General features: G+C 49.9%; 8 protein-coding genes across 18 annotated transcripts; 4 read left to right on the forward strand and 4 right to left on the reverse strand.

Moving 5' to 3' along the window:
- The first annotated feature begins 1,381 nt into the window (after window positions 1-1,381).
- On the forward strand, window positions 1,382-10,406 carry NEFH (neurofilament heavy chain). The gene is made up of 4 exons (XM_089894664.1): window positions 1,382-2,249; window positions 4,145-4,344; window positions 5,323-5,447; window positions 7,069-10,406. Exons 1-4 carry the CDS (start codon window positions 1,382-1,384, stop codon window positions 8,795-8,797), a joined length of 2,922 nt encoding a protein of 973 aa, XP_089750790.1. The 3' UTR covers window positions 8,798-10,406.
- Window positions 10,407-22,460: 12,054 nt separating this feature from the next.
- On the reverse strand, window positions 22,461-53,415 carry THOC5 (THO complex subunit 5). Of its 2 annotated transcripts, XM_089894663.1 has the most exons (21): window positions 53,306-53,415; window positions 51,979-52,110; window positions 49,268-49,411; window positions 48,045-48,158; window positions 47,798-47,895; window positions 45,780-45,926; window positions 44,269-44,383; window positions 40,681-40,813; window positions 39,940-39,972; window positions 38,593-38,670; window positions 37,888-37,928; window positions 37,560-37,659; window positions 36,047-36,155; window positions 32,274-32,375; window positions 31,605-31,701; window positions 30,975-31,089; window positions 28,838-28,941; window positions 28,606-28,693; window positions 26,356-26,471; window positions 25,493-25,683; window positions 22,461-22,692 (listed from the first exon to the last, which is right to left on the reverse strand). In XM_089894663.1, exons 2-21 carry the CDS (start codon window positions 52,072-52,074, stop codon window positions 22,629-22,631), a joined length of 2,085 nt encoding a protein of 694 aa, XP_089750789.1. In that variant the 5' UTR covers window positions 52,075-52,110; window positions 53,306-53,415; the 3' UTR covers window positions 22,461-22,628. The 2 variants fall into 2 exon arrangements, with proteins under 2 accessions (XP_089750789.1, XP_022406444.1); XM_022550736.2 differs by lacking the exon at window positions 39,940-39,972.
- Window positions 53,416-54,289: 874 nt separating this feature from the next.
- On the reverse strand, window positions 54,290-71,796 carry NIPSNAP1 (nipsnap homolog 1). Its single transcript, XM_022550741.2, has 10 exons — window positions 71,666-71,796; window positions 64,056-64,183; window positions 63,810-63,855; window positions 63,464-63,558; window positions 60,249-60,319; window positions 59,963-60,103; window positions 59,628-59,659; window positions 59,182-59,276; window positions 57,789-57,872; window positions 54,290-56,149 (listed from the first exon to the last, which is right to left on the reverse strand). Exons 1-10 carry the CDS (start codon window positions 71,761-71,763, stop codon window positions 56,085-56,087), a joined length of 855 nt encoding a protein of 284 aa, XP_022406449.1. The 5' UTR covers window positions 71,764-71,796; the 3' UTR covers window positions 54,290-56,084.
- Window positions 71,797-81,989: 10,193 nt separating this feature from the next.
- On the forward strand, window positions 81,990-160,236 carry NF2 (NF2, moesin-ezrin-radixin like (MERLIN) tumor suppressor). 5 transcript variants are annotated; one of them, XM_022550748.3, is made up of 17 exons: window positions 81,991-82,573; window positions 107,954-108,079; window positions 110,014-110,136; window positions 112,102-112,185; window positions 121,394-121,462; window positions 122,305-122,387; window positions 128,860-128,935; window positions 131,328-131,462; window positions 136,312-136,386; window positions 138,059-138,172; window positions 140,717-140,839; window positions 141,720-141,937; window positions 143,136-143,241; window positions 143,715-143,842; window positions 145,589-145,754; window positions 147,147-147,191; window positions 157,418-160,236. In XM_022550748.3, exons 1-16 carry the CDS (start codon window positions 82,460-82,462, stop codon window positions 147,180-147,182), a joined length of 1,776 nt encoding a protein of 591 aa, XP_022406456.1. In that variant the 5' UTR covers window positions 81,991-82,459; the 3' UTR covers window positions 147,183-147,191; window positions 157,418-160,236. The 5 variants fall into 5 exon arrangements, with proteins under 5 accessions (XP_022406457.1, XP_022406456.1, XP_089750793.1 ...); XM_089894667.1 differs by lacking the exon at window positions 157,418-160,236 and adding an exon at window positions 149,277-157,406; XM_022550749.3 differs by lacking the exon at window positions 157,418-160,236 and having other exon boundaries at window positions 81,990-82,573; window positions 145,589-145,761; window positions 147,147-157,406.
- Window positions 160,237-179,577: 19,341 nt separating this feature from the next.
- On the forward strand, window positions 179,578-193,021 carry CABP7 (calcium binding protein 7). The gene is made up of 5 exons (XM_022550924.3): window positions 179,578-180,079; window positions 187,218-187,361; window positions 188,161-188,273; window positions 188,588-188,741; window positions 188,965-193,021. The coding sequence occupies exons 1-5, from the start codon at window positions 179,971-179,973 to the stop codon at window positions 189,090-189,092; spliced, it is 648 nt and encodes a 215-aa protein (XP_022406632.1). The 5' UTR covers window positions 179,578-179,970; the 3' UTR covers window positions 189,093-193,021.
- Window positions 190,437-215,890, reverse strand: ZMAT5 (zinc finger matrin-type 5). Of its 2 annotated transcripts, none has more exons than XM_022550925.3 (6): window positions 215,786-215,890; window positions 204,490-204,644; window positions 199,634-199,696; window positions 197,539-197,619; window positions 196,170-196,281; window positions 190,437-190,835 (listed from the first exon to the last, which is right to left on the reverse strand). In XM_022550925.3, exons 2-6 carry the CDS (start codon window positions 204,614-204,616, stop codon window positions 190,706-190,708), a joined length of 513 nt encoding a protein of 170 aa, XP_022406633.1. In that variant the 5' UTR covers window positions 204,617-204,644; window positions 215,786-215,890; the 3' UTR covers window positions 190,437-190,705. The 2 variants fall into 2 exon arrangements, with proteins under 2 accessions (XP_022406633.1, XP_022406635.1); XM_022550927.3 differs by lacking the exon at window positions 190,437-190,835 and adding an exon at window positions 190,853-194,754.
- Window positions 215,891-216,184: 294 nt separating this feature from the next.
- On the forward strand, window positions 216,185-218,176 carry UQCR10 (ubiquinol-cytochrome c reductase, complex III subunit X). The gene is made up of 2 exons (XM_022550987.2): window positions 216,185-216,378; window positions 217,911-218,176. The coding sequence occupies exons 1-2, from the start codon at window positions 216,229-216,231 to the stop codon at window positions 217,953-217,955; spliced, it is 195 nt and encodes a 64-aa protein (XP_022406695.1). The 5' UTR covers window positions 216,185-216,228; the 3' UTR covers window positions 217,956-218,176.
- A 12,210-nt stretch (window positions 218,177-230,386) lies between these two features.
- ASCC2 (activating signal cointegrator 1 complex subunit 2) lies at window positions 230,387-271,964 on the reverse strand. Of its 5 annotated transcripts, XM_022550727.2 has the most exons (21): window positions 271,876-271,964; window positions 269,831-269,868; window positions 267,793-267,891; window positions 261,749-261,907; window positions 261,213-261,383; window positions 260,116-260,245; window positions 255,572-255,639; window positions 254,551-254,661; window positions 253,130-253,242; window positions 249,222-249,296; window positions 248,669-248,776; window positions 248,350-248,418; window positions 248,051-248,125; window positions 246,611-246,791; window positions 245,109-245,323; window positions 243,979-244,098; window positions 236,881-236,974; window positions 236,665-236,795; window positions 235,998-236,097; window positions 234,691-234,770; window positions 230,387-233,365 (listed from the first exon to the last, which is right to left on the reverse strand). In XM_022550727.2, exons 3-21 carry the CDS (start codon window positions 267,871-267,873, stop codon window positions 233,194-233,196), a joined length of 2,253 nt encoding a protein of 750 aa, XP_022406435.1. In that variant the 5' UTR covers window positions 267,874-267,891; window positions 269,831-269,868; window positions 271,876-271,964; the 3' UTR covers window positions 230,387-233,193. The 5 variants fall into 5 exon arrangements, 4 of the variants coding, with proteins under 4 accessions (XP_022406435.1, XP_022406437.1, XP_089750791.1 ...); XM_022550729.2 differs by lacking the exon at window positions 261,749-261,907 and having other exon boundaries at window positions 271,876-271,930; XM_089894665.1 differs by lacking the exon at window positions 249,222-249,296 and having other exon boundaries at window positions 267,793-269,868; window positions 271,876-271,937.
- Window positions 271,965-278,913: the final 6,949 nt, after the last annotated feature.

Raw genomic sequence — 278,913 nt, forward strand, 5'->3', positions numbered from 1 at the left:
AAGGGAAATCTATCATGGCACCCACTTGTCTGTTGTGGGTGTCGGGGAGAGACTACAAGTTGAAGCTGAGGAGATGGGGAGGGGAAAGGAACAAAGATGGACTTCCTAGTTGTGGGAAAGTGGCTGCTATATCCACGGGCAGTAGGAGGTTCTCCTCCCCCAATTCTGCCAGAGATCCCCCAAGTCAGAAGCTGCTGGGGGAGCAGGGGGTCTCAAGTTGCAGCCTGACCCAGGGCAAGGTCCTTTCTCTGTAAAGATGGGAAAACCGAGTGGGGGGGATGGGGGACAACTTGTCCAAGGTCATTTGCCAGCAACTGTGGAGCTGACCTCAGTGTGCAGACCCTGGCCTGAGTGACTCCTAGCCCTCCTGTCACTTCCCCAGCTCCCCACAGGCATCAACTCTCCCAGCTTCATGCCAAGTTCCCCGCAGCACGCCCACTCTTGGTTCTCTGACCCTCACACACCCTGCCTTTACAGGGGACCCTCTGCCACTTTACTGAGGGCCCTCCTTGCTGGGGCCGGTTGTAGGGTCTCCTGCCTCCTATCCTGCGGAGACCACTGTGTCCCCCAATCCAGGCTTCCCTTCTCCATCCTCTGCAGTGTCTCCCACACGCCCAATTCAGGGCAGCCTTGTTGCCCTCCCCAACTCCAGGTCCTCCCCCTCCATTCCGGAGCCGGCTGCAAAGTTCCTTGAGCCCTCTCCTGGTGGCCCCTCTAGCTACTAGGGGAACAGTGTACCTCCACTCAGGGGTTTTCTACCTCTACCCTCTGTAGTGCCCACTATGCTTCCATTCAGGATTACTTTTCTCCCTCCCCTGTTCCGGGCCGGCTGCAGACACTCTGCATCCCCTATCCTGAAGGTCTAACTATGAGGAAAAACCTGTGCTCCCTCTCATTCGGGGGTCCTCTCATCCTACCGAGTTTTCTATCGCTCCATCCCGAAGGCATCCTGCCCCTATTCCCATCAGGTCTCCTTGCTCTCCCCCCATTTCAGGCTCCTTCTTTAATTCCGAACATAGTAGCAGGGTCTCCCGACCCGCACCAGGGGGCTCCCCTTCGGTCCACTCCGGGAGTCCTCTACCGCCTGACTCTGCTTCGGGGGTGCTTCTCTGACGCTGCGTCGTCGATTCCCCTCCACTCCTTGGTTTCCCTGCCCCGCCCCTCTCACTGCGGCGGAGCCAGCCGGCCCCGGGCCGCTGGGGGAGGAGGCGGAGAGGGCGGGGCCCTCCTCCCCTGCTCACCCCCCCAGCAACTGCTGAGGGGCTGGACCCCGCCGGGCTGCTATAAAAGGGCCGGCCGGCCGGGTGCTACCGCAGTGCCGCCCGCCCCGTCCCGGCCTCGGGTTCCCACTCCGCCGGCAGCCGCACCTGCTCCGGCCAAGATGAGCTTCAGCGGCGCTGAGGCGCTGCTGGGCGCCTTCGCGCCGCTCCACGGAGGCGGCAGTCTGCACTACGGGCTGACTCGCAAGGGCGGCGCGCGCTCTGCAGCCGGCTCCTCCAGCGGCTTCCACTCATGGGCGCGGACGTCCGTGAGCTCCGTGTCGGCCTCGCCGAGCCGCTTCCGCGGCGCGGGAGCCGCCTCCAGCACCGACTCGCTAGACACGCTGAGTAACGGACCGGAGGGCTGCGTGGTGGCGGCGGCGGCGGCGCGCAGCGAGAAGGAACAGCTGCAGGCGCTGAACGACCGCTTCGCGGGCTACATCGACAAAGTGCGGCAGCTCGAGGCACATAACCGCAGCCTGGAGGGAGAGGCGGCGGCGCTGCGGCAGCAGCAGGCGGGCCGCGCCGCCATGGGCGAGCTATACGAGCGCGAGGTGCGCGAGATGCGCGGCGCTGTGCTGCGCTTGGGCGCGGCCCGCGGCCAGCTGCGCCTGGAGCAAGAGCACCTGCTGGAGGACATCGCGCACGTGCGCCAGCGCCTAGACGACGAGGCTCGGCAGCGCGAGGAGGCTGAGGCGGCGGCGCGCGCACTTGCGCGCTTTGCGCAGGAGGCCGAAGCGGCGCGCGTCGAGCTGCAGAAGAAGGCTCAGGCCCTGCAGGAAGAGTGCGGCTACCTGCGGCGTCACCACCAGCAGGAGGTGGGCGAGTTGCTCGGCCAGATCCAGGGCAGCAGCGCCGCGCAGACTCAGGCGCAGGCCGAGGCGCGCGACGCCCTCAAGTGCGACGTGACGTCGGCACTGCGCGAGATCCGCGCGCAGCTGGAAGGCCACGCAGTGCAGAGCACGCTACAGTCCGAGGAGTGGTTCCGAGGTTCGCAGGCGAGCGGGGACAGGGAGGATGGGGCGCCCTCTGTTGGTCGGTCAGTGAGGGGAAGGGTGGCGTGACTTAGGGTGCTGGTGGACTCTGTGTAGAGGTGGCTGGACTGGATGGTGCGCTGCTCAGCTTCCTCCTGCAGAGCGCATGCCCCTTAGTTAAAAAACAGTTTTACTCTGGGTCTCTTGTGGAACACCCCCCCTTCCCCCCAACTCTAGGTTCTCCTTTGGCCTTCTCCAGGGTCCTTATATCTGCCCTTCAACTCTGGGTCCTCTCTGCTCCTTCTCCCGAGTTTTGGTAACCCCACTATGAGGCCCCTCTTCATCAGGTTCCCTCTACTGCTCCAGAGCGGTGCCGGCTTCTAGTCGCTGGGGCGCTCTTTGCCCTTCAAAGTAACATGGCTTCCCTGTCCAATGCTGCCCGCCCCCTTTCTTGCACACTGCAGGGAACCCTATTCTGACACCTATCGGGCTCCTCCCCACTACAGTTGGGGAGGGTGGGTCATTCTCACATTCTTTCTCCCCAGGGGGACCACCATTACAACCAATTGGTGCCTGAAGCTGAAGTGGCTTGTGGGCCCTTTAATGTCCTTGCTCCCCTTCAGAAAAGCCGGGAGCCTCCCAAACCCATCTCCCTCCCCCAACTCCGTGCCACCCCGAGTCAGCTAGGTTGCAGCTGCAGCAGCTTTGAAGCTGTGCGCAGCACCTGCAGGGTGACTTTGACCAACACGTGCCCTCTCTGGTTTTCATTTCTTTTGGGGTTGAAAGGGGGGTCGACTAACTGGGCTTCTTACCCTGGGGAGCTCCATGAGCCTTCCTGAAACTGTCTGTAAAACTTCTGCATTGTTCTTGGGAGAGGGTACAGAGGCTTCAGTGATTTTCAGACAGGTCTGTGATCCACAGTGCGTAAGAATCCTCACCCACTTGGATGGTTTCTAAGTCTTTGCCAGTACTAGCAGAGAAAAACCAGAAAAGCTGGGATTTTGATGCATTGCTTTTCCAGTTCCTTCCTCTCCTCTGCAGTGGCAGAACCATCCCCTCCCCCATCTCTGCAGCAAGGCTCCTCCCAAAGCAAACCTCTCTGCTCTCTTGGGCGTTGCCCTTCATCCATCTCAGGACTTCTGGACCACCCAGCTGGCATCCCTTATTCCTCCCCCACTCCCAAGACTCAGGTCCTGAATGTCATTATCTCAGGATTCAGGATGTCCACATTCAGGAGGTTCAGACTAGCCTCCAGACCCCCACTGGTCCCTGAAAAGTCTTCTGGGAACCTGCAGCCCATTGCTCACAGGGGCCAGGGTGTGGCTGCCATTGGCACAGGGGCTCCTGTGCTAGAGAATGCGCAACAAGGGGGAGGAAGGGACAGAGGAGCTGGCACGCAGGCCCCAGGCTCTGCAGTGACCTTGGTCTCTGCAAAGCAGAAACCTGCAAGGAAGGGGCTATGGCTACATCGTGGCTCACGGCGCCCTCATGCCTCTAAAGGTCACAGACTCATTAACTTGTTCAACCACAAGCTCAGAGTTAAGCCCTATGGGTCAGGTTTCACATATGACCCTCAGCACTGCCAGCCTTTGCTGGGGAGCTGAACCAGGAGGACCAGAAATGTGGGCTTCTTTTGCCCTGCAGAGTTTCCAGATCCTGAGTTTGGGGAGACAATGTGATCTTTGGAGCCAGATAGACACTAGATCTGAATCCCAGCTCTGCTGCTCAAACTGGCCTACCGGCCTTGGGCAGTGGTCATTTGCCTATCACAAAGGATACGGTGAGTTAAGCATCCAAGATGGCACCGGCACTCAGTAGGTCCTCAACCCATGTGTGTCACCTTCCAGATCTGGGCAGTAGAATCCAAATCCAGTTGTGTCTAACCCTGTGCCCTACTCCCTTCTCTCCCAGTGAGACTGGACCGATTGTCAGAGGCAGCCAAGGTGAACACAGACGCCATGCGCTTGGCACAGGAGGAAATAACTGAGTACCGGCGGCAGCTGCAGGCCAGGACCACAGAGCTGGAGGCGCTCAAAAGCACCAAGGACTCACTGGAGAGGCAGCGCTCTGAGCTGGAGGACCGTCATCAGGCTGACATCGCATCCTACCAGGTGGGCAGGGGTGGGGCAGAGAGCCAGATTGTCTCACCTGGTTGGGTGACCCTGGACAAGTCATTGCCCCTCTTTGAGTGGGGTCATCGTAGTTAAGACCATGGGCCTTGGAGTCAGACATACCAGGGGTACCAGTATGTCTTTCTAGCCGTGTGACCCCAGGAAAGTGTCTGCCTCTCTGACTCTGAATTCCCTCAATGCAATGGGAAAAAAAAAAAAGCCTCCTTTGCAGAGCTATGAAGCTTAAAGAGAGAGACGACCTTTTCGTGTGAGGAGTGAGTGTGCTCAGCAGGGTCTTGGTCATGTGGGCATTCAGTAAACAATAACCAGTGTCTATGAGTGAGGGTAGCCTGGGGAAGGCCTTGGCAGATACCTCCCGTTAAAGACAACTGCCAAAAGAAAATATCGCTTTTAAAGAGCTTATTATGCAAGTAATATATGGTGATTGTAGAAAAAGGAGGCAATAAAAATCAGCCATACTGATTCACTTCAAGCAGTGGCTAAGTGGCCTTGGGGTCAGGGGAGAAGCTTCAGCTCGTATTGAGCGTGCTTCTGTGTATTGTCTCGGTCAACAGATGCCTCCCAAGCCTGTACTGTGTGGCAGGCACTTTGGAGCACTGGGGAAAGGATAGGGAGCCAAAGCAGACAAGGCCGTGTTCCCACTGAGCTCTTTCTAAGCTTAAGATCTGTAAAAATTCACCCATCATCCCACTGACCTGTGATGACCATTGTTGGTGTCTGGTGTGTTTCGTTCCAGACCACTCCCCAGGCTGAGGTTATACACACAGCAGGAGTTTTGTGCCAGGTGGCTTTCACGTCCATGAATGAGATCCGTAGCTTTCACTGGGTGGGGGTTGGCCCCAGCACGCCCGGCTGAACAGGACTACGTTGGGTTTGCATAGCCCGCCCCAGCTCCTCCGGTGCTGAGGGCCAGAATGCTGACTGGCACGTGACATGTATGTGACTTCTCCTCCCCAGGAAGCCATCCAGCAGCTGGATGCTGAGCTCAGGAACACCAAGTGGGAGATGGCAGCCCAGCTCCGAGAGTACCAGGACCTGCTCAATGTCAAGATGGCTCTGGATATTGAGATTGCTGCTTACAGGTGAGGGGCCAGGGGGCCTTTGGGTGGTGCTTCTTAGAAGGAGAAGCCTTGGATTTTAAGCCCCACAGTGAGGTAGCCTGCCAGTCTTAGAGACAAAAAAAAAAATTTTTTTTTTCGTATTGCGGTGAAATGTATATAACAGAAAGTTTACCATTTAACCATTTTTAAGTATACAGTTCAGGGGCATTAAAAATATTTACATTATTGTGCAATCATCACCATCATCTATGTCCAGACCGTTTTTCATCTTCCCAAACTGAAATTCAGTGCTCATTAAACAGTAACTCTCCACTCCCTTCCCTTCCTTCCCCCCAGCCCTGGCAACCACCATTCTACCTTTTGAGAGACAAATATCTTGAGAGTGACTTAGTTTCATTCTGACAGTGATTCAGAGGGTTAAACCTCCTCACCCTCTTCCCAAATCCAGCCAGCTAGAGGTTGGCTTGGAGGGAAAGGAGGTACTTGAGTTGTCAAGGGCCTTCACAACTCTACCTCTTAGAGATTCCTAGCTCTCTGGGCAGTTGTTTCCTGGGGAAATAAAATAGGGGTGATAATAACAGTACCCACGTCCTGGGATTGTTGGGAGGAGGTGCTAATCCTGTTCCTGAGCTAATCCAGGTAACACAGGTACCACTGGGCTGCCACAGAGAAAGCCCTCAGTAAAAAGTAGCCATGAGAAAGCCAAGAGACCTCCCAGCTTAGCAGTTTACTGCTAAGGAACAGGGCTGACCCTGTGAAGACCTGTCCCAGTTGTTGGCTAATGACCCTTCACTTCCCACGTCTTGGCTCTAATCTGTAGTCTTGCTACTCAAAGTGTTGTCCATGGAGTAGCACAATCAACATTATCTGAAAGCTGGTTAGAAAGGCACCCCAGACCTGTTGAATCAAAATCTGCATTTTAATCAGATCCCTGGGTGATTTGCATGCCGTTAAATTTGCAAAGCACTGGTCTGTGTGGGTAACCCCTACACTTACTCTGAGGTAGGTATTGCCAGGTTTTTTTAATTTATTATTTCACTGAAACAACCCTCTGAGGTTAGGACTCTTAATGACCCTGTTTTTACCAATGAGGAGACTGAGGATGAAAGAGTTTGAGTGGCTTAGCTAAAGTCACACATCTAGTGAGTAGGAAAGAGTGGAAACTGCCCCCACCATGTTCCTAAAACCCAAAGGATGAGACTATAAGGTAACAGGAGACCCTTGAAATTCAAATGGGAACATTCTAAGACCTCTTAAACCCAGGTTTATACATGTGGAATTCCTTGCTCATATTTCCACCTTTCTCTTGAATAACATTTTAGTTGAGGGACAATAAGTATAAATGTTGTTAATATAGGTGTTTTCTCTTGAGGGCCATTTTTTCAGGAGAAAAAGTTTTATAAATTGCAACCTTAGCTGCATTAAACAAGAGCAGTGCCATTGGGGTGTGGATTCTGGGTGGTCCCTGGGATGATCTGCTAAGTGACCTTCTCCAGTCTCAAAGTGCCCACCATTCACACCCCTTCCTCCACCAAAGTGCATATCACTGGATGCGGTGGACCTTCAGAGTAGCTCAGGAAGCCCCCTAACTTATTGATCAGCTCTGAGTTAATAGTAACGTGTTCCATTATCCATTCTGCAGAAAACTCCTGGAGGGTGAAGAGTGTCGGATTGGCTTTGGCCCGAGTCCTTTCTCCCTTCTAGAAGGACTCCCCAAAATCCCTGCCATATCCACTCATATAAAAGTCAAAAGCGAAGAGAAGATCAAGGTGGTAGAAAAGTCAGAGAAGGAAACTGTGATTGTGCAGGAACAGACAGAGGAGGTCCAGCTGACTGAGGAAGTGACTGAAGAAGAAGAGAAAGAGGCCAAAGAGGAGGAGGAAGGGGGAGAAGAAGCAGCAAAATCTCCCCCAGCAGAAGAGGCCACATCTCCAGAGAAAGAGGAGGCCAAGTCCCCAGTGAAGGAAGAAGGCAAGTCCCCAGAAAAGGCTGAGTCCCCTATGAAAGAAGAAGCAAAATCACCAGCTGAGGCCAAGTCTCCTGAGAAGGCCAAGTCCCCAGAAGGAGTGAAGTCTCCAGAGAAGGCCAAGTCCCCAGAGAAGGAAGAGGCCAAATCCCCAGAGAAGGCCAAATCCCCAGAGAAGGAAGAGGCCAAATCCCCAGAGAAGGCCAAATCCCCTGTGAAGGAAGAGGCCAAATCCCCAGAGAAGGCCAAGTCCCCTGTGAAGGAAGAGGCCAAATCCCCAGAGAAGGCCAAATCCCCAGAGAAGGAAGAGGCCAAATCCCCAGAGAAGGCCAAATCCCCTGTGAAGGAAGAGGCCAAATCCCCAGAGAAGGCCAAGTCCCCTGTGAAGGAAGAGGCCAAATCCCCAGAGAAGGCCAAGTCCCCAGAGAAGGAAGAGGCCAAATCCCCAGAGAAGGCCAAGTCCCCAGTGGAGGTGAAGTCCCCAGAGAAGGCCAAATCCCCAGAGAAGGAAGAGGCCAAATCCCCAGAGAAGGCCAAGTCCCCAGTGGAGGTGAAGTCCCCAGAGAAGGCCAAGTCCCCAGTGAAGGAAGAGACCAAATCCCCAGAGAAGGCCAAGTCCCCAGTGGAGGTGAAGTCCCCAGAGAAGGCCAAGTCTCCCGTGAAGGAAGAAGCAAAGTCCCCGGAGAAGGCAAAAAGCCCTGTCAAGGAGGAGGCCAAATCCCCAGGGAAGGTCAAGTCTCCTGTGAAGGAGGTCCCAAAGAAGGAGGAGGCAAAGTCCCCCATGAAGGAGGAAGAGAAAGCCCAGGAGGTGAAAGCCAAAGAGCCCCCAAAGAAGACAGAGGAAGAGAAAGCTCCAGCCACACTGAAAACTGAGGAGAAGAAGGACAGCAAGAAAGATGAGGTGCCCAAGAAGGAGGCTCCAAAGCCCGAGGTCCAGGAGAAGAAGGACCCTGCTGTGGAAAAGCCCAAAGAACCCAAAGCTGAAGCCAAGAAGGAAGAGGCTGAAGATAAGAAAAAAGCAACCACCCCAGAGAAGGAGGCTGCTGCCAAGGGGAAGGAAGAAGCCAAACCCAAAGAGAAGACTGAGGTGGCCAAGAAGGAACCAGATGATGCCAAGGCCAAAGAACCCAGCAAAGCAGCAGAGAAAGAGCCGGAAAAGCCAAAGAAGGAAGAGACGCCAGCGGCACCTGAGAAAAAAGATGCCAAGGAGGGGAAGGCCACAGAGGCCAAGAAGCCTGAGGAGAAACCCAAAGCAGAGGCCCAAGCCAAGGAGCCCAGCAAGGAGGCCTCCACACCAGGCAAAGCCAAGGCAGAAAAGGCTGAGAAATCCTCTAGCACAGACCAGAAAGACAGCAGGCCTCCAGAGAAGGCCACAGAAGACAAGGCCACCAAGGGAGAGAAGTAAGGCAGGGAGAGAGGAACATCCAGAGCAGCCAAAGAAACTCAGGAGGGTCTGGGAGCTCAAGGGTCGGTGTAACCAATTTTCATTTTTTCTCCCTTTTCTTTAAGAAGAAACTCTGCTTAGACTATGGGCCCTCCTTCACCAAACAGGAATTTCTTTTAGCAATGTGTTAGCAAGAGAGGGTCCTTCCAAACCCCGGCCCCATGCCCCAAACGCTCCCTAGGCAATGGACAATTATGTTATGATAGCTTATGTAGCCGAATGTGATATATGCAGAATGCCACATGTAAACACTTGACTATAAAAACTGCCCCCTCCTCTCCAAATAAGTGCATTTATTTCCTGTATGTGCAACTGACAGATGACCGCAATAATGAATGAGCAGTTAGAAACACATTATGCTTGAGATGTCTTAACCTATTCCTGAATGCCTTCTGTTTTCCAAAGGAGTGGTCGAGCCCTTGCCCAAAGCTCTCTGTCCTGGAAGAGCTGGAGCAGGTGGGGCTGGGCGCTGGCCACTGAACCATGCCAGGGCGCACTTTTCCACTGGAGTCCACTTTCAATTGCTTCTGTGCAATAAAACCAAGTGCTTATAAAATGAAAATGCTGCTGTTGTTATTTACTCTTTTCCCGCGGGCAGGCTGGGGGATGGGCGAGGGAGGTCTTGATCTCACTCTTAAGAATGCACAGGACTGAATGGGAATCAGAGGTCGTGTGCGGGTCTGGGACCAGTTACAAGGCCTCTCGTGGGCTATTTCCCGGGCACAAACCATGTGCCAGGCAATGTGCTCAGTGCTTTATCTTTAAAATCTTGTAGACAGGTGGACTGGTGTGTGGTTTCTCAGTGAGGTCCATGGACCACCTACATAAGCATCATCTGGGAGCCTTATAAATATGCACACTCCTTGATTCCACCCTAGACCACTGAATCAGAATCTGAGGGGTAGGCCTGGGACAGTGAATGCTTCACCAAGTCCCACTTGATTCTAATGCACGCTGAAGTCTGGGAACAGGTGAGGTCCTGAGGACACTGAGCCATCTATTTAAGAGTTCTGCATGTGTCCTTTTTTGTAAGGAGGGATGAGCTTTCTGAATGAGGGGCCATAGGTAGCTAATTCATCTGTAGTGAAGACTACAGTCACCACTATTGGGAACAATTTGTCAATAGTCACTTAACTGGACTCCAACATGCTTCTCCAGACACAAGTTTGAAAGCTGTGGTGCTCTTGTGGATTTATGTGGGGTCTTTACTGTAAAATTTTGACCTCATGACTTACTTGTAATGACTAGAATATGGCAAAGTGATGGGATGTCATTTCTGAGAGTAGATTACAAAAAGATTCTGGCTTCTGTTTTGCTTATTCTCTCTTGCTCATTCTACTTGCTCATTCCAATTAAAAGAAGGAGAAGCCTACATGGCCAGGAACTGAAAGAGGCCCCTGGCCAACAGCCAGTGAGGAACTGTGGTCCTCAGTACAACAAGAAACCAAATCCTGCCAACAACCACACTGTTGAGCATAGATGCAGATTCTCCCCTGCTGAGCCTTCAGCCCCAGACAACACACTGGCTGCAGCCTTCTGAGAGACCTTAAGGAAGAAGCACCCAGCTAAACGGCACCTGGATGATAGATGTTTGTTGTTTTAAGCCACTAAGTTTTGGGGTAATATGTCACATAGAAATAGATGACTGGACTTCCCTGGTGGCACAGTGGTTAAGAATCTGCCTGCCAATGCAGGGGACACGGGTTCGAGTCCTGGTTCAGGAAGATCCCACATGCCACGGAGCAACTAAGCCCGTGTGCCACAACTACTGAGCCTGTGCTCTAGAGCCTGTGAACCGCAACTACTGAGCCCGTGTGCTGCAACTACTGAAGCCCACGTGCCTAGAGCCTGTGCTCCGCAACAAGAGAGGCCACCACAATTAGAAGCCCGTGCACTGCGAGAAAGAGTAGCCCCCACTCGCCACAACTAGAAAAGCCCGCTTGCAGCAACGAAGACCCAGCGCAGCCAAAAAATAAAAATAAAATAAAATAGTTAACTAATACAGCTTCTCTCTCAGGAAGGCCTTCTTTTCATGGAGATCCTAAGTAGCTATGGGCTTGCACCCTTCCAGGTACAAATCAGGGAGAGAGAGATAGTGTCCCCACCAGTTCAACCAAAGTCTGAGAACTGAGTCTCATTACATGGTCAGGTTATGTGCCCATCCTGAAATTAATGGAACATACTAATTGGACCTGCTGGGTCACATGTCAAACTCTAGATCCAGGGTGGAGTCAGCCATCTGAATTATATAGACTGGACCTGACATTTCAGAACCCAGGGATAGAGAGGATTCTAAAATTTTCTAGAGAGAGAGAGAGAGAGGAGGAAAAAAAAAAAAAAGGATCAAGAACAAGAATGGTCCCAAACTTCTCAATGATGGGAAATGCCTAGAAGTCTATACTGATAAATCAAGTGTGAGGATAGATAAAGGGCAATTTAAAGCATACAAGGTCCCCCAAAAGTTACTTCCCATAAACCCTTTCTCTGAAATCACTAGGGGGACATGCTCAACAACAGGAGACTATAAACCAAGAAACAGAAAATCTAAGAATACAGAAAACAGGGACTATAACAAAGAAGAGACAAGAAGGGAATCCCCAGGATGATGACAGAGAAGAGTTGATGGACAAGAGCTGTGCAGCCCTATCTAGACTAGAGTGGGTCTGGGGAGAGAAGGGGGGGTTCCAAGAAAAAAATTAAACTGATAAATTATTTGACATGATCCACCATGTATAAAATTGAATTGAAAGCCCTTTACTGAACTATTGGAGAGTGTGGGAAAATTTAGTCAATTTCAAAGAAAACAAAGTAACTCCAAGACAAACAAAAAAATTATGTATAAGAGGAAGTGTAATTATAACACATTAGTCAAATCAACAGGTAACAATATTTACATAAAAATAACAAAAGCAATGAATATGGATTATACCAAAAAGCAAGATAAAAAATGGGAAAGGGAAAATGGAGTGTGTAATTGACAAAAATACTCATCTCTTATACTCCTCTGGAGAAAATGCTTAATATTGATAAATGAAAAGAAAGACTGAGAAACTATCACAGACTAGAGGAGACTAAGATGACATAATGACACAGGGCAATGTGGAACCCTGGACTGGATACTGCAACATTCATGGAAAACACGGTGACCTCCAAATAAAGCTTGTAATTCAGTTAATAGTAATGTACCAACATTAATTTTTAGTTTTGACAAATGTACCATGATCATGTAAGATGTCAACATGAGATGGAGCTGGGTGAGAACATTCAGGAGCTCTCTATGCTGTCTTTGCAACTTTTCAGTAAATTTAAAATTACTTCAAAATAAAAAGTTTAAGAAAAAAGTTTAAGATATATCAATAAATTGTATATGATTAAAAACATGGAGGTAAATACCAAAACCTAAGAGCTATGGTTGAAAATAAGAATAGGGACTTCCTTGGCAGCCCAGTGGTTAAGACTTCAACTTCCAATGCAGGGGGTGTGGGTTCGATCCCTGGTCAGGGAGCTAAGATCCCACATGTCTCCCTGCCAATAAACCGAGACATAAAACAGAAGCAATATTGTAACAAATTCAATAAAGACTTAAACAAAAAGAAAGAAAATAAGAATAGATGGGGGTTGGGAAGAGAAGGCAAAGGCCCCTGTATATTACTATAAGTAAACCATAACCAGTCAAAGCAAATAGGGACCCAAATAGCATCTAGTCCAATCCCATTATACAGATGAGGAAATTGAGGCCAGAGAGACAGGATCCTGCCTAAGGCCCAACAGCCAGTTGGTAGCAGAGCTACATTTTCCTATTTGTTCTATAGAGAAAACATGAATTACATGGATATTAATTTTGTTAAGAATCTGATTTTTTAATAAATTATCCTCAGTGACCCTTACTTAGAAAATCTACATTTTCTTAGTTTTGAAACCACAGGGAAGACATGAAAGGTATTAGAGCTACAAGGGCTCTCTCTCATGAATCATTGTCTCAGCTGATGTCCACAGAAGAAAAGACGGGACTTGTCCAGACTAGAATCCATAGTCACCACTTACTGAGCATCCCCAAGGACTGGGCCCTGGACTATACACTTTATGTCCACAGTCTAAAACAGCCAGCCCAATGAAGTGAGCACTATGGAACCTGCATTTCTCAGTTGAGGAAACTGAGGCTCAGAGAAGCAGACCTTGCCCAAAGTCCAGAGCCAGGAAGAAGTGGAGCGTGGATTTAAATTCAGGCCTGTCTGACCACAGAACCCAGGCTCGTCCTTACTCTGCCATCCTGCCTCCATCCTCTCCAGGGACATATTACGTGGCCACCCCTAAACCAGATGCTGAAGGTATTTAGAATGCCAAAAGCTCCAGCCCTCCTTGATGATATCATTCTCATGGTGGCCCTAAGTGGCACAGGCAGGGCAGAAGGATCTGACCAGGATGCCCCTCCTTTTTTGCCCTAACTGGACGTGTACCCAATGCAGGATTCACTGGCCAGATACCAGCCAGACTGACTTTAACCATCTGCCAAACAAAATCATCCTCCCTCTGGGAGGATAACAAACCTTAGGAAAAACCAATACAGTCAATTTGCTATGGAATTGCTTGTCAGATGTTAGAGGCTTGGGGGACAGAGACGAAATGTGGAAGGAGCTGACTGCTTTAGGATGTGCCCTTCCTGCTGGTTAGCTGTTGGCTCTGCAGCTACAGCTGAGCTGATGAAAACCATCCTTCATTTTTATCCCAGGGGGATTGTTTCAGAAAGAAGAGGTTAGGTTCTGTCTATAATAATGAACAACTACATCTCGGTGGCTTAACACAAAGAAAGCATCTTTCTCACTTATGCTATACACTCTGGGTAGGTCAGCAGGGGTCTCTGTTCATAATGGTCATTCAAAGGCCAAGCTAATAGGGGATCCATCTAGACCCAGGCTTCCAAGTTCACTAAGGCAGAGGTGAGAGGATGTGGCAAACCAGGCACAGGCTCTTAAAACTTCTACCTAGAAGTGATACAGGTCTCTTCTGACAACATTTCATCAGCCAAAGCAATCCACACAGTTATATCTAACATCAGAGGGGATGGGCAGAGCAGTCCTACCAAGTGCCTGGAGGGAGGAGAGTAGGGACTCTTTTAGGGGGAATCAAACAGAATCAAACTAGTTTAAGCAAAATACTTGCTACTGGTAATAATGATTGATATAACATATTAGCTTACATAACCAAGGAGTTTAAGAAGGTTGACTTGCTTCAGATACAGCTAGAGCCAGGAGAATTCTCAAGTAATATTCCCCAAGATCCTGCCACGCGTTTCTTCATCTCTCAGCCGTTTCCTTTTGTGTAGGCTTCATTCTCAGGCAGGACCTCTCCATGTGGTCTCCAGAAGCTTCAGGCTTACATCCCACCTGTTTAGGAAACTTGGGGGGAAAAAAGACCTCTTTTTCAATATTCCAGGAAAAGTCCAGGGGTTGATTCTCGTTGGGGCCCTCAAACTGAAACTGAGAGTTTGTGAGGTGTGGTTCCAAAAGAAAATTAGAGGATGGTTAGCAGAAGAAAAAGGAGTGGTTGCTGGGCAGCAACAATAACTGTCCACAGTGGCTTGAGTGCTTGTAGCAGAAGATCCAAATAGGCAGTAATACCCAGTGTTTGTGGGTGTGCAGAGAAACTTGAACTTTCTGACACTAATGATTGGAATGAAAATTGACAAAACCTTCCTGGAAGGCAACATAATGAGACCTCAAAAGCCTTAAAAGCTTAGACACTCTAACCAAAGTATGCCACTTTTAGGAATGTATCCTAAATAATCAGGTCTGTACAGAAATATTCAAATACAAAATATATTCACTTCGCTTTATGTTTTGGAAAAATGGAAAATACTCTGAATATACAATAGGAGATTGGTTAAATAAATTAAATTACCTCTATTTTGTAAAATATTTATTTATTTACTGTTTATTTTTATTTATTTTGGCTGTGCCGGGTCTTAGTTGCAGCATGCAGGTTCTTTCAGTTGCGGCATGTGGACTTCTTAGTTGTAGCATGCATGTGGGATCTAGTTCCCCAACCAGGGATCAAACCCTGGCCCCCTGCATTGGGAGCATGGAGTCTTACCCACTGGACCACCAGGGAAGTCCCTAAATTACCTCTATATTAGTAAACATGTTGCTGCAAAAAAGAAACAAGTTTTTAATTTTAAAAGTAATTTATATCAATGAGACCTAACAGATATCTATAGAACACTGCATGCAACAACAGTAGAATACACATTTCTTCTCCAGTGCACATGGAACATTCTCCAGGACAGATCATATATCTTAGGCCATAAACAAGCCTCAATAAATTTAAAAGGATTGAAAATGGAGGGACTTCCCTGGTGGTCCAGTGGTTAAGACTCTGAGCTCCCAATGCAGGGGATCCAGGTTCTATCCCTGGTCAGGGACCTAGATCCCACATGCCGCAGCTAAAGAGCCCGCATGCCGCAATGAAGATCCTGCATGCGGCCACTAAGGCCTGACACAGCAAAATAAATAAATAAATATTTTAAAAAATAATAATACAATAAAAATGGGAGATAACAAGTGTTGGTGAGAATGTGGAGAAAATGGAAACCTTGTATCATACATTGCTGGTAGGAACGTGAAATGGTGTAGCTGCTGTGGAAAGCAGTTTGGTGGGTCCTCAAAAAGATAAACATAGAATTAGTATGTAACCGAGCAATTTCACTCCTAGATATATACTCAAAAGAATTGAAAACAGATACTCAAACAAAAATATACACACATGTTCATAGCAGAACTATTCACAACAGCCAAAAGGTAGAAACAGCCTAAATTCCCATCAATGGCTAAATAAATAGAAAGCAGACTGGTGGTTGCCAGGAACTGGAGATAGGGAGAAATAGGGACCGACTGCCTATTGGGTACAGGGTTGCCTCTTTGGGTGATGAAAATGTTTTGGGATAGGTAGAGGTGATGGTTGCACACCATTGTGAATGTACTAAATGCCACTGGATAGTTCACTTTAAAATGGTTAATTTATGTTATGTGAATTTCACCTCAGTAGATTTTAAAAAAAATTTATTGTAGGAAAATACACATAAAATTCACCATTAGTAACATTTAGTATATTCACAATGTTGTACAATTATTACTACTATCTAGTTCCAGAACTTTTCAATATTCCAAAAGGATACCTCTTACCCATTAAGCAGTCTTTCCCATTTTCCCCTCCCCACAGTCCCTGGAAACCACTAATCTGCTTTCTGTCTCTATGGATTTATATATTCTGAACATTTCCTATAAATAGAATCATACAATATGTGACCTCTGGTGTCTGGCTTCTTTCTGAGAAGTCTATCCTGCAGGTTGTAATACCCAGATGAGGGAGATACAGGGACAGAGGGATTTTTGTTGCTGCTATGGTTTTTGCTAATGCCTGAAGATTCTTTAACAGTTATATATATATATGAATGTCAGCCTTAAATAGTACATTAATGATTATAAAAATAATTTCCTGCCTTTCTTGCTATCCCAAATCTGAGTTAACTCATTAAACTTAACACCATTTTGCCTTAATCTTCTCCTTACAGACTATAAGCTTTATGTGTTAATTCATTCAAGAGATATATTTTTTAAATTAATTTATTTATTTTTGGCTGCGTTGGGTCTTCGTTGTGCGCACAGGCTTTCTTTAGTTGCGGCTAGCGGGGGCTACTCTTCGTTGCGGTGCGCAGGCTTCTCGTTGCAGTGGCTTCTCTTATTGCAGAGCACAGGCTCTAGGCACACGAACTTCAGTAGTTGTGGCTCGTGGGCTCTAGAGAGCAGGCTCAGTAGTTGTGGCTCGTGGGCTCTAGAGAGCAGGCTCAGTAGTTGTGGCGCATGGGCTTAGTTGCTCCGTGGCATGTGGGATCTTCCTGGACCAGGGCTCGAACCCGTGTCCCCTGCATTGGCAGGCAGATTCTTAACCACTGTGCCACCAGGGAAGCCCCTCAAGAGATATTTATTGACCTCCTACTGTACCCACCTTGTGCAAGATCCTGGAGATATAGAGGTGAGCAAGATAGAGGTGTGTTCTGCCTTTTCTGGAGCCTGCAGTCTAGTAGGAGAACAAATATAGAAGAGTAAACACAAAGGGTTATGTAATAAAATCGGTTGTATGTTACATTCTTGTGGGTCTCTGTTGGCTTTTGCCACTCTAGCTTCCATTTTCTCTTTTACTGATAAAAAGAGAAACCACATGTCCCCACTCTCAGGCCATGTAGTAGGGTGAATAATGATCCCCCAAAGATGTCTAAGCCCTAATCCCTGGACTTTGCATATGTGATTAAGTCAAGGATTCTGAGATGGGAGATTACCCTGGATTACTTGGATGGGCCCAATGTCATCATAAGGCTCCTTATTAGAGGGAGCAGGAGTCAGAGGAGAAAGTGATGTGATGATGGAAGCAGAGATTGGAGTGATGCACTTTGAAGATGGAGGAAGGGACCACAAGCCAAGTAAAACAGGAAGCTTGCTCTAGAAGCTGGAAAAAGCAAGGAAATAGATTCCCTCCTGGAGCCCCCAGCCCTGCCAAAATCTTGACTTTAGCCCAGTAAAATTGATTTTGCACTTCTGGCTCCCAAAATAGTAAGAGAATAAATTGGCATTGTTTTTAGGCCACCAAGTTAGTGGTAATTTGTTACAGCAGCCACAGAAACCTAATATAGGCCACATGGTTTGGGTGACCCCATGTACCCAGAACTCAGAGATGAACATGTTCCAGGCATTGCGGATCATGCACTATCCCCTGGCCTCTGTGATTAGTTCACAGATTCACATGTGATGCAAGTTTATCCAATGAGAGCCAATTCCAATGATACTGTGGGAGCTGTTGGTGCAGAGAAGCCTTACCAAAGGCTACCCAGAGAACAAATAGCAGCAGAGAAGACAGCACCTTGGAATTACTGCCAGTGTTCAGGTGACAATGACACGGTTTGAACAGCTGAATCGAGCCATGCCTGAAGTCTTCCTCTGCGGGACTTCTTAGTTACCTGGGTCAATTAATTCTCTCTTTTGCTTAAAAATAAAAAAACAAAAAAACAACTATAATGAATGCAATTTTTTAGTTATTGTATCAACAAAAATCCAAAAGTTTAATAATATTTTGGTGAGGCTGTGGAGAAACTAGTCCTCTCATAGGTTGCTGGTGGGAAATAAGCTGGTATATCTCTCATGGAGGAGAATTGGGAAATATCCTTCCAAATTATGAAAACATAGACCCTCTACTCTGGTATTTCTACTTTTGAAAGTTTAACCTACAGATGTACTAGCATATGGGTGAAATGGCTCTGTGCACAGGTTATTTACTAAAGCAAAGGTTAGTAACCAAATATCCATTAATAAGACTAAATAAATTATAATACATCCATTCAATAGAATATTATGCAGCTCTAAAAAAGAACAAGGAAACTTTGTATCTCTGTACTGATAAGGAAAGATATCCAAGATATGAAAAAAAATCAGGATGCATATAGTATGATATTTGTGTGCAAAAATAATTGTGTTTGCTTAAAGAATTTGAAAGGATACAAAAGAAACTAAGCAACTTGGTTGCCTATTTGTGAGGGAGATGGGAACTAGGCAGGTGGGGGATAAGATTGGTAGTGAAACCTTTCACTGTATTTCACTTCTTATGCTTTCTGGTTTTTGAAGCTTGTGAATGTATTACACTTATTCTAAAAATTAAATTAAAAAAACCAATTTGTACACTGTGATCCAAGTTTAGTAAGAAAATAAATGTGCATGAAATCAGAAAATAGAAAACATCTAGCCTATAAGTGGTTATTCTGGATACAGTGGGAAGTAAATATTGTACTGGTTCTGTGGAATCAGGGAAGGAATGGCATAATTTCAGGGTCTACCAACGCTCTGCATTGCCAGAACAGGTGCCCCATCAGGCATTTTAAACCAGTTGCTCACCCAAACTGTCACATATTTTAACTCAAGCTGTTGTTACATCCCAGCACATGGGTGAGTGATTGGGTTTTAGGTCTTTTTGTAGGACTTTACATTTCAACTTGTTAGACTGGGTTCATCTTCGAAATATTTTGGGACCCCCATCCATTCACTCATTTCACAAATACTCTGAGGGTCCTTCTCCACCAGCCCCACTGGGGAGTGCTGGGGTTTCCTTTCCCACCTTAGGTCATCTACAGAGGTGGGGGAAAGCCAAGTTAGAACAGAGAGCCCAGGAAGTTGAGGTGATCCTCTGGTGGGGACCAGGACACAGGCCCACGGACAGCAGGGAACAGATGTGTGGCTAACAGGCTGTGGTTGGCCTAGTGTGACGGGTAATGAGAGCCTGACTCCAGATGAGGACAGAGCCCAGCTTGGCCACTGACTGGTGGACATGAGGCCGAAAAGGAGGGACAGGGCCAGAGAGAGCGAGGCTTCCAGAGCCTGGGAACACTCCAGCAGGGGAAAGGGCATCAGGAAGGTAAGGCCTTCCTCACTCAGGCGGCCTCTTCTCCAGGCGGAAACCTGGAGGCAGAGACAAGAATCGCTCCCCTTTACTGAGTGGTGCTTGGTGTTGGACACGGTCCTGAGTTGATTCTTAATTCCCACAACCACCCTGGGGGGAAGGTTGACTGTCACCTCTAGTTGCAGATGAGGACCCCCTGAGGCTTCGAGTGATTCATGCAATCTGCCCAGGGTACACAGCTGCTCAGGGGTGGGACAGGATCCAGCTGGTAGGTCTGACACCAGGCTGTAACTCTTGACCACCACAGTACTCTTGGTGTACTTGTGTTGCTGAAATGAATAAATGGCCCAGAAGGAGCGCCAGCCTGAAGCTACGTTGAGCCTGAAGCTACTCTTGTGGAAAGGAAAGCCTTGGAGGCAGACAGACCTCCCTGGGCTTGCATCCTGGGTGGGCAGCTCAAGAACCCTGTGAGCAACAGAAAAGTCATTTAACCCTCTGAGTCTCAGTTTCCTCATCTGTAAACATGAAGGGAATGTGTACCCTTTGCAGCCTGCAGTAATTAAATAGGACAGTGAATGTAAAATCATGACTAGCACAGGGCCTGACCCAAAGTCGATGCTTGACATCTGAGCTCAACAGAGAGGCTGCTGAACACCATGGAAAGGCCAGAGTTGGGGCTACAGAGACAGGGAGAAAGTTCCTTTGGAAGCCTGGCAGCTCTGCTCCATTCCATGGATAGGGCTTTTAGCTTTGTTTCCCCAGAGTGATCATCAGGAATGCCCTTAAAATAAAAGGGGTCTTTGGATTTATTTGCAGAGAGAACAATTAGGGGAGGGCAAGCTTGGAAAAAGGGAGAGACTAGGAGACACAGAGAAATCAAAAATATGGGTAGTAGCTTTAAAAAGGCAAGGAACCTGGGCTGAGTCCCAGGTGTGGGAGGATGACAGAAGGGGGCTGCCATCTGGGATGTGCCCCAGTCAAGGCCAAGGCCAAGGCTGAAGAGGAAGCTTTGAGGTCCTCCCAAGCCAGGCCCCTTCCCCCTAATCTGCCCACTGGTGACACAAAAGGCTCAGTTCAGTAGCTCAAAGGGGCTGGATTGTCTTGGGCTTCTCACTAGTTTTAAAACCTTACTCCTTAAGGCCAAAGGATTCTTTTGTTCAGCTTGTTCCTTTCAAGAGGGAAAATCTCTTCTGGAGGGTGACAGGCCCTGATATCCTCTGCCCAGGAAGCAGAGCCTCCTCCCAGCCCTCACAAGCTGTCTTTGCAACCTTGTCCCAGCTCTCGGAGACGGGCTTGTGTGCTGAGTCAGTTTGGCCGCCTTCCAGCCAAGAAGACAGTGAAGGCTGCAATGCAGGGGCCATTAAAGGAACTATTTTTAGGCTCCATTTCAATCTTATTCAGCACAGGCTGTGAGATGCTAGGCTTGAAAGTGGCCAGACCAAGGAGATGCTGGCGGAGACAGAGTCCCAGGCAAGTAGGTCAGGGAAAAGACAAAGAAATCTCACTATGGGAGAGAAAGAAGCTCCCAGAGGTTCATGTTGCTGTCCAAGGTGCAGGAGACAGGCGAGGGGAGCTTTTCAGAGAATCAGCCCTCCTGCATTACCTGAGGAGTCACCAAGAAAAATGAGGAAAGTACAGCGACTTCCAAAAAGAGACTAGGGCAACATGCACCTGGGGAGCTCATTAAAAATATACCTCCCTGGCGCATCTTAGGTTATCTGAGTCCAAATATTACAGTGGGGATGTGTGTTTCCAACCTACTCCCAGGGTAGGTGACTCTCACACACAATGAAGTTCAAGGACCTGAGGGCTGGAGAGTATCTAGGTCTAGAATTCAAAGGAATGATCCAGACTGAGGGGAAGGAAAGGCACAGGTGGTGGCGGTTATTTAACAACCCCCAGAGGTGCCATTCTCCTTTCCTCACTGGTCTCAGGCTTCCACCTATAAAGTGCAGGGTCCTGGCAGGACTAGGAGTCTCTTAGTTCATTGTCAGATGTTTGTAACAGCCACCAATCAGGAGAATTTGGCCATCAGAGACAGTAACAAGGTCTAGTGGAAAGAGTGAGGGGAAGGGGGAAAAAGAGCTTTTGCTTTTTGTGCTATGCGACTTTGGCTTCCCCGGCCACCTGCTAACAGCAGGGACTTAGCATAACAAATACCAAGATAATGAGGACCTGCCAAAGCAAGGTGAATTGTTCTCACTCTGCTTTTCTTGGCCACCTAGGGAAAGCCTATCCACACATGCTCTTTCACATTGTGCCTCGGCTCCCACCTGCCCATGCAGACTGCAAAGCCACCCCTTCTTCCCTAAGGAGACACAAACAAAGGCCACATGGTCAGGTGACACTTTAATAGGCTAGAAATAGAAAACCTGTCTTTGGAGACTATCAAGAGCCACATGCTTTACATGTACCTCTCCAGTTTTGTCAGCACCACTTATTGAAGAGGCTGTCCTTTCTCCACTGTACATTCTTGCCCCTTTATCAAAGATAAGGTGACCATATGTGTGTGGGTTTATCTCTGGGCTTTCTATCCTGTTCCATTGATCTTTTTGTGCCAGTACCATACTGTCTTGATTACTGTAGCTTTGTAGTATAGTCTGAAGTCAGGAAGCCTGATTCCTCCAGCTCCGTTTTTCTTTCTCAAGATTGCTTTGGCTATTTGGGGTCTTTTGTGTTTCCATACAAATTGTGAAATTTTTTGTTCTAGTTCTGTGAAAAATGCCAGTGGTAGTTTGATAGGGATTGCATTGAATCTGTAGATTGCTTTGGGTAGTACAGTCATTTTCACAATGTTGGTTCTTCCAATCCAAGAACATGGTATATCTCTCCATCTATTTGTATCACCTCTAATTTCTTTCATTAGTATCTTATAATTTTCTGCATACAGGTCTTTTGTCTCCTTAGGGAGGTTTATTCCTAGATATTTTATTCTTTTTGTTGCAATGGTAAATGGGAGTGTTTTCTTGATTTCACTTTCAGATTTTTCATCATTAGTGTATAGGAATGCAGGAGATTTCTGTGCATTAATTTTGTATCCTACCAAACATAAGGTAGATAGCTAGTGGGAAGCAGCCGCATAATAGCACAGGGAGATCGGCTTGGTGCTTTGTGACCGCCTGGAGGGGTGGGATAGGGAGGGTGGGAGGGAGGGAGATGCAAGAGGGAAGAGATATGGGAACATATGTATATTTATAACTGATTCACTTTATTATAAAGCAGAACCTAATACACCATTGTAAAGCAATTATACTCCAATAAAGATGTAAAAAAAAAAAGAGCCACATGTGCGCCAGAGCAGAAAGCAGAGGCACAGCAGTTGGGTCTGGGGGGAAACAACAGGCTGAGTGGGAGGTCAGCGATGGCTGAAGAATCCTTGAGGATGGTTATATTTAAATGGCTTCATCCTGCTGGGGCCTCTAGAGAAACAGGAGAAGGGAGAATAGTGTTAATACCATACCCTTTGGGCTGATAAAATAAATTACAATTCATCCACACTAATAGGGACTACTATTAGCTGTTAAGGAAAAAAAAAAGGAATGTTGTAAGAAAAGCAGACTGCAGAACAATATGAAAGGTGTGATGCACTTCTGAAAAAAATGTCTTTATGTGCCAGCAAAGGCATGAACACAAACCTGGAAGGGCCCTCACTGACGATGTGCACTTTGGGGGACAGGGCCTGGGCACCCTCACTTTTTAGTGTTTTTACCAAACTGCTCACTGTTGTTTGTTATATTTAACAACAAACATGTTTTATTTCTATGATTAAAGAAAAACCATAAAATCCTCCTTTGCAGGGAGATTCCCATGCAGGTAGGAGTCTGGGTGTGAAAAGAATCTGTACAAAGTTCCTGCCAAGAGCCATGTGCTTTATACTCACTACCTCTTAGACGCTATTTCTATCATTTTATAGATTTTAAAGGTGAAGAAACAGGCTTAGGGACGTAAACTGTCTGCCCAACATTATATGGTCAGAAAGCAGCACAGCACAAATTCAAAACCAGGTTTGATGCCAAAGCCTGCTGGCCACAGGCAGGCTGACAATCACAGCCAAAGCCTGGACCCTGAGAAGCTTAGGTGCTTCAGCTCCAATCCTGAGCCCCCCAAGCAAAACCTCACACAGGGTTCTTTTCCATACAACTCCACAATGAATGGCATCCAGCTAAAGGGCCTCTCGTTTATCTGCCTATGACTGACATTCAATGGTAACCAGGAGGTGACACCTTGGATCTTGGTCTGAGGGAGGGTGAGAGGCAGTGTGTGTTGTGTTTGTGTGTAGGGGTGTGCAATCACTTACTTAGGGAGGGCTTACTCTGCCTGCACTGTGCTTGACACTTTACATGCACTGCCTGGTTTAATTTCATCCTCCCAACAACACCTGAAGTGGATGCCATTTTAGGGATGAGGAATCTGAATCTCAGAGGGGTTAAGTACAGACCCCAATCACATAGGCTGGAGCTGCAATTTGAACCTAGGCCTTTCTGGCCCCAAAGGCTTTGCTCTTTTTTTTCCGACCGTGCCGCACTGCATGTGGGATCTTAGTTCCCTGACCAGGGATCGAACCCGAGCCCCCTGTGTTGGAAGCACGGACTCTTAACCACTGGACCACCAGGGCAAGTCCCCCAAAGCCTCTGCTCCTAGCCATGACGTCATGTACCTCCCCAACATCAGAAGGGTGCAGTCATCCAGGTAAGTCTAGGCATACAGCTGATGGAGACCCCATAGCCTGAAGGTACCCAGCCATGGGCAGAGCCAGACCTTGCGTTTCCTGCGGCCCAGGCCAGCCCTTTGCAGCCCAGCCCCTTGGCCTGATCCCAGTGGTCAGCTGAATTCCAGGCCAAGAACCTCACATCCCACATCTCATCAGTCATGGAATTAACTGGATCTGAGTAGCCAAAGGAGCACCTTCCCAGAATGTCCTGCCAGAGAAGCTCAGCCTGGGAGACATACCAACCACTTCAGAAAATGGGTCCTTCAGGAACCATTAGATAACAGAATATAAACACTAGCTGTGTGAGAACTCCCACCCTGGAAATGTGCTACAGCAGGCTGGGAGCGGGGGTAAGAGCTGAGTTCTCACGCAGACACACCAAGGAAAGCAAGTCCTAGAAGGCACCAACATCTAGCCGCCAGCTCTGCCTGTCACCAGCCACTCCAGGGCTGCAGCTGGTTATTATCAGCTAGCATGACAAACCAGGCCAGGTGCAGGTGCCAGACGGAGGTGGGAGGATGCTGGGGCAGCTTCCAGGAGCTGAAGCTGGCTGTGTGAGAAGAAGGTAAGGGGCAGGTAAGGCACCTTTTAGACTGACAGAGAACAAAGGGATGTCCTGATTAGATACAGATGCTAGCCCTTCACAGACACCATTCCTCCCCAACCCCTTGCCCAAAAGGGAAGGGATGCCTGAGCAGTGTGGACTCTGTAGAGTTCTGAAACTGGCTCTAAGAACGCTAGTTAAGGGATGAAAGGGAAAGAAAGGACCCAACATCAAGGAGAAAGGAAAAGCAGCTAGCAGTGCTGTGCATGTAGACACGCTAAATACCAAGCTGTCAGGACCTGCTGGCATTTTCTGAGCCTCTGCCTGTGCCAGGATCCATTCTGGAAGCTTTACATGAGCTCTCTCTACTTCATCATGAGTTAGAAGGTAACACCTTTGGGAAAGGTTCAGAGCTGAGCTGAAGTGACTCTTCCAAAGTCACATAGCTGGTGAGCAGGAAAGCAGAGATCTGCACTTGTGTTTGTGTTACTTCAAAGCTGGTTCCTTCTGTGATGCCTGACTGCCTATAGCTGCGATCCCCCGAGATGTTTGAGTACCTTAGGAAGTACAACAGACTCTGGGGACTGGTGGGATGCAAAGAGTTTAAAAAGTTCATTTGGACCATGAAAAGCAAACCTACTGTTTGCCACAGAAAGTAGAGAAAGGAAAGTTCAGTCAAATCCTCTTGCTCACTTGGCGTGTGACCCACCTCTGGGGGGTGTGCATGATGAACAACTGGACCAGGCTGGTAGGATGGGGGCCACAGGGAAAGTTTTAGGAATAAGGGAGCAAGCTCTCCCCAGGAAATCTGGCAGCAGGATTTTAATTTCCACAGTGAATGGAGACTAGTGCCCCGGGAAACGTGCGTGCCTTCCATGCCAGGCTCACCTCTGCCCCAGGTCCCTGTGAGAGGCAGGGCTGGAGGTCCCTGGACCCGGCACCCCCGCCCCTCCCCTCACCTCACCTGAGAAGCCGCAGACACATTTTCTCCTGGGGAAATTCCTTGGGCCCCTCCACACTGTCGTCGTGGCTCTCCGTCTCCAGGTAGACATCCAGCAGCACGCACAGGCGCTGCAGCTGGTTCGTCAAGAGCTGGTGGCCGGGCCAGTGGCCACACAGCTCCTTATAGCACACATTGACCTCACTCTCCATGGCCTATGGGTGGGAAAACCAGAAACTTAGCACCACTTTCAGGCCAGCTGGGTCTGATGGTTTCACAAGAACTGCACCCGGGCCTCCGCAGGAGCTCGGCCTCTGCAGATCAAGCCGGACTGACTTGTCCTGAGGCTCCCTCTCCTCAAGACAATGGGGTCTTCCTGATCCTGACTCAGAACTTTCCCTGCCTTGCACATCCACAGACAGAGACGAAGATGTGTAGAAGATGAATCTCAAGATGAGATCCAAATCAGGTGTTAGGGTTAAAAACGTGCTCCATGACTATTGAATCAAATCCACAGGTATAACAATAATTAACAGGTGTAATGATCTCGGACATCATCTCATTCCAGCACTTTCTGTGCATCTGAGTTTATTCTCATTTCCACAGAAGCCCAAACAACAACCTTTCACAGCAGGTATTTATATTACCCCTATTTCATAAATAGGGTGAACCTGTGGACCCCAAGCTAGATAAGGGGTTGGGATGGGTCTGAGCTCTTTCTGCTACTATGTCATGCACCCTCCAGCAAACTCTACAAATCCCGGCAGGCCCCTCTGCCCAGTGAATTGTGCCAGTGCCCAAGCCCTCAGCTGCGGCAGGTTCTGCCCCTGCCCACCTCCCCAAGAAGGCTCTCCCTGCTCCTCCCACCACCCCCAGCAGGTCCTTACCCGAATATTGTCGTCGTTGTTGTTGGTTTTCTCCCCTTTCCAGTTCAGACAGAGCTGGAAAATGGGTGGGATGGAGGAGTAGCCGGGGTTCAGCACCACGGCAGCCTGGAGCTTAGCTGGGAAGGGATGGGAAAGGAGGAAAACTCAGTTCTGAGACCTGGCTTGTTAGCTGAGGCACGCTCCCCGCTGGACCCGAGGCTAGCTCTGTGTCTCACACTAATCCAAGTGCTCAAAGCACATTCTGGTACTGACTTTTACTTTTGTTCTAGAATCTCCCAAGTGGAACTGCCAGGTTGCAGAAAGTGAGGTCCTGTGACTCTGGTCCCTCCAAGGACACAGAGCTGTGTGGACTCCCCAGAGTCTGGTCCACAATGAGTTTGCCCAAGAGTTCTATTTACTCCTTTGACAGAAGTTTGTTTTCATTGGCATTTATTTGCCAGCAAGTTAAGGATTTTCCCATGTGAAGGTTTCCTGTTTTTTCCAACAATATTGGGTATTAGCTGTTACATTAGTCAAATATATTTTTTCTATTCTGTTCTTTATCTATTTTGTTATGTGCAGCTTTTTCATAGCTAACATTTAATGACTACCTACTGTTTTCCAAGCACTGTGCTAAGCCCTTTGCACACATTTTATTTCATCCTAATAACGATTCTGAGGTAGGTACCATTATTATCATCCCATTTTACATATAAAAAAACTGAGGCTCTGACAGAAACTTCCTTAAGATCATCAAGCAGTTGCAAAGCAGCAATGCTGAGTTTAATCAGAACTACCTGATGCCAAAGCTGTGTTCATAATCATTATATGAAATATTTGCATTTTTTAACTTTTTCATTTTTTCTCTGGTGATAGCCTTTGCCTTTTTCAATAGGATGACATTTATCCTCTCCATCAATGGGCTAGGCATTTAGCCACTCCTTTTCATTATTTATGGAGGAAAAAAGGAACTCTCTGACCCACCAGTAATTCAAATAAATAAGAGAACAAGAGAGTTTAGGTTAAAACAATTCTTCCCTGACAGTCGCAACAACATTTATTAAAAGGTGACACTTTCCTGTTGTTTCTGCCGTAACAGTTTGCACATATTTCGGGGTTTATCTCTGTTCACTAATTTTTTGTTTTTAACCCATACCATGTAACTGTTGTCCACTTATCCATTTAAATTTCACTCTTAATTTTTCAAATTCTATAATGCATCTAATGAAAATTTAAATGATCACATTCATTCCATGTACGAATCTAGAATACTTATCATCTTTCCAAGCTTTCTTCCGCTCAACCAGGAAGCAGAAATGATGTCCTCCAATGACCTCCCACCCTTGGGGCTTTGTAAATTTACTGGATGCATATTTTGTGCCCTTTCAAAATAGCACTCTGTTGTTTAGGGATGAGGTTAAAGTATTTTTTAAAAGGGGAGAGGATGGAAAGCAAATGCAAAATTCCAAATAGCAGTCACCTATTGTCAGGGTGAGAATGAAGTGGGATCAAGGAGCCTCAACTGTATCTGAAATTATTTAATTTCCTCAGAATATTTCTAAAAACATGCAAAGAAAAGAAAGAGAGAAGGGAAGAAATAGACACACTTGAACATCAAAGAGTGCAAGCTTTCCTGACATGTCTCGTACTGTCTTGGAACTACAGACAACTTCCTCCGCCCGGTGGCCTCAGCACTGAGCCCCTGGGGTGGGATCCTGCAGGCTGTGCCAGACCTGCCAAGGCTGGGGCCGGATGACAGCACCACAGGCAGCATCAGGGTGGCTCCAGCAGGAAACCCTGGCCGATCAGATGCCAGGACAGCTGTGAGGAATCACAGCGCTCGATGCCTCCCAAGTGAGTGCAGGGACTGCAGAGAGGGAGAAGGGTCCTGCACTTCACATCCTGAGAGTAACAGCCCTTCCCTGAAGAGGGGGACGAGCAAGCATCTGATTCTAAAATGCAATGAAACAAAGGGGCTAAGAGCTCAGGCTCAGAGGTCAGACTGGGTTTGTGACTAAGCCCTACTTTCCTCATCTACAAAGCAGGAATATCACCAGCCCCAGGACTGTCCTAAGGATTAGCTGATAAACCACGGACATGACTGTTGCAGAACAAGTCCTGGCTGAATGCTGCCTCTCACAACTATGACTGTTTGCTAAGTCCCCACTGCAGGATTCCAGGATCTTTCGCTTCCTTTGGGCAACTCCCAGGAGTGTTTTATTCTCAGCGGCTCCCCTTGCCTAGAGCAACTGTGATCAGCAGAGCAATTACCTGTGCCCCTTTCCACGAGTGCCATATAGTAGAGATTGGTGTCCCCAGCCAGTCCCGCCTCCATGATGTCTTTGGTAAAATGCAGCTCCTAGAAGTCACCAAGGACAAGGGGTGAACTGCTGGCTCCTCTAGTCAAATCCCCTGCTCTTCTGGTGGAGGAGCAGGAGCTGAAAGGTGACGTGGGCCTGCAGTCCCCAGGACAGCAACAGTGGCCTGTCACCCTTCTACCTACCGTATAATCCTCATGGGCAATCGTCACCCACTTCACCAGGCGAGAGACAACCTTTGCAGGGAAGAGGTACTGGCAGTCACTGGTAACTGGCACAATGCCGTGTTCTAAAAGAGAGCAGGACAGGTGGTGTCACAGGTAGAAATCAGCTGTCACAGCTGGGTAACTAGCATCTTCTGTAGGGCTCAGATGGCCCTGCCAGCTGTCCAGGTACACTCGGTACTCAGGTGCCCAGGTCAACACGTGCCAGAAACGAAGGCACACCAACCTGACCTTTACCCAGTGCTTGTGCTTGAGGCCGGACCCAGCACCAGCATTCACAGCACTTTATCCTTAATGCAAATGATGGCCTGCCAAACAAAAAAACCCCTGCAGCCAGAAACAGAGATGTACGGTGTCTCTGCAGCAGTGACTGTTAATTAGACCAAATAGCCAAGAGGGCTGTTCTCAGAGCTGACCTTGATGGAGAAAGGACTGAAGTGTTCTGTGTTGGTTCCTCCAAGGGAAAAGAGCAGGAGGACTGCTCCAGGGTGAATTCCTGCTGGCGTTTCAATAAGCAAACGTGCCAACATGGTAAACGCTGTCCAGGATGACAATCACCCAACCCTGGGACAAAACAAACTAAGCAATGCTGATGGGGAGCAAGTAGTGCTGCCCTGGAGAAAATAGAGTCCACGTGAGGCCTCCAGACGGGTCCTAGGAACTCAAAGCCTTTCCTGACAGTGGCTCTTTTAGATCAGAAAGATCTTAACCCTCACTCCTTACAAGTCCCTTGTACATGGTAGGCTCTTACAAGTATTTACAGAATGAACAAATGAAAAGCCCCACATGGCCACCATCTTGGTCAAGGGCTCATCAGAATAACCTGGGACCTTATGGAAAACACAGGGGCTCAGCCCCACCATGGAGGATGTCAGCTCAGGTGTCAGGGGAGGGATGAGGCGTGGATCCCTGGACAGCTGTATTCAAGTAAGCTGAGTGTAAGCTCCACAAAAGCAGGGCTCTGTCTTGTGCTCATGGCTCTTCTCCCAGCACTATTCTGGCTGCCTGGAATGAATTAGGCTCCTATTAAAACGCACATCAGGACTTCCCTGGTGGCACGGTGTTTAAGAATCTGCCTGCTGGGGCTTCCCTGGTGGTGCAGTGGTTGAGAATCCGCCTACCAGTGCAGGGGACACGGGTTCGAGCCCTGGTCTGGGAAGATCTCACATGCCGCGGAGCAACTAAGCTTGTGCACCACAACTACTGAGCCTGTGATCTAGAGCCCACGAGCCACAACTACTGAGCTCGTGTGCCACAACTACTGAAGCCCGCATGCCTAGAGCCCGTGCTCCACAAGAGAAGGTACCACAATGAGAAGCCTGCACACCGCAACAAAAGAGTAGCCCCTGCTCGCTACAACTAGAGAAAGCCCGCGCGTGGCAACAAAGACCCAATGCAGCAAAAAATAACAAATAAATAAAATAAAATAAATTTATATATATAAAAAAAAGAATCTGCCTGCCAATGCAGAGGACACGGGTTTGAACCCTAGTCTAGGAAGATCCCACATGCCACAGAGGAACGAAGCCCGTGTGCCACAACTATTAAGCCTGTGCTCTAGAGTCCGCGAGCCACAACTACTGAAGCCTGCGAGCCACAACTACTGAAGCCTGCGTGCCCAGAGCCCGTGCTCTGCAGCAAGAGAAGCCACTGCAATGAGAAGTCCGTGCACCCCAACGAAGAGTAGCTTCCGCTTGCCACAACTAGAGAAAGCCTGCACGTAGCAACGAAGACCCAACACAGACCAAAATAAATAAATAATTAAAAAAAATTTTTTTTTAAATAAATAAAACGCACATCAAAGTCTGACGTGCACTGACCTAGCATGATGCTCCTGACCAATCTGCTAACCTGGGCCCCCAAAAGGCTTTGGGCTGAGACAGCCCTGGTGGCCCTGAGGAGAGCTCAGACCTCTGCTTGGCAGCCTACAGCTCTCCCCAGTGGCCCAGCTAACACCTCTGCTCAACAAGAGCCAGAAAGCCAGCCCGTTTTGATTTGTCATCAGGATTCAAGAAATCTGAGTGCAGGGCTCCGTTGTCTTTGTCCCTGTGTTGTCTGAGTGGCTCTCAGGCCACAGCCCTAACTAGCACCAGCTTACCCAGGGAGGCAAACTGCTTGTGGAGGGCCAAGCGGGACTGCACCCTGGTCTTCAGCAGTTTCATGGTGGTCTCCATGTGGCTGGCGCTCAGAGAGTGGTCAGCGATCACAGTGTGCTGTGGAGGACAGCGAGTGGCACACATGTTAGTAGCTCCCCATCCCTTCCTCCAGGCACCCCTCTCTCCTAGCACCTGCCTGCCTGTGGCAACCTGGACTACTCACGTCCTGAGATGCCTTCTGGGGACAGCAGGGTTTCCCTACTGTGACAGGCCAGAGGCTGAGTCCCAACAGGAACGATACAAGGTGCTGAGATCTTAAGAGGTCCCCTAGGGTTCATTTCTGGCACCTTCGTACATAAGACCAAGGGGTAGCAGCGCCTGGAGCTGCACTGCACGCAGGGCAAGGATCCAAGTTACTTTGACCTAGAGGGCTAACAGGCTCATGGCAAAGGCAAAAGGTACCTAAACACTTGTAGGCCTTGGACATTTTAGTATCCTGAGTGGAGGGAAGATAGATCATAGCCCAGAGGGATAGCATTCTGCTAGTTCAAAGTCCCAAAGCCCTTCTGGAGTCTGTATGGGAGAAGAGGAATAGAGGTCCTCAGCTGAGGGGACCAGATCAGTAGACACACCTGGGGCTGCTCTTTGGGGAAGTGGAGGCCACCCAGCTTCTGCACCCACAAATAGGGATGCCCTAAGTCAAGTACGTAGTCCCTCAAAGTCAGGATGCTGCAGAAAAGAACACAGAATGAAATGATTCTATAAGTCATTTCTGCAGTGGTCCCAGGATATATCCCTCCTCCCACCTTCTCATCTCCCCAAAACAGAACGGTCCCACAGGCTCAGCTGCACCCACGGGCAGGCTGCCAACAAAGCCTCTTAACTTCATCAGTTCCCTACTGTGAATTTCATCTCTCCTAGTCACTTTTCTCTTTTTCCCTTGGCAGCCTTCAACTCATTAGCAAATATCAATAAAAAGGCAGTATACTTGATCTCTTCATCAGTCCACCAATTTATAAAATATTTAAAAAATTTTAATCCTCAGAGAATTAAAATGTTAAATACATCTATTATCACATTCCCAGAGTTTTGATCCTTCCACCCTTTCCCACCCTCCATGGCCTCATAAGCAGGAAAAGGCATGTGTTCCCTTCTCTGGACAGAGCACTCCCTCCTGCCCAGCCGCCTCCCCTGTCCCCTGGGAGGCCTCTGGCCCTAACAGGTCTCCAGCTTTGGGTTTGAGCCACAGGAGAAACTCAGAAGCAGAGAGGCTGGGAGAGGAGGAAATGCTGCTGACTCACCCAACTTTATCAAACTGATACTGATTGGCTGGATTTGGAGTTTTCTTTCCATGATCCCCAGGATACAAACAGCTCAGTACTGAGTCAGGAGACAGCAAGTCACTGGAAGAGGAAAAAGACTGCAGTGAGAACGCCGGCCAACCCATTGCTTCCACGCAGACGTGGGCATTTGGCGGTGGTAACACCCCCTCTCACTGATGATCAAAGCCAGACCCTTTATATGCCTGAGGTCATCAGATACTCATAACCCTATGAGGTAGGGAGTATCATCATTTCCATTCTACAGAGGAGAAGATCAAGGCTTTAAAAGATATGGCTTGTCCAAGATCACACTGCTATTAAGTGCTGGAGCCAGGATTTACTCTATTCCATCAAAGACAGTAATACTCTTAACCATCAATTTTTTAAGAAACCTATCCCTTCAAGAGTTACATGGTGACCAGAGCCTTTTCCTCAGGGGAGCAAAGCCCTGTGACACAATAGGAATAATCAGAATTTTCATAGGAGCAAAACAGATCCCTTCTACCCCAGAGAGATCCAGTGTGAAGCTTTGATATTGTGCTTATCTCACTTTTTACCAAATCTCATGCTATCACAGAAATAGGTCCCCTTTAAAATTCCCAGAAAAAGATGTATCACATAGACTGGAGACAAGGTGACCTAGTGCTGTAAGCAGAGAGACACGGTGATGCCACAGCCACCTACTCAAAATGGTTAAACATGTAATTAAACGTGACAATCAGGGAAGAGATGGGGAGAGAATGGAGTAATTTGATCACAAAGGTCAACGAGGCCCATTCTTTCCCTTCACCAAAGGGAGTTCCCCTTCGCCTTCCAGGGACAGCGTCAGGAGTGACTCAGGCGGAAACTGCTGCTCTGAGCCAGCAGGCCTCCAGGAACTTAGCACCGGGAGGGTGGCAGCTTCTGGCTCTGCCCTGCTCTCTCTCCTGACAGTGTCTCCCTGCACCACCACGACCCCCAAGGGTCTCTGTCCCCTTCGCTGCTTCACACAGAGAACCGGCTAGAAAATGAATAATTGTCAGTCTTTTAGCCAATGTTTAGTGACTGTTACTAATATACAGAATCAGCCAAAATGAAACAGAACAGCTAAAAATGCACAAGATTAGGATTTTAAATTGATGAAACCTGATGGAAGAATCAAATCTTCTCGACAAAATTTCCATCTGCAATATGGAAATTGGCAGAATATAGCTGCAAAATTGGCTGCAATATGGAAAATGGCTCAGGACAACTGAATTTGGTAAAAATAATGGCCATTAAAGAGAAGGCTATATACTCATAATATGACTATTCAAAACACTATTCAGTTACTCAAGTCTTTGTTATAAAGTTTTAAGAGATTTTTAAAATCTTCGTAAAGTGGAAATGGAAAATAATTTAAAATAATTCAATGCCTTAATGAAAAACTGATTAATGAATTAAAGTGGCCTAATGGAGATCATTCTGGAAAACAATTTCTTGAGGAAAATTCAGCAAGGTTCATATAATTCTGAATAAAATGTTTATAATAAAAACATGAATTTCCTAATGAATTAAGAGATCCTGGCATCAGTCGTCAATGTTGCTAACATCTCAAAAATAGAGACAGCCTGTGCCTCCTGATAAAATCATGCAACATCTCTGACACAGTGCTGCACACCCACCTCCCCCGCTAAAAATGGAATCTGATCAGGTCTCTAACTCTACCTACAATTTACAGGAAATACAGGGGGAGGGAGTAACACGTTCAATTGTACCGCAGGGATGCAATCATCAAAATGCAGCCTGGGGGAAACCTACAGAGCAAACAACCTACTTTCCTCAACAAATAAAAGATGGCAGGACATTCAGATGGAAAGACACCTGAAAGAAGCTTCATCCAACTGCAACACATGGATCTTAAAAAGATCCAGATTCAAAACCCAAACTGTAAGAACAAAACTAACAAAGAACACTTACAGGGAAATCTGAACTCTGACTAGATAATTGATATTAAGGAATTAGTGTCATACTGTGATTAAATTGAAATTTTTAAAAAGTATCCCTGTTTTAGTTGATAAATAAATAAAACCACACACCATGGTGTCTCCATGGGGCGAAAGCAGCCTTGAGCAAAGGCCTCTAGGCTGCGAGTCTGAAGTCTAGGCCCAGCACTTCCATAATTGGACATATGCCCCTGAACTCAGTTTCTCCATCTGTAAAATAGGGGGATGAGCCAGACAACACCTGAAGGCCCTTAAAGAGCTAATCCTGGCTTCAGGGTGGTGTTTCCTTTTGGGTTTCCTCCCTCTTTGGGGACCAGGGCAATGACAGTAGTGTAGTACCATGGTACACAGGCCCGGCTGGCTTTGAATCATCACTCTCCATGCACTACCTGTGACCCTGGGGCAGCCTCTTAACTCTGCAGAGCCTCAGTTTCTTCACCTTGTAGAGCTACTGTGAGAATTAAATCTGATGATGACAAACAGCTGTCATTTACCAAGCATTTCACCTATGCTAAGCATTTTACCTGACTCACACAGGCACCCTGGGAGGGGATCTAATTAATGACCGGAATGAGGAAACAGACTCAGAGGCCAGGTAATCTGGCTAAAGGTGCACACACAGCTGTGAGGGGAGACCTGGCACTCGCAGAGCTCGTAGCCAGTCTGCAGTCCCGCCCCTATCACTGTATGTGCAGCGCCCCGCAGGGGAGTGGGCTTCAGTGCACACTGGGGCCAGCCTGCAGCCCCGTGACTTAGCAGATAGGACATCTGAGAAGTGAGCAGGCAGAACAATCACGACAAAGAGCTCCACTGTGGCCAGGGCCATCATGGGGCCCTCGAGCTGCTCACTGGACCAGCGCTGCAACTGGGTTCTCTGAAGAAGCCAGCCCTGGGCTCCCTCTGCTGGGGTGAGGTGGGAACAAGGTCAACTCCATCCAGAGTGCTCGGGGTGGTCCAGCAACACTCTCAAGCACAGGGACCAAGGATGCAGCCTGAAGGGGGTGTGGACTCTAAGTGCAGGGTCGAAAACCCAGGGGAAACGCCACCATCAGGCAGGCCTGGGAAGAGTCCCATCCCACCAGGCACCAGACCCACGTCTCCCTCACTGATCTTTCTACACCTGACTTGAGGACTCACTGGAAGCAGGTGGGGCAGGGTCGGGAGGCGTGCCAGGCCAGGTGAGCCTACTTCACCCCCAGGCCCTCTCGGTCCTCCTCCCTTCCTCCCACGCTGGCTGTGGAACAAGCAGCCACAGTCAGGGCCTTACTGGGGATGCTCCACCTGTGGCTGCCACTACGTGCCTCTGCTCACCCTCCTCAAAACCCCCACAGGGACCCGCCAGTCTTCCTCCCACTGCCCAGGTAAGGACAACGTGGGATTGAGCTGAGCTGCAAAGTGAAATCCCAGCACCTTGGGACAGAAAGAGACAAGAAAAAGAGAGGCCTAAATTTGTCAACCTGGTAAGGTCTGCCAAATCTCACTTTCACATTCACACTCTTTCCACTGGTGTAAAAGGTGGTGCCCTGCCCACTCAATTTACAACAGGCTGTAGTCACTTCTAGCATCTGCTGTGTAGTGAGAGGACTTCACCAATTCAAGTCAGTGAGTGCTTTCCAAATACCTGTGATGTACCAGGACTTCGGGGCTGTGTGGACGTGACAACAGAAGCCAGTGTGGCCGTGAACTCCACTAAGAGCCAGATGAGGGAGGATCCGAGAGGAGCCCAGCACCAAGGCTCCCACCACACCCCCCTCCCACGCCCCACCCCCCGCAGCACCTGTCCAATACCCTGCACTGATGGGGGTGATCAGTTCTGTGGCAGTTGTCACTTTGGCTTTTACCGTCATAATGTTGAGGTTCATGAGGTAGTAGAAAGTCAGGTGCAGTACACTGTCATCTGGAGGGGAGGAGGAAAAGAAGACATCATTTATGGGTTAAACACTAGAAGAGCGTCAACAGTATTATAGAAAGGAAAGTCAACAAGACTTTTAAGATCTTTCACTATAAAAACAACTTGATGGCAACTTAACATTGAGTAAAAAAAGTCTCTACAAATTCTTTGCTACTACTCCCTCCAAGAGGTGGAGCTTCATTTCCCTCCCTTGAGTGTGGACTGGACTTAGAGACTCTGCTTCTAACTAACACAACATGGAAAGGAAGCGATCAAGGGATCACCAAGTGATCTGGGTTAACATCACTATTAACAAGACGAATTGATACCTCCGACCCCTGATAAGACGTGACGGTGAACACTGCCATCTGTGGTATTCCTTCCCCAAAACCCACAACCTCAGTCTAATCAGGAGAAAACAACAGACAAGCCCAAATTGAGAGCCTTTCTACATAATACATAAACCTCATCTTCCAAAGTGTCAAGGTCATGAAAGACAAGCAAAGACTGGAGGAGACTAAGAGGCATGACGACTAAATGCAATGTGAGATCCTGGATTGGATCCTGGAGGAGAAAAAGGACACTGGTGGAAAAACCAGGGGAATGTGAATAAGTTTGGTAGTTAATAGTGTTGTACCAATGAAATTGACACTGATTTTGATTACTGTGGTTAAGAAAGATGTTGATATTGGGGTGAAGAGCAGGTGAGAAATCTTTGTATCATCACTGAAACTCTTCTGAGTCTAAAATTATCTCAAAATTTTTTTTATAAAAAGGCAAAGAGAAGACAAGTGTGTAGAGTGTTTCCATTTATGTAAAAAATAAAAGGTGAAGGGGATAAGTATAAACTTGTGTAAAAGCTTCTAAATGCATAGTTTATTTCTTGAAAATACACAGGAAACTGTCACAATGTGCCCTTGAAGGTAATGACCAGGACCAGGGTCTGGAAGTCTGGGGTGAGAAGGAAACTTACATCTGACTGCTAACTCTTATCCTGCTGGGATGCTTTACCATGTGCTCCTTTACCCATATGAAGCCAGTTTCAAAACCCACTGTCTCTGCAAAATACGAAGTTCTACTTATATTTATTAAATTAAGCAGGTTGGTCATATTACTCAAAGCCTGCATACTCTTGGCAACTTGTTCTGTGTATCTAACCTGTCAAGTTCAAAAAGAGGTGTAGTTCCATCAAGCATCCCTAATGTGTCTGATGTTTTTGCTATGTTTTCAAAGTTATGGCTTAGGAGGGGGAAAAAAATCAAACTCCATGAAGAACAACAAAGGAAAACAGAAATATGAAACCAGAATCTTTTCCTGGGCAAGGAGGCATCAGCTTGCTGGACCCTGCAGAGCGGCAGCTGGCTGCACTCCTAGGCGCTACGAGATCCCCCAGACCAAGGGGAGCCAGACCTTTGCACCTCAGGTCCAGCATGAGGGACAGCGGGTGCCTCTTCAGCATCTCCTTGCGCTTGTCGTCCAGCTGAACTCCCAGTGTGGGTCGCCGGCGTTTCTGGACAAAGGAAAGGGTCGAGCCGGTAAGCACTGCTCACAGGAATCTCCCCCTTCCCCCTCTCCCTGCTGGCCAGGGCCTCACCACTGGGACCCGTGCTTCAGCTCTCCAGCTGCCAGGATCCCAGCTCCCTTTCTTTCAAACCTCTTTCTTCTGCTTCTAGGGAGGATGGCACCCGCCAACTAGTGGGCCCCTAGGGCAGCCGCTCGGCACTCCCCACACTCTCACCGTGGTCTGCTCCTCCTCAGCATCCGAGTCACTCTCGTCATCTGCAGCGACAGAGAGAAGGCAGCTCGAGGTGAGGGCTCCCAATTCTCCTGAGAGCACCTCAACCCAGGGCGCATAATAGGGCCCAGGCTTTTGTAAATGGGTTTCTTTAGAATAAATATTTGCTGCTTCTTATTCAGTATAGAAAACAGAGTGATGCAAGGAAAAGAAAAATGACTTATAATCCCATCACCCTGTTTTTTTTCAGTGATTTTTAATGTCATCCTATGGACCACAAGCTCCTCCACTGGTGGTGGTGGTGGCAGTAATAACAGTATATAAACAACAATAACAGAAGCTCATATAATTTGAGGGGTTACTGTGTGCTGAGGATGATGCTAAGGGCTCTGCATGCATGACCTCATTTAATCCACATAATAATTCTACATGAGGTATTACTATCTTGTTTTGACAGGAGAGTAAACTGAGGCTCCGAAACGTTAAAGAACTTCCCTAGGATCAGTGAGCTGGTGAGAGGCAGGCTGAAATCCAAAGGCAGTGCTTTTCCCTGTCTACCCCGAGCACTAAGACATTAAAGCTAAGCTCCCTGCCACACAGAACCAGTACGGCTAATTACCAAAGGACCAGCACTGGCCCTGGGTGGTGACCTGGCATTCCTGGAACCAGCTACAGTAGACGTGGGGGAGGATCCTGACCACCACTTACCTTGGGAGTCCTCGGGAGGCTTGAACAGAGCCTTGGCCTCATCCACGCTGCCTTCAATCGCCACAGACAACGTCTTATCTAGGAGCAAGAAACAGCTGTGAAAGTTGCTGAGAGATGGAGCTAAGCTACACGACCAGGCCCGCCCTGGGGCTGCACTTCCTCTGCTTCTGTCACAGCTTCTCAGTGACCAGGGCTGGAGGGCAAAAGTCCTTTCTCCAGATGAAGAGGAGCAAGGTGGGAAACCTAAGTCTTTTTCCCATCATTTACTGAAAACAAGGAACCCAAAATGCAGATTCCTGGCCAAGCATCACCTGAGACTAGGGGTGAATGCCTCTTTTCAGGCTTACACCAAGGCACAGAAATCCAAATCGATGGCCTAAAGCCACACGGCACAATTCTACCAACTGTCTTAAAGGTTCTCATCCAGAACCTGTAACTGTCCACATTCTGGAAACGACAGCTCTCCCCTCAGTTCTTATTCTCTGTTCTGCACTACACCTAGCACCTGGCACCTGTCTGATACCACAACATTTAACTGGGAGGCAGCAGGACAGTGGGTAGGAACCTGGAACCTGCAGTCCAGTCCCGGCCTGAGTCTCTGCTCAACCAACTCCCAAACTTACAACCTGGAAAGTTATGTCACTGCTCTGAGCCTCAGTTTCTGCACCTATGAAACAGGGACTTGACAAATGGTGGCTGCCCAGTTGGGTTAGGAGGACTGAATTTTAATTATAAAATTACTTTTAAAAATTAATTTTCAATCCTCACAGCAATCCTATAGGAGCAATACTATTACTCTAGCCATTTACAGATGAGAAAATTAAGGCTCAAGGAAGTTAGATACAACAGCCAAGAGGTAAATAAGCTAGGATTCAAGACCAAGTCTATTCAACTTGAGCTTGGTATCTCAAACACAAAGCTCAGTGGCCTGCTCCCTGCACCAGGCCTGACACCTCAATGAGCAATGCCTGGGCCTGCCTCTGTGCAACTCCGTGGGTCTAGCGCTGAGAGATCAGATAGGCCATCACCCTTCCTTCTCCATTCAAAAGGGTATACAGAGAAACAGATAGTCACAGGAGCCTGAAAGCGTTTGTTCAAGTGCACAAAGAGGGATGACAAACTTCCCCCAGGTGGCGGGCCCTTGGGATATTCCTCAGTGGCTGACCACTGCTTATCTCTGACAACCCTCATGAACCATCACACCTCATCCCAAACAAGCTGGCTGCCCCCATTAACACTGGCAAATGCTAGACTGTTCTTTTGACTAGTTTATTCCTGGAATTCTACAGTAAAATGGGAATGGAAACAGGCTGGGTTTTAAACACAAAAGAAAAGAAAATTACTCACCCTGTCTAGGGGGCTGGGAGGATTTCATATGAGCTGATGATGAAAACAGGAGGGAGAAGAAAGGGGAGGGAGAGATCAAAAGGACCAGGAAGACACAAGAAGAGAGACAGTAATGTGTTGATGCCCATGGCTGGGAGGAGAGGCATGCACTGGTGCAATGTGTGTCTGTCTGATGCAGTGGGGTGGGCGTAGGGAAGAAAACTTTAGGTGCTGGGTGAAAGCTTGCAGTAGGGCAAAAGGGAGGATCTCTAAAAGCTTCTCAAAATCCTAGTGGAGTCATGGGCTGCCTTCAAGCTTAATGAGGACACCTCCTCTCCTTCCGTAATTCACTGTTATGACATGCAGCCTGTTCCAGGGCTTGGTGAAAGCCTAAGACAGCTGGCTGGGACCTGTGTTCACCAAACCCTCTCTGTGAAGAGAGCAGGAGGCACTGATCCACCTGCCAAGTGTGCCTTGATGGGGTGAGTGCTTGGGAGGCCAGATAGGCTGCCTGGGCACTGAACACAACAGCCGACCAGTCAGGCTCATCCAAGATTCAAAGCCATCCATTCTGAAATGCCCATCAGGTTAGTCCAGCCTCAGGCAAGCTGGTCAAAACAGCCATGCCGGGCAGTGCAGAGGTCACCTGAGGGCTTCTGAGTAGGGCCAGGGAGCTTTCCTCAGCAGGAGGTGCTTCCAAATGACTCAACTGGCCACAGCTGCTGCTCCCACAGCCCCTCCCTGCCCAGCCCCCATACTCACCACAGGCTTGCCCATACGCAGTGGCCTGGACAAAGAGGACATAGAGGGGAGGTGGTAGGTGTCGGGCTGTCTCATACTGCTTGTGAGCTTGGTCGAAGGGCATAAACAGATACTCCTGAACCGGTAGGGAAGCCTGGGAGCAAGGAAGGAGGGATTTTGTTTTTCTTTTACAGGCACACACAGGAACATGTGGCTTCTTAGTTACTTAATATACAGTTTTTTATTTATGAAAGTGATAGCAGCAATAAACAGTAAAAAAATGAACTTTAAAAAAAGATACCATTTCGCCTAGCATCAAGAAAACATCAAATACCTAAATGTCAAAAGTGTGTCAACCTCTACACAAACACCTGAGAAATGAAAGATCTAAATGAATGGAGATATATGCCATGTTAATGGCCTCCAAGGCTTAATACCACCCAGATGTCAATTCTCCCCAAAGTATCTATGGATTCAATGCAATCCAATCTAAATCCCAGCAGATGAAAATAGACTAGCTGATTCTAAAACTTATGTGTAAATAAAAGAGGCCAAGAATAACAGAGATAATCCTGAAAAATTAAATTGGAGGACTTACATTATTGAGCATCAAGACTTCTGATACAGCTAGAGTAATAAGTCAGTGTGATATTGGTGCAGAGACAACTAGATCACGCACACACAAACCCAAACATATACAGATATCTGATTTATGACAAAAATGGCACTGCAGAACAGTGGGGGAAAGAATGGTCTTTTCAGTAAATGAATCAGCTGAATGCCTATGTGGGGAAAGAATCTGACCTTCACCTCACACTATATACAAAATTCACTTCCAGGAAGACTATAGATTTCAATGTGGAAGGTTAAACAATAGGGCTCTATAAGAAAATACGAGAATATTTCCATGACCTTGGGACAGAGAAAGGAAAAGACTGATAACTGGATCGTATTAAAATTAAGAACATCTGCTCATTAAAGGATACTATTATGAAAGTGAAAAGGAAAGATATCTGCAGAAGACTCATCTCCAGAAAATATAAAGAATTCCGGGCAAGCCAACAGAAAAATGAGCAAAAGACTTTAACAGGCCCTTCACAAATGAGGTACTCCAAAAGCCAGTTAGTATATAAAATGTGCTGTGCTCAACGTCACTGGTCCCCAGGGAAACGGAAATTTAAACCATAAAAGATACCCTCCAGAATGGCTATAATCAAGAAAAATGACAACATCAAGAGTTGACAAGGATGTGGAAAATTAGAACTTTCAGATGGTGATGGTGGGAATTTCAAAAATCAGTACAATCACTTTAGAAAATTGTTTCACTGAATACCAAAGCTAAATATACGCATAGCATACTATGATCCAACAATTTCATTCCTGGGTATATATTCAAAAGAAATGTGTACACATGTACACCAAAGGACACGTGTAAGAAGGCTCCTAGTGGCATTATTCGCAACAGCCCCAAACTGGAAACACCCCAAATCAAACACTAAACATCAATGAGAATAAATGAACTCCTGGTACTCACAACAACCTAGATAAATCTCACAAACTGTTGAATCAAAGAAGCCAGACACAGGGCTTCCCTGGTGGTGCAGTGGTTGAGAGTCAGCCTGCCGATGCAGGGGACACGGGTTCATGCCCTGGTCCGGGAAGATCCCACATGCCGCGGAGCGGCTGGGCCCGTGAGCCATGGCTGCTGAGCCTGCGCGTCCGGAGCCTGTGCTCGGCAACGGGAGTGGCCACAACAGTGAGAGACCAACGTACCGCAAAAAGAAAAAAAAAAAAAAAACAAAGAAGCCAGACACAAAAGAATATGTATTATATCATTCCATCTATGTAAGTTAAAATACAGGCCAGGACTTCCCTGGTGGCACAGTGGTTAAGAATCCGCCTGCCAATGCAGGGGACATGGGTTCAAGCGCTGGTCTGGGAAGATCCCACATGCCGCGGAGAAACTAAGCCCATAGGCCACAACTACTGAGCCTGCACTCTAGAGCCCGTGAGCCACAACTACTGAGCCTGCATGCCACAACTACTGAAGCCCGTGTGCCTAGAGCCTGTGCTCCGCAACAAGCCACCACAACGAGAAGCCCGCACACCACAACAGAGTAGCCCCTGCTCGCTGCAACTAGAGAAAGCCCGCGCGCAGCAACGAAGACCCGTAGCAGTCAAAAAAACAAAACAAACAAACCAACAAAAACAGGCCAAGCTAACCTGTGATGTTAGAAGTCAAGATTAAAGGTTATGGGGTGGGGGGACAGTGACTGGGAGGGGAATAAAGTATCTTCTGGAAAATTGCTAATGTTGATTTGGGTGATTACACAGATGTGTTCACAAATGTGTACACAGGGAATATATCCACTGAACTGTGAGTATGCTTACGAGTTGTATGCTTTTCTTTATATAAAATTATTTTTTTAAAGTAGTATATGTACTTTTTTTTTAAAGCTGTATTCGAGTTTATAAGGCAAAAATTCCCAGTTCCCAACCACCAAAGGTAACTGTTAATGGTTTGGTGTGAAAACATACTTTTCTAAGCACATACATGACTTACACATATATACAGCCATTTGAATACTTTGTAAATGAAGGTATACAAATGGGATTATACATGTTCTACAACTTGCAGTTTTTGATTTCATAATTTAATAGATCTTTCTGTCCAGTTATTCTGTCAGTAACAGGATGCTCCATACTTCCATTATGGGTGTAAGACTGAACCACACAAGAATTTATTTAACCTGTACCCTATTTATTTAACCTGTACCCTATTTAGGAGCATTCAGTGTTTCTAGTTAACAGGAAAAATTTAAGTACAACCAAAATTTTTAGTTTCTGATTTTTGTCCCATATGAAGTGTTACTGAGCATATTTGTTAACTCTAATTCTATGCCTAGAGTTGAAGAGAAGAAATGTAGATCTTGCCAAATCCTACAAAAGTGAATTTTCAATTTCACTAGGGTCCTTTTACAAAGTTCCTCCATATTAGCCATTTACCCTGCTTTATAAAACTATGAAGATTTAGATCAAATTTGGCTTCACAAAGCAAACAAAAATCAGGTCACCCGTATAGAAAGAAATTACATTTTACAGGTAAAGTGGGGACTTTTCCTCCTAAGGTACCTAACGGTTTTCAAATATGAGTAAAGTTCTTTTCAGAGCAAGTAGATTTGCTGAGCAGCTGGCCCCTGTGGTGCAGTCAGGGGGATCTAATAGACATTTGTGGAAGCATGCTTAGATACCTGGGGACTGTGGGCTGGTGGAGATCATGCAAGGTGTAAACTAAACTTACAGTTTGTGAAAGCGTTTTACCCGGAATAGGCGCTGGGTGAAAAGAAAACGCCAAGGTACGTGTGTGTATACGTTCCAGAGCCAATCCTGCTAGCAATTCCTCCACACAGGACACAACCTTATCACACCTGCTGTGGGCATGCAGACGGGACCATCCTTGCACTGTGCTCTAACACTGATTACGGTAACAGACCCGACAAAACCCACAGGGTGATGTGGCTGCTGGTGGCCTCAGGTCAGCAATGTGCCACTGAGTGGTGAAGGCAAAGCAAAAGCCGAGGAGGTGGCACGGTGTGGGGAGACCCTCACCTGCATGATGCTGTTGAGACGAGGCTGGAGGCTACTCAGGTACTCCTTCTTTACTTCAATCTCCTTAAGGATCTTCTCCTTGTTGGACAGGCACTCTCGGTACTTCTCCGCCAGCCTGTTGGGGGAAGACAGAGCACTGTCGCCTGATGCTCTCCAGGGACACCCCAACACACCTGTTCACTATCAGACTCTACCTAATGACAGCAGTCACAATTATCTGCTAATGTTTACCTAGCACTTACTATGTGCCAGGCACTTTGGAAAATGGTGTACAAGCATTATGGCATTTAATCCTTATAAAAACCCGGGAAGACAGGAACGTTTTTTTATCCCCGAAGGAGGAAACAAAGGCTCAGGGAGGTAGATAACTTGCCCAAGGTCATCCAGTAAGAGCAAGCACAGAGCTACGCTCTGAACCCATGCCTGTCTGCTCCAGAGGCTGTGCCCATGACCACTGGTATCACCTACTGCTCCGTTTCTTGCCTCAGAGGCTAGACCCAGAACTTTCACAAATATATGGACTCAGCAGCTATAGGACACAAATGAGGCCCATGGACCTGAGTGGGGCAGAGTGGGGATAGATTCCAGACCAGAGCCACAGGAATGGAACACTTATGGCTTAGCCAAGGGCAAGTGATGTACTTGACAGGGGTGTGACAGGCCAGCCCCATCTGCTAAAAAACTGACACCAAGTCCCTAAGATCCAGACTCAGTACTTATTAAATTCATTATGTAGACCAAAGGCACAAAATATACTCAACAACAGAAAAAGGCAAGGAATTAAAAACAGCAGCTTCTCTGACAGAAAACAGAACAAATGTGCCAACCAAAAGCCCTGGAACTCGTGTACAAACATGAAAGGGAAAAAGGTCACCATGACGGAAGGGATGCAACCATAAAAAGTTCAGGATGAAAAAAATATACATACCATATTCTAAGGAAGATCTAGATTAAATTACACAGTATAGACATTCTACTTACGGTTAATAAATAAAAGCTCTTTATTAGTACAAAAAGTTTTATATGTAAAGGGGTGCCTCAAAGCATTATTTATAATACCAAAACAATGCAAACAACTTAAAGTCCAATTCAATATGGGAACAATTATGTGATTTACAATTTACCCTGGAATGTTGTACAACCTTCTAAAATAATGTTTGCACAGCTTTGCAATACCACACAAATATGCTTACAGGTGGGGGAAAAGGCAAAAAAAAAAAATCAGATTAATAATACAAAAGGTATTTAGGTCTTAGGCACTAAATTTTAAAGAAAAGGTTACTCTTTCGCATAACGGTGTTAAGCAATTCCGACCCCACTTATGATGCAGTTGGTCAAGTGTGAACTGCTAAGTGTGAATTAATCACAAAACGGGATTTGGTCTTAGAGACTATTCTGCTGGTTCCACAGTGCTTTGCTATCTGATCCTGGGTCAGGACAAAGCACTGTCCCTCATGGATAAAGGTCCATGTCTGCACAGGTGAACAAGGTCAGGAAGGAGGAAACGCTACCTTTTCCGCTGCTCCAGCTCCCAGTCCAGACGTGCAAGGGTTTGCTGGTGAGGGTCTCCCATGGTGACTTCCACCTTGCTGATATCTGGAGGAGCCTCCTTATAAAACTCCTCTAAGCTGACCAGATCGATTTCTTCGTGCTTTGACCTGCAGTCAAAAACTCAATGTCAGGGCTTCCCTGGTGGCGCAGTGGTTCAGAGTCCGCCTGCCGATGCAGGGGACATGGTTCGTGCCCTGGTCCAGGAAGATCCCGCATGCCGCGGAGTGGCTAGGCCCGTGAGCCATGGCCGCTGAGCCTGTACTTCCGGAGCCTGTGCTCCGCAACGGGAGAGGCCACAACAGTGAGAGGCCCGCGTACCGCAGAAAAAAAAACCCAAAAAACTCAATGTCAAGCTGCTGCCCTCAGAAACCCAAACTGTGGCTTAAACAGGCCCAGAATTCCACCCCGTGTACGTCAACTCAGCCCTGGTCTACAGCTACCCAGGAACCTAGAATCCAGTCTTCTCAGCAAATGCTCATTAGCAGGTGTTTTAATGTGAAGAGAGGTAGTTGGTGACATGCCACAGGATCCTTATCCATGTTGCCCAAGCTTTATATCCATGATTTAGCTGAAAACCTGAAAATACACTTATGAAATTTACAGCCCTCTCCAAGCTGTGCAAGAGAGCTAAGAGCTTAAAGAATCAAATAAAAACACCATGGTCTAGGTCTAGACTGTCAGGTTGAAACCAAGAAATGCCATTTAACAGGGATAAACATGAGTCTACACTTAAGTTCAAATTATTAACTGCCTAAATATAGCATGGGGAAGATCCAACATAATATGACCAGATGTGAAAAGATCTAGAGGCTCTAACTGTTGATGTACAGTGACACACAATAACTGAGATGGGGATTTTTATCTCCATTTTTCAAATGAGATAGAGGCTTCCATCAGTAAGCAGCTTGCCCAAGGTCACATAGCTAGGGAGAGGGAGAGCTGGGATTTGAACCCAGACTGTCTGATTCCAGGGCCCCTGATCCTTCCACATGGCCACCTGCCTCGCTACAGGCTTTGCTGGCTTTCATCTGAACAACGGTTACAGGTGGAGCATCCTATCTTTCTTCTTTTTAAATAGTACTATTTTTGAAACTTCTTGTAAGTCTTAAACTGAGAGTTTATTTCCTCCATGAACCCTTCTCCCAGGTTCCCCCAATGATAATATCTTATCTAAGCATAATACATTGTCAAAACTAGGAAACTGACAATTGTACAATACTATTAACTCAGGTACCTGATGTGGATTTCACTTCTATTAGTATTTAAATATTATTATGTGGATGGACTCGTGAAGCAGATAAAGAAACCTCTCAAAAATCAGCATACACCAGACCCAATGCCTAATGTGGTCCCCCTCATCCCAAGTTTATTACAAATAAAACCTGACTCCTTACAGTTTACACAAATAGATCTGACAAGGCAAGAACACGTTCCCTTTTCTTATTTTGTCTATTCCTTCCTCTTTCACATCTCTCAGCTTGGATTTGCCAAGGGGCATCACAGTTTAAGGACACTGACAAACTGTAGTTTGTTCACCTAAAGGCAGCTAGGCAGCAAGAAGTTCAGGTTCCAAATAATGAAATCCAGTTGCAAAAATGAATTGCTGGAACTTTAGAGAGGAAAGCTGGGCCAAAAGGTTAAAAAGATGTAATTGGAAGTGAGCTGCTCCCATACAACGTGCTCAGGAATCAAACTGGTAACGCAAAGGCTCTGCCTGCTGGGGAGAGACAACTGTTTTTCACCAGGTTCAGAGCGCAAAACTCAAAAGGGTCAGACAGGCTTCTGAGGTTCTTTGTGCAGCCTGGAACTACTGCTTCCAATTCTCCCACTCAAAGTGATCTATTCACCCTTCCCCCAGATCCTGTAGTCTCCAAGTGCATCTGACTTCTTTTTAAAATAAATGGCTCACACTGAGCTATGTAGGAAAAAGCAGTTACCAACAGACCATCTTGCCAAAGCCCTGTGCTCCAACACTCACTTAAACTCCAGACATTTGGTGATCTCCTTCTGCAGGTGCATCACCTCATACAACAGGTTCTGGAGCTGCAGATGATAGGCGTCCACTTTCTGCTTGGCCTGAAAGGAGGACAAGGTCAGAGGTGAGTGGGGCAAGTCGGGGTGGGGTGGGGCAAAGCAGAGCAGCAGCAAACTCAGAAAAGGGGTAAAGGAGATTAAAGATGGGGATGAGAAGGAGGAAGAGGAGGGTTAAATCTCTCAGCTCCTACCTCATGAGTCTGATCTCTTCCTTTCTTCAACCTGATGTGGGCTAATCGGTTAAGCTTTTTTAGAGTCATGAAATGCACACAGCTCTGGATCTTCCGATCTTCGATCTCAACTGCCTACAGGCCAAAAAAACTGGTAAAGACCTTGACAACAGGAGCTGGCTCAGCTTCCTGCAGCCCCTCACTGCTCATCCTCATCCAGAGTCAAAAACAGACACTGGGGCTTCCCTGGTGGCGCAGTGGTTGAGAGTCCGCCTGTCGATGCAGGGGACATGGGTTCGTGCCCTGGTCTGGGAGGATCCCACATGCCGCGGAGCGGCTGGGCCCGTGAGCCATGGCCACTGAGCCTGCACGTCCGGAGCAACGGGAGGGGCCACAACAGTGAGAGGCCCGCATACCAGAAAAAAAAAAAAAAAAGACACTGGAAGGAGCTCAGAACCATAAGAAGTGTCAGGGGAAATGGAATAATGACTGTATAAGGGAATGCTTAAGGTTCCCAGGCATAAAAAACTAATTTCTACTTGGACCAAAGTAACAGGAATCAAAGATGGAGCAAAGGCAGCCAATGCAAACAACAGCTGTCTCTACACAATGTACACAGAGATCCTAACAACGACAACATCATGCCATACAACTTGACCTCTGTAAACAACATTACAGAATAATTTAAATGAAAATAGCAGAATTACAGCTGTAAAACTTGACTACAGTAAAATAGATAGAATGTAATAATCTTAACAATATTGGCCAGTATAAGCACAAATAAGTGAGATTCCTGGAAAAATACGGATTGTTTTATTTTGAACTTACCCATTTAGTTTTCAGTCACACTGTTTTGCTTCTCTGCCCTGAAACCTTTTTTTTCATTTAATATTAATACTTTAATTTTTGGTCTCTGATTTATTTGTACATATCTAGCCTTACAATAGCAATGGTGATTGACATGTACCATTTCTCCACACCCAGCACTTAATAAATATCATTTGGATGAGTTATCAAATTACAGTTATGGAAAAAATTAATTATCCTGTACTTTCAGGACTGTAATTGATGACTGGGTGGTGATGTTACAATAAATTAATAGGCAGGTCTCTGGAGCCCTCAGGCTCTAACCCCATGATGATGGCAGGACATAAGATCAATATAAAGAAGGGCTCTCATAGGTGCGAAACAGGTCCATCCATGCAGACCCACCAGGTCCGTGTCTTCCCAGCCCCACTCCTTACCACATCCTTGCCTCCCCTGCTCTTCAGGTCCTGGATCTCCGCCATGAGCCTCTGCAACTCCTGGCATGTGTACTTGTACAGCTCATAGTCTCTGCCAGGGTCCCGCAGGTCCACCTCAGCCTCCTCGCTGTAGTATTTACCTTCCTGTGGAGGTAAGGATACAGGCCTTGGGTGGAGAGTAAAAGTCTCTCTGTTGGAACAGGGACACTTGGCTAAGATGAGTAACAATGAAGCCCCAAATCAGGTCTCTAAAGGATCTGGTCTGCAAATCAAATGTTTTTCTTTTTTTCAAAATGGAAAAGAATTCCTCTTTTCCTCTTTCTGATTATAAAGTAATGCATGCTTGGTGTCAGAGATTCAGAACAGAGAGAGGAGTATCAAAAACAAAACGAAAACTTGCCTATAATCTCACCTCCCAGCCTGAAGTAACTCCATTGTTAGTATTGTGGATAAATACATTAAAAAAATAAATAAGGGCTTCCCTGGTGGCGCAGTGGTTGAGAGTCCGCCTGCCGATGCAGGGGACACGGGTTTGTGCCCCGGTCTGGGAGGATCCCACGTGCCGCGGAGCGGCTGGGCCCGTGAGCCATTGCCGCTGAGCCTGCGCGTCCAGAGCCTGTGCTCCGCAACGGGAGAGGCCACAACAGTGAGAGGCCCACATACCGCAAAAAATATAAATAAATAAATAAATAAAGTAAAATGGGATCATATTGTTCATGCTATTTAGTGCAATTTCCCATCACAATAAATATAAATCTCCATCAAAATGGCTATATATAGATGAACCAGAATTCATTTAACCAAATTTCTACTGATGGGTGTTTAGACGGTCAAATCAAGCTTTAGCAGAAACTAAAATATCCTAATTGGTCTCCCAGACTTTGGAATAAACAAACACATCTCTTTAAGAGAGAGTCAGTTACAATTAAATATATTGCATTGCATATTTGAAAGTTGCTAAAAGAGTGGATCTTAAAAGTTCTCATCACAAGAAAAAAATTTTTGTAACAACTATTAACACATTGGATGTTAACTAGACTTATTTCAGTGATCTTTTCACAAATAAATATCAATCATTATGTTGTACACCTGAAATTAATATAATGTTATATACCAATTATACCTCAATTTAATTTTTTTAAAAAAGAGTCAGAATCAATACCTCCCAAAGGATAAGGTTCTTCGTTAATTTTAATTTCCTAAATCTGAGGAAAGCATCATCTTCCATTTAAGTTGAAGCTGGTATGTTTCTCTATTCTAGTTAAAAAACAAACAAAAACCACAACCAACCAAAAAATCAAGTTAAGTCATACAATCTATGGACTGGGAGAAAATATTTGCAAGCGATGCGACCAACAAGGGCTTAATTTCCAAAATACACAAACAGCTCATACAACTCAATAACAAGAAACCAAACAACCCAATCAAAAAGTGGGCAGAAGAGTAAACAGACATTTCTCCAAAGAAGACATACAGATGGCCAAGAAGCACATGAAAAGATGCTCCACATCGCTAATTATTAGAGAAATGCAAATCAAAACTACAGTGAGGTTCCACCTCACGCCAGTCAGAATGGCCATCATTAAAGTCTACAAATAAATGCTGGAGAGGGAGTAAAGAAAAGGGAACCTTCCTACACTGTTGGTGGGAACGTAAACTGGTGCACACTATGTAAAACAGTATGGAGGTTCCTCAAAAAACTAAAAATAGAGTTGCCATATGATCCAGCAATCCCATTCCTGGGCACATCCGGACAAAACTCTAATTAGAAATGATACATGCACCTCAACATTCACAGCAGCACTGTTCACAATAGCCAAGACATAGAAGCAACCTAACTGTCCATCGACAGATGAATGGATAAAGAAGATGTTGTGTATATACAGACAATGGAATACTACTCAGCCATAAGAAAGAATGAAATAATAGCATTTGCAGCAACATGGATGGACCTAGAGATTAGGTACAAAGTGAAGTCAGTCATAAAGAGAAAGACAAATATCATATGATACCACTTACATGTGGAACCTAAAATATGACACAAATGAACTTACTTACAAAACAGGTTCACAGACACAGAGAACAGATTTGTGGTTGCCAAGGGGAAGGATGGATTGGGAGTTTGGGATTAGCAGATGCAAACTATTATATATAGAATGGATAAACAACAAGGTTCTACTGCATTGCACAAGGAACTATATTCAAGATTCTGTAATAAACCATAATGGAGAAGAAAAAAATTGTTAAGTCATAAATTAGCTTGACAGATTCAAGGACAGAGAAACAGCAAAAGAAGAACCTGCTGACTACGACAGCACTCAGGCCTCAGAAGACGTTCTTTAGCTACATGGTTCTGGTACCGTCTCGGTAGCAGACCAGGGATGTCACATCTCCAAAGCCTTAGTGGCCGCTGCGGATGGACTGCCTTCTTCTGACCATCAGGAAAGCTGGAGACACACACCATACTAGAATGCATTCTCTGTTCAGGCACTAATCGTGTCTAGTACAGGCTTGCTGGTTCTTGGGATGCTGCAGCTAAATCTGATATGGATTCTCAGGTCTTGAAGAGCCAAGGGAATTCCAGGCACCTGGTCAGACAGAGGCCACCTGGGAGGTTATGCCTATGACCCTCGGCTGCTGCAAACCCACAGCCAGGTGCTTGGCCACGAGCTGCAATTTCTCAGCAGCACAGCAGCCCTGGCTGATCTCACCTGTTCAGTGTCAGAACGATTACGCTTCCCTTCAGCTGGAGCTCCATCACTTCGGATCACTTTGGGCTTTCGTTTTTTGCTCGATTCCGATGACATGGTTGTTTGGTGAAGTCAGGAGGAAACAGCAGAGACCTGTTAAGAGGAGAAAGCTTCTGAGCTTTTCCAGAGTTGAAACTGGAGATTTTCCTAGAGTCAGAATACTGAAGTCTAACTAGCAGTTGTGCCCGCTTACACTCTTGGTAACTCAAGAAAAGTCATCAACCCTCCAAAGCCTCAATTTAATCCTCTGTAAAAAGCAGAATCATCCCTCAGCCTGTTCAAAATGAACTCATCTTCCCCAACTCCACCTCCTTTAAAGGCACCACCACAACCCCACTGACCAAACTCCTCAGCCAGGCACCTAAGCCCATTCTCAACACTACTGATTGATCATTGTGTGCTGGACCTTGATCTAAGCACTTCAAAGATATGTTCTCATTTGGTTCTTATAACAAGGATCCTCTCAGATATGAACAAGCACCATTTTCCAGGTGAGAACACTGAGGGTCAGGAAGGTGAATGACTTGCCCAAGGTCACACAGCTAGTGTGCTAAAGCTAGGGTCCAACCCATGCCACAGCAGTGCTCCTGACAACTACATTACTGTATCTTGTAGTGTTGCCACCATGTCATCTGGCGATGCCATCAACTCCCTGGTTGATGCGAAAATTTAAAAGAATAGGGACTTCCCTGGTGGCGCAGTGGTTAAGAATCTGCCTGCCAGTGCAGGGGACACGGGTTTGAGCCCTGGTCCGGGAAGATCCCACATGCCGCGCAGCAACTAAGCCCATGCACCACAGCTACTGAGCCTGAGCTCTAGAGCCCGTGAGCCACAACTACTGAGCCCACGTGCCTAGAGCCCATACTCCACAACAAGAGAAGCCACGAAGAGTAGCCCCTGCTCACCGCAACTAGAGAAAGTCCGTGCACAGCAACGAAGACCCAACGCAGCCAAGAAAATAATAAAAATAAAATAAAATAGAAAATAAAAAATTTAAAAGAACAGAACATACATTCATGGGCCTCTAGCGTCACAAAGTATCCTCTCTCTGCTACCTCTACTGACTGTCACCAGCAGCCCCTGAGGTGGGCAGCACTAACCCCCCTACCCCAGTGAATCTGTCACCAACACTTATTGAGGGAGCCAATGCCTCAACAGAGTCAAGTCAGAGAAACCCTGGGCTGGAGTCTCCAGTCCTCTATTTCATGGCTATGACTCCTGCGACAAGTCACTTCACTTTTCTCTGCACCTACTTCCTCCCATATCAAATGAAAATAGCCATCCCTACCTCAGAGGTGGCTGTGGACATTAATGCAGGAGGCGCTCCACTGGGGCAGGTGATGAAGATGATCTGAGAACAGGGCTTTAGATGGTACACAAGTGGTTAATAATGTTAAACACCTACGGAGAAAGTTAATTCCTTTCAATTCTTTTTAGAAACTTCTGATCGCTTCAAGAAGAACGTGTCATTTCCCTAGTTAGTCTTTAACACCTATGAATGACAACGTCCTTTTGTTAACAAAAGGACTCTATCTCAGATCCTTAGACAATGAAATCTAGCCACAATTATTAACGATAACCTTTACATATTAAATACATTAATTTTTATCACTACCTTCTGCATAGGACAAGTGAGAAAAGTTTTCTATTTATGGTAAAGATTTAAATTTTTCTTTTAAAGTAAATTTAAATTTTAAAAGTGACTCAATTAAAAGCCTTTAGTAAACAATCGTACAAGATAAGTTGATTTTTCACAGAGGGACCCGAAAAGCGTTAAGTGTGCGAAATCCTGACTTTGGCAAGACAGCAGACAGTGCCTGGCACACACAAGCGCATAATAAATGTGAGCTGATATCACCACCACCGTGGTGGCCGTTATCTACAAGCTGCCCCATAAGGCCTGACGATGCTGCAGCCACCATTTTCCACAGGAGGAAAGTGAGAGTGCGGCGCCGAGCGGCCGGGGTCCCCGGAGAATGAGGACGGAGAACCGGGTCAGACCCCAGGCCGGGGACGCCCTCGGGAGGTCCGCACACCAGTCCCAGCGCCCCCAGCCCCACCCCGGTCCTCTCCTCACCACACCGCGCCCCGACCTGTCCCGGCCAGCGAGCCACTTCCCGCGGCTCCCGCACCACAGAGAAGCGGAAGGAAGGAGCGGCCGACCGGAAGTGAGGCGTGGAGGCCGGAAGCGGAGCGCGAAGGGTCCCGACGCAGCCACCAAGCGGTGCGGGCGGCTGCTGGGCTGCGAGGGGTCTAGGAGATGGTGGCACCTGGGTTGTCTGGGCGGGTCCCAGCCGGCCAACAGCCTCACGCTGCCCTCTGAAACCAGGAAATCGAAGTTGCAAGGGCAAAGACTATGTGCCTCGTTCATTCTTTCCCCAGCGCCTAAAGCTATGCCCAGCAACTAGTAGGTGCTCGGCCAAGTATTTGTTGAATGAATTTGTCGAGAGCCCAAGATAACGCAAGAATGTAGTAGTGCCATGATTGGACACTTGTGAATTTGCTTCCATAACCTGGATTCTTAACCACTGTCATACTCACCCGAACATCCCACACTAGCGAGAGCAGCAAGTCAAGGTGGGCATTAATCCCATCTTACCCCGCCTCTTTTCCCCCACAAGTTCATCCCCATTTTAGGCCCGATTTGCCCTAGGGCAGAGTCACAAATCTAATGCAGCATTTGACAGCTTCAAGTATTTTCTACCCCTGGTATGAATTGTACTGATGAGGTTCAGTAAATCCTACTCATCTGAAGATAGAAACACTGATGTCCTGAATCCCTGGTTATGCAGTGTATTTCCTTCTGCCGTAGAAGGAGGCCCTCCCCAAAAGTAGCTCAGGGAACACAATAACCTCCAGTGGGGTAGATCAGCCAGGTGGACCTGTGAAGCTGGCCCTGCCTGGGGCACTTGGCAAATTTCCTTGCAGATGAAGAAAAGACACCATGGTTATAGTAAATATTTAACTGGTTCCATCAGTGACTCCACCACAAGTTTTCCTGAAACGGAGGCAGAATCAAGATACTCAGAAGTTCATGAGGTGTGGGGGTCACTGAGGAGGTCCCCAAAGTCACTGACCCCACTAAACACACCTGATGGCCCAGTGGAATGAGGGTTGGGCTGAGAGAATGTGAAGAGGGAGAAAAGGAACACGGGGTGAGGGAAATACGGGACCTAGTCCGTAGTTCTGCCTGCAGGAAGACAATAGGGAGGGCAGAAGACACTCCCTGCACAGAAGGGCTGGAACAACTTGTTCAAGTTCTCAACCTCATTATGTGGGAAGAAAGAGATGCACCTCTCTCCAACTGTCTTGTATTAGGAACCCCTCCCCAAGTGGTCTTCTGTCATCTCTGTTCTATCTTCCCAATTCTGTATTCCAAATTCTTCAGTGCAAACCCAAGTTCTGAGTTCTAAGTTCTACCTTCTGGGTTCCTGTTCCATTCTGCTTCCCTCCCCCAGCTCCTTCCCAGCTCCCATCCCTTTTCCCAGCCTTTCTGGGTGGAATATGTGGATGTCCTGCTGACTTAGCTAACTTGAGGGTTTTCCCTTTTGCTTCTTGAGGCAGTTCTAGGCTTTTCTCCAGCAGAAGGGACTTGGCTCAGACTGTCCACCAAGTGGGTGGCCCAGTAGAGACCAGGGAATTCCTGAGAGCCTGGCCTGGTCTGACCTCCTCCCTTCCCACCCCACCTCTAACCAATGGACACACTACCTTTTGTACAACTTAAGCAAAGCTGAGGATTTCCATGGTGATGATTATGGACTGGTGGCCTTGAGAAGAGGAATCTTAGGGGAAAATGTGAAAAGACACAAAAGGTTGCTGTTCTTCATTCAGAGAAATTAACAACTGCTTCCAGCAAGGGGAACAGGTGTGCGGGGAAGGTGGGAAGGGTCTGGACAGGGCTGCGAGTCCTCAGAACCCCATCATCCTTCAGCTCCCCCTTCTCTGAGCTGAGCACTACTCCCAGAGTCCACAGAGTCTGAGAGAAAACCAAGACATCAGGGCTGGGATCTCCTCTGTCCATGGCTACCCTGAGGGAGAGCTGGGAGGAGGTGGAGGCAGCGGCAGCATCACTGGAGAGGTGAGATCTTCAAAGGGATCATGATCCGAGACTCCATGTGTCGAACCAGGGGGACTGCAGAGAGAGAGGCAGAGGTCACGAGGGGGCTGAGGTGAGCCAACCGCCCAAAACTAGCCCCTGAAGGAGGAGGAGGCCTGGGATGCTGAGACAGGGAAACCCCACTGCTCTCCTGGAATGGCCCATGGAGAGCGCCACATCTCCCAAACTGTGGGATATGAGGGGACTTAGGCTGTGATGAAAGGCAGCTTTTAAAATTTTTCATAATTGGGACTTCCCTGGTGGTGCAGTAGTTAAGAATCCGCCTGCCAGTGCAGGGGACACGGGTTCGAGCCCTGGTCCGGGAAGATCCCACATGCCGTGGAGCAACTAAGCCCGTGTGCCACAACTACTGAGCCTGCGTGCTGCAACTACTGAAGCCCACATGCCTAGAGCCTGTCCTCCACAAGAGAAGCCACCGCAATAAGAAGCCCGCGCACCGCAACAAAGAGTAGCCCGCGCTCGCCGCAACTAGAGAAAGCCTGCACGCAGCAACAAAGACCCAACACAGCCATAAATAAATAAATAAATAAATAAATAAATTTATTAAAATTTTTTTTTCATAATTATGTATTTACTTCCTATGTATGTGAAAAAACAACCAGCATAGCTTAAAAGTGATTTCACAGATATTATTGCTTAGGACAAAGCTAGGTGAAGAACAAAGCAGGGGGATTTAAAGGATGAGATCAAGAAAATAATTGTAGCAGAAGAAAATTGGCAGGACAAAAGCTGTGAGGGTGTCCTCAAGGGGCTAAAGTTTGAAAAACACTGATTTAGTTCAACTGACTCATTTTACAGGTGGGGACACTGCAGCTCAGAGTGGGTCACCCCAAGGTCACCAGAAGGTCAGACTCTTTCCTCCTGCTCAGTGCAGTTAAACTTTACCATGCTTACAAATTACCTACAGTTCTCGTTCAAGTGCAGATCTTGATTCAGTGCGGGGAGGTAGGGGGTTGAGATTGGGCATTTCTAACAAGCTTCCAGGGGATGCTGACACTGTCATTTGGGACCACACTTGGAAGAGCGAGGCTCCCGCTAACTCCTTCAGGAGATGCATTCTCCCACACACCAGCTGGTAAGTGTGGAAGCTCAGCTGTAAGTTCCTTAGGGGCAGGGCATTCTCTGCCTCCCAACTCCCACCCACCACAGTCCCTGGTACACAGTGAGTGCTCACCCAGCACCTACTGACTCCAGGTGGTTCCCAGGGGTCCCTGCAAAGTGGCAAATGCTGTAGGCAAAAAACTTGCTCGAAAAAATTGACTGTGCGCCTCCTCTGCGCCATAGTCTAGGCCAAGCACTTTTCATAAATTAGCTTCTCCAGCCCTCTGAGGGAGGCTTTCTCACCATTGCCACCTTACAGATTGAAAACAGCATCAGTGAGGTGAAGAACCAGGCCCAAGGTCACACTGTGTGCTCAACTACAACACTTCTCTGAGGCAGGGACCACCTGGCTGTGTTATTGCCCCTTAGGGCACTCACCCAGGACAGCCTGCATCCCGGGGAGCATGGCACCAGGACAGGAACCTACTAACTCATTGTCCTGAAAGTGAGTTCTCCATCACGAGAGGTAATCAAACGAGGTCAGATCTACTTGCAGAGGGGATTCCATCCTCAGATAGGGCTCTTGGCAGATGACCTCAGAGGAGGTGCTCACCTGTGTAGTAGACATTTTCGTCCCAGCCCCTCTTCCTCCAGGCAGCATTTCTGGTCTCCTCCCGAGACTGCAGGTCTTTATAGGCTGTGGCGGGAAGGCATAGGCTCATTCCTGAGGCACAGAGGATCTGAACCTGTACCCAGCACAAGGCCCTCCTTCCGGTGCCCCAAACCCTGCCCTGCTGTCTCTTCCTCCCCAGATGCCTCCAACTGTTAGCAAACACTGTCTGCTTTGACAATCTCATCCAATCAGTACAATTCTTGTGTATTTCCAGCCCAGAACTCTCCCTTGAGCTCTAGACTCGACTATCCAGTGTCCACTTGACATTTCCACTCAGATGTGTCAGTGTCTCAAATGTAACACTTCTAAGGACCAAAAGTACACTCCTGACTCTCCAACCTGCTCCTCCAAGGGTCTCAGTAAGCAATACAGAGCTGCTCAAACAGGAGTCTTGGTGTCCTAGGGTCCTCTCTCCCTCCCCCACCCCAGACAGACAATTCATCCACCAGTCCGATTGGTTCCACCTCCAGATCAAAGAATCTGTGGACTTCTCAGCATCCTCACTGTCACCACCTTAGGCCAGGCCACCATCCTCTCCCCCCTGAGCTACTGTAACCATCTCCTGATGCCCCACATCCTCTCTTGCTCCCCTACAAAGTGCTCCCAACAAAGCACATGGCAGCCAGAGGAACCATTAGAACACAAATCAGGTCATTTCATGCTGCTTGAAACGCTGCAGCAGTCGCCCGCTGAAGTTAGAATAAATCCCAGGAATTCCCTGATGGTCCAGTGGTTAGGACTCTACACTTCCAGTGCAGGGGGATCAGGTTCGATCTCTGGTTGGGGAACTAAGATCCCTCAAGCCTCGCGGTGCAGCCAAAAAAAGAAAAAAAAGAGAAAAAGAAAAAGAATAAATCCCAACTCATCTCATCCCCATGGCCTGCAAGACCTAGTCTAACCTGGTCGATCCACATCTTCCCACTCTCTTCCCCACTCCCTCCACACAGGCCTCCTTTGCACTCCTCAAAACCCTGAAGGCCTTTCCCCGCCACAGGGCCTTTGCACGTGTTGTTCCTCTACTTGGAATACCCTTCCCTGGCAATTCACAGCTGACTCCTCATCCTTTAGCTGAGCTTACATTTCACCTCCTTAGAGAGGCGTTCTAGTCTATCTAAGCCAATGAAACTTCCCATATTTTTCTTCATTATTTCTCCCTCTCTCTTTATGATTTGTAATAATCTGAAATTATCTTTTTTGTTACTTTATGTCTGAGGTGGTATCTCCCTCTGCTGGAATGTAAGCTCCACAAGGGCCCTAATGTATTCGCATTGTTGACATGGACTGAGAGTAGAGAAAGGGGGCCACAGAGGGTCCTGGAGGGTCCCCAGCCTACCCCAGAGATGGTGCACAACGTAGAGCTCTCCTATCTGCGAGAAGAAGCCGCCCACTGCCTCCTGGTTCTCCTGCCGGTACTTGATGGCCCGAGCCCTGGGAATGGCAGAAAAGTGTGGGGCAGAGGCCAGGGTCGGTGCAAAGGGCCCTCCGGGGTGTTCCCAGGCTGGTTTCTCAGTTACACATCAAGGGAGGAACCTGAGGTAGGGCCCTCGGCTCTCAGAAATGATCAGGGACCAGGGTGACGGAGGTGCAGCCGCTGGCTGGGTGTTCTACCACAGTGGTCTAGAGAATCCTCACCCCCCTGGTTGGATCATCACCATCTCCTGGAGATGGCATGGAGGATGACGGGTTCCCTGCTACAGGGCCCTGGGAAAGGTGGTCCACCAGGGGCCTTGATGGGGCAGGTGGGCAGGGTACCCCCAACTCCCCAGAACCACCACTCACCAGTTGTTCCCCCATTCGATCATGGTTCCCGGCTGAAAGAGAACCAGAGCAGAGGAGGCGAATGAGCCCCCTTCTGGTATTTCAAGCATCACTGTCGGGTGGGGATGGGAAACTGTCATGTCTCTGCAGCTCCTGGGGCTGCTTCACCTTATTCATGGGGCCCTGACTCACGCCTGGGTGTGCACGTGTGCACACATGCACACACACCTCTGTTCTGGAGCCAGAAGCCCCAATCTAGGTGCTGGGGCACCAGGCCCACCCACCTCAGGGTACCAGGAAAGCAGCACTGCTGCAGGAAGGGTGGGAGACAGGCGGGGAGCTGGCGGGGGAGGCACCTTGAGCTTGTACGTCCTCAGCTCGTAGATGTTGGGGCCGTCTCTAGGCTGTGGCTCGTTCCAGAAGCTGAACTCGAGGAGCAGCTGGTTCCTCCTGGACAGCAGCATCTGGCTCCGCTCCTTTCGGAACTCTAGGTACTCCTGCGGGCATGGTGGTTTGGGCACGGCATCCAGAAAGTGCCCCGGCCCCATCAGTGTGTCCCACAGGGTGACGGAGGCAGCCCCCAGCACAGGGCTGAGCCAGAACCAGCATCTGGAGAGGTTTGCCGAGTGTATGCCAACATACCTTGTTGTTTTTGAGCTTGTTCATGCAGTCCATGAGGGCTGGGTAGCCACCTGAGAATCGCCACAGGTGCACTGTTGGGAGGCAGGGAGGACGGTACAGGTCAGGGGGCTGCGGGGACCCTGCCCTGCTTACCCTGAGGCTGGTTAGGTGTGTATGTAAAAGGGGAGGCTCCAGTCTGGTTCCCTATAGCACCAGGACTCTCTGAGTTCCCTCTGCCTTGGTGGGGGCAGCTCTAGGCAGGGGGAAAAGCCAGACACAAGACCCGGAGACCTAGGTTTGAGGTGCAGCTTTGCCAGGTGGCCTTTGACCCCTCTAGGACTCAATGTCCTCATCTTGAAAATGAGAATAACGCTCCCACCCAAACTTCTTTAAGTAGCAACAAGAGGATCAGACATGAACTTGTACCCTAGGAGCTGCGCATGCATAAAGCAGACCACCAGGCCTGTGAGGGACAGGCTGGGCCAAAGGAAGGGGTAGGTCTGATGGGCAGAGATGGATGACTCCAAAACACTGAATTAAAGGAAAAAAGCTAAGGAACAGAACAGCATGTGAGGTATGGTACCACGTGTGTTTAGAGGGGGAAGAACATATCCAGAGATGCTGGTCTATGTACCACCTCTTGATGGCGAGCCATCGAGATTGTGACAGGAGATGCCCTTGGGGCAAAGAACTGAGGTCTTGGGTTCACAGGCAGGAGGGAGGCTTACTTTTCATTGCAAACTCTTTGTACCGTTTGCACATTTTATCACAGTCTCTGTACTGGGTTAAATAGTGTCCTCCACCCCCACCCCCGAATTCATGCCAACCCAGAACCTCAGAATGTGACCTTATTTGAAATAGGGTCTTTCTAGTGGTACTCAAGCTAAGGTGAGGTCATATTGGGTTGGCCCTAACTTCAATGACTGATGTCCTTATAAGAAGAGGGAGACTTGGACACAGAGGGCAACACCACGTGAAGACAGACACCCAGGGAGAACACCACGTGACTAAGGAGGCAGAGATTGGCGCAATGCATCTGTGAGCCAAGGAGTGCCAAGGATTTCCGGCCACCACTAGAAGCTGGAAAAGGCAAGAAAAGATTCTCCCCTAGAGCCTTTGGAGGGAGCATGCCCCTACCGACACCTTGATTTCAGACTTCTGGGCTCCAGAACTTGAGAGAATAGATTTCTGTTGTTTTAAGCCCACCAGTAGTTGGTACTTTTTACAGCAGCCCCAGGAAAACCCTGATACACCTTCCAGTAATAAAGAAACCTAGTCTGTGTGCAAGAGAAGGAACAGTCTTGTCATGCTTGGGAGCATGGCTGGGGCCAAGGGAGCAAGGTCCCTGAAAGGTCAATCGGACAGGCTAAGGCTGAGAGCATTTGGCTGGCCAGTGGCTTGGCATTTCAGACTCTTGTTACTTATCCCCAGCTGGTCGCTCACCTGCCTTTTGACTCCATCTCTGCCTTGATTTTCCCACTTGCAAAATGGTCTGACCCTATGGTTTAAAGGCCTCTTTCCCAAGGGAAACAGCAAAAGTACTGTATGGATGGCAGTCGATTAAGACCAGTAATGCTGACCTGTGGAAGAGGCATTAGCCTAATTCTAGGGGCCAAGAGGTAAAAGTTACAAGCAGGGCATCCAAGGCCCATGAGAAGAAAGAATTTTCTAACAATGACAGTGGTCCATCTAGACGATGGACTGGAGGTTTTTTACAAAAAACCCGAATCTACAAATTCATTAAAATGTAGATTCCTGAGCCCTACTCCCAGGGGGTGGCTCAGTGGATCTGCTCCCCAGATGATTCTACATAGGGGACAACCCCTCGAGATGCACAAAATAGAGGACATGCTTTAAAATTCACGCTCCCTTCCTCAAAGTTCATTTCTCTATTAGCAGATACTTAGAAGAATCCAAGAAGTACTGCTGCAACTGATTAGGTTGTACCTAAAATGGGGAAACTGTAGGGGCTGGAATGGAAGACAGCTTTTCTCCTACCCCACTATTAATGTGTCAGTGATTGTTACTGAAACAGAATAAATGATTATGAGAATCTACCTAACTGCAGATCACAGATTTAAAAAACAAACAAACAAAAAAAACACATACAATTATCAGGGTAGTTGAAGGATGAGATAAGTTGGCTTGTGTGGTAGTGAGCTCCCCATAGCTGTGAGTGTTCAAGGGAAGCATAGAGGACCCTCTATCAAGGCTGCACCAGAGGAGCTCCCTGTGCTGTATGCAGTCTAATCAGCACTGTCCAAAAGGACTTCCTCCTATGATGGAAAAGTTCTACTGCTGTGCCATCCAAGACAGTAGCCACGAGCCACATATTTCTATCAATGGGCACTTGAAATGTGGCTAGTATGATTGAGGAACTGAATTTTTCATTTTATTTAACTTTACCCAATTAAAATTTAAGTAGCTACATGTGGTTAGTGGTTACTTTCCTGGACAGTGCAGATCTAAATGCCAAGGCCCCTGTAAGTGGCTGGGATGCTGTGAGTGAACCAAATTCATGTGTGGGTCCTCAAAGCTGGTGCCAACTGAGGTGGGCATGTTGGGGTGGGATGGGGCATGCTTGGGGTACCGCTGGGAAGCTGTAAGGAACCAGCTCAGACAAGAGTCCCTTTTATTCCACAAATATGTACGGCATACCGGGGGTTCAGTGGTGAAGAAAGGCAGGGCCCCCGCCCTCCCGGAACTCACCACCTCCACGGGGAGACAGACAGAACAAGGTACATGATCAGGGCTGTGGAGAGGCAAGTCCTGGGGGCTGGGGAGCCAGGAGAGGTGCCTCACCCAGCTGGGGTGGAGGGAATCAGGGGAGGCTTCCAGGAGGAGGTGATGTCTACACCAAAATAAAAGGTGAGTAGAGGAGTGAGCCAAGTAGAGGCGGCAAAGGAGAAAGAATGCTTCAGGCTGACAAAACAGCATGAACAAGAGCATGGAACTAGAGGGAGAAACTATCCATCTGAAGAACAGAAAGGAGTCCTGGGTGGGATGGTGCAGCGAGCAGGAGGACGTGGCGAGACAAGGCTTGACGCTGGGCAGGGAAGGGCTCAAGAGCCTCGTGGGGCACCCCAAGGGCAGAGGGAGCCGCCACAGATGTTTGGGCAGGAGAGTGAGCTGACGGGGGCTGCACTTAGAAAGACCCCTCTGGGTGCCGCTGCAGAGGGAGTGGAGGGCAGCCACCTGGGCTGGGCAGCAGTGGCGCTGGGGGGTGGACAGCTCACCTGCCTGGTCCTGCTCCCCGTACCATGTGTTCCAGTTGCCCACGAGTGAGCAGGGGTAATCCTCATCCAGGTGCAGCTTGGGCAGCACAGCCTCCCTGTGGGAGGGGCACAGAGAAGGGGGAGGGCTCACACCAGCCACCAGAGCCCTTGAGATGAGGCTTCCAACTCAGGCCCGCAGAGTTGGGCCTCAGTCTCCCCATCTCTAAGATACAGAGGCTGCACGAGAGGACGTGTGGCTCTGAAATCTACACCCCCCTGGATTTCTGCATGGAGAACAGGGCTTGGATAGAGGTCCCCACCCAAGCAGGGACTGGGACATGAGGGTTAGGGGTTAGGGTCAGCTCACGTCAGGCTGTTGTAGGCATCCAGATACTCGGGCTTCACATTGTGAACTGCAACAGAGGATAGAGAGCAGGAGGTGAAGCGAGGGGGAGCAGGGTGTCTGTGGGGAGCTGTGCTGGGGGTAGGCCCCACAGGGCGTGGGCTTCCAGGACAGCTCGGGATGTCCCAGACCCTCTCAAGTCCCAGCCAGAGCCTTGCAGGCCCCCAGAGGCCCTGGGAGGGCGGGCTGGCCAACTCAGCAGCCACTCACACTGGATCTTGTAGAGGTTGCTGGTCTCCTTCTTGGACAGCAGGGTGGAGTGGGCGTCCTTCCGGGGATCCACCTTGTGTACGAACAGAGAACGGAACCAGCTGCCTTCATTGTCCTTGGAATAGAAGCTGCGGGACAGAGTTTGGGGGGGCCTGCTTACATCTGCTCAGATGCCTTGCTCCCCAATGCTAGTGACACACATTTCTGGGAATGAAGCCATGGAATCCCATGGCAGCTCCAGAAGATGTCATATCATTGGAGCCAGCTGAGCACAGCTGGTCCTTTCTACAGAGATCCTGGCTCCCCAGTTCACTTCTTGAAGCTCTGCAGAGCCTCAGGAGGCCAGGAGAGGCAGCCCCACCTCCCGCCTCTCTCTCCAGCCTCCCTGCCTCCAATTCACCCCTTTCCAAGAGGTCCTCCACTTGGACCACACAACTGCATCCCTTGCCAAGAGGATCAACCCCGCACCCATCTTGCCTGATGTCCAAAGCCCATGACAGCCCAACCTACCTTGGCAGCCTCCCATCCTGTCCATCCCTAACCTGTGTGTCCCACTCTCCAGCTATGCTTCTCCCTGAACCCACCAGGCTCTTTCACTCTGTGCTTTCTTTGCAATTTCTGTCCCCTCTGACGAGAGGGCTGCACTCACCGTCCTCCCTGGTGCTCACACTACACCTGGCCTGTGCCCAATCCCAGCCCCACAAATGGAGAGCCCAAGACAAGCACACTTTGTCCTTGAGGAGGTCACAGTCTGCTGGGAGAAGTGGACCTTGGAACACAGTTACAGCCAGAGGTCTCTGGGAGAGCCCAGATGTGTGAGCCTGAACTTGGCCTCTGGAAGTCTGGGTTGGCTCTCCAGAGGAGGTGATCTGGCCAGTCTCCAAATCTCCAGGGCTGATTTGGCAGATAAAGGCAGGTAGAGGGGGTCAAAGGCATCACAAGGCAAGATTCATTCACTCATCCAGCCAACACTTAACTGACAAATATCTGCCCTGTGCACATGGCTATGTTGCTGTGAGAATGAATGAATGAATGACGTGCCTTGTTCAGAGCAGCAGGGGGACCAACCACCAGGTCCTGCCAGATCATAACTGCACTCCCCACACAAGGTCCCAGCAGGGGTGGGGATTACTTTTAGGCTGCCAAATGTGGTAAATCATCTTACTTAACAGCAGTGGTGCAGCTTGTAGCCAGGCCTGAAACACTAGCCTCCCGCTGGATGATTTCTAGCCAAGCAGCCTGGCAGTGGGGGCCCCATCAGCAAGTCCTCTCCTTTTGCAAGCCTTTTCTGTGGCTAGGATAAACGTTTTGTAAATCAAAGTATTGCTTTTTTCCAAAATATGGAGCAAGTACTGGGACTGATAAAATTTAAAAAGCATCTTAAAGTGGTGAAATATTTGTATAAGCATAGAGAAAGATAAGTAACAATCTGTCCCAGACTGCTTTTTGTTGGTTGGTTGGTTGGTTAGTTTTTGGCCACGTCAAGCAGCCTGCGGGATCCTAGTTCCCTGACCAGGGACTGAACCCTGGCCACAGCGGTGAAAGTGCCGAGTCCCAACCACTGAACTGCCCAGGAACTCCCAGTCCCAAACTGTTAATACTGCTTACCTGGGAGAGGGAAGAGGAAGATGGTTAAACTTTTCGTTATTCATTATAACTTTTTGTAAAGGTAAGAAAAACTGTTTAAAGTATTTCCAAATTCATAGGCTTTCTATCATTTTGTGTGGTTTTGCTTCATTAACAAAAAACAGACAGTTATCATCAGATGGTCAATGTAGTCTGTGAAAAATTTGGGACCAGAATAAGGGAGCCTCACTATGGCTAACGTTGGCTGAGGATATCCTCTGTGCCAGGGACCTGTGATCAGCTTAACATGATCCTGCTGAATCTATGTAAGGATATCATAATGTTGATATTATTAATTTCAAGATGAGAAAATAGAAGGTCGGAGGTGGGAGGGTTAAGAAACTTGTCCCCAGGTCACATAGCAAATCAGGGACAGAGAGCTCAGGAAAGAACCCAGATCTCTTTCCTCTATAGTCAGCCCCACCTCAGATCTGGCACCAACCTGGGGAACTAGCATCAGGTAGATACTGTGAAGAACCAGGTGTTTTTAACAAAGCCACGGCAGAGGGACCTGACCTTTGGTCTGAATGTAGAGAGGCTGCTTCCGCTGGAAAGGGTGGTGACAGGGAGGGCAGCCACTCCTACTATTTGTCAACCAAGACCTTTGCTCCAAGGACTGGGCTTTGAGTAATTTATTAACATCAGCACTGACCAAGATAAACAGCCAAGTGGCCAGCCCTGAAGAGAGAGCCTGGGACCCTGGGGGCTGGGGAGTGAGGGGGTCCAGGAGCTCTGATGGGCTCCCATCTCCTCCCACCACTGTCTAATCTTTCCTGCCTCTGGGTCTCCGTTTCCCCACGTGCAAAAAGAGCAGGGTAGAGCAGCCTATCTCTAAAGATCTTTTCTACAAGTCCCAAGAATATCCCAGGGCAGGGTCTGAACTTGAAGCTAGCATCCGAGGGTTCACATTTTCAAGAGTTCAAATTTCACTCCCTCAATGAAATCACAACATTCTCCTGTCCCTGAACTCCCCAACTCTTCTCACCCTGCTCTCTATTTTTCTGTAGCTCCTTCTAACACGTTATAGAATTTTTTTGTTTATTATGTGCCTTGTTTATTGTCTCCCACTAGAAGCAGAGCCCCAGGAGGATAGGGATCTTGTCTGTCTCGTGTATCCCTGCTGTATCCCCAGTGCCTGGAAAAGTGTTGGGGACGTGGCACATGCTCAGACCACATTTGGGGAATGAGTGCAGGCGTGTGGGGGGACACGGGTGCATGAAAATGATGAAATCTGAGAGGTAAGAAAGGAGAGAAAGTGTGGACCTTGGCTCAGAGTGTGGACTCAGGACTCAGGGGCCCTTTCCATCCCCACCACCACCAGCAGAATTAGTGCTTAAGAACACAGGCTCTGGACAAATCCAGGACTAATCCCAGCCCAGCATCATCTCTCTGAACCTCATTTACCTCATCCATAAAATAAGAGCAATAGGATTGCCTTGTAGAGAATGGGGCAGACACGGCAGTGCAGCTAATATCACTCTTCCTACCTAACTTCCTAACTGAGCTCCTGCCTCCCATTCTTTCCCTTTTTTCCTAACCTGCCCATCAATTTTGTAATGCACCATGGTTGTGATGCTATTCGTCCACTTGAAAATCTTCTATGGATCCCTACTGCCCATAAAACAAGGCTGGATGTCTCCACTTGGGATTCTAGCTCTAATCTATTTTGCCAAGCTTTCCAGAGTCAGTTCCCCATTTTTTTTTTATTTTTAATTTTTATTTATTTATTTTTTTGGCCGCCCCACGCAGCATGTGGGATCTTAGCTCCCCGACTGACCGGGGACTGAACCCATGGCCCCAGCAGTGGAAGTGCAGAGTCTTAACCACTGGACTGCCGGGGAAGTCCCCAATTCCCTCTTAAATTTGGTGACCACAGAGCCAAGATTCCCTATTGTTAGCAACACCTGAGAACGTGTTAGAAGTTTTCAGGCCCCATCCCAGACCTACTGCGACAGAAACTCTGGGGGTGGGCCTAGCAATCTGGGTTTTAACAAGCCTGCCAAGGGATTCTGATGCACAATCAGGCCCGCAAATCACTGCTCTAAGGCAGTCCCAACTTTCTTTCTTTCCTTCTTTTCTTCATGTAATCTCAGTAAATCATCCCAGAAACACCAAAGAGTCTGGTATCTAAACTATATTAAGAATATATTAAGCCCCAAGGGTGGGGCTTCCCTGGTGGTGCCGTATTAAGAACCCGCCTGCCAATGCAGAGGACATGGGTCCGAGCCCTGGTCCAGGAAGATTCCACATGCTGCGGAGCAACTAAGCCCGTGCGCCACAACTACTGAGCCTGTGCTCTAGAGCCTGCGAGCCACAACTACTGAGCCCTCATGCCACAACTACTGAAGTCTGCGCGCCTAGAGCCCAAGCTCTGCAACAAAGAGAAGCCACTGCAATAAGCCCGCGCACCACAATGGAGAGCAGCCCCCGCTCGCTGCGGCTTTCGCCGGTGCGCAGCAATGAAGACCCAATGCAGCCAAAAAATAAAATAAATTAAATAAATTTAAAAAAGAAAAAGAAGAATGCCCCTTAGGACTAGAAAAACCAGTTCAACCCTTTCCATAAACACATCTCTCCTGGGACTTCCCTGGAGGTCCAGTGGTTAAGACTCTGTGCTTCAGGGAGCTCAGCTGGGTGCTCTGTGATGACCTAGGTGGGTGGGATGGCTGGGGGGCTGGAGGGGAGGCAGGGAGGGAGGTCCAAGAGGGAGGGGATATATGTATACATATAGCTGATTCACTTCATTGTACAGTAGAAACTAGCACAATATTGTAAAGCAATTATACTCCAATTAAAAAAAAAAAAAGACTCTGTGCTTCCACTGCAGGGGGCACAGGTTAGATCCCTGGTCAGGGGAACTAAAATCCCACATGTGGGGCTCGGCCAAAAAAAAACCTCTCCTATTTCGCCCTCAGCCCCTCCATCATTTTCATGTGAATATGTCTCGTCTCCCCAGCCACACCGGAAGCCCAGAGCTGATGTTCTCCACCCCTCAAGGTAGCAGCACAATGCTTTTAGCATGGGAGTTGCTCAGTAAATATCTGTCCCAGATGAGAACTTCTGAGACACATTTGCACTCTCAATAGGGATCAACGATCTGGTGCCTCACCACATGAAAATGCTCTGGAATGTTCTAGATTGATATGCTAGGAAGTTTGGCTCTGTGCACATTCCTGAAACACTCTTCTGTTTTGAGTTGGCTGAAAGGGGCCACAGGACTCTCCTGGTGGCGCACTGGTTAAGAATCTGCCTGCCAATGCAGGGGACACTGGTTTGATCCCTGGTCTAGGAAGATCCCACATGCCGCGGAGCAATTAAGCCTGTGCGCCACAACTACTAAGCCTGCGAGCCACAACTACTGAGCTCACGTGCCACAACTACTGAGGCCCACGTGCCTAGAGCTCGTGCTCCACAACAAGAGAAGCCACGGCAATAAGAAGCCCATGCACCACAATGAGGAGTAGCCCCTGCTTGCCACAACTAGAGAGGGCCCACACGCAGCAATGAAGACCCAACACAGCCAAAAATAAATAAATAAATAATTAAAAAAAAAAAAAGAATCCGCCTTCCAGTGCAGGGGACATGGGTTTGAGCCCTGGTCCGGGAAGATTCCACATGCGGAGCAACTAAGTCTGTGTACCACAGCTACTGAGCCCGCGTGCCACAACTACTGAAGCCCATGTGCCCTAGAGCCTGTGTGCCGCAACTACTGAGCCCACACGCTGCAACTACCGAAGCCCGCGCGCCTAGAGCCTGTGCTCCACAACAAGAGAAGCCATGGCAATGAGAAGTCCGTGCACTGCAACGAAGAGCAGCCCCCGCTCGCCACAACTAGAGAAAGCCCGTGCGTAGCAACGAAGACCCAATGCAGCCAAAAATAATAAATTAAAAAAAAAAAGGGGCCACATTTCTGCTTATCGTTCCTGAAGTGTGTCTTTAGAAGACAAACTGGAAGAACTAAAGTTCTGTTAATGAGAGCATTACTGATGCAGCGGTAGCAACTGCTGTGTACTGAGCACTTTCTATGTGCTGAGAACTGATCCTCACAATATGTTCTTGAGAAAAATGAGGCTCAAAAACAAAATAGAGAAAAATGCGGCTCAGAGATGTACCAGGCCTTATTCGAGAACAATTAATCAATGGCCAAGAGGATTCCAATCCAGGTCTATCCGATTTCAAAGCCCACACTCTGTCTATACCCCAGTGGCCCCCAAAGCTCACAGGCCAGAGGGCCCCTCTAGTGACTCCAGAGAGATACGGGGCAGATGGAGGGTCGGCAGGATTCCCAGGTATCCAAGGTGGGACCAGGGAGTAAGTAACTTTGAAGTAGTCCTTTAGGGACTTGATAAGTATTAATCCAAGTACCTGCACAGCAATCCTACGAAAAACACCAGGCAGGGATCTCCATCCCCACTTTACAGAGAAGGAAACCAAGGAACCCAGAGGTTCAGTGCCCCATCCAAGGTTAAGGAGTGGATTAAGTGAGGAGCAGCAGGCTGCCTTAATGTCCCACGCTCCTTTTGTGGCCTCTGGCTATTCGCCACACAAATGGCTTTGCCACCAACAAAATTTGTAGCCCTGGGGCAGTGTGGTCCCGCCCCCAGCTTCCATTTCCTTATCTGGAAAACAAGGGGCTCACAGGAGGTGATCTCCCCAAAGCCCCTTCAGCCCTGACATCTCCGGGGCTCATGAAGAAATTGCTTGAGACACAGGTTTGGGCGAGGGGCAACATTTGCAGCAAATTCATCAGGGGCTGGGTACGTCGCACACATGGCCTTGTTAATCCTCAACAACTCTATGAAATACATCCTACTTTATCACCCCCATTTTACAGATTAGGAATCTGAGACTTCAAGAGGCCAGATGACTCATGCAAGGTCACCCCACTGAAAAAGGCTGAGTTAGATGTGCTGGTGCCGGGCAAACTCTAGGCTCTCTCCATGTTATCAGCTTTCTCCCCAATTACTGGGCAGTCAGGTTGGGGGCACATGCCTGGCTCCTCTTTCCCAGCCTCCCCTAACCCCCACTGCACAGCACTCTAGATCATCTCACAGCAAAGCCTAACAGAACTCTGCAGCTTCATGCCTGCACTGCTGGGCAGCACAGACCCCTCCTTTCCACAGGTGGGGGGACAGGTGTCCTCACTTCTTTGGCCAATGTTCTTGAGCATACACTGTTGTGAGCCCTGTGCCAGGGGCTGGGGAAACAGAAATGTGAGGTGATGCTCTAGTGGCAGGGACAGGCAAGTGTGTACAGGGTAGAAAGAGCAGAGATGGGGGAAGTACAGGGTACTAGAGACGGAGTCAGGGAGGCCCAGCCCTGCCTCAGCCCAGAGCAGGGACCAAACAAAAGCCCAGGCCCAGCCCATGGCCCAGCCAGCCTCCCTCTCCCAGGAGGCCACCAGTTGTGGTGCAAAGAGCACAGGGGTGTCAGGAGGCCTGGGTCCAGACCCAGTGTCGCCACAGGATGGCAGGGGGAGTGACCTTGGGCAACACCCATCCTTTCTCAGGCCTCCTTTGCCCCATTTCTACTGTTCAGGGTTGGAGAGCAAAGGATCTGTGCAGCCACGGCCTTTAGGGATCTCCCATTGCTCCCCATATCTCTTACCCCCAGAACTTCCGGAAGGAGGTGCTGCCTCTCCTAGAAGCCCCCAGGGGGACTATCTCACAATCACCGCAAAGGCCTGGGAAGGGGCCACTCCTCCTGCCCTCTGACAGCTCCCACTCCCCAGGGCCCAGGACCCGCCCCTCTCATTCACCCTACCCTTCATTCTTAGCCCAGAGCCAGGCACCCAATAGGACAAAGACCCTGCGCATACCTTTCCCACCTCCCCCGTTCTTTGACCAGACCTCCTCCCCATGGCTCCGCTTCTAACCACTAGATTACAAGCCCGAGTCTCTGCCCATCCCCCAAGCCCAGACCCTGGCCCCCACGCGTGCACCCCCCACGCGCGCCGCCCCCGCCTGGCCCGGCCCGGCTCATACCGCGCTGCAGCCACAGCCGCAACGTCCCGGCCCCCGGGCCCCGGGCGCCCCAGCAGCCGCCGAGCCGCCGCAGAGATGCTGCACAGACGCGGAGCCATGTTGGAGCGCTGCTGATTGGAGGAAGGCCCCGCCCCCGAACCCGGCGGCGGAGGCGGAACGTGAGTAAGCCCCGCCCCACCTGGTAGCCCGCCCCCTCTCCACCCAGACAGGTGGGTGTAGTCCCTGTGCATTCAGCAACTTAGATGCTGGGCAGAAGTCCGGATTCCTGTCCTCTGAGGCTCCTCTGCAACCCTGCTACAGACTTGCTCTGTGACCTGGAGCAAACCCTTTGCCCACTCTGGGCCTCGGTGTCCACCCCGGTAAAATGGGAGCATTGAACAATAATACCAGGGGTTCTTAACGGGGCACTCAAGGATGAGCGGCAGAGGGCGAGTAAGCCCCCTGAAATCATATACAGTTACGTGCGCCTGTGCGTTCCTGGGCGGGGGTGGGGTGGGGTGGGGGCGGCACAGGTAGCGTTTATCACATTATGAAAGGAAAACCCCCTAACGATTTAAGACAGATGGACAAGGCTCTGGGTTGCAGGGACACTTTCTCTCTATCATCTCCTTTTCCCTTTCCATCCGCCCCTACTATCGCTGCCTGGGCCTCCTGGGGCCCCATGCCCTTCTCCTGCTCTGCCCAGGTCTTGTGCCTAACTTCCAAACTACTCTCCTCTCGGCCCACAATCCCCCAGGTCACAGACCTTAGCAGGAGCAGAGGGCCTGCAGACCCCACAGGGGGGCCCAGGAGCCTAATAACTTCCAGAGAGACTGTATGTGTAAAAGAATGTCCACCCGCTGAGGCTGACGCTGACGGTCAGCGTGGTGTGCCTGGGGTGGAGGAGTGAGGACAGGCTTTGATTTTGTGATTCCTTCAGCAAATATTGAGTCCACGTGGCTAGGCCATGTGGTTAACTCTGAGACACCAAAGGCGGCCAGAACAACAATCCCCCAGCCCTCTTGGAACTTAAGGCCTGGCCAGGGAGACAAAAATCAAACTGGTACTAACCTCCTGGGCAGAGGCCTTAGGCCTACCCCTCCCCTCCCCTCTCCTGCCTGACATACTAAATATTTACTGAATAAGTGAAAAATATACACAAAAATATTTTTTGCCAACTGTGATAGAGGCTATGAAGAAGTATGTGGAGCTATGAGGACTTATAATGGGGAGCGGGAAAGAGAAAATTCGAGGTCCTATATAGACTTTGAGGGTCAATGATAACTTCTATAAGGAAGTGAGGCTTGAACTATGATTTTTTTTCTTGTGTTTTCTAAAGTTGCTACAATGAACATGTATTCTTTGCATGATTTATTTTAAAAGGATACTGTATATCATCATGATAAATAAAAAACCGAAATCAACTGTTATACACAGGCAGAACCATCAAAATAAGTGCAAAAGTATTTGCAACAGATACTGCAACAGATAACAGTATCGCCGGTACCTTGTAGCTAAGGCAGAGGGCCATGAGCCTGGGGCCTGCTCTCTGTGTTAACAAAGAAGACACAGCTGGGCCCAGTTGCTCCTTGGGTTTATCAGAGGGACAAAAAGAGTGAGCTCCTCATTCTGGAAGTCAGCATGATTGGAGGGTTCCCAGACACAGCCACTCAGGAAAAGCCCTGATGGGTAGATGGAGGTGTAGCAAGTAACGTGTCACTGGTGTCATGCTGTGGAGGAACCAGGTGTGGCAGGCGTGTAGAGGTGGGTGTGACCATCTTGATCGGGCCTCACAGGTGGCCTGATTTTAGACCTAAGCTTTAAAGGCTAAGCAGGGAGCGTCAGCCAGAAGGGAGCAGGGCAAGGAGAGCCTCAGGCAGAGGAGGCAATATGTGCACAGTACGCGAAAGGGCCCCCAGGAAGGAATAGGTTTGGATTGTTCAGCACCATCGAATGTCATCAGAGGGTGGAGATGATGTGAAGGCATCTCTCTCAGTACAAGGAATACTTTCCTAACAATGGAGTGGGCAGCCTTGGTGACCTGTCACTGGATTGTGCCAACAGAGGCTGCACAGCAACTTATTGGCCATGTGGTGGAGGGCGTTTGGCAATCGAGCCACAGGAAGCCAGGACCCCTGGCTTCCAAGCCAGGACAGGGAAGGGCTGGCCCTCCTGGTCTAGGGTGAGAGTCCTCACCAAATTCTTGGTGTTTCTGGCCACCTCTGCTGGAGAAAACAAGGGAGGGCTGACCTGCAGCCTCCTCACACTGGTCTAGGCATTTCTAAGATGGTCTTCCCATCTCCCCCTATTCGAGTGGGATAGGAGGCTCAAACTAGGTCCTCCGGGAGCATGGTCTCACCCCTGACCAGGAGAGATGGGAGATGAGTCTCCATACCCAGGCCATGTGAACCAGTGCGGCTGGATCACTGGAAATTCAGCTTCGAGATCTCCACCCCCACCCCAGCTAGGGTGATCAGCTCATTCCAGTTTACCCCAGACTTTCCCAGTTTGGGCACTAGATGTCCCCTATCCCAGGAAACCCCTCTATCCTGGGCAAACTGGGATGTATGGTTATCCTAATTGTGGCCCTTTCCCTCTCCCCGGGACACACATCCACTCCACCCCAGAATCTTCCTTGCTTAACTAACCCCATTTACCCTGCTTGAAGTGGCAGGGCAGGGGGGCTGTCTTTATGGCACTCAGTGACATGCAATGCTCGTTAACTGAGCACCTGGTATGAATAGGTCCCTGCCCCATGGACCGTGCATTCTGGGCAGTAACCAGATGGATGTTGGATGACAATTCTGCAAATAAGGAGTTATATAATTAGACCATTTCCAATTACTGCAGAATAAATTACCCCCAAATTTAGCAGCTTGAAACAATAAACATTTATGATCTCACACGGTTCCAAATCGGTCAGGAATTCAGGAATGAGTGATTAGCTGGGCTGTTTCTGGCTCAGGGTCTCCCACAATTTTGCAGTCAAGATATTGTCTTGGGCTGTGGTCATCTGAAGGCCTGACGGAGGCTGTGGGATCTGCTTCCAAGGTGGGCCGCTCACTCACCTGGCAAGTCAGTACTGGTTGTTGGCCAGGTGCCTCAGTTCGTTGCCACGTGTGCTTCTCCAGATGCTGCTTGGGTGTCTTCACCCCACGGCAGGTGGCTTCCCCGAGCGCGAGTGATCCAAGAGAGAGTAAGGTGGAACCTTCAAGGACTTTTTTTTTTTTTTTAAATTCGGCCAGGCCGTGCAGCATGTGGGATCTTAGTTCCACTGAACAGGGATCAAACCCGTGCCCCCTGCAGTGGAAGCGTGGAGTCGTAACCACTGGACCGCCAGGGAAGTCCCCCAAGGACTTTTATGAATTGGCCTTGGAAATCACACTCTGTCATTTCTGAATATCCCATTGGTTACACCTGTCAGCCCTGCTCAGTGTGGGAGGGGACATTACAAGGGTGTGAATATCTACACACAAGACTCCTGGAGGCTGGCTACCACAATTATGTTCTGCACTAGGCCCAACTTAATTATTGGGATTGGACTCAGCACTTCAAGCCATCTTCTACGAGCAGGCCTCCCCAGCATCATTGTCTTCCGTTCTAGGATCTCCCCTTCCCCTTCCTCTCTGAGGTCCCTTCCTGCTCACTACTGAGTCTGTGACATCTCTTTCTCCTGAACCTGTTCATCCTCCCCTCTCTGCAGGGAGCTGACCCATTTCTTCTTCTCCCTCCCTTGTTTCCCAAAGATGCCCTCATGGAATCTACCTTCATAACTCATTGCCAAGACCTACTGCCCAATCTGTGAAGTGAAATGAGAGAAGCAGGGACAAAGACAGATGGGCAGAGCCAGGCGAAGAGGAGCAGGCAGGTTTATAAGTGTAAAATATGGACAAACCTGCCATCATCTATTCCCTGGGACAAATAGATCATCACCGAATGGGCTGCAGAAGAGCAAAGAGACAAATTACCCAGCTGTGGCAGTGTCACCCGCTCCTTATTGATGGGCTCTTATGCTCGGGCCCAACTGCTCTCTGAGAATTGCATCCTCCAGTTCCTATGAGACCCCGAACAGGAGTGACAGGAAAGACAAGAAAGCTTTTATGTCTCGGCTGGGGCATGAGCCACACTGCCAAGTTCCAGCTTTTCTGTAGTATGCATCATATACGTATATGAATTTTGTGACTTTGACACAGTGCCACATAAAAACATGATCAAAGTGCCACCCCATGTGTAAAATGGAAATCATACAAATGCCAGAGAAAGAGAACATTTTAACCGGTTAAATACTGAACAATTTCAAAGCTGTTGGGTTGGAACAAATTATAAATTGTGTTTACGCTGATGCCACAAGGCGGCGCCACTACAGCCGGAAAACGACCACATTCTGTGTCACTATGGAGCAAATCACAGCATGCTTTGGACTCCAGCAACTGCCTCTTTGTGACTACTGAGCTGTTATTTTGCCACTCACTGTCATTATAAACAACTTTAAAAAGCTATAACAACGTCATTCAACAACATCGTTCACGAAATAGAGAGGTCAATGCTGAAAACCACGCCCCCAAATCAGTACTTTGGAGCGGCTATTGGACGTGATAGAACACCGTGAAGAAGATTGAACCACCTCCGTGACAGGCGGTGCAGAAAAGTTGGGAGAGTGCCAGCGGATAGAGATAACGCAGCGAAGACACGAAGCAGCATCAAAAGCAAAAATATGGTAAGATGGTTATAGATTTACGAGCTGTGCGAGCGTGTTTCATCGCCTCCTTCACATTCATTCCTATGGGGAAACATGGGTCTTGGTATGCAACGTTTTGAATCATGTGAAGTTTACAGAAGGCATCCTTCCTGAAAAAAATGGGACTTCCCTGGACCTACCCAGATATCCTGGTAGAAATATGGCTCCTGGAGCCCACTGCTCGAAGGGGAATGTTGTAAGTTGAATTGTGTCCTGTGAAATAATAGAAAATCTTTATGTGGTCTCTGACCTGAGCTCCTAAAACTCTTGTAATTTCCTAAGTGATAAAAGCACCAGGAGCCCTGTGTATTCAAATTATTTGGTCTTTGGTCCTGGTTCCTAACACAGAGCTCCTAAATCCCTTGGAATTTCCGGGGTGATGGGAGCATCTTTTGCTCTAATGAGGCAATGTTTGATGGGCTCCTGGAACGGGGGCTGGTTACTAGAAAGATTAAACCATCGTTAGAAGCCTGGAGCTTTTAGCACCAGCCCCCACCTTCCTGGAAGGGAAGAAAGGCTAGAGGTTGAGTTGATGATGGATCATGCCTACATGAGGAAGCCTCCATAAAAATCCCAAAAGTATGGGGTTCAGAGAGTTTCCAGGTTGGTGAACACATGCATGTGCTTGGAAGGTGGTGCACCCCAATTCCACGGGAACAGAAGTTCCTGCTCCCTGGACCACTGCAAACCTCATCCTATGTGTCTCTTCATCTGGCTGTTCATCTGTACCCTTTATTAAATAAAAAACCGGTTAACATAAGTGTTTCCTTGAGTTCTACAAGCCATTCTAGCAAATTATCAAACCTAAGGAGGAGGTCACAGGATCCCTGATTTATAACCAGTCCTCCAGAAGTTTAGATTACAACCTGGAATTTTGATTGGCGTCTGAAGCCAGGGGCGAGGGTGGGGGGCAGTCTCGTGGGACTGAGCCCGTAACCTGTGGGGTCTGTACTAACTCTAGTTAGTGTCAGAATTGGATTAAATTATACGACATGCAGCTGGTGTCCCAGAGAATTGCTTAGTGTGGAAAACCCATGCATTTGGTGTCAGAAGTATTGTGGGTATGAGAGTAAAGGAGAAACACAGGAGTGTTTTTCTCATATATGTCCCCTAAAAATGATATTGAAGTCCTAAGCCCAGCACCTCAGATTGTGACATTATTTGGAAATAGGGTCTTTACAGAGGTAATCAAGTTATAATGAAGTCATTAGGGTGGGCTCTAGCCCAGCCTGACTGGTGTCCTTATAAAAAGGGGAAACAGACACGTAGATAGCCATGCAAAGAGGGAAGAGGATGTGAAGAGACACAGGGAGAACACCATGGGAAAACTGGAGCGATGCAGCCACAAGCCAGAGAACATCTGGAGATTCCAGAAGCTACAAGAGTCAAGGAAAAGATCCTCCCCTACAGGTTACAGAAGGAGCAGGGCCCTGCTGACACCTTGATCTCAGACTTCTAGCCTCCAGAGCTGTGAGACAATACATTTCTGTTGTTCTGGGCCACCCAGTTTGTGTGATTTTGCTACAGCAGCCTTGGAAACTAATACAGAATGTCAGCTTGAGACTCAAAATTATCTACCACAGTAAGGAGCACAGAAATAGCAGAAAATTGGGCTTCCCTGGTGGTGCAGTGGTTGAGAATCTGCCTGCTGATGCAGGGGACACGGGTTCGAGCCCTGGTCTGGGAGGATCCCACATGCTGCGGAGCAACTAGGCCCGTGAGCCACAACTACTGAGCCTGCGCGTCTGGAGCCTGTGTTCCGCAACAAGAGAGGCCGCGATAGTGAGAGGCCCACGCACCGCGATGAAGTGGGCCCCGCTTGCCACAACTAGAGAAAGCCCTTGTACAGAAATGAAGACCCAACACAGCCAAAATAAATAAATTAATTAATAAACTCCTACCCCCATCATCTTCAAAAAAAGAAAAGAAAGAAAAAGAAATAGCAGAAAATTTCGAATTAGGCATGAGCATGAATTTTAGGCCAGAAAAAGGTCATTTTTCAGTGCCTGCTGTAGACAAGGCCCCTTGCAACCTGCAGCATGCTGTCCTTGAAAGGCCATGGGCCCAGGTTAGAGACCTGGGTTTGGGATCCAGGCTGTATCTCTATTAGGCTGTGTGGTCTTTGGCCAGTAACTTAGCTTTGGGTGTCTCTGTTTTCTTAACTGTCAAATGGGTATAATAATCTACTTAATCATGAGAATTAAATGCAAATGCATGCATATGAAAATGAGCACCAGTTAAAGTTCTATCTATATGTGCTCTTAGGCTTTGGTATTTGCAATCCCATTTCCTATTCTCCCCATTTTAAGTGATGATGAAATGGAGGTCCAGAAATGGTTTAAAAAAAACAAAAACTTTTTTAGGTTACACAGCACCTTAGAGTGCTCAATAAATATTAATTCCTATTTAAGAGTGACTCTTAAACATGTCATATCATGTATTATTATGCCCATTTTTACAGATGAGGTAACTGAGGCTCAGAGAAGCTAAGTTATGCCCAAGGTCACAGAAAAGTAGAAATTCCTACTCAGATCTGCCTGCTTCCAACACTGCAGGTGACAGTCTGGGCAAATTCAATAATCTTCAGTCCTGGGCCTGAAGGGAAGAGGGTGAGCACCAGTGATTTCCTAAGGCCTTGTAGGTTCTTTTTTTTAAAAAAGTATTTATTTATTTACTTATTTATGGCTGCGTCGAGTCTTAGTTGTGGCATGCGGGCTCCAGAGCGCATGGGCTCTCTAGTTGCAGCACCTGGGCTTAGTTGTTCTGCGGCATGTGGGATCTTAGTTCCCCGACCAGGGATTGAACCCATGTTCCCTGCTTCGGAAGGTGGATTCTTAACCACTGGACCACCAGGGAAGTCCCAGGCCTTGTATGTTCTTACTCACTGTTATTCAGGTAGGAGCTGTTATCTGCAACTACTTTCATCCAGGCTCAGTACTTCAGAATAGCGCCTTGGAGCATCCTAGCTATGGCCTCAGGGGAATTCCCTTGCAGTCCAGTGGTTAGGACTCCTTCACTGCCGAGGCCTGGGTTCAATTCCTGGTCGGGAACTAAGATCCAGCAAGCTGCTGGTGTGGCCTTAAAAATAAATAAATAAATAAAAAAGGCTATGGCCTCAGAAGACTTAGGTACCAGGTCGCACATCCTTCATCTTCCCATAGAGGGGAGAAGGGCACACCCTGGTTGTGACAACCAAAAAAAAAAAAAATCTCCAGACATTGCCAAATGCCCCCCTGGAGGGAAAGGATGTCACTTGGAGAAACTCTCATCTTCTGGAAGAATGAAGAAACAAAATATATCAGGTGAGATCTGGATTAAAACAGTCCTATATGCAAATTGCAACTCTACCAATTATGATTTTGGGTAAATTACTTCATTTCAGCCTTACCCAGCTTCCCCATGTATAAACAAGGAATATATACCTACCAAATAGGGTTTTGATAAAGATCAGAAGAAGCATGCCAGGCACTTTGCAGAGTATATGGTAAGCACTTAATATATGGCAGCTATTAACATTGTTCCCATAGTTGAGACTGTAAGTATTTCCTCATGTCCTTCACTTATTCATGCAACAAATATTCAGTAACTGGTGTCTGTGTGCCAGGTCTTTCTTAGTAAGCCCTACCTGAATTTTTCTTTCTCAAAACCTTATCTGGTATGTACTATTACCATCTCTATTTATTCTGTGTGAACAGCACTTTTAATGCCAGCATAATATTCCATCATGTCTATTTTGATTCCTGGCCCTGGCCTCCTTTTTGAGGTCCAGACCCATACATCTACCTGGATGTCCCCCAGGAATGTTAACGGCATGTTTGGCCAATTAGCCCAGTGCCTAGCACCTAGCAAGCCCTCCATAAAAATGAGCTATTACTGGCCATCAGTGTCATTTTTAGCCCCTGCTGATCCACCTCCTCTTGCTACTCCTCAGTGGGGTCTCAGAGTCACTTCTTTTCTGTCAGCAGTCTTGGCCCTGGGTTAAAGCCCTGATTTGTTGTCCCTGTGGGGAGCCCATAGGAGAATCCAGCCTGGTTTTCCCACCTGCAGGGAAGAACTGAAGCAATGAAAATAGACACTCCCACGCTAATCAGAGTGCCCTAAACAGCCAGTTTGGTGGGGAGAATTTGCTAGCAGTAGGCAAGACATAAAGTTCCCCCACAGCAGCCTGGCAGCCTTGCTGAGTGTGCCAGCAAATGATTCCTGGGGCCTGGCTGGTGCTTCACGGGCACCACCAGGGCCCATGGAAAAGAGCTAATTTATGCTATTAGTATAGTTACATAAACAGTGTCTGCTGAGTGTTCCAAAACTGTATTTCATGGTCTTGGGGCCAGAACAGGGAGGAGCAATTTAGAAGCCACCACCAGGGAAGCAGAGCAGAGTAGAGGTAATACCAACAGCCTCTGGGTGAGACAGGCCTGGGTTTGGGTTCCAGCTTTGCCCCTCACTAGTTGGGTGATAGCCAGCAAGTAGCTCTGTCATGCTGAGCTTCTATTTCTTCACCTGTAGGGTTGGGGTGATGCTAATGATAGTTATTCGTGGAATGCTTCTTGATCAACCATTCAGGTATTCAACCATTGAGAGTTATTCAAAAATAGGATTTTTTTTTTTAATACACAAAGTTATTCTTCCCCACCTCACACACACACACACACACACACACGCACACATGCACACACACACATCCATATTAACCCTTGATGACATTAAAAAAATAAACAGTACACGTATATGATCTGAAATAAATTGGAAATCACACCGTATAAAATGAAAAATGCTTTTTTTTTGGTCCGGGCAGTGGGTTGCGGGATCTTAATTCCCCGACCAGGTATTGAACCCGGGCCCTCCGCCGTAAAAGTGCGGAGTCCTAACCACTGGACCGCCAGGGAATTCCCCCAAAATACTTTCATTAAAAAAAAAAAATCTACAAAAAGAGCAATTTCATAGGATTCAACCTAATATGACCAGCCGCCGTTCTAAAGCTTTATAGTCCTCAACAAGCCCATGACGTAGGAACAATTATTACCCTCTCCCTCGGTAATAATAAGAATTTCTCCTAAAGAGAAGAAGGACTTGGAGGGAAAGTGCCGGCTACCTAAACGGCCTCCACAAGTGATTTGAAAGTTTGAGAAACAGAGGTCAGTACATGTAATTAATTAAGTGCTAAACAGGACTATCCGCCTGATGTCCGAAACACGATCCCCTGGGGGGCCACACGCGGCGCAGACTTGGTCCGAAGGGCAATCCCTCGCGGTACCAGGGGTGACCCGTCTCTCTCGCCCCGGAACGAGCCTCTACGTGTTTTCCCGGGAAAGGCGAGCCGGGCTCCGCCACCTCAACCAGTCTTGCTAGAGTAGGCTTATCCCTGCGAACAAAAGCATTCGGAGAGACTGCCGCCTCAGCCACTCAACGCCGAGCCCAGGCCGGCGCCTCCAATTAGATCCGAACTTCCAATTGGTGAAGTTTTGTTGAAGAAGGTGGGACAGAGCGGGAAAGTTCCCCCTCCCTCGGGGTTCTCAGCCAACCGCGGCGTCGGGGCGGCAGCCGCCGAGTTCGGTTGCACCGCGTGTAGTGATCTCGGGGGCCCGAGGGCGGGGCGGGGCGGGGAGCTGGCCGGGGCCTGCGGGGAGGGGACGCTTCCCGCGGGCACGCGGAGTGAAGACGGTGACAGCCACGCGCGCACGTGCGTGCCCGGCTTGCAGCGCGGCCCCGACACCTCCCTCGGCGGCTGAGAAGCGCGCGGGGTCTGGGCCTCCGGCGTCCAGGGGCCCCGTCCCCGGGCGTCACCAGCGTCCCCGGCCCGAGTCCCAGAGAGCCGGGCCGTGCCCGCCCCGTCGGTCCCCGATCGCGATCCCTTCCCGTGGCCGTCAGGGTTCGCCCGCCAACTCCCGTTTCGGTTCCCGGGGCAGGGTCCTCGCGGTCCATGCTGGCCGCTGGGGGCCCGCGCCGCTCAGCCAGCTCCCGGGCCGGCCGGCCGGCCACCATGGTGGCCCTGAGGCCTGTGAGGCTCCTTCAGGGAGGCTAAAAGGTCCAGAGCGCAGGCCTCGGGGCGCGAGGGTCCCGAACCTGAGCCCCGCGCCATGGCCGGGGCCATCGCTTCCCGAATGAGCTTCAGCTCGCTCAAGAGGAAGCAGCCCAAGACGTTCACAGTGCGGATCGTCACCATGGACGCGGAGATGGAGTTCAATTGCGAGGTAACTGGCTGCAACGGGCTGCGGCGAAGGGGAGCGCGGCGGGATCCGGCCGGGTGCTGGTCCGGCACCGACGCGGACGCCCTTGCCGCGGTGACAGTGGAAGTGGAAGCTTCGGGATTCTGTTTATATCAGCTCTGGGCAAAGATAGAGTCAACCAGAACTGGAAGGGGCCATCTAGGCCCAAATCCTCATGTTAAAGATAATCGCTGCTTTTTTTCAATGGGGTTTTCGGGTTTGGAAGCACTTCCTGAAGGTTTTCATTCATTGTTACTGCAAGAGTCTGAAAGCATTCGTGGTAGCGAATTCTAGTTTTCAGTGTCACGCTTAAGCTCCAGCTCTATAGAGTTTAAACTTTATTAGATAATATTATGTACCCCAGATATTATAAGTTGCCTCTCGTTTTATTGGAAAGTCTATAGTGCTTGTTTCCCTTTTTCACAGCTTAAATTTTCTGGGAAAAAAACAAAACAAAACTTTGAGGAAAGAGACGGTGTCTTAAACTTTCCATACAGTTTCTATCATGATGGTAACAGTTATCATTTATTGAATACTTCCTAAATGCCAGATATTCATACACTTAATTCTCAAAACAACTCAGTGAGGTAGATACCCCAAACCATATATCTAGTAAATGGCGAAGGGGGGTTTTGATTCAAGACCTTAGCCAATACAGTACTGCCTCTCAAGTAGTTTAAGTCCTTGCTACTCAAAGTGTGGCCTGTGGACTAGCAGCATTGGCAGCAGTAACCTAAGTCAGGGGTTGGCAAACTTTTTCTGTAAAGGCCCACATAGTAAATATGTTCAGCTTTGCCGGCTTTAGGGTCTCAGTTGCAACTACTCAACTCAGCTCTACCATGGTAGCACAAAAGCAACCTTAGACAGGATCAACTTCCAGCATGACAGGGTGAGGAACTCCACTGACCTGGTTCCCTGTAAACTGGTAAAACATTAAAAAAAAAAACCAATTTAAACCCTCTGGAAATTGTCCTAAGGGCAAACATCAAGTGAAGAAACAGCTACTCAAGAAAATCTATGAAAATTCAGTAAGAAAGGCAAGAGTTTGTGGTATTTGTTTTTGTTTTGGCCGAGAGGCATAAGGGATCTTAGTTCCCTGACCGGGGATCGAACCCACGCCCCTACAGTTTAAGCATGGAGTCTTAACCACTGGACTGCCAGGGAAGTCGCGAGAGTTTGTGGTATTTGAAGGAAGACCACTACTACCGTCCCTGCTCCCAGCTCTCAACAACGGCTGCAACCCAGTACACTAGGCTCCCTCTCCCCCTAGCTCCCAGTCAGACAGCTTTCTTCCCAGGAGGAGCATGACTTTAGGGCTTCTCCTGCCCAAGGCTACTTGCTGCTGAGGCTAAATCCTGGTTGAGTGAAGCTGAAAGATGGGGCTTCCTTCCTTCACCCAGCTCCTACTTATGGAATGGAAGCTGTACTCTGGGCATGGCCCACCGAGAGTACTGGGGTCCCATTTGCTCTATCCCCATCCTCGGTTTGTGAGATGGTGGTACCAGCCAGGAGAGGCAAACTGAGAAGACCTCAGGCTAGTGTGTCTCCCCCTCCCCACTTCTATCAAGAGCTCAGAGATTTTGCCTGGAGGGAGAAGCAGGCTCATAATCTCTTCCCAGAAAGTAGTGACTTCATTTGCAGTAGAGTGTGGAGAAATTTATGCCTAAGGGTGCTTTCAAGAACTGTGGAGGTTTTAGTGAAAGGCAATTGGGAGGAGATTTGTGGATTTAATAAAGATACAGCCTAGACTGTAAGCCAGCTAGTTTGCAGGAGAGAATAAGACAGCTGGGAAGAGCCCTCCTGGGGTCAGGACAAATATCAAACACTAATCTCAAAAGAGCCACCTTTTGATTGGATTACTTTATAGAACAAGTTATGCCCCAGGGCATTATTGAAAATAATAGAATAATATACCACAATTAGTGGAGTTTAACAGTTGGGTGTGACCAGGGAAAGAGAGGGAGAGTCCTACTAAGACCACTGTCATCTTGGGTGACTTTGGGCAAATCCAAAGATATGTCTTCCTGAGGAGCAACATCATAGGCCTTAACACTGTGACAGGGGAAATAGAGTTCACTAAAACAGTCCAGCCAGTCACTAAACAAATAAACAAGCAAATAACAGTAACCAGCCCGGTTGGGTTGGGGGGAACCACTCCCTAGAGTTGCTGTAAATATGTTCACAGAACTAAAAGAAAGCATGATTAAGAAGGAAGGTATAATGACATTTTTGCATCAACTAGATAGTATCAGTAAAGCGATATGAATTATAAAAACAACCAAATTAAAATCCACGGGTTCGAGCCCTGGTCTGGGAAGATCCCACATGCTGTGGAGCAACTAAGCCCGTGTGCCACAACTCCTGAAGCCCGGGTGCCTAGAGCCCGTGCTCTGCAACAAGAGGAGCCACTGCAATGAGAAGCCTGCACACCACAACAAAGAGTAGCCCCCGCTCACCACAACCAGAGAAAGCCCGTGTACAGCAACAAAGACCCAACGCAGCCAAAATAATAAAATAAATTAAATTAATTAATTAAAAAAAATTCTGGAATTAGAAAATACAATGACTGAAATAAAAAATTCACTAGAGGGGCTCAAGGTAGATTCCAACAGGCAGAAGAAATAATTAGTATACTTGAAGATAGATTGATAGAGATTATGTAAGGTGAAGAGTAGAGAGAAAAAGAATGAAGAAAAATGTACAGAGCCTCAGAGAAATGTGAGGATCATTCAGTGCACCAACATGTGTAATGGGACTACCAGAGGAGAGGAGAGAGAAAAAATATTCCAAAAAAATTGGCTGAAACTTCCTAAATTAATTGAAAAACAATAACCTGTATATTCAGGAAGCTCAATGAACTCCAGGGAGGATAAACACAAAGAGATTCACAGACACATCATGGTAAAAATGCTGAAAGTCAGACAGGGAGAAAATCTGGAAAGCAACAAGAGAAAAATGATTTGACACTTATAAGGGAACCCCAATAAGATTAACAGCTAACTTCTCAGCAGAAGCTGTGGAGGCCAGAGGCAGTGGGATAACATTCAAAGTGCTCAAAGAAAAAACTTGTCAACTAGGAAACCTATCTCCAACATAGCTGGATATAAATGAAAAGGACATTTCAAAAACAAAGTTAAATAAAGAATTTCCCAGATAAACAAAAGCAGAGACTTTGTTGTTTAAAGACCCATCTTACAAGAAATATTAAAGGAATCTTTTTAGGCCTAAAGCAAGTGACCCCAGATAGTAATTCAAATCCACGTGAAAAAATCAAAGAGCACCAGTAAATGTAATAACATAATTATAAAAGACAGTATAAATGTATATTTTCCTCCTTTTAACTGATTTTAAATGCAATTATATAAAATAATTTGTATATAATATACAATAATATTTGTATATACTATATTGTTGGGCCTATAACATGGAAATGTAATATATGTTTAATAGGTGTGCCAATTACAGTACAAAGGAGGTGGGTGAAAACCAAGCTGTAATAGGCTAAGGAAATGATTACAGATGGTAAAGTAATAACTACAACAATGTATTGCTGGGTTTGTAACTTTAATAGATATAGTATACAATAATTATAATACTATAAAAAAGGGGGAAGGGAACAGAACTATGTAGAATAACATTTCTATATAATCGCTGCAGTTAAGCTAGTATAAATCTGAAGCTGATTCTTTTTTTTTAATATATATATATTTTTTAAAAATTTGTTTAATTATTTACTTTTTGGCTGCATTTGATTTTCATTGCTGTGCGTGGGCTTTCTCTACTTGCAGTGAGCTGGGGCTACTCTTTGTTAAGGTGCGCGGGCTTCTCATTGCAGTGGCTTCTGTTGTTGTGGAGCACGGGATCTAGGCATGCAGGCTTCAGTAGTTGCGGCACGTGGGCTCAGTAGTTGTGGCTTGCGGGCTCTAGAGCACAGGCTCAGTAGTTGTGGTGCATGGGCTTAGTTGCTCCACGGCATGTGGGATCTTCCGGGACCAGGGCTTGAACCCGTGTCCCCTGCATTGGCAGGCGGATTCTTAACCACTGCGCCACCAGGGAAGTCCAATATATATATTTTTTGATGTGAACCATTTTTAAAGTTTTTATTGAGTTTGTTACAATTTTGCTTCTGTTTTTTGGCCCCAAGGCGTGTGGGATCTTAGCTCCCCAACCAGGGGTTGAACCTGCATGGGAAGGCGAAGTCTTAACCACTGGACCGCCAGGGAAGTCCCTCTGAAGCTGATTCTGATAAGTCAGGATTATGTGGTTAAACCCTAGAATAACCACTTAAAAAAAAATCTTTAAAAATACAGTGGAAAAATAAATAAATAAATAGTGGACAAATTATTAAAGAAATTTAAATGCTTCATTAGAAACTATTCACTTAATGCAAATCAAGTAGTAAAGGAGGAATAGAGAATTAAAAAAAACAAGAAAAACATAGAAAACAAAAAATAAAATGGAAGTTGTATCCCAAATAATTAGAGAAATGAAGTGGACAAATTCCTAAAATGAAACCAGCTACCAAAAGTGACTCAAGAAGAAAGATAATCTGAATAGACCTATAACAACTGAAAGAGTAAATTAGCAATAAAAATACTACTCACAGTAAAAAACCCATGTGCTACCCACTAGTGGCCCAGGTGGCTTCACCACTGAATTCTACCAAACATTTCAAGATCAATAAATACCAATTCTTCACAAACGTTTCCAAAAAACTAGAAGAGGAGGGACCACATCCCAGCTCATTTTATGAGACCATCATTATCCTGATACTGAAACAAGACAAAGATAACACAATAAAACTAGAGATCAATATCTCTTATGAGTATGGAAGCCACAATCCTTAACAAAAATATTAGGAATCCAGCAACATATTAAAAAAACTATACTCCATAACCAAGTGAGATTTATCCCAGAAATGCAAGGTTGGTTTAACATCCAAAAATCAATTAATGTAATATATAATATCAATAGAACAAAAAGCAGAAATTACAGGATTATCTCAATAGATGCAGAAAAAGCACTTGACAAAGTGCAACAGCATTTCATAATAAAAGCACCCAACAAAATAGGAATAGAAGGGAACAGCCCAATATCACACTTAATGGTGAAAGTCTGGATGTTTACTCTTTAAGATCAGGAATAAGACAAGGATGTCCCCTCTCACCACCTCTATTCAACATTGTACTGCTGGTTCTAGCCAGGACAATTAGGCAAGACATGAAATAAAAGGCATCTATATTGGAAAGGAAGAAGTAAACCTACGTCTGTTTACACATAATATTATCTTGTATACAGATATTTAAATTATTTAACATCTTTATTGGAGTATAATTGCTTTACAATGGTGTGTTAGTTTCTGCTGTATAACACAGTGAATCAGCTATACATATACATACATCCCCATATCTCCTCCCTCTTGCATCCCCCTCCCACCCTCCCTATCCCATCCCTTTAGGTGGACACAAAGCACTCTTCTCACTAGCTATCTATTTTACATTTGGTAGTGTATATATGTCCATGCCACTCTCTCACTTCGTCCCAGCTTACCCTTCCCCCTCCCCGTGTCCTCAAGGCCATTCTCTACATCTGCATCTTTTTTTTTTTTTTTTTTTTTTTTTTTTTTGCGGTACGCGGGCCTCTCACTGTTGTGTCCTCTCCTGTTGCGGAGCACAGGCTCCGGACGCACAGGCTCAGCGGCCATGGCTCACGGGCCCAGCCGCTCCGCAGCATGTGGGATCTTCCCAGACGGGGGCACAAACCCGTGTCCCCTGCTTTGGCAGGCGGACTGTCAACCACTGCGCCACCAGGGAAGCCCTACATCTGAATCTTTATTCCTGTCCTGCCACTAGGTTCTTCAGAACCTTTTCTTTTTAGATTCCATATATATGTGTTAGCATATGGTATTTGTTTTTCTCTTTCTGACTTACTTCACTCTGTTTGACAGTCTCTAGGTCCATCCACCTTGCTACAAATAACTCAGTTTCACTTCTTTTTATGGCTGAGTAATATTCCATTGTATACATGTGCCACATCTTCTTTATCCATTCATCTGTCGATGGATACTTAGGTGGCTTCCATGTCCTGGCTATTGTAAATAGAGCTGCAGTGAACACTGTGGTATATAACTCTTTTTGAATTATGGTTTTCTCAGGTTATATGCCCAGAAGTGGGATTGCTGGGTCATATGGTAGTTCTATTTGTAGTTTTTTATTTATTTATTTATTTTTTGTGGTACGCGGGCCTCTCACTGCGCGGCCTCTCCCGCTGCGGAGCACAGGCTCTGGACGCACAGGGTCAGCGGCCATGGCTCACGGGCCCAGCCGCTCCGCGGCATGTGGGATCTTCCCGGACCGGGGCACGAACCCGCGTCCCCTGCACCGGCAGGCGGACTCTCAACCACTGCGCCACCAGGGAAGCTCCTATTTGTAGTTTTTTAAGGAACCTCCATACTGTTCTCCATAGTGGCTGTATCAATTTACATTCCCACCAACAGTGCAAGAGGGTTCCCTTTTCTCCACACCCTCTCTAGCATTTATTGTTTGTAGATTTTTTGATTATGGCCATTCTAACTGGTGTGAGGTGATACCTTATTGTAGTTTTGATTTGCATTTCTCTAATGATTAGTGTTGTTGAGCATGCTTTCATGTGTTTGTTGGCAATCTGTATATCTTTTTTGGAGAAATGTCAATTTAGGTCCTCTGCCCATTTTTGGATTGGGTTGTTTGCTTTTTTCATATTGAGCTGCATGAGCTGCTTGGAGTTTAATCCTTTGTCAGTTGCTTCATTTGCAAATATTTTCTACCATTCTGAGGGTTGTCTTTTCGTCCTATTTATGTTTTCCTTTGCTGTGCAAAAGCTTTTAAGTTTCATTAGGTCCCATTTGTTTATTTTTGGTTTTATTTCCATTTCTCTAGGGGGTGGGTCAAAAAGGATCTTGCCATGACTTATGTCATGGAATGTTCTTCCTATGTTTTCCTCTAAGAGTTTTATACTGTCTGGCCTTACATTTAGGTCATTAATCCATTTTGAGTTTATTTTTGTGTATGGTGTTAGGGAGTGTTCTAATTTCATTCTTTTACATGTAGCTGTCCAGTTTTCCCAGCACCACTTATTGAAGACACTGTCTTTTCTCCATTGTATATTCTTGCCTCCTTTATCAAAGATAAGGTGACCATATGTGCATGGGTTTATCTCTGGGCTTTCTATCCTGTTCCATTGATCTATATTTCTGTTTTTGTGCCAGGACCATGTTGTCTTGATTACTGTAGCTTTGTAGTATAGTCTGAAGTCAGGGAGTCTGATTCCTCCAGCTCCGTTTTTCTTTCTCAAGATTGCTTTGGCTATTTGGGATCGTTTGTGTTTCCATACAAATTGTGAAATTTTTTGTTCTAGTTCTGTGAAAAATGCCAGTGGTAGTTTGATAGGGCTTGCATTGAATCTGTAGATTGCTTTGGGTAGTAGAGTCATTTTCACAATGTTCATTCTTCCAATCCAAGAGCATGGTATATCTCTCCATCTGTTTGTATCATCTTTAATTTCTTTCATCAGTGTCCTATAGTTTTCTGCATACAGGTCTTTTGTCTCCTTAGGTAGGTTCATTCCTAGGTATTTTATTCTTTTTGTTGCAGTGGTAAATTGGAGTGTTTACTTAATTTCTCTTTCAGATTTTTCATCATTAGTGTATAGGAATGCAAGAGATTTCTGTGCATTAATTTTGTATCCTGCCACTCTACCAAATTCATTGATTAGCTCTAGTAGTTTTCTGGTAGTATCTTTAGGATTCTCTATGTATAGTATCATGTCATCTGCAAACAGTGACTGTTTTACTTCTTTTCCGATTTGGATTCCTTTTATTTCCTTTTCTTCTCTGATTGCTGTGGCTAAAACTTCCAAAACTATGTTGAATAATAGTGGTGAGAGTCGGCAGCCTTGTCTTGTTCCTGATCTTAGAGGAAATGGTTTCAGTTTTTCACCATTGGGAACGATATTGGCTGTGGGTTTGTCATATATGGCCTTCATTATGTTGAGGTAAGTTCCCTCTATGCCTACTTTCTGGAGGGTTTTTATCATAAATGGGTGTTGAATTTTGTTGAAAGCTTTTTCTGCATCTTTGAGATGATCATATGGTTTTTCTCCTTCAATTTGTTAATATGGTTTTTCACATTGATTGATTTGCTTATGTTGAAGAGTCCTTGCATTCCAGGAATAAACCCCACTTGATCATGTTGTATGATCCTTTTAATGTGCTGTTGGATTCTGTTTGCTAGTATTTTGTTGAGGATTTTTACATCTATGTTCATCAGTGATATTGGCCTGTACTTTTCTTTTTTTGCGGCATCTTTGTCTGATTTTGGTATCAGGGTGATGGTGGCCTCGTAGAATGAGTTTGGGAGTGTTCCTGCCTCTGCTATATTTTGGAAGAGTTTGAGAAGGATAGGTTTTAGCTCTTCTCTAAATGTTTGATAGAATTAGCCTATGAAGCCATCTGGTCCTGGGCTTTTGTTTGTTGGAAGATTTTTAATCACAGTTTCAATTTCAGTGCTTGTGATTGGGTGTTTATATTTTCTATTTCTTCCTCGTTAAGTCTCAGAAGGTTGTGCTTTTCTAAGAATTTGTCCGTTTCTTCCAGGTTGTCCATTTTATTGGCATATAGTTGCTGTAGGAATCTCTCATGATCCTTTGTATTTCTGCAGTGTCAGTTGTTACTTCTCCTTTTTCATTTCTAATTCTATTGATTTGAGTCTTCTCGCTTTTTTTCTTGATGAATCTGGCTAATGGTCTATCAATTTTGTTTATCTTCTCAAAGAACCAGCTTTTAGTTTTATTGATCTTTGCTATTGTTTCCTTCATTTCTTTTTCATTTATTTCTGATCTGATCTTTATGATTTCTTTCCTTCTGCTAACTTTGGGTTTTTTTTGTTCTTCTTTCTCTAATTGCTTTAGGTGTAAGGTTTTTGTTTCTTGTATTGCTCTAAACTTCCCTCTTAGAACTGCTTTTGCTGCATGCCATAGGTTTTGGGTCTTCGTGTTTGTTTGTTTGTTTTTAAATTTGTTTATTTAGTTATTTATTTTGTCTGTGTTGGGTCTTCGTTGCAGTGCGCGGGCTTTCTCTAGTTGTGGTGAGTGGGGGCTACTCTTCATTTTGGTGCACGGGCTTCTCACTGAAATGACGTCTCTTGTTGTGGAGAATGGGCTCTAGGCACGCGGGCTTCAGTTGTTGTGGCTCGCAGTCTCTAGAGCCCGGACTCAGTAGTTGTGGCATACAGGCTTAGTTGCTCCACGGCATGAGGGATCTTCCCGGACCAAGGCTCGAACCCGTGTCCCCTGCATTGGCAGGTGGATTTTTAACCACTGTGCCACCAGGGAAGTCCAGGTCGTTGTGTTTTTATTGTCATTTGTTTCTAAGTATTTTTTGATTTCCTCTTTGATTTCTTCAGTGATCTCTTGGTTATTTAGTAGTGTATTGTTTAGCCTCCATGTGTTTGTAGTTTTTACAGATTTTTTCCTGTAATTGATATCTAGTCTCATAGCGTTGTGGTCGGAAAAGATACTTGATATGATTTCAGTTTTCTTAAATTTACCAAGGCTTGATTTGTGATTCAGGGTGTGATCCATCTTGGAGAATGTTCCATGAGCACTTGAGACAGAAGTGTAATCTGCTGGCTTTGGATGGAATGTCCTATAAATATCAGTTAAGTCCATCTTGTTTAATGTATTATTTAAAGCTTGTGTTTCCTTATTACTTTTCTGTCTGGGTGATCTGTCCATTGGTGTAAGTGAGGTGTTAAAGTCTCCCACTATTATTGTGTTACTGTCGATTTCCTCTTTTATAGCTGTTAGTAGTTGCCTTATGTATTGAGGTGCTCCTATGTTGGGTGCATATATATTTGTAATTGTTATATCTTCTTCTTGGATTGATCCCTTGATCATTATGTAGTGTCCTTCCTTGTCTCTTGTAACATTCTTTATTTTAAAGTCTATTTTATCTGATATGAGTATTGCTACTCCAGCTTTCTTTTGATTTCCATTTGCATGGAATATCTTTTTCCATCTCCTCCCTTTCAGTCTGTATGTGTCCCTAGGTCTGAAGTGAGTCTCTTGTAGACAGTATATATATGAGTCTTGTTTTTGTATCCATTCAGCGAGCCTGTGTCTCTTGATTGGAGCATTTAATCCAGTCACGTTTAAGGTAATTATTGATATGTATGTCCCTATTACCATTTTCTTAATTGTTATGGGTTTGTTTTTGTAGGCCCTTTTCTTCTCTTGTGTTTCCCACTTAGAGAAGTTCCTTTAGCATTTGTTGTAGAGCTGGTTTGGTGGTATTGAATTCTCTTAGCTTTTGCTTGTCTGTAAAGCTTTTGATTTCCCCATCAAATCTGAACGAGATCCTTGCCAGGTAGAGTAATCTTGGTTGTAGGTTCTTCCCTTTCATCATTTAAAATATATTGGAAATACCATTTTACCATAATGAGAGCCAACCAGTTGTATGACTAGAATCAAAAAGACATATAGGGACTTCCCTGGTGGCGCAGTGGTTAAGAATTTGCCTGCCAGTGCAGGTGACACAGGTTCGAACCCTGGTCCGGTAAGATCCCACATGCCGTTGAGCGACTAAGCCCATGTGCCACACCTATGGAGGCTTTGCTCTAGAGCCCGCAAGCCACAACTACTGAGCCCACGTGCTACAAGTACTGAAGCCCGTGCACCTAGAGCCCACACTCTGCAACAAGAGAAGCCACCGCAATGAGAAGCCGGCACACCGCAACGAAGAGTAGCCCCCACTCACCGCAACTAGAGAAAGCCCGTGAGCAGCAACGAAGACCCAATGCAGCCAAAAGTAAATAAATTAAATAAATTTAAAAAAGAAAAAAGACATATAGTAACAAGTGTTGGTGAGAATATGAAAAAATTGGAATCCTCATATACCGCTGGTGGTGATGTAAAATGGTGCAGCGACTTTGGAAGAGTCTGGCAGTTCCTTAAACAGTTGAACATAGAGTTACCATATGGTCCAGCAATTTTACTTGTAGGTGTCTACTCAAAAGTGAAAACATGTCTATAGAGAAGCTTGTACGTGAATGTTTATAGCAGCATTATTCGTAAAAGCCAAAAGGTGGAACAACCCAGATGTCCATCAGATGATGAATGGATAAACGAAATGTGGTCTGTATGTACAATGAGATATTATTTAGCAATAAAAAGGAAGGAGGTAACAATACATGCTACAACATGGATGAACCTTGAAAACATTATAAGTGGAAGAAGCAAGTCACAGAAGATCATATATTATACGATTCCATTCATATACAAGTCTATTATAGGGATATCTATAATGAAAGTAGATTTGTGATTGCTTAGGGCTGGGAAATTAGGTGCGGGGATGGGGCACTATAGCTAAAGAGTACGAGGTTTCTTTTTAAGGTGATGAAAATGTTCTAAACTTGACTCTGATGGCTGCACAACTCGGTGACTATGCTAAAAACCATTTACCTGTACACTTTAAATAGGTGAATTTTAAGGTATGTGAATTATATCTCAGTAGAGCTGTTTTTTAAAAAGCAGACTTTGATAAAAGTAAACAATAATAGACATGACTTTGTTCCAATAAAACTTTCTTTATGGACATTGAAATTTGAATTTCATGTAATTTTCACAAGTGAGGAAATGTTATTAAAATTTTTTGCGGGGGGGGGGAATTCCCTGGCAGTCCAGTGGTTAGGACTCCACGCTTTCACTGCCGAGGGCCCGGGTTCAATCCCTGGTCGGGGAACTACAATCCCACAAGCCACACAGCATGGCCAAAGAATAAAATAAAATAAAAAATTTTTTAAACTTAAAAAAGTTTTCTTCAATCATTTAAAAATGTAAAACTCATTCTTAGTTCTCAAACTGCAGTGGGTTGGACTTGTCTTGTGGACCACAGTTTACTGACCCCTGATCAAAGTTACTATTTGATACATGTTGTGAGAGACTGACCCACAGGGAAAGGAATTTTTTGTGACATTGTTCGGCCATAATTTTGCAATGAAAAACTCTTAGTTTTTCTTCTTTAAACAGACCCCAGACCCAAAGAGGATGGACACTATTATCAGCAATGTCGGGATTTCTCAACCTTGGCACTATTGACATTTTGGCTGGAGGGTTCTTTGTGGTGGGGACTGTCCTGTGAACTGTAGGATGTGTAGCAGCATCTCTGGCCTCCACCCATTAGATTACAGGAGCATCTCCTATCTTGCCCCAGTTGTGACAACTGAAAAATGTCTTCAGACACCGTCAACTGTCCCTGAAGGCAAAACACCCTCCTCTTCCCTCCACCCTATCCTCCACCACATTGAGAGCCAGTGGAAGGAATAATAGTAGTGATATTCAGAGAGACAGACTGTTACAACGTACAGCCTGTCAAGCTTTAATGTACACATAAATGACCTGAAGATCTTGGTAAAATGCAGATTCTGATTCTGTAGTTCTGCGGTTGACTGAAAATTCTGCATTTCTAACAAATTCTCGAGTGATGCCAATGCTACTTGTCCAGGGACCACACTAAAGTAGCAAAGCATTAGTAGTAGTTAAAAGTAGTAGTAGAGGGCCTCCCTGGTGGCACAGTGATTAAGAATCCGCATGCCAATGCAGGGGACACGGGTTCGAGCCCTGGTCCGGGAAGATTCCACATGCCGCGGAGCAACTAAGCCCGTGAGCCACAAGTACTGAGCCTGCGCTCTAGAGCCTGCAAGCCACAGCTACTGAGCCCGCGTGCCACAACTACTGAAGCCCGCATGCCTAGAGCCCATGCTCCACAACCAGAGAAGCCACTGTGATGAGAAGCCCGCGCACCGCAACAAAGAGTAGCCCCCGCTCAGTGCAACTAGAGAAAGCCCGCGCGCAGAAACGATGACCCAACGCAGCCAAAAATAAAATAAATAAATTTATAAAAATAAAAAAGGTAGTAGTAGAAAGTGCACAGGCTTTGAAATAAGACAGACCTGGGCTTGAATTCCAGCTAAACTACTTAAAGCTTGGATAAGATACTCAAGCTCTCTGAACCTCAGTATGCACATCAGTAAAATGGAACTACTATTACTGACCCTGCAAGGTTGTTCTAAGGACTCATGGAATGCTTAGTGCTGGGCAGAAAGGAAGGGGCTATAGTCAGCCTAAAGCAGGAGGCTTGGGTCACCATGGGCACTGACTGCCCTGTTGTGATTTGTCCAGCCATTGTATCTCATCAAACCTCAAATTTCCAGTGAAAATACCTGTTTGTAAACCATGTTCAAATATTCTGTCGAAAGTAATGGTAGTTTGATTTATGATGATGGAGAGAACTCTAAGAAGCCACTAGTCTTGCTCTCCTGCTCTATTTTTATGTTGTACATTAACTGAGCAAGATGCTAATGCGAGAAGATGCTAATGCAAGAAGATGCTAATGCAAAGATGCATTTTGAAAAAAAGAGAGATGGTACTTGAGGAATTCTTGGTTTTATTGAGGTCAAATGTAGGTGACTTTCTAAGAATTACTCAATTTCAGAACCAGTGGTAGTTAACATACGAATCATGGTAATGATGCTAATCATTCCAGACTTTTTTGCTGCAGAGATAGGGGGAAACATCTCTTTCTTGCACCACTTACTGCATTGCATAATTGGCTTGATGCTGTGGAGGATTTTTCCACTTGAAAGATTTGATAGTTGTCATTTTGAGAAAGTGGGTGCTGAATGTAATTTGCCAGGAGGCTAAACGGTTTTGTTACTTCTTTTCTAGGTAGGAATTTTACTCTGATAATTCAATCTATCAGTAAGAAGAGCCAAATATGAAAAATTTCTCGAACTTGAGTTGTGAGAGATCCTAATACCATCTTATATCAAAACCAAAGCCTCCTTCTCCTGTTTGTTGGCATCCCAATCATTTTCACATACCCAAGCACAATTATGATTGGATTAAATACCAACATTATAGATCATTCCAGCATACAAGTGGACATACAGTGGTCCATAACGGGCGGAACTTTCAAAAAGAGAAGGCAGAACAACTCTGGTGATTTCAGTAAGATGTTAAATCCTAGACACCCCAAAATCGAGGCAAATGATTCCCTTCCAGGATGTAAACTCCAGGAGGGAGTTCAAACTGGTGTTTGAACCCTGGCTTCTCCGTGGAGCTCTTCTGTGACCTTGGGCAAATCTCTTTTTTCTCCCAGGCCTCAGTTCTTCCACTGTAAAACAGGGGGAAGAACTTGATTTCAAAGGCTCTCAGCTTCGCATCCTATTTTAGGTGATCTGGGCAGAAGAAGCTCGTTGTGCAACTTTCTGTTTCATATTTCCTCCTTAGGTAGGAAGTCATTTCAGGGTTTGAGCACGTAGGTATGAGAAAATCTGCTAGAGGACAGAACAAATATTGCTTAGGGAAAAGAGCCAGCATCCTGATGGGGTAAGTTGGCTTAGGTGGAAGGAAGACACACCACTGCCCCCGTCTCCGTGATGGATCTTAGACTTACCTCTCTAAACCTAAATACTATTATTCTAAATGAGAATAATAGTATTTTCTTATAGGATTGTTTCAAGGCATGAACGAGGTAGACCTTTACAGGCGCTTAGCCCAGGGCCCGACCATAGTAAGCACTTGGTAAACATTAGCTTCGTATCATGAGTTGGGAGTGTGAGAATAAAGAGGAAAGGTCTCATGCTAAAGGCACTGTAAATTTTCTCCTTTAATCATCTCCTTCATTTTCTTTGAATCTTCTTCAGGTTATCCATGGCTTTGTAATTATAGACCCTCTAGACTCCACAATTAGTCTAAATATAGTGAGCTTTACCTTATGCCATATATTTAAGGATCTTTTTTGTAATGTGCTCTATAAATGGTCTCTATTTAGCTTGATGTCCACTGTGATAGCAGGATTCTTTTCTGATTTCTGCCATGCTTCATTATTCTCGATTCCTTTGTCCCCCATGTGTCATTTTGAAATTTTTCTCTTTTGTTTTTGATGACTTCTCCAATTATTCATGCTAGTTTTGCATTCTTCTCCAAGAACATTTTTGGTGCTTGTTTATTCTTAATTTCAGAAGTTAAAAGAGCATTTGCGGTCTTAAAAACCCAGAATTGAGTTTTCTCAGAGCTGGTAATCATTTTAGCCAGCTGATGACGAGGCTTCTCTGGTTTGTGACAGGATGATGTGTTTCATCCTCCTGTCTGTGCTTTGTCTGATTTAGATTCTAAGTCCACATGTTTTAGTACTTTTTAAAAAAATTTTTTTAATTTTTGGCTGCGTTGGGTCTTCGTTGCTGTGCGTGGCTTTCTCTAGTTGTGGCGAGCAGGGGCTACTCTTCATTGTGGCGTGCAGGCTTCTCATTACAGTGGCTTCTCTTGTTGTGGAGTGCAGGCTCTAGGTGCACAGGCTTCAGTAGTTGTGGCGCGCAGGTTCTAGAGCGCAGGCTCAGTAGTTGTGGCTCACGGGCTTCGTTGCTCCGCGGCATGTGGGATCTTCCAGGCCCAGGGCTCGAACCCATGTCTCCTGCATTGGCAGGCAGATTCTTAACCACTGCGCCACCAGGGAAGCCCGCTTTAGTACATTTTTATCAAGCAAAAATTTATTACCAATTCAGTGCTGACCTCGGGAAATCTTCAGTCACCTGTGCTGAGTTGAGGCACTTGTCCTAGTTCAGGAATCACTCCGACACCACTAGGTGGGGTCAGAGCACATCATTTCTAAAGGAATTGGCCTTTTTCCTCTCCTTTTTTTGAAGTACTTTTAAATATAAATTACAATTTTCACAGAGTCCAGGGCAGGAGGAGTTAATCCACTGGGTAACACTTAGTCATGGGTGGTGTTTCAGAGTCTGTTCATTTTACTTCAGGTTTAGGCATTTGGAATTGAGCTTTGTGCTGCCAGCACTGAATTTACTATTGTTTCCTATTCATAGCTCTCCGCAGAATTCTTATTCTCAGTGTTTGAAACATTTTTTTTAACATCTTTATTGGAGTATAATTGCTTTACTATGGCGTGTTAGTTTCTGCTTTATAACAGTGAATCAGTTATACATATACATATGTTCCCATATCTCTTCCCTCTTGCGTCTCCCTCCCACCCTCCTCCCTATCCCACCCCTCTAGGTGGTCACAAAGCACCGAGCTGATCTCCCTGTGCTATGCGGCTGCTTCCCACTAGCTATCTATTTTACATTTGGTAGTGTATATATGGCCATGCCACTCTCTCACTTTGTCACAGCTTACCCTTCCGCCTCCCCATATTCTCAAGTCCATGCTGTAGTAGGAAACATTTGTAATCATTGGTAATTGCTGAATATCAACAGCATGCTTGGTGCTAAAAAACTTGTATTTTTCATTAACATGACAATCACCATTTTTGTTGCATTAGAGTTCATTATTGTAAGTCAACTCCTGATTATTAGTAGTAAGGAACATGATTGCAGTGGCAGTACCTGAGTAAGGGAAGGTAGAAGGCACACAGAAATTAAGTGTTAAGGGTCATTGACATTCCCCCAAATGATTTTAAGATATAGAATGGGATGTTAAAGGATTAAAAGAAAATGATTATAGCAGTGAAAAATACTCCACGGTTTATACAAAACCATCTCAAGCTCGTAGACTCAGAGGGTATTAATCCTGAAAGCCCACTTGATGAGTGTGGAAGCTGAGACCCAGAGAGGTTAAGCGACTTTCCCAACACAGTGGGTTTGGGTGTTTTATAGCTATTTGACAAGGCCATGATTGCCCTCATGTTGTGAGTTAAATTCCAAAGATAGAGATTGTCTTCTTTACTTTGGAGGAATTGCATTGCTTTTATAGCATATAACTATTGTTTCTTTTTGCTTTGTCATCTGTCAGCTGACTTTCAAAGCTTCAAGCCTCTCATCTTTTTTCACAGCATTATAAAATTTGGGCCTTGCATGGGGGCACAATTGATTGACAGGTGAAGAAACTGAGGCGCAGTTGAGCTGTGTGGCTCACCCAAGGTTGTGCGTGGTGGAGGGGGGAGTTTAGGACGTAGATCCCCTCTCTGGGCTCACGGCCGCTGCTAGAACCTGTCTCCGCTAAAGCAGGCAATGTGCCAGGAGCTGCAAACATAAGAACTTTTCTCCCTCCAAAAAATCTATAATTCATTTTGTTTTGAAAGACTTCTCAGAGTTTAAAACCTCCGTTTTGTGGCTTGCCGAGGCGCTGTGATCTGTTTCTTACTGGTCTCTTGTTCTGTGGAAATTTTTCTTGGTTGGCGTTTTGAGATTTAGATTTCCTTGCCAAGGTATTTTTAGAGAGTGGAGATCAGTATGTGTCCCCAAAGGGGGCGGGTATATACCTTCAGGCCCAATTATGCAATTAGAATTTTAATGAGGAGTGTCATAAATTCTTGCTTCATTGCAATCATTACCTAGAAGACTGTTCTACTCAGAAGGCGCAGCTTAGGTATCATCATCATTATCATCAGCATCGTCAGCCAACCACAAGCATTTGTGAAGTGGCCACAGATTATACCGCACTTGTGTGGGTCCTGGGAGACTTAGAGAGAGAGAGAGAGAGAGAGAGACAGGGAGAGTGTGTGTGTGTGTGTGTGTGTATGTGTGTTAGCCCTTGTCTTCAAGGAGTTTATGATCTGCAGAATTGCAGGAAGGACAGGAATCTTGGGCAGAGACAGACACCTCATTTTTCCGTGTATGTAAAGTACATACTAACTCACATATCTGGTATTGTATGCGGGGGAGGGAGACAGTGGTGAGATAAAGAAGGGATCTCAGAAAGGTCTGGTTGTGGGTAACTAGAGGCATGTAGGTTTGCTGACCAGGGAGGGCAGAGGCTGCCTTGTAACAAGGCAGAGCAGGTGGTTGGAGGAGAGAGGAAGTAATTGGTGGAGGGCCTTGAAACCAATGATTTAAATAGATTCAGCATACTAACAGCGATGATTGGAGGGCTGGGAGAGGAAAATTACTTGCTGTGGTTGATTATGGCAGAAACTGACAGGGCAAGATTGGAATTGAGTTTTTTTGTTGTTTTGTTTTGTTTTGTTTTTGCAAAAAGGAGGTTTCAGGTTTGTGAGATTTTGTGCAGATCGAGATAAGGGATTTGGGGGTCGTGATTGGTAGAGCAAAGAGACGAGTCTCTTTTTTTGACTAAAATCTTGTTTCTATTTGGAGGGTCTCCTTTTCCCTCAGAAATAATGGCTGATTAGGAGTGGTGTGTGTGTGTCCTTAACCACGACAGCAGACACAGAACCTGCTTCCGTGGTATGAGTTGGGGAGGGTTGGTTTTACACCCCCATTACTGCACTCTTTTATCCTCTTTGATTAACTGGAATAGATTTTAATGGGACTCATTATTCACTGCTGCACAGGAAAATCACTTTTATAACTCTTTCCATTGTGTTTATCTTGTAAATGGAGGTGTTTGGCATCTGTTTTTTCCAAACAGACCAATAAAAGTTGTATTTAGGTTTGGATCAGGCACATCAGCATCTTAAATTCTCAACTCTTCTCTGAAATCAGTTCTCGTAGGGCAGCCACGACTGCAAAAGTCAATTAGGGGTGAACGTGGAGAGGGGAGATTACAGCCCTCCTTGCTCTCGCGTTCCCGAAATCACGGTAAACACGCTACATGTGTCCTGAGCCCGGGGAGGTACGGTCCCTTCTATTGCTCTGTCTGTAAGGGAGCTAACCTTTCAATAGTTTTTATAGAAAATGCTGGGGCAGCTTGTGAACTAATTAGAAGAAACCCTGATAAGTGAATGCCGGGTCTGTCCGTCGGTTCTCTTTCCTCTTCTGTGGAGTAGACAGCCAGTCAAATAGCATCTCTTGTGTGGCTGATAATCCTGTCCCCCGACATCTATGAAATGGGATGTCACTTCTCTGCTAGCTTCTCCAGGTCTGAGTCTTCTCTGTAAAGCTGAAGTTTCTCTGGGGCTTCTGATTCTCAGGCATTTCACACATGGCAGCCACATTCGATTCTCTGCACGGCCCAGAGAAAGCCGTGCGAGAAATGCAATGCAAAGGCTGCCAAAGCCAAAAAAACAAGTGGTAGTTTTAGGGTTGTGAGTCTAAACCTGGCCTGTTGTAAGAAGATGTCTCAGACGTTATTCAAAATGCTTCCCCGGTTAATAGACCCTGATTGGTCCTGTAGGTTATTGGTGCCAGTTGCTTCCAACAACAGAAAAGTGCTGCATTCCAGCTACGTTTCCTGCTGCAGAGCCTAAGTGCTTAGTGCTATTTCCTTAAAACATTTGAGGTTGATAAATGACAAGCATTTCACTCTGGGTAAAGCTCATAAATCCAGCCCCTACAAAAGATAACAAGCTGACAGCACTTAGTCCTGTTTATAAAGTTCATACACATCCATCTGTGATAGAGGCATGGGATGGGTCTGGGAAATAGCACCGCAGCCCGTTAAAGTAATGCAAGAACACAGCCATGATGCAAGACGCGCCGTGCGCCCAGACTCCCTGCCATTTGCCCTGAGCTTCAAGGGCATCTGGAGGCCGAGGCCCACAGAGCTGGAGCCCACACGCCATGGAGTCCGGCTCCTTCCTGCAATCTCCTTTCTCCCTCCCTCCACCGCTCCTTTTCTGCCTGCAAGATGAGCCCCTGCCTCGTCGCCTCCCTCCCTTCACTGGGCTGAGCAGAGTCGGGGGTGAGGGGGTATGTGGAGCAGTGGAACACTTGCCCCAGGGCGGAAGAGATGAGTTCAGGTGAACATTTCATCAGCACCAGGGACTGTTCTCTTTTTGGCAATCTGTTTGGGAAAAATGACAAACCCTCCAAAAAGGCCTGTAAGTAGCATAAGTGCAAAGCCTGAATGGCTTATGTGCTAGCAGGTATCAGAAGAGAAAATGTTTTAATAAAAAAAGAAACACGAGACTCATCCCACTGGTCGTGGCTCCTTAGAGACGTGGCAGGTATTGTTCAGGGGGGCCTGGCCGCTCAGAGCAGGGACTGAACGACCCAGGCCCTGAGTGGCCGTGGTGGGTGCGAGCTGTCACACGCGTGGGGCTGAAGCCATGTACACAGTACTGCACTGAACATTCAGTACTGCAGATAGGACAGTCACGCTGCTTGTCAGATACCAGAAGAACGCAAAGAGCGTTCCTTCACTTGACAACAGCCTGGACCCAAGCGACAGACATGCTGTTCCCTCCGGCTGGAGTGACCTCTCTTCCTTCAGCCCCTTCACCAGAGGACCAGCTGCTGCCTGGCTTTTGAGACCCAGCTCAGACGGCATCTCCCCAGGGAAGCCACTCACCCCACAGACTCCCAGGCCCGAGCTGCGTTCCCTCAGTCCTCTGTTCTGTGAGCATTTGCCAGGTTGCACTTTCCTTATCCGTTCACCTGTCTTCCCCATCAGCCGTGAATAGGGACAGCGTCTTGTCCCAGATTCATCATTCATCTCTGGGGCCGAGCGCAGTGACTAGGATGTAGTGGGTGCTCAATAAATGTTTGTCAAGCGAGTGATGGCTTGGTTAGCACGATGAGAATTGATGGTGCCCTTTCTGATCTGCCGTCCATCATGCGTGGAGTGGAACACAACTGGAGGCTTTAAACGATGCCCCTTGAGAATATAAGAAGAGGCGGGGTTAGAATGAGTAATCACCACCTTTTATTGAGTATTTACTGTGGCACCTTCTTAGGCTTTTCAAATGTATCAGTGCACTTAATCCTGAGATCAATCTGCTAAAACAGGTTCTGTTTATTATCCCTGTTGCAAAGCACAAGGAAGTTCAATAAGTTGCCCAAGGTCACACAGCGGCAGCACTGAGATTCATACCGATGATGTTAGATAACCACTGTTTCTCTCTGCCTTTTAGACTGGTTCCTGGAAGGAATTAAGCCCTAATCTTTGGAAGCATCCATCTTATGTAATGATTTAGCTTCTCTCCTGTACATCTAGAATGGTACAAGTTATGTTCCATCCTAGGGAAAAAGGAGAAAACAGCCACTCAGACAGCTTTCTGTGGTTCACACGACAGGTCAGAGTTAGGAGACAAAGAATTGGTTTTATTTTTTATTTTTTTTGGCCATGCCATATGGCTTTCGGGATCTTAGTTCCCCAACCGTGCCCCCTGCAGTGGAAGCGTGGAGTCCTAACCACTGGACTGCCAGAGAATTCCCAAGAATTGATTGTAGATGGTAGTTGAAAGTATAGCAAGTGTTCCCCAGCCTCTGTTCTCCAGCCAAACTGAACTACAATACTGTCATTTCCTACAAGAACCATCTAGACCTCTAGACCTTCGCATATGCTCTTCCCTCTGCCTGTAACACACTTGCCTGCTCTCTCTTCCTTCCCCAAGGCTGGTCTTGGCTTCTCTTTCCCACCAGTTCAGATGCCATTGCCCACCCGTTCAAGATAGAGGGTCCCTCCAGTCCCTGATGTCCCTGTTGTGGCACTGGGTGCTATAGTGCTGACCACCACACCCGGAGTTGATTTGTGTGTGGGGCGAGGGGAATGATTATCTGTTTCTGACAGGTTCACACCCTGGGCCTGTTGTCTTCTGTCCCCCATTTATCCCCTGCACCTCGGCTGGTGCTCGGACACAGCGTGTGTTCACTAAATGTTTGTCGAAGGAGTGGACGAATGGGGGTTCATTTTGCTTTACACTTTTGAGCCTCGGGTTTTGAAGTGGTCAAGTCTGTTCTGTCACACAGCCATCGTTTGCCACGTCTTGTGTGTGCACACTCGGCGGGTGCCGTGGGGAGTAGAGAGATGACCGGCGTTGCTCTTGTGCTGAGGTGCCTACGACCTAGGGAGATGCTTAGGTGGTCACATCACCCTCCCACATCAGCACAGCGCAGTGGGCCAGTGATAGAACTGGAGGTGGCTGCGCTCATGCTCTTGCGAGTCAGCAGCACCAAGGAAGCCCCATTGCAACCCAAGACCTCCCATCCTCAGGGTTTCCCAAGAACCACCAGGAGTAACTGTGACCGGTGGTTCTTGTTTGTGAAGAAGTAGAAACCCAAATTAGGAAGACGAAGCAAGCCTCATACATTTGGGGAAGGCACGTTGAAAAGTGCACCCTCGTGTAGGTAACAACACATTGGAGGTTAGATTTAGCCCAAGAGAAAAACTTAATAACTAAAAACTAGAACACTTTATTTTGTAAATAGAGCTAAGACTTAAAATCAGGTGTATTTAGGACATCTCTACTTGGTTTCCTCAGGCACCCTATCTTACTTTGTCTAGAACTTAATTACTCATCCATTTCCCTCAAAACTTGCTGCTCCTGCTTCTCTTGTCTTCCATCCCTCCTCTACTGGAACCACCTGATGCTCAAGCCAGGAATTCAGGTGTTTCTCTTGATGCTTTTCTAGTTCTCAGGCTTTCTCTCCTTCGCACTGCCGTCATCAAGGTGGGAGTTGGCCTCCCTTCTGCCCCTCTTGATTCCAGTCTCCTTTCCTCCAACCTGTTGTTAGTGCACATTCTAGAATGCAGGTCTGATCCCATCATTCCTCTGCCTCTGGGTATATGGAGAGTCCTGGTCCATCCCCACCAGGCCCACTGAGTTCAGGCTGTCTGTTTCACCTCTGCCAGATGACATGCAGTTCCCTGTAGAGAACATGACGTTTGTCTGTTTTTAGACTTATTTCCTTTTCTCCTTTAACTAATTCTCCCTTGTTCTTTAAAGCTTTTTCCAACCTGGGTCGTTACTTGAGTCTTCGGCAGGGAACATTCTTCCAGAATTTCACATCCTCAGTGTCTAATATTGCTGGGCACATAGGATGTGCTGTGTAATGCCTGCTGAAAGATTAGCTGAGAGGATGGGGAGTTCCCTGGTGGCCTAGTGGTTAGGATTCCAGGCTTTCACTGCTGTGGACAATGTTCAATCCCTGGTTGGGGAACTGAGATCCCACAGGCTTCGAGGTGCAGCCAAAAAAAGGATTAGATGAGAGGAAGCAGAGGCTTTAATTCACATTGAGCTGTAAAGGAGCAATAAATACCAGGCTCTTCTGAAAATGGGTTTTGTTTTAGGGTGGGAGAAGAGTGTTAAGATACCAGTTACTTACTGGAAAAGGTGGCTGGGGAGTGCTGGAGGAGAGGAAGATGAAAGGAACCCCACAGAGCAGAAAAAGAGGTGATCTGGGGGGTTGCCTACCTTAGACCACCAAGAGGAAGGCCAGTCGTCTGCTGTAGCAGGCTGCCAAAGAATGTTTCCTTATACAAAAAGGGGACAGGTCTACTGTGGGTAATTAATTACTCAGACTCATTTCCAATTTGACACCCTACAATTCTTAAAGTTGAAAATATAAGCCAGGCATTCTGAATCGGTGTGAAAAAATTTCCCCTCTCTTCACTTTATTGCAAGCTCCGTAGTAGCAAAGACATTGTCTCTGCATTCAACAATTTTGCATTTTAGAAACAAGGAAGTAGAAAACTGCATTAATACGAGATTATGTTTGAGAATTTAAGCTCCCAAATCAGGAAATCCACTCAGCATTCTCTTGGTAGCTCTCGTTTAGATGCACCACACACCCACTTGCAGACAGCCCCTCGTGCCAGAGCCCGCCCTGCGGTGGCCGCGAGTTATGGCGGATTGGGGATCATTACCTTGATCTTCTTGGCCCTTGGGTATTTCACTTCTCCAAGTTAATGTGTGCTCTTAAGTGTTACATTATCTTGTAGCAAAGTAGTCATTTATAATTTATATACTATGTACTGGCTTAAAATAGAAACAAGAGGATAATCAGCATCCTGAAGCTCCTAGTTTTCCAAAATAACATTTCTTCAGTGAAGTCCGCCTGTAGGAATTAAAACCTACCGTGAATTTAAAAACCCTTTGTCCCAGTGTCAGACTGGGACACAGGTGTGCCAACAAGCATTATTAAGCCTTACAAAAGGGGAAGATCATCTTTTTAAAATAAAACATTTTATTTTATTTTACTCAAAATAATTTCTAAAGAACTCAACCTTTGTAGTGTTGCAGGGGCCCCACTCAAGTCACAGAGAGGGGACGGGGGCAGAGCTAGAGCGTCTTTTGGAGAAGGACAAAAGCTAATCCATATCTCCACCCTGTGTCTGCTGCAGTTTTGGTGTGCTTCCATCTAGGCTGCTCCTTTGCTCTTTGACTTTGAATATACACACGGAGAAGGATGGGCTTTCCTGTTGAGTTTCCTCGTAGGGAACACGCCGTCCATTCACATATATTAAAAATAGAAGGCCTGCTTGAAAAATCCTCTAGAATCAGGTTTTAGCAAACACCAATCAGATTTTAGAGGTCTAACTTATTTTTTTTCCTTCTTGCTTTTACAAGAAGTCTCTGAACCCTGAACTTTCCCCAGTTCCTTTTCATTGTGCATCTTCAGTGTGCCAGGACCTTGGGTGGAAATTTCTAATGAGAGCAGGAGAAGGACAGGCGCCCCTGCAGTCAGGTGGTCTTCCTCTTCCGATGTCTGGTGACCTCGTATTTGAATCCACCATCTGTGCCCACCATCTCCGTGACGTGTCTTGTGCTCATCCCTGTACGCAGGTGTCCATTTGAATGTCCACCTGATACTTGGGGGCCACTGACTGGGGTCAAGGCCAGCAGCCGCTATGGGTGGCTGCATCACGGGTGGCAACATTTACTGAGCTCCTGGGTATTTTCTTCCCCTATTATGATATTGAACATGCTTTTCTGGCCACAAGATTGAAGAGCTGAGAAATGGGTTTAGCAGCCATTGCTTCAGGTCCTTTTGAAAATGAGGCTACGGGATTAGCACACTACAGTGTATTCCTGTCTGTTTGTCCCCTGGGTTTTGATACAAGAGTTTGAAGTTGCTGCATGTGGCTGTAGGTGGACACCTCCTCTTTGGCCTTGGTTACACATCATGATGGGGAGAGACCCGTGATTGGACTGGCTGGTCTCTAGTGGTTCTTTTTCCCCATGATTTGTGACGTCAGTTACAACTTCGTACCCTATGTTGCGTTTTAAAAAAAAATCAAGTAAAACTAGTCTTTACATTTTAAAAAGCTAGCCTTTTATTAAAGGGCAGAGTCATGATTAAAAAGAAAATCAACAAGAAAATCTTGAGGAAACGAATGTCTCTAGAAGCTAACCTTGGGTTAACGGGAGAAGCTTGACTCTTAAATGTGGACGTTATTTACCAGCTTTCCTAAATTGGCAGCTTTGGGCATATTAAGATCTGTAAGGAACTGTCCAAGGGAGGTATTGTGTATGCTTTGCAGTGATTAAGCCATTAAGCTCTAATTATTATTTTCCCACTCATGGTTTTGTGTAGGAAGGTTTACAATTATTTAGGAATTCTGTGCTCCTCAGCCATCTTAGCGTCATCCCCACCTTTCAGAACCTGAGGTGGGGGGAGCAGAGAAAAGGTTTTCCTGCGAGCAGATTACCACTTGGGCTCAGCTGTCTTCCCCTGTTGGTTTGTTCCCTTGCAGATGAAGTGGAAGGGGAAGGACCTGTTTGACTTGGTGTGCCGGACCCTGGGGCTTCGGGAAACCTGGTTCTTTGGCCTGCAGTATACAATCAAGGACACCGTGGCCTGGCTCAAGATGGACAAGAAGGTGGGCCCAGACCCTGGTGACGCCAGTGGGGCTGGCATGGGCTCTGGATTTCCCCTGAGCATGTGTCTAGCTTATTGCTCATCATGGGGCATTATGGGTACACAGCAGAGAGAGGGGCGGGTTGCGGAGGAAGTTATACGGGACAGGATGCGGGCCTAGGGAGGCCCCACCCCTGTTCCTCACCGGCTACCCCGGGGCCTGCAGAACCACCCAGGACTGACCAGGTGCCATCCCTGGCTTCTTCCTTGTTGTCACCGGGTGTCACCTGATTGCTTCAGGCTTAATGCCATTCTGTTGACTGAGCCATGAGTCAGGCTTCGTGGATAAAAATTACTATTGTATTATCGTTTTGGGTTTTTTCCCCACAATTTATGTCTTTGAAAGATTTTCTTGGGGCTCCTGTTCTTTAGGGAATGTTTTAGAGTATTTTTGAGAAACACCATGGCCCAACTCAATTTATTCATTAACATGATCTAAGGAATAAAGAGTGCCCTGGTTCCCGCGGTGAAGGAAGAATGTCTATTTTGTTCTCATGATATTCTGGGGCTTCTGAGGTCTGGTGTACAAGTCTGACTCCCAGCAGTTCTAATGTGGCTTAGAAATGGATATTGCCTCGGGGAACTGCCCTCTGCGTGGGTTCTTATGTGCTCACAAAGACGCTGTCACCTACTTACCTGCCAACCTATCCATGGAGACGCTGAGAGCAGGTCCGTATGTTTTAGTCAGTGACTCCTAAAAGATCCCTGAATCTCTGAGTAAGTCAGTGTCTCATTTTTACCCCAAATTACCCCCTGAAATTGCCTACCTCATTCTATTATCTACTACTTTGCATGATAAACAGTGAAAGCCTCCCGTCTTCTACCAGTTGGACTCTAAACTCAGGCGTTCAAATTGTGTTTACATATGTACGCAGTAATCTGAATCTTCACATTGGGGTCCCTGCTGGTTATAAATTTCACATGGTAATTCCCAGCGATCATGAATGTCCAAGTGCTGCCATGCCAGCAAGAGCGTCCTAGATCAGGTTTATTTTGAATCTCTTGGGCACCACGACCAGGAATTTGGGCAGGAGCCTGGAGAGTTATCTACCAAAGACAGCAAAACCTTCAGTATCACTTTGTGACTCTCAGCAAAGTAAATTTGAAATCGTACCTGAGTGTTGGCCAAATGGATATTAGATTGGGGGCCTCAGGAGCCATGGAGCCTGCTGCTCAAAGGAAATAAATTATGACACATGTTAATGGAGCCTTGTAGCCTGTCACATGGCATGTTTATGTCCTGAGATGAAATTCATTCTGGAGAGCAGATGGCTCAAGCTTTCCAGTGGGTGGATGAAATTGTTAGAATATTAAAGGCAGAGTGGTTTACTGGCTGTGCTCAAGTATTTCGTGGGGCATCTCTAGAGGTTCCTTGAAACAAAGGGTTGCCATGATGGACGTGTTTTACTTTTGTTGCTCAGTTAATGTTTAGACGATCTCACAAATATTTAGTTCATCATCTCTAAGCTCCATTCCAGTATGGACCTAAATGTTGTAGGTAGTCAGCAGGACAAAAGAGTAAAGGAAGATTCCACTACTTGAGAAAATTAAAAAACCTTCAGCCTACCCGTAAAGGATAGTGCCCAAGGCCTTTGAGTTATAAATTTCTAGTTTTTAGCTATCTCTGTGGCCTTGAAAACATTTGTGCCTGAATCATCTTAGCTCCACTCACCACTTGGGGATATTGATTAATTCACCATGTGAAGTGAATATTACCTCCTGTTATAGATGGGTTTGTGAATACTTCAAACTGTAGAATCACAACCTTTGGGAAATGTGATAAATTTAGAAGGGAGAAAAATGTTTATACACTCCCTGCAGAAGGTCCTTTGATGGTGGCCTGGGAGGGAGAGGGGCGAAACTAGCTTGTTTTTCTTTTGCTCTGTAATTCCGCAGGTGCTGGATCATGACGTTTCAAAGGAAGAGCCAGTCACCTTTCACTTCCTGGCCAAATTTTATCCTGAGAATGCCGAGGAGGAGCTGGTTCAGGAGATCACGCAACATTTATTCTTCTTGCAGGTACCCCTTTCCATGCTACCCCCCTGATCTTGAGAGAACCGCCCCCAGGGGTAGCAGCAGAGGCAGCCTGGGCCAACCCCTCGGATTTGACCACAAATGCCTCCACATTGTGAAAATGTTCTCCCTCTGGAAAGCCAGTCCCTTTGGTTCTATAATGAAAAACAGTCTTCAGGACAGAACTATACTTGAGTGATGATAATTGGCATCAAATGAAATTGCAAAAGTATGATGGCGAAAGAACACATACAAGTAGCTCCCTAACTAGAAACATCTTTGAAGATGGCTCCTCACTAACTTAGAAGTACTCAATAGTTGCCCAGGAAGTCTAAAAAGAGTCTTGCAAAGAGTAGTTCTTCCAGAAATTTTAAATTTGCTCTCATGAAGGCAGGACTTCAGAACTCCAGTGACACTTGGTAAATCCCACACACGTGGTACTTCAGACATCATGTTTCATGCCACTCTTTGTCTATATTGCCTTATTTTCCACCTATTCCCTCATTAGACTGTAAGCCCCTTTAAGGCAAGGCTCGTTGAGTGCACGGTGGGCACCCCATAAGTAATTGTTCCACCGAATTGAAGAAATTAGGAGATCCATAATTATAGGTTCAAAGACAGCTAGTTGACCATCTAGAGGTGCAGCTAGGGGGACTGGTGTGAGGATGAGAACCTTGTCAGTTTTGCTTGTGTTCCTACTGCTCGCTCAGAGCACTTTCCGAGTTTCACGGTTAGTTATGGTGCTTGGTGCTGGAACGGCTGGTGTGTCCACCATCAGTGATGGAAAAGACCCTAGCAGGGCGTTAATTACATGATTGCCCAGACGTACACGTATAGCCTGGCCTCCTATAATTAGTTTAAGCCTCAGATTATTGCATTAAGTAAATATTAAGTTAAATGTAATAACCCCCTCCAATAATTTCTCTTGCAAAAAAAAGTTTGCCAAAAAAAGTGTGTGTGTTTGTATATCCCCTCTCCAATATTTTCATGTCAAAGGGAAGCCCTTTTAGTTTTTCTGTAGTGCAGCTTAAAACCGAAGGATTAGAAAGTTGCCCTGCTTTGAATGAAACCACAAAATGACCTCCTAGGCCCCAGAATGTCCTAGCCATGTAGAGATGGTTTTCTTGTAAGCAGTGCCCATTCTCCATTTGACTTTGGCTTAATTTCCCCTCCTACTGAAATGTTGGAGCGCTTTCATGGCTGAGCAAGGCAAAATTTACTACTTTTATGAATCTGGTGACTGCTGACGTCTGTGAAAGAGAGCTGGCTTTCCCGTTGTGTTTATTTCAGCATGCCCTCACTTCAGGAGGCTGTCTTGCCTCTATGTCTGGAACATCACCCACCGTACCAGTCTAAGAAATTAAATGCAATGAGATATGTTAATTCAACATTATGGCTTAAGAATTATATTTCCCGGACCTCAAGTGGACTTAAAGGTTAATCGATCAAACTTTATTGCTTCCTTTTTCCTTAGAGCAGGCATATTGAAAGTGATGGGTTTTTTTCCTGCAGTCATAACTCAGTGGCCTCGCTGACTTTGGTCTTGTGTTAAGACTTAAAAGCAGACTCCATTTCCTCTGATTCTGCGTGTGCTCAGCTGGGGCCGAGGCTGCAATCACCACCAGAGCCGCTCCTGACATTTCCCGAGTTCACAGCTCTCCTCCGTCACAACCCAGATGTCAGTCTCTTTTTTTAACTACGAAGATTGTTTTTACTCTTTGGCATTTGATCACGAACAGAAGAGATTAAGGGTTTTTTTCTGCGTAGCCATCTTACCAATAACTTCTCAGGGACCGAGCTCCCAGCCTGTCGGCAGCGGTAAAAAGAAAAAATCGTTCCCTTTGTCAGAAAATCATTAGCAGGCTGGGTTGACAGGCCTCATTAGAACACGCTGCAGTGTCTTGCTGTGACCAGCCTGCACGGCTCCTGTCCACACACACGGTATCATGTCTCCCCTGTTGCCCCTTTCAGGTAAAGAAGCAGATTTTAGATGAAAAGATCTACTGCCCTCCCGAGGCTTCTGTGCTCCTGGCTTCTTATGCCGTCCAGGCCAAGGTAGGCTCAAAGAAGAAAAATGCATTCTTCCTGGGCATTAATGCATGTCACAGGATCACACTAGTCATCTGTTTCTTTGGATCTTCTAGGCTTCAGAGACTTTCCCCAGAAAGTGGGATGCTGTGGCGCTTGTGGACTTGGGGGACCACTCTCACTGTTCCACTGCTGTATCATCTTGTGATAGTGTCTGTGTGTGTATAAACGATAAGTGTACAGCTTGATGAATTATCTGTGTAATCTCACTATGCACACGTGGTTAATTACATTCACCCGGCCAACCTCTCTTTTTATTAACTAGGAAGAATGAGGTTATCGTCTCCAGTTTTGGCCAAACATGGCCTTGGGGTCAGAAAGGCCCAGGTCCTCATTGCAAACTCATCTTCTGAGGACCAGCGGCCCTGTGCCTCGGGACCATGTCACACCTTGGGGAATGTCCTGCTTCATCCACCTGGATGGACGTGCTGGCTGTGCTTACGGTTGGGTACTGCAGGCTCTCGGCCCCACCAAGCCCAGTTGAGCTGTCTGGTGACCTGAGAGTCTTTCACAGAGAAATCGCTGCAGACTGGGAGTGGTGGGAGAGGGAGACCACTGGTCTTGTGCTTCTGTCCTCTCTGTTTTTATAAGATGTGCTACAGGGTCTGCCCAGGGTGCTTCATGCCCCTCAGATTTCCGACTTCAATCACATGCCACTTTCTCCTGATCCCTCTGCTTATTACCTTTCACTGCAGCATAAGATGACCTCAGAATTGGGACACCTGGGTTACTTTTGCGATTTTTGCATAATCTTTTCAGTTATTATTTTCCTTTTTAGTTAGAGGTATCCATAAAGCCATTTCCCTGAAATGTTAGAGAAATTAATAAGACCCTCAACGTCTTAGCCCACTTTTTGGGGTAGCTTAAGATAATCTCAAAACTGTCCTATCATTTGGAGGAGAAAACGGTCTGTATGTGCTCGTCACACTAACAGAAGCATCAGGGTCATTTGATGACTCATCTAATATTTGGTGAGTATTCACTGGCCTGAGGGGAGGTTGTTGACTCTGTCACTGATACAGACACGAAGTGAGTATCTGCCCTCAGTGATTTGCCCAAGGTCATTTGGGCAATCTTGGGTAAAGCTAAGGGCAGAACTCATGGCTTTGGGATTGCATTTTGTGCCTCCCCTATTCCATTATCCTGACAAATGAGTAATTGAGAAAACAGAAAAATGGGCCTCGATTCAACTAAAACATATGCTTCCTTTTATGCTTTGATTAAGAATATTAATAACAGGAAAAATGCGTCCTTTCAATCAGTATCGCCCTGACAGTGATGAAGCAGTTGTCACTTTCATTAAATCTGAGCACTTCCTGGCCCGGAACTGAGCTTCTCTCTAGCACGCCTTCTCCCTGGCTGAGAGGAGGCCCAGGTTCTCAAAGATACTACCTCTCTCTGAGGGGGTAGCCTTTAGTCTCAAAGGCTACATTTTCTTTGCATAAATTTTGGGCCACAAATTCAAAGGCCACCTGTAGAAAAAAAAAAACTTTTCAGGGAACCAGCAGATGTTTGCTTAAACAGATTTCACTGTAGGAAAGCCCTCCTAATTTGGATCCTGCTAATTTAGAGATGAAGGTGATTCACAGACAGCATATGGGGTTCATATGGAGGAGCGTGCTTTAACTGTTTTTCCCGGTGTAAATTGTCAGGAACATACAAATAAAGGTAATCTATGGCTTCAAGTCTGCATTTGGGAAACTAAGGATTATTATAACATGCTTCCAGTTTCTAGGACAGCTGTTAATATTAATAGGGTGCCTCTGATTACAATATTGATCAGATCTTACACGCGTGTAGCGTTTTACAGTTTTACAAAGTTTTATAACTTGAATATTTCTTGCAATACTAAATGGAGTCTTTTCTGTAAGCCAAAGAATTTAAGGCTCAGAAAGGACTAATAATTTGTCTGAAGTCACAGTACTTGATGTTAATTCTTTTTTTTTTTTTTTTTAATAAATTTATTTATTTATTTATTTTTGGCTGCGTTGGGTCTTAGTTGCTGCGCACGGGCTTTTCTCTAGTTGCAGTGAGCAGGGGCTACTCTTCATTGTGGTGCACGGGCTTTTCATTACAGTGGCTTCTCTTGTTGCAGAGCACAGGCTCTAGGTGCGCAGGTTTCAGTAGTTGTGGCTCGTGGGCTCTAGAGCGCAGGCTCAGTAGTTGTGGTGCACGGGCTTAGTTGCTCTGCGGCATGTGGGATTTTCCCAGACCAGGGCTCAAACCCATGTCCCCTGCATTGGCAGGCGGATTCTCAACCACTGCGCCACCAGGGAAGCCCGATATAAATCCTTTTTTAAATGGAGTTTGTAGCCCACTTCTTAATGGACAGGATTTGAAGCAGAATGGAGCTGGAGAATGGAGCAGGGGTGAGAACCCTAGTGTCTGGATGGCATAATTTAGCACTTGCTCTTGCCCTCACTGTGAGAGGGGTCTCTGAGTACCACACACTACCTTTCACTAAATTCCCGGTTCATTTATATGGTCACATCAGTCCAAACTTTTCAGTAAATCATCCTGGTTCCTTCCATTATATTCCATTTCTTTTCTTCCACAACCTTTCTGAGACAGATAGGAAATGTAAAAGTGTGGTGGGGAAAGTGAATTGAGCTCATTAACACATGGGATGTAATTACGCACAAATGTATTCATTACAGTATTTCAGCTGTTCAACTGATATAGACGGTTCATTCCAAAGCATAAAGAAACAATTACCCTTAAAGCATAAATACAGATATTAATCACATGGTTCAGTTAACAAGAACCATATTTCTTAGTAGGAGTTTAGGTTGTTTTTTTGTTTTGTTTTGTTTTTTGCGGTACGCGGGCCTCTCACTCTTGTGGCCTCTCCCATTGCGGAGCACAGGCTCCGGACGTGCAGGCTCAACGGCCATGGCTCACGGGCCTAGCCGCTCCGCGGCATGTGGGATCTTCCCGGACCGGGACATGAACCCGTGTCCCCTGCATCGGCAGGCGGACTCTCAACCACTGCGCCACCAGGGAAGCCCATTTAGGTTATTTTTGAATCAGAAATATAGGCTGGTTTTTTTGGCCCAGTCGTGTGACACACCAAACCATCTTGCAACGTCTTAAGCCACCTGTTGGATTTTATATTGACAATTTGGTGTTTGAAATGTGTTCTTATTAAAAATGACTTTGGGAAAGAATGGTATGTAATTCCCCAATCTTGCAGGGCTGGCCAGCAGATTCCTAGTGTTCAGAGAGAGAAAAGACTGGTGGGAGAGGAGGCTTGTTGTTTCCTAGTGCTCTTTGATGCTAGTTAGGGGCAGAGTGCCAAAAGGCAACTAAGAAGTTGGGTATATGTAAAGTATAGGTAGAGTGGCAAGAGTTGAGGCTGGAGAGGTCTGCTGGGGTTCAGATTATAAAGGGTCTTAACTTTATCCTGTGGGGAATGCAGAGCCAGTGAAGGGTTTATATTTTAGACAGATCCTTTGGTGGCTGTGTGAAGAACAGATTGGAGTAAGACAAGTTTGGAAACAGGGACACCTGTTAGAAGGCTGTGGTGGTCATCTGGCTGAGACTGTGGGGTTCCCAACTTGGGCAGTGGTCAGTTGGATGGGAGGAGACTAACTTTAAAATAATCCAGGGAAAAAAATACCCAGGAGGTAAAAGTTGATATAAATGGTACTATCCTCTGCATATCCCCCTTTCTGGGGAGCTTATCCTTTTACAAATGGGTATTTTCTCTCGCTCAATGTCAATTTTGATATGTATTGTGTTGTACTTGTCGATGTAGCTCATTGATTCTAACTGCTGTATGGTAGCCATTGATGAATAAGCCTAATTTATTTTTCTATCCTCCTGAGGAGGAGGTAGGTTTAGTTTCTGCTGTTTCCCTATTATAAGCAGTGCTTTACTGAGAACTCTTTTATATGCTTCCTTGTGTACCTGTGCAAAAGCTTTTTCCCCTTAAGGTAGATTTCTAGAAGTAGAATTGCAGATATATCCCTGAATATAAAGAACTCTAAGGTTTCTAAGAAAAAAGCAGAAAAATGGGAGCAAAAGGTACAAACAACAGGCAATTTATAGAGTATGAGAAGAATCTGTAACTACAAAAAGACGCTCAATCTTATTAGTAATCAAGAAAAAGAAGAATTAAAGCAACAATAAGGAAACATTTCAAACCCATGAGATTGACAAGGATTAATATAGGATGGATAAAGAACAAGGTCCTACTGTAGAGCACAGGGAACTATATTCAATATCCTGTGACAAACCATCATGGAAAAGAATAAGAAAAAGAATGTACATATATGTATAACTGAGTCACTTTGCTGTACAGAAAAAATTGACACAACATTGTAAATCAACCTCAATTAAAAAAAAAAAAAAAGTAAAATAAATAAATAAATAGAATAGAAGCTCTGAGCTCATTTCCATGCAGGAAGAGACTGTGAATTGGCATAAGCTCTGTGGGGTGATGGGTATGGTAGGGGCTGTCAGTGAGGAGACACCCCCTCCCCGAGTCCCCGAAATCCCACTCCTAGGCCGCCACTCTAGAGGAAATCCTGCATAGCGCACCCTTTTCACTTAAAACTGTCAGAAGAGAGTTCTTAAAATACTCAGTTTTTTTAACTATTGAACTGTATTTCATAGAACAGAGGGGCTGTGGTTTATTTAAATATCTTTTTTTGTTGTTTTGTTTTTGTTTTCTTTTTTTAATTGAAGTATGGTTAATTTACAATGTTGTGTTGGTTTCAAGTGTCCAGCAAAGTGATTGAGTTATACATATATGTATATATTCTTTTTCAGATTCTTTTCCGTTATAGGTTATTGTAAGATATTGAGTATAGTTCCCTGTGCTATACAGTAGGTCCTTGTTGTTTATTTAAATATATCTTTATTGGTAGATACTTAGGCTTGTTTTTCTTTCTATTACTTTTCTACTTAAATGGGTGCAGTGAACATCCTTAAGTACGCCTGTTGGGGCACATATGAACAACATTTGTCTATGATAGATATCAAGAAATGGCATAAATGGGTTGAAGGATAGGAACATTTAAAGTTTAAATAATGCTAAGCGAAAGAAACAGACAGGAAAGGCCACATATTGTATGATTCCATTTGTATGAAGTGTCCAGATGAGGCAAATTCATGGAGACAGAAGGTAGGTTGAGTGGTTGTCAGGGGACAGGAGGAGGAAGTTAGGACTTACTGCTAATGGGTAAGGGATTTCTTTTTGAGGTGATGGAAATATTCTGGAATTAGACAGTGGTGATGGTTGTACAACATTTTGAAAGTACTAAAAACCACTGAATTATATGCTTAAAATTGTGAATTTTATTATGTAAATTTTATCTAAAAAAATTTAAATAGTTATGGCCAAATTGCTCTCCAAAAGTTCCTAATTTAACTTCTACGAATAGTGGTGAGAATATCTGTTTTTCCATATCCTCATCAACAGTGGTTGCTATCAGCCTTTTAAATTTTTGCTAATTTGACAAAAAAGTAGATTTTTTTAAAGTTTTCATTTCCTTGATTACCACTGGGGCATCATTTTCATAGACTTATTGGCCATTTGTATTTCTTTCCTCTGAATCAAGTGTTTATGACTTGCCTGTTTTTTCCACTTTATTGTTTGTCTTTTTCTAATTGAGTTATAGGACCTATATATTATGGATATTAATCTTTTATCTTTTTTTACATGTCAGTCCTTTTCATGTTTTGAGTGACTTTTGGAATGCCTTCACCAACTTAATATACACATGTTCTTCTATATTTTATTCTGGTATTTTTATGGATTTTCATTTATAGGTTTAAGTCTTTAATCCATCTGGAATTTAGTGACTGGTGTGCGGTTGGGATCTAACTGTTTATTCTATATATGTATTGATTAGACCTTTATGTTTTGTGAAATCCTATTCAGAGCATTTGGTTTAATTTTTCATACATATAAGCAGAGGAAAGTATTTGTCTCTGTTTAAGAAGTGACTCTGAGAGTCCTTTAAAAGGTGAACTCCCTTCTTGAATTTAAATTCAATTGGTTTATATCAGGGGTGGATCCAGGTTTTGTGGGCCCTGAAGCTTATATAACTTAGGGTGTTCTTTTAATGCAAGAACACCAAATTATTAATATAAAATTAGGTACAGGCCCATGCAGGTGCAGAGACCTGAAACCCAAGCCTCATTAGCTTCCCAGCAAATTCACTCCTGCTTATGTTATTGGGATGCCTCTGTACATAAAATGAGGAGGAACAGCCATCTCCATCCATGGAGTGGTCTGACTTTCTTTTATATTCACCAGCCACCACAACTTGAGGATTTTCTTCTTTTGTTTCTTGAAAAGACATTTAAGGGCTTCCCTGGTGGTGCAGTGGTTAAGAGTCCGCCTGCCGATGCAGGGGGACACGGGTTCGTGCCCCGGTCCGGGAAGATCCCACATGCCGCGGAGCGGCTGGGCCCGTGAGCCGTGGCCGCTGAGCCTGCGTGTCCGGAGCCTGTGCTCCGCAACGGGAGGGGCCACAAGAGTGAGAGGCCCGCGTACCGCAAAAAAAAAAAAAAAAAAAAAAGACATTTAAGAGCAGACACATACCTCAAGGTGGCTTTAATGTTATAAGTGGAATTAGTCCAGTGGAGAAGTTCCTTCAGCAGTGTCTTTGCCACCTCCCCAGTGCTCAGATGTAGCATTTGATTAATGAAGTAGCTGGGAGCTCAGTATGACAATGTGGATCATTAATCTTGCGAGCCTTTGGAGCCTGAATTTACAGCTTTCATTTTGCCTATCTGCTTGCAAAAGCACTAGAGTTTGGTCAGCACTAGAGTTTGGTCAGCACTGTTGAGAGGTTTCCAAGTACAACTCACAAGGCTTTCTTTATCATCCTCCCCCTTTAAGAATCTGACAGGCAAAGAGTAACCAGTGTCATCATAAATAACGTAGCTGATGGCAGTGATACCTGGCTCATTATGAGCCGGGCACCATGCAAAATGCTTACTTGACTGTCTTCATTCTTGTCACCCCCCAGGAGGCAGGCACTGTTCTGACCCTTGCTTTCCAGATGGGGAAGCTGAGGTTTAGAGAGAGGGTGCCTGACTTGGGGCCTCAGGGGATGCTCTAGAGCCCCCCCCCCCCCCGCTTCAAAATCCTCCAAGACAAATGCTCTCGTTTGACAAATTAGGAAACAGACTTGGAGAGTTGACATGACCTGAGTTTTTAATCTTTTGACATCAGGTTGTATTGAATGCTGTGTGTTAATCATAGTTTAAAAATTTTTATGGGTCGGGACTCCCCTGGTGGTCCAGTGGTTAAGACTCCACGATCCCAATGCACGGGGCAAGGGTTTGATCCCTGGTTAGGGAACTAAGATCCTGCATGCCTTATGGTGCAGCCAAAAAAATTAAAAAAAAAAAATTTCTGGGTATTTCATTTAATCCCCACAAGAATCCTATAAGAGAAATACTGTTGTTATTCCCATTTTACAGATGAGAAAACAGACACAAAATTTCTAAGGTCACAGCTAATAAGTGAAGGAGCTGGAATTGAACTTTAAGCAGCGTGCCTCCCATACCCCCTCCCCCTCCCCCTCCTCCTCCCCTGCCCTCCCCCTCCCCCCCAATTTCAGGCTTCTACCTGTACTCTCCGCAGAGAGTACTGTTAAAGCTCATACAGTTCCTGACTTATTACACCCCCCTGGCCTTTCAGAGATCTAGAGAAACCAGTTTCCTTCATTTTTTTTTTTTTTTAATTTTTTTGGCCACACCAAACAGCATGTGGGAGCTTAGTTCCCCAACCAGGAATCAAACCCATGCCCCCTGCATTGAAAGCGTGTTGTCTTAACCACTGGACCACCAGGGAAGTCCCTCCTTCAAGTTTTTTAAGTGAAGAAATGCATAGACAGGGTTAAGTATTTAAGTTTGACCAGTTAATTTTTTAAACTGAAAAAACCATGCACTACAATTCTGTTATTTGCAAGGTAATTATGAGATTCATAAGAGATATTAATCCTCGGGGCTTTTATAGAAGGGTAGTATGGGAAGAAGTCATGATTTACAGTTGATGATGAACATCTCTTCAATCTCATGAGTGTCTGTTGGAAAACTCACCAGAAATCTAATTTAAGGTTCTTTGAAAGGAATGAGGGTAGGCCATGTCCTCACCTAATTTGTTGGGATGTAGAGCCAACAGCCTTGTGCCAGACCTTTCTTTTGTTTTTCCAATGTTGGTGGCAAAAAGGATAAATGTTTATAGAAGATAATACTAAAATACTGAGCTTTGTTGTTTCGGGTCAAAATAAAAGCCACTGAATGCTGATTGACAAGAGACAGGCTTTGATCTTCTATATATTTTATGGTTAGTTTCTTTTAAAAAATTCCTTCATTTCTGATTATTTCCTGGTCAGACTAACTTTCTAGGAAAGGGGTGTTTGTTTGTTTGTTTGTTTGTTTATAAATTTATCCATTCTATTTATTTTTGGCTGTGTTGTGTCTTCATTGCTGCACGCGGGCCCTCCCTAGTTGCAACGAGGTGCGCAGGTTTCTCATTGTGGTGGCCTTCCCGCTGCAGAGCAGGGAGGGGTATTTGTTTTGAAATCAGAAAATAAACTTCAAGTTATTGTCCCTGGTGAGTACATTAAAATGCAGGCCCCAGAGTGATTTGCTCTGCAGCTTCAGGAAAATCTGTTAACATTTTACTCATTTCTTTGTCTGTACGATAGAAATGACAGTGTTGGCATCAGATTTTTCCAAAGCATTTTTCAGAGCCTTGATTGAAAGGTATTAAAAATATTGCTGGCATTATCCCCAGCTCCCACCTATCAGTTGGCTCCAATTACCAGCCACTTAGAAGCATTTATAGGTAAGACTCTTATCACCGGTTGCTAATCACAACTTACACAGTTATGTTTTGTTGTCTCCTTTCAAAAGCTGTTTTGGTAGTGATGGCTTCCTTCAGGAGTTAGAAGACTTGGCCACATTTCTCTACAAATGTCACATTCTTATTAGCATGTCACCCATCCATCCCTTACGGGATTATGCGACTCTGTTCACAGATATAATCAGTTTTGTATTTTCATCCAACTAGCAAGGTTGCAAGCTTGACTTGTCATCAGAATTAAATTGCTCCCTGGAGCTGGGAGGGACAGAGGCTGAGTAGACCTGTTCAGAAATGCAGTTGTCTTTAGAATCTCAATCCCACGCTCTCCTTTTCCTCTCCTTCCAGTATGGTGACTACGACCCCTCTGTTCACAAGCGGGGATTTTTGGCCCAAGAGGAATTGCTTCCAAAAAGGGTAAGAAGTCAAATTCCCTGTTTGGGAAGACATAACCAAAGGACCGGAAGGAATATTGGACGTAGGTGGCAAGAACATTTTTATAAATGTTTTGTAATCAGTCTCGAATAATGATCTCTGTTAAGAACATTAAAAAGCAAAGGTTCGTGGGATTCATTTGGGGTTGCCAGGACAGGCATGGCCTGCGGATGGTCCTTTCTTTAAAGGTGGGGGAGCTCAGTGATTCCTAGGGAGGGGCGTGGAGCAGCCTGAGTTCAGCCTGGGGAAATGAGCTGTTTGCAGCTGTGCGGGCAGGGCGGATAGGGATGAGTCGGGGGGCGGGGGGGCATTGTAGCTTTTAATCCTTGGTGGTGTTCGTCTTGTTCATTAGCCTCAGAAGCAGTCCTTCCCTCCCTTTTGCTGCTTCTGATTTTATAGCTCCGCTCCCCTGTCATGTGTGATAAAGGTCTGCTCCTCACCTTCCCCTGACTACCTGCTACTCTGATGATTTCTGCAGAGGCAAAGGCAGCAGCACGTACAGCCTGGCCCGCGGCTGGCCTGAAATTAGTGAGCTCTGCTCCTGAGCAAGGTCCTCCCCCTGGGCTCTATGGCCCAGGAAAGAGGCGTGCTGCCAGGCGAGGGGAGCCCCGCGGCCTGAGAAATGGTGCAGCTTTCCGAGTTGTGACTCAGGTTGAACGGTGCTTATTTATACACCCACCTCTGCATGTGACTGGCTCCCTGTATGTGGCTTTTTAAAAATAGCTTTGCTGTTTTGTAAAAATGATGCATAATTATAAGAATACCAAACAATACCAGAACTTTCTTTGTGTGTGGGTTTTTTATTTTGCTCTCTTTTTTGCTAGGTAATAAATCTGTATCAAATGACTCCAGAAATGTGGGAGGAAAGAATCACAGCCTGGTACGCAGAGCACCGAGGCCGAGCCAGGTGAGGCTGCTTCATCACTGATTTATATTACCTTATGGGCCTTTTTTTCTTTTTTAAGGAACTACAAAACTGGGATGTGTTTGTTGAACAAAATGCTGTACCAAAGTATATAGAAGAAAAAGGGAGAGCTGGCAGCAGTGCTGGTCTTCAGTATTGTGTGTGTCCTTCTTCTGGTGCGTGGGGGCGTGGGTACTTACTGCCTGTCAGGATGTACAGACCTACTGCATTCAGTGCTAATTTATGTTCATTTTAAGAATTCTATTGAGTCCCTCCCATCAGGAAGCGTGCACAAACCTCTTAGATAGCCTCATCCACCAGAGGGCAGACAGCAGAAGCAAGAAGAACTACATTTCTGCAGCCTGTGGAAGGAAAACCACATTCACAGAAAGATAGACAAAATGAAAAGGCAGAGGACTACGTACCAGATGAAGGAAAAACATAAAACCCCAGAAAAACAACTAAATGAAGTGGAGATAGGCAACTTTCCAGAAAAAGAATTCATAATAATGATAGTGAAGATGATCCAGGACCTCAGAAAAAGAATGGAGGCAAAGATCGAGAAGATGCAAGAAATGTTTAACAAAGACCTAGAAGAATTAAAGAACAAACACCTAGATGAATTAAAGGACAAACAAAGAGAGATGAAGAATACAATAACTGAAATGAAAAATATACTAGAAGGAATCAATAGCAGAATAACTGAGGCAGAAGAATGGATAGGTGACCTGGAAGACAGAATGGTGGAATTCACTGCCGTGGAACAGAATAAAGAAAAAAGAATGAAAAGAAATGAAGACAAGGCTTCCCTGGTGGTGCAGTGGTTAAGAATCCACCTGCCAATGCAGGCAGGGGACATGGGTTCGAGCCCTGGTCTGGGAAGATCCCACATGCCGCAGAGCAACTAAGCCCATGCACCACAGCTACTGAGCCTGTGCTCTAGAGCCCATGAGCCACAACTACTGAAGGCCGCGCTCTGCAACAAGAGAAGCCATAGCAATGAGAAGCCCGCGCACCGCAACGAAGAGTAGCCCCCGCTCACTGCAACTAGAGAAAGCCCATGTGCAGCAACAAAGACCCAATGCAGCCAAAAGTAAATAAATAAAATAAAGAGAGAAAGAAAGAAATGAAGACAGCCTAAGAGACCTCTGGGACAACATTAAACGCAACAACATTCGCATTATAGGGATCCCAGAAGGAGAAGAGAGAGCAAAAGGACCCTAGAAAATATTTGAAGAGATTATAGTTGAAAACTTCCCTAATATGGGAAAGGAAATAGCCACTCAAGTCGAGGAAGCGCAGAGTCCCGGGCAGGATAAACCCAAGGAGAAACATGCCGAGACACATAGTAATCAAATTGTCAAAAATTAAAGACAAAGAAAATTATTGAAAGCAACAAGGGAAAAATGACAACGTACAAGGGAACTCCCATAAGGTTAACAGCTGATTTCGCAACAGAAACTCTACAGGCCAGAAGGGAGTAGCACAATATATTTAAAATGATGAAAGGGAAGAACCTACAACCAAGATTACTCTACCCGGCAAGGATCTCGTTCAGATTTGACGGAGAAATCAAAATCTTTACAGACAAGCAAAAGCTAAGAGAATTCAGTACCACCAAACCAGCTCTACAACAAATGCTAAAGGAACTTCTCTAAGTGGGAAACACAAGAGAAGAAAAGGGCCTACAAAAACAAACCCATAACAATTAAGAAAATGGTAATAGGGACATACATATCGATAATTACCTTAAACGTGACTGGATTAAATGCTCCAACCAAAAGACACAGGCTCGCTGAATGGATACAAAAACAAGACCTATATATATACTGTCTACAAGAGACCCACTTCAGACCTAGGGACACATACAGACTGAAAGGGAGGGGATGGAAAAGGATATTCCATGCAAATGGAAATCAAAAGAAAGCTGGAGTAGCAATACTCATATCAGATAAAATAGACTTTAAAATAAAGAATGTTACAAGAGACAAGGAAGGACACTACATAATGATCAAGGGATCAATCCAAGAAGAAGATATAACAATTACAAATATATATGCACCCAACATAGGAGCACCTCAATACATAAGGCAACTACTAACAGCTATAAAAGAGGAAATCGACAGTAACACAACAATAGTGGGGGACTTTAACACCTCACTTACACCAATGGACAGATCATCCAGACAGATAAGTAATAAGGAAACACAAGCTTTAAATAATACATTAAACAAGATGGACTTAACTGATATTTATAGGACATTCCATCCAAAACCAGCAGATTACACTTTCTTCTCAAGTGCACTTGGAACATTCTCCAGGATAGATCACATCTTGGGTCACAAATCAAGCCTTGGTAAATTTAAGAAAATTGAAATCATATCGAGCATCTTTTCTGACCAGCGCTATGAGATTCCAGGATACAAAATTAATGCACAGAAATCTCTTGCATTACTATACACTAATGATGAAAAATCTGAAAGAGAAATTAGGAAACACTCCCATTTACCATTGCAACAAAAAGAATAAAATATCTAGGAATAAACCTACCTAGAGAGACAGAAGACCTCTATGCAGAAAACTATAAGACACTGATGAAAGCAATTAAAGATGATACAAACAGATGGAGAGATATACCATGTTCTTGGACTGGAAGAATCAATATTGTGAAAATGACTATACTACCCAAAGCAATCTACAGTTTCAATTCAATCCCTATCAAATTACCACTGGCATTTTTTACAGAACTAGAACAAAAAATCTTAAAATTTGTATGGGGACACAAAATACCCTGAATAGCCAAAGCAGTCTTGAGGGAAAAAAATGGAGCTGGAGGAATGAGACTCCCTGACTTCAGACTGTACTACAAAGGTACAGTAATCAAGACAATATGGTACTGGCACAAAAACAGAAATATAGATCCATGGAACAGGATAGAAAGTCCAGAGATAAACCCACACACCTATGGTCAACTAATCTATGACAAAGGAGGTAAGGATATACAATGGAGAAAAGACAGTCTCTTCAATAAGTGGTGCTGGGAAAACTGGACAGCTACATGTAAAAGAATGAAATTAGAACACTCCCTAACACCATACACAAAAATAAACTCAAAATGGATTAGAGACCTAAATGTAAGACCAGACACTGTAAAACTCTTAGAGAAAAACATAGGAAGAACACTCTTTGACATCAAGATATCACAGCAAGATATTTTTGATCCACCTCCTAGAGTAATGGAAATAAAAACAAAAATAAACAAATGGGACCTAATGAAACTTAAAAGCTTTTGCCAAGCAAAGGAAACTACAAACAAGACAAAAAGACAACCCTCAGAATGGGAGAAAGTATTTGCAAATGAATCAACGGACAAAGGATTAATCTCCAAAATATATAAACAGCTCATGCAGCTCAATATTAAAAAAAACAAACAACCCAATCAAAAAATGGGCAGAAGGCCTAAATAGACATTTCTCCAAAGAAAACATACAGATGGCCAAGAGGCACATGAAAAGCTGCTCAACATCACTAATTATTAGAGAAATGCAAATCAAAACTACAATGAGGTATCACCTCACACCAGTTAGAAAGGGCATCATCAGAAAATCTATAAACAACAAATGCTGGAGAGGCTGTGGAGGAAAGGGAACCCTCTTGCACTGCTGGTGGGAATGTAAATTGATAGAGCCGCTATGGAGAACAGTATGGAGGTTCCTTAAAAAACTAAAAATAGAATTACCATATGACCCAGCAATCCCACTACTGGGCATATACCCAGACAAAACCATCATTCAAAAAGACACATGCAGGGACTTCCCTGGTGGCTCAGTGGTTAAGAATCTGCCTGCCAATGCAGGGGACATGGGTTCAATCCCTGGTCCAGGAAGATGCCGCAGAGCAACTAAGCCCGTGCGCCACAACTACTGAGCCCACGTGCCACAACTACTGAAGCCTGTGCGCCTAGAGCCCATGCCCCGCAACAAGAGAAGCCACCCTAATGAGAAGCCTGTGCACTGCAACGAAGAGTAGCCCCCGCTCACCGCAACTAGAGAAAGCCCGCATGCAGCAAGGAGGACCCAATGCAGCCAAAAAATAAAATAAATAAATATTAAAAAAAAAAAAAAAGACACATGCACCCTGCAGTGTTCATTGCAGCACTATTTACAATAGCCAGGTCATGGAAGCAACCTAAATGCCCATCAACAGATGAATGGATAAAGAAGATGTGGTACATATATACAATGGAATACTCAGTCATAAAAAGGAACGAAATTGGGTCATTTGTAGAGACCTGGATGGATCTAGAGACTGTCATACAGAGTGAAGTAAGTCAGAAAGAGAAAAACAATTATCATATATTAACGCATACATGTGGAACCTAGAAAAATGGTACAGATGAACCAGTTTGCAGGGCAGAAATAGAGACACAGATGTAGAGAAAAAATGTATGGACACCAAGGGGGGAAAGTGGTGGGGGCGTGGTGGTGGGATGAATTGGGAGATTGGGATTGACATACATTCACTAATATGTATAAAATAACTAATAAGAATGTGCTGTATAAAAAAATAAAATTCAAAAAAAAGTTCTATTATATGCATATCCCATAGCTTTTGCATCCATTCCTCTATTGATGGTATTTGGAGTAGCTATAGGTCTTTCACTTTTACAGAATGTTCTGCAGTGTACAATCTGATATCATTATATAATTGTATGAGTAGTTCTGAGGATAGATCCTTTAGAGGAGTTGCTGAAGCAAAGGATGTGAGCATTTCGCGTCTTGACAGGTGCCTCCAAATTGCCCTCTGAAAAGGTTGTACCTATTTACAAGCCCATCGGCTGTGTGTGAAAGTCTTCCCCCCCATTCTCTCCCCAACACTGGTTTTTAACCAATCTAATTTTTGTGATCTAAAAGATGAAATTTTGTATCTTAAATATTAATTAGCATTTCCCCAATCACTTTAGGAATTGATCATCTTTTCATTAGCCTTTAATATTTTTTTTCTCTTCTTCAAATCAAATTCCTATCACATGTTGTTGTTGTTGTTGTTTTTTGCGGTACGCGGGCCTCTCACTGTGTGGCCTCTCCCGTTGCGGAGCACAGGCTCCGGACGCGCAGGCTCAGCCGCCATGGCTCCTGGGCCCAGCCGCTCTGCGGCATGTGGGATCTTCCTGGACCGGGGCATGAACCCGCGTCCCCTGCATCGGCAGGCGGACTCTCAACCACTGCGCCACCAGGGAAGCCCACATGTTGTTTTTAACTCTTAAAAAAGTATACCGAAAAGTGGACAAGTCGTAAATATACCACTTGATAGATTCTTATAAAGTGAAAACACCAGGTAACACCAGGTGACAAGAAAGCACGTGCCCCCGATCACTCCTCCCCAGAGGTAACCACTCTTCTGAATCCAACTCCATGGATTAGTGTTGCCTGTTTTAAACATTGTATAAGTGCAATCAGACAGTTTCTGTTATTTGTGCCTCACTTCTTTTATGCAGCATGATATTGTGAGATTTCGGTTTGTGGCTTGTAACGGTGGTTTTTTCCATTTTTGTTGCTGTGTAGAATTCTGCTGTATTCATAGACCACACATTATTTATCCATTCCACTATTGATGGACATTTAGGTTGTCCCATTGTCTCCTGGTTTTTGCTGTTATAAATAACATCAAACAATTTTCCAAAGCAATTGTATCAATTTACCTCAACAACGTGTGTGATTTCGAGTTGCTCCACCTGCTTGCCACTGCTTATCCTCTCAGGTTGAATTTTTTAAATTCATTTGAGACCATTTTGAGATGGCAGAGAGGGAAGAAGGCAAAGTCATAGGGAGAATTGAGTTAAGATATTTCAACACTGTACCTATCTGGGAGTTTTCTGCAAGTCATTGCTACTTCAAGAGCTTCCTTTAAGTCTGACTCACAACTTAGAAGTGGGTGAGCTGGCTTGGGTTTGACAGCCTGGATAGCTCTTGCCCTAACCTCTAGCAACATCCAAAGGATTAAAATCAGGAAGGTGCCTTAACCTCCAATAACACCCAAAGGAATAAAATCAGAAAGGCCGCTCTCAGGTAGCTTGCAGAGAGAGATACATCATTACCAAAACCTTCTAGGTGAAGAAAGTACGCAATTAGATAAAGCAACAGCTTACGTAAAGTTAGAACATACAAATCCATTTGAGGGAGATGTACTATGTGCTTTTCTTGAATCACTCAAGCCGGATGTCACTGTTTACCAAGGGTAAAGCGTGAAATTGAAGCCAAGAGACACTAATGAATCTATTCTCTTGTTTTCATGGGGATGGGAAATTCTGCTTCACCTCTGTGTGGTGTGGTTAACAGACTTGGGATCGGGCAGAGCTTGGCTGGTAGCTGCCTGGCTCGCGTCTTCCCACAGTTTCGAAGCTCAGCTCGGTGTGCGCCGCCCTCCAGATTTCTCATTTCCGTGCCAGTGACGGTGTCTTTCATTCTCCTCGCAGGGACGAAGCTGAAATGGAATATTTGAAGATAGCTCAGGACCTGGAGATGTACGGTGTGAACTACTTTACAATCCGGGTGTGTAGAAGCCTCTGCGAGTTCCCTGTGTGTGGGTGGAGGCTGAATGAGGGCAGACTGTTAAAATGGGTCCCTCCCCATCCCAGGGCGGTATTCAACAGTTCAGGGGAAGAGGAAGGGGAGGGTCTAAGAGCCTCATTTTCTATATTGGGACTTAAATTAGATCCTAGGTGATTAAGTATCGGTGGAGCCCGGGAGGGCCTGGTCCTGTCTGGGCAGAAACCTGTCTGAATGCTCTGGTGTAACATTTGATTATCTCTGGCTCTGTGAGATCCGGGTCCACAGGGAACACCTGTAAATACTTTCTTCCCCCAGGACACAAGGAGAGTAAAGCTGCTTTTACAGATTACTGATTTGTTTGGGTGGGGACTCTCCCTGGCAGGCTAATTGATTTTCTATGCAGACCATTAACAGTCCGCTGTCCTCTGGGAACCCGCTGCTCCTGCACCGGAGAAGCGTTTGTTTTCAGCCCCTGTCCGGCCTTTCAAGCATCTTTCTCCTGAGGCTCTGCTGCTGGTCGCAGCTCCTCCCAAAGGAGTTCATGCGATTTGCTGAAGTATTTCATTCCCGGTTCCAAACTGTAGATGAGTAGACAGTAAAACAGCCATCATTATAGTTAAGGCTTGCTTTCCTTTTCAGGGTTTCCATAAATTTTGTATTAAATTTAGGTAAATTGAAACACATGTAAAATATCCTAGGGATAGCTTTCTACTTTGTTTTCTAAATACGTATTTTTAATGGATCATTTGCATAAAATAAGGCACGCTGACAAATTATGTCATTTTTGTATAGTATACAAATGCCTAAAAGATTTTCCCTAATAACGCCAAAGGTTGTTTTCTAAAGTTTTATTAATTTGTATTTGCTAATTGTTTGGTTTCTTTAAGGTCAAGACTCATTTGACACATTTCTGTGGTTTTGTCCATATGACTCCTCTTGCCCCACCACCTACATTCTAGAAAACTAGTATTTTATAACCCTTCAAAACCAGCTTCTTATGAGGGAATATTTCTACAGCAGTCAGACTAAATTATACTATTTTGTGCGTGTGTGTCTTGTATTGCGTGATAGATGAGGCTAATGGATATTTTAGTGTCCTTGTGTTAAAGTTCCTGAAATTTCACCCTCACCTAAGGAAGATGTGTGCTTAAAACAATTTAAAAGGGGCTGCTTGAGTCCCCACTTCTCTGTTTATTCTCTAGAACAGTTGGAGCCTCATGATAGGAGACAGAGGATGCAATCCATTTTTTTAAAAAACTTAAGCTAGAAACATAATGAAACGTCTTGTTTTCCAAAACGTACTATAGATTTTTAAAGCACAAAGCCTCACTTGTGTTAACACAGTGGTTTTAAGAGCCCTGCAGATGAGCAGACGACTCTCCCTCCTGGTTTGGTGATCACATCTGACTTCAGGTGTTAGCTCGAGTAAAAGATGTATCTCAGAATGCTCACTCCTCCTCCTGACGCCTGCTGTTAGCCTTGTACTTCTCATCACAGTCCCGGCACCTTCTCAGTTTGCAGACCTTTTTTCCTGCCCTGGAGTCTTGGGTCCATTTCCTTGTTGTCAGCAAGGGGTCAGGTGTGGGGAGATTCCCCCCACTGCCGTTCGAGGACCAGACTGCAGCACAGGGGGATGGGCCTGCAGCCCGAAGAGGTGGCCTCCAGGTGCACACTGGTCAGTGATATGGGGGCCCAGGGCGCTTGCCCTATGGGTGCCCTGGCTGCTGGCCGGACTGCCATCAGAGGTACAGCCTGTGTACAGTCTATCAATTAAAGTTTTACACAGCTTTATTGGGGTACAATTTATATATAATTCATTTCGATATATTTTTCCGATATTTTGTAGTAAAAAATTTCCAACATGTAGGAAAGTTGGAGGACTTTTACAGTGCATACCTATGTATACCCACAGCCTGGATTCTACAGTTAACACTTTATACTTGCTTAATCACATTGAAACTACATTTTAATGTAAAATAAGGCCATCTGATCCCAGCACTTAGAGTTTTCTTTCTGGTAGTACAATAACCTTTTCTTTTAACATAAGAGTGTTTAATCCTACAAGTTTTTATTCTACATCTATGATAAGCCAGTTATTTAATTAGCGGTAACAGTGTTTCGATTACCTCTACTTTAGCCATCGAGCCAGTGACAGGAGCCCCCAGTGATCCTTCCGTGGGGCACATGAGTCACAAGAATGGTATCATTTTGCCTCCACCTGCCCCAGTTCAGGAAGCTGGAGGCCCCCTGGGTTCTAGGACAACAGTGACTTCTGTTGGGACCTGTTGAAACTTGTCACATGTAACAGTCTATGCCAGGTTCTTTGGGAAGTTGAATAAAACCTTGAGCCTCAGCTGGAGGTGATGGTAGCTGTTCTTTGTCAAATCTACAGAATAAAAAGGGCACAGAGCTGCTGCTCGGAGTGGATGCTTTGGGGCTTCACATTTATGACCCTGAGAACAGGCTGACCCCCAAGATCTCCTTCCCGTGGAACGAAATCCGAAACATCTCGTACAGCGACAAGGAGGTAGGACCTGTCTGCACTGTAGATGCCCTGGCGGCCCAGCAGGTTTTTCCCCATCTCTCCTCCTTCTGGAGCAGCCCCAGCCAGACCGCTCCTTGTTAGCAGCAAGATCCTTTAATTCCCAGGCTTTGGGTTTTTGCTTGTTGATCTTTATAGTATTTACAGAACAGTACTGGCATCCTATTTTCAAACAGCATCACTAAACCCCTCTGCTGACTAATGAGAGGCTGGGAAGCTCAACTGTCAGTACTAAAACCCGGAGAACAGTAAACAAACCAGAAAGTAACCCTTTCTTATTACTTGGCTTTCTGTTTCTGGTGAGAATTCTCTTTGTTTTTTTATTTTTAAATAAATTTATTTATTTTTATTTTTGGCCGTGTGGGTCTTAGTTGCTGTGCGTGGGCTTTCTCTAGTTGCGGCGAGAGGGGGCTACTGTTCGTTGCGGTGCGCAGGCTTCTCATTGTGGTGGCTTCTCCTGTTGCGGAGCACGGGCTCTAGGCACACGGGCTTCAGTAGTTGTGGCACGTGGGCTCCGTAGTTGTGGCTTGCTGACTCCAGAGTGCAGGCTCAGTAGCTGTGGCACACGGGCTTAGTTGCTCTGCGGCATGTGGGATCTTCCCAGACCAGGGATCAAACCCATGTCCCCTGTATTGGCAGGCAGATTCTTAACAACTGCGCCACCAGGGAAGCCCCTCTCTTTATATTTTAAATGCGGTGTATATTAAACCCTCTCTCTGTGTCCAGTGCTTGATTCATGTGGTGCAGAGATATGGGTATACACACACACACACCTCTCCATAACATGTATATGAATGTATATGTATTTTTTATATATATATATAGTATACATAATGTATACATATCAGCAGTGATATAAAGGATATCAGGCCAACTTGCTTACAAGAATTAAAGAAAAATTAAGTTTGAATAACTCAAATGAGCACTCTAACTTAGAATTCAAATATTACTATATAGGATTGTGACTTTTCCCTAATGCTGTAATCCTATATTTATTCATTCTTTGTTAATTTTTTAAATTAATTTTTATTGGAGTATAGTTGCTTTACAATGTTGTGTTAGTTTCTGCTGTACAGCAAAGTGAATCAGTTAAACATATACATATATCCACTCTTTTTTAGATTCTTTTCCCATATAGGTCATTACAGAGTATTGAGTAGAGTTTCCTGTGCTATACAGTAGGTTCTTACTAGTTATCTATTTTATATATAGTAGTGTGGATATGTCAGTTCCAATCTCCCAATTTATCCCCTCCCCCACCCTTTCCCCTTTGGTAGCCACATTCATTGTTAAGTTTAAGAGAGTTTTTGAGCATCTCCTTTGTGTTAGGTTTTGTGGGAGAAGCAAAGATGTAGAGAATGCGGTCTCAGCCCTCAGGGAAGTTATAGTCAAGTAGTGACTCAACTGCCGTGATACATAACCTCAGTGTGAGCGGCGGGTGACAGAGGTGGTGACGATATGGTGCTTTTCCACCTGCCAGCAGCTTTGCCCTGGCTCTGATTCAGTCTTCACAAGAACACTGCTGTGAGAGTAGGGGCTGTGTTCTGGTTGCTCTGTGTCACCTCAGGAAGCGGAGATGCAGAGGGATCAGGTGACCTGTGTCTGGTGAGAGGAATAGCAGAAGCCACATCCCCCGAGTTTCCAGAGAAGCACAGAGGATGGGCCCTGAGACTCTGCACCAGGCTGAGGAAGGCAGGCCCGGGCGTGGAGTGAGTAACAGAGACGGCCCACGTGGCTGCCTGCAGAGCCCCCACCCCATGCAGTTTTCCTGCTTTCTCTTTCCTCGTGTAGCAACTCGAGGAAAGGAGCACCAGGCCCCTGGTTGCCAGTATGTGGTTGAGATCCACTCGGCCGTGCTTGATGAGACAGATTGAGCTTCTTAATTCAAAACATTTTGGCTTCTCAGATTTTTGTAAGTAGCCCAGGAGATGAGCATTTAGGTATTTCTTTTTTAAAGCACTTAAACTGAAAGTTCTACGTGACTTAAAGCAGTAGGTGTGCTGGTAGTTTTTCATCTCCTAATTTCATAAAGTCTATTTACTGCACATCCACAACTTCGCGTGCTAAAGGCTCCCAAAACACTCATCCTTTACGGAAGCCAAGCAGTGAAGTCTCCCCTAGTGCGATGGCTCGACACAGTAAAATAATATTCCCTCTCCCGGGGCAAGGCGCCCCCGAGTTCTGTCAGGTCAGTAACTCGCACAGTGCAAGGGCCCCAAGCTGAGTTGACATGATGAGAAGTAGTCTTGGTCATTATATACAACAACCATGCTGTCACAACAGAAGTGCTGGTTTATTTTAAGTGAGCCATTGATTCTGTGTGCATGCCCCGGCGTGGCACAGAGCCTGTGGTTTCCCCACTCCTTGAGGTTTCCCACTGACAGCTCTGGGCTTTGATAGCAGGGCCAAAAATAAGCTCACGAAATTCATAAATAGCAGCCTACACAAGAGCAATACTGCTTCTAAGTTCACTTGACCAAAAGCGAAACAAAGGACCATTTTTCTGTCCTCTGTGTGCTAACCCCTTGTTGGACAACATAGCATGTGAAAGAAATACCCAAGAATAGATCTTCCTAAACGACTTCATCTGCTTAGCAAGTCTTTCTTGGGAGTGGATATTCATGTTTAAAGTGCATCTTTGTCTATGACATAAATCACAGCAAGATCCTTTTTGACCCACATCCTAGAGAAATGGAAATAAAAACAAAAATAAACAAATGGGACCTAATGAAACTTAAAAGCTTTTGCACAGCAAAGGAAAACATAAGACGAAAAGACAACCCTCAGAATGGGAGAAAATATTTGCAAATGAAGCAACTGACAACGGATTAATCTCCAAAATTTACAAGCAGCTCAATATCAAAAAAACAAACAACCCAATCCAAAAATGGGCAGAAGACCTAAATAGACATTTCTCCAAAGAAGATATACAGATTGCCAACAAACACATGAAAGGATGCTCAACATCACTAGTCATTAGAGAAATGCAAATCAAAACTACAATGAGGTATTACCTCACACCAGTTAGAATGGCCATCATCAAAAAGTCTACAAACAATAAATGCTGGAGAGGGCGTGGAGAAAAGGGAACCCTCTTGCACTGTTGGTGGGAATGTAAATTGATACAGCCACTATGAAGAACAGTATGGAGGGTCCTTAAAAAACTAAAAATAGAACTACCATACGACCCAGCAATCCCACTACTGGGCATATACCCAGAGAAAACCATCATTCAAAAAGAGTCATGTGCCACAATGTTCATTGCAGCTGTATTTACAATAGCCAGGACATGGAAGCAACCTAAGTGTCCATCGACAGATGAATGGATAAAGAAGATGTGGCACATATATACAATGGAATATTACTCAGCCATAAAAAGAAACGAAATTGAGTTATTTGTAGTGTGGTGGATGGACCTAGAGTCTGTCATACAGAGTGAAGTAAGTCAGAAAGAGAAAAACAAATACCGTATGCTAACACATATATATGGAATCTAAAAAAGAAAAAAAAAAAGGTTCTGAAGAACCTAGGGGCAGGACAGGAATAAAGATGCAGACGTAAAGAATGGACTTGAGGACACGGGGAGGGGGAAGGGTAAGCTGGGACGAAGTGAGAGAGTGGCATGGACACATATACACTACCAAACGTAAAATAGATGGCTAGTGGGAAGCAGCCGCATAGCACAGGGAGATCAGCTCGGTGCTTTGTGACCACCTAGAGGGGTGGGAGGGAGACGCAAGAGGGAGGAGATATGGGGATATATGTATATGTATAGCTGATTCACTTTGTTATACAGCAGAAACTAATACACCATTGTAAAGCAATTATACTCCAATAAAGATGTTAAAAATAAAAAAATTAAAAAAAGAAATAAAGTGCATCTTTGAAATCTAGGATCTGTCCGGTCTCATCAGGAATGAGTGAGAGCAACAGTTGCCGTTTTTTCTTTATATTCGACCCTGCCTGGTAGTCTGACCCTGGGTTCTCCTACTAAGCTACCCACCCTCCCACCCGCCCATCCATAGCATTCCTCTTTCTCTCCCCTTTGATTTTTGTAGTATTTTCCTTTTCTACTGCAGTCCATTCTTTGTCACTCTTTAACCGTATTCTTTCTATTAACAGTTTTCATCAAACCATCCCCATGTTTGGAAATCTGGGGTGATGCCCTGTATGCTGTCACATCAAATCTAAGCCCTTCTGACTGCCCATCCCCAGCCCACCTCACCAGCCCCCACTCCTGCCTTCCTCCCAGTCTAAACCCATGGTTTTATCTTAGTCATCAAAGAGTTAATAATGACACACACACACACACACACACACACACACACACGCTAGCACTGCTCATTTCCCCACCTTTGCCTTATTTCTATTGCTTGCCCTGTCCAGAATGCCCCTCCATCCTACCTTTTAGCTTCTCTGTCATATTCTTTGTCTAAGACCAGCTTATGTCCATCCTACCCAGAGGATTTGTGACTTGTGCCACCCAATGAGGCACTAACACGTGATGTAATCTCTTGAGTAGTTGACTCTTGTTGGTCTAGTTCCAGCCAGGTGGTGAGCCTCCTGTAGGTAGGGCCACCTCTGCGGCGGCCCTCCCAGTGTTGGCCTCAAAGTTGGGCCTGTCAAGGGTTTGTATTTCAGATTTCCAAGCCCAAGATGGTGCCGAGAACCCAGCTTCCAGGATCCTGAACTTCCTGGGCACCATGAAGCCAGGACAAGGCATGGCCTTGTGCTGGATCTTTGCTAGGGGGGTTGCTGCTTTTGTGGAGTTTCCCAGTTGGTGGCAATGTTCTAGGCTATCAGAATGAAACTGTTTTCTGCTTTTTCCTTTCAGTTTACTATTAAGCCATTGGATAAGAAAATTGACGTCTTCAAATTTAACTCCTCAAAGCTTCGTGTTAATAAGCTGGTAAGTTGAGATCCTGGTTTTTGTTACAGACTGTAGTTTTTCTGTGAAATTGAAAGCCATTTTTGAACCAGTATCAGAGTGACATGTTGTGAGGTGTAGAATGATAACTCACTTGGTACGTGCTTCTCTGATCAGCCTTGAAAGATTTCTCTTTAGCTTAACCTAGAGTCAAACCTACATTTTGTGATGAGGAATTTCTAAAAGTTATTTTTATTGAAGTACTTCATACATATGAAAGAATATGTATAATGTATACATGGGGTATAAAGAACAACAGAAATAAACAGCTACCTACCCACCACCAAGCTTTAAGAAATAGCACACTCCCAACACTGTGGAACCGCCCCTGCATTAGCACCCTACTGTCCCCCCTCTCCCCAAAGGTGACCACCATTCTCAGCTGTGTGCTTAATATCCCCCTGCTTTTCATCAGAACTTTAGTTCGTATACGGCAAGTTATGTATGTTTTTGAAATTTATATATGTGCTATCAACTGTGTTCTTCTGTCACATGCCTTTTTTACACATTAATTTTTGAGATTTATCTACGTTGATGCTCAAAGATATGGTCCTTTCATTTCACTTCTGTATAGTATTCCATTATACTGTTAATATATATATATATATATATATATTTTTTTTTTTTTTTTTTTCTCTGTTCTCCTGTTAATGGACAATTAAGTGCTTTCTGCATCTTGTATCTGCCCACTGGTGCGCATGGGCAATTGCTTCCCTGGAGTCTAGAGAGTGTCTTCACATAGCCCTGCATGTGGTATATGTTCAAATTCAAGGTTATGTCACGTTGTTTTCCAAAGAAGGTGAATTAATGTACAGATCCAACAGCCCTGGGTGAGGCTTCCTTTTGCCTTATATCCTATATCCTCAGCAATTGTGTTATTAGCCTTTAAAAATTTTTGCCAATCTTGTGCATTTAAAATGGTATCTCGGTGTCATATTAATTTGCATCTTTACTAATGAGGTTGAATATCTTTTTGTATATTTATTGGCCAGTCTCATTGTCTCTTTTGTCAAACTTGTTTCTTGTCTTTTGGCTGTTTTTCTTTTGGGTTGTTTGTTTTCTTTATTGGTTATCTCTTCTTCCACTTTGTGTCTTATTTTTCCTCTTGCTTTTTATGTCTTAACAATTTTTAATGTAGATAAACGTATACATCTTTTCCTTAACTGTTTGCGATTTTTGTGTCTTGCTTGATATCTTTCCTTATCCTGTGACCATCAAGATATTCTTCTATGTTCTCTTCTAAGAATTTCCAGGGCTTGATCTTTGCGCTTAAGGCATTAATTCCTCTGGAGTCGAGTTTTGCATGTGGTGGAGGTGGGGGAATCCAACTTACTTTTTTCCCACGAATTACTTGTCGTCCCAGCCCTGCCTGTTGAACAAGCTTTGCCGTCATCTTCCCTGGTCTGCGGAGCCACGCCCTGACTCCGCACAGTGAGGGGCATCAGAAGACAAGCTAAATGGCACCCCTTCCTCTCTTCACTGTGATTGTCTCCAGAGCTGAGGCCTGGAGGCCACAGGGAGGACGTTGGTGTTTCCCTCCATACCTTCTCTCAGGTTCCCCACAAGAGCCCTTGGACCAAGATGCTGTAGCTGCTGTGCTGTCTCAGTGGAGTCAACGTGTGGGTATAACATTTCTCCTGCTTTCATTGCACAGATTCTCCAGCTGTGTATCGGGAACCACGACCTGTTTATGAGGAGGAGGAAGGCCGATTCTTTGGAAGTTCAGCAGATGAAAGCTCAGGCCAGGGAGGAGAAGGCCAGAAAGCAGGTGAGCAGGTGAACTGCCGTTGTCTCCTGGTGGTGGTCTTGGCCGGGAGGTAAGGAGTGGTCATGGGCTCACAGGAGTCCTTTGAGCACGGATCTGCCTACTCTTATTTTATTCCTGTTGGGTCTTTTTGGCTGATGAATAAATGATGGTGGGACGTCAGCTCTGGAAATGAGGAATAAACTCTAACAGCATATCTCAAAGACACATCCCTAGTTATTTCTCCAGTGAATTGAGTGAAGTGTGATTAATGCACGTTGTGGGCAGAGATAGCCAAGCCCACATGTATCCACCCACCTATCCACCCATCCATCCATCCATCGTCCATGCAGCTAAACTTTCATTCTTTCTGCCTGCCTGTCTCCTGTGCCCAGCCTTCTCCTTTTCTAATTAGATGGTGATGGAATGCAGGGCGGCATCTCTGCGCCCACTGCTGGAATTAGACTCCGGCCGCTCTTCCCCATTGCAGGTCAGCCCAGGCGGCACATCGCCCACAGCGAGAGGTGCCAGGAGCACATTATCAGCAGCCTGGACGATCTGCATCATTGTTTTCTACTCTTAGACCTTTTTGACTCACCGCAATCCGCACAGCTAATCTGAGCCCCGCTGCTGAGAAATATCAATCATGGCTTTGGATGAACTACTAGACAGAGTAGCAGCAGCTGCAATCGGCTGCCCTTAGGACTTGCAGGCTTGGAGGGGTAATAATTAGTCTGTGTGCAGCTCTCTAATTTGGGTCCTCCGACGAAGCTGGCTCCCGGCCCTGAGGTTTAGAATGAAATGCCCAGTGTGATCCATTGTGCTCTCGGCTCCGTCTCTGTGCTCTCGGCTCCGTCTCTTTGCTCTCTGAGATGGCAGGCCACAGATGTACTCTTTGGGATGCTTTGGGGTGGGGTGGGGGGCAGTGGAATGGATTTTGCTGGACAAAGAAATGCTCCTGGGCCAGCACAGGGTCATAGTGGCAACTTCAAGAAGAGCCCTCTCTGACCTCTTTATCAGCAGAGGAAAGCTTAGAAGTGAGAGATCTGATCACGGCAAGGAGTGTGTAAGCCTCCAGGCTGTGCAGAGAGCAGCTTGAACACACGCCTGGACCTGCACTGCCTGTAGGATGGCAGATGCACGTTCCTGGCATCTGGCAACCACAGGTCAGGGGCTCCATGGCCCAGCAGTACAGACATTGACCTTGGAGCCAGATGTGAAACTTAGTATGTGACCCTAGTGATTGACTTACCTTCCAGATCTCGGTTTTCTTATCTGTCAAGTGGAGCTAAGTATCTCTCTTCTGTGTCTCAGATCAGAGGACACACTGTACCTGAAGGTCTTTGTGAGCTGAAACCGCTTTGCAAACAGGAGGTCCCTTATGATTGGGGTGGAGGTCTCAGGGAGGGTGCAATGCTGAGAGCAGAAGGGAATTGTAGACTTTTTTCAAGTGGAGGGTAATGGGGATCTAGTCATCCACCTAATGGGAATTGTAATATGATGGAAATTAGAGAACAAATCGTCCAGGCTTTTCATTGACCTGCAAGAGGAAAACTGGAGAAAAATTTACTGTATTTTATTGCTTGTCTTTGCATTATTCCTTCGAGGCCCAATGCATTTTTATGACTTACTATTTAGAAAAAGCAGCAATCTTAAAAATCTTGTGTTTGGGAGAAGATTGAAGCAAGAATTAAGTAATTAAATGTGCTTTAATTATTTAAGGAAGAAAATAGTGCAGTGGTCACTTCTGGCTCCTGCTTTCTGAACTCAGCTAGAGCCCTAGGATCACAGAGAATAGCACTTGTCCTCTGCTTATTAAGCTCGGCGTGTGGCCCAATTAATACAGTGATCCAGAAGGCAAGGGAGGCGGTAGCAGCTTAGTGCTGGTGCCGTAAGGATCAGGGCCGCGTCCTCACTCCTCCCCCCGTGCTCCCTCCTGTCACAGGCCTGGCTCAGGAGTTGCTTTCGCTTGAGGCTGTGGGGGTCTGTGCCTGGCTGCCGCCGCCTCCTGCTGTGAAATACGATGTGTGAGCTATTGATGCATCACACGGATGATTCCATCTTCTCCGAGGGTCAGAGGCAAGAGTGGAGCTACTGTTGATGAGATTAGAGGTGTGGGAGGGGTCTGTGTGGATAAGAAGTGGCACGGTGGCTCACGGTGGTGGAGAGGGACATGTGGTCTATCTCTGGAGCTGCCCCTTGGGGAGAAGGAGCCTGCATTGTGTCCTGTCAGCTGCAGGGCAGAGCCACTGGGGTCTCAGGCACGTTGACCAGGTAGCTGTTTCCGTACCCAGCGTGTACGGATGCGCCCGTACATCCGGGTGGAGACTGGCTCCGTGTTCTGCTGTTTGTTCATTTACAACTAGATGATTTTTCAATAAGCACGGCTTTCCACTCTAGAGCTGGTTTAGAAGGATGGAGGGTGGTGGGCGAGGAGAACAACACTGGTACCTAAAGTCCAGGGAAGAAAAGGGTCCCCAGAGGGGAGACCCTGGGCACTGGCTGTCCTCAGATCTGTGGCACAGCAGGTCATGGGCCCTGTGACCAGCGGCCGCTCATTCCCCCTAGATGGAGAGGCAGCGCCTCGCTCGAGAGAAGCAGATGAGGGAGGAGGCTGAACGCACGAGGGACGAACTGGAGAGGAGGCTGCTGCAGATGAAGGAAGAGGCGACGATGGCCAACGAAGCCCTGGTGATTTCCAAGGGGCTGGGTCCTGGGAGGCTACTCGGACTCCCTCTGGTTCTGGAGTTAGGCCCCCAACTCCAGAATTAGGCACATTTACTTTGACATTTTGGCTTAAAATTATTGTCTTCCTCTCCGCCTGTGTTTCCAGGAGCAGATTTAGATTGAGTTCAACCTCCAAGTGCAGGCAGACTCCACTCACTGTGGGTCACCTTTCCCGCAGGGTGTCTCAGCCTTGGCCTGCCCCACCTCGGGGCCAGGTCATCCCCTGGTGGGGGCCATCCTGTGTGTTGAGGGCTGGTTGGCCGTGTCCCTGGCCTCTGCCCACTAGATTCCCCTATTTGTGACAATCAAAAATGTCTCTAGGGCTTCCCTGGTGGCGCAGTGGTTGAGAGCCCGCCTGCTGATGCAGGGGACATGGGTTCGTGCCCCAGTCCGGGAAGATCCCACATGCCGCGGAGCGGCTGGGCCCGTGAGCCATGGCCGCTGAGCCTGCGCGTCCAGAGCCTGTGCTCCGCAACGGGAGAGGCCACAACAGTGAGAGGCCTGCGTATCGCAAAAAAAAAAAAAAAATGTCTCTAGACATTGTGACGTGTCCCCAGAGGGCACAGTCTCCCGTGCTTTTGAAGCACTTATTTAAAGAGAAAGAAGGACAGAGTTAAGTTGGGTTTCTCCCTCATAAAGTGTAGCCTCAGCTCAAGTGGGTCCCCATGGAGGGACCCTGAAGGGCCTTCTGAGAAGTTGAAGGGTGTGGCTTGGGGACACTCAGTGGCAGGGCCCCAAGGAGTCCAAGACCTTGGTCCTTGCTGACCTGAGTGTCTGAGACCTGATCGGGGCGGGATGACAGGCACAGGACTCCTGTTCCCGCTGAGCACGCTCTTTTCTCCAGATGCGGTCCGAGGAGACAGCCGACCTGTTGGCCGAAAAGGCCCAAATCACTGAGGAGGAGGCAAAGCTCCTGGCACAGAAGGCGGCAGAGGCCGAACAGGAGATGCAGCGCATCAAGGCCACGGCCATCCGGACAGAGGAAGAGAAGCGCCTTATGGAGCAGAAGGTGCTGGAGGCCGAAGTGCTGGCGCTGAAGATGGCTGAGGAGTCCGAGAGGAGGTCAGCATGGGGGCGGGGAGGCCCTGCGCTGGGGCAGAGCCTGCTGGCAGCTGCTGACCCGTCTCCCAGGCAGGGGCAGAGGCTCCTTCCCGCACAGGCCGGTGGGGCTGGAGCTGGACGGGCGCAGGAACCTAGTTCTCCTGTCCAGTGGACTCTGGTCGGGCTGTGCCTTTGCAATGAGCCCCCGCCTCTGTGATGCTCGTGTTTGCAGGAAAACCATCGAGCTTGTCCACAGGCTGCTGTTAGCTGAGGAGACATGAGGAGGCTCTTCTGACATTTACAGAATGTGCTTCTTTTCCCTTTTGGTTTGAGGGGTGTGTGGGGAGACAGCAGCTATTCACCTTTAACGCTTCCCTGAAGATGGGAGGGGAGGGCACGGTGCCCTGGCTCACGACCAGGTCGAAGGATGGGACTGTAGTCTGTTCTTTTCAAAGACAATTGGAGGCTCTGGGCTGTGCTGGTTCCGCAGCCGTCAGACAACCCTGGCTCATTCCTTGCGGCACTCGGTCTGTGGGTTTAGAACACCTGAATTTGGCTTTTCACTGCCAGGGTGCAGTCGCTACAGTTTCCTCTCCATTCTTTGCGTGTCATTCTGGGAATACGGTTCCACGTTTCCCGCCCTGCCCCAGGCTCCTTTCTTTACATGTGCGGTCACTTCCCCGTGAATGATGTGTGTTGGGCTGGGTCCCCTGGGTCCAGTGTCCTGACGAGGCACGAGGCCCTAAGCGACGTACTTATCTTCCTGCCCGAGGAGGTTGTTTCACTTGGGGGTCGTGAAGAATCAGTTCTTTCACATCCTGCCCTTTGTGATCCAGTATGACACCTTTGCCCAGCCTACTCTCACCCAGAAAGAAGCAGAGGAAGCTTCTAGCTCCTCCCCTGATTTCCCTCCCCATCCCCCAGTTGCAAAGGTTCATCCTTGACTCTTCTGGCCACCTGCTTCACTGCTCTCCCAGTTTTGATTTAAACTGGAAATCAGTTGAAATGAACAATACCTGGGAATGTTGTTCCTGCTTCGGAAGTTCTGATTTCATGTAAATCCTCCTCCATCCCCCAACCCCCGTGCTTGTTTGCCTGGTCTGGTGCCACCCTCAGGGTTAATCCAGCTCCCTCCTCTCCAGGGGCCAAGGGGGAAGAGGGGTCTCTTTCCTCCTCCTGTCATCTTCTGTGGAGCTGAGGGCCCCTTCTCTCCTTGCAGGGCCAAGGAGGCAGATCAGCTGAAGCAGGACCTGCAGGAAGCCCGCGAGGCAGAGCGAAGAGCCAAGCAGAAGCTCCTGGAAATCACCACCAAACCCACATACCCGGTGAGCCTGGGGCTGCCAGCCGCGCTGCTTCTCACCTCGTAGCGGTCCCTTCCCTCCCAGCCCTCCGGTTCCCCTGGTGGGGCCTTCAGGGCGACTGTTAAGCAAACGCATGGTGGAGTGAATGGTGCAGAATGTTCTAGGGCCTTGAAAGAGAGACGGGACGTGGGGAGGTGACTTGGTTTAAGCAAAGTAACAGAGGTGGGAAGCAAAGTGGTCCAAGGGGTAATAAATGATACCATTGACGATCTTATAGGGCAGATGGTGGGAGACGTAGATTGGGGCCATATTTTAGAAAACCCTCTGATCTGGGAGGAGAAAGTCCTCAAAACAAATCTAACTGCCTCCCTTTCTGCTTCAGGGGTGGGCACGCTGGGTCCAGAGCCTTTGTGGCCTCTGGAGGGGTGGGTGGTTGACGCAGCAGTGCCCTCTGTTCGTGTGGAACTGAACCTCCTAATCAGATTTCTCCTTCGTAGCCTATGAACCCACTCCCAGCCCCGCTGCCTCCTGACATACCAAGCTTCAACCTCATTGGTGACAGCCTGTCTTTCGACTTCAAGGATACTGACATGAAGCGGCTTTCCATGGAGATAGAGAAAGAAAAGTACGGAGCCCCCTCCCCTCCCCTGTGCCCCGCGTGGGCAGCCTGGCACTAACTCCTACAAAGGTTTGTTCTGTCCTCACCCACCGGGAGAGGAATTTCCTAATTGGAAATGAAGGGCGACAGACCAGCATTCATCTTCCAGGATAAAAATGACACTTGATTGGTGATCCGGAGTTTATAGTTACTCCAGAGCTCACCTGAAGTCTAGGACTGGCTGTCAGAGGTCTCCAAGCCAGTCAGACCGCTGTTCACGTGGTGGTCCATGGTGGTCGTGTTCTAACCTGGTGATGCGACACGTTTCCTAGTTGTGTTCTCTGGCGGCTGAGCTCTGTGGAGGGTCCCATGTCTAGAACAAGGATGAGAGAGAAGAAACTCCGGCTCAAGGCTGAGGAGGGCAAATGGCTGGGGCCACAGTCATATTGAGCAGCCCTGCTGCGGGATCCGCAATTTGAGCCCGGCGTGCCCTGAGCTGTCTTCCTCCTTCACTTTATGGTCAGGGGACGTGGCTCTGAGATGGAAGGGAGCCCCACTGCAGAGGGCACCTAACCGAGGTCCCCTAATCAGGGCCGTCGGTAAATCGGCCATCTGTGCCATGGCTGGGCAGGGAAATGTCACAGTAGCTACCAGGCACGAGGTGCCTGGGTGACAGGGTCCTTTATCTTTTATCTCATTCCGTTCCCACCAACTGACTTCAAAGGTAGGTTTAGTGTTCCCATTTATAAATGAGAACCCAGATTTAGAGCATTTAAGGAGCTCACCCAGCACCCCACAGCTGATGAGGGACAGATCCGGGGTTCAGCGCTTCATCCGTCTGACTTTGCGGCCCATGTGCTTTCACCTGTTTGGTGTCCTCAGGTAACCCTCTCCATGTCCAGCCCGGGCAGCCACAGGCCGGGCAGTAAGTCTCTCTGGGCTCGTGTCCTGAGGATAGAGGGACCCAGCGTCTGTGTCTGTGGCACCCCCAGTCCCCTCCACCCGTGGTGGAGTTCCCCTCTACCCTTCACTGTTTTCTAGGTGTGCTCGGCAGTACGTGGTTGTGTGATCAGGGTGAGGCTGCTTACTGCCTTTTCACAGTTTATGTTTTCTTACTCATTACCTGTGCGCACCAGGCACCACCCGTGCGTGGGAATCACTGCAGAAGGTCCCTTGTGTCTGTGATGCCCAGTTTGCCTGGCTGTGCCCGTGTAGCTGGACACCCTGAGGATGGTTTCCTTCATAGATAACCATGTGTGCTTGCAGGTGGTGGTGGGCATCTTTCTATTCCTGGTGTTTGCTGAGTGGGCTTCTGTCATCTTTAGGAGATTATGTCCCAAAACAAGTAGGGATGTGGCCATGGCCTATCAGAAGAGGTCACTAGAATGGAATTACTTCTCCGAGAAGGGTTGAGACAAGATTGTTTTGGATGCCAGGAGGCTTGTTTCTTGTGTTGTTTTCTGTGTAGAACTAAAAACTGTTATCCATTACAACTGGTATGAGAGTTTACTGAGGCTTTCCTACACTTCCTTCTGTTTAATCCCGACCACAGCCCTGTGATCATTATCCCTATATTATGGATGAGGAAACAGATGCAGAGCAGTTTAGTGACTGGCCCAAGCTCCCATGGCCCGCGAGTGGCCAAGCAGAGATGTGAACCCCAGGCTCAGACCCTGGGTCCCAGGCCACGCAGCGTGTGGGTCTGGTGCCTCTCGGCCACGGTGCGCCTCACTGTTTGCCAGACCCCCTGATACTCTGTCCTCTCTCTGGCAGAGTGGAGTATATGGAGAAGAGCAAGCACCTGCAGGAGCAGCTCAACGAACTCAAGACAGAGATCGAGGCCTTGAAACTCAAAGAGAGGGAGACGGCCTTAGATATTCTGCACAACGAGAACTCTGATCCGGGCGGCACCAGCAGCAAACACAATACCATCAAAAAGGTACCGAGTCTCTTGTCTTTTGCTGATTAGGGCAGTCGTTAATGAAACGTGAGGTTGGCATCTGGTTTCCTCAGAGGCCGAGTCATTAGACTGTTGTCACTTTTTATATGTACTTAGTTGAGGAATTTTTTTGACTCACGCCAGAAAGGGAATTTAATCTGCCAATGTCTGTGAATCCATTGACTCGATGGAAGGGGAGCTTGTGTTAAAAGCTCTGATGAAATGAATCATGGTTACAGGACAGGTTTTGATCCATCATTTAGCAGTAAAGCAATTCTGTCTTTTAAGCCGAGGGGAGTTCTGCCCAGGGAGCTGCCTTACTTAATGAGAAAGCAAAATGAAAGGGAGGCTGTTGAGAATGGACTCTCCCTCTCGTCTTTTTGTGTTTTTAAGTGGCAAGGACTGTAAAATTCTGTTCTTGATTTGGAAACCAAATTCTGAATTTTTAACATTTTTCAGACTTCAAAGGGAGTATCTAGAAGAACCTTAATGTTTTAAGAGATGAGACTTCATTTATGTTGCTAACAGTTTCATGTCTTTCTCCACGGATATTTTGAGCTTTCAGCATTTTGGAGGAAGTTAAATTCCATACTATCAGCCCAAGAGTGTACATCTCTTACGCTGGGCAAAGCGGAAAGGTCCTCTCCTGCCACGTGATGTCAGCTCCTGTCTCTTCCCCCAGGACCAGGCTAACACCCGTAAAATGGGGGTCAGTAAGACAAGGCTCTTCATTGAGTTTCGGTGGTGATAGTTAGATGTGTTTCACTTTGTACGCTTTAGCGTAGTCTTTAAATTGATCTCCCAGTTTGAGAACTGTCTGTTTTCAAGAGATCTGTATCTACCTGCCATCGTTGAGGGGTACAGTCGGGATCCCTGAATCCTCCCTCTTGACTCCGGTTAGTATTGGCACCGAGTAGAGAATTCCTTTTAATAGCGTGACCTGGAGGGAGAGACCTTTCCACAGTCCACGTTCTTCTTTCCTCCAACTTCTGTAACTTACCGGGTTTCCCTTCCAAACCAAATTCTGAAACAGTTAGCAAAGGGGAGCTGGAGCGAGGCCTCAGCCAGTGAGCAGAGAGAAAGAAGGATGACTGGGCCAGTGAGCCAGTTGGGCCTCACAGGAGCTGCCTCGGACCCCTCCCTGCCCCACTCCCTCCCCCGGGCGCCGGGCACAGGCTCATCTTTGCCACTGCTTCTGTGAGCCGGGCCCTCGACCACAGGGCCCTGGGGTGCTGAAAGCTGGGGAGACCCGTTTCCAAGCCATAAAAACACACAAATGAAGTGACTTGTCACAATTCAGGCCTGTCTGAGCATTTTGCAAATGGCACGTGTGGCATTGTTGATATCACAGGGTATGTTTTTGTTTTTCTTCATTTTATTTTGCTGGTTTAGCCTCAAGCCCAAGGCAGAAGACCTATCTGCATTTGAGCCCTCAAAGTAGGTTATTCCCAGGTACTCTGTATGTGGTGATGGGACTGACCTCTGTGATACTAACCCCTGCATGAGCTTGCCTGTCTCTGTCCCCGGGCCGTGCCGAGCCCTCCCGAGGGCAGGTGGCGCCTGGGGACTGGCCGCAGCATGCTTCGAGTCTGAGAGCAGGCATCCGCCCTGTGGGGCCAGAACAGCCTCCAGGGTCCGGAAGGCTGCCTCGTTCTGAAGAGCATGTCCTGGGGCTGTAGGACCAGCCGTCCTTCACATCTTGTGTCGTTGTCGGGCTGGGGAAGGTCATGGCTTCTTGTCCGGTCAGGTCTGTCTAAAGTCCTTTGTCTTGGTGGCGTACTCCTTAGATAAATAACCCTAGCATGGAAACGGGGTCAATTTGGGTGTTCTTAAGACTGGTGCCTTTAAAACGAGATCAGCCTCTGACAGCCTCTGAAGACCCGCAGTCATACCTGGCGGCTTCTGGTCGTGGGATGAAGGGGCTGCCCGTGTTCCCTCATTTTCTCCTCTAGAGCCTCCCTTTCTGTACGCATCTATTCTCTTTTCAAGTACAGCAAACCAATAGCACAGGGGTCTGATACGCAGTCAGGCTAAGCGGACTCTGTTCGCCGGCACACTAACGGCCACCTCTGCCTGGGCTTCTCCGCAGTCTGGGGCACGGTCGCAGTCGGCGTGAACTCAGGTCGGGACAGAGAAGTCCGGGCACCCAGCAGACGGGTAGTCAGTGCTCGTGGAGCGAATTAATTGAATAATTGCTGCTTTCCTTCTGCAACAGTTCATTATTCTCCCAACAGGCCTAGGCAGTGGAGAGAATTTATTAGGCGCAATAATAACATCCTGCCTCTGCTCCTCGCCTGCTCCCCAGTAGTACCCCCGCCAGCAAGCCCACCCACACCTGACAGTCACATGGGATGTGTCCTTCGGTGTCCTCACCGTGCTTTCTGCTCCTAGAATAAAATAAGCCCATTGGAAGCTCTGTGCGAAACAGTGCGATCTGGCATAGGATAGGTCCTATTTGTGGTTGCTATTAAAGTCCCAGATGGATCTCATTAGAAGATGGATTCGATCTGTCAGTGGTTCCAGGAACCCGTGGCGTGAACCACAATTTGCGTGTGACACTTTTGTTTAGCAGGCTCCTGTTTCTTCAGCTTTCATGCCGCACGCTGGCGCTGAACATGCCAGCACCAAGCGGCGCATGCTCCACGCCAGACAGGTGTGAAGAGCACAGAGTGGGCGGGCCGGGTGGCACCTCTGCTCAAGGGATCACCCCGTGGCACCCAGAGGACCCCGGGGCGGCTCCACTGTGGCTTCCTGGACCCCGTGGCAAGCACAGGGGCACGCAGGAAGTCCCTTTTTGTCTTAGTCTGTGCTGTCAGATATTCTCTGCATGTGACCGTCCTGTTCTACCTTTATATGATTTCACCTCTCTTCTTTCTGTAATGATTCAGAACGCTTAAATTCTTCAGGGACCCAGTTCTGACCGTCAGTTCTCACTGAGCTGTGATTATAGACAAATGATGTTTGATTTGTAGTCAAATGTGTACCGCTCCTGGGACATGCACAGAAGACTTTTTTTTTTTTTCTTTTTTTTTAGTGTCTTGATGTGAACTTGTTTTCAAAGTATTCTGCCAAGCTCCAGTTAATCAAGAATTCTGATTAATCAAGGATTAATAAAATGGAGTTGGCTCTTAATACAGCTGGACTTAGTATCACCAGATTAAATAGTGGCAGCTTTTGCTACACGTGAAGTTGGATGCACTTTCCACTTTCTCGACTTTGGTGGTCCCTGTGGCCAGTGACCAAGCCTGACAGCCAGTCACCTGCTGTGCTGGGGCGGCTCTGGCCTTGTGCCTGCTGTGGTCTGGGCTGAAGTGAGCCTAGCTGATGAGAAATACCACGGCGGGCTTTGAAGTGTGGGCGCCTAGAATGTCAAGGGCACAGCTCCATCTAGAAAGTCCGGGATGAGAAATGCAGACCGGTGGTGAACTGGAGAGTTTCCATTGTCCTGAAACTTGTCATTAATCTTGGTTCAAACCAGCCTGCATTGATTTTTGTTTTGTTTTTCATGTCTTTTGATCATAGATTTCTTCAAGGAAAGACTGGTTCTGCTACCTCCCGTGATCCGGGGGTACTCCTCCCCCTTGCTGTCTGTCCTCTCCTGCCTCACCTCGAGGCCGGTGTCTGACCCTGACTCATCAGGACCCTCCAGGGCTGGTGACACTTAAGCTAATTACAAGGGTTTACCCACGGGTTACATGGGAATGCTGAGAGGCAGTCCAGTTTTCTTCACCAGGGTTGCCGCTGCTCTGCCACTTACTATCTCTAAAATTCTTACCTTCTGTTAAGGGTCAGTGTCCTCACCTGTAAAAAGGGAATAAACAGTTCGTTCCCCCCCCAGGATTGTTATGAGAATTTAGTGAGTTCACTGTAAGGACTCAGCGAGTGCTTAAAATTATATAAAGAAACGAATCTGCTTGTGAGCCTGGGCTGAGGGACGCACCACAGTTACGTGCACAACTTGTGACACGCGTATACAGTAAGTGTCTTAGTTTCCGTGTGTTTAGAGGTAAAAACTTTTAAAACTCCAGAATGAACTCCGCTGACTGTACTATCTGATTTGGATTTGCAAGGGTGTATTTTTCTCCTCCTGCTAATCTTAACTCCACATTTCAATTTTCTCCCAATCGATAATCAGTACAACTGGTTTGGCATTTGCATCAGAGTCCCAAGCGGTGCTAGTGATCAGAAGCTGCCCTTGGGAACGTAGATTTGTGGCATTCTCGGGGGGAGTGACCGTGACATGTATTCCTGGGCTCTGGGTCTTGTGAGCGAGGGCGTGGGGTCTGGCAGTGAGGCTGGGGGAGGGGGACACGGTGTCTTGGGCTTGAACCTCTTGCCTTCAGAGCCACTGCACTGATGAAGTGAGTGGTGGCCAGGTGTGACTTAGCTGGGCAGCACATTCTGGAGGTGACAACACGTTCGCAGCCTTCATCCCCTCTCAAGGGACAGCTTCACTCCCCAATTCTGGGCTGGTATGAGCGCCAGGAAACTTGTCTTTGTTTTTTGTGCCCGTGGTCTCTGAAGAAGCACAGGATTTCAAAGGCAGTCGACAAATGAGAAATCCTGTGGGTCATAGAGCTTAGAAAGCTTATTTTTTTCGTAAATGGTGTGAACCATCGAGGTCTAGCTGTGGTTTCCGCTGGTGGAGGAGCAGGAATGGGGAGGAGCCTCGACATTTATCTGAAGCTCCAGCCGCCTCTCTCTTAGATCGGGAAGACATAAAAGTTCAATGTCATCTTCAATTTGCATGGACTCCCTTTGGAGATGCAGGGCTGGCCGAGTCAAGTGGAGCACTTAAAACACCAGGGAAGTGATAAATCACAGGGCGAGGGTGAATAAGCGTGAAAGGCGTCTCCCACAGTTAAAGCAACCAGCCAGGCCTCCCTTGTGACCTCCATCAGCATCGCCTGCCTGGACGGGGGCAGCTCCACAGGCTGCGCTGCCCGTGTGGTGAACACATTCAGCACCCCCAGACCCTGCTCAGGGACCCACAGGGCTCTGCCTGCTTCGGAAACCCTGCGATGTCTGGTGGAGCGTCCCCTGCCTTGGCTCCCTGGCTCCAGAACTTTCCCTTTGTGAGAACAGGGCAGATGTGGTGGGGGGAGGGTGGAGAAGAAAGGGGAGCAGGAGTGGAGTGGGGAGCAGGGGTCAGCAGAGGCACCAGGTGTGGATGAAGAACACAGGAGAGAGGGCACTGGCTCCGTGGGAAGCTCGGGGGAGGCGTCGCAGGCATGGGCTGGTCTCGGGGCACCCTCCTCCTGGACGTGAAGCCTGGGCTCATCCCTGAAGGCCACTCCCACCTCACGCAGACTGAATGTCCACACGCCTCTTAACTGTCGAGCGCTTCCAGTTTTCTTGCTTGTTCCTTGTAGCTCCCTAGGTAGAAGATTCTACCAGCCTCTTTGCCAAAAGACCACGATCCAGTCCCTCCCTTTGGTTGGTGGGCTTTACCTGGTCAAGCAGTTGTCCTTTGGGAGGCGTTGAGGAGTGTGCAAAACCTGCCTCGCCCTTCTAGGGTATTTTACCACCATTTGGAAGTGTCTGAGGACATTAGTGGGCCTGATTGGATGCAGTAAGACATCTCATTTGGTCCCTCAGCACTGAAGATACGTTTCAGTGCAGCATTCCTCCAGCACCTGATTTGTCACTGCAACAGCGGGAGGGAAGAGTCGGGATGCAAACTCATTCTGCAGGCTCGAGGTTCTATTCTTATGATCCTTGCTGTGATTTCCCTTCTGATATTGGCAATTTGAAATGACATCGGTCTATCTGCCCCATTTCCCGAAGGTGCTCGTTCAGAGTGCTCTGTGCCCATCAGTTAGCCTCCCCCTGCCCAGCGAGGTGAATCAGGCCGATTCGTCCATTTTCCAGGTGGAGGAATGAAATGAGGCCCTGCCAGCATCACACGGGCAGCTCGAGACATGGGCAGATACCGGTTTCCAGGCATCATTCTGCCACTTTAGGTCCCTAAAGGATTAATAAACCAAAGGCACCCTCTGGGTTTTCCCAGGCATATTTCTCTCTAGAGCAGATACAGTAGCTGATAGCAAATTGGATTTGTTAATTGTGGTGGACTCGGCCCTTCATCCCACCTCTGCTTAGGGATAAGTGTGTGGACAGCTCTCTCCCCGTGCACATCACCAGACGGCATTTGGGTACAAGCTGTCAACTAGCAAGACAGCTGAATAGCTTAATCTGACCCGTTTATAGCAGCCATCCCCCCTCACCGGCCCTGCCCCCTCAGCTTTGATTTGGAAGGGGAATGTTTATCACACCCCAAACCAGAGATTATGTTGGAATTTGCTGCTGCTGGATTTGGCTGTCACCTTCCTGCTCCTGGTGGAGAATCTGCCTGTCCTTTTGTATCTGCGCCCTCCCCCGCTCCTTCGTTCTCAATATGTAGTGGTTGAGAGGAAGTGTAACATGATTTTAGGGCTTGCATTTCAATTCCACTGCATTTTTATGGGACAAGCAGAGTCTCAGCACCTAGAGTTATTAGGTTAGTATCTAAAATGGGTTCAGCGTTGTGGGTCTTTTTGTTTAAAATGAATTAGACTCTCCCCCACCCCTTCTTCTCTTCTCCCGCCGGGATGAGTGGATTGAGGTGAGGCCCCCAGAGACTAGTTGGAGGAATCCTGGCGCTCTGATTAGTTTTCTTCTCCCAGCTTAATTGTAGAGCTTCTTCTCTCTCATCATTGATAGCCGAAGTGGCTCTGTGTCCCACCCACCCCCTTTTGCTTTAGGAACAAGATTATCACAGTGCGGCCTTGTGAATCAATTTCTCTGTGCTGATGAAAGTGTAATTCATTCTTAATCAAACAGCCTTGCTGCTGCAGGCTCTGTGCCGGAATACATTTAGTTATTCTGTCTTCACTTTGGGAAGCAATCCCTCTCAAAAGGACTTTTGGAGGAGAGCTGGAAGGAGGGAGCTGGCAGCCAGCCTGGGGCTGTGGTTTTCCAGCAGGGGGCACTCCTGGGAGTGAGGCCGGAGGAGCTTCGTAGCTGGAAGCCTTCACTGCAGAGCAGGCCAGGAAGGATCGGCGAGCCTGGTGCTGGCCTCGGTGCTTCCAGGCTTGCTGTCTCTACACCCTGGGGCCCTCTCTCAGGGGCAAGCCAGGTCCTTGTATCTAGACGGGCTGCCTGAAACCCTCGCCCAGTGAGTGGGATCCCGTGAGTCTGCATATTGTTTGCATGCCCGGGTTCAGGAGAGGCTGCCGGGTACCAAGTCCTTCCCTAGGGTTGGAGGAACCAGCCTCCTCTCTTTTTAAGGAGACAGAAGTGTCTCCCGAATCTGATTCATTAGCTGGTGGAGGTGTCTGTTCGGTGATACTGCACACAGCTCGGGTGGTGTGAAGAGGTATCGCCCTGCCAGGAGGCTCCCCGTCCTGCCCTTGCACAGCCTGGTGGCCGTCACAAACAACGGGGCAGTGTGATGGGGAGGTGGCTGTGGGGGAACTCTGCCAGGCTGTGTCTATCAAGGCTGGGCAGGAAGAAGGGGCCAGGCCACAGGTGGACCAGAGCCCCCCCAAGACAAAAACCACACCATACAGATATGCAGCCGAGAAAGAAGAGGAAGTTTGTCTCCTCAGAATGGAGCTGGATTAGTGACAGACTTGAACAGCCGGTTCAGTCAAGAGAGAACTTAATTCCTCCTGTATTATTCACACGGCGGATTTTAATCAGATGTGAGGAGACAGCTGCAAGAGAGAAGCGGGTCAGTCCCGTGCCTGGTGAGGAAACTTCATGTTCTTTTGTCATCTTCAGGGAACTGGTGAGAGGAACGTGGGGTGCAGAGCTCCCGGAGGGGCTGGATGCGGCCGCCAGGACTCCCTGGCCGCCTCTGTCTGGACCCAGGGGGAGTTTTGGACTCCCCAGTCATGCTCGGGCAGAACTCTACCCACGTGTCCTCAGAAGGATTCAGAGAAGGTGGACCAGACTTGACAGGTCCCAGAATGAGGCAGCCACTGTCCAAGAGGCCCTGCTTGTCTGTCTGCGTCCTGAGGCCTTTCTGCTTCACCACCTACTGAAATTCGGAGTCCGCCCAGCATGGCAGCGTGGTCGTAGAGCCACGTTCTGTGCACCTGGGGAGTCCCCCATGGCACCGCCCCAGTCCTGGAGGTGCTGCCCCCCGAGCAGTGGGTCTGGGGTGATGACAGGTGTTGCTGGATCACCAAAGGGGCTGCAGGGTGGTGGGTGGGCCTTGCGGCTGACTCTGGCTCTCACCGTGTGGCACCGCAGGGTGCGAGGCCCAGGGTGGCGGATCATCTCTGTGGTCCCTTTGCCACGCTGTGCGGAGAGCCAGGCCCGTCCCTGAGCAGGAAGGTGTACCGAACGCTGACGTGGCTTGTACACCTTGGGGTAGGAGAGGGTAGCGGGAATCCAGGATGCTTGTGAGCCGATTTCCAGGAGTCTATGAAGACGACCTGCAGAGGCCGTTCCCTTTATGAAGGGCTAGCTTTGTGCCGTTTCCTCTAAGCCTTCCCCTCCTCCTTAAGGGATACCTCCTGCCTGAGGCTACACTGTCAATGTGACAGTCAGTGAGCTTTCTAGAAAGAGCAGGTGGTGAGGGATCCCACAGGTGAGGGGAGGGCTGGGGTGTGGGGCGGAGCCGGGCCGGAGCACAGCTGGCAGTGCCTGAGGGGGAACCTCCCTGCCCCTGGGCTTGAGTCCCCATGTGGAAGAAAGAAGCCCAGGCTTCTCCCCACGGACCGTCTTCACTGCCCAGCTCCCTGGCCTGTGCTCCAGCATGAGCAGGTCCTGATGCCTGAGATGAGGGACGCTGCGGAGGTAGGGCAGGCAGAGGAAGGGTTCCGGCTGCGCCAGTCAGCTCGTGCGGGATTATCCTCTGATGACGGGCTTCCTGTTGGAATTGGAACCACCACAAACTGTACAGAAAGGGTGAAAGGCGGGGGCGGGGCAGCCAGGCCTGCCTGCGGGCCTAGGTGTGACGCTCCAGTGCCCTTGGTGTCAGCAGCCACGTCCACCACCTCCGTCTGGTGGCTCTGCCCATCCCTCCAACAGCCTGGAGACCATGGTACTGTCTTCTTGCCGAGGCTGCGTGTCCAGGGTGCTCTCCTGCTTCTGCACGGCCAGTGTTCGATCTCGCGTCGCACCTCTCCTTGGGCTGGGGTGCGACTGCTGCTCTTGTGAGATAGGAGGTCAGTGCGGGCTGGGATCCAGGGCAGTGTGTTGCCCACCCGAAGAGGGCTTTGCCTCCCAACAAGCACACGCTCAAGTGACTGGAGTCTGGCGCTGCCAGAGCTGCCAAAACCCTCCACCGGCACCTCGAGGGGATATAGCCAGCACACAGCTCCGCTAGGAGGATCCAGGAATTCTTGCAACCATCATTGTACAAACAGGCAGGAGGCTCTCGGAAGCCCCCACAGCCCGGGCTCCGTGCCTGGGGAAGAGGCCAGGCCTCTTGGGGGCATCTGCTCTCCCTGCCTCAGAGGCTGTGAACCCTGCCTTCGCCCTCACCCCTCCGAACCTGCCCTCTGCCCTGCTCCCCCTGGAAGGAGAGGAGTCGGAGCTGGGGGAGGGGCGATGTGACACTGCTGTTAGTAACACCAGCTGTAGCGTTTCACCGCGCGCCAGGCACGGCACCAAGCGCTCTGTAGAGTTTCTGTCCCTCCGCACGCCACCCTGTGAGGCAGGGGCTGCCACCACCCCTGCTTCTCGGTGGGAACTGGGGCCAGACGGAGTCAGTGACCTGCCCAGGACCACCCAGCCGCCCAGATGGGCTTTGGGTCGGGCAGTCTGGCCGTGCCTGTGAGTGACTCAGTGTATGGAAGGAAGGGCTGCGGCAGAGGCCCCGTCCCCTGCAGGTCCCCTGTACCCTGAGGAGCCGGCCTGAGGTCTCCCCGGGAGTGTGGGAGGAACCCGAGTGGAGACACGGGGTTTCACACCTTTTGATTCACTTTCCCCCAAGAGCCTTTTTGTCCCGGTGGCTCTCTGGCTGTCTTTCTTTCTTCCCCAGTTACCATCCTTGTTCCCATTATCACAGAGCACGTAACTCCCGGCCCATCTCCTCTGCTTGTGTTTAGGGAGAAACCCGTCCTTCTAGAGGGAGTTCCTTTTCAGCAAAGAAATGAAAGGTTTCTCCACTCCCGTTGGAGCTGGGCTTTCCAAAGGGTTTCTGAAATTGGTTCCACTGAAAAAAAGAGCTCAGATGTCTCCTTGCATTTAGCTTGTTAGTCAGGAACTTCAAGGCCAAAAGATTTGGCAGGATTTAAAGAGCTGGCTCTCAAGCTGTCTCCTTCTGAGTGTACTGATGCTGTGTGTCTTTGATGGCGAAGTGGTTGGTTTGGAGTCTTCTTCCCCCACCCTGTGGAGAGCCAAGCTCTCTTTGGATTCAGGGACTGCCAGAGGTTGAGGGAATGGGCCAGACCATCTAGCCTGGCCCCATGGTTTAACTCCAGAGAAAAGCGGCTCAGAGAGGCCAAGGGTGTCCACTGAGGCTACGCAGCGAGGTGGTGACGGAGAATTAGCGCCTGGGCCTTCTCAGCCCCAGGTGGAATTCTCGACTTTCCCCTGCATCTCACCATTTCGTTATCGTTATCACCTACCTCTTATTCACTCAACAAACTGAGCTTCTGCTCTGTGCAAAGCACTAAGCTAAGTGGTTTGAGGGTATGAAGATGAACAGTACGCACTCTGTGTCCCCCCTCCCTGAAAACACTCCTTAGCAAAATCCCAGAGCTGGATATGGAGCACACAGTCTCACCCAAGTAACTGACTTCAGGAGTAGAGCAGGAAGCAGGGAAGTGGGGGTGCGCCCATGCCAGATGCTTCTGTTTGGGGAGATCCTGGGAAGGGGCCTCCCGAGTTGGGGGATTGGGGTTTGGCAGCCCGGGAGGTCGCAAACCCTAGTTAGTGCTTTATCTGCCAATCCGAGAGCTCCACCGCCGATCCTCCCTCTCCCTTCCATGTCTTCTCAAGCTTGTGCCGCTCAGGACAGCATTCCTGGGAAGGCCTCACAGTTTCCGCCCAGAGCACCGCCCCATGTGCTGCGCCCTCCCTGCCTAAACCAGCCCTACCTGGAAAGCCAGTTGCCTCCCAGTTTGTGGATGGAAACCCCCTCTCAGCTGCCAGGTCACGGGCAAGTCTGCTTTGGGGCCACCTGGGGAGCCAGGAGTGGAAAGGATGAGCTCTTCCTCACCTGACACAGGCCTGCCCTGCCCGAGGCCATGTCTCCTTGCCCCAGCAGCGTGCCCAGGGCATGAGGACTGAGACACTTGCATTGCTGAGCTGGCCCTCGAGCCCTGAAGCGGATGAGCACCCAGGCTGGGACCAGCACGGACAGCACAACAAGAGGCATCGTTAGAGACTCCTTTGTAGACGGGGATGTGAGAATCTATTAAAATGCCCAGGGTTCCCCTGCCCTCTGTGAAAAGGCGACATTGATGACATTTTCCTGCTGACATGCTTCTGCCCACTAGCCATCCCTCCTGGCACGTCCTCATTTGTCACCTCCTAATTTGAGTTCCTGGGCAAATCTGGAAACTTACTTGGGATTGACCATGAGCTTCTTGAACATCTACTTGAACCATCTTCCCTTTCACTCCCAGCCACCTTTGAGTTTAGTCCGGGAGGCAGGAGGACATCCTGTTGTGAAAGAGCTGAAAGCCAGCCCGCCTTTCACTTTCTTCTCTGCTTCCTTGCAGCTCACCCTGCAGAGCGCCAAGTCCCGAGTGGCCTTCTTTGAAGAGCTCTAGCAGGTGACCCAGCCACCCGAGGACTGGCCACTTCTGCTTGCAGCACCGATGGGATGGGCCTGACACCGAGGGAGCCGTCCGTAGGCGGGCTGGATGGGGGCTTCCTCGGAGCTCTGGAGCTTTTCCTGGCTGAGCGGAGAGCCCAGCCCCCTTCATGTGCAATTGCCTTGAACTATGACCCTGCAGAAGTATCTCTCTTGGGGTTCTAGTTCTCCTGACCTGAGTCTTTAAATTTTTTTGAGTATTTGTCTTTCCTTATCTAATGTGGGATTCCGTGCTTCCTTCGTCCAAAGCACCCTGGGGTGTGTGTCTTACTGTCCACTGCTGACCTCCCAGCCCTGTCTGGGAAGTGGCTGTAGGAAGTGAAGTACACAGGCCCCCTGGAGACCGGAAGACTGGTGGCATCCCCCCCCCCAGGGTTCCAGAAAATTCATCTCCTTCACTGGTGAGGAACTGGCATGGGAAGAAGTGTGGCCGCCCAAGCCCAGGCCCACAGCAACCTGCCTGCTACACGTCATTGGAGAGTGAGCCAGGCGATGTGTCCTCGGCCTAGGCACCCCTGTGGTAGCGCTCTGGCTGCCAGCTGGTGGGGAATGGGAAAGGCAGCTGTGCCTGGGGGAAGACCCGGCAGAAGCTGTGATGAAGGGCTGGCTGCCAGCAGAGGGCCTGGGAGGCCAGCAGAGCCGTGTAGGAACCTGCACCCTACAAAACACTCGCTGCCTTTCTTCTGCCACCTCAGATCAGGGTCCAGGAGGCAGGCGGGGCCCTCTCCAACCGTAGCCTCTCTTGCACGTGGCAGGTGGGGTGGGGGGGCTCCCCGTCACTCTAGTCAGCACCTGGCAGCCCAGCCATGACCGGGGTCTCTGTAGGGCTCTGAGGCCCCGACACCCAGTTCCACTGGCCCCGGTCTGCCTCGTTGATCTGAATCGTCTTTCCTCCCGGCCACACGCCAGCAAGGCTCTCCCCCCCCATGGCTGTACCTGGGCCTCCTTGGCTGTTGCCCTCATCTCCTTGAGAGCCCTTCGCCTTATGTTCTCCCCTGGACCATGTGAGGGAGGGGATGCAGGTGACCCCTCACAGTCAGTGCTCTGCACCTGCTGACACGCGACCCCCGGCCATGCCGGGTGGCAGCAGGTCACAAAGCCACCCCATGGCCCATACTCACTCCTTGGTTTGGGGCCGCTTTCCTGCCCTTTCTTCCTCCATGGCTGGTGGGGCTGCTGTGACCCACCAGGCCATTCACATCCTTCCGATGAGGCTGCTGTGCAGAGCCGGGAATAAGTGCTAACCAGTGAAAAGAAGTGTATTAAATGAAGGCGTGGGAGGGCCTGGAGATTTCCCGAGGGCAGAGGTGGCCTCTGGCAATCCTGTGTGGTTTTGAGAAACTGAGAAGCTCGCAGAGATCCTGCCAAATTCTGTGGTCAAGCTGACCTAGTGGTGTCCTGGGCTTGCCGCCACCTTCTTGGGTCACCTTGCACGGTGTAAGCCAGCCCTATGTGTCCCCCCAGCCCCTCAGGACATGCAGGGTGGGACTCCGAATCTGGACACTAAGCATGAATGGCTGTAGCTGGAAGGTTCCCTTGTGTCTCTCTGTCCCTCCGAGGCCTCTTCCCCTGAGACACGGTCCCGGCAGGGCTTCTGCGGCCGCGTTTGTAATGTAAGGTCTGACAGTTGTGAGGCTGTTTCCCCGGGCTCACCACCCATCCCTGACCTGCACATTTAGTCTGTAACAGTGGCTGTGGGCACAGAGCATGGTGGTCATTCATAAAAATGTTGTCAGGCTTTGTTTTTTTATTATTTAACTGCTGTGTGTATGTCTGAAGTCTGGGAAATGCCGAGCCATGCAGCCACAGGGGAGCCGGCTGGGATCTGAGCTGTGGAGGGAGCAGACTCTGGAGGGCCGGCAGAGCCTGGCTCCAGCAGGGACAAGGCAGCTCTCCTTGGGGACGAGAGCTGGCAGGTACCTCCCAGAGATGAACAGGCGGAGAGGATGGCGGCCCTCAGAAATATCTTGAGCCCCAGTGGAAGAAGGAATGAAAGCAGAGCTTGGTTTTCAGGGCGTGTGCCAATGGCCGAGGTGACTGTGTGATTTGTAAGTGAATGAGCTTAGGTCTTATTAAGTAAGGAAGCCCCCGACCTCCATTGAGAGCAGGGCTCTGCCCGGATTGTTTCCTTTGAAGTGCTCCTGATGGTCCTTGGGCAGAAGCACCGTGCTGGTAACACTCAGCGAGGCTGCGCTGGCAGCCCCTGGCGGGTCCACACAGGGCACCTCGTTGATCTGATTGAGGCTCCACCTCAGCCCCAGCGGCTCTGTCCTGTGTGCTGTCCTCACAGTTATTCGCGCACCCCCCGGGCCCTGCTGGACAGCACCCCGCGGCACTACTTAACGCTTCCTGAGTGATTGCGTTCTGTAGTCTTGGAGACAGGTTTGTCTCTCCCTTTCTTTTCTCTTTCAAATCAAAACCACAAGTCCTGAGGCTAACAACCTGCGACTGGCTAAGCTTCGCCTGCTGGCAGGGCTGGGGCCTGCAGGCCCCTGGAGGGGGCGGCCTTGGCAGGGAGATGGCCTCTCCCAGCCGCCCCGGGGCCAGGCTGGCCCATCTGGGCTTCCAGGGAAGCTCCATCCAACCGTTTTCAAAGACTTCAAACCATCCTTCTTCCTATGGGGCCTCCTGTCAGGGCCACACCAGGGAAGGCTATTTTCTATTCTGGGGGGTTGTTGTAATTTAAATGATTGTTTTAATAAAAATTCTAAGTTGTAAAAAGTTCGTCTTGGGCTCCCTCAGTTTGCTTGTTGCTCTGGCCATTGAAGTGGTGACTGGGGCTGGGGGGTGGCGGCTCCCTGATGTCCGGGACCTCAGCTCCAGCCCCACGTCTTTGGTGGTGAAAGGGTCCCCTTTTCCGGGCTGACGACAGCACCGCGACTGTGCCTTCACCAGGACACCCCTCGTGCTTCCCGTGAGGCAGGCCCTGTACTGGGTCCCAGTCTCTCCATGTCCTTCCCACACCCCTCGCCTGTCCTCAATTCTAGACCTGAAAACTAGGGCACCAGACTGGGCAATCGCTCCAGGCACTCCTGCTCTGGAAGACGGGGCGTGGGCAGCATGCAGAGCCACTGGGGGCCCAGGCACAGCCTGCAGGACAGATGAGGCCCCGCTGTGGTCACAGGGCCACATGCCATTCACACTAGGAGTTGGGAACTACCACTGCAGAGCTTTGGGGGTTTTTTGCTGGTTTTATTGTTTTAGTCAACGAAAGTCCTTTATTAAGACCAAAACTACTATAGGATAATTCTATCCCAAATCACGCAACCTAAAATAGAGATTCAGGTGGCACAATGTGTTCTCAGGACTTCTGAGGGTCCACAGGGCTGCCTATCAAAGTACACAAAACTTTCCAAGAGTCTGAGTTAAATATAACCAGCTTTTTATATATTTTGGAAAGATATGAAGTTGTAAAACTAGAGAATTTTGAAGTTTTTAAACAATATTTTGCTAGTTTTAAATGTATAGAATTAGTAACTAATTCAACTTTTTGTTAGATGAATAATATGAAACTGCTGCGTTTATTTTTTTTAGCTGAAGTATAGTTGATTTACAATGTGTTAGTTTCAGGTGTGCAGAAGCTGCTGCGTTTCTTAAATGTAGGTTATGTTATTTTCAGTGATTGGAAATAGTTTTATTTCCTACGTAGTCCAAGCTAGAGAAAATACTTTATAAATACTGGTCATTTGAAGCTGTCCAGACAATATTTTTACCTGACTTTTTTTTAGAAAGCCAACTCCTGACCCCCAAGAGATAGTAAGGCTCTCACAGATCCCAAGGGCTCCATTCAGTGGGGTAAGAATTAATAATACTGATATTTGGGTATTGGGAGACAGGTTGAATTCTCCTCTGCTTTTTTTGGTTTGTTTTTAGTTTGTTTTGGCCGTGCTGTAAGCCCAAAGCTGCAGGCCGGACCTGGGTGTTTAATTGTGGCATTTGCAGCCCGGCCCCATTAGGTCCTTCAGTGGCATTCCTGCCAGCACTTCATCCTTTTCTGTCGTCCTTGCCTGAGCTGAGCACCTGGCAGATGTCCCCAGGGCTGCCCACCCCAGAAGCCTTCGCTTTGGAGGACCGGGTCGGGAGCCACCCACGTATAACAATGAGTTGGCAGCCGGACTCTGGGGGGAAAGGTATCGGTGAGAAGATTGCTGCAACCATGTCTAATCTAATCTCTTGAGCGTCTGAAGAAGAGAGTCGAGCTGTCTGTGTGTTCTCCGTCTCCGTCTCAGACAGCCCAGGCAGCTGAGAGAGGCCAAGGGCTCCTCTCCCCTCCCGGGCCGCGGCGGGACTCCCTGGCAGCCTGTCATTACTGCATTACAGCAGGATGCTGCGGCCACAGTCCCGGCCCTGGTAGGGAGTCCAGAGCTCGCTTACACGGAGAAGGCTCAGGGCTGTTCAGCACTGCCAGGACCTGAGCTGACTCAGAAGAACCCCCACCGGGTCCCCTCCCGGTTCCCACTTGATGCCCATTTCCCACTGGGGTAGTAGCCCCAGAATAGCACCTGGCATGTTGCCTCTGAGCCAAAGAAATCAAGACATCTGGAGAGGTCCGCAGCCGGAGCTGCATGCTTGCTCTGTGCCTCCCGGCTCCCCCTCTGTAACGAGGGTTGGCAATGATGCCTCTGGGTACCTCTGAGATGTTGTCAGGATAACATGAAGAACAGACACAAAAAACACTCAGATTTCTACGGAAAAAGAGATGAGGATGTGTAGCAGTACCACCGTTATTTACAAGTAACAGAAGCAGTACACATGAAGAAACATGAAATCCTTTCTTTACACCCAGCCATGCGGAGGGCTAAGGAAACCACATAGCTGAGGGGCTGGGCCCCCAACTTGGAACTCAGAAAGACCTGGTTTCAGTCACTTAGCGGCCATATGATCTAGGCAAGTCACCTAAGTTTTGGGCACTGCAATCTCTTCATCTAAAAGGGGAGTTTTATATGGTTTTGTGGGGATCGATCATGCCTGGGAAGCTCTAAGCCCAGTGCCACAAGGGGAAGGTGACTCTCTCTGGATGCTTCCTTTGGAGGGGTGGGGGGCTTACAGGAGGAAGCAGGAAAAAAAGCAAGTGGACACCCAGAGGAAGCCCCAGGTCAAGAGGGACCAGGCCCCCCTGTGGCCCCCACATGGGCCCCATCCCTCCACCTGTACCAGGAGCTTAATTACCTGCATCTGGCCTATTTGTCCTCACTGTGTTTGCCCAGTGCCAGCTGCAAAGCCCAGGAGATGATAGATAGCCCAGGCTGGGGCTGCCTGGAAAGGATGTTCTGGCTTTGTCACATTAATACCTGCTGCTCAGGTCAATAATTTACTGGCGGCTCAGGGTGGGAGAGCGGCTGGGTGGGCAGCCCTTGGCCCTGCACCTGGAGCAGCTCCCTGAGCCCGTGGGCACCTGGACCATAAAAACCCACTGCAGATGCCGAGGGTTGGGGCCTGGGGGGGGTCGGCGACGGGCACGGCAGTGACCTAATTTTCTCTTATCAGGCATAAGGAAGAAGTCCCCATGGAATCTTGCCCATTTTCAATATAAATAATGTAATTCCCCTGCCTGCCTGCTCAGGGAGGAAGGGGCAGCCTTTGATCCGAAGGAATTAAGTCAGTAAACAAAAGCGAAGAAGGATGCTGAGGTGTCTCCTTGTAGGCTCCTGCTGTGCCATTTACCCGAGAGTGGATTGGAGTTAAATCCAGAACGAGTGAAGTGGACCGGTGGGGACAGCCTCTCTCCTGCCCACCCTCGCCCTGGAGCTTCCTTCATCCAGAGATACCTTCCAGTCCCCCCCACCCTCCCCAGCAACGGCCCAGCTTGGCCCTGCATAGTTTCCAGGGCAGGGTGATTCCGAGGGAAATGCGTGTGCAGAACTGGAGTGGTCTGGGATTGTCTGGGCTGGAGAAGGGCTCCCCCCATGGGAGGAAGGGGCCCGTGGCTGGCAGAGCCACCCAGACTGAGTGTCCCACCCTGGCCTGTCGGGGTCCAGCCCGCACTTCAGGAGAGCAGCTCCCTGCTTCCAGCCGTGTGGCCTTGAGAGGGTCCCTTCCGCTCTTGTCCTCGGCTGTAGGTCAAGTTTGGACCAGAGGAATCCAGACCCCTTCCAGTTCCAGCCGTCTACGAATGTCATGTTTCTAAAAGAATTCCTCAGGCTGGTCTGTTTCACCCTCCAGGGAGCCGAAAAAGACAGACCCAGGATACCACAGGGACAGCCCCTGCAGGGCCAGCGAGCTTCACCCCATCCTCTCTCCCAGCCCCAGTCTCCTCTGGCACAAACTGGGGAGTGGCAGTTCTGGTGCCAGCCCCCGAGTTAATGTGAAGGGCAGTGGGCACAATTGCAGGGGCCTGGCACTGCCACCTGGGCTTCCCCGCAGCCTCCTGCCCGGCAGCAGGTCCAGCTCCTGACAGCCCAGGTGGTGGCTGGGGCAGCCGAGTGCGCGTCGGCCAGGCCTGCTGTGGCAGGTGCTCTGCTCTAAAACCCACGGGGACCCCGCCTTCTTTGTCCACGCCCACACCCCTCCCCCAGCCTTCCGCTCCCAGCCGAGTTCCTGAGGCAGAATCTATTAAGTCCTTCATATTAGCCGGCAAAGGGGGAAACGGCCCTCTTTCATCTTAACTGGAGTGAATTTGCATTAACACCTGGGGAGTTCTGTTTGCCTTGAGAAAGCACATTACTATTCTGAGCTGCACGCGCGGCGAAGTATCCGTACAGCTTTTTCGCGAAGTATCAGTACAGCTTTTTTCTCCTCCCCCCTTTTTTCCCCCGGAAAGGGGAGAGTGGCTGGGGATGCCAGGGCTCCCCGCTCCACATAGGAAGGTCCCCGGAAACGCCGAGAAGGGGGAGCAGGGAGCAGCTCTCAGGGGGCGCAGGCGTGCCCCACCCTCTGCCCCCTCCAGGAGGCCGTTAGGCTCCAGGGGCCGCCCCCACCCCAGTGCCCTTATTTGCCAAGCTCTGCTGTAACCAGCTCGTACTGGGCGTTGGGTAGAGAGGCCCAGCAAGGCAGCAGTCTGGGACCCGGAGCCCCACCCCGAGGTGCTCCTTAGTCAGGGAAGGGGGCGGGGTGATGCGGATAAATCAGGGGTGGCTCCCGCTGGGCGGAGCCCCCCACCCCCACGCCGGGCAGTGACGACGATGTCACAGCGTTCCAGGTGGGTCTGAACGACGTGGAAGTCACAGCGTTCCAGGTGGGTCTGACCCTCCGGTTTCAGAACCGGCGCCAGCCCACTCTCCCGTCCTGTCACGGAGGCAACTTAAGAGTGTTCGCACCCAGGAACTGTGGGGTCTAGGCCGGGGGTGGTTGGGCATGGTTGTCACGTCTCAGATCTGGAGATGGAGGATCTAAAAGGAGAGAAAAGGGAGGAGGGCAGGGGAGGGAACGGTGCACAGGGAAACACCCCCCCTCAGCCCCTCGTGCTTTCAAGTCCTCCAGGAGGCCCAGCTCCTCCTCCCAAATCTGGAAAGGATGTGCACCCCCCTCTCCCCCATTCTGGCCCCCATGGGCCGGGAAGCTGAGAGCCCCATGATGAGCAGGGGAAAAGCAACACCCCCCCGACCCCAGGCCACCCCCACCCCACCTCCCGCCTCCTGGCAATCCCAGGTGACGGGGAGGAGAGGAGGATGCAGGGCAGACAGGGGTCCAGGCCCCATCCCCTCTGGGTTGGGGAGCAGGGCAGAGGGAGGGTCCCACGAGGACCGGGGGTGGCACCGCAGGGCTGGTGGGGGACAGTGCTGTTCGGAGGAGAGGGCTTGGCCTTTCGAGCTCCACATTCCTCTTCCGCAGGATAGATTCAGTTCCCAGCCCACCACAGGGTCATCAGGTTCTGAGCCAGCACCTGCCACAGTGAGAGTTTATTAAACAAGGCCTGCTGCTGTGTGGTTATAGCTCTTCACTATTAGCTCGTCCTGATTCAGGTATCAAAGGAGACAGCTCAGGGCAGCAGGGGCCATTGTGGGCAGGGAGGGCTTCTCCCACAGCTCTGCTCCCAATCCTGAGCCCTGGGCAGCTGTGCCCCTCTCCAGACCACCCTGAACTGCCCCCCTCCCATGAAGACAGGGGCAGGATATGACCAGCCACAGAGAACACTCCCTGCCCTGAAGCTGGGGCCCTCACAGGTTGACAGCAGGAGAGGGGCTGGTGGTTGCAAATATCCTTGAGTGGGTGACAGCTGCAGCTGCCTGGGCACAGCCTTTGGGACTTGGGGGGAGTCTGGAGGGTCTGGGAGCCCTGGGCCGGCATCAGCATTCCATGGGCATCCCTGGCCCCTCCGCAGACTGCCCGCCCCCACCCAAGACTGGGTCCATGCCAGGTACCACAGCTACCTCTCTCCAGTGACATTTACCAGCTGGGAAGTGGCCACCGAGACGTGAAATCAGGGCTGGCCTGGGGCTGGCCCACTTCATTAGAGCTGGCTCTGCTCCACTGGGTAGGTCAGCACAGGCCAAGCACAGCCCCGCCCCGCCAGCCCTCCAGCTCCTCCCAGCCGGTCCAGCCCCACTGCCTGGCTCAGGGGAGCAGACCCGGCCCCCCACCCCAGCACCGACCCTGTCTGCTCTGGCCAGGCCCTGAGGAGGATGAGATTTACTACAACAGTGATCCATGTTGGCCTTGGCACACCTGGCCAGTCTCTAATCCTCAGCCGTCCCAGCAGGGTCACGTTCACCACCCTACACACCAGGCCCAGTTCATGGCAGCAGCTCCCGCTTTGGTCCTGGCTGCATCTTGAGGCCGCATGAGAGCCCTGTGCTGTCACCATCGCTCCCCTGCGGGACAGGAGGAGAGTGAGGCTCGGAGAGGCCTGGAGCTGGGGTGCGAACCCCGTCCTACCTCCGCCTGGGCTGTTCTGCTCCTCAGCTTCCCAGGGGAGGCTGTCCCTCGGGCCCAGCCCAGAGGCGGGTGGGACAGAAGTCCTGCCCTCACGTGATCTGTGTGTGGCCACCGGCCCCCTGAGGGGGCTCAGCAGTGGGGACAAACCCCAGGGGCAGGAATGGTTTGGAAGGGGCTGTCGGGTTGGGGCTGGATTCTGGGAGGGGGGTCCTGGTGCTGGCTCTCACCCCCACAGCAGGGGAGGAGCTGGGGATGCAGGGTTGAGCTCGGTGCTGTTGGGGGGCATGGGTTCATTCACGAGCCCCCCGCCAGGCACTCCTCGTTGAGCCTGTCCCTGGGCCACGGTGTGGCCCTGGCTGCATGGAGCGAGTGCAGGTCTGAGGCGCAGATGTGGGCGCCTCCCTCCTCCTCCTCCCAGCTGGGGGGCCCAGGCAAGTCAGGTCACCCCTCTGAGCTCCAGTTTTCGAAGCTGGAAAACAGGGTCACCGATGTCTGCCTTGGATGACTAAATGAGAACGCACTTTAAGTGCAGACTGTGCCTGGCCCCCAGGGTGCCATCGCTGCCAGGGAGCACACACCACAGCAGAATGCTGTCCGCCACATTCCCAGTGTCTACCATGAGGGATGCAAAACCCAGTCCTGTAACTTCCAGGGTGCGTGGGGCAAGCATGCGGCCGAAGCCTTCTTGTCTGATTCCCTGGTGCCCAGCGCAGAGCCTGGCCCAGAGTGGGTGCTCAGTACTTAACTGCTGGGTGAATGGGTCTCAGGCGCCCCCATCTGTGAAATGAAGATCTTTTTTTTTTTTTTTGAAGACCTTTTCTTTTTTTTAATATTTATTTATTTACTTAGGCTGCGCTGGGTCTTAGTTGCGGCATGCAAACTCTTAGCTGCTACATGCATGCGGGATCTAGTTCCCCACCCAGGGATCGAACCCAGGACCCCTGCATTGGGAATGTGGAGTCTTACCCACTGGACCGCCAGGGAAGTCCCTAGAATGAAGCTCTTAATGCCCAAGGATCTCGCCCCACTCCCTAGGCCATTGTGCAATTCAGGTGAAATGATGGCTCAGAAAGCATTTGTTTTGATAATTAATATGCTGAGGAGGAGGGGGAGGGAGGCAGTGACCTCCCAGCAAACTGGGTGAGGGCTGGGAGAGTCCAGGCCACGATGTCCCCCGGCCGCTGGTTGGGTCAACTGAGCTGTACTTACCGTGGGGCCTGGTCGTTACTCAGCCACCCCCACCCCCAGCCCTTCTGTCCCAGAGGAGCATCCATCAACATCTCCTTCGCCCTGTTGGCCCAGACAGTTAGGCAGTTCTGCCTGAATCCAATGGCCCTGCCACTCAAAGCCACCATCACTGCTTCGCCCCTCCTCCGCCAGGGGCCGGACTGGGGGTCGGGGGTAGGAGTGGGGGGTGCGAGGCAAGCATGGTACCTCATCTCTGTGAATCCTCTCCTCTTCTGGGTCAGGGGGCACTGCTGTGTCCCCATTTTACAGATGAGGACATTGGCTCCCAGAGGCCAGAGACTTGCCCAAGGTCACACCCTGGAGCTGTTACTCAAATGCAGATTGGGGTCCCCACTTTTTACTTCTGCCGCCCTTATCCAGGCCTCAGTCTCCCCTGTGCTAAGAGAGCTGCAGACTTCCTGCAGGCTCCAGCCCCGCCAAGCTTGCTCACCCCATCCCAGCATCCCAGGGACAGCATGATGGATGAGGGTCCTGTGGAGGGGCAGGTGCAACACGCCCACACACCTGCGGGCTGACCGTTGGGTGATGGATCTCTTCCTCCTCTCCCCTCCCCAGGGGCTCGGCTCCAGCTGGTCAGGCGCCGCGCCAGCCTGATGGATGGGCCACCCGCCGGGCCACCCTCGCTGTCGCTGCCACCCGCATCCTCGTAGCTGTGCTCCAGGGTCAGGAGGGCGGCTCCGCAGCCCCTCATTCAGTCATTCAACAAACACATGTTTATCAAGGGCCCACTATGTGCTGGAACACAGAGCAGGCAAGACAGATTAGGAAACCAGTTGTCACCCTCCAGTGTAACAAGTGTGGTCACAGGGCAAATAGAGGGCAGTTGTGAAAGCCAGAGGAGGCCTCTGACTCGAGGGACCAGGGTGATGGGTCTGACTAGGGCAGAAGGAGCAGCTTGTACAAAGGGCCAGAAGTGAGAAAAGCAAGGGATGGTCCCACAGCTGTGACAGGTTCAGAATGACTGAGGCATGGAGACGGGATGGGGCGGGGCCCAGGGAGGCTGGGGGCTTGGGCGAGGCCAGCTTGGACTCGCCTCTGGATGAGGGGGAGCCAGAGCCAGGTTGGCGCTTCAAAAAAACCCCCCTGCTCCTGGGGGAGGGCGGCCTGCCGAGGGTCTGTAGAAATTCAGGAGCAGAAGCAGGCCCTGGCAGGTGGGACTGGAGGGGGCAGCAAAGGGGAGGGAGTGAAAGATTCTGGAGCCAATAGTGGTCAGTGGCAGAAGCCATGGGGATGATCGCGTTAGCCCCATTTTATAGATGAGGAAACCAAGCCTTGGAGACGGGGCAGGACCTGCCCAAGGTCACACAGAGAGGGAGAAGCAGAGCTGGGCTGGGGGCGAGGTTGTGTGGGAGCCACTGGCCCCTTGAGCCCTGGCATCTGAGCCTCGACCCCAGCCTCAGCCTGGCTTGGTGAGGGAGTCCAAGGGCAGCCCCCACCGGCATGGGCACCAACTTATTCAGGGAGGCAGCTGTCCCCTTCGTGCTGCCACGGACAGGAGCCAGGCAAGAAATATCGCATCATTAAAATGACAAATCCCTTCACTAACTGAACTGGAAGGCCTGCCTCCCTGCCTCATATCCCTCAGCCCCCTCCTCCCCCGCCCTGGGCTCATCACCCCTCCCAGACCAGCAGGAGAGCATGGCGGGACCACTGCCTCGCCCCTGAGATGACCTTGGGTCTCCAGCCCTCCAGCAGGGACCCGGGAGGAGGGGTCCTCTCCATTCTACAAGTGGGGAAATAGAGGCTCGGAGAGGGGACGAGACCCTCCAGCAGGGGCTTCCTCCTCTGCAAGGGTCCCGGCTGTCAGGCCCCCCCACCCCACCCCGACTTAGCAGCAGGGGCTCCCCAGGTGACCTCAAAGGCCACATCACACCCTGGGGTTCTGCTCAAAAGAAAGAGTCCAAATTAAGACTCACATTCCCCAGTGCTACCATGATCTGCTGCAGAGCCTTTCCCATCCCTTACCTTGAGGGGTACACTTTCTTGTCTGAGCCCCACCTTGTGAGGAGGATGGGGCAAGGGTGGTTCTCCTGGATTTACAGGCAGGAACCCTGGGGCCTTAGGCAGGCTGCTGCCCTCAGTTTCCCCATTTGACAATTCCTTTGGACCAAAGCTGAGGCCGAATTGTGCGGGGCCTGGTGGGTGCCGAGTGAACAACTGTCTCTCCCCATGCCCACCTGTGTGCTCCCACACCTCATCCATGCCTGCGTGTCCAGAGAAGCCCACACGTGCAAAGTGCATTGCACACCCAGACACGTGTGATGTGGGCCCCAGCCCTGGGTTCTAGGGGCCCAGGTGCTCAGACCCCTGCACGTGCCTATCCCCCCTGGCACACACGTGTGCACACACACTTGGCTACAGACGCACATGCACAGGCCCACACCCCTCATGCGTCCAGCAGACCTGTCCACGAACATCTGTGTCACGTATCCACAGCCGTCGGGAGCCCCACATGGAATCCGGGCTCCTCTGGGGAGCAGGGAGTGAACAGATGCCGGGAGATGCCGCCTGGCTCCACAGGCAGCCTGGTTCCCAGAATGACCCCCCCACACTCCCCAGCCCTCCTCCAGGCCCAGCCAGCAAGGACGCGCCGTCCGTCCGCCCAGTGTCCTGGTCTCCTTGGATGCAGACAGATCCCACGGAGGCGTCTGGCGCATCCTGACTCGGCCGCAGCAACTGCACCAGCCCTCCCGGCCCCCTTCCCTGTGCCCAGCGCTGCCCAGCGCTGTCCTGCCCGTCCTTCCCCACCTGCTGGGCAGTGGCACCAGTCCCTCGCGCCCCACCCTCCTGGGGTGGAGAGGCGACTTCTTTCAGGAATCACCATGAGGGGTCTCCCAAGCCCTCCCACCTGACCTTGGGCAGGTCCTGCCTCCTTCAAGACCTCAGTTTTCCCCTCTGGAAAATTGGAGGGAGGTTGAACTAGAAACTTGCCAAGGTCTTCTACGTCTCTGGCTGCGCGATTCTCCCAAAGGCCAGGAGAGGGAAGGTGGGGGAGGGGGTCAGGGGGAGACACAGGGAGGAGGAAGCGGACTTTTAGGGATAGCCCCTCCCTGGCCCAGCACCAGGCCTAACAGGGTTGGGAGTGGGAGCGCCCCTGAGCCCGGGGGCTGTGCGTGGTGAGCATCCTCTCAGGTAATCCTCCCTGCCGCCTCCCAGTGGGTGCTTCATTGCCATTTTACAGAGGCGGAAACTGAGGCCTGGAGAGATGCCAGGAGAGGCCAAGAGCCCCCCAGCTCCCTGCACTTCCCCACACCGAGGGCCACAGTGTGAGCGCCACGCAGGAGACAGCTCCCTCCGCACTCGCTGTCCTGCCCGAGGTCAGGGAGGGTGGCATTCCGGGAATGGCTTTCTCCAGAGCCAGGCGCCTCCCCACTGCCCGCTCCCGCTCTGGCTCTGAGCCCACCCCTCGGCACTGCCCATCCATCTGCTGTCGCCTCCTGGCAGGGCCACTGGGCCATACATCACCCAACGAAGAAGCCTGAGGCAGCCTGGCCAGGCAGGTGGGCTGGCGCTCGCCCTGGAGGGACCCACACTGGTGCTGGTGGTGGGGTTTCGGGCACTGACTGTTGCCTGTGAACAGGGAGCCGGGGCCAGCAGAGGAGGGGTCTCCTTGGAGTCCCAAAGCCCACCCCAGAGGTAGCCGATTCCTGCGGGAGGAGCACAAAAGAGGCAGTTGGAGGCCATGGGGTGACCCGAAAGGGAGTGTGGGTCAGGCTGATGGCCGTGCAAGTGGAGGGAACCGAGGTGGAGCACTTGGCAGGAGGATGGAGATTTTTATCTCCCCAGCCCCCATCTGCCGAGTAATTTGCTGATGTAGGTCGCTGGGGCACTGCTCCTTATGGAGCCATGCTGGGGGGTGGGGAGCCAGAGGGAAGGCTCACAGTTGCGGGGGTCTCAGTCACCACCCCACCCCATGTCAGCCTCCTGGCCCCCTCAACCTGCACAACACACCCCCACACAACCTGCCTTCACCTCCCAGGGCTGCCTCGGTAGGGAGCCTCCAACTTTGCATTCATTCATTCATTTATTCATTCATTCAACAACTATGTATGAGCATCTGCTCTATGTCACAACACTAGGGATGCAGCTGTGAACAAAATCCAGCAACAGGCAAGAAAAGAAAGTCCACGGTGTGTTACGTTGTGGTAAGCGCAAGCCAGGACAATAAAGCAGGGCAGTGGGAGAACAGGTGTGGTTTGTCTTTTGCTTTGTTGTTTTTAAGCAAGTGTGTGGCCAAGGAAAGCCCATCAGGAAGGTGACTTTTGAGTAAAGACCCGAAGGAGTGAGCGATGAAGATATCTAGGGGGAGAGCATTTCTAGCAGACAACACAGCAAGTGCAAAGGCCCTGGGGCAGGAGTGTGCCTGGCACTCTGCCAGGTGAGGCAGCTGGAGCAGGTAAGCAAGGGGAAGAGTCGAGGGCAGAGAGGTGAGGAGAGAGGTACACTGTGCTCCCTTAGAACAAGGTGGAGGGAACCACGCCTAGGTTAGGAAAGTGACCAGTGGTAGTTTAGCGGACCAATGGGAGGGCCTAACATTGGACAGAGGCCCTCTGTCCATGGTCTGCCTGTCCTCCCTCCCTCCCTTTTCTTTTTTCTCTTTCTTTCCTTCATTAATTAATCCAGAAAATGTTTATTGAGCGCCAGGAATCGTTGTAGCCTCTTGTGAACTCAATCCAAAGGATTCTTCACCCTGCCCCCCTGACAAGACACCTCACAATGTCTGCCCCGCATGCCTGGGGTGGGCCTGGACCCCCCCCTCACCCCCTCTCCATGCTCCAGATGTCAGCCCGTGTGTCCCTCACACAGGTGCAGAATGGCAGCGATGTGTGTGCAGAAAAGCCACCAAATGCCGGTTTCCAGGGCTGGTGAGTCTCAGACACACATATAAGGCCAGAGTGGAGCACACACAGGCTGTCCCCTCCCCTCCCCGGGCCTCAGTTTCCCCATCTGGGAACTGAACAGGGAGAGAGGACCTAAGACCTCTTTCTGATTCCCCAGAGCCCTGGGAGCACAGGGAGGGGCTGGGCTTGAGGGAGCCCCTATACCCCGTTCTATAGGGAACTGAGCTTTGAACTTACAGGTCCCCTCGTGTCGTGCTCGCCAAGGCCTCCTCCTCTCCTCTCGACACGATGGAACCCCAGGTCTGAGAGGGGCATGTGTAGACCCTGGCTGCCCCAGGAGCCCTGCTTGGAAGGAGTGGCAGAAGAGCAGGAGGTCCCAGTGGTGACCCAATGCCAGCCAGGGAAGGGCCCCCCCGACCTGCTGCTCGCTGGCCCTGGCCCTGCATGGCCCCCCAGTTCACCCTGGCCCTCCATAGCTCTTCTAATTACATAGCCATAAAGCACAAATCTCTAACAATCCAATTAGTAACGCCATTACTGCTCTGTCCAGGATTAAAATTACCAATTAAACTGCTGTCGATTTTATCATCACTTAGGCTCGACACAACCAGGGCACTTCAGGCCACAGAGGCCCATTAGCGGCCCCTTGAGTGGGGTCTGACCAGGGCCAGGGCTGGGGGCCTAACTCAGCAGCTCAGAAGGAAGTCCCTCCACCCACCACCCCTGGCATCCTAGTGCCCTGTCCCCCAACATCAGGGACTCCAAAAGATCATAGCCCTGTTCCCTACGGAATCAGAAGCGGGCAGGGAAGGAGGGACTTCGGCAAAACCAGCCTCTACCTGGGCAGCACCTCCAGTCTGCGCCTCCCCCACGTTCTCCTCATCAGACTCACCGTTTCATGGCCCCGTGTTTCAGTGCCAGGCCAACCTGCACAGCTGAGTCCCAGGACGAGGGGCCGTAAGCACTCATCTGAAAGTCTGGCCCCCACATCCCCTGCCCCCTCTCTCTGCTACCACAGTGCCCTCTGCCCACAGCCTCGAGGTGCCATCCTTACACGGTATCCCCACTGTGCTGGGGGCACCACTCTGATGAGCTACTCACAGATCAGCACTGTCCATCTCCCAGGTGACAAGCAGGTGCTCCTTTGGGGGACCCTCAGTGACTTGTCTCGGCACAGGGGAGATCTTGGAGCACAAAGCCAGAGGCCAGGGAATAGGCAAGTGCTTGCCCTGCCTGGAGGTGGGGGGAGTGAGCTCCCCGTCCCTGGAGGTGTGCAAACACAGGCAGCACCCAGGCCTCATGGTGGCAGGTGGAGGCAGAAGCTCACACATGGAGAAAGGTAAATGTTAGGCTGGATGACTGAAGCCAGGTAAGTAATTTGCTTCTCCTGAGAAAGAATATGAGATGTTAGGATCTGAGAACCCCCTTGGGAGGGCCAGAGGGTTCAGTTGTCTGATCTCCAGCCCTTGCCCTGGAGGTGCTTCCACAACAGGGGAGGGGCAGGGGCAGAGGAGGGGAGGGGGAAGGGCCTGGGCAGCTGGAGACAGGGAGGTAGGCACCAGCTTGAGAACTCAGCCTGGTGTGCTAAAGGCTGCCAGTCCCCGGCACCGCAGTGACCCCTCTGAGACACCACAGGAGCAGTGACGGCGAATGTTTGTGCTCTGCCCTGGACCCCGGGCTCAGTGCCTTCCCTGTCAACCTCCTCCTGCGCTCATCCTGAGAAATGGGCACCCTTATTCCCAGGTGAGGCACCAAAACTCTGAAGTCCAACAACTTGCCTGAGGTCACACTGTTTCTCTCTCAGGTCTGATCCCAGGGGACATGTCGTGTGCCAGATGAGGCTGCAGAGCCCACCCGCAAGGTCTGCACATTTCAGCACCTGTGCAGCTCCTTGTTCAAATGGAAGCTTATGCACAAGCTCTTTATGTCACACAAAGAAATGCAGAAAAGGAGAGGCACCCTCGTCCCACTCCAGAGATGGCCAGAGCCTGCAAGGAGAGGCAACCTCCTCCCACCCACACCCTTGGCTGGTGCTCGGGCCGGCAGGACTTGGGGCCTCTTCTGGAGGAGCGGCTGCCCTGGGCAAATTGGTCAATCATCTCATCAGAGGCGACAGACTGAGGCAGGGATCTGGGAGCCCAGAGCAATTAGAAGCTGCCTTGCGCCTGTCTTCTGCCAGCTGCCACAGCTGTCACTCAGGAAGTGGGCCTGGAGCAGGGGCTGGGCCCCTGATGCCCCAGCCAGTCAGCAGCCTGCCCAAAGGGGGAGACCGAGGCCCAAAGGGGACCAGGGGCAGGGATCGCTGTCATTTCCTGGGATGGACACCACCAAGTTCTTCTTGCCCTTGCCCAGGCTCAGTTTCCCCGACCAAGCCTTCTTCCCTGGAGCAGTGGTTCTAACCCTTGGAAGCTCCTGGGAAGCTTTTTAAAAGTGCCCTTGCCCAGGCCCCAGCCAAGCCGACTCTCTGGGGTGGGGGGGCCTGGGTGAGTGCCTGAGTCTGTCTCTCCCAGGCCAGGTTTTTCTCACTTATTGACATCAAACCCTGCCGCAAGGACTAGAAGCTTCTCTGCTCCTATGGCCATGCCTCCCTCTGCCTTCCAGACCATTTCTGGGCCCAGGGTAGCGTGAGAGCCAGAAAGGGAGGCTCTAAAGGTCCAGCCTCTCAGCAACATGTCCCAGCACTGTGTGTGCCAGGGACAGAGGTACCAGGCACTGTCACCTTTGTCATCTCATCAGATCCCAGCAACCCTGGTTGGGTAGTGGTAGAGTCAACCCTATCTTACAGAGGAGGAAGCTGAGGCAGGACTGGGTGTCACACCCAGGGCACAGAACTGGTAACAGCAGCCGGGTTTCATGCCAGCCACAATGGACTCCAAGTTCAGTGCTCTTTTTCTACCACCAAGCTGATTCTCAAGGAGTAACAAATGTAAGGACTTGTCCCTTTCACCCTGTTTCCCTCTCATGGACTCAGTCTCCTGCTCTGTCCTGTCTACCCCTGTCACCTGTGGGAGCTGGGCAACTAAGGGCTCAGAGAGGGTGCTCAGGGGAAGGCAAGATCAGAGCAGACAGGGGCCTCTGGGTCCTGGCCCGCACCCCTCACGGCTGGGTCTGCCTCTGCAGGTCTATAAATTCCATTATTCATCAAGTGACTGTGTGAGTTTTCCCGGATGATGAATATTTTATTCATCTCCACACACTGTCCCCAGCGGGTTCTTGGAACAATATTGTTCCCTAGCCAAGGATCAGAGGCCAGAGCCTCTGCCCTCCCTGGATGTGCCCTTCCCCCACCAGCACCTCCCTGCCTCCCCCAGCAGTCCCCAAGTTTGGGCAGGGCTGCGGTCAGCGGCCCCAGCAAAGCCTTGAGCTTGGTGCTTGCCCTCCCTCCATTTTGATATCCTCTTCTGGATAATGGGTTCATGTATTGCCTGTCAGGCCCTCCCGGATCCTTCCACAACTTTACCCAGTATGGCTTGGCCCTGGGCTCTGCCAGTAGCTCTCCCTGGTGCTGAATGTGGGTGGCGACAGGATGCTGGGGAACATGCTGGTTTTGAGATGAGAGGGCTCCAGTCTCTGGCAGGGAGGCAGCCAGCCTCTGGACAGGGTAGTCCCCACTTCTCTCCTCTTGCCTCCCTGCCACTTGGTGGATTCTCCCAGAGTCACAGATGGGGCACCTCTCCTCGGGTTTCCGGCACCCTGAGACAAGGACTAGTGGGGGAAGTCTGTGGAGACCCCTCTCTGGAGGGCCCACAAGTCTCCTGGTGGCACCCCAGGGAGTGCAGTGTGATGGCAGCGGCACCTTCCCCAGATGGGGGAGTGACAGACACAATTCACACCCTGTGATCTCGCCATCTGCTCCCCTGTGACGTGCAGAGGAGAGGACGGGGCTGCAACGCCGAAGGGCGGGTGGGCTGGTGTGTGATCCTTCGTTCATTCATTCATTCTCTCATTCATTCTTTCAGCAGATGTTCATCCAGCCCCTGCCACTTTCCCAAGCCCAGCCCAGTCCTGTGCCAGGCGCTCGGATCTGGGAGGTGCAGACCTGGACCCTGCCCTCCAGAGCTGAGTGGGGTCCTCACACATCTCTGAGCTTTTGCCCACCCTTGTTCCTCCTCCTGGAGTTCCCTTGACTCATAGTAAGAGCCACCATGTTCCGTGCCTGAGCACTTCGCGTGCAGGAACTAAGCATTCACTCTGGGGGCTGGATGTGTTCCTATTTAACAGGTGAGTAAGCTGAGGTTCAGAGACACCCAAAGGCACATGTCCAGCTCTGGGTTCTCCATGCAGAGCTCTTACTGCTCATGGCACTGCCTCCTCAACCAAAAGCCCCGTTTCCATGTCCTTCCTCTGTAAAAACTGCCCCCCCCACCTGCCCTTCAGCAGGCAATGAGCTTCGGCCTTAACCATGCTGCCCAGCCCTCTGGCGCTTGCTCTGTGAGCCCCAGGTACAAGCAGCTCCCCCTCATCCTTTGACTCCCAGCCTGGCTTGCTTGCAGGACCTAGCACCCAGGGGCTGCCCACCGGAGGGCCGAGGAGGTCGATGAAGGTTCCCAGAGGAGGTGGCGTTCCTCTGACCCTGGATTCCCATCCCACCCCTACCCAGCTCCTGCCTTGAGCTTGAACCCCCGCTCTATCTCATAACTCTGCATGACCACCCTGGTCCCTTCAGCTCCCTGAATGGGGTTGCCCTTGACTGTGAGTGGGGTGTGGCCAAACTGCCTTCAGAGTCTTAGGGGACTCTGTGCAGGTCATATGCACAGCCCAGGTGTAGCCCAGGTGCAGCTGGTGGCATGTGGAAGCTCCCTGGACACACAGCCAGCTCCATGGGCCTCCATAAATATGCCTGAGGTCAAGAATGGCCCAAGCAGTGGGGTGCACCACGACCTTGGTGCTATAATCCCTTGGTGCTATAAACCTGGAGGGTCCTGTCCCTTTGGCCTGGTGGGAGCCTGTCCCAGGGAGCAGCCTGGTAACAAGACGGTCACAGACCAAAGCTGAGGCCATGAGGAGGGCCCATGTCTTAGCAGACACCCACACCTTCCCTCAGCACAGACCTTCAGGTAGTGCTAGTCAGGCCCACACAATTGATTTTTGCTTGGTTTACTTGGGGACTGTTTCTGCCCGTCCTTTGAAGATTCTCTGCCTGGACAGCACGGCGGGAGCCACAGGGGATGCAACGGGAGCTCCGTCTGGTGAGCGCCAACATGCTGTGTGGCAGCCTCTTGGAAAGTCACCAGGAGCTGGGTTTCCCACCAGCCCCTCAGCAGGTCCCAGCCCACCTTCCCTAGACGTGGGGGTCCTGATTTGGAACTGGCTAGCCACTCAGTAAACACCAAAGGATTGAGCTGCTGTCATTCACACTCCCCATCAGTGCGTTGCAGCTATAATTATTATTATTGCATATTCCTTGGGGGGAGTTTTATGCTAATAGTAAACTCCCAAGAGACACAGGGAGGCCCTGCCAGGCACCTCTCATATGTTACATCTCTTCAGCTTCACACTGCCTGGGAGGTAGCACTGCCACCCTCACTTCACGAGGGAAACCGAGGCCCCAGGAGGTTACGGGAGGTGACTAAGTTTCCACAGCAGCAGCCCCAGGTCTGTCTGGCTCCGAGGTCCAGGTTCTTTCTTCCCCATTCCTCTGCTCCAGCAGAAGACCCGAGGGAGCTCAAAGCACTCAGTTCTAAGGGTGGAATGTCAGACCCGGGACTGGTGGACTAGGAGGGCTTCGGGAGGGGCTTTTCTGGGGCCTCACACAGCCCCCAGCCCCAGGTCCTAATGGGCACCCAGCTGGCCCATAGCGGCTGGGGAGACAGACAGACAAACAGCTGGGGTCCTTCCTGGCTTCTCTGCAGGTTGTAGATGCTGCTGGGAGCCGTGTCCACAGCCAAGTCCAAGAAGTGCTGGGGCCCGGGCCTGGCCCAGCCCAGCTCAGCCAAGGCTGGCATCTCTCCCTGAGCCCCTCTCCCCAGGCCACGAGACAGGGCTGTGATTAATCAGCGACAAAAGCAGAAAAATGTAATCAGCCTGGGAAGGGCCGGGCCGCAGAGGGCCGTGGCAGTCAGCTCTCCCCTGGGGTCGAGGGCTGATTGGACCAAAGGGGGCAGGGAGGTGGTTCCCATGGGGCCTCAAGGGGCGGGGTCCGCAGCTGGGGCCATGGCGAGGCCAGAGGGTCAATCCCTCCTTCATAAATATGCATGGACGTCTGCGAACACTGGCCCACACCCAGGGGTCGCACACTGCCCCCCACCTGCCCACGGGTTCCTGCCCTCCCCTCCCAGCTTACAACCTTGGTACACACAGGTGTCCACACACACTCCCAACATGCGTTCATCTGCGTGTGGACTCGAAAACACATGTACACACCCTCATGGATAACGGATACATGCACAGGCATACTGCTCCCACGAACACCTGACCCCTCACTCCACGCGCACACAAGCTCTGGGGCCTGGGAGAGCCCTGCACAAGTATTAGGTCTAACCTGGAGCTATGTGAACTGACAAAGCCTCACACCAGTCCCTACAGGCACCCAGCCACCTCTGTGGCCTGGCTCCCTCTCTGCAGGCTGAGCAGTGGTGAGGGCTTGGGAAGGAGGCTCCACTGTTGGAGGCAAGGTCAGGTGCGCGGTCTCAGCCACAGGGCAGGGAAGCCTGCCCCAGAGCTGTCCCCAGCTCCTGCCTGCCGGCCTGCCCCATGACCTTGGTCAACGCCCTTCTCTCTCAGCCTCAGTTTCCCCACTTTGGAGCCTCTGCTGGCGCCAACACTGTGTGATTCTCTTCGAGGACCCAGGCGCCTGGGGCAGACCTCCCCTCGCTGCCAGTTATCTGGTCCTCAGTTCCTAGCTCTCTGTTCATGGGGGTGGGGGCCAGCCAAGGGGCTGGAAGGGCCCCACCCCCACCTTAATTTAATCCTGGTGGCTGCGGACTTGGTTTGTATGGGCGCTGGGGGGGCAAGTTATCCTCTTCAGGGAGAAAGGGGAGCCCGGGTCAAAGGGGAGAAGGAATCCCCGGCGGGCGAGGGGCGGCCGCACAGGGGCCGGCGGCGGGAAGGGGCGGGCTAGGTTGCGGGGGGAAGCGCGAAGGGGGCGGGCGGCGGGCGGGGGAGGCGGGGAGTGCAGCCAGCGCGGCACAGAGCGAGCGAGCGAGCAGGGGAGGCTGCGAGAACCGGAGCGGCGGGCCGGGCGGCCGCGCCGGCGAGCGGACCAGCGGGCGGCGAGCAGCGCGCAGCGCGGAGCGCGCGGGGCACCGAGGAGCGGGAACGGCCGGCGTAGCGCGCAGCGGCCCGAGCGGAGAGGCCCGAGCGGCGCCGCCCCCGCGGCCCCTGCGGGGCCCCGGCCGGGAGCCCGACGAGGGAGGGGACGGCATGGACCGGCGGCCCGGGGCGCGGGGGCGCTAGGCCCTCGGAGGGGCGCCCCCCGCCTCGCCGCCACTGCCGCCGCCGGGCCGCTCTCCGCAGCCGCGCGCCCTGCCCGCTCCAGCCGCCCCCGGGGCCGCCGCCGGCCCATGAGCCCCGACCTCAAAGTTTGCGGCGGGCGGGCGGGCGCGGAGCCTCCAAGATGCCGTTCCACCCGGTGACGGCGGCGTTGATGTACCGGGGCATCTACACCGTGCCCAACCTGCTGTCGGAGCAGCGCCCCGTGGACATCCCTGAGGACGAGCTCGAGGGTGAGTGCCCCGCCGGGACCTCCGCCCGCTGGCCCTCCTACCTGTGCGCCCAGGTGAAGCGCGGTCTAGGGGCGCAGGGGCGGGGGGCTGTCTGCAGGTGCCGCCTGCCAGGTGGGCACTCCAGCGAACAGCTGCGCAGGGAGGCAGGACGAGTTCGCACCTCTGCGCGCCGCGGTGGGGGTCGCCAAGGCGGAGGGGCGGCCCAGCCCCTGCCCGCGTGGTCCCCCGCGCTGCGGAAACTTGCCGGGCCCTGCAGCGGGGTCACGCGGTGACGGTGCGGCAACGCGGCGGGCTGGGTTGGGGGTCTGAGCTGTGTCCCCTCCGCCGGCCCGGCCAGAGCACCCGCATCTTGATCCCCTCCGCGGCGGCCGCCCGCGGCTCTGCGCTGGCATTGACATTCCGCTCGTGTCGCTTTTAAAATCCAGTCTGCTCGGGCAGCGAGAGAAGGGGAGAGGGCTACTGCCCTGCTCCTGCCGGCTCCCGGGATGCCCGCAGCCCCTCTTACGGCCGTAGCCCCTTCCCTACAGCCCTGCGGGGACCCCCAGCCTGGAGCGCCAGGAAGGCGGCCCGGGAGGTGGTGGCGACAACAAGTGGCCAGATTGGGCGGCTTGGTTGAGATAACCAAGCCTGGTAGGGAAAGGCAGAGAGGCCGGGACCTAAATCTGTCCCCCTGGAGTCCCTCCACCTCTGGACATGAATGGGGACCTTAGGCAGCAGGCTAGGCGAGATCAGAGCAGATGGCAGAGGCCAGGGTCCCTAGACAGAGGCTTCTGAGGAGTGATGAGACCCCTGGGGCCTGCGAGCTCTTTCCCTACTGGGCTAAGGACAGGTGCTCAGGTCTTCCCTCCCCCCAGACCTCCTGGGGTCCCATATGGAATGGAGTGAGGGGCTCTGGGCTGATGGGAGTCTTGGCGCCCTGGGATCTGCTTGTCTGCTGTTGGGGGAGGGGCTGCGATCACCCAGAAGCTGGGCCTCTCTTCAGGTACCTTAGGTCCAGGGGTCTCTGCGATCTGGGACTCAACAGGGCCTTTGGGAGGTGCAGCTGAGACACCAGCGCAGTCAGGGATGATGGTGGGAGCACAAGCCATGGAGAGAGATCCAGCCTCATCCCCCAGCCCTGGAGGGAGCAGATCCTGGGGGAGTCAGACGGGATCAGGGGGAAGATCAAGGGGAGAAGGCAGCTACCCCCACCCCACCCCACCCCCACCCCCGCACTGCACCACAGACTATGAGCCGCCTGCTTCTCAGCAAGTCCCCCCAAAAGCCTCCAGAGGTTGGGAGAGCCATGGAAATGGAGCCTGATGTTTGAGGCGGGCAGGACAGATGGATGGGTGCCGCTACTGGGTCTCTGGCCTTGAATTCCAAAGCCCAAGTCCCTGCCCTGTCTCGGCCGAAGCCCAGGAACAAAAAGTCTCATCCAGGGCCTGGGAAAAGGAGGGAGTATGATGACGGACAAGAGGGTGGGGATGGGGCATAGGCTTCTCTTCCCTAACACTGTCTTCTCCTGCCCTGGGCCACCGCAAACCTCTACCAGTTTCCCCTCCACAGACCCTCATCCACACCTTCCTCCTGGCTACGCGGGCAGGGGTAAACATTGTCCCCCTACACTGGCAGCTTTCCCCTCATTCCCTCCCCTTGCTCCCAGCACCCCACCATGACCCTGGCAGCCCTGCTATGGGCCTCAGTTGTCCCTCCTCTCCTGATCTCCCAGCCCTGGAGTACAGACCCCAAGGAAGGGGAGAAGCTGAGGAGGCTGGGGTGCAGGGGTGAACAGGGCACAGGGCGGGCAGTCCAGGGGCAAAGAGGCCACAGGCTCCCCTTGGACCGCATGGCGGACATGCTGGCAGGAGCCCAGGAATGTTAGTCACCAGCCACGCCAAAACGCACTCCCTGCTTCTCTCCTGTCCACTTCTCCTGGGCCCTGTGAAGCAGAAGGACCTGGCACAGGGGGCATCTGAAGGACAGAGCCCTCCCTGGCGTGGGTGGGTGGGGGTGGCGCCATGGAGCAAGCAGATGCCTGGTGGCCCCAGCCTGCGGGCAGCCATGGATGAAGACAGGAAGTCCTCTGTGATCGGCCCCCTTGTTGGCTGCAGGCACTCTGGAAGCCCTTCTCCTAGGAGACCAAGTCTCTGCAGGCCCCAGTGGGCCTTGAGTGCCAGGGGTGGGTGGGAAGGGTGACCATCCACAGCACAGATCCCCCTCTGCCCCCTCCACCTCCCCAGTGCCTCATCAGTGCTCCCGCCCCAGGGCAGTGTGGGTAAGACCCAGGCTCTTTGCTGGGAGGATGCCCATCACTGGGGGAGCCACACATGCCGAGGAGAGGGAGCCCGGTAGCTTGGGATGAAATGCTACAGACAGTATGTGCCTGCCTCCAGAAATCCAGGGGGTGGTTAGTCCGAGGGGGGAGGAGGACTAGGGAGGGAGGTGGAGAGCACCGGTTAAGGTGAGGGCTTCCTAGCCAAGCGGTGGTGGGTTCGAGTTCTCTGCTCCCTCAATTTATGGAGTGACCTTGGGCAATCACTTGCCTCTCTTGCCTCGGTTTCTCCATCTGTAAAAGGGGGTTGACATTGCCCCTCCCCAGGGCTGCCAGTGACAGAGGATGTGATGGAAGTGCTCAGCACAGGGCCTGGCATGCAGTGGGGACTCGGGGACCGGGACGCAGCAGCAGGGAGGCTGAGGGGTGGGGGTCGGGGAAGGCCCATGAGGAAGGAACACGGGGTATGCAGGGGGCCAGGCCAGAAAGGCAGGCCCATGAGGAAGGAACATGGGGTATGCAGGGGGGCCAGGCCAGAAAGGCAGGCTGGGGGAGAGGGTGGGTGGAAATGGCCTTGAAGGTCTGGCAGAGGGATCTGGGGACCCCTGGTTGGCAGTTGGCCGGGTAGACGTGGCTCGGCAGAGCTGGTCTGGGTCCTCCAGCCTCCCTTGAGGTGGAGGTACAGGATCTCCCAGATTCTCCCTGAGATGCACACAGCAGAGCTCCCCTGGCCTGTGGCAGTGCTGAGGCTGACCCCAGTGGCATTGACGGGCTTGAGCACCTGAGGGTGGGAATTGGGGCAGCTGCAAGCCCTAGACTGGCCCTCCCTCTGAGAGGGGAGGAGGAAGACAGACGGACAGGCAGACAACCACCAGGGCAGAGGTCTGGGCTTGGCACTTGACCTGCTCAGTCAGATGGTGGAGCCTGCAATGAGAGTGGCCAAACGGGGGCGTTCGGGGTACGGGGGGGCAGAGGAGTCCCTTTTCCTGCCCCTCTTCTCTGCAAGCCCAGCAGCCACCTCTGTCAGGCTGGACTCTCAGGGAGGCCAAAGTGCTGGGGCGCGGGGCCAATGCCGCGGAGAGGACAGACACTGCCCCCCTCAAAGTGACCTCCAGCCCACGCACCCCCTCTCTGGACTCTGGCTCCCTGACAGTGCTGGCATCCCTTGGGGGCGGTTGGGGACTCAGGCCCTGACGCAGCTTCTCGGGCCGGGGAGGGGATTGAGGGCGTCAGGCTGGAGGTGGCAGGTAGGGACCAGTGTCGGCCCGGAAACCCAGAGGCCCTGCCAGCCCTTGCCTGGGCCAGGCTTCCCCATGCCAACATGGAGCACGGCAGGCTTTCCCTGGCCTCGTGGGGAGCGAAAAGAGTGAGGCTTTCGGGGAAACGTGCCCAGCTGGGATGTGCCGATGGCGGCAGCAGCAACAGGACACCCACCCCACTCTGGGAGCCCCCAGCAGAGTCCAGGCTGCAGAGATGGGGCAAGAGTCACGTTCGCATCTCACAGGCGAGGCTCTTGAGGTTCAGAGAGGGAGGTCACTTGGCTGCTGAGTGGCAAAGCCAGACTCCAAGCCCGGGCCCCCGAGTCTTGGCACCAGCAAACAGGAAGGCCGGCCTGGTGCTTGAAGCTCCCCTAGTCCTCCCTCTCCTTCCGGCTCTGCCAGAACGTCTGGGATGTTCTGATTTATAGCATCCTGTTCTGAGCCAGGCCCAGCCCCAGCCAAGCACTTACATGCTTGATTTTCTTATTTAGTCATTTCCGCAGCCCCATTGTACAGGTGAGCAAACACCCACTCAAAGGCACCCGACCAGGATGTGGGAGAGCTGGGCTCTGACCCTGAATCTGTGTGACTTAGTGCTGATTCTCTGGCCGAGAAGGTGATCCCTGAACTTGGCCTCAGAAATCAGCTGGTGCTGGGTCACAGCTCTGAGCAAGGGCGAGGACACAGAGTAAGACTGAGGTGTGAGCCAGGCGTGCCAGGGAGGAGTGGCTGAGGCGACACATGAATGAGGAGGTGGCGGTCTTTGGATTGATCTAGTGGTCTTGGAAGGTTAGTCCTGCCTGAGAAAGGGCTGCCCCTGGGCCTGTCGCCTGCCCACGGACCCTAAGATTCACCTGCCCTCCACTGTCTCCTGTGCATTTTCTCAGGACTTTTAGAAGGAGATCAGGGGCTCCAGTTGAAGCAGCCCTGGGCTCTTGCACACCTGGCCCCTGTCAGTGTGGGAGGGACAGCCTGGACCGCAATTCATTGCAGGGGAGAGAGCCAGCACCCACTGCACGTCCAGGGTTTTGCCATCCCACCCTGAGCTCTCCCGACCAAGCACCCAGAAGGATGGGGTGCCTGCCTTGGGTTCCCCAAACCAGCCCCTGACCTGGGTGGGTCTGAGGATGGTTCCCCCACCCCTGACTTCGGCTTGATCCCCCTCCTCTGGGTGGCCCATGGAGTGAGGGGGTCCTTAGGGACTGCACAAGGGGACAAGCAGCACCCTCAGCCTCCCTTCCTGCTTCTTGCCTGCTTGGGGAGTAGAAAGCAAACGCTTGCCCTTACTAGGATCATTTGTAAACTAAGGGTAAATGGGCTCTGAGTGATGACCCCACACCAAGTGGAGCATGAACTTCTGGTCAGCTCCTTTGTGTGTGTGCTCCAGATGGGTGGGCTCCCTGAATCAGTCATTCATTCACTTAACCACTTATTAGCAAATGGTTATGCTTGAATGACAGGCACTGTTCCAGGGAGCGGGGACACAGCGGTGAACAAGACTGACCTGGCTCCTGCTCTCATGGCGTCTCATAGTTCACAGTCTGATGTGGTCAGGAAGGAATCCTTGGGGAAGAGTGGGGTCTGTGGGAGCCCAGAGGAGGGCCAGAGTCAGCTGTGGGGGCAGGGGGGGTTCCAGGGAGGTGATGCCATCCACGCTGGGAACCAGGGATGTATCAGAATTCACCATGGTGAAGGGGAGAGCATTCCAAGCAAAAGGAGCCTCATATACAAAGGCCTGGAGGAGCCCTGGTGCCCACCATGACTGAGGTGGGCAGAGCCCATGGCTGGGTCAGGAGGCCAACAGTGACAGCCAGAAACCTAAGTGTGTGTGTGGAGGGCTGGGCAGAGGGTGTGCCTGGCTGCATGGTCAGTGCCCTCCTCTGAACCCAAAGACTCCCAGGTGATTGGAATTCCCTCAGCAGCCTCTGTAACTGCTGGGCCTCTGCTCACACACCTCTGGGGATGGGGAGCTCACTACCTCCTCCGTGGCCCTGGAAAATTCAGGTGGGAGTTGGCCTGGAGTTCCCAGAGTCCAGGGTTTATAGAAGCCTCTGGGCCTGGCCCAGATTTCCCTTCCCAGCTGCTCTCCTGGCCAAGGGGCCACTGGTTAGGAGACCAGGTTCTCAGGACCTGCCTGGGATGGGTAGGGGGTGGTCCAGAGTCAGAGGGTCTGGGGGCCTAGGCAACTCAGGTGTGGCCCACTGACTTTGTCTTGGGCTGCATGTCAACTGGAACCTCCAGGCATTGGCTGTAGATGCCAGGTGGGAAGAGCCTGATGAAGTTTGGGGCTTCAGCCCAAGCCACCTTGCCGTATGGCTTGGGACACATGGCTACCCTCTCTGGGCTATAGTGGGTCCTGCAGAATCAGGGGATGACCCCAAGGTGCAGGATCCCACAGTCAGTTTCAGGGGCTCACAGACCCTCTAGGCCAGGCCTGGGCCAGCCTAACTCCTGCCCTCACCAGAAACAGCCCTGACCCCACACTGGCCACCTAGCCTCTCTGGGCCTCATTTTCCAGGCAGGCAGCATGGAGCATCTCATCTGTCTCTCCTTCCAAATGCACGCACGCACGCTCGCATGCACGCTCGCACGCACGCTCGCACGCACGCACATGAGCTCACCTCTGCCCGCGAATTGAACAAGGAGACCCCCGGGAGCTGGAGCAGAGTGGGTTGAAATTCACTCCCCATCAACGGGAAATGTTCTGTAGGACCCTTCTTGGGCTGAGTAACAATGAAGGGACAGCAAACAGAGAAACAGAGGTGAAAAAAGGGTGAACTGGGGAGAGGTTAGGACCCTTCAACCCTCAACAGTTCCTGGATGTCCTTGGTAAAACCCTTTCATCCTTACACCATTACCGCCCATTTTACTGTGGGTAAGACTGAGGCTGGCCCAAGGTCACTCACTGGGTTGCTTGTTCCCAGGCTCCCAGCCCAGTGCCTTGCTCCCCACCCCTGAGTCACCCAGGTCCTCAGGCCTGTCTCCCCCTCCATACAATGGGGGGGAGTGACCCCCCGCACCTGAGCTGGCCTGGGGCTGCTCCATCCATCCTCTCTCTTCTCCCAAACCTTGGGCTCCATCTGGGAGGCAGTCTGCACTGAGCTGTCAGCCCATTAGCCCGGAGCCGCCATTAATGAGTGCTGGCTGGTGTTAAGGAGCTGAGCCTGGGGAGGAAGTGCGATGGGGATGATGGGAGGGGGATGGAGGGGGGGTGGTAGGCAGGGAAGCCTTCAGCAGCTCACAGAAGACCGGCTGCCTAGCCCGGCGTCCTCCCCTGCACCGTGGGACCCGTGGTATCGGCCACACGGGGTCGTCGTGAGCACGCCTGGAGAGGCTGTGGGAGCCTGGCACGCGGAGCCGGAGACCCCCGGGGCGGTCTTGTCACTGCCGCGGGGCCTGGGCACCTTTGCTGCCTGCTTGGCCTGCCCTGAGCTCCAGGGAGGCAGCGCTGTAGTGGACTCTTGAGCCACCTGCCAGTTCTCTCTGACCAGACCTTTGGGCTCTAGAGGGGAAGGGGGGATTCTCCATCCCAGCCTCAGGATGTGGCATCTGGGATCCTGGAGGTCTGGGGAGTGGGCTGTCGGGGACAGGAGTGAGGTCTTGACCTGCTCTGCTCCTCCCACAGAGATCCGAGAGGCCTTCAAAGTCTTCGACCGCGATGGCAATGGCTTCATCTCCAAGCAGGAGCTGGGCACGGCCATGCGCTCCCTGGGATACATGCCCAACGAGGTGGAGCTGGAGGTTATTATCCAGCGGCTGGACATGGATGGTGAGCCCTGCCCCCTGGCTGTTTCCTCACCCCTCACCTGGTGGTGGGGGGCAAGTCTGGGGCCTGAGCCCATAGGGGGCCTCTCACTCTCCCCACTCCCAGCCAGCCTTCCAAGCCCATGGCTTGGGTTTGCAGCCAGGTCTGGCCCCATTTCTCAGCCTGGAGAATTGAGGCTAGAGAGAGTGTGACAGCCCCAGCCATACCCAAAGGTTGGAGATTCTGCCCCTCTCACTCTGTGTTCCAAGAAATTTTTAAAGTACAGGAAAGCAGAACGGATATACTAAATACCCCATTTCCCATCACCAAAAATAAAAAATCAATTTAGTTGTAAATATTTGCCACCTGGCATTTAATCAAGGAAAAACTCATAAGAACCAGTAATGCCCAGTGCCCTCCGCTCATCCTCCTCTGGCTGCCTCCCCCACCTCATCTCCACCCAGAAAGCAGGTGATGACCTGGGCAGGCGGTCCCCCATCCTGAGCTTCATTTCCCGTCTGTGTGGTGGGGAGGATGTCCAGCGCCACACCTGCTCCGGGACAGCAGCAGGGTGCTGGGAAGCCATGTAGGGTTCAGAGGGAAACGTGTCTCCCACACGCAAGGCCTACTCAGGGCCCACCTGCTGTGTGCACCCCCACACTCCCCACCTTGTCAGGTGGGGCCTCAGCACACTCGGTGGCTTCAGCATCAGCCCAGAGACTGGCACATCAGGCTCTGAGGAGGGGACCTGCCTGAGGTCCCATGGTGGCCCAAGGTGCCCAGGTGCAGCCTCACCAGCTGACTGGAACTGTGCCCGCTCTAGGTGATGGCCAAGTGGACTTCGAGGAGTTTGTGACCCTTCTGGGACCCAAGCTCTCCACCTCGGGGATCCCAGAGAAATTCCACGGCACTGACTTCGACACCGTCTTCTGGAAGGTACTCCCTGGCTGATTGGGACCCAGGGCTGTGTGCACAGTGAAGGGCTGTACTGGGCCAGTGAAGGGTCGGGCCCACACCATAAAGAGGGGGATGACACCCCCAGGCTCTGTCCACTGGACGTCTTGTCTCCCAGCGGGCCATGGGGTTCCCTGGGGAGGCTGGTGTTGGTCGAGGACTCAGAGAATGGAGTGAGTGGTTCCCAGCCCTCCAGAATCTGGAGGCTTGTCACTGGCTTGTGTGGCTGCAGGTGCTGGGCGGGGGGGACTGTGGTGGTGCTGGTGGCCAGAGCGCTGTGTCTCCCCCCACCCAAGTGTGACATGCAAAAGCTGACCGTGGACGAGCTGAAGCGGCTACTCTACGACACCTTCTGTGAGCACCTGTCCATGAAGGATATTGAGAACATCATCATGACGGAGGAGGAGAGCCACCTAGGCACAGCGGAGGAGTGCCCCGTGGACGTGGAGAGTGAGTGACCCACTCCGGGACCCCACGGGCGGGCCAACTGCTCGGGCAGGGGAGGAACCAGGGGCTTGCAGAGGGGGGCTGGGGGCCTCCTTGCTGCCCCAAACCTTGCGTCCCCGTGTGCCCCGCGGGACGAGCCCATGTGCAGAAGGGCAGACGGCTCCTGAGTCCGTCACTTGGCTGTCCCCTTCTCTCTCTGGTGCTCCCCGGCGGCGGGCGGCCACAGCCTGCTCCAACCAGCAGATCCGTCAGACGTGCGTGCGCAAGAGCCTGATCTGCGCCTTCGCCATCGCCTTCATCATCAGCGTCATGCTCATCGCAGCCAACCAGGTGCTGCGCAGCGGCATGAAATAGGCGCCACCTGGGCGCCCCATGGGGCGCGCGGTGCATGGGGCCCCTCCACACCCACCGCCGCCCACAGTCCTCTCCCTCCACCAACTCCCTGGGCCACCACCGCGTGTACTTCAGGGCCTGGGCGTCCAGCGGCACCACCCCGCCCGCCCCACAGGCCTTGCATGGAGCTGTGGCCCAGCTGCAGAGGGCCTGGTGGTGGCTCTGAGGACGGCCCTGGCCCTGGCCCTGCCTGCACCCTGCCCTGCCCCACCCTGGCCTGTATGTAGCACTAACTTTTCTCGCTGTGCAGGGGCTCCTGGGAAATTAAGGAGGAATTTATACAGGACCCAGTAGCTGCAGGTCCCTTGGGCAGGAGGAGGCATTGTGTGCCCAGGGCCATATAGCCAACCCAACCCTGGTCCCTCAGGTCTGCCCAGGGCCATGGAAGGGAGTGCAGGGGACAGAAAGCCTCCTCCTGGAGGGCAACATGAGGCTGGGGTCTCCTGGGCCCTTCTCCCTGGCATGGCCTGAGGAAGCCCCCGGCCTTCTGCTGAATCCCTTCCTCTGACCTTCCTTAGACTCAAACCCAGCCCTCCTCCACACACCCACTAAGGCTAGAGAATCAGCCCATTTCAAAGATGAGGACCCTGAGGCTCAGAGGGCTCCCAGATTTGGCCTCAGTTCCCCCATCAATGTTGATTTTTAGGCAGGGCAGAAGCTCACAGAAGATGGAGCATCTGAGGTGGCCCAGCTGCCACCTCATCCATTGGGCCCCCCACCAGAGGCCCAGTGACCTGAGGGCCACATTGCCCACGAGCACCCCAGCACAGTGGAGTGCAGTGGAGGCAGGAAGCAGAGTTGGGGCCCAGAGGCTGCGAATCCCCTGAGCAACCTATGTGGTCTCCCTACCGACTGGGGGGCTCCTCCAGGGCAGAAGCCACCCCTGGTGTCAGTGCCAGGAAGTTCAGCCAGGCCACTCTCCCAAGCTCAGGGCCCGTCCTCCTGGGTCGCCCACTTCTCCACACCATCCAGGCTGGAGACCCAGCTCCCATCCCTGCCCAAGCTGTGCCATCTCACGGTTGGGCACCAGCTCAGCACGGGCTGATGTGGGGGCCAGGACAGCAGACTGAGTCCTCAGCTCTCCTCCCCAGATCTGGGGCTACTGCTCGCCTGGGCGAGTCACAGCCACGCTGGCTGCCCCCTGCCCGGCTGTGCTGAGCCTCTGCCGGCTCCCAAGGGAGAAGGGCAGCAAGCACCGGTCACCCTGGAGAGGACCTCACCTCACTCCAGCCCTGCCCATCATCTGACCCAGGGCCAGAGCACGGAGCTGAGGGCGCCAGGCAAGGGGCAAGAGCAGCCGCACAATGGTGGTGACAGACTTTCTTTATAAACATCTGGAAGGAAGTCTTCTCAAGATGTCCCGTTGGGGTGGGGGTGGTGGAGCTGCCTGGCTCAGAGCCAGGACCAGGGCTGCACCTGGTTGGGGAGGACACTTAGGCCTCAGAGAGGCCAGGCCAGGCCCGGTCTTTAGTTTCAGATGCTCCATGGGGTGCAGCAGGAGGGGGCCTGGGTGTCCCCCGTACAAGCCCTTTATTGTGGCTGATTGGAGGGCTGACTAGGCAGGGATAAGGGACTCAGCCCCACTGGACGCTGGGCTGCAGGGGCCAGCCCCCAGGCGGGGGTGCCCGCAGGGATGGAGGAAGCTCCTGGACTGGTGGCCAGCCCACCGGGTACTGGAAGACGGTGGCTCTGATGGGTTCAGCCCTAGAGGGAAAGAAAAGAACAGAGAATTAGTGTGGAGCACAGCTCAGGCCCAGGCGGGGGCACCCCCCTCCAGCTCACCCTCCCCACCACCCCAGCTGTGGGCAGGGGCAGCTGCCTGTATCACCTTTCTGGAAGGCAGAGTCTCAGAAACACGCAGACCCTTTGAGCCAGCCACCTCACCTCTAGGATTGAGCGCAAGGAAATAGGGGGGCTGTGGGCAGAGACTGAGCTATAAGAAATGGAAATAACCTAAGTGTCCACCTGTGGGGGACTAATTAAATATATATGCACGTCCACAGCAGAGAATGCTACGCAGCCTGCGTGAGAATTAAGGCAAACTTATATGCACTGATGAGGAAAGGTGTCATGATGTATAATACCGTGTGAGTAGGGAGAAAAAGCAGCTTATAAAATAATGTATATAGCATGATACTATTTTTGTTTAAAGATATATAGCATATATAAATGCATAAAAAAAAACCTGGAAGACACAGCAAAATGTTAACAGTGGTTCTATCTGAGCGGTGCAATTATGGGTGATTTTTTTTTACTTCTTTATACTTTTCAAGAAAGTTTTTCAAGCACGCAAGCCTTTGAAATGAGAAAATAATATTGTCTAAAAATTTTTTAAAAGCCTTATTTCTCATGCTACTTACTCCCCTTCCCCAAGATCCATCGTCCCAGGAGCCACCTCCTAAGGCCCGGGGCCTATCTGAAGCACCCACCCTGTGTGCTCAGCCCGGGGTGGCCCTGTCCTAAGGGAGCCGCTGAGGCGCACAGGCAGCCTCCCCACCAACTGCTCCACATTCCGATCCTTCTGGACTTGACCCCCACTCAGACTGCCGCTCCAGGGCTGCTCTGCCCCTCAGGCTACCTTGAACTCACTTGGGAGCTCACGTCGCCCCTGTAGGACTGGAGCTCTCCAAGGGGGAGAGACCAGGGGATGGGGTGGCGTCCATCTGCTCCCGCAGTGCCCAGAGCCGGGCCTGGCACAGGGAGCCACCCAGTGAATGCTTGCTGATGACAAACAGCCATGCTGAGCGCTATTACTGCCTGGATACTACTCTGGGCCAGACAGCACGGCCGAGAGGAACCTTAAGAATCCTTACTGAACCCCATTTTATAGATGAGGCAACTGAGGTGCATGGAATCAGTCACGGGCCCAAGCGACACAGTCTAGAATGGGGGGTGAGAGGCCGGAATGCCACCTACACGTGGGCCCCAGATGTTGGTCCCTCATGCTTCTGCCCCCAGCCCAGCCCAGCCCACCCCCAGGTCCCACTTTCAGTGAAGGTGAGGCCCTGGCAGGCTCAGGGGCCCAGTGGCCGGGCCTCTGCAGGACGGGAGCGTCCCAGGCCCACTGAGAGGTTTGAAGCCTCGACCAGCCACCCCTCCTGGGCCTGACCTGCTGTCGGACCCAAAGCAAGGGCTTCAGGCAGCCCCGGTGCAGCCTCTGGGGCCTCCCGTGGCGCGAGGACAGGGGAATCCCTGCTCGGCAGCCTGCTGCCCACTGGAAAGCACAGAAAGCGGCTCCCAGCATGATTTATGGTGCCGGGGAGATTTTATAAACTCCACCAGGCGCAGAGAAGGGTGGGAATGGAGGAGGCTCCGCAGTTGCTGGAAGGGAGAGCCCCAGCTGCCAGCCAAGCCCTGGCTCCCCGTGGGGCTGGGGTGACCGCAGTTCTGAGAGGGTGTGATCCATCAGGGAGCCCCTTCTTGTGAGCCTCAGGCCCTTCCTCTAGGACACGGGTTAGACTCCCGGGCAGCTGAGGCCTCCCGCCAGGAGAAGGGTGCGTTCCCCGGGCCTCAGACATGCGGGCCCCGAGGCCTTGGAGCACACCCCTCCAGTCTGCACAGAGCAGACGGGGACACAGGTGCGTAGGACTGTGCTCGTGGCTTCTCTCTTGGCCTGTCTGCCCCGTCACAGGGACAGGGCAGCTCTCTTTCACCTGTCCCCAGCTATGGTCCTAATTAGAAGGAGAGAGTCTTAGGGAGGCACCTGGGCCAGAACAGTAGCACCAGCCCTGAGAGGGGTGCAAAGGGGAAGATTAAGACGGATAAAGTCACAACCTGAAGAGCCAACAGTGGAAAGCAGGGGCGAGCACTGGCCTCGCAGGGATCAGCCTGCTCACCTGAGGCTGGCCCCTCCCTCCACCTACTGTCTGCTCCCAGCAGGTGCCTCAGGGTCAGTCTGCTGGGGCAAGGGGTGGGGGGTGGGGGTGGGGGGTGGGACAATGCACCAGGCTGGGGCCCCATTGAGCCTCCATCTCCCCTTTACAAGGATGGTTAGCCCGGCTCACCTTGAGGGCTCCGCTCAGCCTGTGAGGTCAGAGCCCTCAGGTCTGGGTGGCCCCAGGTGGGCCAGGCAGCCATCTCTGCCCTGTGTCCTGGGGGGAGGACACAGACACCCAGCGAGGAAGAGGGGCCACCAGACCCGTCCCCACGAGGCGCCCACGGCACTAATACTCAGGAATAGTCCTCCAGGCCGGGACCCTGCTCCTCCAAATGCGCTCTCATGCAGCCAACATGTCCTGGGTCTGCACCAGGCTGATGACTGTGAGCTCAGGGCCGTGAGGGGGAGGCCCGGGGGTGGAAGGGGAGAAAGGGGAGATGTCTCAGCTAAAGCCTGAAGGATGAGTCTGACTTTGCCAGGCAGACGTGGTGGTGGTGGGGCAGTTCCAGGCAGAGGAAATAGTGTGCACAAGGTGCCCCAAAATCAGAAACGTCCCACCACACCTAACCAGCTGCCAAGCGTCCAGCGGGAGTGACAAAGAGGCCAGATGGGAGAGGTGAGAAGGTGACCCTCAAGGGCCGTGGAGGCGGCAGGGAAGTTCTCCGGGACCTTGCAAACTGGGCTGTGGAGTCCGGGTCCCCCTGACGGGGAGGAAGCCCAGGAGGGTTTCAGCAGGGCCGGGGCCAGGGAGTGTTCTAGAAGCTGGTTGGGGCTGTTGTGTGGAGGATGGACTGGAGGAGCAGAGGCAGGTAGACCAGGAAGGGCTGCCGTGATGTCTAGGAGAGCCAGGGTGGGTGAAGGGCAGAGAGGGCACTGTTGCCACAGGGCTGCCTTGATGGTAGACTCAGGGAACAGAGAGAGGCAGCCTCCTGGCTGCAATCCACCTCCCTGACCCTGCGGAGTGGGGGCCAGGGACGCAAGGGCAGAGCCCAAAGCCTGTGGGCTGCAGGGTGTGGGTATCATTTTTCATGAGACCAACCTGAGGGGAGAGGGCTGAGGAAGACCGAGGCTGTGATGGCAAAAGCAATGATAAATGGTCACCTCCCTCCTAACAACCTCCTTTTCTCAAGGCTGGACTGGCCTGCTCTGCCCAGAGAGTAATTCATTTTGGCTGCAAGCCCTCAGGAGGCAGGTGGACTTGTGCAAAGGCACAGAGAACAAGTGGAAAAGCAGGTCCCCTGGAAGGGGCCAGGTTGGGTGGTCAGCGGGAGAGGAGCCCAGGGGATAGGGTTCAGCCTAGGGTGGTCCCCAGCGGCAAGCTCTATTCCAGTCACTGCCATCCCAGCAGCCGGCTACTGCCACTACTACTGCAGACTTCCGGCTGCAGTGGCCAACCACTGCACTGGCCCTTGGCCAGCCCTAGACCTGGTAACAGAAGTGGCCCAGGGTCCAAAGCCAGGGCAGGGACCTAAGCTCTCTCTCAAGTGACAGCTGAGTGCTGCTAAGGGTAGTAGGTGTGTGACCAAGGCAGTCACAACCTCCTGGAGGGGAAGAGATTCCTCAGCTACAAACCGAGGGCACCAACCCCCCTAAAGGCCGGGGCTGAGTGCCGGGCACACCACGGCACCAACACACCTGATTATCACGTGGTCACCACTCTTCCTGCGACTCTGGGCCCATCATTCAGCCTCAGTTTCTCCATCTTGTCCCCTAGTCCTCTGAGTCTCATGGTCACAGGCACGCTGCCTTAGAGAGCACAGGGACACATCTATCCCTAGGAAGGGACTTCAGGGCACCCATCTCTACCCACCCCCACGCCCCCTCAGCCCAGCCACAGGGTCTCCCTGAGCCCTCGGCACAAGCCCAGGGGGTGCCCAGGCCTCTGGGGCTCACTCCCAGCAGAGGAACCATGGTGGCAGAGCGGGGAGGCAGCTGGGTCCAGGGAGTGGGGGAGTGGGGAAGCCCCCAGAGTTCTCTGAGTGGCCTCAGCCCCGAGCTGGGGTGCAGGACATGGGTCCCTGGACCAGTCCCGAGGGAGGTGCCCACACTACCAAGATCACAACCACTTCTGACAAGACCAGACGGAAGGGATGTCACATTCCAACACAGGAGTCATGACTGTACTATATATTTTCAAGGTCGGGGGACAAACTGGGCACAGATTTAAAAACAATTAAAGTTAATTTTAAAATAGCTTAACAAGCTCTCCTCACTGAGGCACGGAGAAGGCAAGAAGCTTGGCCCTCATCTCCTGGCGGAGCCTCAAGGGAAGCCTCACCTTTCCCACAGACTGTCCCAGCCAGGCTGCTGTCCCATGAGGCCACCGGGTCCCAGTGCAGGACGGGAAAGGAGGCAGCCCAGCACGGGGTGACTTTACCAAGTCAGGCAGGTCACAGGCACATCCTTTAGCCCTTTTCCTCCCTTCTCTCTCTTTCAATACCTGGTAGACGACCCCAGGAGCCCTGGCTTTGGTCTTGGCTGTGACCTTGAAGAGGAGAACTTGGGATGGCACACAGCACACACCTGTGGGCTCCTGACCCAGGGTGCTCCCCATACAAGGGGTAAAGCGCACCCTGTCCACTTCTGAGCATCCTGAGTGCTGGGCCCAGGCAGCAGCTGGGCCAGCCCCACCCCAGCCACTTCCTCGAGGAGGCAGTGGGACAATGACAAAGAGCCTGTCACATGCCTGTGCAATCCCAGCTGTGCCTGCTCCGAGCTGTGTGCCCTTGGACAAGTCACATCATCCCATGAGCCTCACTTCCCCTTCTGCAGGGTCGGAGCAACCATGCCTATCTGGCAGGGCCTAGAGGGGACAGTGTGGTGACTGACTTTCTGGGGCCTCAGTAACCACAGTCAGGCCTCTCCCTCTGGCAATGGACTTGGTGATGTGGAGTCAAGCTGGCTTGGCCACCTGCCCCCTTCAGCCACTGCAGACTCCACTAAGGCAGGGGGATGAGGCCTAGGCCAGGAACCTTCAGGCAAGTGCCCTTCAGCCTCTGGCCAGGGCCTGGGGACCCAAGAGCTCCCGATGTGGCCCCCACCTGAGGAGTCCTTTGGGGGCACCCGTGTCTGGTCCCTGGGCAGTTCGTGGAGACAAGGGCAAGCTGGCTGGCGTCTTGCAACTGGAGGGCATGGGAGAAGGGGACCCACAGGGCCTGTACCTGCTGCTTGGGGCCGAGCTCAGCTGCTGGGCTCTCTTCTCCAGCCAGTCCTCCACGTGGACCTCAGGGAGCTCGGTGACGTCTAGTGGCCACTCCCTGGCCCACCTCTCCTCTGTGGGGATAGAGAGACAGGCAACTGAGGGGCATACTCACCCCCATCTGAACCCCACACTCTCACAAAGCAGCTGGAACCTTCCAGAGGTGGGGGGGGGAGGCACGGGCTGGGAGGCCAGGAGCAGGTCCTCTGGCCTGTCCCCATCCTGCAGCCACCTCCCCAGGTAGCCCCTCTGGGCCTCACTCTGCTTCCCCATGAAGTGAAGACAAAACACTGGCTGCCTCCCAAGCTTTTTGGAGTTGGACACAGGACAGTTGAGAGCCTGGTCCTCAGGAGGGGTCCAAACCTGGGGTCAGGGAGGCAGTGTGGGCTGCAGAACAGGGCAAAGCCTGCGCTCTCCCACCACGGGCCAAAGGCTCTGAGAGACCATGGCTGGAAGAGCTGGAGATACAGCTGTCACCAGGACTCGCTGGCCTGGCCCATAAGGCCTCACTTCCACCCTGGGAAAGCTCCTAGAAACCTGTGTTTGTGGCAGGGCTGCTGCTACACTGTCATCAGATCCCCAGGGCAGGTTACTGCCCACAGGGTCTAACTGGTCGGAGGGGAGTGAGGCCTATTGGTGGATGAGGGTGAAGGCCAGGCCACCCCAGACGCTCGCTGGCTGCCCGAGGCCACGTGGACAGAGGAGCCGCACTGGATGGGGGCTCACATGAGGCTCAGTTTCTCCATCCATTCAGTGAGGGGCTGCATGCGAAGATCGATAAAGACCATCTAAGTGGGAATTTCCTTATCTCTAATTGGAGCAGTAGGAAGTGAATTTCCCAAAGGCAGACATGCCAGTTTCCAGAGGGAAGCTGAACTTGCCCTTCCCTGTAGTCCCCAGGCCTGAGCATCCTGAGGGCAGGGAAGGTGCTCTTTTTATCCCCTTGTCCCCAGAGCACAGTGGGGGATCTGCCAGGGGCCGAATAGGGGCTCCAAACACGTTGCCTGATTGAGGAAGGGAGGGTGGGTGTACATGAATGAATGCCAGGCTAGCAGGGCCCAGGTGGGGCTGAGGCACACCCTCGGGACTCCTGGACAGGAAGCCATGCGTGTCACTTTAAACCCAGCCGGGCACATGGATGGGGGCTCCCTGGCTCCTTCTCCACTCATGCCTGGGGTGGTTTGAAAGCAGTTCCTGATGCCCTGGATAGCCCTCAGCCTACCCCACATGGCAGCCACAAAAGAGGGGGAAGGGGGGAGACACAGGGCAGCATTCCCCTACATTCCCCCAGCACCCACCCCTGCCCAGCCCAGGGTCCCAGTGAAACGCACCCTCCACCTGCATACTCAGGTCCTGCAGGTCTCGCTCTGACATGTGGGAAAATCTGCAGTTGGAGCCAAAGTCGCACTGGCCTGCAACGGGAGGAGAGAGTCACTTGCTGCCCGGGATGGACTCCTACCATTGAGCTGAAGGGCAGCCTGATGAGGGGCCACCAGAGTTTTAGGGGCAGGGTGTTAGGGACTAAGGAGTAGCAACTCCAGCCCTGAGGAAGAAGCTGGACTCTCTCTGGCCCAGCCATAAGAGCAGCCAGCATGGCCTGTCTGGTCCACTAGGCCCTGCTCACAGCCCTTCCCTGGCCGGGGACCAAAGTCCACTGAAGCCTTTCATGATTGGGTTCCATAAGCCTCTGCAGGCTTGTCTCCTGTTACCTCCCCTTGCCCTGGCCCGTAGCCCCGACTAACTATGGGTGGGTCCCTGAGAGGGTTCTGCTTCCTCACACCCCTGCCTTGGTGCCCCCTGCCCATGGCGGGGGGTGGGAGGGGAGGGGGGCACAAGTAGCTGGACTGTGCCCCAGAAAGGCTTTAATGGCAGCTTTGTCAAGGAGGTACCAAAGTCCAGGTTGGCTTTCCAAATCTCAACTGGGGAGACCAAAATGTTTCTCAAAATAACAGGAGACTAGGGGGAGGAGGGATAAATTGGGAGATTGGGACTGACGTATCCACACTACTATATATAAAATAGATAACTAATAAGAACCTGCTGTATAGCACAGGGAACTCTACTCAATACTCTGTAATGGCCTATATGGGAAAAGAATATATATAAAAAAAAAAAAAGAGTGGATATATGTATATGTGTAACTGATTCACTTTGCTGTACACCTGGACTAACACAACACTGTAAATCAACTACACTCCAATAAAAATTATATTAAAAAAATAGGGCTTCCCTGGTGGTGCAGTGGTTAAGAATCCGCCTGCCAACGCAGGGGACATGGGTTCAAGCCCTGGTCTGGGAAGATCCCACATGCCGCAGAGCAACTAATCCCGTGCACCACAACTACTGAGCCTGTGCTCTAGAGCCCCTGTGCCACAACTACTGAAGCCTGCGAGCCTCTCTGTGCTCTGCAACGAGAAGCCACCGCAGTGAGAAGCCTGCGCACCACAATGAAAGAGTAGCCCCTGCTCGCTGCAACTAGAGAAAGCCCGCACACAGCAACAAAGACCCAAAGCAGCCAAAAATAAATAAATTTTTAAAATAATAATAATAGGAGACTAGAGGTATCCTAAGACAGCCTTGCCTACCAGCAGCGTGTTCACATCAAGGTGCAGCCCATGGGGAATGGCAGCCCCTGATTCGCAGGCCTGGTGCCCATTCTAGGGGCAGCATGGTCTCCTGAGGGGAGCACAGCCATTCACCCCGCTCTCCTAGGCCAACAGCAGTACCTCTCCTTGGTGCTAAGCTCCCTTTTACACCATGTTAATCATCATGGCTTTCCTCTTTGCCTTGGCTGCTAGGGAACTCAAGGCCAAACCCTTAGAGTATACAGGACCTCAAGGCAAGCATGGAGGAGACTAAGCATTCTTCTGGCCTTGTCTTATTTTTCCTACCCTTATTTTCATCTGCCTTTGGCTCCTTCACTTACTGAGGTTTTTGTCTCTTTGAACTATATGCATCTTTATTAGCTGCGTACTGAGCAGTGAAATCAACACCCAGCGTCCTTTGTTCTAACCCTGAAGCTTCTCGGCATTGTCAGGCCTGTTCCTGTCTCCAGCCCTGCCTGCTGGGAGGGAGGGCACAGTGGAGGTCGGGCACAGTAGAGGTCAGGCTCCCAGACTAACTTAATCAGCCAGTCTATTACACCTATTAGTATCTCCTGGATTTACTTGCAATCTCCCAGCCCTTGCTTGTTCTGGGTAAGCTGATAAAATCACATTCTAGGTCTGAAGAGCTGAGGACCAAGCCCTGGATGTCATAAGGCACAACCCCTGGGAAGGCCCCTGTTGACTGTGTCAAGTCAGCTGACGCACCAAGGCCACAAAGCGGGCTCAGGCGGGAGGGTGGGGGGAGGCTGTGCGGAAGTCCAAGCAGATCAGACAGGGCATGCTGGTCCCTAGGGGACCTGAACGGAGTAGAACGCTTTACCTGTCAGTAGAAACTTCCTGCAGGGCCGCTTGTTCTGCTCATCCAGCAAGATGGCAGCTGCATCTGCGAGGAGAGAGGATCCGGGTTCAGACTTTAGCTGCACACGGGCACTTCCTACCACTGAGATCAGGGAAGGAAAGAGGTCCTCATCCACGGAGGAGTGTAAGAGGGGATGACCACAGGTAGGGATGCTGGGCAGAGGGATCCGAGCTTCAGGTGACCTCAGCCCCACCCACCCCACCTAGACCCAGCCAAAGGCCAGGACCAGGTTTGAGGTCAGAGACTCTCAACTTTGCACAGTAGATCATATTGGGAGGTGTTTTTTTTTGAAGTCCTGGTACCAGAAGAAGACTTCTCTGTACTGTCTTTGCAACTTCCTGAGACTCTCTAATTATTTCAAAATAAAAACCTAAAAAGCCCACCAGTAAACCCCAGGGCCCAGGCATCGCTCCATGGCCAAGGCTGTACCCCACCTCCCTCTGTTCCCCTCTCACACTAGCCACCGGCCTCAACAGGACTTCCTGGCAATCTTTCTGGATATGAACCTTAACCCCGGTTTCCTCCGATTTTTCCTACTTTTATTTTCATCATATAGGTACAGTTTAAATCTTGTATGCTCCTTGGCGGGCAAGGAATCAATCAGTCACAATCTGTAAGTGAGTGAGACGAGTGAGGAAGGTGCCCTGACTCAGAGGCCCTCATGTCGCCCTGGAGGAAGGAGAGGCCAGGTCTGAGCTGTGCACTTTCCCCGTCCATCTGCTGCCTTTTCTAGAGGCTGCTGGGGTAAAGGAAGGACCATGGGCTACTGAGTCCAGGTACACAGGACCACATCCGCCAAATGTCACCATGACCTCCACCTCAGAAGTCTAATGGCTGTTGGAAGCCTTATCCCACCTGACTTCTGACTTCTATGCTTCATTTCATGGTGTTAGCCATTCCTTTTCACTGGATTCCAAAGTCACCGAGTCAAAATAGTTCCCCTGGTGTTTCTGACCTTCACTCTAAGAGCCCCCTGGGTCCTCTGCTCTTCTTTGTTTAGATTTTCTGTTACACTTTCTTGTTTCTTTCCTAAATTTATTCGGAAATCAAACACATCTCCGCTGGTTACTCCAAGATGGAGACCTCACCACTAAATTCCTACCTAGCCCTCAAGTCAGACTTTCCAGCTGGAGCAGGTACCAAGCATTTCCAATTGAATACTCTCCAGGCCACATCCAAATGGAGTGAGGGGTTAGGTGGGCTCCCCATTAACGAGCCCTGACTGGTAGGTGAACTCTCTCTAAGTCTCAGTTTCCCCATACGTAAAATGGGAGGAAAATTCTCACCTGGTAGGGCTGCTGTCAACATTTAATAAGATAACGGATGGAGAGAGCACTGGGCAGAGGAGGTCCCACATTAGAATTGTGGGAAAGTGGGGCTGGGAACGGCTTCAGCATCATGGTCCCCGGGTGATGCTAATGTGCAGCCAGGGCTGAGAGCCTCTGGAGTGGATGCTCAACAAACGAGAGCAGTTCTTACTCCATTTCCTCCTCATAAACCCACCATTTACATGAACATCCCCATTTTGCAGACGGAAAAACTGAGGTTCACACAGGGAAAGGGGGCACACACATAAGAAGTGGCAGTGCCAGGTCTGAACCCTGGCCTGTGCGTCTCAAGCCCCCACCCTTTCCTGTGTGGTTGCTGATTTCCTGGTGGCTGGTGAGTAGCCGACTCTGAGGGGGGCTCCTCACTTCCTCAGGGCTGGCCTGCTGGGGTCGAGAGTTAGCTATCAGAGGACTTACTCCCGGGGCGGCCTGCAGGAGCGTGGGTGGGCCAGCAGCATGGGGAGAGGGTCAGCACTGGACTTGTCAGACTCAGCCCACCCAGCTGGTGCCAGAGGCTTTCCCTGGGGAGGAGGGCTGGTGGAGGGCGTGTGGACATTGCCCAGGGCCCCACTGGGGTAGGACAGCTAAACTGGAAATGGGGCTGAGTCTGAGTCTTAGACAAGGGGCCCTGGTGGGGTGACTCAGTATGGGAGAAGAGTTCCAGGCTGCCCAGCATCTGGCTGGTGGGTCTCAACTCCAGCCACACGGCGAATCACTAGGCAGCTTTTAAAGTATACACAGCCCAAGCCCATCTTTCTCAGGTTCTGTTGTAATTCATCTAAGGGGAGGGCATGAGAATTGTTAAAAGCTCCTTAGTGATTCTGAAGTGCACCCAGGATTGAGAACCCCCAGCCACAGGCCCTGCTCCTCCGCCTGGCATTCAAGGCTCCTCATGATCTGACCCTATTGGTCCTTCTCGCTTCAGCTCCCCAAATTAACAGCTGCCCTGCTGCCCTGGGTTTGTTTGCTTGTTCATTGAGATATTCATCTAACAAACATTTACTGAGCACGTCCTGTGTGCCAGGCGCTGCGCCAGGATGAGGATTTAGTGGAGAACAAGTCAGACCTGGTCCTTCCTTCCACTCCAATAGTCACACTAATCCACGTGGATATAAACGGGGTAAACAGCCAGCACGCAGCCAAATGACCTGACCTGGCCCAGGAGTTGGAGAGGGCGTCCTGGAGGACTGTCTGGGGTGGGGAGGACAGCAGGAAAGGCATGCCTGCAGAGGGGACAGTACTTGTGGTGGTCAGTGTGGCTGGAGCTTGGAGGGACAGCTCAGCAGGGCTTGGAGGCCTGGGTGGGACAGGGGTTCCACCCAGAACACACTGTTGTAATGGGGTGTGAGGTTACACAGGAGAGGGGCCCTGTTTTATTCACCTTTAAGTCTTCAGAGCCTCTCTGGGAGCCAAGGACACGCTAAGCACTCACCAAGTGTTGGCTGAATGAATGAGCCATGAGATAAAGGGTACAAGGCCAATCCTTTTGTGGACCCATAAGCATCGTTCTTACTTAGTAAGTCCTTACGTGCCATACAGTCATCAGGAGATTACTGAGCCCCGTCACATCCCTGGGAGGGGGGGTATGGCTATTACAGCTGTTTTACACATGGCAAAATTAGGGCTACAGTGCTAGTGAGTGACACGTTGGGACTGACATCAGGCAGCCCAGCTCCAGGGCCCATGCCTGTCCTGACCAAGGCAGATGGATCATCAGCCCTCTGAGGGTTAAGGGACTTGTTCAAGGCCATGAAGCCGGGAGCAGAGCAGGTCTCGAGTCCTAGCTGAGGCAGGGTACCCTGTGCCCTTGCAGAGACTGTGCTGTGCGGTTGTGCAGGTGAGCTGGAGCCCTGGGGAAGCCTCCCAGGGAAGGGGAAAGAGCTCATATGTCAGCCTGGGGACCAGGGTGAGGTGATCCACTGCTCTGGATTTCTAAGTCACCACCTGTAAGTGGGGCTCCCTGGCCTGCCCAGCTTCCCTCGAAGTGCTGTTTTAAGGACTGGATATGGCTGGGGATGTGAGCGAATGCTGGGAACCCTGAGAAGGGGCTCGTGGCACCCACTGTTTCATCTTTTCTATAGCCCTCTTCCAATCAACCCTGTACCCACGGGGCCAGGGTTCTTGGCTGAAAGTCTGGGACTAGGAACAAACACCAGGATAACCTTGAGGCCTAGCACCACGCCAGATCGCAGCCCCTACTGGATTTGGGATACAGGAAGCCTCTGCCTGACACCAGGTTCAGAGGCCTCTGAGGCACCTGGGAGACCCCTCTGCCCCTGAATTCCCCTCTGCCCCCACTCCCAGCCCCTTGCAACCATAGCCACGCCTGGTCTGCTGAGTGGCTTGGCCACTCTCCCTCACCCAAGCCTAGACCCCAGCCCAAACCTGCTTCTGGGGATGGGGGTCAGGGGATCAGTGTTTTTTATTTTAAGGTCTCTAGGTGATCCTAACTCAAAGGGTTTAGATCTGCTGCCTTACAGAGTTACTGAGAAAAGCAAATGACAGACCATGGAAGGCACCTGGCATACAGCAGGCACTCAATAAAATGTGAGTGACCTGAATCTGAGTCACAGACCAGGGAACTCTCTGTCTCCCCTTCTGAGCTGCTGGGACTCAGCTTCTTCCTTCCAGCCTCTGGGCCCTGTCCTGGAATCCTGCTTCCCAGCTCATGGAGCACCAGCCCTGCCCCGGCTCATTCCAGGAGCTCCTGGTCACCCCACCCCACTGCCACAGTCCCCCTCCATTTGTCCAGCTCCTGGTGCCTCTCTCACTACGGCTCAGTGTGTCTAAAGACAGCAGAGCAGCAGCAGCTCCCCTCCAGCCAATGCTCCTGGGTGCCAGGCCCTGTGCCAGGTGGTTATAGCCTTAATTCCTTTGCCTCATAAGCCTTTCCCAGAAGCAGCTCAGTCATTCGACAGCCATTTACTGCGCCCCCTGCTCAGGCAGCAGTCGGCCATCGCCATCAAACGTAGCTCCAGTCGTGGTGGCTATTGCCCACAGCCCTTCAAAGGCTGCCCTCTGCCCATCCCCCTTACCGTGGCCTCCGCAGGCCTGCACGATCTGGCCCCAGCCCTGTGGCCAGCCTCGGCCCCTACCATGCTCCTTCTCATCCTCTCTTCGGCTCCGAGAGCAGCTGGCGCTTTGCCCTCTGCCCAGGATGGACCACTGGCTTTTCCCTACCTTTCAGCTGTGGGCCCAGACATTAGCTCCTTAGAGAGGCCTTCTTCGTGGCCACAGTGTCCCCAGAGCCTGGCAAGGCGTCAGAGAACGGAGCCCTCAGTCAGGATTGCAGGGAAAGGAGCTCGCCTTCCACCTGCCCTTCTGAGGGCCCATCTGCCCCAGGGGCCAGCAACCCAGGCCTCCTCTCTTTTGCTCCTCAAAGAGCCCAGACCAGCACTGTCGCTGGCCCGCAGCGTTTCCCTGTCTGATGATAAGAAAGACTGGAGAATAGGGCTTCGTCAGCCCGGCCGCCAGGCCGGCAACACCCACCTCGGAACATGTCGTACCAGAGCTTCTTGGCCTTGAGGTGCTGCAGCCCGTTCAGGTGCTTCTTGCGGTTGTGGAGGTTGTCCTGGAAGGAGCGGTCGCAGTAGTCACAGAAGTAACGCTTCCCCATGGTCACCCCCGCCAGGTGCTGCCGCTGCCTGGGAAGTCGCAGGGCGCTGGGTCAGAGCGCAGAGGAAATGCCACCACCCTGCCTGAGCATGCCCGGGGGCCAGCCCTGCGCCACGTCAGGAAGGCTCTACTTACCCACACCAGCTCGTATGAACTCCGCAACAGCCCATGAGGGGCTACCCGGGCGGATGCTTATGGCCTGAGAGGCCTCATTCCAGAGGGGTCTTTTAACAGTTCTGACGCCCAGCTTCAACCCCAGGTCGGTTAAAGCAGAAACACAGTGGGTGAGGCCTGGGCATCAGCATGTTTTAATGCACCCCAGGGAATTCTCGTCTGCAGCCAGGCTGGAGAACCACCACCTCACCCACTCTGGACAGCCCCCACCACCACCTCTGACGTCCCCTCTCCTGTTCCTCCATGCTGGCCGCACAGCCCCCCTCTCTGCTCCTCACACGCGCCAGGCACACGCCAGGCACACGCCCACCTCCCGCTGTTTGCACCTGCTGTTCCCTCTGCCGGGATGCTCCCCCCCCCCCCCACATACCTGCCCCGCTTGCTCACTTGACTCCTTCGATCTTTGCTCAAATACTACCTTCTCAGTAATCTCCCATGACCACTTTATTTAAAATTGCAGAACCCTCCACTTAGCTTTCCCTATTCCCTGCTTCACTTTTATCACCTTTGAAGTAATAAGTTACTTGTTATGTTTATTATATTTTTCTTTCCTTCAACAGGAATATAAATCCATGTGGGCTGGGATATTTTTGTGTTTTTGTTGTTGTTTTTAGGACACTCACACTTTATTTTTCTACATAAAATTTACAAAGCCCCAGCCCCCAAAGTGGTGCATGGTACAGAGTAGGCAACCAAATATTTGTTATTCAACAATGAGTTAATTCCCATTTTCCTTATGGGACAACTGGGGTTCACAGAGAGGAAGCGATCTGCCCAAGGTCACATAGCTGGTAAGCAGAAGGCAAACCCAGGTGCCCTAAAATCCTGCTGCTGGTGTCCTCCCTTCCACAGCCAGCTTAAGGCTTAGAGAAGCCAGAGGGCTCAGGTAGAAATGCACACAGCTTCCCAAGGAGATCAGCTAAACACTTAGGTGGCAATCACAGAGGGAAATGAGAACGTTTCAGGGTCTTCAGACACTTAAGACCCCTCAGTCCTGGTGACCACAGCTGCCACTCCTGACCCAGGAGATCTGCAGCCATGACTCAAGGCCAGCCCTTGAGTCCCTGTTTGTGTCACAAGACCAGAGGACAAATGGGTTCACTCAGGGCCACCAGGTGGGATCTGCAAAGGCTGAGCCCAGAATAGCCTCTCACCTTTCAGGTCCTATAGTCTGACCCCTCATTTCCCAGAGCAGGTTCTTGAGGCCAAGAGGAGGAAGAAAAGTGACTTCCCCAAGGTCACGAGGTAGCAGCCCAGGCCAGCGGCAAAAGCCCCAGACTCTCAGAATCTGGCAAGTAGAGTTAAAGCTGAGACCTGACCCACAGGGCAGAGAGATGGGGGAATACATGTTGGGAAGAAGAGAACGGGAAGAGACACAGAGACAAATAAGCCCCTGGACAGTCCAGGCAGCCAGGCGAGGGATGGAGAAAGCCGCTCCTGCGGCAGAGGCAGCAGCCATTAAGTCAAGGGCTGTAATGGGATCACGAACAGTCATTCAAAATGAAAACGTATAAAACCTCTCTTCTCCCATTACTGCTGAGAAACCGCATCCCAGACACGCGGACTTGATATATTAAATTTGGCAGCTCTAATACACCCTGTCTTGCCAATAAACTTATAGGAATTGGACTGAAATTGTAAGAGATGAACGTTTAACGGCCGAGTGCTTAACTAAGCCATTCATGAAGGCTGAAGCTCAGAGGAGCCACTGGCTCTGGAGCATAAAGGGGAGGGGAAGGGAGGGCCAGTGGGAGGGGCGTTCCTCCAGGAGACTGATAAGGAACAGTGGCTCTGCGGCAGACTTAGCTAGGCAAAACCACACAGGGCACTGGGAAGCCAGCTGTGTGACCTTGGACCTCTCCAGGCCTCTACTTTCACTGTAGGAATATGGGGCGGTGGGTCCAACGGGTTGGCTGATTGCTTAGGGAGCAGCACACGGAAGTTTGAATCCAAATGAATTATTAATAAAAGAGTAACAGCAATACAAATGACACTAATAATGTCTGGCATTAAGCAAGTGTACAATAAATGTTATGTAATATTTGATGCACTAAGCACCTACTATGTGCCAGCACTGGGCTAAAAGCTTTATAATCCATCATCTCACTTAATCCTCAGGACAACCTGTGAGGTTTCAGATGAGGGAACTGAGGCTCCAAGAAGTGAAGTGACTTAGCCAAGATCATGCTGCTAGAAAGCAGCCGAGCTGGGCTTAGAACACAGGCAGGATGGCTCTAGAGCCCATACTCCTAATCACTTATGAAAGTCGCCTCCTAACAAATCATACTGATGACAGCTTTCCTTTACTCACTACACCCCCAGGACCACGTGGCCCCTTTAAACCCCAAGAGGTATGTATTACAACCTCATTTACGATTGAGGAAACTGAGGCCCAGAGAGGTGCTGTGAGGTGCCCCAGATCACACATCCAGGAAGGGCAAAGCAGGTCTCCAAACAAACCACCAGGAAATGAAGATCACACGCCCCTCTCCCAATCTGCCCAGCAACACCGATTCAAATGATGAGCCCCTCGGGGCTGGGCTGTGTGTGTCTGTGTGAACGTGTGTATTTGTGTTTTCCCCTCTCTCTCACATGTACAAACCATGGGGGGCACACCAGCCTCAGCTGAGGGCCATCGTGGCAGCGCTGCCCACCCGTGCCTCCCTCTGCCCACACTGGCCACCCCTCATCTGGCACAGGGGAAGTGCTCAGCCGTCCAGGACGGGTCAATGGACTTTGTGTCTAGTCCCAGCTCTGCCAGGTGAAGATGTGGCTCTGTCACTTGCCCTCTCTAGGCCTCGGTTTCCCCACATGTGAAGTGGGAGGCAGACAGCTAGACCAGGTGATCTCTAAGGGCATACACACACACGTGTGTCACTTAGCACAGAGCCTGGCCCACAGGAGGCCCTCCAGAAACATTGGCCATCATCACCATCATTATTATTAGCCTCCAAAAGCCTGTATTTCAGAAAACTGAGACTCAGAACAAGGAACAGGATATCAGTGCCCAAGTGACCTCTGTGGTCAGCTATTCCATATTACAGATGAGGCAAGGGAGGCCAGGAAAGGGGAACTGAGTTGTCCAAAGCACACAGCACAAGGCAGGGGTGGGACTGAACCTCAGCCCTTTTGGCAGGCTAAGACCTCTGCCTGCACAGCAGCTCTGCAGAGCCCCCAATGCCCGGGAACGGTGTCAAGGGAGCAGAGCGGCTTTAGAGGGGCCAGCACTTCCTGCCTCCTTCACAGGCCTGACCCCATGGAGGCAGAGGCCCTGTCCCTGGTTAGGAGCTGGCCTTCAGCAAGGTGACCTCACCCAGGCATCGTCCAGGTGTGAAGTTCTAGAGCTCCTGACCCAAATCCCTCCCGCTCCAGTGCCCTGGCGCATATTAGCAAAAGATGCGGCTGCAGAATCCTCTGGACAGACACAGCACCGGGCCAGACACACAACTTGGCAAGCAGAGTGTATTTCACTCTGTCTCACCTCGTAGCCAGGCATCCTTGCACAAGGCACAACCTGCACCACCGCACTTGGCAGCCCTGAGTGGGAGGTCAGGGAAAGGGGAATGGGGACAGCCGGACGTCTCTACGGCACCCAGACACCAGCATGGGGTGCTGACTAAGCTGGCCCTCTCTGCTGTGATTCATCCTCGTCCTCTGAGGCTGGCGCACTCTGCAGTGTGTGAGCGAGGTCCTGTCCGGAACACAGGACCATCCGGCCCGACTCCCTCACCAGGAACACAGGCAGTGCCACCCACCCACTCCCAGAGACCAGGTCCACGGTGGCGACAGCATCTGCTGGCTCCCTGGAGCTTCGCCAGGTGACAGGGTGGCTCCTCATGGGCACGGGGCAGAGGGCAATGCTAGTGGGACCACCCTCTGAGGTCACACAGGCCTGGGCTCAAATTCTAGCTCCACCACTAGAAAGTTATTTCATCTCCCAGAGTCTGTCCTTAGCTATAAAACAGGGACCCCGCCGCTGCTGTGAATTTACCACCACAGAGAATGGAGGCCGTTACTGCTGTTGCCATCATCCCCTGGGAAGCTCACTCCCCTCCTACCCCCAGCACGTCCTGACCAGTTGATTTAAAATTGCAGCCAAAGTCACAGCAGCAAACACGTCTGCCCCCTCACCACCTGCTGTTTTCCATAGCTCGTCTCACACACTGATTTACTGTCACAAGAGCTGCCTCCCCACTAGAATACAGGCTCCACGGGGGCAGAGGGTTCTGTCTGTCTGTCCAACTGCACCACCCGGAAGAGAGGACCAAACGCAGAACTGCTGGTGGAATAAGCGAGGGAGCCACCCGTGGAGCCCAAGGCCTCCCGCCCTTTGCTCACCGACCCTCTTCTCTACAAGCCTGAATCTGGGGACAAGGACGGGGACGAGAAGAGAGACACGTAAGGCCCCCGAAAGCAGGTCTCTGCCACCCCCACCCTCCCTGCAGGGCTTCTGTCTCCAGCAGGGCCCCCACTACCGACTTAGACCACACCCAGCGAGCCCACGGCACCTGACTGCAGGCCTCCGGGCTCAAGGAAAAGATGACCAACGAGTTGAGATGCTGTGGGGTGGAGGAAGGAAGAAAGGAGAATCAGATTTGACTCCTGTGTGCTAGGCATCCTCTTATTTAATCCTCACAGACCCTCGGAGTAGATATCAAGGCATCCACTTCGCAGATTAGGAAACAGGTTCACAAACACTCACTCCTATTTTGCTCAAAGCCACGACCGGGAGAGACACTGATAAGGAAGATTTCTCATCAACCTGAGTGCTGCGGGTGGGCCAGTGGTGCTGAGGGCCCCCGTGCACCTCCTGTGGAGCCCTCACCAGGCGTGCCAAGGCACACCGGAGCCAGCATTCACACTGGGGCCTGGCTGACCCGGGACCCATTCTCTCCCCACCCCACCGCTCCACCGTGAGGCTGGCTCAAGGCAGACATCTGTGCTTCACTGATATTCTTGGTTGCTTTCATCACGTGCGTCTCAGGTACAGAGCTGGCTTTGGCACAAGGCTAAAATCAGTCAACAGCTCGGCCGTGGCCAGGGGCTGGGATGCATGCTGTAATTATACAGGACTTGTGCTCACCACATGCTGCCCTCGAGCTTACCTGTCATTTCTTCTAATTATGGCACCACCAGACCCCAGGTGAACAGCAAACCTCAGCCAGAGGACGGCTTTACTGCACGCCCACTAGGAGTATGGCAATGTCCCAGCGCCACATATGCCTGCCGTCTGGAGTTGGCGGCATCGGACCCGGCCCCTGCAGGTGGCCTGCAGACTGCCTGCTCAGGACCCAGCTCCAACAGAAGTGCCAAGAAGATCCAGATGTCTCCCCTGATAGGAGCCCTGATATGTTAAGGGTCTCCCTCAGATGTCCCAGGGTTTTGTAGCAACCACGAAGCTTTCTCATCCTGACCTCATTCACGTGTTCACTTTGTTTTGTTTTTTTTACATCTTTATTGGAGTACAATTGCTTTACAATGGTGTGTTAGTTTCTGCTTTATAAACGTGTTCACTTCTTAAAGTAAAGTATATCATCCACTCTCAGCAATATGAGGCAGTGGGGGCTCCACCCACAGCGATTTCTTAACTCAGCAGGTCTGGGACAGGGGTAGGGTCTAAGGAGGCCCTGATGCAGAGTCCACAGACCGTACTTGGAGAAATGCTGGTCTAAGGGGGGAGATGACAGACTGAGGAACAGAGAAGGAGGGAGTTTGCCTGAAGTCACACAGGCCACACAAGTCAGCCCTTACTGTATAGCCACCCACCCAGGCCTGAATCCCAACCCTGCCACTCGCGGGGTGTGATACTCTCGTCAAACTACCTGCCCCGAGCCTCATCTGGAAGTCGGGGGTAATAATACTTTTCACAGGAGTACTGTGAGGATTGAATCGTGCATGCTAGGTGCTTGGCAGAGGGTCTGGCAAGCCAGTGCTGCTTAATGCACATCTGTGGACGTGGCAGCCAGCCTCTGTGGCACCCAATGACCCCACCTCCTGGTGTCTGCACTTTGTGTCTCCCGTTCCAAAGCATATCAGGGTTGGTCTCTGTGACTAAGAGAAGAGAGCCGAGGGATGGTATGTCACCCCCAAGATCAGGTTATAAGACAACGTGGCTTCCATCCTGGTGTCTCCCTTTCTCTGATCACTTGTTCTGGGGGGAAGCCAGCTACCATACTGTGAGCAGCCCAGTAGGGAGGCCCACATGGCAAGGAACTGAGACCTCCTGCTAACAGCCAAGTGAGTGGGCTTGAAAGCAGACCGTCCAGCCCCAGTCAAGCCTTCAGAGGAGGGCAGCCCTGGCTGGCAGCTTGACAGCAACCTTGTGGGAGACTCTGAGCCAGAACCACCCAGCTACGCCACTCCCAAATTCCCGACCATTGGAAACCGTATCAGATAATGTTTGTTGTGGTAAGTCACTAAATTCTAGGGTAATTTGTTATACGGCAACAGCTAACTAATACAGTGAAATAAATGAATGGAGAAACTAAATCACTTTATAATTTGTGATGGCCACAGGTACAAAGTGCCCCACAATGCAAAACTCTCCTGAGTCAAGTCAAAGGAGGGCCCCCCTCCCACTTGCATATGCACAACTCTAAAGTTCCATGGTTCCCTTTTCAGTCATTCATTCACCAGCCAAACACACTAAGCACTTCCTCTCTGCCAGAGTGCGGTTCACGCTTCATGACACAGAGTCCATGCTCTCACGAGAACGTGAGCTGAGTATGTGCTGGGGATGGGTGGCCGACAGATGTGCCCCCAGTAACAGTCATAGGTAACAAGCTCTGTGCTGGGGGTCCCAAAGAGGGGCGCCTGCATCCAACAGGGACTTCCTCCAAGGAAATGATCAGAGATCATCTCTAAGATCTAGGTACCAAGGTGAGCACTGCAATGTAGCTTGTCCTGAAACCAAACTCCAAATGTCCAAGAGTAAAAAGAGCTGACAGTTATCCATTGCTCACCACATGCCAGGCAGACCGCTCAGGGTCCTGTGTAGAGAGGGGGAAGGGGTTCAATGATGATGCACAAAGCCTACCATCCTCATTTTACCCTAAAAATAACTTTGGGTAGAGGGAGCCCACAACTGGCAAGGAGCAAGAGTAGGGTGTGAGCAAACCTATTCAATGGTGCCATTAAAAATCAAGTCAGGGCTTCCCTGGTGGCGCAGTGGTTGAGAGTCCGCCTGCCGATGCAGGGGACACGGGTTCGTGCCCCGGTCCGGGAAGGTCCCACATGCCGCGGAGCGGCTAGGCCCGTGAGCCATGGCCGCTGAGCCTGCGCGTCCGGAGCCTGTGCTCCACAATGGGAGAGGCCACAACAGTGAGAGGCCCACATACCGCAAAAAAAAAAAAATCAAGTCAAAGTAATACATCAACTATACTTCAGTTAAAGAAGAATCAGTCAAAGGGAACAATTCCCTACAGGGATAAAATGTTCATCCCATATTGTAAATGAAAAATGACTCATTGTCACAACAGTATGTACAACATGATACCACTTTTTTAAGGAGAAAGAACTTCCCACCTCAACACACACATATACACACAGACACACATACAGACTGGAGAAGACACAAAATATTTACTGTAGTTATGTCTAGAGAATAAAATTATGATGTGCGGGATTTTCTTTTTTTCATTTTGTGTTTTTCTGTTTTTCTAAGTTTCTATTTTTGGCGTGTATAGTTTTAAAATTTTCCCAAAAAATTCCCTTCAAAAAAGTGGGAAATTTGTCAGGCAGGGATAAACCCTATTCCTTCTTCCTTAGGAGGCTTCCATGGATGGTTCCAGTGACCCGGTTCACCTGGATGAACCGGCCGGGGGTGGTGTTGAAAGGGATCTAGCGTAAACATTTTCCTCAGTCCAGGCTGACGGTTGATAGGACAAGCCCTGATTCCAAGTGGACCTGGCCCAGTGAAGGTCAGCTGAACCCAAATCTGGGCTCCAGGAGCTTCAGGATGGAGACAGTTTCTCACCAGATAGTTAGAGGTCCCAAGAGGCCAGAGTTTCCAAATAGGAAAGGCAAAAATAGTCTGAAAGAGGCTCTTGAACCATATACCCTGACTCATATAAACACCTCTGCCTTTCCCTTCTCTCCCCACCACCAAGTCTGGGCTCCAAATACCATGTGACTCTCTGTTACCACTGCCCAAGTCAGGTCTCACCCCTTCACATCTGGACCAGCCTCCTTAGTTCAGCCCACCCTTGGCAGCATCAGATCAACCCTCTCAAAACAACTCCTCAAAATTTTCCATTGCTCCTGGTGAGGAGCTTATTAAAAATGAAGTCTCCTGAATCAGATCCTCAGGAATTCTGGCTCAGCAGATCTGGAGAGGGGCTCAGAAATTTGCATTTTAACCAGGGACTCTAGCCACCCCCAGTAGGTACCCCCAAGAAATAAAAGCCTGGAGAACTGAGCTTCCACTGTTCACTGACCTCTTCATCCCCTGCATCCCAAAGGCAGCCTTTGCTGAAGGCAGTCACTCTGGGTAGACACAGCCCGCAAATCTGTGTCCCAGTCAGAAACTGGTTGGACTATGAACCACCTCAGTAAGCTGAAATGGTAACCCCGACTTGATGAGAATGCTAAGCACAATTTGTTAGAGTGGATAAAAGTGTTTTCTTACTGGCTAAGCGTCCTGTCACACTCCAGGAAAGCTTAAAATTGAAAACAGAGGTAGTAGACTAAATCAATTATTGTACTAATGTTCCTGTCCTAAGATTATTAATAATCAGTGTCTACCTGGTGCTTAAAAGTATCACATTGAAAAGAATTTGACATGTTGAGTATATAACAGAAAAGCACTGTGATTCCAGTTTAAAATATAAACGTTAAAATATGTAGTTAGGTAATTGATAAAGTATCTGTCAGTAATTGATATGAAACTTGTGATTCTAAGTTGAGGGGTCAGCAATGGTTGGAAACACTGGCTGCACGTTAAAATCACTGAGGTGCTATAAAAGCTACTAAGGGTGCCCGCCATATCCTAATTTCTTGTCAGAGATGGAGCCTGTATTTTTTGAATCCCCTGACTGAGAACAAGTTGACAAAACAGAATTTGACTAAGTTTGTTAGAAGTATTGAAAAGTATTAAAATTTATTACATTTATAAGGTTAATTTATTAGATTTTCTAGTAACTGTTTGAGTATTCTGGGGAAATTATGCTTGTTAGGTTATATATCTGAAGTACTTAAAAAGAAAATCAAATATATTAAATGTATAAGTGGACTTAAATGTGTAAGGGAATGTAACTGAGCTGAAGATAGGGCTGAATGTTTAAAGGAATTTAGTTTGTTCAAGTTGAGTTCAAACATTAATCAAAGGGAAAGTTAAGGTCATTTTTCTAATTTTTCTAGATTTATGTATAGAATAATAATTTCTAAGTTGAAATCGATGGCCTAAAGAAAATTAGATTTTTAAAAAATTGTTGCTCCAAAATGAGAATGAACTAAAAAGGCAAAAAAATAAAACAAGCCCACCTTAACTCCCTGTGGTCTTCCCTACCCATCTCACCTAAAATAATTCCTCCCTCCTCTGAACTCATCTGGGAAGATATAAGTATTCTTTCCCAGAAGCTTCACAACTTCCTGCCCGAAAGGGCTACCAGGACGCTTTGCAAATAGAAAATAACCGCATGGTGGATATAGAGCATTTCACGTTTTTCCTACCAGTCCCCAAACAAGGCATTACTGTTGCTTTTACAAGTCACAGGCAGATCCGGGTCTCGAATCCAGTCCCTGGTTTTCAATGCCACACGTACGCCAATGACTTTTATCTCTGGCTCAGGCCTCTCCTCTGAACTCCAGATCCAAATCCCAATTAGCCTCTGGACCCCTCCATTTGATGCCTAAGGGGCAGCTCAAACTTAATGTGGCCAAACAGAACTTAAGACCATCCTGTTGATTTTAAGTTGCTGAGGTCAAAACTTTGATGCCATTCTCGAGTCCACTTTCCTGTAAGCCCTTACATGCATCTGTCAGCTTGTTCTGTTTGTCCCACCTCCAAAAATACATCCCAAATCTGATCACTACTCTAATCCACACCCTAATCTAAATTACCACCCTGCCTCAATTGACCCACCACAGCAACTTCCCCTCTTCAGTCTGTTCTCCAGAGCAGCCAGAAATGATGACATTAAAATGTAAATTAGATCATGTCACACCGCAGCTTAAAACACTTCATTGGCTTCCTAGTGCAATTAGAAAAAACTAAGACTTTTTACCACGGGTTACAAGGCCAGATATGAGCTGACCTGAGCCTACTTCATAGTCCACTCTACTTTTTTCCCCCTCAAACACCCCAGGATAGAACAGCCTCAAGGCCTTCGCACCAACGTTTTCCTGTTTGAACGGCTACTATTCACTCAGGTCTAGGGTTAAGTGTCGCCCTGGGGCCCACCTTGTCTAAAATATTACCACCACCACCCCTTCCCCAATCAACCTTTCTTCAGCTCTTCAAAGCATTACTTGTCATTACTGCACCTTCCCATCTACCCATACACAGTAGAATGGGCGCTCCATGAAGGCAGGGACTTGTTCACCGCTGGGTCCCCAGCGCAAGGCCCAGAGGTACTTAGAAAACATGTGCTGGACGGCCCTAGTCCTCCTAAGTCCTTGCTATTTCTATTCCCAAGAAGGAATGAGTGGATCTAGGTCTCCTGCTTTCCAAGCCAGGACTGTCAGCTGCGAAGCCCAGGGATGAGGGTAACATGAAGCATGGGCAGAATCGCCACTTCCCCTGAGGCTGGGCAGAGGGATTCAGTTCCCAGGACCCGACTTGTGCCACAGGCTCCAACTCTAACCCTGGACTTGGGGCTGACAGAGACAGGACGGGGGACAAGCCTGGGACCGGGCACCCAGGCCTCGCTCCCCTATCCACTCCGCATTCCGTTTAATAGTGTGGCCCGCCGCGGGGCTCGCGGACTTAGATGGAAGAGCCCAAGCCCTCCCGTGGGGGTAAGGACACTCGCCCTTGACGTCCCGCCAAAGAAGGTACCTGGCTCCGCGGGGCCCAACGGCTCTGAGCTCCTCCTCCTGCGCCCTCACGCCACGAACTGCTTGCTGGGATTCGTAGTCCTTCCTTGGGTATCGGTCCACCCTTCCCAGAAACCTTTGCGAATCAAAGCTGAGACCGTGCAGGAGGAAGCGGAGGAAGCGCGAGGGCTTCTGGGTGTTGTAGTTTAAAATATTCAATCAGCAAGAAATGATTGAGGAGAAAAATTCGGTAATACATTTTGCCAACTATTTGGGCTGCCGTGATCTGGATTTTAGGCGATTTGAATCACGCGCAAGCCATCAGTTACTTCCATTGTTCAAAACGACGAGCGCTGAGATCCAGAAGAACTACAAATCCCATAAAGCGTTACAAGTTGAGGACCTTTGGAGAGAAAGCTCGGTCGCGGTGCATGCGCGGTGGTGCTAGTTCGGCAGCGGACAAACATGGCGGGCCCGACGTTGACTGCGAGGTTGTACTCCCTGCTGTTCCGCAGGACCTCCACCTTTGCCCTCACCATAGCCGTGGGCGCCCTGTTCTTCGAGCGCGCCTTCGATCAAGGCGCGGACGCGATCTACGAACACATCAACGAAGGGGTGAGGGCCTAGGCCGATCCTGACCTTGGGCCCCTCTGAGGGGTGACAGTGAGAGTGAGGGTGGGGCGGGATTCAGTCTACCTTTACGAGGAGGGGGGGATCCCTGGGTGTCTTCTGTCTGCAGACTGCCGTCTGTCCGCTCCGCCCGGTGTGAATCCTAAAACGTTAAACGGGGTCAATAGATCCCACTTTGCAGGGGTTTTAAGTATTGCTGTCTTCCGCCCCATACACCCACTTGTCCATTTGCAGAAGCGAAGACTAACCTAGTGAGAGCAAAGGACTTGTTAGGGCTACATCACCAGGGAGTTAGAGGCAAGTCAGGGCTGGACCCGGGACCCCCTATCTCGTCTGAAGGTTTCAAGGGCAGATTTGAGCGGGCGACGGTCGTGAAAAGAACAACTCTTTAGATACCGTGGCTGGCCTTTTCAGATAGCACTTTTCAGTTCCAAAGTCTTTCCATGCTGTCAGCGGTGGTATTAATAATGGTTAAGAGTAGGGTGGGTATGAAATCAGAGAGCCCTGGATGGGAATACTGGGCCTTATCAATTAATAACTGTGACATTAAGGTGGGCGAGTTTCTTAACCTGTCTGAGCTTCACTTTTATCTGTGGAATAGAAATGATAATAATAGTAACTATCTCAGGGAATTATTGTGAGGATTATATGAGATGCAGGCAAGGTGCCACAGTACCTGGTAGGTGGTACTCCCAAAAAATGTCATTCGTTACATTCCTCACGAGAAAGTGGAAGCATAAGATAGAGCATAACAACACTTTTTAGACTCACTGTGTGCCAGGCACTGTGCTGGATGCCTTGCCTGCTTTCTATCGTTAAATTGTGGCTCATACTGGGGAAGGTCTTGGACAAATAAGGCCTGTGCCACCACTCACTCTGTTTTTAACTTGAAGCGGTCTGGCCCTACAGCCCAGGCAGGCTCTGTCCACTGATGTGGCCTGTGCCCAGGTCAACTTTCTGCCCTTATGAAAGTGCTGCTACTGTTCATCTTCAGGCAGTTCCTCTGGCCATTTCCAATGTGTGGGGAAGGCATCTCAGGATGTTGTCATAACCCACCCATCTTTGTTGCTTTTAGGAATGAGAATACAGCTAGTTCCTGACCCAATGATCATAGGTCTGAGGAAATTTTTAAAATGGCTCAATGTGAAGTATTTGGGGATCATGCACTTAGGACCTCTTGAGTAATACGTGGGAGTTGAAGAAATGAGACATTTTCCAGCCTCTGTTCCTTAATAATTGTATGCTCTGGGGGTAGGTCCCTCAGTCTCTCTACCTGTTTCCTGTAAAGTGAGATCATGCCTTCCCACTTACTTCACACCCTGATTGAGAGCATCAGAGCATCCTGTAAATGTTAGGAATGTACATCAAGCCTAGTACTGCTTCCAGTTTGCCCACTGCAAACTGTCAGCGTGTGGTACATGTTTCTCTCAGGTTTGTTTTAGAGACCAGGGCAGTGGGAGGAGTTATAAAATGTGAGAGGCAAAACTAAGTTTGTGGTTCTTGTCTTTAAAATGCAGAAGCTATGGAAACACATCAAGCACAAGTATGAGAACAAGGCGTAGCTCCTTGGAGGCCCCAATCCAGGCCAGAAGGACCAGGTCCACCCACCAGCTGTTTGCCCAGAGTCAGGGCCTCAGCTTGAAGATGAAGCTCATGTCACTCTACACGGGCCACCTTTAGCTGTTGGCATGAGATGACGTCACCTGACAGACTCTTTAACTTCTGCTATGTTTGAAGTATGTTTAGTCAGAGTCATCAACAAATAAATGTAAATTGTCCTTGAGACCTTCTTCTGCATGGGGTGCTCTTTAACTACCTGATCTTCACTTAACAGTTATTTGACACCACTTCAAAGTCCTCTGCGAATATCTGAAGGGCAGATTCCATTATTTTGGGTTTCCCATTAACTTCCAAAGAAGAATTGTAGTTTTCAAACCATGAGCTAGAGTTGGTGATGTTATCTTCAGCTTTGGCTTCTAAACCAATAACTCCATTCTTAAGTCAGGCAGAGGATAGCTAACTGGCTTGGCCCTAGGGAAGCTCTGTGGATCCAGCGGGGGAACAAACCATGGCCTGAAGGTTTAGTCTCCATTCTGCCTTTAACTTGCTGAGTATCTTTGGGTAAGCTGGCGTACCTCTCTGGGCCACCGCTCATCTTCTGATGGCTGTAAGGGACGTTGGAAAACATGCAACATGGCTGGGAGCAGCCATGGAGAGCACTGGGATGTGCTGAACAGGAGAAGAGCAGTTCTGTTTGGTAACTGGCCTGGGAAGATGAGTGACTCACCTGTCTGCCATATTTCACCTGGAGCTTGGCATGATTGGGCCAGAGCTGGATCAACCACCAGCAACTAATGGGGAAGAGTCAGGTCGGGAAACACAGGGGTAGGAGAGAACCTAGGAATTGCCCAGTTTGCCCTACCTGAGGCATATCTTAATGAAGATGAAGTCAGGCCCTCGAGAAATCATGACCTGCCAAAGGTAGTACAGCTCTGGGGGCCAAATCAAGACCTGAACCAAAGTAGAGGTTCATTCTAAGACTGATTCTAAGAATGATTTCAGCATTAATAGAGGAACACTCTGGGGGTTGAAGATTGCCACTTACTTTACACTGTTCCCAACGATTTGAGGGCAATGTGCTGGTGAAAAACAATAAAGCAGGGAGCATTCTCGAAGAGTTATTCTACATTATTCTTGAGCACCTGATGACGAGCTCAGGGCAGCAGAGTTAGAATGAGTTTAGTTGATCACTTGTCTCGGGGCACATTCAGCCCAAGCAGCAAGCGTATTCCTAAGCCATTCTACATTAAAATGCCCTTTACTGGACTTCCCTGGTGGTCCAGTGGTTAAGGCTCTGTGCTCCCACTGCAGGGGTTGCAGGTTCGATCCCTGGTTGGGGAAGATCCTGCGTGCATTGCGGCCCAGCCAAAAAAAAAAAAAAGATGCCCCATTATTTATCATCAGCATTTCTGGGCTGTTGAGGTTGGTTGTGTGTGTATTTCCTTTCAATAAGAGCCAAACATTAAAATAATCCCTGTTTTACTTATTTTAGGGGATTGAATATTTTCCACCCAGAACCTCAGAATGTGACCTTATTTGGAGCTAGGGTCTTTGCAGATGTAATTAGTTTAATTAAGATGAGGTCGTAATAGGTTGGGGTGGGCCCTAAATCCAATGACTGGTGCCCTTTTAAGAAGGCCATGTGAAGACAGCAACAGAGATTGCAGTTGAGCTTTCACAGGCCAAGGAATGCCAGAGATTGCCATCAACCACCAGAAGCAAGAAAAGGGACAAGGAAGGATTCTTCCCTAAAAACCAGAGGGGGAATTCCCTGGCGGTCCAGTGGTTATGACTCCGCGCTTCCACTGCAGGGGGCATGGATTCGATCCCTGGGTGGGGGAACTAAGATCCCGTATGCTGCATGGCGCAGCCAAAAGAAATGATATGGAAAATTGGCACAGATGCACTACCGGAAAGAGTGTGTGAAGTGGTACCATTTCCTGGAGGATATTTTGTACATATGTATTAAGATCCTTAATATACATACCCTTGATCCAATAAATTCCACTTCTAGCAACTTTTCCTTAAAAAAATTTAAAAAATGAAGGTCCACAAGAGATGTTCATCATGTTGTTTATAATGGGCGGGGGTGGGGGGAGGATGAAATATCCAAAATAGGAATTACTATTGAGGTGAAATATGCAGTCATTTAAAACCAAGTTTTAACTGGGAGACAATATCTAACAAACATGGCATATCCAACCTCATTAATATGAAGGAAATATCCAACAAACATGGCATATCCAACCTCACTAATATGAAGCAGTCTTCCAAATCTAAAGACTAAGTAGAAGCTGGGGTGAATGACAGGAATAGGCAATTAAGGAATACAAATGGGGGCTTCCCTGGTGGCGCAGTGGTTGAGAGTCCGCCTGCCGATGCAGGGGAAGCGGGTTCGTGTCCCGGTCTGGGAAGATCCCACATGCTGGGGAGTGGCTGGACCTGTGAGCCGTGGCCGCTGAGGCTGCGCGTCCGGAGCCTGTGCTCTGCAACGGGAGAGGCCACAGCAGTGAGAGGCCCGTGTACCGCAAAAAAATAAATAATAAAGGAATACAAATGGCCACAAACATGAAAAGATGCCCAGTTTCACTAATAAAGAAACAAAATGAAATACCATTTTTTTGTGCATCAGATGAACAAAGATGGAAAAGATTAGCAGCACCAGTATTTTAGTGAAGAAGCAGGCACTGTCCACAGGCATTGGGACAGTGATTTTGGAGGGCACTTTGTCGATATCTATTTTATTTAAATGTTTGTTCCTTTTGACCTTGATCTTCCACATCTAGAAAAATATCTCCAGAATCCCATGTGCACGTGAACCCATACAAAAAGTCACTGGAGCATTGTTTGGAATTAAAAAAGAAGAAAAATGCCTTTCAATAGGGGAGTGGTTAAATACAAGGTAGATTCATACCACAGAAATCTATGCAGACAATAAAAAAGACTGAGGTGACTCAGTGTGTAGTTGAAAAGAAAAAGTGAAAACGAAATCAAGTTGCAAAACGGTATGTTTAGTTGTTTAGTTTGATCTCACTTATGTAGACACACACACATTGATAAGGGTACACACAGAGTACTGCAGGATGTGCACTAGATTTTCCTGGGAAAACACACACCTGAGGGCTAGGATTTCAAACAACCTTCACTTTGTGCAACAGTGATTGACTTTCTTGCAACTAGCAGATGTTGACGTTCTAATAAAAATATTTTATAGCAAAGAAAGCAATTCATTAAAAAATGTTTAAGGCAAATGCTCAGATAAAACAGTCAAAATATAAAGCTGAGTGAAAAAAAGGAGGTCACAAATTCCTATAAAGCATGATACATTTTTAAAAATTATTTTTTATTTTTGGCTGTGTTGGGTCTTCATTGCTGTGCGCGGGCTTTCTCTAGTTGTGGCGAGCGGGGGCTACTCTTTTTTGCAGTGCGCGGACTTCTCATTGTCGTGGCTTCTTTTGTTGCGGAGCACGGGCTCTAGGCGCGCGGGCTTCAGTAGTTGTGGCACGCAGTCTCAGTAGCTGTGGCTTGCAGGCTCCAGAGCGCAGGCTCAGTAGTTGTGGCACATGGGCTTAGTTGCTCTGCAGCATGTGGGATCTTCCCGGACCAGGGCTCGAGCCCATGTCCCCTGCATTGGCAGGCAGATTCTTAACCACTACGCCACCAGGGAAGCCCAAGCATGATACATTTTTTAAGACTCAGCGCTTTCACTGCTGTGGGCCTGGGTTCAATCCCTGGTCGGGAAACTAAGATCCCTCAAGCAGTGAGGTGTGGCCAAAAAAAAAAAAAGGAAATGCTCACACCAAATTGTTCACGGTGGTGAACTGGCTGAACTATTTTCTTTTCCATTGTATTTCCCCATGATTTCTAAGTTTTCTGCATCAAGCATGTACTCTCTTCATAATGTGGGAGTTTAAGTAAAAGGGGGAGAGAGCTTGATCACAGAGAGATGAAAAATGTGAGCCCCATCCCTGGCTCCAGGCCTGGAACCCGGCTGCTGGGTGGCCCAGGGCTCCTCTTCCTGAGGTCCGAGTGGGCACTTGTCCTTGATTGGCACTGCCAAATGGGAGCTGGACCTACCCAGGGCTGGGTGGGTCTGTCCGAAGGTGGGGGAAGTGAGGATTAGCACCCTCCTCAGACTGACACAGAGAAGCTGTTTATTGCTGGAAAAAATTCACCTCTGTCCCAAGCTCAACTGGAGGCATGTTCTGGAGATGAGAGCTGTCTTTACAGTTAGAAAGCCCCAAGGACTCTGCACCTGGTCCCCTTGCACAGGTGTCAGGAAAAGCTAATTGCTTAGGTCCCTCATAAAGCAAGTTCCAGAAGGTCTCTGAAATTGTCTTCAGAAGTTAGCATCTGGTATAGCTCTGAGCAAGTAGGACTGCTCTCTGGGCAAAGAGTTTTGTGCTGATGTCCTATTCCTCTAGCTTCTCTCTTGCATTCAGAAACATCTCTCCAAACTGGTAGAAATCATTCATTCATTCTTTCAACCAATACATCTCTGTTGAGTGCCTATTCTTCCTGGCGCTGTCCTAGACCTTGGGCAAATAGTGGAGAACCAGAAAGACCCCTACCCTCTTGGAGCTTAAGCATTCTAGGAGGTGAGACAGACAGTAAACAAGAAAGTAAATAAGAATTATAGCTCACGTTAAGGGCTATGAAGAAAATAAAACTGGGTAACATATAGGGAGTGACTCAGGTTTGAAGAGCAACATTAAATGGTCAAGGAAGTCTTCTCTATGGAGATGACATTTGAGCTGCGATTTGAATAGAAATCTCAGTCAGGTAAAGACCCAGAGTAAGAGCATTCCTGTAAATGAGAACAGCAAGTGCGAAGGCCCTGAGGTAGATGTGAGTTTGGTTTAGTCACTGTACTGAAGGAAGAGAGGGAATGATAGGGTCAGATGCTGTGTGGTCTTGTAGGCCACACTAAAAGAGTTTGGATTTCATTCTTTTTTGTTTGTTTTTTTGTTTTTTTAATAAATTTATTTATGTGTTTATTTTTGGCTGCGTTGGGTCTTTGTTGGTGCACGCGGGCTTTCTCTAGGTGCGGCAAGCGGGGACTGCTCTTCATTGTGGTGCATGGGCTTCTCATTGCCGTGGCTTCTCTTGTTGTGGAGCACGGGCTCTAGGCATGCGGGCTTCAGTAGTTGTGGCTTGCGGGCTCTAGAGCGCAGGCTCAGTAGTTGTGGAACAGGGGCTTAGTTGCTCCGCGGCATGTGGAATCTTCCCGGACCAGGGCTTGAACCCATGTCCCCTGCATTGGCAGGAGGATTCTTAACCACTGCGCCACCAGGGAAGTCCTGGATTTCATTCTAAGAAGAAAGGGAAGCCCCTGGGGTGGGGGTGGGGTTCTGATTAATGATTTACATTTATCAACCATTTACTATGAGCCAGGCATTGTACTCAGTGCTCAGCAGTTCACATGTCATTTAATTTGAACAATAACAACAATCCAAAAGGTCATATTATTGATATTATTCCTATTGAATAGCTCTAGTGAAGTGTAAAGAGCACTAATTTTAGAATGGACAGTCCTGCGTTAGAATTAAAGCCCCACCGCTCACTAGCTGTGTAAACTCAGCCAAGTTACTTACCCTCTCTGAGTTGGTTTCCTCATCTGTAAAATACTCACCGTGATATTCACAATGACAGCTATGATTCTTATTATTTCTGGAGATGTTGTCATCTTGGAGGGGTGTCAAGGGGAGTAAAGATTACTTACAGTAAATCCTCACCCAGCTGTCTGCTTAATTAATCCAGCTAGGGGCTACCCTGGAAACTTCTGGCACTCCAGGGCAGCCTGCCAAGGCTCAAAACTTTTCAGCTCTGGATGGAGTCCAATTTGTCCTGGCAGCTCAAAGAAAGAAGGAAGGCCCAGCCCTCAGAACATTCTAGGCTAGTCCACAGTAAACACAAGAATGCCACCTATCACAGGCTGGGTTCCCTGGGAAGCAGACTCTGGGCTGGAAGTTAGGGTTCAGGAGGTTTATTAAGGAGTGCCCTTGGGGTTAATATCCTTCAGGTTGACAAAGGAAGGATAGGAAATAGGGCCACCAGAGGGAGAAGCCAGATGTAAATGCTGTCTTAATGCAGGCCTCGGGGCCGTGTATACCTGCATCCACTCCTTGGGGCTCTGCAAGATCCAATTTGCAAAATAAAGATAACTAGACATGCTTTTACCTGTTAAAGGATGCAGACGAGAACTGGAAAAATGTTCACAATGTTTTATTAACTGAAAAAATGGTGAGAACAGCATGTGTCGAATGATCTCATTTTTGTAGAAAACCAATGTTTATATTCCTTTTTCTAAAATAATGCTAGAAGGATGAGAACTAAAATCCTAAAAGCGATTATTTCTGCTGGTTTTTCTTTCTTTGCTTATTTGTGTGACCCACATCAAGCATGTTACTGCTTTTGTAAGAAGGTAGAGGGAGGCCAATGTAAGTTACTAAAAAGAAATAGATTTCATCCTGTAACACAGCCAGCCCTTCCAACAACAAGGAACAAGGACTGTCCTACAGATGAGCTTGAAGTCTTCTGAGGAAGGGACAGAAATCAATGAATTTAAAATGTCTGAGCACGTAGAGAATGGACTTGAGGACATGGGGAGGGGGAAGGGTAAGCTGGGATGAAGTGAGAGAGTAGCATTGACATCTGTACACTACCAAATGTAAAATAGCTAGTGGGAAGCAGCTGTATTGCACAGGGAGGGGAGATCAGCTCCGTGCTTTGTGACCACCTAGAGGGGTGGGATAGGGAGGGTGGGAGGGAGACGCAAGGGTGAGGGGATGTGGGGATATATGTATACATATAGCTGATTCACTTTGTTATACAGCAGAAACTAACACAACATTGTAAAGTGATTATACTCCAATAAAGATGTTAATAAATAAATAAATAAATAAATAAAATGTCTGAGCAATGTGCAAAGTTGGAGGGAATACAAATTCCCCAGGCAAGATGGAGGTAATGGCAGCTTCTTGAGTGTTAGGAAAGGATGGACACTCTGTACCAGGGGCAGGCACTGGCCCACTCGGAAGATCACACACACACACACACACACACACACACACACACACACACACGCAAAGCTGCCTTTTCCAGGCATTCACCCAGGACCAGGCCTGGGCCCCATGCTGTTAACACGCCCTGTATCACTGGATCCTCAATCCGAGGTGGGCACTGCTCTCCACCCCATTTTACAGGTGGAAAATGAGGTTCAGAGAGGTTAAGTGTCTTGCCTAGGGTAACACAGCTAGTGAGAGTGGAGCAGAAGTTGAAAAACAGGGCAGTTGGCTCCAGAGCTCATATCCACCACACCGTATAAAAATCATTTTCCCCTTTTCACTGAGGCCTTGGCCTGATATGCTTGGATTTATGCACAGACTGAAAGCCAAGGGCAGGCTCCAGCCGGCATCAAGGACAAGGCAATGATGGAATGCAGAGAGCATTGGCTGGAAGCTCTTCCATCGACAGTCTGTGAGTACAAGGGTGCTGACTGCCTTCCTGCTGCTCCTGGCTTATCCTGCCTTCAGGACTCCTACATGGAAACTTCCTCAACTGCTCTCTCTGGACCCTTCCTCGCCACTGAACCCTCAGAAGGCTGCCAGGTCAACTCCCCTGCTCAAACGCCTTAATAGCTCCCCACTACCTATAAGATCAAGTTCAAATTCCTCAGCCTGACATTTAAGATCCAGGCTACCTCAAACCTCACTTAATACACCTTCCAAATAGGGCCCTTTGCTGTCTCATCTTGTGCTTAAACATGGATTATGGGGATTCCCTGGCGGTCTAGTCCTAACCAGGACTTTGCACTTTCACTGCCAAGGGCGCGGGTTCAATCCCTGGTCAGGGAACCAAGATCCCGTGAGCTGCGCGGTATGACCACCACCACCACCAACAAAAACACATGGATTATGGAAGCAGAACATGCCCGAGTTTGAACTCCAGCTCTGCGCCTCTACATCCAGGAGACTTTGCTTCTCCTCTGTGAGCCTCAGTTTCCTCATGTGGAAAATGGGATAACGATAATGAGACCTCACAGTGCTCGGGAAGACATGTGAGATAAGGCTTGTGCTGTGCTTAGCACAGGCCTGTCAGGGGTCGTTTTGATACACTGCTTCAGCGAGCAAGTTAACGGTGGGGGGGTGAGGGGGAGCGGGGGTGGTGGTGGTGGTGATGCTCCCTGCACAGTCTCTAGGGACCAGCGCCTAATTAGCATATTCAGTCCACAAAATGATGGCTGAGAGCTTTGGGGCTGACTGTACAGCTGAATCATCCAAGTGACCCCTCCCTGACACCACCGTTGTCCCAGCTGCTTTAAAACCACGTTCCCTTTCCATCCCTCTGAGGATGGATCACTTTCTTGTGTTCCCCTCTGTGTCCCTTGACAATCTTGTTTTCGGTGTCTCTAGCACTGTTGTAAACCCAGCAGCCTCGTGTCTTCCTCAGGCAGACCTTATCTCTTCCCCACACCTTTCACTGTGTAACAGAGTCCTCTGCTTCCGGCCATCTTCCTTCCTTCCTGATGTCGAAGCAGACTTCTGTCTCCCTCCTGTATAGGCTTCCAACAGAGAAGCCACTTCCTGCCCTGGGGCTGAAATTCCACGAGATGCCTTGTCTCCTTGGTTCACTAAGCTTTCCTTATGAAACCCCTCCTTCAAACTGCGCCGTCCAATGATTATCCTTTCCTTCCACTGGCAGACGGGAGACTGTGGCAGAGTAGGGATTTGGAAAATAGGTCCTGTCTGGGTTTCTACTCTCCTCTCCTTTCCCCTGCCCCTCTGTCAATGGAATGACTCTATTAGAGGGGTTGTATCGTCAGAAGTATGGTATTTAGAACGAAGGAGGTGATAGGTCCTCTTTTTCATGCTAAGCCAACCGCATGTAGAGTATTGTGGCTTCCGGTTCAAGTGCCAAGCTATGGAGAGGTAGGAAAACCAAGAGGCTGAAAATAGGGACTTTGGAGGCTGGCAAACCTGGGTTTGAATCCTGACTTAGCCACTATCAAGCGACTAACCCGCTAAATGGGTCTCATAATCACACCTATCACTGGCTTCGTTTCAAGGATTCAGTGAGGTCGTTTACAGTCCCCTGGACACCTCCTCTGGGCTCCCAGGGCACCCAGCATACACTTACCAGGCTGACTTGTACCTGTCCTCTTCTCTCTCTGGCTCCTGTGTGTCTAGGTCATCCTGAGCCCAGAGGCCTCTGGGAAGACTGCCCTGGAGGAGTCAGGGCAGCTGTGCTTAGGGGTTGAGACGTGGGGTGCCCAGAAAGCTGGCTGGAGGCACCCGCCACCCCTCATCTGGGTCCCTGTGAGCAGGGCCCTGCGAGTTCACTGGCCACCTCACAGCAGGCCACGACTGTACACGCCTTATCCCAGCCATCCTGCCAGCATCTCCAATTTATAGACAAGACAACTGTGGCTCGGAGAGGTGAGGCCACCTTGCTCAGAGTCACACAGACTGACAGTGGCTGAGGCCAGCTGGCTTCTGACCCCAGAGCCTGGCCCCTGCTCTGAATGGCAAAAGCGAAATAGGCTACTGGCCATTCAGAAGCCCCAGATCCCCAAGAAAAAGTTCTGGCCTGGCCATTGCATGTTACTCTGAGTTAACGACTCTCATGGAGGAACCAATGCCTTTTTGTGCGGACCCCTCCTGAGCGGGGGAGTCTGGTTTTCGAGGTGTAACAAGCCACGTGCATCCCCTTTAGCAGGTCACCAAGCTGGTCCTCACCTGTTGCTCCTCTCCTGTGACAGAGGCTGACTGGACCTGGGGGTGGGGCTCTGCCCATCGTCATGTGGACCTGGTGAGCCTGTCACAGGAAGAGACGGCAGCCTCACCTGCCACTAATCAAACTCCCATCCAAAGGGGTCTCAGCTCGACTGCTCCCGAGGCTCCCTAGAGGCAGGGAACAGCCTGTGGGGAAGGCTGTTTCATGAAAGAACTTGCCCACGGAGGTAAAAGCCATCCCCGATTCTGTCCTCCTGGTGGGAGCTGTCAGCAAAAATACAGATAGAGGCAGCTCTAAAACTGTTCATGGCCCTGGGACCCCAGAATCCCACGTTTAGAAATGTGCCTCCCCTGGAAATAACAGGTGATTTGTGCAAAGAGGTTTGCGGCAAGGTGATTAAAAGAGAGCAGAGTAATGCAGGGCTGGACAAATGCAGAGTGGAGAGGGCTGCCCACCAGTTTTCTTCTTTCCCGACTGAACAAGTTCACTGCTGTCAGAGTGTCCCCCAGTTGTGACCTCATCTGACCCTCACAGTTACTGGTCCCCACGAGGCAAGGGGGCTTAGAGAATGATCATCCCTGTTTCGCACAAGAAGAAATCAAGGCCCAGAAAGTCCGAGTGACTGACATAAGGTCACACAGCTTATTGAAGTCTAGAACCTGGGCCCCAGCCTCCTGACCCTCCATCCAGTGCTTTTTTTCACCACCCCTGGCCACCTTTATGAGCAAATTAAAAATAAAAAGGATGGACACGTGAGGCCTGGGAACGTGCATGTGAAAGAATGCTAAGTAGATCAGACCATGAGATGGGAGACAGGGTGGGTGCCTGCGTGTAATCTCTGTAAATAAAATTCCTAAGTGTACAGGAATGATTGGTGCTCATCCTGCTGGAGGCTCTTTTTCTGCCAGGATCTTCTATGAAAACCACTTTAAGGAGGAGAAAACCATAATTACCCCCTTGGGATGGCAGAGCACTTAAGGGACATGTCAGATTGCTGAGGGTGGGCTCACGCAGCCAGACAGAGCATATTCAATGTCATAATTTCATACGTGGAGAACTAGAATTAAGGACCCGTTGTTTTTGTAATTCAGACCAAAGCAAGTGAAGCTCCACACCACCTCCAGGGCTGGGAGAGACCCCCAGGAGCCCAGTGAATTCTTAAGCAGGGCAAACTTCCCCATCCCCCGGGGAGGAGGTGGAATCCAAAATCCCAGGGCCTGAGATAGGGGCAGGTTAGGGGTTTTAAATAGGTTGAAGAACCCTGGACTAAATGCCCTTTAAGGCTCTCCAGTTCTGCCAGTCTGTGTAAAATTCTCTTGGTGATTATCGATTGTTGGAAGAGTATTTCTAGTATGATGTGCAGTTGGAATTTAATGCTCATTTTACAATCCCTCCACCCCTCATCACACACACACAGGACTGGAGATGGTAACCTTTAGACTGAATCTTCCATCTCGGTTCAGCCTGCAGAATTGCAATAGCTTCTGACTGAGGTCAAGGCCCCTCCCTGCTGCCCCAGCACGGAGATCTAGGTAAGAGCTGATGCCAGGCTGCCCCTTGCTCTACTGGGCTGATCTGAGAGCTCCACGCTCCACCCTTCCCCTCCCTGGGGACTAGCGTCCCCAAGGTGGGTCCCCTAGGCACCTCCCCAGTTCCTTCTGAAGATCCCATAAACATGCTCTGGATGCCAACACTCCCTCCTCACCTCTGAGCCCCCTCTTCCTTCTCTTTGATGCCAAGTTCCTCCTTAGGTGGGCCCACTCTCCTGCCTCCTCTTCCTCATTTCCCATTCTTCCCACTGGCTATCTCCCCACGACTTCCTGGCAAAGCTGTGCAGTGAGCCCCATTCTTAGCCTGCTTGACCTCTAAACTGTAGCCTAACACTGCATTCCCTCTCCTCTGCACCCCCCTTCCACATTCACCCTGGATCTCTTGACTTTCCCACCTCCTGGCCCCCTCCCAGGTCTCAGTGCTCCCCAGCCTCTGCTAGCCCCATCTTAGCCTCCAGCCTTAGAGAGACTGGACACAAAAATGAAGAATCATTCAGTGGGCTTAATGGCAGACTGGACACACAGAGGAAAGGATACATGAATTTGGAAATAGAAAGTTTAAAAATGGAACTCAGAGCATCTGAGATCTGGGGGACAATATCAAACAGTCCAACATACATGTAATCAGAGTCCCATCAGCTTGGTCTGCTGAAATGGCATTTCCCATCCTCTTGTTCTGCAGCTACTACTTGTATTTTTCTTTCTTTGTAAGAACAGGATGTGGGGGCTTCCCTGGTGGCGCAGTGGTTGAGAGTCCGCCTGCTGATGCAGGGAACACGGGTTCGTGCCCCGGTCCAGGAAGATCCCACATGCCGCGGAGCGGCTAGGCCCGTGAGCCATGGCCGCTGAGCCTGCGCGTCCGGAGCCTGTGCTCCACAACGGGAGAGGCCACAACAGTGAGAGGCCCGCGTACCGCAAAAAAAAAAAAAAAAAAGGATGCGGGTGTGGGGGAAATGAATGGTAGGTGGCTTGGGGTTCAGAGTCGGCTTTAGGAGACAATCCTGAGACCAAATCCTCCCTCAGTCACTTGCTAAATGTGTGACCTTGGACAGGCCACCTACCCTCTCTGTACCTCGGGTCTTCTCATCTGTACCTGTGTGAGGATTAAACAAGATAATGCAAGGAATGAGTCAGGCAGAAACTCTGGCCACAGTTAAGTGCTTTTTATTCTAATTACAAATAATTGTGGTCCCACCACCATTGTCGTCCATGCTCTTATCATCATTTTCAGTTACACACAATCCCTTCCAGACTTGGAAAAATGCAAAAAAAATTTTTTCTAACATTTTCACAATCATGGTGCATTACCATGGATTCTGCTTTCACATTTATTCTTAAATTAAAAAAAAATTCTTGAATATTTAGTTTTTCATGTTGCTACCAAGTATTCATTGACATCATGTTAAAGGGCTATATAACACCCCCCTGCATTTTTGGTGGGTTTAACTTTTATTTTTGTTTGTTTGTTTCTCTCCCTGTATTATTTAACCCAAGCTTCTGGTGTGGCTGGGACAGGCAGTTTCTTGCCAAGTATTTACTCTTCCAAACTGCACCTAGCCATCTCAGAGGGCCACTCAGAAAGGATCTGTATCCATGGGCTCCGGGCATGTTACTTGCCCTCCCTGGGCTGCCGGGGCCCCTTTGAATGGCTCTGCCCACCCACCTCACAGAGGCACACGTGCACTGTTCAAACTGACACGTCCACCGTCATTGCCAATCATGGACTGGAGACAAAGACACTCAAATCTTAAGTCCTCTTGGAGGCACAAGGTCTTAAAAGCTTCCTGGGAAATGCCTGTGATAGTCATGTTCTCTGCCAGGGTACAGAGAAGGCACTTAGAAAATTCCTGCATAGGAGCAGTCATGGGGGTGGTAGGGCCCAGTGAGTGAGTGGGCAGGGTTCAGAGCCTCCACCCCACTTCACTTACAGTGCTGCCCATCTTAAACCCTGGGGCCTCCTCGGTGGATCTAATTGGCACCAAATGGAAACCATTCATCTGGTCCAATGTACCCACTTTATATGTAGGAAAACCAAGGCCCCAAGAGGTGAAGGGGTACGTCTGCCAGCACTATTCTGGATGACCCCTGAGCTGTTTCCAAAGCAAGCCCGAAAGGATGCCCTCATGATCTGAAATGGAAAATCACCTTGAGGTGATTCTTCAAGGGAGATTAAGTTGGACCTGGCACTACATTCCGGAAATTTTCAAAAATCCCCCGTCTTCTTAAATCGTTTAAACCAGGACGCTAACGTGAAGCCTGAACTCCAGGTGGTCAGGAAGTACAGATGACAAGTGAAGGTGTGAGGGGCTGTATAAACAGTAACAGGTAAGGCAGGTAAAGCCAAGGAGCCCCCCGCAACCCACCTTACTTCGCTCCAGGGCCAAGGGCTGGGCTTGAGCAGCTCAGAGAGAGAAAAAAGATGGGCCTGCCACTGAGCTGGGTCCCTGGCAAATGCCTCCAGGAGGAAACAGAGTCTTCCTGCTGCCTGTCAAGACGGCTGTCCCTGGGCCTGATCTCAGCTAATTTGACAGCGCGAGGGGAGGACACCACCCCCATATCTACTCTGCATCTCAAACACACCGAGAGAACTGGCGCGACAGAGGAATTGCTTTTGATTTCCACTTGTGCAGGCTGACCTAACAAAACCAATTCATCAAGTGCCTGTCTGCCTCGCTGCTTCAGACGCTCATCCTAACCACGTGCAAATAAATTGCACTAGCATCTAGGGTGATTTGTCAAGGTCCAGCTGGGCAGGGGCCCTGGCTTCCACTGATGGACTCCGGGCCAGGCTGGCAGGGGGTCAGCCCAGCAAATGCCCTGCTGCTGATCTGCCACCGATCAGCCACATTCTGGGTGGCCCAAGAATCGGGACGTCTGGCAGCTGCGGCCATGCTAGGAGCTGGTTGGCCATGCCTGGGAGGGGGCTTTGAGGAACAAGGCCCAAGTCCCACTCACTTCAACAGGACTCGGTAGTGACATCATCACTTGTTTCTTCCTGTCTCCGACCCCTTGATTTTGGAGGATTTAATGGAACGTCTGTGCAACCAGGAGGCACTGAGTTCTGGTTTTGGCTCGGCCACTGGCCGACCATCCTTGGGCAGCTATGAGATGGAGATGACACCACCCGTGGGGGCCCAGGACCCTGAAAAGGCCAGGGGTCAGACTGGGTGTCCAATCCCTGTTCTCCCACCTCCTGGCTGTGGGCGGACAGCCACCTGCTGTTCTCAGTGCCTGGCCTCCTTCATCTGTACTATGGGGCTGGAAATCGTACCTACCTACCTCCTAGGGTGGCAGTCATGGGGACTGAACGAGCTCACAGAAAGGACTGCAGGGCCTCACACACTCAGCCCCTGCTTCTGCAGGCAGGGACCGGAGGCTCAGAGAAGGGAGTGATGTTCTCTGGGCCACACACTGATGCAGAGCAAGATCAGGAGGGGTGAAAATAAGAGGCAAGCATGAAAGGCTGATGAAAAGAGCACCGCCCTGCCGCTTTCCTCTCCTGACGGTGGCTGTCATCGAAGCAGTGGGACACAGGGGGAGTGGGTCACAGGCCCGGCACGGATCATTTCTTGAAAGGGTCAAAACTTTATTCGCAGGGCTTTTTTTGTGTTTTTTTTTTGTTTTTCAATACACAGGTTTCCTGCCGTCCAGGGAGAAAGGGATGTGGTATCCGGCTGCACGAGGTTTGGGGGCTGGCCTTGGGGCTCCAACCCTGTCCCTTGCACCTGCGCGCTGGCCGCTCAGTTCATCTGCTGTGGATAAGGCACTGTGTGTTCTGCAGGATGGCGCTCACAGCTGGCTGGCAGACAACGAGGCAGCCTTCTCAGGGGCTGCGAAGCTGAGGCTGTCTAGGGGTGGACTTGAACTTGGGGCCTGGCAGGGGGCCAACTGGCGAGGAGGACCCAGGCTATGGTACCTCAGCCTGGCAGGTCCGGCTGGCCCTGGTGCAGCGGCCTCAGGATGGAATCATGCCTTTGCTTCTTTTGCGGTCAGTCATGGTTCTCCGGTTGTGGTTGGCTCGTGTGGCCTTGCTGGATTCCTTCTTCCTGCGTTCCTGTGTTGTCTCTCGGCTCTGCCCGTGGCCCCGGGGGCTGCCAGCCACTGCCATCGAGCTGTCATGCCGGTACCTGAGGGAGGAACAACCCGCCCCCACAAGAACCCATCAGCCGAAGGAGGAGGCCCTGATGGGAAGAGCCCTTTGCCTTCCTCGGAGGTCCCTGGGAGAGGACCCAAAGCTTGGGCCAGGATACCCCCATCCCAGCTTCCAGGGGCAGGAGAAATGGAGCCCGGCAGGGGCAGGGCTGTGGGGGCTCCAGCCAGCGCCGTGCCCTCTGTTTACTCTCCTCTGAGCCCTGCCTCCCGATGGGCCTCTGGCTAAGATCTGAGGGTGGACCAGCTAGTGGGCTGAACGCAGCCTACAGTGCAGAGAGGACGAGGGCCTGGGGATGGGCCCCTCTCTTCTCCACCCAGGGCCACGTGATACAGATGAGGTAGGACTCCAGTTCTACACCCCAGGGCCTTGCTTGGTGGCCTCCCAAGACCAAGTGCACTCAGATATGACCTTGGGCCTCTTCAGACCACATCAGCTGCTGGGTTTACCCAGAGCTCTGTGCTCAGGGGGCTGTGATGGACCAGAGGTCAGAGTCACTCTGCGCTCTGCTCAACGACCTCCTGTGGCTCCCGGCTGCCTTCAGAATGAGATCCAATGCCTTCCCCACTTGGTTAGGCCCCCTGCACCCAGTGCGCAGGGCTGTGGGAGTCCCAGGGCCAGGATGGGGAACTGGGCTTGAAACCCCTGGCTTGGCTTTAAGTGGAGGAGGGACCTGGGGCAGGTCCTTGGCCCCTCTGGACCGCACCCCACCCCCAGGAAGACAACGGGGTGACTTAGAGGAGTCTCTAGTTACCTGTTCCCAGCTCCCCTCCGAAGGCCCCCCTCCCTGACCACCCTGAGCTTTCTTGCCTTTTTCCCCTCACATGAAAAACTCCTTTGCACACTTTCCACCTTAAAGGGCCCAGCTCACATGCCCCGTCCCTAACATGCCTCTCTCGGCCATAAAGGATATGTGCCTGTCTGTCTATCTGGGCTCTCCCAGATTTTACACTCTGCCTGACACCAGCGAGCCGTGGACACATCATGCTCCCACACTGGGTGATAAACCCCTTGTAATGTCTATCAAGTAATGGTTACAAGTGTGGACCCCAGAGATAGGCCACCTGGACTCAATCTCTGCTCCACCACCTACTAGCTGTGTGACCTTTGGCGGGTTACTTAACATGTCTGGGCCTCAGTTTCCTCATCTGTAAAACGGGGATAATGGTAATAGTAGCTACTTCATAGGTCTGTTGCCAGAACTAAATTACCACATGTAAAGCACTTGGGGTTTGTGTGTGGGCTTCCTGTGTGGTTGGCTGGGCTTCCCCCTCCCACCAACACAGCCTCTTAAATGCTCACCCCTTCCTGGCCAGGAAGGCCATGCGCCTGGCTTCTGCTTTTTCCCGTAGCACTGCAGGGTCCTGCACAAAATGGTCAGGCTGTGGAGGGGAGGGGAGAAAAGAATCATGAGCTGCTCTATTTCCCTAAGCTGAGGTGAGGCTGCACCTGGCCCAATCCTGGTGACACCCCCATGCCAAGAGTGGGGCTAAGCCACAGTGCGGCTGGGCAATGCCCCAGAATGCAGCTGGCTTGCTATGGTCCAAGGTTTCCACCAGAAGCCCCTCCTCTGACCCTCCCACCAATTTCCGGAAGAGAGGCAGCTAAAGATGGCTCCATCATAGCAGAAGCATGATGATGACAGGTGGGAGCAGTGGGGGAAGGCCAGGATGGCCACCATGAGAGACCACACGGGGCCTGGAAACCCAAGAGAGCGCCCTGGAAGCTGACTCCTCTCCCCGCTGGCGGCACAAGCAATGGGCTGTGGGAGCGCCCGCCCTGTGCCAAGGTGGGGAGAGACTGGACTAGCGGGAGAAAGCGGGACCCAAGGACCACAGACAGGCTTTGGGGGCCCGGGCTGTTTCACAAAAACAACAACAAAACAAGGGGAATTACTAACTTTTGAAAACTTCAGGATTTGACATAAAAATTCAGGCTGATCCCTTCCCTGGAAGAAGGGAAAGCCCTGGAGGGTCCGGGCCTCCACAGTGCTGAGGAGCCCCTGGGCAGGGCATGTGTGTCCCCCCCTCAGTTTCCATCAGGGCCCGCTACTCATTTACGTTGGTGGCCTGGCCCCAGACACGTCTGAATTTGTCACCCTGGTGGGAGGACATGGCGGGGGATCCAAGGGTCCCAGGCTGCTGCCCCATTCAACCTGAGCAGCGCTGCTCTTATCTATTTTATATGAGGCTCTAGTTAAGATTTCACTTGAAGAAAAAGTTTAGCGGCTAAAAAACTGAATTTTCAAACCCATCATCCCAGATGACCTCCAAAGGGCCCTTGGGCTCTAACGCCTCTCTGATTTCAAGAATTACCAACCTGGGCACAGAGGCCAACAGCTGTCCCTCTCCTGGGCCCCAGGCCTAATGAACCCAGCAGCTCGAAGGCCCGGCCTCTAATCCATCCCCTGGGCCCTCACTGGGCAGCAGAGGCGGGTTCTAAGCTAGCAGTTCTCCAAGCAGACATCCCGGGCTCAGAGGGACCCCCACCCTCCCGGGCAGTAATGCTGGAGCCGCCTCAAGGCCAGGTTCAGAGAAGCGGGGCACAGATCCCGATTCACCTCTCAGAAGTGTACCCTCCCCTTCACCTGCCACCCGCCAAGGAGGTACCTTGGGGGCCTCGTCCTCAGCCTCCTCCTCCTCCTCCTCCTCGTCCTCCTGCCCTTCTCTGGGCACTTTGGTTCTCAGCACCTGAGGGATGGTGAAGGGCCTGAGGGTTTAGAGAGAAAGCAAGATCAAAGACTAGACTAAACCTGGAGAGTGAGCCTCAGGGAGGAGGGAACCCCACTGGGTGAGAGGGGCTGCCAGGACGGGGAAGGGCTCAGGAGGCTGGGAAAAACCAAAGTGCTTTTGAAGCCAGCTTTGCTCCAGCCCCTGGATTCTGTGTGGGTACCAGGGTCTGATGTGGGGGCTTTGGGGAGCCTGAGCTGGGGCTGTGGGGGTCTCCAGTTCTCTCTAGTCAGGGCAGCTCTGCTTTCACCGGGGAATTGGGGAATCTCCATAAGATCCCATTGGGAAAAGTTTTCTGCAATTAGGAAGAAAAATGTAAAACTCCTGCATGAGACCCAATAAATGCTGCCTCACTCAGGGTAGGTTGGACCAACCGGCCAAGGGGGTGGCTGGGGTGGAGGGAGCACTGGACTAGAAGTCAGGAAGCCTGGGTTTGGGCCCTGGTTCTGCCACTGACTTGCTCACGTGACCTGGGCCCTGGCTCCCACATCTGTATAAACAAGAGGCTGCGGGAGGCCACTCTGCCCCTGGAATTTGACAGCCTCACCTGCGGGTGATGAGCTCATCATCAGAGTCTGCGTCGTTGGCGCCCACCTGGTTGCCATCATATGTGTCATCATACTCATCCTCGTAGTCGTCACTGCGGTAAGGCGAGTCCTCCCCCGGCTGCACTGGCACCTGAGACGGCAGAAGTGTGGGTCCGAGGGGCCCGGGGCTGGCCGGTCTCCCCCCGCAGCACGGCCGGTGGCCTGGGGATGCCTACCTCCTCTGCCACCACGCTGTACTGCTCGTAGCGCCGCCGCTGCGCTACCACCTCCCGCTTGTCGTTCAGCAGGCTCCGCGCGCTCTCCTCCTTCCTGGCACCGAGAGGGAACAGCAAGGAGACACAAAGGAAAACCATTAGGCTTTGAAGGCATGGGAAGGGGCTGCAGCTTCCATGGCTTACTTCTCCCCGCCTCAGGCCGCCACAAACCGAGATCAAGCACTGGTGGGGGCGTGGGGCTCACCGCTGCTGGTGCCCATGTGACTGGGTCCAGCCACTCTAAAGGGCACCCCAGGAGCAGCTGTTAAAGTGGAAAAAATGCCCCCCCTTCAGCTGGGAGACTCCCTTTCAAGGCGTCCACCCTGGAGCAACACTGGCCATGTGCGCACAGAGGTCTGATTGGGGATTTTCTTTTCAGCATCGTTTTTAACAGTGAAAAACAGAGAGCAACTCATGTCCATCACGGGTGAAACGGCCAAAGGACCTGTGCTCTCTCTGTGCCACAGAATGCTGGGCAGCAGCTCTCAAGAATGACGGTGATCTATTTGTGCTGATGGAGAAAGAAATCTAAGACATTCTCCAGGAAAAAAGCAAGCAGAGAAAAACGCACAGTATGATCCCATCTGTATAAAAAGCAGAAGGCAAACCAGAACAACTATCTCCTCCTGTGGGCACATACCTATCTATGCACGTAAATGCACAGAGAGAGGGCTAGTAAGCCCCCTGCCAAATGCCTGGTTACTCCAAGGAGGGGCCTGGGGTTATCCAAATCTTTTAAAACAAACACAAACTGAAGAAAGAGCAAGGCCACATGTTACTTTCTTAGTGAGCTCAGGGGAGCCCTAGGCGGCCTCAGGGTGTGAGGGGCGAGGAGGGGTCCCGGTCTCTCACTTTCACCCCCGCTTTAGCACAGGGTCTCATCCGTCCTGCAGTTCAATCTTCCATGTCAGATTGCATGGCAAGAAAAAGTCTGAAAGTTTAACTCCTGTCATATCACAGGGGAGGAAAGTCGGGTGCAGGGGAAGGAAGGGGAGAGACGTGTTTGGGAACACAGTGAGCTGTAGCACAGCCATAGTGGGGACTCAGGCCTCTTGACTCCGGGTTTTGCAAATCTGTAGAAAAACCTGGTTTGTCAGACACATAGGCCTGTGGAATGTAGTTTCTAGCCCTGCAGGGGAAATCAATATGAGATGCCAGGAAAGAAAATCCAGCTTAGCTGTGAAATCGGGCCTCTGGAATGTATCAAGGGTAAGGGGGAAAAAAAGAAGAGACACAAAGTCCGTAGCATTCATAAAAATCTTCTATTAACTGGCTTTTGGTGCAGGGAGGGGCAGGCGCCTGAGTCTGGCGGGCTGTGTCTGGTCTGGGAGCCTGGTGCAGGTCAGGACTGCAGCCCCCAGCATGGCGGGTTAGGATTTGCTTCCTTCAACAGTTTTTATAAAGGGCCTACTATATGCTGGGCAGGGTGCTAAAGCTGGGTTAGGGAGAGATTCAGAAAAGCGTAAGATCTGGGTTTGCCCTTAAGGAGCTCAGTCTAGTGGCAAAGAGCAGAAGTGTGCTAGATGAAGGCAAGCATGTCCTGGAAACACAAGGAAAGGAGAAATGAACTGGGGTGCAGGGGGCCTAGCGGGGGCGCTGGAGAAGGGGTAATGGAGGCTCTATGGTGCAGAGACGTTTGTCTGGACCAGGGAAAAATCTTGGTCCACAGGAATCTTTCAGCTCATGTCAGGAAAGGGGGTGTGTGACTGTGGCCTCGGCCCTTACCTGGCTCTCTTTGCCACATTGAGGGCTGGAGAGAAAAGAGGCAGAGAGGAAATGAAAGGGGCCAAGCATGTTCAGGTGGTTGGTGCCACTGGCAGAAGCACACCCATTCAATCAACACACGTTTCCTGAGGGCCTGCTAGGCGCCAGGCCCTGAGCGGGGCCAGGGGACCAAGGATGGATGAGAACTGTCACTGTTCTCTCTGCCACATCTCACAGCTCCTGGTCTACCTGGCCCCCAGTCCCGGCAGTAGGGAGGTTCTTTCACACGGTGCACCCTCTGGTTATGTTGCTCCCAGCAGGACCACAGAGAAGCCTGGCAAACTGCACCTGCCCCAGCTGGGTCCTAGGAGAGGACACAGGTAAGGACAGAGGAGCCTGGTGCCCTGGGTACCCCATCCAAGAAGGTGTGGCTTTGGCCCCATGATCTCATTTGGAGCCAGAGAAGGAAACGAAAATCAGGGGCAAAACCAGCCAGGAAAATATCCATCTGACCCCGAATAGCCAAAGTAAACTTGAGAAAGAAAAACAGGGAGAGCAGGAGGAATCAGGCTTCCTGACTTCAGACTATACTACAAAGCTACAGTAATCAAGACAGTATGGTACTGGCACCAAAACAGAAATATAGATCAATGGAACAGGACAGAAAGGCCAGAGATAAACCCATGCACATACGGTCACCTTATCTTTGATAAAGGAGGCAAGAATATACAATGGAGAAAAGACAGCCTCTTCAATAAGTGGTGCTGGGAAAACTGGACAGCTGCATGTAAAAGAATGAAATTAGAACACTTCCTAACACTATACACAAAAATAAACTCAAAATGGATTAAAGACCTAAATGTAAAGCCAGACACTATAAAACTCTTAGAGGAAAACACAGGAAGAACACTCTTTGACATAAATCACAGCAAGATTCTTTTTGACCCACCTCTTAGAGAAATGGAAATAAAAACAAAAATAAATAAATGGGACCTAATGAAATTTAAGAGCTTTTGCACAGCAAAGGAAACCATAAACAAGACGAAAAGACAACCCTCAGAATGGGAGAAAATATTTGCAAACGAAGCAATTGACATAGGATTAATCTCCAAAATACACAAGCAACTCATGCAGCCCAATATCAAAAAAACAAACAACCCAATCCAAAAATGGGCAGAAGATCTAAACAGACATTTCTCCAAAGAGTATACACAGATTGCCAACAAACACATGAAAGGATGCTCAACAACACTAATCATTAGAGAAATGCAAATCAAAAACACAATGAGGTGTCACCTCACACCAGTCAGAATGGCCATCATCAAAAAATCTACAAACAATAAATGCTGGAGAGGGTGTGGAGAAAAGGGAACCCTCTTGCACTGTTGGTGGGAATGTAAATTGATACAGCCACTATGGAGAAGAGTATGGAGGTTCCTTAAAAAACTAAAAATAGGGCTTCCCTGGTGGCGCAGTGGTTGAGAGTCCACCTGCCGATGCAGGGGACGCGGGTTTGTGCCCCAGTCCGGGAGGATCCCACATGCCGTGGAGCGGCTGGGCCAGTCAGCCATGGCCGCTGAACCTGCACATTCAGAGCCTGTGCTCCGTGACGGGAGAGGCCACAGCAGCGAGAGGCCCACATACCGCAAAAAAAGCCCCCCAAAAAACCTAAAAATAGAACTACCATACGACCCAGCAACCCCTTACTAGGCAAAGACCCTGAGAAAACCATAATTCAAAAAGAGTCATGTACCACAATATTCATTGCAGCTCTATTTACAATAGCCAGGACATGGAAGCAACCAAAGTGTCCATCGACAGATGAATGGGTAAAGAAGATGTGGCACATATATACAACGGAATATTACTCAGCCATAAAAAGAAATGAAAGTGAGTTATCTGTAGTGAGATGGATGGACCTGGAGTCTGTCACACAGAGTGAAGTAAGTCAGAAAGAGAAAAACAAATACCGTATGCTAACACATGTACATGGAATCTAAAAAAAAAAATGGTTCTCATGAACCTAGGGGGACAGGAATAAAGATGCAGATGTAGAGAATGGACTTGAGGACATGGGGAGGGGGAAGGGTAAGCTGGGACGAAGTGAGAGAGTAGCACTGACATCTATACACTACTGAATGTAACACAGATAGCTAGTGGGAAGCAGCTGTATCACATGGGGAGATCAGCTCAGTGCTTTGTGACCACCTAGAGGGGTGGGATAGGGAGGGTGGGAGGGAGATGCAAGAGCGTGGGGATATGGGGATATATGTATACATAGAGCTGATTCACTTTGTTATACAGCAGCAACTAACACAACATTGTAAAGCAATTATATTCCAATAAATATGTTAAAAAAAAAATGATCCATCTGAGAGCCAGAACATCAGTCAAGCAGCAGTAGCTTCGGAGGCCGTATTTGGAACAAGTTGCTTGCTTGGCCTCCTACAAGCCCAGGGAACATGTGGGCTCTCCTGAGATGTGCCACCTTTTCCATCCTTGTTTCCTCTAGCCTATCCTTCAAGGCCCAACTCAAACTGGCCCTTAGTGGGGTGACACCCACTTTTGAACCTCTAGAGGGCCTGCAGAGGCAATAAAGCCCCCCTTTTCCAGGTGAGGAATCAGGGGATCCAGAGAGGCAATGTAACCTTCCCAAGGTCACACATCTTCTACCAACAGAGCCAGGGCCATAACACAGGCCTCCTGACTCAAGTCTGCTTGGCTACTTCCTGTGTGGTGTGATCACAGGCTGGCCCCTTATCCTTGCCAAGACTTAGTTCTGCCTCCCAGGGATGATGTGAGCATGAAATCAGACAATGAGCAGAAGTGGACCTGGCACCTGCTGAGCTCAGCAAAGGGAATCCTATTTCTTTCACTACAGGCCTTGTCAGAGCCTTTAATGTACTAATGTGCCCTGTGACTCTCCAGGAGGCACACAGGGTGCACAGACATTTTTGGCAATAGAACTAATTTGAGAGAGAACACTTATTATCTTCCAGGTCACCACTGTCCAGTCCAAAGGAGTTAGGGGACCCCACCTTACACACACCGCCTCCTTCCTTAGCTACTATACACCTGTGGCACACGTGCTTGGCGTCTACCCAACAACCCCCCTTTACCTCACCCCCACTCCTATCAGACCCTCATTTTGCTCAGGTCCTCCCCCTTCCCCCTTTTCCGGGAGCCCTGGACCTTAGCCCTGTGACCTAGTTCCTCAGTGAGATGTGAGGGGAATCTGGGGAGTTCTGGGAAAGGTCTCCTGGCCTCTAAGAGAGATGCAGAAAGACCTCGTCCAGACTTCCTCTTGGCTGTGTCATTTCTGGACGTCACAGCTGAAACAGGTGCAGTTACCCAGTGGCCCTGAGGGAGCAAGATGCACCCTTGATGATGTGGCTGCACCACAGGTCAACCAAGCCTAGACTTCCCTACCCTGTAACTGCCTGTCACGCAAGGGGACAGATTTCCTTATTACTTGAGCCACTGAGTATATCGTATCCGGTTTAATGACACACACACATTTTAACTCAAGGGTGATCTGCCTTGTGCTACTTAATTTCTCACATGCTCCGTGAAGGCAGGGCCAAGGCCCTAAGCCCCACTGCCCTGCCCACATCAGGACAGGGGTCCCCACTGAGGTCCCTCCATGCCCCATCCTGGCACCTCTCCACTCTGTCACGGCCTGTTTAATGTCCTAAGTCTTTCCCACGGTCTCTGTGCCCTTTGAGGATGAGGCCTGGGCACCTTGCTCACCTTGTCTCCTGGTGTCTCTAGCACAGGATCTGGAGATAGTGAATCACTTAATAAATATTTTCTGTATGAATAAATAAATAATGAACACATGAACAGAGACTCTGCCCAGGCTACCCAGCACAACAAGCTCAGTAAACATTTGCTACCTGGTCTCTCTGCCAGGCAGCCGGGAGCTCCTTCGAGCAGGGGTACAGCCCTCCTCGTCTGCCCCTCTCCCCATGGCTGGGTCATTCTGGCCTGGAACAGTGGCCACTGATACAGGAGAACATCGGCAGCTTGGGATCTGGGGATGTTGCAACGTGTGTGACTAAGCAGTTTGCAAATGCTTCCTGTCCAGCCAGCCAGATGGCTTTATAGTTGCCCTGTGCCGGGTACCCAGGCCAGCAGTCAGCCATGCTTCTAGCGTTGGACAGCCCCGGGAATGGGGAACAGCTTGAGCTTCTGGCACTGAGGCTCCTATCCCAAGAATGGGGCAGGTCCTCTCTCCTCTCTGACCCTCACCACCTCCATCTATGTGTTGGGGGAGAGGGCGGGCTGGACTCATCCAGCAGTTCCTAGATTTCTGGATTCCGTGAAGCAGCCCCATGCAGGAGAACGCTGGGGGTCTAGTGCAGGGCTGACGGTGTCTGATCCCGCCATTCTCCATCATGCCCTGTGGCTGCTGACTCTCAGCCCCTCCAAGGGGTCTCCATTCCAAAGCCAGGTGATCTTTCCAAAACATATAATGTACCGGCTCAGGCGACCCTCACCATGCTCCCACGTCCTCAGGGCCACCACCCCTGCTGTTCACTCTGCTTGGAAAGCTTCTCCTGCCCCCTTTGCACAACTGACCCTTCCTCGTCCTTCCACAGTCATTCCCACATCATTTTCTCCAAGGAGCCTTTCTGCCTGGACTGAAGCCCCGACTAGAGGCTTGGAAGTCTGCGCACCTCCACCTTGGAGAATCTTTTTCACCTGCAATTTCATGTTGCTTGTTTGCCAAGCTGATTAGTGCAAACTCCACGTGGGCAGGGGCCCTGCCTGTTTCACTCCCCACCACATCCCCAGCACCTAATAAATCCAGAGCCTAGAAGCACCAGGCAAATATTTGTTGAATAAATGAATAAATCATGAATGGACTTTTCAATGCCAAAAAAGTAAGAAGGACATAGACCAAACATAAGTGGAAAGGCCTTAAAATGGAATACATTCACTTCTGAAAAGCTCACTCAGGACAGGTCCTTCATTTGCTCATTTTGTCATCAGATGGAAAAATTCAGGTCAAGGAGCAGCTGCTGGGAAGCACTGCCCAGCTCTCCCACCCAGGGATTCAGTGGTGGACACCTCCAAAGATGAAAGAAGGGAAGAGGAGCTGGTTTTGGTCCCACTGGCCTTTTGCTGTCAACAAGGAGGACTCACTAACTCTGTGTGCAGAGTTGGAGCCTAAAGCGGGATCATTAGAGACCCTGAGCTCGGCTGCTGGGAGCACATGGGTGCCAGGTATGGGGGAGCCCCGAGCTGAAGCTCCATGACCAATTCCATCAAGATGGGGGCCCTGAGTTTCTCGCTTTCTCTCTGCACTTGCAGAGTTGGGGTCCCTGGAACCCCACGGTCCACCAAACTCACCTCCTGCCCTTGTGTACCCGGCTCAGGTCCACTGAGTCCCTGCTGAACACGTCAAACTCATCATTCTGGAAGATGTTGTGACGAGATGCCAGCAGGGGAGTCAGGTCTGGCTTCACCTGTCTGGGGGGCAGCACAGAAATCCATTTCAGGGGTCCTTGCTAGTGGATGCCTACCTGCACCCACTCCCCCCATCATGTCCTATCCGTCAGAGACTCCACCCCCCTTCAACAGCCACATCTGGGACACAGCCTAAAAACCTGCCCAATCCTGTCCAATCCTGCCCCTGCCTGGGTAGGCGGCCACCCCTCATATAAAGTGTCCCTTGGTCCTGCACGCCATTCACACAGGTTTTGCTCACGACAGCCCTATGAGATAGTCAGAGGTCACTCAAGCTCTTTTTGCCTCAAGTGCCCTCACCTGTAAAATGGACACATGGAGGCTGAGGAGCTTGTCCAAAGGCAGAGCTAACTTCATTCATTCATTCAATGAACAACATTTATTCATGGAAGAAACACCCATTCCTGCACTCATTCCTTCTGCCTCCCGGGGCCTTCAGGGAAGCAGTGGGCCCAACTCAGGAAAGGTGGGTATGGGGGAATTCCCTGGCAGTCCAGTGGTTAGGACTCTGCGCTCTCACTGCCGAGGGCCCAGGTTCGATCCCTGGTTGGGAACTAAAATCCCACAAGGCGTGCGGTGCAGCCAAAAAAAAAAAAAGAAGGGTGGTTGTGAAGGAAGTGAGAAGCTTTGGCTGTCCTCCCTCAGGAATCTACTGGGAAGGTGGCAATGACAGGGCAGGCCAGCAATATCAGAGCTCTGAAGGCTCTCGACCCCTTGGTCACATCCCTGTGGCTCTAATGGGTCTTCCTACGAGGTGGAGCAGGGCAGTCCAGCGGTGCCCACTCTGCCCTGCAGGGGGCATGTGAGGACCTCCTGGGCCTGAGGTTTCTGTTTCCTCAAAGAGGACATTAGCTTCCACGGTTGGGAAACTCTGCTGTGGGGAAGAGCAAGCGAGCTGAGTCCCGGGACACGTGGGAAGGAGGCGTGGGAGGCAGAGGAACTAAGAAGGGCCCCTGACAAGGGTCCCGGGACAGGCTGGACGCCGTGAGCTTCCTCCCACCCGTCTCTCCCACCTGTCTAGGCCGCGGTCCAGCTGGCTGAGGGCAGGGGCCAGCCGCCCCTCCAGGATGTTGTTGATCACCTGCTCCGGGTCATAGCTGTAGTGCTCCAGGCAGGCCAGGATGAAGCCCTCGCCAAGGTCTGGCAGCAGGTCCTTCACTTGAGAGATGAGTGAGTCCAGTTCCACGCCACACACCGCGGGGCCTGGAGCAGCCGCTGCCCCCAAGCACTGTGGGAAGAGCCAGAGTGAAGTAGGGGAAGGCTAGGTTGGGCTAGTGACAGGGCAACCGGCCCCCAACAGTGCTGGTCTCGAGTCAGGGGACCTGGTTTGAGTCCCAGCCCTGCCCCTCCTGGCCGAGGGACCTGAGCCAAGTCACTTAAGTGAAAGGGGGCTCTACGATTTACCAGCTGAGCTACTTCTGGCTGTGTGACTTGGGGCAGTGTGCTTTTGCACAAAAAACGCAGAGCACTGTGCCTGGCATGGACTAGGTTCTCCATAAACGGCCATGGCTTCTATGAATCAAGTCCTTTTCCTGCTCTGACAGGTTGATGACTGATGTCAGAGCGGAACAGCAACCACCAGACCTGACTATGTGGAGATGCTCTCCTTTGATTATCTCCACCTCGATGAGGGGGATTCAGTGCATAGACAGCTCAAAGTGGCTTAATTTTTTAGGCTTTTAAGGAAATTTACAAATCAAAAAAACAACAGTAAAACTCCTCCATGTCTGAAATAAGCCAAACGGGGAAAAGGGGGTGTGTGGGGGGAGGCACAAGGGGCTGTCATTCTCCAAGGTCCTGGGACAGCAGTCACGGGGCCTGGGGTCTAACAGGAAGAGCAGCAGCGTCTGTCAATGGAGCATTGAGGGCCAGCCAGGCTCAGAGCACTCACTCCACACAGCAGCTCTGAGCATCATCCCACAGCCACATGGAGGTGGGTAGGGACAGTGGCAGTCCCCACCTTACAGGTGAGAAACCAAGGCTGATGTGAGGGACGTGCCTAAGGCCATTCAGCTGGCGGGTGACAGAACCAGGATACTTCCTTGAGCTGCCTGACCCCAGAGACTGTGTGGTCTTAATCCCCACATCATGGTGCCTGACATTCAGGGAAGAGTCCTGGGCTCAGTGGCCAATCAGTATGGCCACAGACTTGGCGATGGTGAGTTCTGTAAAAGCCTGGAGTGAAAGCACTAGATCAGAGGTTCCCACTCTGTTTAGAGGAGAGTGCCAACAAGGATTTCACATGGAAAAAGCTCCATTGCTTCATCTTATGGAGGGGAAACTGAGGCTTTGACAGCTAAGCGACTTGCCTTCCTCACACCCTGCCTAGCACGCCCGCAGCTCAGAACCCTCTAAAGGCAACGCAGAGCTGACCAGCAGCTCAAGACTGTCAACTCCAAAAGAAACCCTTTTCCCTGAGAGCAGGAACAAAGAAGGGAGGTTTCCCGCTGCCCAAACCTCTCGATGGGGCCAGGAGGGGCTGGGGAGCAGGGGAAGCACCGCTCTTGTCACACACCTCCTCTTCCTCCGAGTTCTGGGGAAGCGATGACGGTCTGCTGACCGCCTCCGCCGCCACCACGACCCCGTTAGGATTCTCAGCCACCGGTGGGTCTTTGGCATTGGTGGCTTTCCTTCGGTCCACCCCTTCCCATGCACTCTCAACTGCCTGGAGGATGTAGGCGGTCCGAGTCTCGTCCCTGTGAGGACGTGTTAAGGAGTCTCTCGGGAGGGCAGCTCTGAGGCAGCATTGTTTCTCAATCTATCCCCAGCATCTGACTGTACGGCTTCGGCCAGGGGCTGTCTGGGCTGCATCCAGTGGGCATCACGGGCAGCTGGGCTACATGAGGAAACGGGCCAGGCAGACCACAGCCACACTAGCCTGAAAACCCAGTACCTGCCACTCAGCAGAAAGAAGCTCTGGGTAAAGACAAGGCCAGGGGCTGGCAGCAGAGCATCCTGGAACATGGCATTTGGACAATCCAGCAGCTCCTCCTCTGCACTGACCCCCAGGAGGAGGGCCCAGTGGGGACACTACCACTGGGCTTCCTGTCGAACCAGTTGCAGGCTTTCTGCAAAGGCTGGGGGCCTACAGGGTGTCCCTGAGACAGGACTGAGCAACCTACCCAGTCACCAAAATGGTCCTTGGGCCTGCTCGTTCCTGCCCCTCCTCCCTCTCCACTACCCTGGGTATTGCCAAGCCAGATGCTGGGGAGTTGCCCTAGATCCCCTCACTCTACTTCTAACCCAACCCCCCACCAGCCAAAGTATGAAACTGACAATGTCACCCTCTGCTTCACACTGACAATGTCACCCTCTGCTTCACACCCTTCCATGGCTCCCCAGCACTTGCAGGGCTGACCCCAAACTTCTCAGTGAGGGCCATCCCTGGGCCATGCAGGTCTGCTCGGCCCCAGCTCAGCTGCCATGGCCTAAACCCCCTCCCGCTAGACCCCTTCCCCTCAGCCCTCTGCAATCTGCACACAACATCTGTGGGCTCCTCAGACAGGCCTGCTCTGTCTGCTGTCCCCTGGGTTTGGCCACCTCCTCTTCCTTGCGCTGTTCTCAACTTGGATTTCACTTCCGTGTGACACCCCCACCCCAAGCTCCACTGGGTTGAAGGCCTCCTTGGTTTCCCCTGACTCTGAATTTCTCCCATATGACACTCTAACTGCCTATTTAATTATCCATCTCTCATCCTGCAGTGAGGTCCATAAGGGCAGGGCTGAGTCCATCTTGGTCACACAGGCCCAGAGGCTCAGCAAAGACTAGGGTAAGTAGGGCTGTATTTGCCCCAAGGATCAGAGCAGTCATCTCCTCCAGAGACTGGGGCCGGGGCCTCGGCGGGCATCTAGGGAAGGCTGGCCTAGACGTGTTCTGGGGCCAAATGTCCCTCCACTCCCTGTGGGTCTGACCCGGTCAGGTCAGGCCCATCCCAGGGGCTGCAGTGGAAGGATACAAGGCTGACGAGGCCTGCTGCAACAGGCTGATGTCATCGGCCACGGGGAAGAGCACATCATAGTCCCGGAGGAACCTGCCAGAGAGAGCGCAGCGGGGGTGGGGGGAGAGGGTGTCGGGGAAGACAGGGCTGGAGCCACAGGGGCTGGTTTGCTGAGGGCCACTCCCCGTGTCTGCTGCCCAACCACAAATGCCAGAAGCTTAGACCGTGGTGAGCACATGGCAGGGGCTCTTTTACGTAAGGTCTCCTGGGGCTGGTGGGAGTGCCACGGGCCTGTCCCAACTCAGCTACACGCTCACCTCTTCTCCTGCAGCAAGGAGCTGAAGATCTGAAGGAACTCTTCGATGAAGCCCTGAATGTTGTCACAGCTGGAACAGGACACAGGCAAGATGAGCTCATTCCATGCAGACAATCTGCAGCTCCCTTCCTCGCCCGCTCACCCCACCCTCTGCCAGGCCTCCAGCCAGTTGGAGGAAAGAGGCATTTTTCTCAGTTTCCCATCTTTGCTCAGCAACCCTGGAGCAGGGGAGGGACAAGATGAAGTGAGGGAAACGCCTTTGCTGGGCTTGGGGTGGGGGCTCTTCCACCTGGGTAGGGCAGTGGCTCCCGAGTGTTTACCTGCTTTCTAGGACTGGGAGAAGGCAGATCTGGTTCAGGAGGATGTGAAAAATCTCCAGTAGCTTCTTCCTGGAATGGGAGAGCCTCTGCCACAGGTCACCTAGCAGCCTTCGAAGGCCACAGAGAAAAAAGTAGATTTGAGAGGCAAAAAGGGCACCGAGGGAACTTCTTTCCAGCATTTGCAGGTGCCCCTTGCCCCCCAACCCCTGCCCCCGCCCCCAGGGGCTGGGAAAGCCTCACAGTTTGCTGTTGACAGCAGTTGGCAAAAGGCTACAGGCTCTGAGAGGCCGGCTGGTTCCAGGGCCACTTCTCAGCTCAAACAGGCGGTCAGGAACCAGCAGGTCAATAAGAGCTTGGAGCAACAGCTGAAGGGAAAAGGCTTCAATACAGAGGCCGGGAGGCCATTAGGTAGGGAGGCACCAGCCAAATCCGCACGGTCCGTGGTCCCACCCCCTTGACTTAGAGATGGGGATGCCAAGGCCCACGGAGGTCAGGGCCCGAGCTGGGGCTTCTCTCTCCCACAACAATACTCTTAGTTTTGTCCCCGCCTCACTTGCTATCTTCAAGCCTCCTCTTCTTAATTGCAGACTCCAGTTCGGGAATTGCTATTTCGTAAAAGGAAGCTAGCCTGTGGTGGCACATGTGGGTAAAAGGCTGGATTAGCTCACAAATATCACACTTCATTAGAAAAAGCAAAGCAAAATCAAGGGAGTGGGAAGGCCTATTTCTTGCTCCCAAGTTGTCACCACAGTTTTCTCCCGGGACCACCCTGGCTCTTCCTGAAGTTCACCCCAGATTGTCCCACAGTGGCTGGTCCTAGGAAGAGCCTTGTGGGAAATGCCCTGGAGCTACTTCCCCCATTCATACCGGAAACCAAGGCCCAGATAGGCTCATTCTAACAGAGCAATGAGAAGGCCACCCAGGACTCACTGGGGTTTGAGGAACAAATACAAGGTGACTTTTTTCTTGCTCAAAAACTGCCAGCAGCCCCTACCTCCTATGACATCAAAGTGTAACTCCTCTCTGGTACATCCGTACCTGGCACAGTATAGCCAACCCTGCTTCTCACCTCAGCAACCTCACAGCCACCCCTTCTCAACTCAGATTTAAACTCTCCATCCCCTAAATTAGGAGATTGGGATTAACATACACACACTACTATATATAAAATAGATAACTAATAAGAACCTACTGTATAGCACAGGGAGCTCTACTCAATGTTCTGTAACAGGGCTTCCCTGGTGGCGCAGTGGATAAGAATCCGCCTGCCAATGCAGGGGACAGGGGTTCGATCCCTGGTCTAGGAAGATCCCACATGCCGCAGAGCAACTAAGCCTGTGCATCACAACTACTGAGCCTGCGCTCTAGAGCCCGCGAGCCACAACTACTGAAGCCCGCACACCTAGAACCTGTGCTCCACAACAAGAGAAGCCACTGCAATGAGAAGCCCGCGCACCAATGAAGAGTAGCCCCCGCTCGCCACAACTAGAAAAAGCCCGCACGCATCAACGAAGACCCAATGCAGCCAAAAATAAATAAATAAATATTTTTAAAAAAAATTCTGTAGCAACCTATTGATATATGGGAAAAGAATCTGAAAAAGAATGGATATATATATATATATATATATATATATATATATATATAAAACTGATTCACTTTGCTGTACACCTGAAACTAACACAACATTGTAAATCAACTATACTCCAATAAAAATTTCAACAAAAGCGAAAACAGAAACTCTTCATCCCAGCCACACACTTCCTGATCACGCTCATCCCTGTGATTACTCCTCCCCGGAACTAGATGCACAGCACTCAGAAGATCGTGTTTTTACAACTTAAAATGCAGCTACCTCTCTTCTGGGGTGTAATTCTATCTCTGAACATCTTAAGCTTCCCAAAGCCAGAAATGCAGCTGACGTGCCTAGGACAGTGCTGAATCTGCAGCAGGCACCCTGTAAACATCTGTCTGTCAATCGGCTGGCTGCTGACAACTTTTTCCTAGTGCAGTGCTGTGCGTAGCAGAGGGTAAACCGGCCCAAAGAGGCAGGCCTTTCGAGGCCCACAGCATGGCACTCAGAAGACGACAGAGAGGGTAGTTTGGCTCAAGCAGAGTCAGGCGTTGCCAGGATACACTGCTGGTGGGAGAGTTAACTGAAACAACCCCTATAGAGGGTGATTTGGTGAGATCTGTGAAAATTTTAAATGCATATACCATCTGTTCCCACAATTCTACTTCTAGGAATTTATTTCTCAGATATACTTGTAAAGAGGTACATAATGACCTGTGTACAAAGTTATTCTTTACGGCAATTTTTTTGTAATAGCAAACAGTTGGAAAAAACCTAAATCTCTGGGGGCTGGTGTCCCACACAACGGAATTCTACCCAGCCATACCAAAGACTGAAGGTGTTTTATGCACAGATGTACATTAAACTTAAAAGTAAAATGCAAACAGTACATACAGACCTCATAATATGCCAGTATATTAAATATTAAAAAGAGGGCAGGAGATTTATAATGTGTATATTTGCTTATATGTGCATATTTATATGCATATCTCTGGAAAATTCCACAAAAAAAACTAACCCGATGCTTGTGTGTGAGGAACAGAACTGGGGAAGGAGGAAAGGGAGGCTTTTCAATGTGTATTTTATACTTTTTGAGTTTTGAACCATGTGAATGTATTATTCATTCACAGAATTAAAGGACAGAAAGAGAGGAGGGTGGAGAAGGTTGTTCTGAGAGAGATTAGCTAGAGGGCTGTTTGGGGAGGTAGTCCCTTGACCAGAGCCCTCTGGGACTGAGGGGCTGCTTTGCTCAGCGGGTGTTCCTGGCCTCCAGCACAGTTGGAACAGGCTGAGCCAGCCCCAGGCTGTTTGTGGGTCAGAGGCAGTGTCACTTGCCAAAGGCAGGGTCACTCGCAGTCAAGAGTGTTTTCTTTTCTTCCTCCTCATCTTGAGATGGGTGGAGCTGCTCCCCTGCCACCACGGGTACCTCGCAGGAAAGTCAGCTCTTCCAGAAATGACCCTCCCATCTCCAAAGACCTTTTCCAAAGCCATCTGCGCCATGTTTGGGAAGATGCTTTCACAAAATGGGAAAATGTTTATGGTGAGTGAAAATAAGTCTTAAGAACAGCATGATCTCTCATAGTGATTTTCATTTCCTACCTTTGGGGATTTCCCAAAGTTCCTACAAGCATTTGTCACATTTACCATGAGAAAAGATACCTTTTAAAAACTGTGACAACATTTTTAAGAGTCCCATCCTAACCCCTTCCTTCTGGGGAAAGTGTGGATCAGTGCTTTATTCTAACGTTCTCCGGGAGGCTGATCAATCTTCATGTCTGATTTTTGTGAGCTGAGGAGAACGAGGCGGGCTCAGGGCACCAGCTGCCATCTCTGGCACATGCCAGGGCTAGATAAATGTTTTGTTGAATGGGTGAGCAAATGACCGAATGGACAGAGGGCTGGGTGGACGGAGCTGGGCAGCTCCCAGAAGCTCCTGCAAACGGTGGGGAGAGATGCCTGGCAAGAACAGCCAGAGGCCACTGAGAAGAGGGCAGCCCACCCCCACCTTCTGCCATTGCCAGGTAGTGTGCCAGTTACCAGCCCACCCCCCGCGCACCCCCTTCTCACTGCACACGGAACAGATGCCCACAGTGCTAAGTGGGCAAAGAGGGTCTCCCTCCCTGCCCCGTATCCCCCTTGGTATCTTTCTTCATCACAGCAGGATCTTTCTATGAGTTCTTTGGATAAAAGCCTCCAGGGCCTCCCTCCTGCCTGCACAATAAAGGCCCCACTCCCTGCCAGCATACATCAAACCAAGTCTGACTTCCCTGGAGCCCTCTCTGGTTGTCGCCTGCTCTCCACGCCCACACCCGCCCCTCGTGTCACACTCCACTCCCCTGTTCTCCCCGGAACACACGCTGGGCCTCCGCAGGCTTCACTCCGCCAGCCTGAATGCGCTTCCAGCCATGGAAACCTTTCTCTGCCTGGAAGGTTGCTGTTCATTCTTAAGACCTCATTTAAGGGTCGCCCTAAAACCTTCTCTTATTTCACCAGATAGAACTTTGCTTCCTCGTCTGTGTTCATAATTCGGCCCCAACTGCTGGCGCCACACGGGCGCACATCTGCTCACATCCTCACGTGTGCTCTTCCCTGGGCTGGAGGCTGAAGTCCTCAGCCCGCTCCTTATCATCTGTCACTCCCTGTGCCTGCCTGTGACAGGGGCTCTGAAACAAAACGGGACTGAATTGAAACTGCCTGACTCTTGGGTTGGTGTTTTTCTTCCTCCCCTCCCCTGTTCTTAGCCCCAAATAGCAGTGCTTCTCAAATGCAGCCTCCACACAGGCAGGAGCTGGAAGAGGGCCTGGTGCATCCTAAGCACCCAATAAATACTTGCTGAACGAAGGTGTGAACTCCAACCTTGACTTCAACAGCCAGAACTACCTCTGTACCTGTAACAGAAGTCGTGTTTCTGGAAGGTTGGGCAAGCCAAAGGGAAGATATCCAGAAAGGCCCAGAGTGTGGTGCAGGTATCACAAAGGTAGAGAACGATGTCCTTTAATTCCTGTCGCCAAAGGAAAACACTGCATTATTCTCCTCCGCCCCCAGGGACAACTCTGTAGAGGGTCTGAGACAAGGCTGACAAAGCCGGGGGTCCCTAACAGGCAGGTGAACGCTGGAGGTCCCGGGCAAAGACTGGCTTGTCCATCTCTAGAAGGACGATCTGGGGAGCTCAACCCAAGCCTTGGGTCTTGCTACTGTAGTTCCAACAGATGCACAGCTGGGGATCTCTAGGGTGACTTCTAGCTCTGGGCTAATACGATTCTCTCTCTCTTTTTTAAAATTAAATATATATATATTTTTTGATGTGTACCATTTTAAAAGTCTTTATTGAATTTGTTACAATATTGCTTCTGCTTTGTTTTGGTTTTTTGGCCGCAAGGCATATGTGGGATCTTAGCTCCCCAACCAGGGATCTAACACGCACCCCCTGCACTGGAAGGCAAAGTCTTAACCACTGGACTGCCAGGAAGGTCCCCTGGGCTAATACGATTCTCTCTTGGAAGTTGAAGGAGAACCCATCCCTGAATCTGAAGACAGCGCCTGAGGTCCTGCACAGAAAGTACATCCCAGTGAGGACAAGAATAGCCCACCCTACTTTCCTTAGAGTTTGAAGCGCCTGTACAGAACAGGGAGTGCATCCTCATAGGCTTCTCTGATTCTCACGATGACGCTAACAAGCAGGCTGGGATCTCCATTTTACAGATGAGGAGACTTATCTGTAGAGACTTCTCTGCGGTTCAGAGGGGTAACATGCCCTGCTCCCACAGCACTCGGTGTGCCCTTTTCTGAAACACTTGTTTAAGGCCTGTTCTCCCACGAGATCGCAAGCTCCAGGAGGGCAGCTCACAGCTGCTTCATTCCTCCTCTAACTCTGGTGCTTAACACAGGGCCAGACGCATGTCCAGGCTCCTTAAACATTTACCTCCCATCTGGCATCCCCATTAGAGTCTGAGTTCCATGAAAGCAGGCGCCATGTCTGCTTCTGCTCACTGCTTCACCTTCACGGCCCAGCCTGGGGCCTGGCACGTGCTAGGGGCTCCTCCACGCAAATCGGCGTGGTGGATGAAAGGCTCAATGAATAATGCACCCAGGAACCTGTCCACCTGAACTATGTGAAGACTAAACCTCCATCCTGTTCCCTCCGCTACTCCATAAATTAAGCTCCCAGTGAAAAGGCCTGCTGAAACGCTCTAAACCTGTGTGATGGGAACAGCTGCTGGTGGGGTTGGGGTAAAGGGCTGTGAGCAGGGGAAGAAGCTGCTGGGCCTTCTACTGGCCAGAAAGAAGCTGGGCTGAAGGGCAACCTCACCAGGAGAGGCATGTCGCTGGGGGTCAGCCGGCCCCTCTCCTCAAGCTTCTGGGGTGTGGCGCAGGCCCCGTCCCCTTGCAAACCACAATGCTGGAGGATATTGCTGAAGACCTGTGAAACACAAGAGATGACTCTCCCACATCCCGTCGAGCCAGCAGCTAGACCCCCATCCTGCAGCTAGGGACTGGTGATCTGAAAACTGCTTTGGAATCTTTAGAATATATGCCAGCGTTCCTGGGACACCAGCTGAGACAGTGACCTTCTCAGAGAGCGGGGTCAGAGTGGAATCTGTGTCAAAGTGGAATAATGGGGGCATCCTTCTTGAAGGATTGTGGTGAGGATTAAAATGACAAAATATATGTAAATCCTGTGGATATTACCTGGATAGACTGGACAAGTGTATGGTGATGAATATTTAAGAGTTACAGTCAGTAACATAAGTTTTTGGATCCCCTGGAGATGGCAATTTATGGGAACTATATTGAAATAAAAGACAAATCAACAGTGAGGGGAAAACAGAGCCCATCATAAAATCATGTAAGTATTTAACTGATGGTGCTATATTTTAAGTATGCTAGCATGTAAAATTCTAAGAGTTACTGTGAACAGTGGTTATCTCTTGGTGGGATTATGGAGGAAGATTAATCTCCCTCTTTCTGTTTTTTTGTTCTTTTTTTAAAATTTTCCAAATTTTCTACAATGAACATTATTTCATCTGCTTTGAGAAACGTACAGGGGTATCCTTAGAGGTAGATGGCTGTTGACAAACAACACAAAATGCACCCCAAGTTCTTTCTGTATGAGTGCTGGACAGCCCTTAGATTTCAGTCCTGTTCAAGAGAGGAAAGGGTGAATTCAAAGGAGCGAGGTGAGGGGTGCAACACAGTGACAGTCTGGAGGTGAATCTGGGGTGGCGGGTGGGGGGGGATTTCTCCCAGACTCTTCCAGGAAAGTTGAGAAACATCAGCAGGTAGGAGAAAGGCTCTGCCTCCCCTGGGCAGGGCTGAGAGCCAGTCAGTACCTGAAGGATGGTGGGCATGGTTTCATCCAGGTCATTATAGTAACTTGGCTGTTGGAGAAAGATGTTTCCTGAAAAGAGAAGAGAAAGGTAGGAATTGGGAAAAGACAGTAGGGGTGGAGAGGACACAGTACAAATGGTTGCCAGCATGTTCTGTGACCTTTCTCCCCTTTCCTAAGCCTGCCTGCACTAAAGCAGTCCTGGCCCCGGGCCCCGCTGGCACAGAGCTTTGGCCCAGCCTAGAAACTTCCCCAGGGTGAGGGAGGGACCTTGCTCAGTACAAGTTAACCTTTTAAGCACCTCTGCCCAGCGAATTACGTAAAAGACCCTCCCTGGTCTAACCAGCTCACCCTACCATCCCCAGGGAATGATCACACTTGGGCACTGTGCTTTGTATGACAACACTAGCTTTGTAAATAGGAGCTAGTCATCCAGGAAAATTAGGAGACAGGATCACTCTGCTCAAGAAACCTGGGTGCTACAGTCCAGGAGTCTTGCCAGGCCACGCCTCTAGTAATGTGAGGAGATTCTAGGGAGAAATTTCTCTAGAAATTCTCTTACCCTCTGCTTTTGAATCTGCTAGCCATACTAATCCCTACTCCAAGGTGAGAGGCCTGCCAGGGACCTGGAGATAGATTTACCGCACATTTGCACTTATTCCTATAAAATGAAGCCCCTCTCCAAGTGTTCACTATCCTCCAAGTGCTGCTGCTGTGAGTGTGGAGGTTAGAGCATATGGTAACTGGAACAGAAACCAATTGTCCTGGCTGCCCAAATGGGTGGGGGAAGCGGGGAGGGAAGGAGGATCACAGCTAGCTGGGGGACATGATGCAAAATGCCACTGCCCTTCAGAAGAGGCCTGGGTTCCTCATCCCACTACAATCCCAGGACCTAAGGCTGGCTGACTGTCAGGGTGCTCTGACCTCTAGGTGTCCTCTGTCTTTGGGCAGGTCTGTCCTCGGTTGCCTTAATGATAACCCTGCAGCCCTCACTCTATCCTGGATGATTTGAAAATGAATGAGATCAAAGGCCAGATGGGGCTGGGTGAGTAAGCGAGAGTCAGTAGGTGGCTGGACTTTCTGTAAACACCTTCCTGGAGGCCGCTTCATTCCTTGATTCCAGAAAGCTGAGTTTTACCAGCAGGAGATTCCTCAGCACCTCCCATCTGACCCCTCAACCTGTGAAGGTACTCCCTGACCTTCTGTGCCCACCTGCTCCTGACAGGCGGGGAGTGACTGAGCTGTCTCCCCACCCACCTCTGCTCTTCCTCATAAAACCCTCCTAGCAATATCCTCAAGGGCAAGTTTGAACTCCTGACCACGGCACAAAGGGTCTGTAAGATCTGGCTTCTGCTGGCATCTCCGGCCACCCTCTTCCCATCCCTCGAATTGCATTCTTCCCTCACGCCATCCTCAACCTCACACAACGAGCCCTGTCCCCTCCCTCTGCCTGCAGTGACCTCCCAGAGCTAAGTCCACCATAAGGCAGATGTCACCCTCTCCAGGCAGAGTCTCCTGACCCAGGCATCAGGAGCAGGTCTCCTCCCATAATTCCCAGGCCACACAGTGGTCCTCACCACTCCTGGACCACTGGGAACAGGGGAAGGCACTCTTTCATAATCCTTCCCATGCTTAGGCCTGAGTAACAGGGATATTTTATAAGCATCAAAATAGATCACATTTCACAATCTACCCTTGGGGTCTTTGGAGTCTCCTTCTCCTTTATCTGATTCCAATGACATTGAAGATCTGACTTTTGATCTCTTAAAGAAATAATTTAAAAAGAAAGGACAGGAATGGCCTCCCTTGAAATATCCCTTCTCAGACTGAAGCAGTTCAGAAACCCAGGGTGGATGCAAGGTATTGTCAAACAGATCAGTGCTGTCCTCCACAGGGCCAAGGCCTCATATACTCCTGCTCTGGCAAAGCAGCTCCAAGAGAGTCTAACTGAAGGGCCCTGCTTTCACAATTACACTTGCTGATTCACAACACCAGCCTTAAGGTTGAAAAAAAAGCAGGAGGCAGGGACAGGGCAAGGACTGGGCTTCTGCCCAAAGGACAGTTGGCCAGTTCCCTTGCTCCCCTCTTGTCTCCTTTGTCAACCCTCTTCCAGCTGATCTGCTTTGCTCAAGAGCTTCTGTGGTGGAGAAAGTGGAGGCTGCCCCTTGCTGTGTCTCATGTCTTCTGCTCAAGGGTTGGAAAGAGAGCTAGTGTGTGTGTGTGTGTGTGTGTGTGTGTGTGCGCGCGCGCGCACGTGCGCGTGCATGTTGAAGGGTGTGGAGAAGGGGCCTGCAGACGGAGAGCCAGACAGACAGACACACACACACAATATGAAGGGGCTCCTGATACCTGATCCTGCCCTCTTTTCTGTGAACCAGCCTCTGTGAGCCAAAGAAAGGGCTCTCCCTAATAAGCCAATTTAGGGTTCTCAATCTAGGGATGAGAATATTCTAAAACAGCTCAAACTCTATGAGGGGGTATGTTTTCCTGGAGACAAGCTTTCATCTGATTCTCAAAGGAGTCAGTGACCTAAAAGATTAGGAACCCTGGCAACAGGCGGAGCTCTCTCACACCACCCTTGCTTGTCTGGAAATGCGGCCAGACAGCATCTCTGCCTGGACCCTCACAGCCGTCTACAGCCCACGGACCTAATGCTGCCCTTGCCTCTACTTACAACCTGCTCCCCCACCTCACGTTTTCTCCAGATTCGTTAAGACTCCTCCCTCCAGCTGACCTCACTAAGCCCCGCTTTACTCCCAGATGTGTCCTTTTCTGCCCCAGCAGCCCAAGCAGGCTCTCACATTCAAACCCACGCTGAAGCCCTGGCCCCCTCCATGGGCTCCCATCACCACCCTCCCCACCTGCATGCTGCCAGATTAACCTTGTCGCCAGATGGCTCCCCACCCTGCTCCAAGCTCCTAGATGCTCCAAGCTCCTAGAGGCTCCCACAGCCTCGTCACAGTAAGAGCTCGCACTTACCAAGTGCCTGTAACGTGCCAGGCTCTGTGCTGAGCACCACCTCATATTTAATCCCCACAACCATACTACAAGTTGGTCTTTCCTTTACTCAGGCTTAGAGTGGCTAACTAACTTGGTCAAGGTGACACAGCTGGGACTAGAGCTGTGGATTGGGCAATTCAACTCTAGAACCTGCCTTCTTAGCCACCAAGTGATACTGCTCCCCAAGTGCCAAAGCCTGGCGTGGAGCCCTCCTTGATCTGGCCCCAGCTTCCTCCCCTGGCTCCTGCGCTGCCCTCCCAGAATGCTCCACTCCAACCAAACCGCCTAATAATTGTTTCTCTAGCTAATCGTGCCTGCTTTTGTGCACTCATCCCAACCTCTGTCTAGAGTATAATTATTAAGGGTCTTTCCCGGGGAAAATAAAAGAAAGTAACTGATGATCAGGCAATAATTAGATTTGAATGAGAAACCAGAGGTCGTTCCAATGAAAAGCTGGATGTGAAATTTCATACACATTATGCTCTAATATGTTTTTAAAAAAATACAAAGAGAAAAGACTAGAAGGGAATAATCACCAAATCATTGTCTCTGGTTGCAGGAATTTAGTAATTGCTTTCCTGTTTCTTTACACTTTATATTCTTTCAAAATTTTCTAAATTAACATATATTACCTTTATTATTGCGGTGGGGAGGTAGGAAGGAAGGGAAGAAGACATTTCTAGGGATAACTGAGCTCTGTAACTGGGCATTTGGAAGTCTCTATCCTATAATCTCAGGGTGAGGAGTGCTGACAGGGGTGTCCAGGGTGAGTAGCTCTCCGTGCCAGTCCAATGCCATGAGTGGCTATTCAAAAATGAGTCCACTGTGGCACTGTTCCCTCTGTAACTTCCCAACAAAGCTTCCGGCTCTGAGTGAACCTTCCAACCCATGGCCTCCTGATGGGATCCAACTGCTGATGTCTGTTCCCTTCACAAGCCCAAAGGGTCCTCCCTGAACTCTGCCCCCATCTGTTCTCAGCAGCAATGCAAATCTCGACATTTCTGAGGCAGCCCCATCACCCCTGAGGCAGGGAGTGGCCAAGGGTGAGAGCTTGAGAGTCAGACCCAAGTGACGTAAATCCCAGCCTGGCTACTCGTCAGTCACGGCCTCTCAGGCAAGTCCCTTACGTATAACCTCAGTTTCCTTAACTGTAAATGGGGATGATGACACCACTGACATCACAGGGCGACTGGGAGGATCAACTGAGATGACATATGAGGAGCATCCGCAGAGTCGCCAGTGAGCACTCAAATAACCGTTAGCTGTCGCCACCGTTCTTACTCTCATCGCCGAAGCAAACTCCCCGACTCCTTCGATTGTCTGACACATGGCCTAATGCTGACTCCAAGATCCTGGAGCAGCTGTGTGATGCCCATTTTTGTCTCCACTCCCCCACCGCCACTCAGTCACTTCTTTCAGAGTTGACACACACGTCCACTAAGACATTTCCAAGCACCACCCACTGCTCTGCTCATCTGGGCGCCCGCCTTTGGAATTTGGGGGCCACCTCTGTGCCCCCCCGCCCTGCCGCCCCCAGGCCCTACTCACCTATCATCTTCTGCAGCAGCGGGGAGTTGCCTTTTCCAAAGAGCACGCAGAGGTCCAGGATCTTTGGGATGTCAAACAGGAAGTTGTTGTAGAGGATTTCTCCAAAAGCAGAGGGGGAAATGAAGTGATCCTAAGGAACAGTGCAGAAAGCATGAGAGACTTTCCAAAAACATGTGCATTGCAGGGTAATAGCAAGCTCACAAGAAACCACCTTCAGGTGCATCAGCAGGGGCCTGGCTAACAGAAGAAGCTCTGTCCACACCGCGGACATGTCTGAGCCTCATGGACTGACCTGGAGCGGTGGTCACACTTCATCTTAACGTAAACAGAAGCAAAAGCTCACTATAAAACCATCAGCTGGGGAATCATTCTAAAATATTTATGTGTAAATCACCATGATGTCTGGGATTGTTTAAAATACTCCAAGAAAAACAGAAAACTCAGGGGGAGGGAGCAAACAAGATGTCTATACCTGTTGAACCCAAGTAATGGGTACGTGGGAGTCATTATACTTTTGTGTATATTTGAAAATTTCCATGTAACAAGTTAAAAAAACAAAAAAGCAAGATACTATTTTTAAAATAAACATGTGCGCACACACACACACACATTGAAAGGAAAAAAGTTTCCTGAAGGAACATGCACCTTGACAGTGGTCATTTTGAGGGGAGGGAGTTTTGTGGATGACTTTCATAATCTACAAAATATTTCTGTTATGTTTGAGTTGTTTAGAGACAGCATTATTATTTTTAAAATCAGGGGGAAAAAAGTAAAGGTTTTTAAAAAGCACATACGAGTTCCTCTAAAAACTCAGAACCAATGTATTCGCCCTCTGACGCACAAGGAGGGCATGGTCACGCGCCACCTGGCACAGGGCCTTCAGCTCCCGATCGATGAAAACATTGGGTGTAACGCAGGCGACCCGGTGACTTAGAGGATAAGGGAGGTGGCACAGATTTCTTCCCCAATGGTGGGAATAAAAGCAGAGGGGAGACAGAGGAAACATGATACTTCCAGAGCCTTCCTTCCCAGGGCTGAGAGCCTGGCACAGAGGTGTCAGGTGGCGGTGGTGACCTGTCACGGGATCTGGGGCTTACTTTGGATTCCTTGTGAGTGGACATGCGAAGGAAGGTGAGAAAAACACTTCGGTGGAGGCGCTTCTCCATGTCAACGACCTCAGGGGCCGGGGCCACCCACTCGTCAAACTTTCGGGGGACATAGTGCAGGTAGGAGTCCAGGCACTTCTGCAGAGTCTCGTCGAAGACAACCTAAGCCAGGCGACAGAGGACAGCAAGGGCTCGTCACTGAGGCCCAAGGGCGTGTGGGTGGACTGTGCAGGGCTCACCGCCCATCAGCCCTGGCCTGTGGCAAACACTCCAACCCCAAGGGACCGAAGAGGTATAAATGAGCCGAGGGCTAAACACGAGTTTCTAAAAATGACGTGTTGGAAGGCGTTGTGTAAACATCACTAAGACTGTGATACAAGTCAGAGCAATCCAAACCACAATTTGCTGTTAAGGATCCAGTGTAAGAAGTAGAGAAAAAAAGCATCTCCTGGGAGAGAAAAACAACAGCACCCAACCAATGGCATGTCATGTGCTTTGTCTTAGCGTGAATTTTGATAGAATGTTACCTGGCACCAGAATTTATCGTGAGGCAGGGCCAGGAGCCAGTCGAGGTCATTGGCTACGAAGGTGGCGCGTTCCAGGTACTCCTCCACTAGGGCGGGAATGTTGTCTTTAGGGGGCGGTTTGTATAACACAAAATACCGGTCTGCCTTCTGCTCGGGGTGCTACGGATCCAAAAACCACGTGTTAACGTGGCAGAGGTTAGTCAGTGAGGGCCCATTTGCCAACCCACAGCAATGACAACACTGGGCTGTTCCAACCAGTGACCCTCAGGCATAAAGAACTGAGTGTCTCTGACAAAGGGGGCTTGGTTGCAGCCAGGGAACACCAGGCGGGCATTAAATACCATGTTTTTTGGAGAAATTTAATGACATGGGGAAAGGTTAAGGGAAGAAAAAGCAGGACACAAACCTCTCTATTTTATATAACCAGTTTGGGGAGTAAAAAAAAAAGTACACATATTTAACACATTCACACACTGGTACAGATTTTTTTTTAAAGTGTGTGTGTGGGGGGCAACCCCCCAAAGCTCACAGTGGCTATCTCTAGTGGAAGGGATTATGACTTGACTATATTTTCCCATTAAAAAAAAGAACATGTATTATTTTTTAAATTATTTTTTAAATCATACAAGTGAGGCATGAGCATCCTCTTTCAAAAACTTACAATAGTACAGAAAGGTGAGTTGCCTGGCCCATACCCCCAGCCCCTGTGTCAACCCAGAGGTAACCCCTCACCATTCCCTGAGCATCCTCACAGACCTTTTCTAAGTATTTACATTAAAATGTGCCCATATGAGGCATTTCTTTGGACCCATTTTCATCTTTCTGACACGAACAGTACCATACTGTACATATCACTGTGCTATACCCTTTGTATAATCAGAAAAAAACCTCAGTATTTTTTTTTTAAAGATGCTAATCAGGTAATTGCAGGTCTCAGCTTAGCATCACAAGCTCTCTCTTCCAACCCTTACCTTGCCATGAACAAATCTTACTTTGTTCACCATAAAGAAGAGAAGATGAGCTCAGTTTTCTTCTCTGACTACATAAGGGCTGCTTTCTCTTGGGGAGGGGGGGGGTGATAACAGGAAGAAGGCTGGGCTGCGTCTCAGCTATTATCAACCACAATCCACCCACTTCCAGGTCTGTCAATCCAGGGGGCACAGGAAAACCACAGCTGATTTGTCAGTCTCCTCGAGAACCACCTACACCTCCCAACTGCCTAACGCAAGTTTGCAAACTGTGGAGTCTTTGAGTCCCGCAGGATTCCTTGGGGGTCACCTGCCAGGTGGGTCTTCAGGACCCCTCCCATTTAAATCATAATTTATACAAAAGGAATCCTGCTGCCTGAAACAAATTCAAAACTACTCTCTAGGCCCTAATTTCATCTCCTTGGTTTTCGAGTTCCCCTCCTGCCTTTGTCTGTTGACATCTCACCTCTTAGGTCACTTCTCAGGCCAGGCTACTCATCCCACTCGCCCAGCAGACACACACGTACACACACCCCTGAGAGTCTACCTCCCTACAATCCTACACATTTACTGACACCCTGCTGCGCACATGAAGACAGGCATCCTCTGCAGAGGGGAAGATGCACATCTAAGCTATCAAATGAGCACAACACAGACAGCTCAAACCCGGCAGAGAGACTGTGAGAGGGCAACAGGTGATTAACTGCGCCTGGAGGACGAGGGGCCACTTCCCAGGGCCGGCAGCATCTGAGCTGGCCCTTGCAGGATGAAAAGGATTTTTAGGTGGAAAACACAGTATTTTTATGGAGGCATAAAAATGGGCCATTTAAAAAAAAAAAAAAAGGGTACAGATTGCACCAGGCAGTGGGAGATGGATTTGGAGGGAGAGATGCTGGAAGGATAATAAAAGCCGTCACTCACGGAGGACCTGCCCTGTGCCGGCTGCTGAGTAGGCCTGTCCCCCAGCCCATTTCTTTTTTACCTAGAACAACTATTTCAAAGGGAGACAGTATTCTCCCCATTTTACAGAGGAGGAAACCAAGACTCAGTCAGATTCAGCAACTTTGCCAAGGTCACAGGGCTAAGGAAGCAATTGAGGCAGGATTTGAACCAAATCTGACACTGCAGACCTACTAAATGACCTAAGGTACCACGTGTCACCCTGGTCTCACTGCTCATCCTTCTCACCCCAGCTCTGACCCCACCTCCTCCAGGAAGTCTCCCAAGTCCCACCCTGACTAGGTTAGGGGTTTCACCTGGGCTCCCCAGCACCTGCACTCTATGCTTCCCCAACTGTAGCACTTGTTAAACTGTATCAGAAGTGCTTGCAGATCCGTGGTTGCTGTGGAAGGGGACAGAGGAAGGGATAGATTATAGGGGGGGCACCAGGACACTTTCGGGAGTAGTAGAAATGTTCATCATCTTTTTTTTTCTGGCCGCACCACACAGCATGTGGAACTTCCCCAACCAGGGGTACCAGGGATCGAACCCGTACCCCCTGCAGTGGAAGTGCAGAGTCTTAACCACTGGACCACCATGAAGTCCAGAAATGTTCATTATCTTGATTATGGTGATCGTTTCATGGGTGTATGCAGATGTCAAAACCAATCAGATCGTATACTTTAAATAAATACATGCAGTTTATTGTCCTCCAATGATACCTCAATAAAGTGATATAAAAGGGAGGGCCTGCCTTCTCCTTCTCCTCCACTACCCTGCAGGTCTCTGGAGGGAGTCTGAGTCTTGCTCACCACAGCAGTCCCAACCCCTAGAACAGTGCCTGGCATCGAGCAGACTCTCCATGTACATTTGCTGATTGAACAAAGGAATGCATGGAGGTAATGAAGGACCAGATCCTGTCAGGGTCTCTGAAGGACCTTCAATGCCACGCTCAAGAGTAGGGGCCATTGGGGGACTTCCCTGGTGGTCCAGTGGTTAAGACTCCATGCTCCCAATGCAGGGGGCATGGATTCAATCCCTGGTCAGGGAACTAAGATCCCACATGCCGCATGGTGCAGCCGAAAAAGAAAAAAAAAAAAAAAAATGAGGAGGGGGCATGGAAGATTCCAGGGCAAGGAGCAGCAGGCTCCAACTGTATCTTCCACTCTTCAGGCCTGGCTTAGGTCCCACTTGCTGCATGAAGCTTTCTGAACATTCTCTGCCCATCAAACTTCTGCTCTGTTTATCCTGATAAGAAACTATTTTGGACTGTTCTCCAAATGCTCCACTTATACGAGTCTTGTCTTTCTCAAGAGCCCATTCACCCACTTTGGCCCAAGACTTGATTTCTTTTGGATCTTCAATAGTAAGTGTGTGCATCTGCACGGTAACTACTCAATAAACATTAGCTTCAGCTATCACTCTGCAGAGGCAGCATGATGGCTGTCCCTTTGCTGGAGATCTTCTTCTCCCAAGTTGGGACTAAAGAGACAAATACAGGGTGGGTACATCTCTGAGGACAATCTTTCAGGAGCTTCTGGTGGCCTGCAGCACAGCCAAAAGACTGCTCCTCAATCAAACAGCTGTCTTCCTTAGCTCGTCCCTCTCCCCACCCTACACCCCATTCATAATGCCGCTGTCACCGTCACAGCTGTCATCACCGTCTTCATTGAGTGCTCACTATGTCCTAGGTTCACTGCTAATTCACAGGCATCTCATTTAATCCTCACAACCACCCCAGCAAAGCTGGTTCTACTGTTACCCTGTTTTGGATTCTGAGGCTTAGAGACATTAAGTAACTTGCCCAAAGTCACAGGGCCAAGTCTGTGTGACATTAAACACAAAGCCGGGCTCCTTAACTCTGCTTCCACCCCAGGTGGTTTGTGTAGGAGTCAGGCTCTCAGGAGTCCAGGCCAATAGACACAGGTCCTCCTGCCAGGTCCATCCTCCTCCCATTGCTCTGCCCGGCTAGTGCTTATTCACCCTTCAATACCCAGTTCAGGATCCCCCGCTTTCTGGAAGGAGTCCTTGGCAGTGTGTGCTCTCCCACCACCCTAAGACCTCCCCGTACCCATAAACCCCGCTGGTCTGGATCAGCAGCCTGGACTTCCTTCCCTCATATCCTGATCATGCTGCAGAGAACTACCAGTCTGCTTTCTCCCCTCAAGGGCAGGAACCATGTCTTTTCTCTTTGTAGCTCCAGTGCCTGTCACAAAGCGTGGCTAGGGTCCTTGAGTCATTTACTGAATGTCTCCTGAGAGCTACTACGTGCCTGGCACTGGAAAACCAGAACAAAGGGAAGGGCCCGGTCCCTGCTCCCATGGAGCCCACAGTCTAGCAGCCCAGGTGTCCAGTACGTGGGGAAGGACTGAGGTGGGAAATCAGACCCAAGGAACCCGTCTCCACCAGCGCCGACCAACAGAACCTCTGCAGTGACGGAACTGCTCTAGACCTGGTCCGTGCTGGCCAATACAGTAGGCTCTCACCACATGGGACTATTTTAACCTAAATGAACTAAAACTAAATTAAAAATCCAGTTCCTCAGTTGAACTAGCCACAATTTCAAGAGCTCAACCACCACACGTGGTGAACAGCTAACATATTGGACAGAACAGTTCTCAATTTTCTGATCAATAACCCTCTTACATAAAAAGATTATGAATACAAGGATATATTGCACAACACAGGGAACACAGCCAACATTTTATAACTATAAATGGAATATAACCTTTAAAATTGTGAATCACTATGTTATACACCTGAAACATATAATGTTGGACATTGACTCTACTTCAATTAAAAAAAAAGTTATAAAAAAGAAACGAGGCTTTATAGCAGAAAGGTTAAGTGTATGGGCTCTAGGGGCAGCCTAGCTGTGTTCCCATCCTGGCTCCCCTAATTTTCCAGTTTTATGACCCTGAACTTTTAGTTTCCTCATCTGTAAAATGGGGACAACCAAAATGCCTACTCAGAGGGCTGTGGTTCGGCTTACATGAGATAAATCCAGGTGAAAGGTTTGGCCAAGAGCGAGTGCTCTATAAATTTTTTTTAAAATTTTTATTTATTTATTTATGGCTACATTGGGTCTTCGTTGCTGTGCACAGGCTTTCTCTAATTGCGGCAAGCAGGGGCTCCTCTTTGTTATGGTGCACAGGCTTCTCATTGCAGTGGTTTCTCTTGTTGTGGAGCACAGGCTCTAGGCATTTGGGCTTAGCAGTTGTGGCTCACAGGCTCTAGAGCACGGGCTCAGTAGTTGTGGCACACGGGCTTAGTTACTCCGTGGCATGTGGAATCTTCCCCGACCAGGGCTCGAACCCGTGTCCCCTGCATTGGCAGGTGGATTCTTAACCACTGAGCTACCAGGGAAGTCCCCTCTATAAATATTAAGTACTATTATTAGAGAGTAGTTAGGAAATAATAGGAAGCCATCCAGAAAGCAGGAAATAAAACACCAAGCTCGTTTCCCACAATTTTACTCAAGCTTCCAGAAAATACTTCCTCCCACCTTGTTCAAGTAAGCTCATATTCTTGGGAAAACAGCAAGGGGGTATGCGGACTCCAGTCTCCGCGTCTGTCTCCTTCTCCAGCACCCTGGCACCTCTCTGCGGCTCTAATCTCTCCCCGCAGCTGGTAATCGGCATGCTCACAGCCTCCTTAATTTTCAGTCTCACAAGCCCTGCCAGGTCTGTGTGTGGCGCTTCTCAGCCCGTTCAGAACTGACCTCTGAAATCAGTGTGCCCCGCCAAAGTGGATAGCAGCTGGGACAGCTCTGAAAAAGGCCCATCCGAAACCTGAGCACCTCCCACAGGGTCCAATCCCCAGACCCAGCTTTGGGCCAGCCCCACTGCTAGGCCAGCTCAGGCTGAGTCAGACTGCCATCAGACTGATTCAAAATGAAATGCTTTGCAGGCAAGGTGTGGGGTGGTGACATGGAAAATACCACTCAAATTCAAGCTGCTCGGAAAGGAAACTTCTACTCTACTCTGGGCCTGGAAGGACCTAATAGCGTCCGACTACTGAATTACAGACTGTGGCCCTTGGGTCATTCTAGAACAGATAAAGAAGGAATTTACTTTTTGCTTCTGAAATTGCAAGAATGATAATATCAGGCTGAACGGCCTCAAGGCACCGGCTCACCAGCGCTGGTGAAGTCCTCAGCTTCCCTGTCTTCAGGTCCTTGTGGGTGATCTGGAGTTGGTCCAGGGGCAGAGCTGGCATTGTGCTGCATTGACCCTCCTGAAAGGAATATGGATGGGAAGAAGACAGCAGACACAGAGGCTCCTGGGGGCAGGGGCCTGCATTGGGGCTGATCCCAGAGCCAGGAGAGAAGCTTCAACCTCTGGCCTCAAAGGCTTCAAAGGCCTGCTTCCTGTACCTACTCATCTAGACGAAAGTGACTTTTTTGCCTAAAGTAGCAGTTATCAGCTGAGGAGGAAAACACTCCCCAGGTGACTCCTGAAATACTCCCACCCAATTTGAGAAGTACTGGTTAAAAGTACCTAGATTATCTTTATTATGGCTCCAGGTCCGTGCCCTCCTTGGCCTGTGAACTGTGAAGACAGTACCTGGACTCTCCTTCTCTTGCTACCTTTCCTGTGACAAGCATAGGCCTGATACAGAGGTGGCTTCATCAAATATTTCATGAACAATTGAATATGAGGATACTGTTCTTACCACTCTAACCAGATTTTAAGTCTTTTGAGGGTTGGAGCCATGGGCCTTTCTTCACTTGCAGAGGGAGTTAAGAGTTTACAACCTTTCTAGGCTTCAGGGAAGAAGGACACGGATAAACAGAAGGACCAGGGAGGGCAACAGAATTCACAGAAAACTGCCAGAGCAAGCTCCTTTCTAGAGAGGCACAAACTGGCCTCAGAGTCAGTGAGCAGCAGACACCATGTCTCCTGTCTTCCCATCCAATGCTCTTTTCTCAATACAACTTGGCCTGACCTGCAGAAGGACATGCGTATTGGCTGAATCATGGCACAGAAGTGACTCAGGCCTCAGACATGCCACAAAAGGCCAGCACAGTCTCAATGATGACATGAAGACATATCAAGGCTGGGATGAGGAAATCATCACCTCCTGAACCCTCGCAGAGGAGCTGAGGGGCATGGTCAGCCATGAGTTACTGGAGTCCCAGCTCTCAGATATTAGGCCTGGCCCTGGTGTTATGAAGACAGACTGATAAAGCAGGGTCTCTGCCCTGGGGGAGCTTCTGATCCAATAATAATAATGACAATAGCAGCGGCGGAAACATGCTTCTCATGTGCTGGTGCTCTTCTCAGTGCTTTTCTTAGCATGAACTCTCTTTATGCACCTTAAGTTGCTTTACATGTATTAATGCTCGTAACAACTCTAAGGTTGGTACTATTATTACCTTAATTTTATCAATGAGGTAACAGAGGCTTGGAGAAGATAAGAAACTTGCCCTAGGTCTCAGAGTTAGTGGCTGGTGAAGCACGCTGGCTCTTAACCATTCGCTGTACTGAGTCTAGTGCACTTGAGCTGGTGGGGGCTGTGGCTGTCGGAGAAGCATTTCTAGAGGAGTGCCTGAAGGCTCAGGAGAGCCTGAGTTGAGTCTTGATAGTGGAGACTGGCCGGGGAAGAAGGATGTCCCAGGCAGAGGAAACGGCAGGAGCAAAGGTAAGGAGGTAGGAAGCAGCTTGGTATACGAGGAACCTTGGTTCAGCGGCTGCTTTAAAGACTGTGAAGATATCCATCTTCACATGGGATGCAAAGACAGAGGTCCAGTCTGTCTAGTCCTCGAGGCTTGTTCCAGCTCTAGGATTGCAGTGGATAGTGGATCAGACACATGGTCCCTGTGTCTGAGCTTTCATCTTTCACCTTTGCAACATGTAGATAACACCATCTGTTGTATATACATTACTTCTAATCAAGTTACTATCTTACTAGCCTTTTGCAATAACCCAGATAAGAACGACAAGGATTATTATGCTCAGATGTCCTAAGAGGGGCCCTGATTTGCTCAGGTAAATACATAAGTGGCCAAGTTGAAACTGAAGCCCAGCTCTTGTGCCTGGACACTTAGGTCTCTTGTGCTGATGCTAAAAATACTTCTTTCCTAACCCCTCAGCGATGCTGGGAGGGCAGCTGGAAACATCAGTGGTCGGCTCACCAGTGCAGAAGTCACAAGCCCAGTCCTTTCCATACTTACCTTCCAAAGACAGTAGTGGGAGTGTCCAGTGTGGGGACCTAGGGTGGGGAAAGAGTCATAATGAGGAGGCGGCTCTCCACCCTTATAATTCTAGGCCCCATAGTTCAGGCCTAAACAGGTAGAGACAGCACCTGCTTTTGGAAGAAATCTACTCCTACAAGCCAGTGCCTGTAAGGGTAGTTCAGACCCAGGCTGGTGTGATGGTGTGATGGTTGAAAGAAAAGTTTATAGTTCTACAGCCTGGGTTCAAATCCTGGCTCCATCCTACCCATGTTGAGACCTTGAGACAGTTCCTTAACATCTCTAAGCCTTCATTTCCTCATCTGTAAAATCGGGATAATAACAGTACATAATCTCATAAGCTCTCAGGGTTGCCATGAGAAGTAACCAGTGCTAATTCATCAGGATAGTACTTGGCATATAATAAGCACTCAGTAAAGTTCACTTGTTGTTATTATTCAAGTCCCAATCATAAGCAGAGCACTTTGGGCTTCCCCAGTTACTCGACAAACACTAACTGAATACATTCTGGGTCCTGGGCATGTAAATGACTATCATTCCGTGTAGTTAGAGCTGTAACTGGAAATTTCCAGAACAAGCACAGCAGAGAAAGGAAGGATGTCACAGAGAAGATGACTTACAACCTGGCTGTTGAAGGATAGGAGGAAAAGATGAAAAGGAAGGACATTCCAAGCAAAGAGCAAGCATGAGTAAAGGCTCAGAGCCTGTGGCTCTGAAGGAAGAGGGAGACATTTGGGATGGCTGAAAACACAAGGTCAGAGAGGGGGTGACAGAAGTGGAGAGAAGAGGTTGGATAGGAAAGATGCAGCCATGTTAAAAAGAGCCTCAAATGCTATGCTGAAGATTTTGGCCTTTCATTTGAAGGCAGTGAGGCGTCATTTAAGTAGAGGAGAGACACCATCAGAAAGAGAAGATAATAACTTGGTGCAGGAGAGGCCTTCTTTGAACCATTGGAGAGCAAAAACTGTGTTCAATAACTGTGTTAATAGGCCATTCAAAGAGTTTTTGAGTACCTACTATGTGCCAGGCATGGAAGCCTGCCTGGAGAATCCTAAGGCGGGCAAGTAACAGACCTGATTCTGCCCTTCATAGAGTTTACAGTCTTGATGGTTAAGACAGATATGAACCAGACAGCCATACAAACAAGTAAAACTCAACACCGTGAGTATGCTATGCAGGTAAGGCCCTTGGGACTATGACAGCATTTAACAGAGAGAACTAACTTGAGGGAGAGAGGATGTCAAGGAAGTTTTGAGTTTTCATCTCAAGTATGAATAGAAATTAACTAGGCAACGACTGGACTCTAAGTTCCAAAAGGATAAGGACCATGACCATGATGATATCTGTGTCCCACCAATGCATCCTCAGTGCCAAGCAGGGCAGTAGATGCCACAAATTAGGAAAGGGCCCCATATTGACCAATTTCAATAAGTCCTGGGAGCATCCCCAGGGATACTGCTGCCTCAGTTTCTGTCTTCACCCTTCTGGTCTCAATTCAATATTACTCTTCTCAGAGACCTTACCAGACTACCCTATCTAAAGTATCCACTCCCCTAGTTACTGTCATATCTTTAATTACCTAGCGCATTTATTTGTCGTTGACTGTCTCCGCTCATTAGACTGTAAGCTCCATGAGGGCGGGAGCCTTGTCTGTCTTGCTCTGTTTGTATCCCCAGTACCTAGATCTGTGCCCGGCACATAGAAGGCGCTGGACATATATTTGTTGAACGAATTAATGAACGCTGAGGAAACTGAAGCTCGGGGTGAAGTGGGAGGATCGTGACTCGTCCAATGCCAAGGTCACTCTCGGGCCGATCCTCGAATCCGAGACTCTAAGCTCTGGCGGCCTAATTGGGCGGGGGTCGGTGGAGGGGTAGGAGGAACGGGGCGACTCGCGGCCCCTGGGGCAGTGTAACGCTTGGCCCTGCCGTGTAGGCAGGGAGGCCCGAGGCCGCGTAAGGCACGGCTGCGGCCCTTCCCAGGCCCGATGCCCCACATCCGGCAGGGCCCAGCCACGCACTCACCTCGACGGCTCCACTGCCGGCGCTGTACCGCCGCCGCCACGCCCGCCGCGGTCCACGATGACAGCTCCCACAGCGCCGGCACTTCCGGGGTCAAACTGCGATTCCGCAGGCGCAGACAGGAAGCCTCGGCCCGGCCCCGCCCCCGAAGCCAACTGCCGCCGGGAAGCCGGGCCCGGGGCCACGCCCCCAGCCGCAAGACTCTGCCCCCGTTAGGAACAGCCTGGCTGTAACCACGCCCACTGTCCCCCCTTAGCTCCCTTCTCGCTTTTGCAGAGAGAATGGAAGGTGGGCGGAGAGCAGGTATGGTTCCACCTCTTGGAAAAAACAAGTATGGTACCTGGGTTCTTAGGATCCCAGGCTTCCACCTCCTTCCTTAACCTACTCATTCATAATCTCAAGTCCAGGAGGAATTCTGCAGCTGAATGCTGCAAGCTGTGTCAGAACACTGAATGCTTCCCTTTATTGGCATCATTTTTTCAGGCAAACTGAACATCCAATGATATGGAAGGGACAGAAAAAAAGTGCCGGTAACTCCATGTTTTTTTCTTCTGGCATCACATCCATTGGCCACACAGGAAATATAATTTGTATCTTCGTGGTTGGTTGGAAGACAATAATGTGTGGCAGCCTTTGGTACAGAGAAAGCTTAAAATAGGACTTCTGGCAAAAGTGTATGGATTGGTCTCATCATTCCCGATGGGTATTAATATCACTGAAGTTTTAGAGCTAAATAACATGACTATAACAAGAGAAAAACATCCAATAAGACACCTGACTTCTCTAAACATGTCTCAGTTTCCTCATCTGTCAAAAGGGGTCATTGATACCCACTTCATCATCATTAGGAGACTTAATGAGATAATACAGACAATAGCAAGCACATAGTAGGTGCTCAAAAAATTGAATGGAGAGAAAGGAAGGAAGAAGAGGGGGAAGGGAGGAAGGAAGGAAGGAGACTCCCTATCAGTTGGAGTGTTAATCCTTATATATTTTTTTAGCAGTACGCGTGCCTCTCACCGTTGCGGCCTCCCCCACCGCGGAGCAGAGGCCCCAGACGCGCAGGTCCAGCGGCCACGGCTCACAGGCCCAGCTGCTCCACGGCACGTGGGACCCTCCCGGACCAGGGCACGAACCCGCGTCCCCTGCATTGGCAGGTGGACTCCCAACCACTTGCGCCACCAGGGAAGCCCTAACCCTTATATTTATTTCATCTTTGTTTTCTCTTCTTTGCCTGAAAAGATTAATGAGGAATGTGAGCTTCCAAAGGAGGCATCCTTGTCTGAGCTATCATATGTCCAACTGAAATGAAATTAAAAAGCCACTATAGGGACTTCCCTGGTGGTCCAGTGGTTAAAAATCTGCCTTCCAATGCAGGGGTTGTGGGTTCGATCCCTGGTTGGGGTACCAGGGATCCCACATGCTGCGCGGCAACTAAGCCTGCGCACTCTAGTGTCCGCGCACAAGGAAAGATCCCACGTGCCGCAACGAAGATCCCGTGTGCTGCAACTAAGTCCCCACGCAGCCAAATAAATAAATAAAATTTTTTTAAAAAACCACTTTAACAGGAGAAACCTTAAACCATGTATTAGTTACACACAAGTATGGAGGAATGTGGGGGCCTCAATTCTCTAAATTAAAAGAAACACAACAACTAACTTACTTTAAGAGCAATTATTTGGGTTGGCAAAGGAGGCGAGTGTCTGTGGTGCTCAAAATCAGTCAAGTCTAGGGATAACTAAAGAGAAAATCTGTCAGGAGTTGGAACTAGAAAATCAGCACAGGAATATCTGGGACTGAGTCCCACCTGGCCCAGATGCTCTGAGTCACCTAAAATGAATCAGTATTGCCTTTGTGTTTCAATCCTCCAGCAAGTGTGTATTTGCAGAGCACCCATTGTTGGGGTTAGCTGTTGTGTGGCCCACACAGTGTTCATTTCCTGTTTTCCCACTCACAGCAGCTTGACTACTCCTCAGAGAACCATCCTTCCCACTTCAGTCCACATGGAGTAGGACTGACTCTTCACCCAGAGTTGAGGGGTGTACAACTGTATTAGTTATCTATTGCTGTGCAACAAATCACCCCAAAACTCAGTGGCTTAGAACAGTAATAATTATTTATTATTTCACATGGTTTCTGTGGGTTAAGGATGCCAAATTGGCTTGGCTGGGTGGATCTGGCTCAGGGTCTCTCATGAAGATGCAATCAGATGTCAGTTGGGACTGCACTCCTCTGAAGGCTTGATCAGAGCTAAAGAACCCACCTCCAGGTGGATTCGCTCATGTGGCTGGCAAGTTGGTAACAACCGTTGGCCAGAGGCCACAGTTCCTCTCCACAGGGCTGCTTGAGTATCCCCACAACATGGTTCTTGGCTTCCTTCAGAGGGAGCAATCCAAGAGATCAAAGCAGAAGCAGCTGTGCCTCTATGATTTAGCCTTAGCAGTCACATGCCATGACTTCATCCATATTTCTGTTGGTCACAAAGGCCAGCGTTTGTTCAGCACGGAGGAGACAAAGGACATGAATATCAGAAGGCAAGATCACTGGGGGCCATCTTGGAAAGTGGCTACCACATGGACCTGAGTCTGGCAATCAGCATATTCCAAACCCTCAGCCATAGTGGCTGGCTCAAGAATTGATACATGATCCAAATTATACCAAATTCTGAGATCTTTATTGGAGTCAAGAAGAAAGAAAAATTCTCTTTCTTTTTTTCGGTCGCGCCACCCAACGTGCAGGATCTTTGATCCTCCAACCAGGGATCAAACCTGCGCCCCCTGCAGTGGAAGCGCAGCATCTTAACCACTGGACCACCAGGGAAGTCCCCCAACCCAAGCTTCTTTACATGGTAGTTGGGTCCCCACAGAGTAATAGTGGGAGCTGCCAGATCTTTTGAGGCCTAGGCTCTGATACTCATACAACATCACTTCCTCCACATTCTATTGGTCAAAGCAAGTTATAAGGCCAGCTCTGATTCATGGGGAGAGGAAGTAGCCCTCCTGCCCCATCCACAAGCAGCCACTCATCTACTTTCTGTCTCTATAGATTTTTTTTTTTTTTTTTGCAGTACGCGGGCCTCTCATTGCTGTGGCCTCTCCCGTTGCGGAGCACAGGCTCCAGACGCGCAGGCTCAGCGGCCATGGCTCACGGGCCCAGCCTCTCCGTGGCATGTGGGATCTTCCCAGACCGGGGCACGAACCCGTGTCCCCTGCATCGGCAGGCAGACTCTCAACCACTGTGCCACCAGGAAAGCCCTCTATAGATTTTTGATGGCCGTTTTACAGGCAACCTACAACAGCTAGGGAGACTATGCAATAAGAGAGATTTGTGTGGGAGATAATGGTGTTTTGAGCTCTGGCAGTAGCAAAGTATCCTCAGGAGAAAATGAAACAATAGCAGTGAAATCTCTTTGCAAAGTGTTACATAAAAATACAAATTTCATAATCTACACTGTCCCCAGCCAGGAACTGCTGTCCCCAGCAGCTTTCTGTTAAGCCAGGCTTTCTCTCCATAGGCCGTGTCTGTCCAATCCCCCTGCCCTCTGTCGAGTTCATCAAAGCTTCTGCTGACTCAAGAAGAATCTAGAGAATGATCACTGCAGTGAAAGCCTCAAATCATCCCCCAGGGCCCCTAATAACAAAACATCTGCTTGCCATTCTTCCCTTTCCCTCTGGGTTTTAGTGAGAAAGCAGCATTAAATGAAGATAATGATAAACAACTTAAAAACTAAGCCTCCTGGCTTCCAAGAAGGGAGGCTTAATTTGAAGGCAGCTAATTATCCACTCTATAATTTACAGATAGTGGTTATCTTGCCTTCTGTCACTGGTCTGCAAATAGTAGTTGGAAAGATTAAAAAAAGTCCGGACTTCCCTGGTGGCGCAGTGGTTAAGAATCTACCTGCCAGTGCAAGGGATATGGGTTCAAGCCCTGGTCTGGGAAGATCCCACATGCCGTGGAGCAACTAAGCCCGTGCGCCACAACTACTGAGCCTGTGCTCTAGAGCCCGCGAGCCACAACTACTGAAGCCCACGCACCTAGAGTCCGTGCTCCGCAACGAGAGAAGCCACTGCAATGAGAAGCCTGTGCACCGCAACGAAGAATAGCCACCACTTGCCTCAATTAGAGAAAGACTGCACACAGCAACGGAGACCCAGTGCAGCCACAAAATAAAACAAAATTTTAAAAAAAGTCCAAGCTAATGCATTTTAGAAAGAAGAGGGCAGAGAACCCCCAAGTCAAAGAAAAGAATATTATCAAACATGTAGTCCAGATCTCTCATTTGGTGGGTAAGGGAACTGAGGCCCAGAAAGGGGATGAGACTTGCCCAGAGAGGTCCACAGCTGGCGGGTGGCCAAAAGGGCACAGGAATTGAAGTCTCCATGCTGGCTCCAGCCAAAAGCTCCACCCAGGGAGATGAAAGTGTAGCTCTGTCTGCCCCATGCTGCTCAGAGACTGCACTCAGACCACCCATCGAAGTGGCAATTGGCACATCCGGGCTCTCAGCAATCATCAGTGTGGGACGATGGAGCCACAGAACCGGGGGTAGAAATAATTCCTCAAGGGCTGCAACCAGGTTTAAATTGCAGCGAGGGCTGGGCAGGGGGATTTTTGCTTCACTTTAAGATTGAATATTTTTTATTTGGTAGCGTCTCAGACTTTTCATGTAGGCTCTGAGACGAAGGGCTTTCAAAAGGCACCTCCAGCTACTCTGGTGATGGGAAAGGTAGGTACTTGATGTTTTTAACCATTAAGCCTGGGGTTTCAATATGGTGGAATAGTGCCAGCTCTTTAGCTGTCCTTTGGAGCATGAAAAGAAGTTACTGGAAGATATGCCTTGACTATCATGAAAACAGAGGAACCTTGCCTTCTCATGTTCCTGGGTGTTTTCTCCCTGGGCCACATAGTCCCCAGCGGACTCCAGAATGCAACCACTCTGACCTTCTAATTTCTTAAATGCCCCGGTCCCTTCACACTTCAGGGCACTAGCCATGCTGCTTCCTCAGGCTGAAATGCCCCCCATGCTCTCCTTATCAAGGTAAAGCCTTCATCTCTTCTTTTCCCAGGTTATAATCATTTTCCTGATATATACACTCCTAGCTAGCTCCCTGAATTTCCCCATGTATCACTGCTCACAGTTCATCGTCTTGTATTTTTTGTGAGATTATTTAATCAGTGACCGCCTCCCTCATTAGGCTATGTGTCCTGACAAGTTATGAACCTCATCTGTTTTGTTCCCTAAACTTATTCCCAATTCTCAGCTTAGTACCTGGCACCTAATTGCATGCAATAAATATTTGCTGAATGAATGATTGAATCAAAGTGCCAAGATAGTCTAGAATGACTCTTCTTTCTTAAAAATATTTATTTATTTATTTATCTGGTTGCACCAGGTCTTAGTTGTGGCAGGCAGGCTCCTTAGTTGTGGCATGCATACTCTTAGTTGCGGCATGCAAACTCTTATTTGAGGCATGTGAACTCTTATTTGCAGCATGCATGCGGGATCTAGTTCCCAGACCAGGGATCAAACCCAGGCCCCCTGCATTGGGAGTGTAGAGACTTATCCACTGTGCTACCAGGGTAGTCCCAAGAACAACGCTTCTAATTCCAAGTAAAGAAACTGTGGCCCAGAGATGGGCAATGACTTGCCCAGGATCACATGCAGGCATCTAATAGGTCCTTGCTGATTATTCACTCCCTTAAAATACCTTGGCACGTGGGACACAGCCACTTCAAGGCAATGCAAGGCTGAGGGACTCAGCTGTGTTCCATACTCTGGACAACTGTAGTCCCCTCCTTAGCAGAAGTCTCCCCATGAGGCAGGAATTCTAAACCTGAGTCAATGAAGGGGCTCCAGGATCTATGCATCCCCTGAAATGTATGCAGGTATACTGCGGAGCTTTTTTCAGTAGAAGGGCTGCCAGGTTTTATCTGAACTTCAAATGAGCAAGATCCCCAAATGCTAAGAATCACTCACACTAGCTCTTTGCTGACTCTCTTCTTTCCTTCTCACTAGAAAAGCCACTCCACGGCCCAAGAATCTCTGGCAGCAGAAACATGGCTTAGTGTGAGGCTGCGAGGCTAGCAGAGGTCAGGACTAAGTGGCTAACACGTGCAATCAGAGAGAAATGCACTTTCAGCTTCAGCTGGTTGAGGGTATCAGGGAAAGCTTCCTGGAATAGGTGCGAATTAAGCTGGGCTGTAGTGAACTGTGAAGGTTTGAAGGGCTAGAAGTGATGTAGGGAGAGGGATAGGGTCCCAAATTCCCTTCTGGGAGCCCCAATGTCCTCATCAACTCCCCATGCCCCAAAGGAGAGGTCATTTAAACTGTCTAGCATCAGAGTCTTTTGGGTCCAGACACCAGCCTGGCTGTAGAATCTCTTTTTCCTTCTCCCTTTTGAAGGCAACACAGGCTGTTTTTGTGATGCCAACCATCACCGGCAACCCTTTGTCCCCTCTGTTGAATTATTCATCCGGTGAGATGAATTATTAATTTCTAATTTTGTACAGCAAATGCCAGGCAAACAGGTAGAAATGGATTTGGGACCCTGGGCATGGAGCCACAGACCTCCCCAGGTCCCCTTAAGCACAGGCCACCAGGGCCAAGAAATTATGCAGGAATTTGCAAGGGTCTCGCTCTGGAATGCATTTGACTGAGGGCGAAGTTGGTACAAGATCATGGTGCCCCTTGAAGTGGCTGGGCTCCACTCTCCTCTGGCTCTCAGGCACGTTGCTTTCCTGGGTCTTCGCTGTGGCGATCCTGACTGGCTCCAGTGCTAGGCTGTATTGCGTGTCCACAGTGGGCCCAGCTGCATTCCGTGGAGTGAGTTGGATTTGATTCTGAGCCTAGAATCTAAGTGGCTCAGGGTTAATCAAGCAGGATTTTTCAACCATAGCCCTGTTGACATTTTGGCCCAGATAACTCTTTTTTGGGGACTGTTCTGTGCATTGTAGGATGTGGAGCGGCATTCCTGGCCTCTACCCACTAGACGCCAGTAGCATACCTCCCCCTGCCCCCAGCTGTGGCAACCAAAAAGTCTTGAC

Source organism: Delphinapterus leucas, chromosome 14 (assembly GCF_059928025.1).
Source record: "Delphinapterus leucas isolate spDelLeu-1000000601 "Yukka" chromosome 14, BTC_Dleu_Yukka2, whole genome shotgun sequence".
NCBI classification, from domain to species: Eukaryota; Metazoa; Chordata; class Mammalia; order Artiodactyla; family Monodontidae; genus Delphinapterus; species Delphinapterus leucas.

Excerpts from the sequence above, each read along its gene's own strand:
- NF2 (XM_022550749.3), top strand. The coding sequence starts at position 82,460 with ATGGCCGGGGCCATCGCTTCCCGAATGAGCTTCAGCTCGCTCAAGAGG. Across the intron at positions 82,574-107,953 it reads AGATGGAGTTCAATTGCGAG|ATGAAGTGGAAGGGGAAGGA; the intron begins GTAACTGGCTGC and ends GTTCCCTTGCAG. Across the intron at positions 108,080-110,013 it reads GGCTCAAGATGGACAAGAAG|GTGCTGGATCATGACGTTTC; the intron begins GTGGGCCCAGAC and ends GTAATTCCGCAG.
- CABP7 (XM_022550924.3), top strand. The coding sequence starts at position 179,971 with ATGCCGTTCCACCCGGTGACGGCGGCGTTGATGTACCGGGGCATCTAC. Across the intron at positions 180,080-187,217 it reads CCCTGAGGACGAGCTCGAGG|AGATCCGAGAGGCCTTCAAA; the intron begins GTGAGTGCCCCG and ends CTCCTCCCACAG. Across the intron at positions 187,362-188,160 it reads CCAGCGGCTGGACATGGATG|GTGATGGCCAAGTGGACTTC; the intron begins GTGAGCCCTGCC and ends TGCCCGCTCTAG.
- NEFH (XM_089894664.1), top strand. The coding sequence starts at position 1,382 with ATGAGCTTCAGCGGCGCTGAGGCGCTGCTGGGCGCCTTCGCGCCGCTC. Across the intron at positions 2,250-4,144 it reads GTCCGAGGAGTGGTTCCGAG|TGAGACTGGACCGATTGTCA; the intron begins GTTCGCAGGCGA and ends CTTCTCTCCCAG. Across the intron at positions 4,345-5,322 it reads CTGACATCGCATCCTACCAG|GAAGCCATCCAGCAGCTGGA; the intron begins GTGGGCAGGGGT and ends TCTCCTCCCCAG.
- ZMAT5 (XM_022550925.3), bottom strand. The coding sequence starts at position 204,616 with ATGGGGAAGCGTTACTTCTGTGACTACTGCGACCGCTCCTTCCAGGAC. Across the intron at positions 199,697-204,489 it reads CTGGTACGACATGTTCCGAG|ATGCAGCTGCCATCTTGCTG; the intron begins GTGGGTGTTGCC and ends CTCTCCTCGCAG. Across the intron at positions 196,282-197,538 it reads CCTGAGTATGCAGGTGGAGG|AGGAGAGGTGGGCCAGGGAG; the intron begins GTGCGTTTCACT and ends CTATCCCCACAG.
- THOC5 (XM_089894663.1), bottom strand. The coding sequence starts at position 52,074 with ATGTCATCGGAATCGAGCAAAAAACGAAAGCCCAAAGTGATCCGAAGT. Across the intron at positions 49,412-51,978 it reads ATCGTTCTGACACTGAACAG|GAAGGTAAATACTACAGCGA; the intron begins GTGAGATCAGCC and ends TTACCTCCACAG. Across the intron at positions 31,090-31,604 it reads TCCCCAAAGAGCAGCCCCAG|CACACTGTGATCGCTGACCA; the intron begins GTGTGTCTACTG and ends TGTCCTCCACAG.
- ASCC2 (XM_022550727.2), bottom strand. The coding sequence starts at position 267,873 with ATGCCAGCTCTGCCCCTGGACCAACTCCAGATCACCCACAAGGACCTG. Across the intron at positions 254,662-255,571 it reads CCATGCCCACCATCCTTCAG|GTCTTCAGCAATATCCTCCA; the intron begins GTACTGACTGGC and ends TGTGTTTCACAG. Across the intron at positions 248,777-249,221 it reads AGGAGGCTTGAAGATAGCAA|GCTGCTAGGTGACCTGTGGC; the intron begins GTGAGGCGGGGA and ends TGGCCTTCGAAG.
- UQCR10 (XM_022550987.2), top strand. The coding sequence starts at position 216,229 with ATGGCGGGCCCGACGTTGACTGCGAGGTTGTACTCCCTGCTGTTCCGC. Across the intron at positions 216,379-217,910 it reads ACGAACACATCAACGAAGGG|AAGCTATGGAAACACATCAA; the intron begins GTGAGGGCCTAG and ends TTTAAAATGCAG.
- NIPSNAP1 (XM_022550741.2), bottom strand. The coding sequence starts at position 71,763 with ATGGCTCCGCGTCTGTGCAGCATCTCTGCGGCGGCTCGGCGGCTGCTG. Across the intron at positions 60,320-63,463 it reads CGGGGAGCAGGACCAGGCAG|TGCACCTGTGGCGATTCTCA; the intron begins GTGAGCTGTCCA and ends GCCTCCCAACAG. Across the intron at positions 57,873-59,181 it reads CGTTGTGCACCATCTCTGGG|CCTATAAAGACCTGCAGTCT; the intron begins GTAGGCTGGGGA and ends TTCCCGCCACAG.